Source organism: Lampetra planeri, chromosome 1, assembly GCF_965212315.1.
Source record: "Lampetra planeri chromosome 1, kcLamPlan1.2.h2, whole genome shotgun sequence".
Taxonomy (NCBI): Eukaryota; Metazoa; Chordata; class Hyperoartia; order Petromyzontiformes; family Petromyzontidae; genus Lampetra; species Lampetra planeri.
Window position 1 is genome coordinate 28,157,051 of NC_136107.1, and position 288,358 is coordinate 28,445,408.

The following is a 288,358-nucleotide window of genomic DNA, read 5'->3' on the forward strand; positions in this document are numbered from 1 at the left end:
GACCCAGAGACTCTCACACAGCGACTCTCACACAGAGACCCAGAGACTCTCACACAGATACCCAGAGACTCTCACACAGTGACCCAGAGACTCTCACACAGAGACCCAGAGACACTCACAAAGAGACCCAGAGACTCTCACACAGAGACCCAGAGACTCTCACACAGGGACCCAGAGACTCACACACAGAGACCCAGAGACTCTCACACAGAGACCCAGAGACTCTCACACAGAGACCCAGAGACTCACACAGAGACCCAGAGACTCTCACACAGAGACCCAGAGACTCTCACACAGAGACCCAGAGACTCACACAGAGACCCAGAGACTCTCACACAGAGACCCAGAGTCTCTCACACAGAGACCCAGAGACTCTCACACAGAGACCCAGAGACTCACACACAGAGAACCAGAGACTCTCACACAGAGACCCAGAGACGCTCACACAGAGACCCAGAGACTCTCACACAGAGACCCAGAGACTCTCACACAGAGACCCAGAGACGCTCACACAGAGACCCAGAGACTCAGCGACCCAGAGACTCACACAGAGACCCAGAGACTCTCACACAGAGACCCAGAGACCCTCACACAGAGACCCAGAGACCCTCACACAGAGACTATCACACAGAGACTCTCACACAGAGACCCAGAGACCCTCACAGAGACCCAGAGACCCTCACACAGAGACCCAGAGACCCTCACACAGATACCCAGAGACCCTCACACAGAGACCCAGAGACCCTCACACAGAGACCCAGAGACCCTCACACAGAGACTATCACACAGAGACTCTCACACAGAGACCCAGAGACTCACACAGAGACCCAGAGACGCTCACACAGAGACCCAGAGACTCTCACACAGAGACCCAGAGACTCTCACACAAAGACCCAGACTCACACACAGAGACCCAGAGACTCTCACACAGAGACCCAGAGACGCTCACACAGAGACCCAGAAACTCTCACATAGAGACTCTCACACAGAGACCCAGAGACTCACACAGAGACCCAGAGACTCACACAGAGACCCAGAGACTCACACACAGAGACCCAGAGACTCTCACACAGAGACCCAGATACTCTCACACAGAGACCCAGAGACTCACACAGAGACCCAGAGACTCTCACACAGACACCCAGAAACTCTCACACAGAGACCCAGAGACTCTCACACAGAGACCCAGAGACACTCACGCAGAGACCCAGAGACTCTCACACAGAGACCCAGAGACGCTCACACAGAGACCCAGAAACTCTCACATAGAGACTCTCACACAGAGACCCAGAGACTCTCACACAGAGACCCAGAGACTCTCACACAGAGACCCAGAGACTCACACACAGAGACCCAGAGACTCTCACACAGAGACCCAGAGACGCTCACACAGAGACCCAGAAACTCTCACATAGAGACTCTCACACAGATACCCAGAGACTCTCACACAGAGACCCAGAGACTCTCACACAGAGACCCAGAGACACTCACACAGAGACCCAGAGACTCACACAGAGACCCAGAGAATCACACAGAGACCCAGAGACTCACACACAGAGACCCAGAGACTCTCACACAGAGACCCAGAGACTCTCAAACAGAGACCCAGAGACTCACACAGAGACCCATGGACTCTCACACAGAGACCCAGAAACTCTCACACAGAGACCCAGAGACTCTCACACAGAGACCCAGAGACACTCACACAGAGACCCAGAGACTCTCACACAGAGACCCAGAGACTCTCACACAGAGACCCAGAGACGCTCACACAGAGACCCAGAGACTCTCACACAGCGACTCTCACACAGAGACCCAGAGACTCTCACACAGATACCCAGAGACTCTCACACAGTGACCCAGAGACTCTCACACAGAGACCCAGAGACACTCACACAGAGACCCAGAGACTCTCACACAGAGACCCAGAGACTCTCACACAGGGACCCAGAGACTCACACACAGAGACCCAGAGACTCTCACACAGAGACCCAGAGACTCTCACACAGAGACCCAGAGACTCACACAGAGACCCAGAGACTCTCACACAGAGACCCAGAGTCTCTCACACAGAGACCCAGAGACTCTCACATAGAGACCCAGAGACTCACACAGAGACCCAGAGACTCTCACACAGAGACCCAGAGACTCTCACACAGAGACTCTCACACAGAGACCCAGAGACTCACACAGAGACCCAGAGACTCTCACACAGAGACCCAGAGACACTCACACAGGGACCCAGAGACTCTCACACAGAGACCCAAAGACTCTCACACAGAGACCCAGAGACTCACACACAGAGACCCAGAGACTCTCACACAGAGACCCAGAGACTCTCACACAGAGACCCAAAGACTCTCACACAGAGACCCAGAGACTCTCACACAGAGACCCAGAGACGCTCACACAGAGACCCAGAGACTCTCACACAGCGACTCTCACACAGAGACCCAGAGACTCTCACACAGATACCCAGAGACTCTCACACAGTGACCCAGAGACTCTCACACAGAGACCCAGAGACACTCACACAGAGACCCAGAGACTCTCACACAGAGACCCAGAGACTCTCACACAGGGACCCAGAGACTCACACACAGAGACCCAGAGACTCTCACACAGAGACCCAGAGACTCTCACACAGAGACCCAGAGACTCACACAGAGACCCAGAGACTCTCACACAGAGACCCAGAGTCTCTCACACAGAGACCCAGAGACTCTCACATAGAGACCCAGAGACTCACACAGAGACCCAGAGACTCTCACACAGAGACCCAGAGACTCTCACACAGAGACTCTCACACAGAGACCCAGAGACTCACACAGAGACCCAGAGACTCTCACACAGAGACCCAGAGACACTCACACAGGGACCCAGAGACTCTCACACAGAGACCCAAAGACTCTCACACAGAGACCCAGAAACTCTCACATAGAGACTCTCACACAGAGACCCAGAGAATCTCACACAGAGACCCAGAGACTCTCACACAGAGACCCAGAGACTCACACAGAGACCCAGAGACGCTCACACAGAGACCCAGAGACTCTCACACAGAGACCCAGAGACTCTCACACAAAGACCCAGACTCACACACAGAGACCCAGAGACTCTCACACAGAGACCCAGAGACGCTCACACAGAGACCCAGAAACTCTCACATAGAGACTCTCACACAGAGACCCAGAGACACTCACGCAGAGACCCAGAGACTCTCACACAGAGACCCAGAGACTCTCACACAGAGACCCAGAGACTCACACAGAGACCCAGAGACTCTCACACAGACACCCAGAAACTCTCACACAGAGACCCAGAGACTCTCACACAGAGACCCAGAGACACTCACGCAGAGACCCAGAGACTCTCACACAGAGACCCAGAGACGCTCACACAGAGACCCAGAAACTCTCACATAGAGACTCTCACACAGAGACCCAGAGACTCTCACACAGAGACCCAGAGACTCTCACACAGAGACCCAGAGACTCACACACAGAGACCCAGAGACTCTCACACAGAGACCCAGAGACGCTCACACAGAGACCCAGAAACTCTCACATAGAGACTCTCACACAGATACCCAGAGACTCTCACACAGAGACCCAGAGACTCTCACACAGAGACCCAGAGACACTCACACAGAGACCCAGAGACTCACACAGAGACCCAGAGAATCACACAGAGACCCAGAGACTCACACACAGAGACCCAGAGACTCTCACACAGAGACCCAGAGACTCTCAAACAGAGACCCAGAGACTCACACAGAGACCCATGGACTCTCACACAGAGACCCAGAAACTCTCACACAGAGACCCAGAGACTCTCACACAGAGACCCAGAGACACTCACACAGAGACCCAGAGACTCTCACACAGAGACCCAGAGACTCTCACACAGAGACCCAGAGACGCTCACACAGAGACCCAGAGACTCTCACACAGCGACTCTCACACAGAGACCCAGAGACTCTCACACAGATACCCAGAGACTCTCACACAGTGACCCAGAGACTCTCACACAGAGACCCAGAGACACTCACACAGAGACCCAGAGACTCTCACACAGAGACCCAGAGACTCTCACACAGGGACCCAGAGACTCACACACAGAGACCCAGAGACTCTCACACAGAGACCCAGAGACTCTCACACAGAGACCCAGAGACTCACACAGAGACCCAGAGACTCTCACACAGAGACCCAGAGTCTCTCACACAGAGACCCAGAGACTCTCACATAGAGACCCAGAGACTCACACAGAGACCCAGAGACTCTCACACAGGGACCCAGAGACTCTCACACAGAGACCCAGAGACTCTCACACAGAGACCCAGAGACTCACACACAGAGACCCAGAGACTCTCACACAGAGACCCAGAGACGCTCACACAGAGACCCAGAAACTCTCACATAGAGACTCTCACACAGAGACCCAGAGACTCTCACACAGAGACTCTCACACAGAGACCCAGAGACTCACACATAGACCCAGAGACTCTCACACAGAGACCCAGAGACACTCACACAGGGACCCAGAGACTCTCACACAGAGACCCAGAGATTCTCACACAGAGACCCAGAGACTCACACACAGAGACCCAGAGACTCTCACACAGAGACCCAGAGACGCTCACACAGAGACCCAGAAACTCTCACATAGAGACTCTCACACAGAGACCCAGAGACTCTCACACAGAGACCCAGAGACTCTCACACAGAGACCCAGAGACACTCACACAGAGACCCAGAGACTCACACAGAGACCCAGAGACTCACACAGAGACCCATGGACTCTCACACAGAGACCCAGAAACTCTCACACAGAGACCCAGAGACTCTCACACAGAGACCCAGAGACACTCACACAGAGACCCAGAGACTCTCACACAGAGACCCAGAGACTCTCACACAGAGACCCAGAGACGCTCACACAGAGACCCAGAGACTCTCACACAGCGACTCTCACACAGAGACCCAGAGACTCTCACACAGATACCCAGAGACTCTCACACAGTGACCCAGAGACTCTCACACAGAGACCCAGAGACACTCACACAGAGACCCAGAGACTCTCACACAGAGACCCAGAGACTCTCACACAGGGACCCAGAGACTCACACACAGAGACCCAGAGACTCTCACACAGAGACCCAGAGACTCTCACACAGAGACCCAGAGACTCACACAGAGACCCAGAGACTCTCACACAGAGACCCAGAGTATCTCACACAGAGACCCAGAGACTCTCACACAGAGACCCAGAGACTCACACACAGAGAACCAGAGACTCTCACACAGAGACCCAGAGACGCTCACACAGAGACCCAGAGACTCTCACACAGAGACCCAGAGACTCTCACACAGAGACCCAGAGACGCTCACACAGAGACCCAGAGACTCAGCGACCCAGAGACTCACACAGAGACCCAGAGACTCTCACACAGAGACCCAGAGACCCTCACACAGAGACCCAGAGACCCTCACACAGAGACTATCACACAGAGACTCTCACACAGAGACCCAGAGACTCACACAGAGACCCAGAGACGCTCACACAGAGACCCAGAGACTCTCACACAGAGACCCAAAGACTCACACAGAGACCCAGAGACTCTCACACAGAGACCCAGAGACTCTCACACAGGGACCCAGAGACTCACACACAGAGACCCAGAGACTCTCACACAGAGACCCAGAGACTCTCACACAGAGACCCAGAGACTCACACAGAGACCCAGAGACTCTCACACAGAGACCCAGAGTCTCTCACACAGAGACCCAGAGACTCTCACACAGAGACCCAGAGACTCACACACAGAGAACCAGAGACTCTCACACAGAGACCCAGAGACGCTCACACAGAGACCCAGAGACTCTCACACAGAGACCCAGAGACTCTCACACAGAGACCCAGAGACGCTCACACAGAGACCCAGAGACTCAGCGACCCAGAGACTCACACAGAGACCCAGAGACTCTCACACAGAGACCCAGAGACCCTCACACAGAGACCCAGAGACCCTCACACAGAGACTATCACACAGAGACTCTCACACAGAGACCCAGAGACCCTCACAGAGACCCAGAGACCCTCACACAGAGACCCAGAGACCCTCACACAGAGACCCAGAGACCCTCACACAGAGACCCAGAGACCCTCACACAGAGACTATCACACAGAGACTCTCACACAGAGACCCAGAGACTCACACAGAGACCCAGAGACGCTCACACAGAGACCCAGAGACTCTCACACAGAGACCCAGAGACTCTCACACAAAGACCCAGACTCACACACAGAGACCCAGAGACTCTCACACAGAGACCCAGAGACGCTCACACAGAGACCCAGAAACTCTCACATAGAGACTCTCACACAGAGACCCAGAGACTCACACAGAGACCCAGAGACTCACACAGAGACCCAGAGACTCACACACAGAGACCCAGAGACTCTCACACAGAGACCCAGAGACTCTCACACAGAGACCCAGAGACGCTCACACAGAGACCCAGAAACTCTCACATAGAGACTCTCACACAGAGACCCAGAGACTCACACAGAGACCCAGAGACTCACACAGAGACCCAGAGACTCACACACAGAGACCCAGAGACTCTCACACAGAGACCCAGATACTCTCACACAGAGACCCAGAGACTCACACAGAGACCCAGAGACTCTCACACAGACACCCAGAAACTCTCACACAGAGACCCAGAGACTCTCACACAGAGACCCAGAGACACTCACGCAGAGACCCAGAGACTCTCACACAGAGACCCAGAGACGCTCACACAGAGACCCAGAAACTCTCACATAGAGACTCTCACACAGAGACCCAGAGACTCTCACACAGAGACCCAGAGACTCTCACACAGAGACCCAGAGACTCACACACAGAGACCCAGAGACTCTCACACAGAGACCCAGAGACGCTCACACAGAGACCCAGAAACTCTCACATAGAGACTCTCACACAGATACCCAGAGACTCTCACACAGAGACCCAGAGACTCTCACACAGAGACCCAGAGACACTCACACAGAGACCCAGAGACTCACACAGAGACCCAGAGAATCACACAGAGACCCAGAGACTCACACACAGAGACCCAGAGACTCTCACACAGAGACCCAGAGACTCTCAAACAGAGACCCAGAGACTCACACAGAGACCCATGGACTCTCACACAGAGACCCAGAAACTCTCACACAGAGACCCAGAGACTCTCACACAGAGACCCAGAGACACTCACACAGAGACCCAGAGACTCTCACACAGAGACCCAGAGACTCTCACACAGAGACCCAGAGACGCTCACACAGAGACCCAGAGACTCTCACACAGCGACTCTCACACAGAGACCTAGAGACTCTCACACAGATACCCAGAGACTCTCACACAGTGACCCAGAGACTCTCACACAGAGACCCAGAGACACTCACACAGAGACCCAGAGACTCTCACACAGAGACCCAGAGACTCTCACACAGGGACCCAGAGACTCACACACAGAGACCCAGAGACTCTCACACAGAGACCCAGAGACTCTCACACAGAGACCCAGAGACTCACACAGAGACCCAGAGACTCTCACACAGAGACCCAGAGACTCTCACACAGAGACCCAGAGACTCACACAGAGACCCAGAGACTCTCACACAGAGACCCAGAGTCTCTCACACAGAGACCCAGAGACTCTCACACAGAGACCCAGAGACTCACACACAGAGAACCAGAGACTCTCACACAGAGACCCAGAGACGCTCACACAGAGACCCAGAGACTCTCACACAGAGACCCAGAGACTCTCACACAGAGACCCAGAGACGCTCACACAGAGACCCAGAGACTCAGCGACCCAGAGACTCACACAGAGACCCAGAGACTCTCACACAGAGACCCAGAGACCCTCACACAGAGACCCAGAGACCCTCACACAGAGACTATCACACAGAGACTCTCACACAGAGACCCAGAGACCCTCACAGAGACCCAGAGACCCTCACACAGAGACCCAGAGACCCTCACACAGATACCCAGAGACCCTCACACAGAGACCCAGAGACCCTCACACAGAGACCCAGAGACCCTCACACAGAGACTATCACACAGAGACTCTCACACAGAGACCCAGAGACTCACACAGAGACCCAGAGACGCTCACACAGAGACCCAGAGACTCTCACACAGAGACCCAGAGACTCTCACACAAAGACCCAGACTCACACACAGAGACCCAGAGACTCTCACACAGAGACCCAGAGACGCTCACACAGAGACCCAGAAACTCTCACATAGAGACTCTCACACAGAGACCCAGAGACTCACACAGAGACCCAGAGACTCACACAGAGACCCAGAGACTCACACACAGAGACCCAGAGACTCTCACACAGAGACCCAGATACTCTCACACAGAGACCCAGAGACTCACACAGAGACCCAGAGACTCTCACACAGACACCCAGAAACTCTCACACAGAGACCCAGAGACTCTCACACAGAGACCCAGAGACACTCACGCAGAGACCCAGAGACTCTCACACAGAGACCCAGAGACGCTCACACAGAGACCCAGAAACTCTCACATAGAGACTCTCACACAGAGACCCAGAGACTCTCACACAGAGACCCAGAGACTCTCACACAGAGACCCAGAGACTCACACACAGAGACCCAGAGACTCTCACACAGAGACCCAGAGACGCTCACACAGAGACCCAGAAACTCTCACATAGAGACTCTCACACAGATACCCAGAGACTCTCACACAGAGACCCAGAGTCTCTCACACAGAGACCCAGAGACACTCACACAGAGACCCAGAGACTCACACAGAGACCCAGAGAATCACACAGAGACCCAGAGACTCACACACAGAGACCCAGAGACTCTCACACAGAGACCCAGAGACTCTCAAACAGAGACCCAGAGACTCACACAGAGACCCATGGACTCTCACACAGAGACCCAGAAACTCTCACACAGAGACCCAGAGACTCTCACACAGAGACCCAGAGACACTCACACAGAGACCCAGAGACTCTCACACAGAGACCCAGAGACTCTCACACAGAGACCCAGAGACGCTCACACAGAGACCCAGAGACTCTCACACAGCGACTCTCACACAGAGACCCAGAGACTCTCACACAGATACCCAGAGACTCTCACACAGTGACCCAGAGACTCTCACACAGAGACCCAGAGACACTCACACAGAGACCCAGAGACTCTCACACAGAGACCCAGAGACTCTCACACAGGGACCCAGAGACTCACACACAGAGACCCAGAGACTCTCACACAGAGACCCAGAGACTCTCACACAGAGACCCAGAGACTCACACAGAGACCCAGAGACTCTCACACAGAGACCCAGAGTCTCTCACACAGAGACCCAGAGACTCTCACATAGAGACCCAGAGACTCACACAGAGACCCAGAGACTCTCACACAGAGACCCAGAGACTCTCACACAGAGACTCTCACACAGAGACCCAGAGACTCACACAGAGACCCAGAGACTCTCACACAGAGACCCAGAGACACTCACACAGGGACCCAGAGACTCTCACACAGAGACCCAAAGACTCTCACACAGAGACCCAGAGACTCACACACAGAGACCCAGAGACTCTCACACAGAGACCCAGAGACGCTCACACAGAGACCCAGAAACTCTCACATAGAGACTCTCACACAGAGACCCAGAGACTCTCACACAGAGACCCAGAGACTCTCACACAGAGACCCAGAGACTCACACAGAGACCCAGAGACGCTCACACAGAGACCCAGAGACTCTCACACAGAGACCCAGAGACTCTCACACAAAGACCCAGACTCACACACAGAGACCCAGAGACTCTCACACAGAGACCCAGAGACGCTCACACAGAGACCCAGAAACTCTCACATAGAGACTCTCACACAGAGACCCAGAGACACTCACGCAGAGACCCAGAGACTCTCACACAGAGACCCAGAGACTCTCACACAGAGACCCAGAGACTCACACAGAGACCCAGAGACTCTCACACAGACACCCAGAAACTCTCACACAGAGACCCAGAGACTCTCACACAGAGACCCAGAGACACTCACGCAGAGACCCAGAGACTCTCACACAGAGACCCAGAGACGCTCACACAGAGACCCAGAAACTCTCACATAGAGACTCTCACACAGAGACCCAGAGACTCTCACACAGAGACCCAGAGACTCTCACACAGAGACCCAGAGACTCACACACAGAGACCCAGAGACTCTCACACAGAGACCCAGAGACGCTCACACAGAGACCCAGAAACTCTCACATAGAGACTCTCACACAGATACCCAGAGACTCTCACACAGAGACCCAGAGACTCTCACACAGAGACCCAGAGACACTCACACAGAGACCCAGAGACTCACACAGAGACCCAGAGAATCACACAGAGACCCAGAGACTCACACACAGAGACCCAGAGACTCTCACACAGAGACCCAGAGACTCTCAAACAGAGACCCAGAGACTCACACAGAGACCCATGGACTCTCACACAGAGACCCAGAAACTCTCACACAGAGACCCAGAGACTCTCACACAGAGACCCAGAGACACTCACACAGAGACCCAGAGACTCTCACACAGAGACCCAGAGACTCTCACACAGAGACCCAGAGACGCTCACACAGAGACCCAGAGACTCTCACACAGCGACTCTCACACAGAGACCCAGAGACTCTCACACAGATACCCAGAGACTCTCACACAGTGACCCAGAGACTCTCACACAGAGACCCAGAGACACTCACACAGAGACCCAGAGACTCTCACACAGAGACCCAGAGACTCTCACACAGGGACCCAGAGACTCACACACAGAGACCCAGAGACTCTCACACAGAGACCCAGAGACTCTCACACAGAGACCCAGAGACTCACACAGAGACCCAGAGACTCTCACACAGAGACCCAGAGTCTCTCACACAGAGACCCAGAGACTCTCACATAGAGACCCAGAGACTCACACAGAGACCCAGAGACTCTCACACAGGGACCCAGAGACTCTCACACAGAGACCCAGAGACTCTCACACAGAGACCCAGAGACTCACACACAGAGACCCAGAGACTCTCACACAGAGACCCAGAGACGCTCACACAGAGACCCAGAAACTCTCACATAGAGACTCTCACACAGAGACCCAGAGACTCTCACACAGAGACTCTCACACAGAGACCCAGAGACTCACACATAGACCCAGAGACTCTCACACAGAGACCCAGAGACACTCACACAGGGACCCAGAGACTCTCACACAGAGACCCAGAGACTCTCACACAGAGACCCTGAGACTCACACACAGAGACCCAGAGACTCTCACACAGAGACCCAGAGACGCTCACACAGAGACCCAGAAACTCTCACATAGAGACTCTCACACAGAGACCCAGAGACTCTCACACAGAGACCCAGAGACTCTCACACAGAGACCCAGAGACACTCACACAGAGACCCAGAGACTCACACAGAGACCCAGAGAATCACACAGAGACCCAGAGACTCACACACAGAGACCCAGAGACTCTCACACAGAGACCCAGAGACTCTCAAACAGAGACCCAGAGACTCACACAGAGACCCATGGACTCTCACACAGAGACCCAGAAACTCTCACACAGAGACCCAGAGACTCTCACACAGAGACCCAGAGACACTCACACAGAGACCCAGAGACTCTCACACAGAGACCCAGAGACTCTCACACAGAGACCCAGAGACGCTCACACAGAGACCCAGAGACTCTCACACAGCGACTCTCACACAGAGACCCAGAGACTCTCACACAGATACCCAGAGACTCTCACACAGTGACCCAGAGACTCTCACACAGAGACCCAGAGACACTCACACAGAGACCCAGAGACTCTCACACAGAGACCCAGAGACTCTCACACAGGGACCCAGAGACTCACACACAGAGACCCAGAGACCCTCACACAGAGACCCAGAGACTCTCACACAGAGACCCAGAGACTCACACAGAGACCCAGAGACTCTCACACAGAGACCCAGAGTCTCTCACACAGAGACCCAGAGACTCTCACACAGAGACCCAGAGACTCACACACAGAGAACCAGAGACTCTCACACAGAGACCCAGAGACGCTCACACAGAGACCCAGAGACTCTCACACAGAGACCCAGAGACTCTCACACAGAGACCCAGAGACGCTCACACAGAGACCCAGAGACTCAGCGACCCAGAGACTCACACAGAGACCCAGAGACTCTCACACAGAGACCCAGAGACCCTCACACAGAGACCCAGAGACCCTCACACAGAGACTATCACACAGAGACTCTCACACAGAGACCCAGAGACTCACACAGAGACCCAGAGACGCTCACACAGAGACCCAGAGACTCTCACACAGAGACCCAGAGACTCACACAGAGACCCAGAGACTCTCACACAGAGACCCAGAGACTCTCACACAGGGACCCAGAGACTCACACACAGAGACCCAGAGACTCTCACACAGAGACCCAGAGACTCTCACACAGAGACCCAGAGACTCACACAGAGACCCAGAGACTCTCACACAGAGACCCAGAGTCTCTCACACAGAGACCCAGAGACTCTCACACAGAGACCCAGAGACTCACACACAGAGAACCAGAGACTCTCACACAGAGACCCAGAGACTCTCACACAGAGACCCAGAGACTCTCACACAGGGACCCAGAGACTCACACACAGAGACCCAGAGACTCTCACACAGAGACCCAGAGACTCTCACACAGAGACCCAGAGACTCACACAGAGACCCAGAGACTCTCACACAGAGACCCAGAGTCTCTCACACAGAGACCCAGAGACTCTCACATAGAGACCCAGAGACTCACACAGAGACCCAGAGACTCTCACACAGAGACCCAGAGACTCTCACACAGAGACTCTCACACAGAGACCCAGAGACTCACACAGAGACCCAGAGACTCTCACACAGAGACCCAGAGACACTCACACAGGGACCCAGAGACTCTCACACAGAGACCCAGAGACTCTCACACAGAGACCCAGAGACTCACACACAGAGACCCAGAGACTCTCACACAGAGACCCAGAGACGCTCACACAGAGACTCAGAAACTCTCACATAGAGACTCTCACACAGAGACCCAGAGACTCTCACACAGAGACCCAGAGACTCTCACACAGAGACCCAGAGACACTCACACAGAGACCCAGAGACTCACACAGAGACCCATGGACTCTCACACAGAGACCCAGAAACTCTCACACAGAGACCCAGAGACTCTCACACAGAGACCCAGAGACACTCACACAGAGACCCAGAGACTCTCACACAGAGACCCAGAGACTCTCACACAGAGACCCAGAGACGCTCACACAGAGACCCAGAGACTCTCACACAGCGACTCTCACACAGAGACCCAGAGACTCTCACACAGATACCCAGAGACTCTCACACAGTGACCCAGAGACTCTCACACAGAGACCCAGAGACACTCACACAGAGACCCAGAGACTCTCACACAGAGACCCAGAGACTCTCACACAGGGACCCAGAGACTCACACACAGAGACCCAGAGACCCTCACACAGAGACCCAGAGACTCTCACACAGAGACCCAGAGACTCACACAGAGACCCAGAGACTCTCACACAGAGACCCAGAGTCTCTCACACAGAGACCCAGAGACTCTCACACAGAGACCCAGAGACTCACACACAGAGAACCAGAGACTCTCACACAGAGACCCAGAGACGCTCACACAGAGACCCAGAGACTCTCATACAGAGACCCAGAGACTCTCACACAGAGACCCAGAGACGCTCACACAGAGACCCAGAGACGCTCACACAGAGACCCAGAGACTCAGCGACCCAGAGACTCACACAGAGACCCAGAGACTCTCACACAGAGACCCAAAGACCCTCACACAGAGACCCAGAGACCCTCACACAGAGACTATCACACAGAGACTCTCACACAGAGACCCAGAGACTCACACAGAGACCCAGAGACGCTCACACAGAGACCCAGAGACTCTCACACAGAGACCCAGAGACTCACACAGAGACCCAGAGACTCTCACACAGAGACCCAGAGACTTTCACACAGGGACCCAGAGACTCACACACAGAGACCCAGAGACTCTCACACAGAGACCCAGAGACTCTCACACAGAGACCCAGAGACTCACACAGAGACCCAGAGACTCTCACACAGAGACCCAGAGTCTCTCACACAGAGACCCAGAGACTCTCACACAGAGACCCAGAGACTCACACACAGAGAACCAGAGACTCTCACACAGAGACCCAGAGACGCTCACACAGAGACCCAGAGACTCTCACACAGAGACCCAGAGACTCTCACACAGAGACCCAGAGACGCTCACACAGAGACCCAGAGACTCAGCGACCCAGAGACTCACACAGAGACCCAGAGACTCTCACACAGAGACCCAGAGACCCTCACACAGAGACCCAGAGACCCTCACACAGAGACTATCACACAGAGACTCTCACACAGAGACCCAGAGACCCTCACAGAGACCCAGAGACCCTCACACAGAGACCCAGAGACCCTCACACAGAGACCCAGAGACCCTCACACAGAGACCCAGAGACCCTCACACAGAGACCCAGAGACCCTCACACAGAGACTATCACACAGAGACTCTCACACAGAGACCCAGAGACTCACACAGAGACCCAGAGACGCTCACACAGAGACCCAGAGACTCTCACACAGAGACCCAGAGACTCTCACACAAAGACCCAGACTCACACACAGAGACCCAGAGACTCTCACACAGAGACCCAGAGACGCTCACACAGAGACCCAGAAACTCTCACATAGAGACTCTCACACAGAGACCCAGAGACTCACACAGATACCCAGAGACTCACACAGAGACCCAGAGACTCACACACAGAGACCCAGAGACTCTCACACAGAGACCCAGAGACTCTCACACAGAGACCCAGAGACTCACACAGAGACCCAGAGACTCTCACACAGACACCCAGAAACTCTCACACAGAGACCCAGAGACACTCACGCAGAGACCCAGATACTCTCACACAGAGACCCAGAGACTCTCACACAGAGACCCAGAGACGCTCACACAGAGCCCCAGAGACTCTCACACAGAGACTCTCACACAGAGACCCAGAGACTCTCACACAGAGACCCAGAGACTCTCACACAGAGACCCAGAGACTCAGAGACCCAGAGACTCTCACACAGAGACCCAGAGTCTCTCACACAGAGACCCAGAGACTCTCACACAGAGACCCAGAGACACTCACACAGAGACCCAGAGACTCAGAGACCCAGAGACTCACACTGAGACCCAGATACTCACACACAGAGACCCAGAGACTCTCACACAGAGACCCAGAGACTCTCACACAGAGACCCAGAGACTCACACAGAGACCCAGAGACTCTCACACAGAGACCCAGAGTCTCTCACACAGAGACCCAGAGACTCTCACACAGAGACCCAGAGACTCACACACAGAGACCCAGAGACTCTCATACAGAGACCCAGAGACGCTCACACAGAGACCCAGAGACTCTCACACAGAAACCCAGAGACTCTCTCACAGAGACCCAGAGACGCTCACACAGAGACCCAGAGACTCAGCGACCCAGAGACTCACACAGAGACCCAGAGACTCACACACAGAGACCCTGAGACTCTCACACAGAGACCCAGAGACTCTCACACAGAGACCCAGAGACTCACACAGAGACCCAGAGACTCTCACACAGAGACCCAGAGACTCTCACACAGAGACTCACACATAGACCCTCACACAGAGACCCAGAGACGCTCACACAGAGACCCAGAGACGCTCACACAGAGACCCAGAGACCCTCACACAGAGACCCAGAGACGCTCACCCAGAGACCCAGAGACTCTCACACAGAGACCCAGAGACCCTCATACAGAGACTCTCACACAGAGACCCAGATACTCTCACACAGAGACCCAGAGACCCTCACACAGAGACCCAGAGACACTCAAACAGAGACCCGGAGACTCACACAGAGACCCAGAGACTCTCACACAGAGACCCAGAGACTCACACAGAGACCCAGAGACTCTCACACAGAGACCCAGAGACTCTCACACAGAGATTCACACAGAGACCCAGAGACGCTCACACAGAGACCCAGAGACTCTCACACAGAGACCCAGAGACGCTCACACAGAGACCCAGAGACGCTCACACAGAGACCCAGAGACTCTCACACAAAGACCCAGAGACTCCCACACATAGATCCAGAGACTCTCACACAAAGACCCAGAGACTCTCACACAGAGACCCAGAGACGCTCACACAGAGACCCAGAGACCCTCACACAGAGACCCAGAGACGCTCACACAGAGACCCAGAGACCCTCACACAGAGACTCTCACACAGACACCCAGAGACTTTCACACAGAGACCCAGAGACTCTCACACAGAGACCCAGAGACGCTCACACAGAGACCCAGAGACCCTCACACAGAGACTCTCACACAGAGACCCAGAGAACCTCACACAGAGACCCTCACACAGAGACCCTCACACAGAGACCCAGAGACTCACACAGAGACCCAGAGAACCTCACACAGAGACCCTCACACAGAGACCCTCACACAGAGACCCAGAGACTCACACAGAGACCCAGAGAACCTCACACAGAGACCCTCACACAGAGACCCTCACACAGAGACCCAGAGACTCACACAGAGACCCAGAGACTCTCACACAGAGACCCAGAGACTCTCACACAGAGACCCAGAGACTCTCACACAGAGATCCAGAGACTCTCACACAGAGACCCAGAGACTCACACAGAGACCCAGAGACTCTCACACAGAGACCCAGAGTCTCTCACACAGAGACCCAGAGACTCACACACAGAGACCCAGAGACTCTCACACAGAGACCCAGAGACGCTCACACAGAGACCCAGAGACTCTCACACAGAGACCCAGAGACTCTCACACAGAGACCCAGAGACGCTCACACAGAGACCCAGAGACTCAGCGACCCAGAGACTCACACAGAGACCCAGAGACTCACACACAGAGACCCAGAGACTCTCACACAGAGACCCAGAGACTCTCACACAGAGACCCAGAGACTCTCACACAGAGACCCAGAGACTCACACAGAGACCCAGAGACTCTCACACAGAGACCCAGAGACTCTCACACAGAGACCCAGAGACTCTCACACAGAGACCCAGAGACTCACACAGAGACCCAGAGACTCTCACACAGAGACCCAGAGGCTCTTACACAGAGACCCAGAGACTCTCACACAGAGACCCAGAGACTCACACACAGAGACCCAGAGACTCTCACACAGAGACCCAGAGACGCTCACACAGAGACCCAGAGACTCTCACACAGAGACCCAGAGACTCTCACACAGAGACCCAGAGACGCTCACACAGAGACCCAGAGACTCAGCGACCCAGAGACTCACACAGAAAACCAGAGACTCACACACAGAGACCCAGAGACTCTCACAGAGACCCAGAGACTCTCACACAGAGACCCAGAGACTCTCACACATGTTGTATGTGTCGGGTTATGAATTTTTGATGAAAATAATAAAAATTAATAGTTTTCCGAAAAATGCGCAAATCGCATTAATTATGTTAATGTGTGTATTAACATGCATAAATTATGATAATGTGTGTAATTATATGCATAAATTATGATAATCACTGAGATAATCGTAGTAATTTATGCGGATGCTTGCGTGTATGTTAATGTGTGAAGTTATGATAATTAGGCTCAGCTTCGTTTATCCAGAGTTATCAATCAGGATAACACGATTATCATCGATTAAACGTTTACCAATTATCTTAGTGTGTGTTATGATATTTAAGTCACCAGTTCAGATCTCATCACAGGATACAGTTATCAAAAATAAGATAGTTTTGCATGGACTTGGAAAGAAGCACTCGAACAGTTGGTGTTAAGCAATTTTATTCTAACAAGCATGTGACATTCTATCATGCAGGTCAAACATGCGTCAATAATTCATGAATAACCAAACTCTTATGCATTTGCGATACTATGCATTCGATTAATATGAATAACTAAAATCCTTATGCAATTACGAGACTATGCATTTGACTAAAATGAATGAATAAACACTTATGCATTTGCGAGAACAACTCAAAACTCTTATGCATTTAACGAACTGAATGACTAAAACCCTCCTAACAACCAGGCATCTCATTAGTTCGTTTTTGTATCGATCACAATCGGCGACAGGCCGAGTTTGAAAACAAGCATGACACACTTCATTTTGCGGTAATAAAAGCTTATTGTATCCCAGAGGCGAAAGTATATGTCAATAGATTCATCGGCAAGTATAAATCCTTTAAAACGGAATGTTTGATATAGTGGTGGGTGAGGGCGTGTTCGTGTGGGAGAGCGAATCTGGCTCTGTTTTAATTAATTCTTCGGCGAGACTCTATGACAAAGGAAACTGGTTTGACAAGATTTCCTCTGTGTTTCCTTGAGTCTGTATGTGGGGAGCGATACGACCTCTCTCGGCTGTCGGTGCGAGCTGTAGCCGAGACTTTCTCCGCTGTGAGGTGAGCGGCGGCGCTCGTACGGAAGGCTTTGACTCTCTTTCTCCACGGCGGGATGACGAGTCGGTTTTGGGTTGACGCTGGTCGATCTGGGCGTCGCTCGGTGTCGCTCGTTGTCGCTCGTAGGCGCACGGTGGCGCACGGTGGCGCACGATGGCGCACGGTGGCGCACGGTGGCGCACGGTGGCGCACGGTGGCGCACGGTGGCGCTCGGTGGCGCAGCTCTGCTGGCGCTGGGTGGCGCTCGGTGGCGCTCGCTTGGCGATCTCCGCCTTTCTTGCGGGTTGTTCGCTGGTCGTCACTCTGACGAGGAGCGATGCTTCGTTCGTGGCAGGGTGGACGTTGGCGTCTTTGTTGGCTTCGCTCGCAGCTCGGCGACTCAGGGTAGCGATTCTTCTCAGTTGGTGCAGACCTCGGCTTGTAGCGGCACGTCGCTAACTCGCGAACCTCGTCATTCTGGATGACGAAAACTTCTTGACGATCTGTGGTGGAGTCGAAGCCCTGGCGACGAGATGGGGCTCAGAGCCCTGGCGATCTGTGGTGGGGCCCGTGGCCCGGATGATCTGCTGGGGCCCGTGGCCCGGACGACGTGTGCTCAGAGCCCCTGGCGATATACTTTTTGGATGGATTTTCCTTCGGTTTATATTGAGAAAATCCACTAAGTTTCCCGAGTTGTTCAAAGTCTGTCATAAAACCTTTCCGTGGGTGGGACCATCTGCATCCGTGTGTGTGTGTGTCGTGTGCGTGTCCGTCCGTGTGTTTCGCGTGCGTGTTTGTCCGTGTGTTTATTAGCTTTGAAGACACAGCTGTGTGTCGTTCTGGAAGGGGGGGGGGTGGGGGCCTCGTGACGGCGCCACCGAAGTTATCCATTAGCCAGACCGATGGTTCGCGTCGAGTTATATATATATAAAATAAATATTCGAATCCATGTTTTTGTTACTGAATAATATTTGTCGCGAAAACCTACGCGTTAAGCGAGCTTAATTATTCCCTCCCTTGCTCGGGATCATATCTTTTGTCTCACACAGCTTAAGTTGTTTTGGTTTGGAAGTTGAAATGCGACTTATTTCCATTATGCCCCAGTTATGCCGAAACCGTGTTCCCGATGTTTCATCGTGACCCGATCTCTCATGGAAATGTTATTTCCTTGCGTGTGCAATTTTTGCTGTCCGTGTTGTGGGAAGACAAAGACGGTTGTTTCCACGGTGGAAGCACCCGGCGCATGCGCTTATTTATTTATTTCCGAGAGCGTGTTAATTTCCTTTGTTAAGAATATAATTATATATTCCTCCGTGGTGCCCGGCCCTGCAAGGCTTTTTCCGAGAGGGTGTCATTCCAACCCCCCGCCTGCCATTCCCCCCTCCCTTGTTCCTCCTGTGTGAAATTCGGGGAGTTTTTATGATCTTGATTACCCTTCTTTCATGCCCTCTTTCCTTTGAAATGAGGTGTGCGCACATCTGTGGGAGTGTGGGGGCGTGTCCGTTCTCACGTTGCCCCGTGTCTATTAAAAAAAAAACGATATTTTATATGTTGGCAGAATAATTCAAAAAAAAAAATTAACAAATAATATTTTAAAAAAATAAAAAGGGGGCGTATACACAACAGTCCGCCCGTTTGAAAATTATCAGGGGTCGATTTGGCCACTGGCGAATTTTCAAACAAAGTAATGCCCCCTTTTTATGTCATGCATCCCATCAGCCGCCCTTACTCTCGGCGGTTATTTCTTACGACGCGCGTGCACGTATTACAATCTTAACCTGGTTACATCTGAAATAAGTAAAGAAAATAAACAACACGTTAAACATCGATATTGCGTTACATCAATTCTCATACATCATAACTCCGACGAATTTCCTTTTTTGTTTTTGCTCAACATGGTTACATTTGAATTAAGCAAAGAAAATTACAACACGTTAAACATCGATATTGCGTTACATCGGTTCTCATACATCATAACTCCGACGAATATTCATTTTTGTTTTTGCTCAACATGGTTACATTTGAATTAAGCAAAGAAAATTACAACACGTTAAACATCGATATTGCGTTACATCGGTTCTCATACATCATAACTCCGACGAATATTCATTTTTGTTTTTGTTAAATCCTGGGAAACGCTAGGTAGCGGTTTCGAACGCATTTATGCGTCACCTTCCTCATGTTGCCTGGTTTACCACTTATCACTTTGATAATTCGATTACGGTTTTCGGGTTCGTTTTTGTAGTTTCCTTTCTCACTCTTTCGCGTCGTGGTAGTGTGTGGTGAAAAATTGTGCTGCACATACCCAGAATTCGCGCACACGCCCCACTTTGACACTTGGTTCGTGGCGTTCGCTCTCTCTGCGATTACATGCACATTTGCCGAGTCAGTGTGTCGATTTACTCCTGTGCCTCGTAATGTTGCCCTCTTTGTTTTTACGAGTGTGTTAGATTCCAACACCATTCCCGATATGTCATGAACATTCGTCTCCATTTTAGCACTCCGATCCACTTAAATTTTGGTTTCCCTTGGATATTTTTCATTCAAAGGCTCACGCCTGCGCTCCTCAGGGCGTGTCTCTGTGTGCTCTCTTTGTCTCTGCTGTCCGTTATCTACTGTCCGATCACGCTTCAATGCAACCCCGCCCCCGCACCCGATCCGCGCGCCATTCACAAGAGCACCGCCCGTGCCCCTGCCCGCCCTGTCACCTGCGGCCTGCTTGTATTTCCCATTGAGCTCAGGGTTTAACACCTCGGCGGGTGGGGCGCGTGTTGGCCGCTCGCTCGCACTCACTGTGGGTGGTTCATCATGTATTTGGACCGCATTCTGTGTTATTCCTCTATTCCCTCCTGGTATAGCCGGTGGAGGAATTGGTCGGAATTGGATCGATTGTGTTTGACCTCCCATCCTGCGATTCTCCTGAATGTTCGCATCCATACCTCCGCGGTCTGTGTAACACCTTCCCGCTAGGTGGTTATCTCGCCATCTTAGTGTGCAACTTTGGCCTCGTGTGTGTCGTGGCATGGGGTGTTGGTATGGTTCTGTTTTGAACCTCCCCCTCCTGCGATTCCTCTGAATGTTCGGCTTTGTGCCGCTCTCATTCTCGTGCCAACCTCTCTCTGGGTTATTTTGCCATGTGTGCGTGCGCCCTTGCTCCGTCCTGCATTGTGGGACTGCTCGGTGATTTTTATTCCTCTCTGAGAGGCTGGGTTCCTTATCCCTCTCCCTGTGTTCTGGATCCGAATTACGATTCTTAGCTCTGTATAACCATGCCATGTACGCCTTGCTCTCTATGCGGCGTAAGGATGCGGTTTCTGGATTCAAAACCATCCTCACCCTTTCTGTAATCTCTGGGCTCAAGGATTCAAAAAACATAATTTTGAACATTTTATCTCCTTCGTGGTATTGATTCACATCGCCTGCGTAATACGCTCTTTTAAATTGTACGAGGTAGTCACGTGGATCTTGGTCCATGCCCTGGGTCATCGATTTTACAGCATAAAACCCCTCAGTGAGTGTCGAATATTCTCCAAACTTCCGAATCACTGCCAGGCTCAGTTTTTTAAAATCATTTCTAACCTTGTGTGGTAGTGACTTTACCCATGGAATAGATTCTTTCTGTAAGCTCCGTTTCAACAAACTCGCTTTTTCATCCCGTCTCCTCAGCCCTCTAATCATTGCCTCCTCTTCTACTGTTGCGATATGTGTGTGTATATCCATAGTCTGATTGTGTGGGTCAAAATCGGGAATTCTGACTAGAGCCTTGTCCATCAATTTAAGGGTTTTACTGTTGAATAAGTATTCCGAAAGTTGATCGCCGACAGCGTCATCATCAAACAAGTTATCATCAGGCAATCTGTCACTTTGATCTGTACTGTGTCGGGCGTGATTAAGCGGTGTGCATTTTCTGTGTGCGCACCCAGTGCTGTGTCGCTCGTGTTGCCATTTCCCTTCAGTTTTTGCCTCTGCCCTTAGTGGAGCATGTCCAGTCGACTTTACTTTAACATTTTGCCTCCCTCTATCTGTGAAGTTGTCAGTCTCACATGTTTTTGTTTGCATATGTATCTCTCCCTCCCTTCTCTCGAATTGTGAGGGTTTCCCTTTGTCAAGGATTTTTTGTTCGATATCCATAATTTTTTTGCGATCAGTCCCTGGACTCTGTCCACGTACCCAAGAGTGTGATTTACTGTTACTTCCATATTTATTCTGTGGATCAACGTCTGTGAGTTTCGCTGGTGTCGCGAGCACTGATTTCTCCTCCCTTACGATGGTGTGAGGACATTTTTCCTCGTTTATTAGAGACGATTTCTCTCCTGTTTCCTTTCCGAATTTTTCTTCATTCCACAATCCCTGTCTGTATGCCTGTGTGAAAAGGAATGAGTCCTGTCCTGCCTTCTCTGCAGCCTTTGCATCGTGTTCGCCTTCGTTACATTTTATCCAGTCAATTAGTTTCCCCCGAGGTGTGTTCGTGTTATCGATACAGCTCCCTTCCCATATGTCTCTCTGACTGTACTGCTTTGTAACAGATTGGTCGGTACGTTTTAATACGAGCTCCCCGTATCCCGTAACCCATTCAAAAATTATTCTTAATCCTAGCATCTTAGGTATGGCAAGAGTTACTTTGACAATTCCTTTTAGAGTGCATATAAAACAATTATCTCACAGAGTGTAGTCAGTTTGACTCGAGCTATTGTTATTTTCCGATTCAGAGTGCGTACCTCTAACACCATTTATCACAGGATGCAATCGGTTTGATACGATATTATTTTAATTCCACTGTCTCTGTTTCAACCTGCTATTATGGGTTTTAACCTTAGAGGGCGTTTTTTCTTTGTTTTACGCCCGTTTACAATCACAATGCAATGTTTGGTCACGATATTCTGGTTAACACGAAGTGATTCATTCCATCATCCATGCAAAACACTGTCTGTGAGAGATCCCGGACGACGCCACCCCATTATGTTGTATGTGTCGGGTTATGAATTTTTGATGAAAATAATAAAAATTAATAATTTTCCGAAAAATGCGCAAATCGCATTAATTATGTTAATGTGTGTATTAACATGCATAAATTATGATAATGTGTGTAATTATATGCATAAATTATGATAATCGCTGAGATAATCGTAGTAATTTATGCGGATGCTTGCGTGTATGTTAATGTGTGAAGTTATGATAATTAGGCTCAGCTTCGTTTATCCAGAGTTATCAATCAGGATAACACGATTATCATCGATTAAACGTTTACCGATTATCTTAGTGTGTGTTATGATATTTAAGTCACCAGTTCAGATCTCATCACAGGATACAGTTATCAAAAATAAGATAGTTTTGCATGGACTTGGAAAGAAGCACTCGAACAGTTGGTGTTAAGCAATTTTATTCTAACAAGCATGTGACATTCTATCATGCAGGTCAAACATGCGTCAATAATTCATGAATAACCAAACTCTTATGCATTTGCGATACTATGCATTCGATTAATATGAATAACTAAAATCCTTATGCAATTACGAGACTATGCATTTGACTAAAATGAATGAATAAACACTTATGCATTTGCGAGAACAACTCAAAACTCTTATGCATTTAACGAACTGAATGACTAAAACCCTCCTAACAACCAGGCATCTCATTAGTTCGTTTTTGTATCGATCACAATCGGCGACAGGCCGAGTTTGAAAACAAGCATGACACACTTCATTTTGCGGTAATAAAAACTTATTGTATCCCAGAGGCGAAAGTATATGTCAATAGATTCATCGGCAAGTATAAATCCTTTAAAACGGAATGTTTGATATAGTGGTGGGTGAGGGCGTGTTCGTGTGGGAGAGCGAATCTGGCTCTGTTTTAATTAATTCTTCGGCGAGACTCTATGACAAAGGAAACTGGTTTGACAAGATTTCCTCTGTGTTTCCTTGAGTCTGTATGTGGGGAGCGATACGACCTCTCTCGGCTGTCGGTGCGAGCTGTAGCCGAGACTTTCTCCGCTGTGAGGTGAGCGGCGGCGCTCGTACGGAAGGCTTTGACTCTCTTTCTCCACGGCGGGATGACGAGTCGGTTTTGGGTTGACGCTGGTCGATCTGGGCGTCGCTCGGTGTCGCTCGTTGTCGCTCGTAGGCGCACGGTGGCGCACGGTGGCGCACGATGGCGCACGGTGGCGCACGGTGGCGCACGGTGGCGCACGGTGGCGCACGGTGGCGCTCGGTGGCGCAGCTCTGCTGGCGCTGGGTGGCGCTCGGTGGCGCTCGCTTGGCGATCTCCGCCTTTCTTGCGGGTTGTTCGCTGGTCGTCACTCTGACGAGGAGCGATGCTTCGTTCGTGGCAGGGTGGACGTTGGCGTCTTTGTTGGCTTCGCTCGCAGCTCGGCGACTCAGGGTAGCGATTCTTCTCAGTTGGTGCAGACCTCGGCTTGTAGCGGCACGTCGCTAACTCGCGAACCTCGTCATTCTGGATGACGAAAACTTCTCGACGATCTGTGGTGGAGTCGAAGCCCTGGCGACGAGATGGGGCTCAGAGCCCTGGCGATCTGTGGTGGGGCCCGTGGCCCGGATGATCTGCTGGGGCCCGTGGCCCGGACGACGTGTGCTCAGAGCCCCTGGCGATATACTTTTTGGATGGATTTTCCTTCGGTTTATATTGAGAAAATCCACTAAGTTTCCCGAGTTGTTCAAAGTCTGTCATAAAACCTTTCCGTGGGTGGGACCATCTGCATCCGTGTGTGTGTGTGTCGTGTGCGTGTCCGTCCGTGTGTTTCGCGTGCGTGTTTGTCCGTGTGTTTATTAGCTTTGAAGACACAGCTGTGTGTCGTTCTGGAAGGGGAGGGGTGGGGGCCTCGTGACGGCGCCACCGAAGTTATCCATTAGCCAGACCGATGGTTCGCGTCGAGTTATATATATATATAAAAAATAAATATTCGAATCCATGTTTTTGTTACTGAATAATATTTGTCGCGAAAACCTACGCGTTAAGCGAGCTTAATTATTCCCTCCCTTGCTCGGGATCATATCTTTTGTCTCACACAGCTTAAGTTGTTTTGGTTTGGAAGTTGAAATGCGACTTATTTCCATTATGCCCCAGTTATGCCGAAACCGTGTTCCCGATGTTTCATCGTGACCCGATCTCTCATGGAAATGTTATTTCCTTGCGTGTGCAATTTTTGCTGTCCGTGTTGTGGGAAGACAAAGACGGTTGTTTCCACGGTGGAAGCACCCGGCGCATGCGCTTATTTATTTATTTCCGAGAGCGTGTTAATTTCCTTTGTTAAGAATATAATTATATATTCCTCCGTGGTGCCCGGCCCTGCAAGGCTTTTTCCGAGAGGGTGTCATTCCAACCCCCCGCCTGCCATTCCCCCCTCCCTTGTTCCTCCTGTGTGAAATTCGGGGAGTTTTTATGATCTTGATTACCCTTCTTTCATGCCCTCTTTCCTTTGAAATGAGGTGTGCGCACATCTGTGGGAGTGTGGGGGCGTGTCCGTTCTCACGTTGCCCCGTGTCTATTAAAAAAAAAACGATATTTTATATGTTGGCAGAATAATTCTAAAAAAAAAATTAACAAATAATATTTTAAAAAAATAAAAAGGGGGCGTATACACAACAGTCCGCCCGTTTGAAAATTATCAGGGGTCGATTTGGCCACTGGCGAATTTTCAAACAAAGTAATGCCCCCTTTTTATGTCATGCATCCCATCAGCCGCCCTTACTCTCGGCGGTTATTTCTTACGACGCGCGTGCACGTATTACAATCTTAACCTGGTTACATCTGAAATAAGTAAAGAAAATAAACAACACGTTAAACATCGATATTGCGTTACATCGGTTCTCATACATCATAACTCCGACGAATATTCATTTTTGTTTTTGCTCAACATGGTTACATTTGAATTAAGCAAAGAAAATTACAACACGTTAAACATCGATATTGCGTTACATCGGTTCTCATACATCATAACTCCGACGAATATTCATTTTTGTTTTTGCTCAACATGGTTACATTTGAATTAAGCAAAGACAATTACAACACTTTAAACATCGATATTGCGTTACATCGGTTCTCATACATCATAACTCCGACGAATATTCATTTTTTTTTTGTTAAATCCTGGGAAACGCTAGTTAGCGGTTTCGAACGCATTTATGCGTCACCTTCCTCATGTTGCCTGGTTTACCACTTATCACTTTGATAATTCGATTACGGTTTTCAGGTTCGTTTTTGTAGTTTCCTTTCTCACTCTTTCGCGTCGTGGTAGTGTGTGGTGAAAAATTGTGCTGCACATACCCAGAATTCGCGCACACGCCCCACTTTGACACTTGGTTCGTGGCGTTCGCTCTCTCTGCGATTACATGCACATTTGCCGAGTCAGTGTGTCGATTTACTCCTGTGCCTCGTAATGTTGCCCTCTTTGTTTTTACGAGTGTGTTAGATTCCAACACCATTCCCGATATGTCATGAACATTCGTCTCCATTTTAGCACTCCGATCCACTTAAATTTTGGTTTCCCTTGGATATTTTTCATTCAAAGGCTCACGCCTGCGCTCCTCAGGGCGTGTTTCTGTGTGCTCTCTTTGTCTCTGCTGTCCGTTATCTACTGTCCGATCACGCTTCAATGCAACCCCGCCCCCGCACCCGATCCGCGCGCCATTCACAAGAGCACCGCCCGTGCCCCTGCCCGCCCTGTCACCTGCAGCCTGCTTGTATTTCCCATTGAGCTCAGGGTTTAACACCTCGGCGGGTGGGGCGCGTGTTGGCCGCTCGCTCGCACTCACTGTGGGTGGTTCATCATGTATTTGGACCGCATTCTGTGTTATTCCTCTATTCCCTCCTGGTATAGCCGGTGGAGGAATTGGTCGGAATTGGATCGATTGTGTTTGACCTCCCATCCTGCGATTCTCCTGAATGTTCGCATCCATACCTCCGCGGTCTGTGTAACACCTTCCCGCTAGGTGGTTATCTCGCCATCTTAGTGTGCAACTTTGGCCTCGTGTGTGTCGTGGCATGGAGTGTTGGTATGGTTCTGTTTTGAACCTCCCCCTCCTGCGATTCCTCTGAATGTTCGGCTTTGTGCCGCTCTCATTCTCGTGCCAACCTCTCTCTGGGTTATTTTGCCATGTGTGCGTGCGCCCTTGCTCCGTCCTGCATTGTGGGACTGCTCGGTGATTTTTATTCCTCTCTGAGAGGCTGGGTTCCTTATCCCTCTCCCTGTGTTCTGGATTCGAATTACGATTCTTAGCTCTGTATAACCATGCCATGTACGCCTTGCTCTCTATGCGGCGTAAGGATGCGGTTTCTGGATTCAAAACCATCCTCACCCTTTCTGTAATCTCTGGGCTCAAGGATTCAAAAAACATAATTTTGAACATTTTATCTCCTTCGTGGTATTGATTCACATCGCCTGCGTAATACGCTCTTTTAAATTGTACGAGGTAGTCACGTGGATCTTGGTCCATGCCCTGGGTCATCGATTTTACAGCATAAAACCCCTCAGTGAGTGTCGAATATTCTCCAAACTTCCGAATCACTGCCAGGCTCAGTTTTTTAAAATCATTTCTAACCTTGTGTGGTAGTGACTTTACCATTGGAATAGATTCTTTCTGTAAACTCCGTTTCAACAAACTCGCTTTTTCATCCCGTCTCCTCAGCCCTCTAATCATTGCCTCCTCTTCTACTGTTGCGATATGTGTGTGTATATCCATAGTCTGATTGTGTGGGTCAAAATCGGGAATTCTGACTAGAGCCTTGTCCATCAATTTAAGGGTTTTACTGTTGAATAAGTATTCCGAAAGTTGATCGCCGACAGCGTCATCATCAAACAAGTTATCATCAGGCAATCTGTCACTTTGATCTGTACTGTGTCGGGCGTGATTAAGCGGTGTGCATTTTCTGTGTGCGCGCCCAGTGCTGTGTCGCTCGTGTTGCCATTTCCCTTCAGTTTTTGCCTCTGCCCTTAGTGGAGCATGTCCAGTCGACTTTACTTTAACATTTTGCCTCCCTCTATCTGTGAAGTTGTCAGTCTCACATGTTTTTGTTTGCATATGTATCTCTCCCTCCCTTCTCTCGAATTGTGAGGGTTTCCCTTTGTCAAGGATTTTTTGTTCGATATCCATAATTTTTTTGCGATCAGTCCCTGGACTCTGTCCACGTACCCAAGAGTGTGATTTACTGTTACTTCCATATTTATTCTGTGGATCAACGTCTGTGAGTTTCGCTGGTGTCGCGAGCACTGATTTCTCCTCCCTTACGATGGTGTGAGGACATTTTTCCTCGTTTATTAGAGACGATTTCTCTCCTGTTTCCTTTCCGAATTTTTCTTCATTCCACAATCCCTGTCTGTATGCCTGTGTGAAAAGGAATGAGTCCTGTCCTGCCTTCTCTGCAGCCTTTGCATCGTGTTCGCCTTCGTTACATTTTATCCAGTCAATTAGTTTCCCCCGAGGTGTGTTCGTGTTATCGATACAGCTCCCTTCCCATATGTCTCTCTGACTGTACTGCTTTGTAACAGATTGGTCGGTACGTTTTAATACGAGCTCCCCGTATCCCGTAACCTATTCAAAAATTATTCTTAATCCTAGCATCTTAGGTATGGCAAGAGTTACTTTGACAATTCCTTTTAGAGTGCATATAAAACAATTATCTCACAGAGTGTAGTCAGTTTGACTCGAGCTATTGTTATTTTCCGATTCAGAGTGCGTACCTCTAACACCATTTATCACAGGATGCAATCGGTTTGATACGATATTATCTTAATTCCACTGTCTCTGTTTCAACCTGCTATTCTGGGTTTTAACCTTAGAGGGCGTTTTTTCTTTGTTTTACGCCCGTTTACAATCACAATGCAATGTTTGGTCACGATATTCTGGTTAACACGAAGTGATTCATTCCATCATCCATGCAAAACACTGTCTGTGAGAGATCCCGGACGACGCCACCCCATTATGTTGTATGTGTCGGGTTATGAATTTTTGATGAAAATAATAAAAATTAATAATTTTCCGAAAAATGCGCAAATCGCATTAATTATGTTAATGTGTGTATTAACATGCATAAATTATGATAATGTGTGTAATTATATGCATAAATTATGATAATCGCTGAGATAATCGTAGTAATTTATGCGGATGCTTGCGTGTATGTTAATGTGTGAAGTTATGATAATTAGGCTCAGCTTCGTTTATCCAGAGTTATCAATCAGGATAACACGATTATCATCGATTAAACGTTTACCGATTATCTTAGTGTGTGTTATGATATTTAAGTCACCAGTTCAGATCTCATCACAGGATACAGTTATCAAAAATAAGATAGTTTTGCATGGACTTGGAAAGAAGCACTCGAACAGTTGGTGTTAAGCAATTTTATTCTAACAAGCATGTGACATTCTATCATGCAGGTCAAACATGCGTCAATAATTCATGAATAACCAAACTCTTATGCATTTGCGATACTATGCATTCGATTAATATGAATAACTAAAATCCTTATGCAATTACGAGACTATGCATTTGACTAAAATGAATGAATAAACACTTATGCATTTGCGAGAACAACTCAAAACTCTTATGCATTTAACGAACTGAATGACTAAAACCCTCCTAACAACCAGGCATCTCATTAGTTCGTTTTTGTATCGATCACAATCGGCGACAGGCCGAGTTTGAAAACAAGCATGACACACTTCATTTTGCGGTAATAAAAACTTATTGTATCCCAGAGGCGAAAGTATATGTCAATAGATTCATCGGCAAGTATAAATCCTTTAAAACGGAATGTTTGATATAGTGGTGGGTGAGGGCGTGTTCGTGTGGGAGAGCGAATCTGGCTCTGTTTTAATTAATTCTTCGGCGAGACTCTATGACAAAGGAAACTGGTTTGACAAGATTTCCTCTGTGTTTCCTTGAGTCTGTATGTGGGGAGCGATACGACCTCTCTCGGCTGTCGGTGCGAGCTGTAGCCGAGACTTTCTCCGCTGTGAGGTGAGCGGCGGCGCTCGTACGGAAGGCTTTGACTCTCTTTCTCCACGGCGGGATGACGAGTCGGTTTTGGGTTGACGCTGGTCGATCTGGACGTCGCTCGGTGTCGCTCGTTGTCGCTCGTAGGCGCACGGTGGTGCACGGTGGCGCACGATGGCGCACGGTGGCGCACGGTGGCGCACGGTGGCGCACGGTGGCGCACGGTGGCGCTCGGTGGCGCAGCTCTGCTGGCGCTGGGTGGCGCTCGGTGGCGCTCACTTGGCGATCTCCGCCTTTCTTGCGGGTTGTTCGCTGGTCGTCACTCTGACGAGGAGCGATGCTTCGTTCGTGGCAGGGTGGACGTTGGCGTCTTTGTTGGCTTCGCTCGCAGCTCAGCGACTCAGGGTAGCGATTCTTCTCAGTTGGTGCAGACCTCGGCTTGTAGCGGCACGTCGCTAACTCGCGAACCTCGTCATTCTGGATGACGAAAACTTCTTGACGATCTGTGGTGGAGTCGAAGCCCTGGCGACGAGATGGGGCTCAGAGCCCTGGCGATCTGTGGTGGGGCCCGTGGCCCGGATGATCTGCTGGGGCCCGTGGCCCGGACGACGTGTGCTCAGAGCCCCTGGCGATATACTTTTTGGATGGATTTTCCTTCGGTTTATATTGAGAAAATCCACTAAGTTTCCCGAGTTGTTCAAAGTCTGTCATAAAATCTTTCCGTGGGTGGGACCATCTGCATCCGTGTGTGTGTCGTGTGCGTGTCCGTCCGTGTGTTTCGCGTGCGTGTTTGTCCGTGTGTTTATTAGCTTTGAAGACACAGCTGTGTGTCGTTCTGGAAAGGGGGGAAGGTGGGGGCCTCGTGACGGCGCCACCGAAGTTATCCATTAGCCAGACCGATGGTTCGCGTCGAGTTATATATATATATAAAAGAAATATTCGAATCCATGTTTTTGTTACTGAATAATATTTGTCGCGAAAACCTACGCGTTAAGCGAGCTTAATTATTCCCTCCCTTGCTCGGGATCATATCTTTTGTCTCACACAGCTTAAGTTGTTTTGGTTTGGAAGTTGAAATGCGACTTATTTCCATTATGCCCCAGTTATGCCGAAACCGTGTTCCCGATGTTTCATCGTGACCCGATCTCTCATGGAAATGTTATTTCCTTGCGTGTGCAATTTTTGCTGTCCGTGTTGTGGGAAGACAAAGACGGTTGTTTCCACGGTGGAAGCACCCGGCGCATGCGCTTATTTATTTATTTCCGAGAGCGTGTTAATTTCCTTTGTTAAGAATATAATTATATATTCCTCCGTGGTGCCCGGCCCTGCAAGGCTTTTTCCGAGAGGGTGTCATTCCAACCCCCCGCCTGCCATTCCCCCCTCCCTTGTTCCTCCTGTGTGAAATTCGGGGAGTTTTTATGATCTTGATTACCCTTCTTTCATGCCCTCTTTCCTTTGAAATGAGGTGTGCGCACATCTGTGGGAGTGTGGGGGCGTGTCCGTTCTCACGTTGCCCCGTGTCTATTAAAAAAAAAGCGATATTTTATATGTTGGCAGAATAATTCTAAAAAAAAAAATTAACAAATAATATTTAAAAAAAATAAAAAGGGGGCGTATACACAACACACAGAGACCCAGAGACTCACACAGAGACCCAGAGACTCTCACACAGAGACCCAGAGACTCTCACACAGAGACTCACACAGAGACCCTCACACAGAGACCCAGAGACGCTCACACAGAGACCCAGAGACTCTCACACAGAGACCCAGAGACGCTCACACAGAGACCCAGAGACCCTCACACAGAGACCCAGAGACGCTCACACAGAGACCCAGAGACTCTCACACAGAGACCCAGAGACCCTCATACAGAGACTCTCACACAGAGACCCAGAGACTCTCACACAGAGACCCAGAGACCCTCACACAGAGACCCAGAGACTCTCACACAGAGACCCAGAGACTCACACAGAGACCCAGAGACTCACACAGAGACCCAGAGACTCAGAGACTCTCACACAGAGACCCAGAGACTCACACAGAGACCCAGAGACTCTCACACAGAGACCCAGAGACTCTCACACAGAGACTCACACAGAGACCCAGAGACGCTCACTCAGAGACCCAGAGACGCTCACACAGAGACCCAGAGACTCTCACACAAAGACCCAGAGACTCTCACACAGAGACCCAGAGACGCTCACACAGAGACCCAGAGACGCTCACACAGAGACCCAGAGACTCTCACACAAAGACCCAGAGACTCCCACACAGAGATCCAGAGACTCTCACACAAAGACCCAGAGACTCTCACACAGAGACCCAGAGACGCTCACACAGAGACCCAGAGACCCTCACACAGAGACCCAGAGACGCTCACACAGAGACCCAGAGACCCTCACACAGAGACTCTCACACAGACACCCAGAGACTCTCACACAGAGACCCAGAGACTCTCACACAGAGACCCAGAGACGCTCACACAGAGACCCAGAGACCCTCACACAGAGACTCTCACACAGAGACCCAGAGAACCTCACACAGAGACCCTCACACAGAGACCCTCACACAGAGACCCAGAGACTCACACAGAGACTCAGAGACTCTCACACAGAGACCCTCACACAGAGACCCTCACACAGAGACCCAGAGACTCACACAGAGACCCAGAGACTCTCACACAGAGACCCAGAGACTCTCACACAGAGACCCAGAGACGCTCACACAGAGACCCAGAGACCCTCACACAGAGACCCAGAGACGCTCACACAGAGACCCAGAGACCCTCACACAGAGACTCTCACACAGACACCCAGAGACTCTCACACAGAGACCCAGAGACTCTCACACAGAGACCCAGAGACGCTCACACAGAGACCCAGAGACCCTCACACAGAGACTCTCACACAGAGACCCAGAGAACCTCACACAGAGATCCTCACACAGAGACCCTCACACAGAGACCCAGAGACTCACACAGAGACCCAGAGACTCTCACACAGAGACCCTCACACAGAGACCCTCACACAGAGACCCAGAGACTCACACAGAGACCCAGAGACTCACACAGAGACCCAGAGACTCACACACAGAGACCCAGAGACTCTCACACAGAGACCCAGAGTCTCTCACACAGAGACCCAGAGACTCTCACACAGAGACCCAGAGACGCTCACACAGAGACCCAGAGACTCTCACACAGAGACCCAGAGACTCTCACACACAGACCCAGAGACGCTCACACAGAGACCCAGAGACTCAGCGACCCAGAGACTCACACAGAGACCCAGAGACTCACACACAGAGACCCAGAGACTCTCACACAGAGACCCAGAGACTCTCACACAGAGACCCAGAGACTCACACAGAGACCCAGAGACTCTCACACAGAGACCCAGAGACTCTCACACAGAGACTCACACAGAGACCCTCACACAGAGACCCAGAGACGCTCACACAGAGACCCAGTGACTCTCACACAGAGACCCAGAGACGCTCACACAGAGACCCAGAGACCCTCACACAGAGACCCAGAGACGCTCACACAGAGACCCAGAGACTCTCACACAGAGACCCAGAGACCCTCATACAGAGACTCTCACACAGAGACCCAGAGACTCTCACACAGAGACCCAGAGACCCTCACACAGAGACCCAGAGACTCTCACACAGAGACTCAGAGACTCTCACACAGAGACCCTCACACAGAGACCCTCACACAGAGACCCAGAGACTCACACAGAGACTCAGAGACTCTCACACAGAGACCCTCACACAGAGACCCTCACACAGAGACCCAGAGACTCACACAGAGACCCAGAGACTCTCACACAGAGACCCAGAGACTCTCACACAGAGACCCAGAGACGCTCACACAGAGACCCAGAGACCCTCACACAGAGACCCAGAGACGCTCACACAGAGACCCAGAGACCCTCACACAGAGACTCTCACACAGACACCCAGAGACTCTCACACAGAGACCCAGAGACTCTCACACAGAGACCCAGAGACGCTCACACAGTGACCCAGAGACCCTCACACAGAGACTCTCACACAGAGACCCAGAGAACCTCACACAGAGATCCTCACACAGAGACCCTCACACAGAGACCCAGAGACTCACACAGAGACCCAGAGACTCTCACACAGAGACCCTCACACAGAGACCCTCACACAGAGACCCAGAGACTCACACAGAGACCCAGAGACTCACACAGAGACCCAGAGACTCACACACAGAGACCCAGAGACTCTCACACAGAGACCCAGAGACACTCACACAGAGACCCAGAGACTCACACAGAGACCCAGAGACTCACACAGAGACCCAGAGACTCACACACAGAGACCCAGAGACTCTCACACAGAGACCCAGAGTCTCTCACACAGAGACCCAGAGACTCTCACACAGAGACCCAGAGACGCTCACACAGAGACCCAGAGACTCTCACACAGAGACCCAGAGACTCTCACACACAGACCCAGAGACGCTCACACAGAGACCCAGAGACTCAGCGACCCAGAGACTCACACAGAGACCCAGAGACTCACACACAGAGACCCAGAGACTCTCACACAGAGACCCAGAGACTCTCACACAGAGACCCAGAGACTCACACAGAGACCCAGAGACTCTCACACAGAGACCCAGAGACTCTCACACAGAGACTCACACAGAGACCCTCACACAGAGACCCAGAGACGCTCACACAGAGACCCAGTGACTCTCACACAGAGACCCAGAGACGCTCACACAGAGACCCAGAGACCCTCACACAGAGACCCAGAGACGCTCACACAGAGACCCAGAGACTCTCACACAGAGACCCAGAGACCCTCATACAGAGACTCTCACACAGAGACCCAGAGACTCTCACACAGAGACCCAGAGACCCTCACACAGAGACCCAGAGACTCTCACACAGAGACCCAGAGACTCACACAAAGACCCAGAGACTCACACAGAGACCCAGAGACTCTCACACAGAGACCCAGAGACTCTCACACAGAGACCCAGAGACTCACACAGAGACCCAGAGACTCTCACACAGAGACCCAGAGACTCTCACACAGAGACCCAGAGACGCTCACACAGAGACCCAGAGACCCTCACACAGAGACTCTCACACAGAGACCCAGAGAACCTCACACAGAGATCCTCACACAGAGACCCTCACACAGAGACCCAGAGACTCACACAGAGACCCAGAGACTCTCACACAGAGACCCTCACACAGAGACCCTCACACAGAGACCCAGAGACTCACACAGAGACCCAGAGACTCTCACACAGAGACCCAGAGACTCTCACACACAGACCCAGAGACGCTCACACAGAGACCCAGAGACTCAGCGACCCAGAGACTCACACAGAGACCCAGAGACTCACACACAGAGACCCAGAGACTCTCACACAGAGACCCAGAGACTCTCACACAGAGACCCAGAGACTCACACAGAGACCCATAGACTCTCACACAGAGACCCAGAGACTCTCACACAGAGACTCACACAGAGACCCTCACACAGAGACCCAGAGACGCTCACACAGAGACCCAGAGACTCTCACACAGAGACCCAGAGACGCTCACACAGAGACCCAGAGACCCTCACACAGAGACCCAGAGACGCTCACACAGAGACCCAGAGACTCTCACACAGAGACCCAGAGACCCTCATACAGAGACTCTCACACAGAGACCCAGAGACTCTCACACAGAGACCCAGAGACCCTCACACAGAGACCCAGAGACTCTCACACAGAGACCCAGAGACTCACACAAAGACCCAGAGACTCACACAGAGACCCAGAGACTCTCACACAGAGACCCAGAGACTCTCACACAGAGACCCAGAGACTCACACAGAGACCCAGAGACTCTCACACAGAGACCCAGAGACTCTCACACAGAGACCCAGAGACGCTCACACAGAGACCCAGAGACGCTCACACAGAGACCCAGAGACTCTCACACAAAGACCCAGAGACTCCCACACAGAGATCCAGAGACTATCACACAAAGATCCAGAGACTCTCACACAGAGACCCAGAGACGCTCACACAGAGACCCAGAGACCCTCACACAGAGACCCAGAGACGCTCACACAGAGACTCAGAGACCCTCACACAGAGACTCTCACACAGACACCCAGAGACTCTCACACAGAGACCCAGAGACTCTCACACAGAGACCCAGAGACGCTCACACAGAGACCCAGAGACCCTCACACAGAGACTCTCACACAGAGACCCAGAGAACCTCACACAGAGACCCTCACACAGAGACCCTCACACAGAGACCCAGAGACTCACACAGAGACCCAGAGACTCTCACACAGAGACCCTCACACAGAGACCCTCACACAGAGACCCAGAGACTCACACAGAGACCCAGAGACTCTCACACAGAGACCCAGAGACTCTCACACAGAGACCCAGAGACTCTCACACAGAGACCCAGAGACACTCACACAGAGACCCAGAGACTCAGAGACCCAGAGACTCACACAGAGACCCAGAGACTCACACACAGAGACCCAGAGACTCTCACACAGAGACCCAGAGACTCTCACACAGAGACCCAGAGACTCACACAGAGACCCAGAGACTCTCACACAGAGACCCAGAGTCTCTCACACAGAGACCCAGAGACTCTCACACAGAGACCCAGAGACTCACACACAGAGACCCAGAGACTCTCACACAGAGACCCAGAGACGCTCACACAGAGACCCAGAGACGCTCACACAGAGACCCTGAGACTCTCACACAAAGACCCAGAGACTCCCACACAGAGATCCAGAGACTCTCACACAAAGACCCAGAGACTCTCACACAGAGACCCAGAGACGCTCACACAGAGACCCAGAGACCCTCACACAGAGACCCAGAGACGCTCACACAGAGACCCAGAGACCCTCACACAGAGACTCTCACACAGACACCCAGAGACTCTCACACAGAGACCCAGAGACTCTCACACAGAGACCCAGAGACGCTCACACAGAGACCCAGAGACCCTCACACAGAGACTCTCACACAGAGACCCAGAGAACCTCACACAGAGACGCTCACACAGAGACCCTCACACAGAGACCCAGAGACTCACACAGAGACTCAGAGACTCTCACACAGAGACCCTCACACAGAGACCCTCACACAGAGACCCAGAGACTCACACAGAGACCTAGAGACGCTCACACAGAGACCCTGAGACTCTCACACAAAGACCCAGAGACTCCCACACAGAGACCCAGAGACCCTCACAGAGAGACCCAGAGACGCTCACACAGAGACCCAGAGACCCTCACACAGAGACTCTCACACAGACACCCAGAGACTCTCACACAGAGACCCAGAGACTCTCACACAGAGACCCAGAGACGCTCACACAGAGACCCAGAGACCCTCACACAGAGACTCTCACACAGAGACCCAGAGAACCTCACACAGAGACCCTCACACAGAGACCCAGAGACTCACACAGAGACTCAGAGACTCTCACACAGAGACCCTCACACAGAGACCCTCACACAGAGACCCAGAGACTCACACAGAGACCTAGAGACTCTCACACAGAGACCCAGAGACTCTCACACAGAGACCCAGAGACGCTCACACAGAGACCCAGAGACTCACACACAGAGACCCAGAGACTCTCACACAGAGACCCAGAGACTCTCACACAGAGACCCAGAGACTCACACAGAGACCCAGAGACTCTCACACAGAGACCCAGAGACTCTCACACAGAGACTCACACAGAGACCCTCACACAGAGACCCAGAGACGCTCACACAGAGACCCAGAGACTCTCACACAGAGACCCAGAGACGCTCACACAGAGACCCAGAGACCCTCACACAGAGACCCAGAGACACTCACACAGAGACCCAGAGACTCTCACACAGAGACCCAGAGACCCTCATACAGAGACTCTCACACAGAGACCCAGAGACTCTCACACAGAGACCCAGAGACCCTCACACAGAGACCCAGACACTCTCACACAGAGACCCAGAGACTCACACAAAGACCCAGAGACTCACACAGAGACCCAGAGACTCTCACACAGAGACCAAGAGACTCTCACACAGAGACCCAGAGACTCACACAGAGACCCAGAGACTCTCACACAGAGACCCAGAGACTCTCACACAGAGACTCACACAGAGACCCAGAGACGCTCACACAGAGACCCAGAGACGCTCACACAGAGACCCAGAGACTCTCACACAAAGACCCAGAGACTCTCACACAGAGACCCAGAGACGCTCACACAGAGACCCAGAGACGCTCACACAGAGACCCAGAGACTCTCACACAAAGACCCAGAGACTCCCACACAGAGATCCAGAGACTATCACACAAAGATCCAGAGACTCTCACACAGAGACCCAGAGACGCTCACACAGAGACCCTCACACAGAGACCCAGAGACGCTCACACAGAGACCCAGAGACCCTCACACAGAGACTCTCACACAGACACCCAGAGACTCTCACACAGAGACCCAGAGACTCTCACACAGAGACCCAGAGACGCTCACACAGAGACCCAGAGACCCTCACACAGAGACTCTCACACAGAGACCCAGAGAACCTCACACAGAGACCCTCACACAGAGACCCTCACACAGAGACCCAGAGACTCACACAGAGACCCAGAGACTCTCACACAGAGACCCTCACACAGAGACCCTCACACAGAGACCCAGAGACTCACACAGAGACCCAGAGACTCTCACACAGAGACCCAGAGACTCACACAGAGACCCAGAGACTCTCACACAGAGACCCAGAGTCTCTCACACAGAGACCCAGAGACTCTCACACAGAGACCCAGAGACTCTCACACAGAGACCCAGAGACTCTCACACAGAGACCCAGAGACTCTCACACAGAGACCCAGAGACTCACACAGAGACCCAGAGACTCTCACACAGAGACCCAGAGTCTCTCACACAGAGACCCAGAGACTCTCACACAGAGACCCAGAGACTCACACACAGAGACCCAGAGACTCTCACACAGAGACCCAGAGACGCTCACACAGAGACCCAGAGACGCTCACACAGAGACCCTGAGACTCTCACACAAAGACCCAGAGACTCTCACACAGAGACCCAGAGACGCTCACACAGAGACCCAGAGACCCTCACACAGAGACCCAGAGACGCTCACACAGAGACCCAGAGACCCTCACACAGAGACTCTCACACAGACACCCAGAGACTCTCACACAGAGACCCAGAGACTCTCACACAGAGACCCAGAGACGCTCACACAGAGACCCAGAGACCCTCACACAGAGACTCTCACACAGAGACCCAGAGAACCTCACACAGATACCCTCACACAGAGACCCAGAGACTCACACAGAGACTCAGAGACTCTCACACAGAGACCCTCACACAGAGACCCTCACACAGAGACCCAGAGACTCACACAGAGACCTAGAGACTCTCACACAGAGACCCAGAGACTCTCACACAGAGACCCAGAGACGCTCACACAGAGACCCAGAGACTCACACACAGAGACCCAGAGACTCTCACACAGAGACCCAGAGACTCTCACACAGAGACCCAGAGACTCACACAGAGACCCAGAGACTCTCACACAGAGACCCAGAGACTCTCACACAGAGACTCACATAGAGACCCTCACACAGAGACCCAGAGACGCTCACACAGAGACCCAGAGACTCTCACACAGAGACCCAGAGACGCTCACACAGAGACCCAGAGACCCTCACACAGAGACTCTCACACAGAGACCCAGAGAACCTCACACAGAGACCCTCACACAGAGACCCTCACACAGAGACCCAGAGACTCACACAGAGACCCAGAGACTCTCACACAGAGACCCTCACACAGAGACCCTCACACAGAGACCCAGAGACTCACACAGAGACCCAGAGACTCTCACACAGAGACCCAAAGACTCTCACACAGAGACCCAGAGACTCTCACACAGAGACCCAGAGACACTCACACAGAGACCCAGAGACTCAGAGACCCAGAGACTCACACAGAGACCCAGAGACTCACACACAGAGACCCAGAGACTCTCACACAGAGACCCAGAGACTCTCACACAGAGACCCAGAGACTCACACAGATACCCAGAGACTCTCACACAGAGACCCAGAGTCTCTCACACAGAGACCCAGAGACTCTCACACAGAGACCCAGAGACTCACACACAGAGACCCAGAGACTCTCACACAGAGACCCAGAGACGCTCACACAGAGACCCAGAGACGCTCACACAGAGACCCAGAGACGCTCACACAGAGACCCTGAGACTCTCACACAAAGACCCAGAGACTCCCACACAGAGATCCAGAGACTCTCACACAAAGACCCAGAGACTCTCACACAGAGACCCAGAGACGCTCACACAGAGACCCAGAGACCCTCACACAGAGACCCAGAGACGCTCACACAGAGACTCTCACACAGACACCCAGAGACTCTCACACAGAGACCCAGAGACTCTCACACAGAGACCCAGAGACGCTCACACAGAGACCCAGAGACCCTCACACAGAGACTCTCACACAGAGACCCAGAGAACCTCACACAGAGACCCTCACACAGAGACCCTCACACAGAGACCCAGAGACTCACACAGAGACTCAGAGACTCTCACACAGAGACCCTCACACAGAGACCCTCACACAGAGACCCAGAGACTCACACAGAGACCTAGAGACTCGCACACAGAGACCCAGAGACTCTCACACAGAGACCCAGAGACGCTCACACAGAGACCCAGAGACTCTCACACAGAGACCCAGAGACTCACACAGAGACCCAGAGACTCTCACACAGAGACCCAGAGTCTCTCACACAGAGACCCAGAGACTCTCACACAGAGACCCAGAGACTCTCACACAGAGACCCAGAGACTCTCACACAGAGACCCAGAGACTCTCACACAGAGACCCAGAGACTCTCACACAGAGACCCAGAGACTCTCACACAGAGACCCAGAGACTCACACAGAGACCCAGAGACTCTCACACAGAGACCCAGAGTCTCTCACACAGAGACCCAGAGACTCTCACACAGAGACCCAGAGACTCACACACAGAGACCCAGAGACTCTCACACAGAGACCCAGAGACGCTCACACAGAGACCCAGAGACGCTCACACAGAGACCCTGAGACTCTCACTCAAAGACCCAGAGACTCCCACACAGAGATCCAGAGACTCTCACACAAAGACCCAGAGACTCTCACACAGAGACCCAGAGACGCTCACACAGAGACCCAGAGACCCTCACACAGAGACCCAGAGACGCTCACACAGAGACCCAGAGACCCTCACACAGAGACTCTCACACAGACACCCAGAGACTCTCACACAGAGACCCAGAGACTCTCACACAGAGACCCAGAGACGCTCACACAGAGACCCAGAGACCCTCACACAGAGACTCTCACACAGAGACCCAGAGAACCTCACACAGATACCCTCACACAGAGACCCAGAGACTCACACAGAGACTCAGAGACTCTCACACAGAGACCCTCACACAGAGACCCTCACACAGAGACCCAGAGACTCACACAGAGACCTAGAGACTCTCACACAGAGACCCAGAGACTCTCACACAGAGACCCAGAGACGCTCACACAGAGACCCAGAGACGCTCACACAGAGACCCAGAGACGCTCACACAGAGACCCAGAGACCCTCACACAGAGACTCTCACACAGACACCCAGAGACTCTCACACAGAGACCCAGAGACTCTCACACAGAGACCCAGAGACGCTCACACAGAGACCCAGAGACCCTCACACAGAGACTCTCACACAGAGACCCAGAGAACCTCACACAGAGACCCTCACACAGAGACCCTCACACAGAGACCCAGAGACTCACACAGAGACCCAGAGACTCTCACACAGAGACCCTCACACAGAGACCCTCACACAGAGACCCAGAGACTCACACAGAGACCCAGAGACTCACACAGAGACCCAGAGACTCACACACAGAGACCCAGAGACTCTCACACAGAGACCCAGAGACTCTCACACAGAGACCCAGAGACTCACACAGAGACCCAGAGACTCTCACACAGAGACCCAGAGTCTCTCACACAGAGACCCAGAGACTCTCACACAGAGACCCAGAGACTCACACACAGAGACCCAGAGACTCTCACACAGAGACCCAGAGACGCTCACACAGAGACCCAGAGACTCTCACACAGAGACCCAGAGACTCTCACACAGAGACCCAGAGACGCTCACACAGAGACCCAGAGACTCAGCGACCCAGAGACTCACACAGAGACCCAGAGACTCACACACAGAGACCCAGAGACTCTCACACAGAGACCCAGAGACTCTCACACAGAGACCCAGAGACTCACACAGAGACCCAGAGACGCTCACACAGAGACCCAGAGACTCAGCGACCCAGAGACTCACACAGAGACCCAGAGACTCTCACACAGAGACTCACACAGAGACCCTCACACAGAGACCCAGAGACGCTCACACAGAGACCTAGAGACTCTCACACAGAGACCCAGAGACGCTCACACAGAGACCCAGAGACGCTCACACAGAGACCCAGAGACGCTCACACAGAGACCCTGAGACTCTCACACAAAGACCCAGAGACTCCCACACAGAGATCCAGAGACTCTCACACAAAGACCCAGAGACTCTCACACAGAGACCCAGAGACGCTCACACAGAGACCCAGAGACCCTCACACAGAGACCCAGAGACGCTCACACAGAGACCCAGAGACCCTCACACAGAGACTCTCACACAGACACCCAGAGACTCTCACACAGAGACCCAGAGACTCTCACACAGAGACCCAGAGACGCTCACACAGAGACCCAGAGACCCTCACACAGAGACCCAGAGACGCTCACACAGAGACTCTCACACAGACACCCAGAGACTCTCACACAGAGACCCAGAGACTCTCACACAGAGACCCAGAGACGCTCACACAGAGACCCAGAGACCCTCACACAGAGACTCTCACACAGAGACTCAGAGAACCTCACACAGAGACCCTCACACAGAGACCCTCACACAGAGACCCAGAGACTCACACAGAGACTCAGAGACTCTCACACAGAGACCCTCACACAGAGACCCTCACACAGAGACCCAGAGACTCACACAGAGACCTAGAGACTCGCACACAGAGACCCAGAGACTCTCACACAGAGACCCAGAGACGCTCACACAGAGACCCAGAGACTCTCACACAGAGACCCAGAGACTCACACAGAGACCCAGAGACTCTCACACAGAGACCCAGAGTCTCTCACACAGAGACCCAGAGACTCTCACACAGAGACCCAGAGACTCTCACACAGAGACCCAGAGACTCTCACACAGAGACCCAGAGACTCTCACACAGAGACCCAGAGACTCACACAGAGACCCAGAGACTCTCACACAGAGACCCAGAGTTTCTCACACAGAGACCCAGAGACTCTCACACAGAGACCCAGAGACTCACACACAGAGACCCAGAGACTCTCACACAGAGACCCAGAGACGCTCACACAGAGACCCAGAGACACTCACACAGAGACCCTGAGACTCTCACTCAAAGACCCAGAGACTCCCACACAGAGATCCAGAGACTCTCACACAAAGACCCAGAGACTCTCACACAGAGACCCAGAGACGCTCACACAGAGACCCAGAGACCCTCACACAGAGACCCAGAGACGCTCACACAGAGACCCAGAGACCCTCACACAGAGACTTTCACACAGACACCCAGAGACTCTCACACAGAGACCCAGAGACTCTCACACAGAGACCCAGAGACGCTCACACAGAGACCCAGAGACCCTCACACAGAGACTCTCACACAGAGACCCAGAGAACCTCACACAGATACCCTCACACAGAGACCCAGAGACTCACACAGAGACTCAGAGACTCTCACACAGAGACCCTCACACAGAGACCCTCACACAGAGACCCAGAGACTCACACAGAGACCTAGAGACTCTCACACAGAGACCCAGAGACTCTCACACAGAGACCCAGAGACGCTCACACAGAGACCCAGAGACGCTCACACAGAGACCCAGAGACGCTCACACAGAGACCCAGAGACCCTCACACAGAGACTCTCACACAGACACCCAGAGACTCTCACACAGAGACCCAGAGACTCTCACACAGAGACCCAGAGACGCTCACACAGAGACCCAGAGACCCTCACACAGAGACTCTCACACAGAGACCCAGAGAACCTCACACAGAGACCCTCACACAGAGACCCTCACACAGAGACCCAGAGACTCACACAGAGACCCAGAGACTCTCACACAGAGACCCTCACACAGAGACCCTCACACAGAGACCCAGAGACTCACACAGAGACCCAGAGACTCACACAGAGACCCAGAGACTCACACACAGAGACCCAGAGACTCTCACACAGAGACCCAGAGACTCTCACACAGAGACCCAGAGACTCACACAGAGACCCAGAGACTCTCACACAGAGACCCAGAGTCTCTCACACAGAGACCCAGAGACTCTCACACAGAGACCCAGAGACTCACACACAGAGACCCAGAGACTCTCACACAGAGACCCAGAGACGCTCACACAGAGACCCAGAGACTCTCACACAGAGACCCAGAGACTCTCACACAGAGACCCAGAGACGCTCACACAGAGACCCAGAGACTCAGCGACCCAGAGACTCACACAGAGACCCAGAGACTCACACACAGAGACCCAGAGACTCTCACACAGAGACCCAGAGACTCTCACACAGAGACCCAGAGACTCACACAGAGACCCAGAGACGCTCACACAGAGACCCAGAGACTCAGCGACCCAGAGACTCACACAGAGACCCAGAGACTCTCACACAGAGACTCACACAGAGACCCTCACACAGAGACCCAGAGACGCTCACACAGAGACCTAGAGACTCTCACACAGAGACCCAGAGACGCTCACACAGAGACCCAGAGACGCTCACACAGAGACCCAGAGACGCTCACACAGAGACCCTGAGACTCTCACACAAAGACCCAGAGACTCCCACACAGAGATCCAGAGACTCTCACACAAAGACCCAGAGACTCTCACACAGAGACCCAGAGACGCTCACACAGAGACCCAGAGACCCTCACACAGAGACCCAGAGACGCTCACACAGAGACCCAGAGACCCTCACACAGAGACTCTCACACAGACACCCAGAGACTCTCACACAGAGACCCAGAGACTCTCACACAGAGACCCAGAGACGCTCACACAGAGACCCAGAGACCCTCACACAGAGACTCTCACACAGAGACCCAGAGAACCTCACACAGAGACCCTCACACAGAGACCTTCACACAGAGACCCAGAGACTCACACAGAGACTCAGAGACTCTCACACAGAGACCCTCACACAGAGACCCTCACACAGAGACCCAGAGACTCACACAGAGACCTAGAGACTCTCACACAGAGACCCAGAGACTCTCACACAGAGACCCAGAGACGCTCACACAGAGACCCAGAGACTCTCACACAGAGACCCAGAGACTCACACAGAGACCCAGAGACTCTCACACAGAGACCCAGAGTCTCTCACACAGAGACCCAGAGACTCTCACACAGAGACCCAGAGACTCTCACACAGAGACCCAGAGACTCTCACACAGAGACCCAGAGACTCACACAGAGACCCAGAGACTCTCACACAGAGACCCAGAGTCTCTCACACAGAGACCCAGAGACTCTCACACAGAGACCCAGAGACTCACACACAGAGACCCAGAGACTCTCACACAGAGACCCAGAGACGCTCACACAGAGACCCAGAGACGCTCACACAGAGACCCTGAGACTCTCACACAAAGACCCAGAGACTCCCACACAGAGATCCAGAGACTCTCACACAAAGACCCAGAGACTCTCACACAGAGACCCAGAGACGCTCACACAGAGACCCAGAGACCCTCACACAGAGACCCAGAGACGCTCACACAGAGACCCAGAGACCCTCACACAGAGACTCTCACACAGACACCCAGAGACTCTCACACAGAGACCCAGAGACTCTCACACAGAGACCCAGAGACGCTCACACAGAGACCCAGAGACCCTCACACAGAGACTCTCACACAGAGACCCAGAGAACCTCACACAGAGACCCTCACACAGAGACCCAGAGACTCACACAGAGACTCAGAGACTCTCACACAGAGACCCTCACACAGAGACCCTCACACAGAGACCCAGAGACTCACACAGAGACCTAGAGACTCTCACACAGAGACCCAGAGACTCTCACACAGAGACCCAGAGACGCTCACACAGAGACCCAGAGACCCTCACACAGAGACCCAGAGACGCTCACACAGAGACCCAGAGACCCTCACACAGAGACTCTCACACAGACACCCAGAGACTCTCACACAGAGACCCAGAGACTCTCACACAGAGACCCAGAGACGCTCACACAGAGACCCAGAGACCCTCACACAGAGACTCTCACACAGAGACCCAGAGAACCTCACACAGAGACCCTCACACAGAGACCCTCACACAGAGACCCAGAGACTCACACAGAGACCCAGAGACTCTCACACAGAGACCCTCACACAGAGACCCTCACACAGAGACCCAGAGACTCACACAGAGACCCAGAGACTCACACAGAGACCCAGAGACTCACACACAGAGACCCAGAGACTCTCACACAGAGACCCAGAGACTCTCACACAGAGACCCAGAGACGCTCACACAGAGACCCAGAGACGCTCACACAGAGACCCTCACACAGAGACCCTCACACAGAGACCCAGAGACTCACACAGAGACCCAGAGACTCTCACACAGAGACCCTCACACAGAGACCCTCACACAGAGACCCAGAGACTCACACAGAGACCCAGAGACTCACACAGAGACCCAGAGACTCACACACAGAGACCCAGAGACTCTCACACAGAGACCCAGAGACTCTCACACAGAGACCCAGAGACGCTCACACAGAGACCCAGAGACGCTCACACAGAGACCCTGAGACTCTCACACAAAGACCCAGAGACTCCCACACAGAGATCCAGAGACTCTCACACAAAGACCCAGAGACTCTCACACAGAGACCCAGAGACGCTCACACAGAGACCCAGAGACCCACACACAGAGACCCAGAGACGCTCACACAGAGACCCAGAGACCCTCACACAGAGACTCTCACACAGACACCCAAAGACTCTCACACAGAGACCCAGAGACTCTCACACAGAGACCCAGAGACGCTCACACAGAGACCCAGAGACCCTCACACAGAGACTCTCACACAGAGACCCAGAGAACCTCACACAGAGACCCTCACACAGAGACCCTCACACAGAGACCCAGAGACTCACACAGAGACTCAGAGACTCTCACACAGAGACCCTCACACAGAGACCCTCACACAGAGACCCAGAGACTCACACAGAGACCTAGAGACTCTCACACAGAGACCCAGAGACTCTCACACAGAGACCCAGAGACGCTCACACAGAGACCCAGAGACTCTCACACAGAGACCCAGAGACTCACACAGAGACCCAGAGACTCACACAGAGACCCAGAGTCTCTCACACAGAGACCCAGAGACTCTCACACAGAGACCCAGAGACTCTCACACAGAGACCCAGAGACTCTCACACAGAGACCCAGAGACTCACACAGAGACCCAGAGACTCTCACACAGAGACCCAGAGTCTCTCACACAGAGACCCAGAGACTCTCACACAGAGACCCAGAGACTCACACACAGAGACCCAGAGACTCTCACACAGAGACCCAGAGACGCTCACACAGAGACCCAGAGACGCTCACACAGAGACCCTGAGACTCTCACACAAAGACCCAGAGACTCCCACACAGAGATCCAGAGACTCTCACACAAAGACCCAGAGACTCTCACACAGAGACCCAGAGACGCTCACACAGAGACCCAGAGACCCTCACACAGAGACCCAGAGACGCTCACACAGAGACCCAGAGACCCTCACACAGAGACTCTCACACAGACACCCAGAGACTCTCACACAGAGACCCAGAGACTCTCACACAGAGACCCAGAAATGCTAACACAGAGACCCAGAGACCCTCACACAGAGACTCTCACACAGAGACCCAGAGAACCTCACACAGAGACCCTCACACAGAGACCCAGAGACTCACACAGAGATTCAGAGACTCTCACACAGAGACCCTCACACAGAGACCCTCACACAGAGACCCAGAGACTCACACAGAGACCTAGAGACTCTCACACAGAGACCCAGAGACTCTCACACAGAGACCCAGAGACGCTCACACAGAGACCCAGAGACCCTCACACAGAGACCCAGAGACGCTCACACAGAGACCCAGAGACCCTCACACAGAGACTCTCACACAGACACCCAGAGACTCTCACACAGAGACCCAGAGACTCTCACACAGAGACCCAGAGACGCTCACACAGAGACCCAGAGACCCTCACACAGAGACTCTCACACAGAGACCCAGAGAACCTCACACAGAGACCCTCACACAGAGACCCTCACACAGAGACCCAGAGACTCACACAGAGACCCAGAGACTCTCACACAGAGACCCTCACACAGAGACCCTCACACAGAGACCCAGAGACTCACACAGAGACCCAGAGACTCACACAGAGACCCAGAGACTCACACACAGAGACCCAGAGACTCTCACACAGAGACCCAGAGACTCTCACACAGAGACCCAGAGACTCACACAGAGACCCAGAGACTCTCACACAGAGACCCAGAGTCTCTCACACAGAGACCCAGAGACTCTCACACAGAGACCCAGAGACGCACACACAGAGACCCAGAGACTCTCACACAGAGACCCAGAGACGCTCACACAGAGACCCAGAGACTCTCACACAGAGACCCAGAGACGCTCACACAGAGACCCAGAGACTCAGCGACCCAGAGACTCACACAGAGACCCAGAGACTCACACACAGAGACCCAGAGACTCTCACACAGAGACCCAGAGACTCTCACACAGAGACCCAGAGACTCACACAGAGACACAGAGACGCTCACACAGAGACCCAGAGACTCAGCGACCCAGAGACTCACACAGAGACCCAGAGACCCTCACACAGAGACTCACACAGAGACCCTCACACAGAGACCCAGAGACGCTCACACAGAGACCTAGAGACTCTCACACAGAGACCCAGAGACGCTCACACAGAGACCCAGAGACCCTCACACAGAGACCCAGAGACGCTCACACAGAGACCCAGAGACTCTCACACAGAGACCCAGAGACCCTCATACAGAGACTCTCACACAGAGACCCAGAGACTCTCACACAGAGACCCAGAGACCCTCACACAGAGACCCAGAGACTCTCACACAGAGACCCAGAGACTCTCACACAGAGACCCAGAGACTCACACAGAGACCCAGAGACTCTCACACAGAGACTCACACAGAGACCCAGAGACGCTCACACAGAGACCCAGAGACGCTCACACAGAGACCCAGAGACTCTCACACAAAGACCCAGAGACTCTCACACAGAGACCCAGAGACGCTCGCACAGAGACCCAGAGTCTCTCACACAGAGACCCAGAGACTCTCACACAAAGACCCAGAGACTCCCACACAGAGATCCAGAGACTCTCACACAAAGACCCAGAGACTCTCACACAGAGACCCAGAGACGCTCACATAGAGACCCAGAGACCCTCACACAGAGACCCAGAGACGCTCACACAGAGACCCAGAGACCCTCACACAGAGACTCTCACACAGACACCCAGAGACTCTCACACAGAGACCCAGAGACTCTCACACAGAGACCCAGAGACGCTCACACAGAGACCCAGAGACCCTCACACAGAGACTCTCACACAGAGACCCAGAGAACCTCACACAGAGACCCTCACACAGAGACCCTCACACAGAGACCCAGAGACTCACACAGAGACCCAGAGACTCTCACACAGAGACCCTCACACAGAGACCCTCACACAGAGACCCAGAGACTCACACAGAGACCCAGAGACTCTCACACAGAGACCCAGAGACTCTCACACAGAGACCCAGAGACTCTCACACAGAGACCCAGAGACACTCACACAGAGACCCAGAGACTCAGAGACCCAGAGACTCACACAGAGACCCAGAGACTCACACACAGAGACCCAGAGACTATCACACAGAGACCCAGAGACTCTCACATAGAGACCCAGAGACTCACACAGAGACCCAGAGACTCTCACACAGAGACCCAGAGTCTCTCACACAGAGACCCAGAGACTCTCACACAGAGACCCAGAGACTCACACACAGAGACCCAGAGACTCTCACACAGAGACCCAGAGACGCTCACACAGAGACCCAGAGACTCTCACACAGAGACCCAGAGACTCTCACACAGAGACCCAGAGACGCTCACAGAGACCCAGAGACTCAGCGACCCAGAGACTCACACAGAGACCCAGAGACTCACACACAGAGACCCAGAGACTCTCACACAGAGACCCAGAGACTCTCACACAGAGACCCAGAGACTCACACAGAGACCCAGAGACTCTCACACAGAGACCCAGAGACTCTCACACAGAGACTCACACAGAGACCCTCACACAGAGACCCAGAGACGCTCACACAGAGACCCAGAGACTCTCACACAGAGACCCAGAGACGCTCACACAGAGACCCAGAGACCCTCACACAGAGACCCAGAGACGCTCACACAGAGACCCAGAGACGCTCACACAGAGACCCAGAGACCCTAACACAGAGACCCAGAGACTCTCACACAGAGACCCAGAGACTCACACAGAGACCCAGAGACTCACACAGAGACCCAGAGACTCTCACACAGAGACCCAGAGACTCACACAGAGACCCAGAGACTCTCACACAGAGACCCAGAGACTCTCACACAGAGACTCACACAGAGACCCAGAGACGCTCACACAGAGACCCAGAGACGCTCACACAGAGACCCAGAGACTCTCACACAAAGACCCAGAGACTCTCACACAGAGACCCAGACGCTCACACAGAGACCCAGAGACGCTTACACAGAGACCCAGAGACTCTCACACAAAGACCCAGAGACTCTCACACAGAGACCCAGACGCTCACACAGAGACCCAGAGAGGCTTACACAGAGACCCAGAGACTCTCACACAAAGACCCAGAGACTCCCACACAGAGATCCAGAGACTCTCACACAGAGACCCAGAGACTCTCACACAGAGACCCAGAGACACTCACACAGAGACCCAGAGACTCAGAGACCCAGAGACTCACACAGAGACCCAGAGACTCACACACAGAGACCCAGAGACTATCACACAGAGACCCAGAGACTCTCACATAGAGACCCAGAGACTCACACAGAGACCCAGAGACTCTCACACAGAGACCCAGAGTCTCTCACACAGAGACCCAGAGACTCTCACACAGAGACCCAGAGACTCACACACAGAGACCCAGAGACTCTCACACAGAGACCCAGAGACGCTCACACAGAGACCCAGAGACTCTCACACAGAGACCCAGAGACGCTCACAGAGACCCAGAGACTCAGCGACCCAGAGACTCACACAGAGACCCAGAGACTCACACACAGAGACCCAGAGACTCTCACACAGAGACCCAGAGACTCTCACACAGAGACCCAGAGACTCACACAGAGACCCAGAGACTCTCACACAGAGACCCAGAGACTCTCACACAGAGACTCACACAGAGACCCTCACACAGAGACCCAGAGACGCTCACACAGAGACCCAGAGACTCTCACACAGAGACCCAGAGACGCTCACACAGAGACCCAGAGACCCTCACACAGAGACCCAGAGACGCTCACACAGAGACCCAGAGACGCTCACACAGAGACCCAGAGACCCTAACACAGAGACCCAGAGACTCTCACACAGAGACCCAGAGACTCACACAGAGACCCAGAGACTCACACAGAGACCCAGAGACTCTCACACAGAGACCCAGAGACTCACACAGAGACCCAGAGACTCTCACACAGAGACCCAGAGACTCTCACACAGAGACTCACACAGAGACCCAGAGACGCTCACACAGAGACCCAGAGACGCTCACACAGAGACCCAGAGACTCTCACACAAAGACCCAGAGACTCTCACACAGAGACCCAGACGCTCACACAGAGACCCAGAGACGCTTACACAGAGACCCAGAGACTCTCACACAAAGACCCAGAGACTCCCACACAGAGATCCAGAGACTCTCACACAAAGACCCAGAGACTCTCACACAGAGATCCAGAGACGCTCACACAGAGACCCAGAGACCCTCACACAGAGACCCAGAGACGCTCACACAGAGACCCAGAGACCCTCACACAGAGACTCTCACACAGACACCCAGAGACTCTCACACAGAGACCCAGAGACTCTCACACAGAGACCCAGAGACGCTCACACAGAGACCCAGAGACCCTCACACAGAGACCCTCACACAGAGACCCTCACACAAAGACCCAGAGACTCACACAGAGACCCAGAGACTCTCACACAGAGACCCTCACACAGAGACCCTCACACAGAGACCCAGAGACTCTCACACAGAGACCCAGAGACTCTCACACAGAGACTCAGAGACCGCGCGCTGGGTGACCACGTGGTGCCGACAATCGCGCGCCGAGTCACGTGGGGACTGGCGGCCATCTTACCTGGGGACAGTGCTGCACTGTAACAGCGGGGGAGTGGTGGTGCAGCGGTAAGCGCGGTGCTGTGTAAACATCGTCACTAGGGAGACAAATGCGGCCGGGCGTGGTGCTGGCCACCCACCCCCTCGTGTGCCGTGCCGGCCTGCATAAGTGCTCGCTAACAGCACTTGCCCCAACAGTTTGTTAAGGATATATGGGAGATCTTTGTGTGGGTCTGTGAGTGAATCTATGTTGTCATAGTAGGGGGCTGTGAGGGTCGCTAGCCCCCGAGATCCCTCCCTCGATAATGCTAACGCCGGGCTAGCATCATCAATCGCCCCCCCGCTGCTAGGTTCCTCACCCGTGGCGTGGGAACCATCGCCCGAGGATTCCCCTCCCCCGCGGGTCCGCGTAGCCGGCATGGCTAATTACCGAGTAGTATTCTGCCCCTCCCTACTACGATACCTCCCTGTCCTAATCGCGCGCCTGCAACCCACACGGAGCGAACGTACGCACGCCCACACACACACACGCCGCTCCGCGCACTCCAACTCAACTCGCGTTATGATCGCGCACCTGTATCGCACACGGGGTGGTCGCACGCACACACGCAGCTCCCCACGCGACACACTGCTCAACAAGATCACGCGAGACCACGCTTCGCTATTAATGATTTATTATATGCTACCTGCGAATTGATGTTGAATCAGTGAGTCGACGAGGCTGGCCTATTCCACCCAAACCTGTACCTATTCCCTATTTATCGGCTTACGCTACCCTACTTCACCTCCCCACTCACTGTTTGGTGCCCGCGGTGGTTCGCTGCTCCCGGTGCTAACAGCGCACCTCGACGCGTCGCACGGACGTCCGGGTCGCTGGCTGGAGCTGCTGCGGGTCCGCTGGCCTGGAGAGAACCGTCCGATTTCCCCTTTGCGCTTCCCATTTATCCTGATTCCCGGACCCCTACCCGCTTCCCACGCACTGTGCGCCTTCGCTATGCTAATTAATCCTTTGTCCGCGCGGCGTGAACTCCAAACAATGGCACGCGCCCCCCTCGCCCGGGCCAGGCAGCTCCGCGGTGCCTTTGTTCCGCTAATCAATGAGCGACCTGCACGGCGCAAATTCCAATCAATCCTTTTCTCACGCAGGCCCCCATCATCGAGGTTCATGCGGCGGTGTCCATCACAAAGGCCCGTCGTGGGAAGCTGTGCATGGCTCCTCGCGCGCCTCCCCTCTCCCAATTATTTATACTAATAGCCTTATCCTTTAACTCCCCTAACAATGGTGCCTGCGCGCTCAAGCGTAATTATCCCAACCCTCCATGACTATGCGCAACAGCTCCTGCGGTCCCGCTATTCGTGCTGTCCCGTCCCTCCCCTGCTTGCCCCGTCGACCCGTGGGGGTGTGTGTGGGGGGAAAATGCACCTCAACCGCGGTGGCCGAATGCCCCATGCCGCGACCACACCATATTACGGCTGGTCGCAGCGCCGCGGCGCAACGTAGCACGGGGGAGGTCGTCCAATTCCCTGATCGCCGGAAACCGTGAGAGTTAACCCCGATAAGGGTTTCTCGGATAAAAACCGGTCGGCCAGGTGACCTCCCCTCGGAGCTCTATGGGGGGGGGGGAATGCGTGCGGGTGTGTTCGTGTGAGGTGAGGTGAGGGGGACGCGGGGTTGGCTCCGTTGCTTGGTGGTGGCGAAGTCGGGGGTTTGGGCGCCTGCCGAACGGCTTCGTGGCGGCGGCATCACATAGCCCCCCGAGGTGCCAGTCCCCGTCCCGGGTTGACTGGAGCACCTCGCTTGGGCCGCGCCCACGAGGAAACGTTGCGGGGTCCGGGGGATCCGTCCGGACCTGGTGGCTGGCCTCGGGGCGGGTGGTTCCGTCCTCTGTAGCTCCTGCGGCGGTCTCCTCCTCCACTCCAGCGGCTCTCCCCGTCCTCCGGCACCTGTGGGCTGGGGCACAAACTCAGCAGCGGAAGGGTTTAGTGGCCGTCGTCCGCGTCTTCTCCGGACTGGATCGGGGCGTCTCGGGGGCCCGGCGGGGCCCATGTAGTGTGCGAGGCCCCCCAACACGAGGGGCGCGGGTACTCCGGGATTTCGGGGCCTTCGGGTGACGGGGTCCTCTCTCGCCGGGGCCGCTTTCCACGGTTTTAAGCGGCGGACGTTGACCACCGTCTCTCGATCCCTCTCCCCGCCATAGATTAGTACCGTCCAGGGGGATATCTGCCGCACCACGGTCCAGGGTCCCCGCCAGTAGGTCGTCAGTTTCCCCACCTGCCCGGCCCCGACGCGAGGGGTGTGTAGCCACACCTTAGCACCTGTCAGGAATAAGGGGGGTTCCATGCGGGGTCGGGTGCCCTGTTCCTGCCGCCGATGCGCGGCTTCCCCTTGCGGGTATGCTCGGCCTCGGGCTTCTCGCAGGGTCTCCAACAGGTGTTCCACGGGGCGGCTTCCCTCCTCCGGCTGGGGGGAAGGGACGCCGAATAGCAGATCTGCGGGTAAACGAGACTCACGGCCGAACATCATTAAAAACGGGGTTTGCCCCGTCGACGTGTGTACGGTGGTGGCGTAGGCGAAAAGGGCGTAGGGGAGGTGTTCGTCCCAATCCCGTTGATTTGCAGCCGCCATACGTTTGAGTTTCCCCGCTAGGGTCTGATTCATGCGTTCTACCATACCATTCGCCTGGGGGTGGTACGCTGTGGTTCGGTCCTTCTGGATTCCGAACTCTCGGCACAGTGCCTGGAACAACTCGGCCTCGAACTCGCTACCCTGGTCGGTGAGGACTCGTTCTGGGATCCCGTGCTTAAGCACGTAGTGTTCCACGAATGCCCGGGCCACCACCAAGGCCGTTTTATCAGGGATGGCCACTGCCACGGGGTAGCGGGTGAAATACTCTACTGCGACTAGGATATATCGGTTGCCTCGATGGGATCGCGGGAATGGCCCCTGTAGGTCAATCCCGACCAGCTGATTCGTGCGGCTGACGCGGAACGGCCTTAGGGGTACCTGGTATCGTGCCGGTTTCGGCCCGCACTGCTGACAGGCGCGGCAGCCCTGTACCCAGGCCGCCACGTCTTGTGCCAATTTGGGCCAGAGATACTGGCGACGCAGGGTCTCTCGAGTGCGTCGTTCCCCATCGTGGCCCCCGAGTGGGTGGTCATGCACCAGCCGAAGCAGCTGGGGTCGCACCTGGGCAGGAACACAGATGCACCCCGGCTGGCCGGCCTCGGTTAACTCCCGTACCACTCCGTTCTGCACACACAACCGGGCATACAAACCGCTCCAGGGTCCTGGTAGGGCGCTCTTTTCCTCCCGCAGTGCCGCCTCCACTGCCGCCAGATCGGGATCTCGCTGCTGGGTCTGTCTCAGCTGCTCGTCGTTCAGGCCCGGGAAGGCGCAGCCGACGTCCTCCTGGATCCGTCCGATCGGGTCCCGAGCCGCGGGTCCCGCGCTTGCCGTGCGGTCGACGGGATCCTCGGTGCCACCTGTGAGGGCCTCTGTGGCGCACACTGCACTCTCTCTCGCTGGGGGGGGGTCAGTGGCCGCGGCCGCTCGGGGGTCCGTTGCCTGCCGGCAGCGTCCCCCCGTGAAGCACGGGCAGGCCTCCTCCGCCCTTGTCTCGGCGTCCACCGTGGGTCGCCTCGACAAGGCGTCCGCGTTTGCATGCGTCCGGCCAGCCCGATACTCGATTTGCAGGTTGTACTCCTGCAACTGCGCCAACCACCGGGCCATCTGCCCCCGCGGCTCCTTGAATGTAAGAAGGAACTGCAGAGCATAATGGTCAGTGCGTATGCGACATTTCCTGCCGTACAAATACGGCCGGAACTGCTTACATGCGAAAATCACGGCGTACAACTCTTGGCGGGTCACGCAATAGTTAAGCTCGGCCCCACTCAAGGTCCGGCTGGCGTACGCGATGACTCGTTCCGTCCCATCCTGTACCTGTGACAACACCGCGCCCAGCCCGCTGCTGCAGGCGTCGGTGTCCAAAATAAAATCGGTGGTATAATCGGGGAAAGCGAGGGTGGGGGCGTGGGTGAGGTGGTCTTTGAGAGTGGTGAAGGCCGTCTGGCAGGCCCCCGTCCACTGGTAGGGGTGCTTAGGGGAGGTGAGTTGGGTGAGGGGGCGTGCAATCTCGCTGAATCCCTTTACAAATCGGCGATAATAGGTGGCGAGCCCCAAAAATGATCTGATCTCCGTCAGATTCCTTGGCCGTGGCCACTCCACTACGGCGCGTACCTTCTCCGGATCGGTGTGCACACCTGCCTCGCTGACGCGATGCCCGAGGTACCCCACCTCGCGTTGTGCGATGTAACACTTACGTGGCTTGAGCTTGAGATGAGCCGCTCGCAGTCGCTGGAACACCTCTCGAAGCCTGAACCAATGCTCAGACAAAGATCTACTGAACACTATCACATCGTCCAAGTAAATCAGGCACTGTTCCCATTGCAAGCCCCGCATCACCAACTCCATCAGCCGCTGGAACGTCGCGGGCGCATTGGTGAGTCCGAACGGGAGTACTCGAAACTCGAATAGCCCCATCGGGGTGGTGAATGCGGTTTTCGGCCGATCCTCCTCCGCCATCTCCACCTGCCAGTACCCGGACGCGAGATCGAGGGTGGAAAAATATCGCGCTCCAGCGAGGCTGTCGAAGGTGTCGTCGATGCGGGGTATGGGGAAGGCATCGCCGAGCGTGACTGCATTTAGTTTACGGTAATCGACGCAGAACCGGGTTGACCCATCCTTTTTCGTCACTAGTACCACTGGGGCTGACCAGGGGCTCGCCGAGGGCTGAATTATGTTATCGCGAAGCATGTCCCCAACTGCCTCTTTGATTTGGGCGCGTTCGGGTGCGCCCACTCGGTACGCAGGGAGTTTGATGGGTCGGGCTGCACCGGTGTCAATTTGGTGCTTAACAAGATCGGTCCGACCCACGTCCGAGTCGTGTTCACTGAATACGTCGGCATACTCCCGCAGTAACTCGCGCAGCCGATCGGCCTCTCCCTTAGGTAAATCCGCCCATGGTACATGTAACGCGTCGAGCAGGGGAACGACCTCGGCTCGGGGAGTCGGGCCGACTCGCCAGGCCAGGTCCTGGTCACCCTCAGGACGCCCGGGGTCCTCAGCCCAGAGTGCGAACACCGAGTCGTTAGAGTGGCGTGCGTGCAGGGGGTGTACGGTGGCTATCGGGGTGCGCCGCCGCAGTATCGCTGGGGTACTGTGGGGGTTAAACATCCGCATAAACAATCGGTCCCCATCTGCGTTTACCAACGTGGCGGATCCCACTATCCCATACCGTTTTGCCAACTCCGGGTGAGGAGTTAGCATTACCTCTCCTGATGGTCGGAGCGCGGGGTCGGTGGGGAATGTTGCCACCGGCACCAGCATCTCGGTGAGCGGGCCGATGGTGACTGCCGTCGCCAGGATAGCGGCCACAGGTGCGAAGCGGGGGCGCGTCGGTTCTCGTCCCAAGAACGGTATCCGCTCGCCGTTGCTCTCCATGGTGGCGCATCGCTGGCGGGGTTGCACGTTGAGTCCCAGCCGTTCTAAGAGGTCGGTACCTGCGATACACTCGTGACACAACGCACTCGACACGTAGAACTCCTGGGTGCACACCTGACTGCCTATGCGGACCTCTAGGGTGGCTCTCCCCAGCAGCCCCATTCCGGCTCCGCTCGCCGTGTGCAGCGCGCGGTCCGGTGCCTGCAGGTGACGCACGTCGACCCCGATCGCGCTGCAGTGCGCTGCGCTCACGAGCGAGGCCACCGCCCCCGTGTCTAGCAGGATTCGGGTACGCACTCCGTTAACCTCCCCTTCCACCAGCGACGTGGCCCCCGTGATCCCCGCCACCAGCTCCCGTAGCCAGTCGCCAGGAGTCACCATTTCCGTGGGCGTTGTTGCTGGAACCTGTGTGGAGATCACTCGCTCGCCATTATTCTCATTATCGTCTATTTGTATCGGGACCGCGTCGATTGCACCCCTAGTGGGTCCGCTCACTAGGAGGCGTTGGAGTTTAACCCCCCGCGCCTGCCGAGCTCGGGTGATTTCAGGACAGTCTCTCACTAGATGCCCTCGGCGATCGCACATATAACATGCCCGGGGAGGGGGGCGGTTCCGTAGCGGGTCCCCTGTCCGCTCCCTCTCCCTCCCCCAGTACGCAGTTGCCCCACATCGGACTCTAATTGGGACACCCTCCCGGCTAGTCCCCCTACTGTCGAGCGTAGTTCACCCATCTCAGACTGGAGGGTCTTCACATTTTTATTTGCTTCCTCGCGTACCTGGGTTACCCTCTCACCTACGTGGGTTACCTTACCGTCCATTCGGTCTACCCGGCCAGCAATATCTCCAATGCCGGTCTGTAACCCGGCTACCCACCCCGGGGTAGTCTCGCTGGGTCTCTGGGGCTCCCTTGCCCGTCCCCTTCCTGCGATGGCGAGCTCCTCCTCCTCGTCCGAGAGTAGGCTCGCTACGGCGCACTCTCGTCCCCTCCCTCGAGGCTGCGCGCGCTCACCAGAGAGCTTCTCGCATTTACGCGCGCGCTCGACAAGTGTGTTAAAGGAGAGGCGTGCACCGTCTATATTTGGCTGCCACCACGGGGTGCGTGCCAAATATCGCTGGACCTTCCCGGCGGCGAGGCTCTCAATTACTTTCGCCTCGTGCTCCGGGTACGCGAGCTGGGTCAACATGCGTACGTCCTCGGCGTAATCTCGCAGATCCTCGCCGGGCTGGCGGCGGCGTGCCTCTAAGGCCGCCTGCGCATCCTCCTCGTCATAGGCGCCGAAGCGCCGTTCGAGTTCGCACATTAATTTTTCCCACTGAGTTTGTACGCTTGCGGGCAAAGCTTCCACAAAGTCAGCTGCCCGTCCATCTAAATGTATCTCTAACTGCTGCAACGCCTCCTCATCCGACCACCCATTAACCTTTTTAGCCCCCCTGATGCTGCGGGCAAACGATTTCCATGATGGAATTCCTTTGCCCGTAAATGTGCATTTGATTTTAACCTGGGTTGGGGGGCCTCTTTCCCTTGGGGGTGCGGGGGATCGTCCCGCTTCTGACACCAATATGTGAGGGTCGCTAGCCCCCGAGATCCCTCCCTCGATAATGCTAACGGCCGGGCTAGCATCATCAATCGCCCCCCCGCTGCTAGGTTCCTCACCCGTGGCGTGGGAACCATCGCCCGAGGATTCCCCTCCCCCGCGGGTCCGCGTAGCCGGCATGGCTAATTACCGAGTAGTATTCTGCCCCTCCCTACTACGATACCTCCCTGTCCTAATCGCGCGCCTGCAACCCACACGGAGCGAACGTACGCACGCCCACACACACACACGCCGTTCCGTGCACTCCAACTCAACTCGCGTTATGATCGCGCACCTGTATCGCACACGGGGTGGTCGCACGCACACACACGCAGCTCCCCACGCGACACACTGCTCAACAAGATCACGCGAGACCACGCTTCGCTATTAATGATTTATTATATGCTACCTGCGAATTGATGTTGAATCAGTGAGTCGACGAGGCTGGCCTATTCCACCCAAACCTGTACCTATTCCCTATTTATCGGCTTACGCTACCCTACTTCACCTCCCCACTCACTGTTTGGTGCCCGCGGTGGTTCGCTGCTCCCGGTGCTAACAGCGCACCTCGACGCGTCGCACGGACGTCCGGGTCGCTGGCTGGAGCTGCTGCGGGTCCGCTGGCCTGGAGAGAACCGTCCGATTTCCCCTTTGCGCTTCCCATTTATCCTGATTCCCGGACCCCTACCCCCTTCCCACGCACCGTGCGCCTTCGCTATGCTAATTAATCCTTTGTCCGCGCGGCGTGAACTCCAAACAATGGCACGCGCCCCCCTCGCCCGGGCCAGGCAGCTCCGCGGTGCCTTTGTTCCGCTAATCAATGAGCGACCTGCACGGCGCAAATTCCAATCAATCCTTTTCTCACGCAGGCCCCCATCATCGAGGTTCATGCGGCGGTGTCCATCACAAAGGCCCGTCGTGGGAAGCTGTGCATGGCTCCTCGCGCGCCTCCCCTCTCCCAATTATTTATACTAATAGCCTTATCCTTTAACTCCCCTAACAATGGTGCCTGCGCGCTCAAGCGTAATTATCCCAACCCTCCATGACTATGCGCAACAGCTCCTGCGGTCCCGCTATTCGTGCTGTCCCGTCCCTCCCCTGCTTGCCCCGTCGACCCGTGGGGGTGTGTGTGGGGGGAAAATGCACCTCAACCGCGGTGGCCGAATGCCCCATGCCGCGACCACACCATATTACGGCTGGTCGCAGCGCCGCGGCGCAACGTAGCACGGGGGAGGTCGTCCAATTCCCTGATCGCCGGAAACCGTGAGAGTTAACCCCGATAAGGGTTTCTCGGATAAAAACCGGTCGGCCAGGTGACCTCCCCTCGGAGCTCTATGGGGGGGGGGAATGCGTGCGGGTGTGTTCGTGTGAGGTGAGGTGAGGGGGACGCGGGGTTGGCTCCGTTGCTTGGTGGTGGCGAAGTCGGGGGTTTGGGCACCTGCCGAACGGCTTCGTGGCGGCAGCATCACAGGGCACAGGTGGTGAATCAGCCAGACCCGTGGCACCCGCTGAGTCTGCCCCGTGACCTCCTGCCAGCGGGCGTTCTACACTTCACGTGGCCTCAAGGTGCACATGGCCTGGCACAAGCGTCGTGGTGGCGTCACCGCCACTTAGTGGCGAATGGCGGCTGTTTTGTCCACACAACATCATGGATGCATGCCGGGTCCAAGCAAGAACATCTGCTGTATTACATACTGACGGACCAGCTGATGCACCTGGGTGTGCATAAAACCTTGGACACCATTCGTAGGGATCTTTTTTGGCCAGGCATGGTGGCTGATGTCGCCGATTTGTTAGAAGGGTGCGTGCAATGCGCACGCCGAAATGGCCCCACCGTTACAATCCATACAAGTTTTGCGGGTCAATGAGCTTGTCGCTCTTGACATCCTGGGGCCATTTCCTGCCACACCTCGTGGAAATCGGTTTTTGTTGGTTGGGGCAAAATACTTTACACGTTGGCCCATTGCCTGGCATTCCTCAATGGATACGTGATGGATAAAGAGGCACCTGAAAGGTTACTAACAGATCAAGGGAAGAACTTATCTTCTAGATTGCTCCATGATGTGTGCTTCCTGCTTGGCACTCGAATGGTACGCATGTCTCCATACCATCCGCAAACGGATGGCATGGTGGAGCGGTTGAACCGGACGCTTACGACGATGCTTAGCCACCAAGTGAGCGAGTCCCAGCAGGATTGGGACTTGCGCATTCCTGGCGTGCTAGCCGCTTACCGCATGGCCCCCCACGCTTCGACCAGCTACTCGCCCTTTTATCTCATGTATGGCAGGGAGCACGACCCCCACAGTTGATGTCCAACTCGGCGTGACTCCACCTAAACAGCCTGCTAAATTGACCGACTCGCTTCGCTTTAACATTGAGAGGCTAACCGAAGCACGAGAGGCTGCTAGAATTAATTCAGAGGCGTGGCAACACACTAGTGAATGCCTGCAGGCCTCCCGCGTTTCTGACCACAGGTGGAGGTCGGGCGACAAAGCTTGGCTTCACTGCCCTCAGGTCCCTGTGAGGACGTCCCCCAAGTTGGCTAAACTGTGGCGGGGGCCCGTCGACGTGGTGCGTGTGGTTCGGCCCCAATGCGTGCTGATTCGTTGGGGTCGCCGCTGCTGGCACGTAAATCCGTCGCGTTCTTAAGCCGTACTTTGTTTCACGCGCTCCCGATTCATTCCCACTCAGTCCGGCCCGTTTGTGTGAGGTATACGACGAGCCGGGTTGTGTGCCTACTGATGATGCGGAGCAACAGCGGAGGTTCTTGCCCCCCTCTGCAGGCGCCACAACTGACGCCTGCACCGGCGCCACAACTGACGCCTGCACCGGCGCCGCTGGCATCTGCTCCACCGCGCCCTGCCAAGAGGAGTTCCCCCGCCGCCCCCTCGGACACTCTTCCTGTATGGCCCTCTGACCCGCAACCGTCACCCCTGAGTCCCGCCGGCTTAGGGGAGGACTCGGTCCAGGGCTCGGCGATTTTCTTGACCCACTCCCTCGACTCACATACACGCCCCACACACTCCACAACGAGTACAGCCCGCTGTTCATTCTTGTTGCCTTTTATTGCACTCTTTGGGGTACTTTGTACAGTAAACTCGGGAGGGGAAGGGGTCACTTTTGCACACGCCGTGAACTTACCTTGTTCTTCTATAGGTTGTATATAGTGTACATTTGTACAGGTGGGTTGGAGTATTTATGTCGGGTTACTCACCTTTTTTCGCGGTTATTATAGTTGAGGCTCGCGTATCTTGTACATTGTTGTACCCTTTAGGATTATTGTCAGCCGGGATGGCTGGGTGCTACGGAGGGGGGAGTGATGTTGTGCCATACCAAGGCGCTGTGGGTCTTCTTATGGTCACCACACTCACATACCGATTGGGGGCGGCCGAGGGAGTGTGCGGGAGGTGTGGTGGTTGGCCTGGGGTAAAACCCCCCCTGGGTACCCTGTGACTGGAAGTAGAGACCCCAGACCCCCAAGGGGTGGGGGCTGGGGGCCAACGGTTCATTCCCGACCCAGACCCTTCTGGAAGGTTCGAGGGAAGATGTGGCTAGGGGCGGGGTAAGCCCCAACTTGTGTATAAAGCTGGTCTTCTCAACGGGACCGGCAGTGTTTATCTCCTCAAGACCCGAAGACTAGTCCAGCACCCTGGGACCCTCAACCGAGGCTCTTGTAGGAGCCGGGTTGTAGCGAACCAGCGGTGAGACCCGTACCCTGGCTAGGCCGGGTCAGTCTCGCCTCCCCTAGCTCCCATAGCGGAGGACCCGTGAGAGCGTAGACCGGAGTCTGTAGGGCCCGCTAGAAGGGAGGCTGTACCTCCCTTAGGTTATCGGGTGAAGGGGCCGTACCCCGTAGTGTTACAGGGGCCATAACCCTTAGTGTTACGGCTATTATTGTTTATCTGAAATAAACGCGTTGCCTCCAAGAGAGAAGTCTCCCTCGAAGTTTATACCCACAACACGTACACAAAGGATAACATCTTCTGTCTTGCCTCACGGCAGATGTGGAGCGTACGTTCACAGGAAGTTCCTGTTTTTTTATGCTAATTTTGGTCACGTGACCAGGAAGTCACGATGTTAGATTTTGTGAACCACGCGGGCAACGGCCATCTTACTCATAATTCAAGATGGCGGCACGCATCGCATCTCAGTGAGATCACAGCCGCACTTGTCCATTGTGGGAGCTTAAGAAGCATTGTCTGTAAGTTTGTTTATATTCCTATAATATTGGCAATGCTGTTGTAATGTTGGAATGACCGTTATAGTGATGTAAATGCCTTTATGGTGCTGTTAAGTTGTTGTAGTAAATACGAGGTCTAGTTAGTAACGAAGCCTGCGACTTTCCTTATTGTGGATGTTACTTGTGATTTAGTAGGTCGAGTCAGACTTGTGCCTATGTTGCGATCCTGAGAGTAAAGATGACGAAGTATCTCATCCACAGTTTAGTGTTATGTGTAATGCTGTACATTTGGGGTGCAGTGGGATGAAAACACTGTGTGCCTGTATGCAACGCACCGGCTTGTGCTTTTGTCTAGTTGTTCAGTGGTAATGTGGGGGCCTGGTCCGTCCAGGATCTATTGTTATCTAAGACAATGTTCTGATGCTGTGGTGTTCATTGTGTTGGTGTTTCCGGATTATAACAAATGCTGTATCTGTTTTCTCACCAGTTTTACCTTGTTACAATCAATAAATGACGATTGGAGTTGGACGTTCATCCTGGCTCCGAAGGTTTATTGAACGCAAGGTTATCTACTCGACTAGCGGTGCAACGCAGCGCACAGCGAGGCCGAGATATCTTCTGTGGGAATTTTATTTCTTTTAACGCAAACTCATTGTGAATATAATTTCAACTTTGGATTTTTTTAAAGTGTAGTTTTAAATGTTTTTCACACATTTGATGGAAAATATTCTGTCTCTGAAACAGTGATGTATGGTACAATATTGTGGTGTACAGTATTGTGGTGTACAGTGATGTACATTATTGTGGTTTCCAAATTGCCTATTTTCAGTCAGAAGGTGAACAAGGGTGGTGGTGGTGAGTGCTCTCATTCCACTACATTGTTACACAGTATATACAGTGTCTCATAAAATGACTGCCAATTACAATTGCAACAAAACATCTAATAACTGTGTTTAATGATAAAAAAAAACAATATTTAACATGAAATGCAACAACATGGATTGAATTTGGGTTTATATCATTGGTACTGATTTACTTTTCAAAACAAACTTTGGGATCTAGGAACTCCAAGAGTTTGGAAAAGATATTGGTAAATTGCTATTTTAGAAGCAAAACTTGACTCTTAAAGAATCAAAAGATTTGAAATAATATCTGGACCATCACGTTATATAAGACATTGTATATAAGCGATGGCCCTGAACTAAGGCAGTGGTTCTTAACCTGGGGGGGACGCACCCCCTGGAGGTGCAATATGCCCTTTCTGGGGGTGCGAGACATGGCCCGATTCTTTTAGAAGGTAAATCATCGAAACACATATGAAGCACGGGCACGTAAGTACAACTACTTTGTCTCATCAAACCTATGTATTTATTAACATAATGTTTTTTAACGATTGAGAACCAAAGGGGTGCATGGCTGCAGTAATGGTTAAGAACCACTGAACTAAGGAAATAATCATTTGAACGCAGATGCTGTCGTTCTGAGTGTACACGTTTTTGCTGTCCTCCATTCTGGCGGTGTACTCTTCCTCACCGACGATCTCAACGTCAGCATGGCTGAATGCTCCAGTGAGGCTGCCTTCGTCACAGTGGGGCTGGAACAGAACGGCCCGGAGGCACTGGGAGCTTTCAGGATCCAGGCACTTGCTTATCTGCGCACAAGTAAGAAACAACCTTGATTCCGTCTACGCAGGGTGCGGTTACGAGGTCTAATATTCCAATGCTCAAACAAGTCACTTAGCATAGTGACAATCTAAAACACCTACAAACGTTTACAATTATAAAGTCTAGACCATAAGTTGGTATATTCATTTGGTATTTGTGCCATTTCTTACGAAGGTGCAGTGTTTCACATATGGAATTAGTCTGCCAGTAACGAGCGATGTTACTACGTGTAACATGTAGGCTTTCGCGTTCAATATTATCCAAGATATATTTTTTGGGTCAGATTGCATAAATATAAATATAGTCCGAAACCGGAGGATTTCTCTACAACTCTGGCTGTTGCCCGATGAGGCTGGTTGTTGTAATTACCTGCGAAAACGTCACGGGTACTCTAATTGTAAATGTTGTGGGTTTACTCTCCAACACAGAACCAGTTATTGCTGAACTAGTAATCAGCATGTTTTGTTTACATGACAAACCTTGATAATTGACTGTCAAGTGGTGGGGGGTTCAACGACACATTTATATTTACGCCATCTAACCCAAAAAAAACACTAATGGATGACTGTGTAATCTGAGTATATACAGGAATAGTTTGAAAGACATCACTGTGCATCCAGTAAGCCCTAGGCCAACAGAAAGTACCTTTTCACAAACAATATATTGGCTATTCAATTAGTGCCTGTTTGTATGTCATTTTTTTAATGACTTGAAAAATATATAATCCAACTCAATACAATAGTCACTTTGCTACGTCCAATATTATATCTATAATGTAATAAAAGTAATGTATTGTGACTGAAAATATAACCAACTACAATATCAACAAAGTGCTGCCCCATGCACCAATATCTCAAATCTTCAGGACCCATCTCCACCCTACCCGACATCTCTGCATATGTTATATCCTTAACTCAGCTGCAGCCAAGACCCTCATCAGTGCATTTAGCACATCCGGAACCTGTCTGCTGCAACTCTCTCCTTTACGGATACACCAAATCTCTCATCAATGCACATTGGTATATGGGGTGCATGGCGAGGTCTGGTTCAGATGTTTGCTTGGCACTGACATCATTACTCATCAAATATGTGACTGCTGTAATTAGTGGGCTCAAACGGGCTGCCTCCGAGATTATAACTAAATGGGATCGTATCTTTATCGTAGTTTATAGAGCACCTTGACCAAGGTGAAGATGAAAGTGAATAAAATACGAGGAAGGAATGAATGGGTGAACCCTGCGATGCATGAATTTAGTTATAAATAATACAATAGTGAAGAGCAAATTATGACGAATGGATTGATGGATGGGGAATGAGTGGTAGCCACAAGGAGGTTAAGATGTCGTGAGATGCGCTAGGGGAAAACAAAAGTGAGTTGCGACAGAGAAGTGGAAGCTAATTAGCGAAGTTGACTGCTCAATGTGGCATTGAGCGGAATGACATGACTCAACCCACCCGTGTGTTGGCGGCTGCGCTCCCTCAGCACCCACCTCCCACTGAGCCAGACCCTCCTCTGGGATGTGCTGGTAGACCAGGGGGCCGCCTGGCTCCGCAGCGTGGTACAGCGCCACGCATGGCCCTCGTGCATCTGTCTATTATTGCACACAGACAAAGATCCCCCGTATAGCCTGAAAAGACTGTTGTGGGGCAAGTGCTGTTTGCAAGTATGACCTATAAAGGCCGGCACGGCACACGTAGGGGGTGGGTAGCCAAAAGCAAGCCCTTTGTTTCCCCAGTGGCGATGTTTACACACCACACCAGGTACTCATTTGAGGCCGAGTCGACCTAGGGGAGGCCCACTACCGGTTCAGATAATCGTCACTGCAGGAATCGAATTCGGGTCCACTGCACTAATGCTCCCCACTATTGCACAAGGAAAAGATCCCCCGTATAGCTTGGACAGACTTGGGGCCCTCGTCCATCCATCTATTCTTGGACATACACACAGCAGGTATCCCTCAATTTACAAACAAGGGATGCATACTTCGAAAAGCACACGTTAAATGACGTTTTGTAAAATGGGAATGGCTTTTCCCATGAATTTAATACCAAAAATGAAGGATGTGCTTCAGTCGTTCCAACTCTACTCCTGATCTAAAAATATGCAGCTATATCAGAACATGTTGTGAATAATAAAATATATTAATCTAAACCCTACGACTCAGTCGTGCCACTGTCCACAGACCCGTCAGCCCCGTGACCGACTCGGGGCAAGGACGTCACGGCCGATGTGGAGGCGGGCCCTGGCAAACCCAACGCCACTCTGGCGAGAATAGCGAGGGCGGAGTTACTGCGCAGTCCGAGCGCAAGCCGTGATCGGGGCTGCGAGGTTACACTCAGTACGACGCGCTCACCACTGCATGCTCGCTTTGACCCAGTCGCCACTGCGTGCTCGCTACGACGAGTTCACCACTGCATGCTCGCTTTGACCCAGTCGCCGCTGCGTGCTCACTACGACGCGCTCACCACTGCATGCTCGCTTTGACCCAGTCGCCACTGCGTGCTCGCTACGACGAGTTCACCACTGCATGCTCGCTTTGACCCAGTCGCCGCTGTGTGCTCGCTACGACGAGTTCACCACTGCATGCTCGCTTTGACCCAGTCGCCACTGCGTGCTCACTACGACGAGTTCACCACTGCGCTCTCGCTGCGATGCGCTCTCGCTGTTGTGCACACTCAGCGAGCATGCTTGGAAAACAGGCCGTCAACAATCGCACAGCAAATCGCTTCCGTAATCGGCGAAGGAACGTTGCGAGCTCTGCCTGTGCCAGGGTCCACATGAATGTTATAGCCGCAGCAACTCGCTAACGTGGAGCTAATAAAGCAATCCCCCAAACACCGCTGCATTACCGCACCACGGGGCAAAAGTAGCACCCCCCCCCCATCTCAGCATGCTGGCGACTCCCCCGCCTCTCTGGGCGTCGTCATGTGACGCAGCGGCGAACCTTCCTTATTTTTGCACATTCTTGCATAACATTATGTTTTTAGGTGTTACGTTTCTGTTTTAGCGTCTTAAATTTGTTCGTGAAATTGATATAAACATACAAACACAAAAATAAATATCCTACTGTAAAAAGTTTCTGTATTTACTGTATCGTACATTGCACTCCAATCTCGAAGACTGGGGTGATGTACGTAGTAAGTAGTAGTACTACTACACTCTTGATTCTCAACAACTTGTTTGATGATCGCCGGATTGATGTGAACGCCAAATTACATGCACTTTTTGCCGGATCACACTGTACATTTTATTTTTATTAGTTATGGAGATGTATATACGTGCATTATATTCATTGTTTAAATTGTATGTATGTAGTGTATAATGTAGTGAATATATTTGACACTAAAATCAAGCAAATCTACTTTTCTTTCTCATGCACACGGTGCCAATCGCCGGACTGGTTACAGCCTTCAGAGCGGTTTTGCCAGATCGGTCCGGGACCACCGGATAATGTTGGAAGCCACAGAAAATTGTGCAGCACCGGATAATCGTTTATCAACTTGTAAATATCTAAACGTGTAACTCTTAACTACTAGATAGCTTTAGCCTTGTCGTCTACAACTCGTCCCCCCCAAGTGCAGAAAGAAGCGAGGATTTTGGATAGGGAGGCTGTAAAAGTGCGATGATGAGCGCAGAACGTTCCATGGCCCAAAGGGGAATTGCTGAACGTGAACAAACCATTGGACTGGTGACCGGCAGCATAGGACGAAGAGAAAACACGCAGCACTCCGTTTACCATGAAATGGCAGTATTGTCATTGTTTGTTCTTTTACCATTTAGGCTATTTTACCCACGAAAGCCTCACTCAATCTCAATACTTTTTTTCAGGAGGGCCTTGCTAAGTGTTTTTTTGCTGTTGGAGAGAGTGACGTTGCCGATGCGTAATCCCAACCGAGATTTTTGCAGGTATTTTTTCCCCCCAAATTGGAATGTTTTTTTGCGCAAAGACCAGTTTCAGATAGCAGACTCTGCCAGGTATGTGTAAACCACAGTTTGGCATGCACACACACACGCAGCAGCACACGCAAACCTGGCACTCACCACTGTGCTGGCCACCAGCGGCACGCCATCCACGCAGCTGCGCACCGCTAGCAAGGTGCAGCGGGGCCACTCGCGCCCATAGGGGAGCCTCTCCCCGGCGGCAGCAGCAGCAGCGGAAGCGGGGTCCTCGGAGGGTGGTGGGCTAAGCCCCCAGAGGCGCACCTGTACTGTCTGCACCGGAAACTCTAGCAGCTCCACCGGGATGGCTCGCAATCTGAAAAGCATTTGTAATAAGGCCATCACCGCCATGAGAAACACAACACTAGTTCCTCAGTTAACAGCGATATCAGTTCAACGGTTTTTGCAGTTAACGTTTCGCCTCCCATAGGGCACCCCCCCATGGTTGACTAATGTTAAAATTGTTGACTAATGTATTAACGTTATGCATGCGGTGGCGCCAATTTGTACCTATCCGAGCGCTTGTACGTGGGGCTGAGTTATGCCCTCAGCCAATCAGTGACACCCATTTATGAGCCGTTTAGACCGACTGGCTTTGTTTACATTATACCTTCTGTTTTTGGCAGTGGAAACAGCTCTCTTGGATTCAGTTATTTCAGTTAATAGTAGTTTTGTGGAATGGATTAGAAACGTTAACTGAGGGACTACTGCACTGTGTGTGGTGGGTCCCTAATTGTGGTGCCACGGTACAAAAGTGCACCCTGCCGCCATCTTTGTTTACATTCGCTCAGCCAGTGAGAGACGACAAATGCTCCAAGCCAATCAGCAACCCGCGGGTAATAGGGGCGTGAATAAGAGGGTCAGATGCTCCACTAATTCATAAAGTTGCCACGTGAACAGAAGTGGCAATGCATTACTACAGTGTGTTGGAGAGCAATGTCCTAACATTTAACAATTATGGGTACGACTTATTCCTTTGGTTAATTGAGGAAAAGGTGACAAGCGATTAATTATGGAAACAAAACAAAGTATTGGATGCAAGTCACACCCAACAAATTTTGCGTTTTTACCAAGCAGTGAAAAACAGAGGAGCACTCACTCGCTGGGGCGATGCTCGTAGCAGCAGCCAAAGTCCACGTACTCCACCAGCAGGACACCGTCGCCACTGGCGAGCGTGCGGGGGCCGCACTTCACGCGAGCCCGGCACCAGCGGCCGTCCTTGCTGAACGGCGCCATGCAGAGCGAGCCTGCAGACACGGACACGTGGAAGTTCGGGGGGGGGGGGTCATGGACTCCCACGACAACGTTACAGAAATGTTTTGGGTCCAGGGTAGCTTATATAAATATTTTAACAATTTAGAACATATCCCCATACTGTAAACAATCAACTATTCATCTTACAATAACTAATATGCAACATTCTATGAGGATATATTTCTAAGCTATGGTCATTGGTAAACACCGCGAGGTAAGCTAAAGGCCTACATGAACACTAAATACATGGCAATGGGCCACGTGAACAAGGAGAATCGCTCGTCTTGGCAGTGCCGATAGTCAAACGGCACTCCACCACATTAATAAACGGCCCTCTCCTCCCACAGCTCATACAAAACGCAGCGTGCCCGTGTCCGGAGAACTCCCCGAGACCGCTCTCACCAGTTTCAAAGAATGAGTCGTTGCAAACCTCGCGCCGAGCAGACTACGCGAATGAGGGGTGTGTGCAGGGGAGGGGTGGGGGGTTACGCATTGGGGAGCACAGTTGGTGCATCTTGTCGTTTGGATCTTGCAGTACCCATCACGACATGTGCCAAATAATTTTTTTAATGTTTTTGCCAGATGTCCCACAGAGTAGCGAGTTGCAATAATCGAGCCCCGTTTATACTATGCTACACGCCACCGTGTTGGCTCCGTCACGACTCAATAGTGGTCAAATGTGTAGTAGAGCTTGATATGAAAATTGCTCGACCTATAATTTTGCACGTGATCTTGCCAGTCTGTTCCGTGACCTCCTCCTGCCAGTGGCAGGTCTTCGACCCTTCACGTTGGTCTCAACGTGCACAGAGCATGGCACAAGCATCGTGGTGATCTCACTGCCATTTGGGTGTTGTTTCAACATATAAAGCTGCAGGGGTGGCTGTTACCACACCACTGTTTAGCTTTCTTGGAATAAGTTTGCACGTGACAAACTTATGTACAAGAACCTTATTTGTGTTAACCTATACAGGCATGTTGTATGTATGTATAGGTGCTTGCCAACAGCACTTGCCTCAACAGTCTGTTAAGGTTCTACGGAGGATATTTGTTCGTATGGAACTTCTTTCGAACCATACGTAGTCAATCGGGCTCATCGGAGGTGTGGGGGAAGGACAACAAACTAAACACACACAAAGTGGTTTTAAAGAAAGTTTTCTAATATCAGAAGGAAGAGTGTTCCAGATGGACACAGCAGCGCATCTGAAACCGTACGATGCGGTGACCATCTTTGTTCGATGGCTAGTCAAAAGCCGCTGCGAGGATGACCAGAATTCGCATGATGGTTCACATTCCTTGACGAGATCACCAAGGTATTGTGGTTGATATGTGGCACGCACTTTGCATGTAATGAGCGTGACCTTAGTGGATTTGTTCAGAAACTGGAAGTCAATGCAGCTTGGCGAGCACCGGACGGACATGGTCAGATCTTGCAGTACCCATCACGACACGTGGCAGAGCTTGTACACACTGCAGCTTGGTAAAGTTTTTGCCAGACGTCCCGTAGAGTAGCGAGTTGCAATAATTGGGCCTTGTCGAGATGATGCTACACGCCACCGTGTTGGCTACGTCACGACTAAATAGTGGTCAAATGTGTCGTAGAGCCCTGATATGAAAATTGCTCGACATGACTATATTTTGCACGTGGTGATTAAACGACACATTCTGGTTGAGGATGGTGCTGAGGCTCTATAAAAGTAGAAAACTGTAAATTCTGAAAGCACAAAAGTTTATTGTGAGCACTGCATCGTCTTACTTACCAACATTAAAATCCTTTTTTGGAGAAAGGCGGATCGGTGATGTGTGGATTTTAATTAAAGCGGCGATCAGATTGGGGTTGAGGCCTTGCTCATCCTCTCGGCCCTCCAAGAGAGGCGTGGGCGGGGGGCTGGCAGACAGGCGGATGTACACCTACGTGGTGGGATCATTACCAAGAGACCACGACACCAAGAGATCACGAAATCAACTCACTGGCCCAAGAATAACTGTTTGTACAAAACGAGTATCTTGTCACGCTTGTATCCTTCTTTGTCGCCTTCTCGCCCTCTACGTTCTCAATCTTTGCTGTCTCTCTGTTTCTCCTTTTCCTTGCGCTCAATGCACGCTCTCGCTCTTTTTCTCTTCTTCCTCGTCTTCACTGGAACAAACTTCCCCCTCCACATTAAGCAGTGACCTAGTTTCCACTCCTCACTAAAAACTCACACTTATTGTTCCTTAGTTCAGTTCACCCCACGACCCCCCCTTTAATCTCCCCCTCATAACCGCCACTGTTACTTTTCCCTCTTCATATTCTCATATTGCTTTCACTCATTCTCCATTCATTCAATCCATGCATATCATTGACCGTCATCAATTTTCTTTTCTCCGAATTCCCGCATCACCATTTTTCTCCCATTGCTTCCTCTCCACTATTTTATTCACCTTATCTCCACCATTACATTCATACATTGTTGCATCGTTGTTAATTATTTGTAAAGTGCCTTAGTTAAGGCCTTAGTTAAGGCGCTTCATAAATTCCTTTAAGATAATACACATTTAGGATAGCAATTTATTCAGCTTAATGCAGCTCATTTTTGATGTTAGGTGTGAGGGCTGTTTAATAATCCTGGGCAATGGCAAATACCTTTGTAGTCAAACACAATGACAACACTTCTTCCCTTCTACCAGATCCCAAAGCTTTTACAGGAATCGGCAGCCGACCTTGAAGGTCTCTGCTCTCTCATAGTCACCAACTGGTGGCTTTGGTTCTTTCCCTTCAGTCGCCAGCCTCTGGATGCCACTCCCGTGGCCGTTCTGCGACCTGCACCCTCCTCCATCATGCAAAAGTAACCCCCCCACCCCCATCACAACCTACGCTTGCCTGTTAGATCTTAACGCTGCCTCAATGTGTTCTAAAATACAAATACATTGCTCTTCAGATTATTGCAACTCAGTATGATGCAGCACAACTCAACGTACAGTAGAATCTCAATTATCCACGCTAATGACGGGGATGGCCGCGGATAATTCAAAATCGCAGATTATCCAAAAATATCCTTCGTCTGCAGATATCTATGCCAAAAACCACTAATAATCAGAGGTGGGACAAAGTCATTGTTATGCAAGTCCAAGTCGAGTCGCAAGTCATCAAATTCATGACTCGAGTCTGACTCGAGTCCAAGTCACATGACTCGAGTCCACATCTCATAGGTGGGACAAAGTCATTGTTATGCAAGTCCAAGTCGAGTCGCAAGTCATCAAATTCATGACTCGAGTCTGACTCGAGTCGAAGTCACATGACTCGAGTCCACACCTCTGCTAATAATAATAATAGTTCAATTTGTAACGCGCGCAAATTTGCAGACGTAGTGGCCGCAACTCAGAGGCGCGGAGCCAAGCTCAGAGTCGCTCAAAAGCATGATTGTAGAGGTGAGTTTTTAAGTCTCTCTTGAAGGAGGCGATTGAGGTGATGCTGCGAATGTGCAGAGGGATATCGTTCCAGAATGTTGGGGCTGCCACCGAGAAGCGGCGCATAGACATGACCATCCTGGATCTTGGTATCAAGAGGAGGTCGTGAGTCGCGCTGCGCAGGCATCTGCCGTGTGCTGAGCTTGCAAGTTGTCAATAATGAACATAAATATATATTAAAACTCACAAAATAAATGATCGGATAAATAAATCAAATGAAGCAGAACTGATTTCAATTGTTACTCTTTCGATTTAGAACAAATCCTAACGATCAATTGATCGTTAGGTTTCGATGCCCTTGCTCAGTGATAACACTTTCCAGCTCCCGTGCAGAATACTCGGCCCACTAAGTAGACAGCAGCAGAGCCACGCCAATCAACCTCAATCAAACTCCACCCCGCTGCTGTAAATATTTGCAACTACTGTACTGTAGGGGTGATCACGTGGATGTAGGATCAACCGGAGCAACATATTTGTTCAGTTTAAGCATGTGACTTGTAATAAACATTTCCAAGAATAACAACGTAGAACTATTTTTAGATTAATTTGGGCTTAAAGGAAAATCCATGAGTTATTAATTTGTCAAAATCTCAGGTGCGAGGCTAATGAGAAAATCAGATAAACTGCATGCAGATAATCGAGAGTCTACTGTATTTGGATTCCTGATGATGCCACCGCCACTCTCGACACGGACAGTGTCGACTTGTTAACCATCGCTGTTACCTGATTGGGAAGTTCCAAATGGGTGACCGAGACTGGGTAATAGTCTCCTGGGGGTGGCAGCGTCATAAAACTAAAACTGGATGGCTTTTGCTGCAGCGTGAATACCTGCACCACACCGCACACACCACATCAAGAATACACATGGAGAAAACACCACAATATTTTCTTAGCCCAAAGTAGTAAACACAGGTTGAATTAAAAGTGATTACTCATGTGTCTTCCGGAATAATTTCAGGCTGCAAAATCCTCGCTAATATTGCCTTCAGCCTTCCACTGTACATGTACCAGACGAAAGTTCTTCAACTTCACAGTCAAAACATGTTAAGTGTCGGAGCAAGAGGACATTCCTGTTCCACACAAAGCTACAATTAGTTATAAACACTGTGTGTGATAACACGTAGGCTTTCGCAACCAATATTATTCATAATAAAGGATTTTGGGTTAGATCGCGTTATTTATAAATGTGTCATAACCCTCCACCACCCAACACGGCCAAACAGTAAAAATATGTGTCATGTTTACAAAGGACAAATAGTTCACTACTTTAGCCCACCGGTGTGTTGAGTGAATCAACATCATTTAAAATTTGAGTACGACGTTTCGCTGGTAATTACATCCAGCATCGGGCAATTTTGCCAGAATGGTGAGGCCCTCCCCACTTGCTCCTGGTCTTAAATAGAGCAGCATGGTGATGTCATCTTTCAACCCAACCTGGTGTAGTGATTTGAGGCGGAGGGTATTGGAATTATATAACAGATTGGCAATCATTGGTATGTGTTTCCCCTATAAGGAATTGTAATTGTAATATACAGTGGTACCTCGGTATACGTCGTTAATTCGTTCCAGAAGGTGGGACTTCCGGGACTATCAAAAATGACATATACCAAACAAAATTTTCCCATAAGAAATAAAGGGAAAGGAAATAATCTGTTCCAGAGTATAAGAAATGATATTTTATGTGGCATATTATACATTAATGGGGTTGTATAAAATAATTTAGACACTACTTATTACTAAAATGCATACATAAATTCAAATAAATGCATAAATAAATAAAAATAAATTGAAATAAAAATAAAATTTTACATCACTTCACCTTGCTGAAAATTCACGTTAAAGTTACAAAAAACACGTGAAAATTCACGGTTATAGCAAGGGTTGTGCACTGAACGAGATCTATGGGCAGACTGAGGAGCGGCGCTTTGTTTCAGTCGTGAACGGGGTCTACGCGGGTACGCGGTGACTCATCCCGACCCATATAAGTTCTAGCAAGCGCGTCATATCCCAACACATGTTTTTCTCGTCAAAACACGACGTATACCAAATTCGACGTATTCCAAAGTGGTCGTATACCGAGGTATGACTGTATATTTTATTTAATAATATGCTTCCAGGCCGCACTAAGCCTGTAGCTGTCAGAGCGATTAAAGTTATTTGCATTTCACTCAATTTCAATGGATTCTCTAAATAGTCTTGGCCAGTAATAATTAGTTTTACACAACACTTCAACGTTATCGAAATAAATTGAGTGTCGACAGGCATGCTCTGCCACTGCTGACAGTTGTGTTTGAGTCTCTGCGCGCGCTTGCGGGAGATTTGGCTCTCGGACGGTGGGTTTTAAGACCGAAATAATTTGCCAGCCGGCACACCCTAAGCCCCGTGGTGGGAATAGGCTATTCCGTTTTCACGTCCGTAAATTTTAAAGTCGTTTAATTAACGAATTAGTGGCATTCTTATTTTGATTATTTACTTATTGCTCGACATCGATCGTACCAACTCACGACAATTGCCTGGGGGGTGTGGACCCTGCCAAGTGATGCGCGTTCCCTCCGGCTCACGGGGGACATTTTATTTTACGCGTTTAACATGGAATAAATATACACATCACGCTGCCGATTTCTCTTCACAGTGTGATGTCCTCTTCCCCCCCACCCCAATGCGTGCAGTTACTGCTATAAAGTCCTTAGATATTAATTTAATATTATTAAAGCGCTTACATAGTAGTATTCTGCCTCGGGCGGGGGGATGGTGGGGGGGGGTAGCGGCCTGGCACGCAGCCTGGCAAATTCTCACCTCCTCCTACTTGCCAATCTAGGCGAGGCCACGGGCTCTGCACGGGGCGAGGCGTCACCACGCCAATGTAAAGTACAATTTTATTGCATATTTCGCCAAGAACTGAGGTTTATTCTTTACTATTATTAAACAAATACGTTTACAAATATTACAATGATAATGTTTGTGTGCACATAACAACTCTGCTTCATTGTTTACTATTATGAAACTAATAAGTTGCCTAATATTACAATTATAATGTTCGTGTGCAGAAACTACATGTGTGTCCCTAAAGTCGATGTCTGTGTATGCGAGTCCATATGTGTTTGTGTGCGTGTAAGTCGATGGGTTTCTATGTGTGTGGGTCCATGTCTGTGTGTAAGTCCATGTGTGTGTCTGTCTTTTTCAAACGGACAACGCCCCATGTGTGTGTGTGTACGTACAAGTGTTTGTGTGTGTCAGTCCATTTGTGTGCGTATCAGTCGCTGTGTGTGTTAGTCCATGTGTGTGTTTCACTCGATGTGCGTGTGTCTAAGTGAATGAGTGTGTGTGAGTCGATGTGTGTGCATGGCTCCATTTGAGTGTGTAAGTCAATGTGCATTTGTGTGTCCATGTGTGTCAGTCGCTGTGTGTGTTAATTTATGTGTGTGTATCTAAAGTAGATGTCTGTTTGTCACAGTCCATATGTCTATGTGTGTGTAGGGCAGGGGTGTCCAAACCTTTTGCAAAGAGGGCCACATTTGATAAAGTGAAGATGCCCAGGGGCCAATAGTTCCTTTTGACATTTTTTTTAACCACAAACGTTACGTGAATATACACACCGTTATAAAACAATTTTCATTGTCACAATTAGCTTGATTTTTCAAATGACAATGTAAGCAAATATAAGCCACTCAGGCAGACGTGAACAACTCTAAAAACACAATTCTGCCTTTCATTCAGTCAGATAACATTGAACAAACTGTATAGAATACCTTAAATTTCCATGAGTTAAATATATTTGCCTCATGAACATTTTAAACAGGAGTTATAAGTAATGCAAAGTGGTCTGTTATCATTAAACTTTAAATCAAGTGAATTTTTCCCCTGGCTTTTACAAGATCTTTCAGAAAGCAATAGTTTGTGTCACATCTACAGGTACATAACATCAACAGTTATAACCAAACCTTATTCAAGAGTTTAATTAAACAAGTGCCATAAGTCCAAGTGCATTAGTGTGCTTTAGGCTTTTCACTGTTAATAGTGACAGATGTTACCGTTCAAAACACTCAATTTGAGATTGATCAAGGAACAGATAACTTGCTGACACTAATGAGAAGTGTGATACTGAGATCTAGATTTCAGTAAAGAGACCAGGTCTGGCTTGAGGGCAGTGGTTGAGATGCGTAAAATGCCACGCAAGTGGGAGTCACTCATCCTTGACCTCAATCGGTTCTTGTTTAAGTTCATGACTGAGAATGTTTGCTCACAAATATGTGGAGCCGAATAAGCTCAGCATTTTCTTAGCGAATGACCGCATTTCTTTTTTGCAGTCGCCATGGCAGAAATGACTTGAGAAGGGTTTGCGGCACGGATGCAGAGCCAGATAGAATTAGAATGGTGCTGTCACCCTGTGGTAAAAGGAGGAATTACATCTTTAAAGTTTTATGATTTATAATAAGACCGAAGCTGCGGGCCGTATGGAATCTGACCGCGGGCTGTGATTGGCCCGCGGGCCGGGCTTTGGACATGCCTCGTGTAGGGCAATGTGTGTGTCAGTCTATGTATGTGTGCAAGTCCATGTGTGTGTGTCTTAGTTGATATGTGTGTGTGGAAGTACATGTGTGTTTGCATCAATGTGTGTGTGAGTCCACGTATGACTGTGTGTGAGTCGATGTGTGTGTGCGAGTCGCTGTATGTGTGTACGTCGATATATGTGTGTGTAACTCCATGTTTGTGTATCTAAAGTGCATGTCTATGCGTGTGTGAGTCTGTGTGTGTGTGTGCAAGTCCATGTGTTTGTGTGTGTGAGTCGATATGTCTTTGTGTGTCAGTCCATGGGCGTCTGTGTTAGTCGCTTTGTGTGCATGGCTCCATGTCAGTCAGTGTAAGTCCATTTCTTTGCGTGTCTGTAGGTCCATGTGTGCGTGTCAGTGAATGTATGTGCTTTATTGACTTGATATGCAAATTATTTTGTCAAGGCACTCTTCTTCCACCTCCAACCCAGCTTATATATACGCTCCAAGCTTGGCAGTGTTTCATTCTTCACCTGAAGACGGATGCTTGCGTTGTAGCCGAAACGTCGTGAGAATTATTTTATTATGTTTTATTTTTATTATTTTATTACTTCCCTTCTACGTGACTTTACCGAAAGAACCAAAAAGATGAATCCCTGCAGTCACGAAAGCTTTAAATCGAAAAATGATCAGCTAGTTTCGGGATATCTTTTGGTAAATCTGTATTCTTTACTAGTGTATCAAGTAATGTAAGCGACTCATTCACTGGAACCTTTATGAATAGAGAGATCACATCAAAACTCACAAGCATATCATTAGGGTTACTCAAATTTTAAATGATGTTGATTCACTCTTCAACACACCGGTGGGCTAAATTGAACTATTTGTCCTTTGTAAACGTGACACATTTTTTACAGTTTGGCCATGTCGGGTGGTGGAGGGTTACGACACATTTATAAATAACGCAATCTAACCCAAAAATGTTTATTATGGACTGTGTGATGTCAGATGCATTTTCACTATTATCAGCCCAGCACCTGGCCTGACTTGGTCACGAGCCAGATTCAGATGGCTTAGCATTGTTTGGTTCCGGCTCGGCTCAGTACTTAACCAGTGGATAAACCAAGCATACCGTAATGCCCACGTGCGGACTAGCTTGGATTTTCCAATGAAAAAGGGTAAAAGTGGTGCAAAGCTGCATTCTGACAATCTATCCTCCAGCTTGATCGCATGAAGGTTATCAGACACGTTTCCCCAGCCCCTTGTGTTATAAAGATACACACACTATTTGGCGATACTGCATCTGCATAGCCAGTGATCCATTACCACAAACATAACAATACGCCATGTGCTATGAAGATGAGCTACTGCCTGAAACATCACCAATTAGATATATATATTTTTTTAGTTTAAGGCCACAGTGTTATTGACAAATGTGTTGAGTTTTCTTGCTGTAAATTTGTGCTCAGTTGCCAATGAGCCAGTACATGTACGTGAAGTAAAAACCCACACACAAAAAGTGAGGGTGCATATAGGACAAATAAGTAGTCAAAATTACTGGGCCATACCCTTGAGCGGATGAATAATTGACCCATGAAAAAACAATTTGCATAATGAAGGGAAAATATTTTAACTCCCTTAAAACCAACAACATTTTTTTATGAGAATATATTCTTCAAATAGCATGTGACCTTAACAAAAATAACCAACAGAAGTTGTTTTAATAATTTGTAAGAACATACCAGGGGCTCATCCCACATGACATCTTCCTCCTGCTCATCTTGGTCACCGCTCCCCCCCGTCCTCTCCGTAGCCGCCACATCTTCTTCCTCCTCCTCCTCCCCCCATTCGCCAAGAGCGCCCAGACCTGCACCCTTCTCCTCTCCTGAGTCCTCCACTTGAAGAGCATGAACCGCCACGCTCTCTAAGAAGTGTGGCGGTTCTCTCACTTGGATCCGGCCTTCGGTGCTCGTTGGCTTTCTCTCGCCTTCCATGGGCCCCTGCCCCTGAGAATGTCAAGTGACACGGTGTTTAAGATCTCGTTATTACTTTACGATTTCATACCCCAACTCTTCAAAAGATATTTGATGGACCCTAACCAAAAGCATTAAACAAAGTTCTGGAACGAATATGAAGAAATCAACCCACATGGAGTTGAGTTGCATTTCACATGGTTATAACGCACTTTTTTTTGGCTACGGAGACATTTAAACCACTAAAGTGATGCCACCAAAGGCGGTACCAACAAGTGAAAAATATCCGGTCTGGGCTCACGGACTATGTAAAGCAGTAAACTATTGTGGTCCCAAGCCCTGACAGAGAGTTGTTGTTGTTGTTCGTGCTGCGGTGTAGACCTGTGGGCTGCACTGTTCCCCATCGAGAGGCTCAGCCAACGCCAAAAGAGCCTCCAGGGAGCCCTGCTGCTCTGTGTAGACATCCACTTGGAGGGGCAGTGACGCTTCACTGCAGGGCACCTGCAAGCACACGGCGACCAGAGTTTGATTCCCGCTTACGACCAACACCAGTGATGATTATCTGAACCAGTACTCAAATGAGTACCTGGTATGGTGTGTTAAACATCACCGAGAGGGAGACAAAGGCGGCCGGGTGTGGTGCTGGCCACCCACCCCCTTTTGAGCCGTGCCAGCCTTCATAGATGGTCGTTAACAGTACTTGCCCCAACAGTGTGTTAAGCCTACATGGGGGATCTTTGTCTTGTGCACTTGCGTCCATGTTTACCGGAATCTTTGCCGATTGTAAACAAAGTCAACGCTGCAACCTGGGCAATGCAGTTGGCTGCACAGAGGCCACGTCCATCGTGACGAATGGTGTTGTGGACAATTCTCCCGATCTGTTTGCGTGTACAGGCACGTGGATTCCACCGTGAAGGCCGCTAATTTTCCTTCAAAGTACCTTCAGTGTCATGCGCACAGTTTGTCCACACAGCATTCTGGAGAGGTATTCAACTATCTCGGCCTTCTGTGCGTCACCTTCATCCTGGAAGCATATTGTCAGAACACCAGCCTGCAGTAACCAACATATCTTAGCAGTATCTTCACGAAAAATACGGGGGCTCTGAATGTGGCCGATGTGGGCTTTTAGTTAATATTTTACTTTCATATTGCTGTCCTTAAAAAACATACTATGGTGAAAGTATTAACTTGTTGCTTGTACACATTATAAATACAGCATTCTAAGCTGATACACTGCACTGTAAAGGCTACCAAAATGAAATATATCAAGACAGTACATATCACATGTACCTCATATATACCCAATGGTCACCGGAACATGTGCGATAAGGGAAATGGACATTGTACTCGAATGCAAACGACTTGAGTAGACGGCTAATAATCCATTTTCACTCACAAAGGCTGCATCTGCACAGCTAGAGATAGCTTCCACCTACCGCCACCTTCCGTATATACCAATTGAATATACCAAGTCTAAATTTAAGCGTTGGCAATGGGAACTACTTTTGGGCAGCAGGGTATAAACCAATAGTAACACACTTGTGTGTACTTCACAGCAAGTAGCTGGGTGGGGGGTTCCATTCCCAACGTGGGCACCTCTCCGTGTGTGGAGTTTGTATATTGTCTCTCTCTACCCCCCTCCTGTATGGGTTTCCTTCCGGTTTATCCCCATAAGCCAAAGCGCACAGTGTAACTGGTACAGTAATTCCTCGGTTAATGGTGACATCAGTTAACGTGTTTTGCGGTTAACATTACGCCTCCAATAGGACTCATATGTCCTTTGGGTTTTTCGGTCAAGTCACGGTGATAGGTTGAAAGAAAATAACAAAAAACTACGACGTTTGGATCATTTTTTTTCCATCCTGATGACGATCGCTTGTGTGATCGAAACATCGTAGTTTTTGGTTATTTTTTTCCAACAATCTACATGACTTTAACCGAAAGAACCAAAGAATATGAATTCCTGCAGTCACGAAAGCTCTAAGTCAGGACTCATATGGTTTCAACTAACGTTAACATAGTTGACTAATGGTAACATGTTTATGTTATGTACGCAGGCGCCAATTTCAGCCAATCCGAGTGCTCGTAAGTGGTGCTAAGCCATGCCCTCAGCCAATCAGCGATGGCAATGTGTCCAGATCTTTCAAGGATGTGAGCTCCTCACACAATCCAGTCTAGTTAAGTCTAGGATGGATAGTACGCATGCCAGCCTAAATATTTCTAATCGGTGCAGCGACAGACCAGGGTAGCTTCCACACAGCGTAACGCAGCCGATGAAAAGATAATGGCGCTCGACTGATTTGGAGTGAGACCTCTGCTGTTAAACCGGAGCCGGTCATGAGCACACTGGCAAGGTATGGGAAACTCTCCACTCTCTCCACAACTGCCGCATCACCAATTGTGAGTTGTGGGGGTGGATTGTTCGATGGCATAAAATGCCCAGGCAGGTGCTAAGTTTTGGTGGAGCTGATTGTAAGACCCCACCTCTAAGTGGTACACTCCAGGTTCAGCAGCAGTGCCTCCAACTCCTCCTCTGAGTGAGCAGCAATCACCAGATCATCAGCATATACAACATGGTTGACCAATAGGGAGTCATCCCTCGACCGCACCTGGGTATCGATCAGCCTTCAGTTGTATCTGTACCCGATGGAGATTCCTCCGGTACAGCCAGGGTAAGCTTCTGTAACTACTTGGTCAAAGATTATGTTAAATAATATGGTAGCCACAGAACAGCCCTGTCACACCCCAAGGTGAACAGGGAATGGCTCCGACTCCTGCCCATGTAGCCTTACCCGGGCCTGCCCACCATCATGAAGACCCTTACTCATTGTAAGCAGAGAGTCAGAGACTCTGAAAGCCCTGGCCCATTGATTGTATCATAGGCCTTGACCAGGTCAATAAAGCAGAGATGTAGGTCTTGTTGAAATTCCCTACACCTTTGCTGTAGCAAACAGACAGAAAATATGGCATCCGTGCAGGACCGCCCTGGTCTGAAACCACATTGGGGCTCCGAAAGCCTTTCCTCAACATGTCTGGCAAGGCAATGTTGAATAACCCTTGCCAGGATCGTTCCCGGCACATTAGGAAGTGAGATGCTCCTAAAGTTGTTAGATTCAGCGGCCCTGTATCTGCACCAGATGCCCTGATGATAATCATCACCTGCATCTGTACCACAGCAGCAACAACACCAATCCACCTCATTCAAAAAATTGGCAGGACCCTCCTACAAAAGTCTTGACACTTCTAAGCGAGGCTGTTTATGAATACATGCATTCAATGATAAGCATAATAATAATGTGTAAACAGAATGCATGCGAGCCTTGTGTGTGCTTCTCTGGGCATGTGGGGATTGCGTGCAGCTGCAGGTGAGTGAGAGAGAGTCCCTACCAGATGCGGGAAGCTCAGCTCGCACTCGAGGCAGAGCGGGGGCACGTGCGTGAAACGGTCGGTCACATGCACGGCGCCAGGTTCCACCTCGTCCTCACCCCCGTGATCGACGTAACGCACCTGGCACGCGCACATACCACACGCACACAGACCACACGCGCACGGACCACACGCACAGACCGCACACACACCACACGCACTCGCCTTGACCAGTCGGCGTGAACATCAACAACAAGAACGGATCATCACATCGCAGAGTTCATTCATAAGGAGAGCAACCCAGGCACTTGAGCAGTGTCAACAAATGATAGACACTGCTCAAGTGGCTTATCACGTAGAAATGTAAACGCGTGATGTGGATTCTAAATGTGGAAGGAAAAACAGGAGGACCAGGATAAAAATCCACGCGACCAGAGAGAGAGAGAGACACACAAATATAAAACATAAAACAGCCATTGTCAGAGTCGGGATCAAACCCACAACCTCCTGTATAACAGGCGAGGTAGTTAACATCTTGCCACCTCAACGCCCTCGGTTAACATCTCACCATAATATCGATTGCTTCTTTTGCCCGCTCATTTTCTACATTAAGGTTAATTCAGCTCCAGGCAAGCCACGTGCATCATTACTCAAGTGGCTTTGCCTTGGTGTGGGCAGCGCCCACCTGCACGGTGTCTGTTTGCACATTGAGAATCTGGCCCCGGTACCAGCCTCCCGACAGCTGAACGACGCACGGCTGGCCCAAGGAAAAAGGCACATCCACAAGTCCAGAAAGGCTGCTGTTGTTGTTGCTGTTGCTGCTGCCACACTCCAAATCGATGGATTCCATCAGCTTCTGCAGGACCGCATCTGGCAAAGGGTACAGTAGACTCTCGATTAATCCGTACTAATGACGAGGATGGCCACGGATAATTGAAAAATATCCATTTTCCACGGATCTCTATGCCAACATGTAACCATCAATCGATTGATGATGGCACGTGCTCATTGAAAACAACACTTCATTGCTCCTGCGCAGAAGAATTGGTCCACCAAGTGGACAGCAGCAGAGCCACGCCAATCAACATCCATCCAACTCCACCCACTGTTGTAAATATCTGCAACTACTGTACTGTAGGGGCGATCACATGAATTTCGCATTAACTCAGAGCAACATATATTTCGGTTTAAGCATGTGACTTGTAATAAACATTTCCAAGAATAACAATGTAGAACTGTTTTTAGATTATTAATTTGGGCTCAAGGGAAAATCCATGGCGTAAAACTTTCGTGACTGCAGGAATTCATATTCTATGGTTCTTTCGGTAAAGTCACGTAGATAGAAAAAATAACAACAATAAAATAAGAAAAATATATTTCTTATTTTATTGTTATTCTTTTGTTATTTTTTCGATCTACGTGACTTTACCGAAATAACTATAGAATAAGTAAATTAATGAGCTATTAATTATTGTAAAAATCTCAGATGCGCAGTTAATCCGCAAATTAGATCAACCGCACATAGATAATTGAGCACTGTATAAGCTTCGCCGCATCAGGGAATTCATTTAATTTAAAAGGACAGCCATGCGAGATACGTCATAGTACTTAGGCCCACGCGTTAGACAGGAGAGCCACCAGCACCAATCCAATCCTGCTTTTCAATCTCCACGCTCAAACTCGATACAAAACTGCACTGTTATGTGCGTCAATCTGCAAAAAAGTCTTCTGATCGATCCTTGATTTTCCTTCAAAACGCCACTTCATGTTAATTTAAGGCTTTCGTGACTGCAGGAATTGATGCTCTTTGGGTCTTTCGGTCAAGTCACGTAGATAGAAAATAATAGATCACGACGTTTCGATCGCAACACAAGCAATCGTCCTCAGGTGAGAGAGAGAGAAAACTGCTGAGATGAGGTCTTAAATAGGCCTGAGAAGGGTGCATCAAGGTATGTGGGTGGAGCTAGAGATGGCCCAACCACAGAGGCTGGGGCAGTGGACACCCAGCCTGTCAATACAAAGACATCCAACCTAGTAATGAAACTCAGAGTCCGTTAACATCGGTAGAAAGAATGGAAACATCATAGCAAGTTAAGACTTTACCTGGTTAATCACATCCTTCCAATGATTGCTCAATTTGTACCCATCTTCCCGGTTAAAGTTGTGTCCGTGTTTATATATCTGGATGGCTTCATGAACAAATCTCTGATGATAGCCAGTGGGTTTGCACAGTTCCTTCGTCTTGGAAAAATCAATTTCGTGTGAGCCCACAGCATTAAAACAATAATCAGCCACGGCCGAGGTATTGGTCCTGCCGTGTTTCCGATCTGCCTTGTGTTCACGAACACGGTCCGAGACATGTCGTTTAGTTTCCCTAATGTAACTACTGCTGCAGACACAACTTGGTTTGTAGACACCAGGGTATTGCATGTCAGGGATCACACATCCTTCACTTATGGGATCAGATCATGAATTTTATGTACTGTGTTGAATCGAACCTGGATCTTGTGTTTGTTTATGATTTTGGAAATCTTTTTGGTGACCCCTGCTATGTATGGCAAGGTGATGGTTTTGATTGGATCCTCAGATGGTTTTCACACTCACATCTGCTGCTGTCACTTCTCCTTATGCTAAACGGACCTTGTTCAGAGGCGGCTTAGCCCTGATCTCAGAGAGAATAAGATTGCTGATTTGAACTAGATAGTTTAAACAAGACTCTCTTACAATCACACTTAGCATTGACAGAAAAAATGTCTACATCTGATTGGGACCATGTAGATAACATGACAGCTTCTTCAGCCACCTTAATGTCAGCAAAATATAAAGTTAACCTGATTGCCAAATTCAGCCTCCTGTCTAAGAAGCCTGATCCACACTTTTGTTATCAATCAGAGTAACAGCCCAATTTCTGTCAGCTTAAAATCGGTACTAGCTAAAGGGTTGAATTTCGCAGTCACCCCTAAACACATCCCAGTGGATGATATCATTTTCCAGGTCGACGTAGACCTTAAGAGTTTGGGACACATTCCTGCAGATATGGCAAGATCGGAAATCGCTGCAATCCTCAAAAACGCTAAGAAACCCATTAGCAACATCGGCATGAGCTTGCTCAACTGAAAAAGAGAGATGACAGTCATCCTCTCAGCCGACAAGGGCAATGCCACTGTCATCATGGATAAAACCACATAAAATAACACAATTCAGGACCTACTCAATGATGGCAGCTATACCAAAATCAATAGAGATTCTACCAACCGCCTGGTTACGAAACGATTCGAAATCTTTAATCGAACCAACCAAGCGGCTCTCTATAAAATCCTCTGCTGCTAGACCACCCAGATTTTATGGCTTACCAAAAATCCGTAAAAAGGTACACCGCTCCATTCTATCGTCTCTACCATTGACTCACCCACCTACAAAACTGGGCCGATTTCTGTCTGAGACCTTGCTTCCATTTGTAGTATTCTTGAATGAGACAGAGACTTAGTAGAGGCCACACGCTTTTATTCCAATAACACTAGTCCTCCGGACTCACTGGGGGAACAGCCCAACCACACAACCTAGGGAGGTAGAGCCTCCGGCTCTATTCTCATTACTCTCCTTCCCTAGCCTACAGCTACTCAATTACTCTCCTTCCCTAGCCTACAGCTACTCAGCCCACTCAGTCCCAGCGGGGCGGCATCCTCGAGGCTTGGGGTCCAGGATCCTTGGCCGCATCTCCTTCAGCTTCTGGTGAGATGGACCCCCTCCGCTCTCCGGGAGCCGTCTTATATATCCCCTCTCTCTGAGGGGCGGGGGTGTCTCGGGGCCCTGGCTCTCGCCAGCCCCCTCCCCTCAGAGCGGTTCCAACCACCTCTCGTCCCTGCCGGTCCGGACCGGTCCAGACCGGTACGTACCTCTCCCCTAGCTTGTGTGACCTGTGTGACCTGTGTCAACCTTGACCACCACACATTCACACTGACAAGACCACCTCAGCTGTACTTAATTTAGCTTATTTGGTTTCTCTAATTAAAGACATCTCACTATCTCCAGGTGATTTGCTTGTTAGTTTTGATGTGGTCTCTCTTTTCAAAGTTCCTGTGCCTGACACCATAGTAATCATTGAAGATTTGGTCCAACAAGGACTGAATGCTGATGTACCAACCCTGGAGAGACACTGTCTTACCAACACTTACTTCACCTGGAATGGTACATTCTACAAACAAGATGAAGGTACCGCAATGGGTTCTCCCTTATCGCCAGTGGTAGCCAATGTTTTCATGGAAAAATTTGAGACAGATGCCGTCCAGGCATCCACCCTACGTCCTTCCTTGTGGAAGAGATACATAGATGACACGTTCGTCATCTGGCCACATGGCCTGCTAGCATTGAACCAATGCTTCAACCACAAATTCCATACACCCAGCCACCAAATTCACCATGGAAGTGGAAAAGAATGGCAAGTTACCATTCTTGGTTGTTTTAATCGAAACGAGACCAGAAGGCTCATTGGGACATTCTGTCTAAAGGAAAGTCACCCACACGGATGCCTATCTAAAACCTGACTCCCACCACCATCCAGCCCAGAAGAATTCCCTCATCAAAACCCTACACCATAGGGCCCCTTGCATCTACGACCAGCACCACCTAGCCAGTGAACTGGAGCACATACACCAAACCCTCAAGATGAATGGATATTCGGACCGCACAATCCGCAAAGCTGTCACCCCAACCGTGGGGAAAAATAACATCTGAGGAACCAATCAAAACCATCACCTTGCGCCATACATAGCAGGGGTCACCAAAAATATTTCCAAAATCATGACCAAACACAAGATCCAGGTTCGATTCAACACATTACATAAAATTTGTGATCTGATCCCATCTGTGAAGGATGGGATCCCTGACAACTTAGTTTGTCTACAAACCAAGTTGTGTCTGCGGCAGTAGTTACATTGGGGAAACTAAGCGACATGTCTCGGACCGTGTTCGTGAACACAAGGCGGATCTGAAACACGGCAGGACCAATACCTCGGCCGTGGCTGATCATTGTTTTTACGCTGTGGGCTCACACAATATTGATTTTTCCAAGACGAAGGTACTCTGCAAACTCACTGGCTATCATCAAAGATTTGTTCATGAAGCCATCCAGATATATAAACACACAACTTCAACCGAGAATATGGGTACAAATTAAGCAATCATTGGAAGGATGTGATTAACCAGGTAAAGTCTTAACTTGCTATGATGTTTCCATTATTTCTACCGATGTTAACTGACTCTGAGAGTTTCATTACTAGGTTAGATGTCTTTGTATTGACAGGCTGGGTGTCCACTGCCCCAGCCTCTGTGGTTGGACCATCTCTAGCTCCACCCACATACCTTGATGCACCTTTCTCAGGCCTATATAAGACCTCGTCTCAGCCGCTTTCTCTCTCTCTCACCTGAGGACGATTGCTTGTGTTGCGATCGTAATGTCGTGATCTATTATTTTCTATCTACGCGACTTGACCGAAAGAACCAAGAAGAAGTACGGAGCCCCTTCATGAATCCGTCGTCAACTTGCACACCGCGTGCAAAACCTCCGCGTCCTCACCATTGGAAGCCAGGTGTCCGCAGATGCGACCGCTGGCGCTCACGTGCGACACCACCAGGCTGAACGTGTCGCTGGCCGGGAGGTCGGGCGCTAGGTAGGGGACACCGGCCCACCGCTGGGGTGGAACCACCGTGCGGGACAACTCCCTGACGCACGCTGCGACGAGAACCTCGCCCATCCTGTCGTGCGCCACTCCTGGATACGCGTTGGGCCTGCACAAAAGCGGGAAAACCCACGATGGAAAGGACAACTCGCTATCCTCTTCCTCACCATCACTCAAGGGAGATTACTAAGTGGCAAATAAAGGCGGTAAAAATCCCTGCGAGTTGTACTACCTTTTAGCATGGAAGGCCAGCCCCTGAAGTACCAGCAAGTTGCCGATGTCTCGCAGGTGGTCTTCATCTCCCTCCATTCGGCAGGTGAGCTGCACAGGCAGCGGGTTGTCGTCCTTCTCCAGCTCCCCCTGCACAGCGAGCCACACCGAGCAATGACACCCGCAGTGTCACAACCAGCATGGCCAGCAATGACACCCGCAGTGTCACAACCAGCATGGCCAGCAATGACACCCGCAGTGTCACAACCAGCATGGCCAGCAATGACACCCGCAGTGTCACAACCAGCATGGCCAGCAATGACACCCGCAGTGTCACAACCAGCATGGCCAGCAATGACACCCGCAGTGTCACAACCAGCATGGCCAGCAATGACACCCGCAGTGTCACAACCAGCATGGCCAGCAATGACACCCGCAGTGTCACAACCAGCATGGCCAGCAATGACACCCGCAGTGTCACAACCAGCATGGCCAGCAATGACACCCGCAGTGTCACAACCAGCATGGCCAGCAATGACACTCGCAGTGTCACAACCAGCATGGCCAGCAATGACACCCGCAGTGTCACAACCAGCATGGCCAGCAATGACACCCGCAGTGTCACAACCAGCATGGCCAGCAATGACACCCGCAGTGTCACAACCAGCATGGCCAGCAATGACACCTGCAGTGTCACAACCAGCATGGCCAGCAATGACACCCCCCAGTGTCACAACCAGCATGGCCAGCAATGACACCCGCAGTGTCACAACCAGCATGGTCAGCAATGACACCTGCAGTGTCACAACCAGCATGGCCAGCAATGACACCCGCAGTGTCACAACCAGCATGACCAGCAATGACACCCGCAGTGTCACACTGAGCCACAACCAGCAATGACACCTGCAGTGTCACACTGAGCCACAACCAGCAATGACACCCGCAGTGTCACACTGAGCCACAACCAGCAATGACAACCGCAGTGTCACACTGAGCACAACCAGCAATGACACCCGCAGTGTCACACTAAGCACAACCAGCAATGACACCCGCAGTGTCACACTTGAGCCACAGCCAGCAATGACACCCGCAGTGTCACACTGAGCCACAGCCAGCAATGACACCCGCAGTGTCACACTGAGCACAACCAGCAATGACACCCGCAGTGTCACACTGAGCCACAGCCAGCAATGACACCCGCAGTGTCACACTGAGCCACAGCCAGCAATGACACCCGCAGTGTCACACTGAGCACAACCAGCAATGACACCCGCAGTGTCACACTGAGCATAACCAGCAATAACACCCGCAGTGTCACACTGAGCCACAGCCAGCAATGACACCCGCAGTGTCACACTGAGCCACAACCAGCAATGACACCCGCAGTGTCACACTGAGCACAGCCAGCAATGACACCCGCAGTGTCACACTGAGCCACAGCCAGCAATGACACCCGCAGTGTCACACTGAGCATAACCAGCAATGACACCCGCAGTGTCACACTGAGCCACAGCCAGCAATGACACCCGCAGTGTCACACTGAGCCACAACCAGCAATGACACCCGCAGTGTCACACTGAGCACAGCCAGCAATGACACCCGCAGTGTCACACTGAGCCACAGCCAGCAATGACACCCGCAGTGTCACACTGAGCACAACCAGCAATGACACCCGCAGTGTCACACTGAGCCACAGCCAGCAATGACACCCGCAGTGTCACACTGAGCACAACCAGCAATGACACCCGCAGTGTCACACTGAGCACAACCAGCAATGACACCCGCAGTGTCACACTGAGCACAACCAGCAATGACACCCGCAGTGTCACACTGAGCCACAACCAGCAATGACACCTGCAGTGTCACACTGAGCACAACCAGCAATGACACCCGCAGTGTCACACTGAGCCACAACCAGCAATGACACCCGCAGTGTCACACTGAGCACAACCAGCAATGACACCCGCAGTGTCACACTGAGCACAACCAGCAATGACACCCGCAGTGTCACACTGAGCACAACCAGCAATGACACCCGCAGTGTCACACTGAGCCACAGCCAGCAATGACACCCGCAGTGTCACACTGAGCACAACCAGCAATGACACCCGCAGTGTCACACTGAGCACAACCAGCAATGACACCCGCAGTGTCACACTGAGCACAACCAGCAATGACACCCGCAGTGTCACACTGAGCCACAACCAGCAATGACACCTGCAGTGTCACACTGAGCACAACCAGCAATGACACCCGCAGTGTCACACTGAGCCACAACCAGCAATGACACCCGCAGTGTCACACTGAGCACAACCAGCAATGACACCCGCAGTGTCACACTGAGCACAACCAGCAATGACACCCGCAGTGTCACACTGAGCCACAGCCAGCAATGACACCTGCAGTGTCACACTGAGCCACAGCCAGCAATGACACCTGCAGTGTCACACTGAGCCACAGCCAGCAATGATACCTGCAGTGTCACACTGAGCACAGCCAGCAATGACACCTGCAGTGTCACACTGAGCACAACCAGCAATGACACCTGCAGTGTCACACTGAGCACAACCAGCAATGACACCTGCAGTGTCACACTGAGCACAACCAGCAATGACACCTGCAGTGTCACACTGAGCACAACCAGCAATGACACCTGCAGTGTCACACTGAGCACAACCAGCAATGACACCCGCAGTGTCACACTGAGCACAGCCAGCAATGACACCCGCAGTGTCACACTGAGCACAGCCAGCAATGACACCCGCAGTGTCACACTGAGCCACAACCAGCAATGACACCCGCAGTGTCACACTGAGCCACAACCAGCAATGACACCCGCAGTGTCACACTGAGCACAACCAGCAATGACACCCGCAGTGTCACACTGAGCCACAACCAGCAATGACACCTGCAGTGTCACACTGAGCACAACCAGCAATGACACCCGCAGTGTCACACTGAGCCACAGCCAGCAATGACACCCGCAGTGTCACACTGAGCCACAACCAGCAATGACACCCGCAGTGTCACACTGAGCCACAACCAGCAATGACACCTGCAGTGTCACACTGAGCACAACCAGCAATGACACCCGCAGTGTCACACTGAGCCACAGCCAGCAATGACACCCGCAGTGTCACACTGAGCACAACCAGCAATGACACCTGCAGTGTCACACTGAGCACAACCAGCAATGACACCCGCAGTGTCACACTGAGCACAGCCAGCAATGACACCTGCAGTGTCACACTGAGCCACAACCAGCAATGATACCTGCAGTGTCACACTGAGCCACAGCCAGCAATGACACCCGCAGTGTCACACTTAGCACAACCAGCAATGACACCCGCAGTGTCACACTGAGCACAACCAGCAATGACACCCGCAGTGTCACACTGAGCACAGCCAGCAATGACACCCGCAGTGTCACACTGAGCCACAGCCAGCAATGACACCCGCAGTGTCACACTGAGCACAGCCAGCAATGACACCCGCAGTGTCACACTGAGCCACAGCCAGCAATGACACCCGCAGTGTCACACTGAGCACAGCCAGCAATGACACCTGCAGTGTCACACTGAGCACAGCCAGCAATGACACCCGCAGTGTCACACTGAGCACAGCCAGCAATGACACCTGCAGTGTCACACTGAGCACAGCCAGCAATGACACCCGCAGTGTCACACTGAGCCACAGCCAGCAATGACACCCGCAGTGTCACACTGAGCACAACCAGCAATGACACCTGCAGTGTCACACTGAGCACAGCCAGCAATGACACCTGCAGTGTCACACTGAGCCACAACCAGCAATGACACCTGCAGTGTCACACTGAGCACAGCCAGCAATGACACCCGCAGTGTCACACTGAGCCACAGCCAGCAATGACACCCGCAGTGTCACACTGAGCCACAGCCAGCAATGACACCCGCAGTGTCACACTGAGCCACAACCAGCAATGACACCCACAGTGTCACACTGAGCCACAGCCAGCAATGACACCTGCAGTGTCACACTGAGCCACAGCCAGCAATGACACCTGCAGTGTCACACTGAGCACAGCCAGCAATGACACCCGCAGTGTCACACTGAGCCACAACCAGCAATGACACCCACAGTGTCACACTGAGCCACAGCCAGCAATGACACCTGCAGTGTCACACTGAGCCACAGCCAGCAATGACACCTGCAGTGTCACACTGCGCACAGCCAGCAATGACACCTGCAGTGTCACACTGAGCCACAACCAGCAATGACACCTGCAGTGTCACACTGAGCCACAGCCAGCAATGACACCCGCAGTGTCACACTTAGCACAACCAGCAATGACACCCGCAGTGTCACACTGAGCACAACCAGCAATGACACCTGCAGTGTCACACTGAGCACAGCCAGCAATGACACCCGCAGTGTCACACTGAGCCACAGCCAGCAATGACACCCGCAGTGTCACACTGAGCACAGCCAGCAATGACACCTGCAGTGTCACACTGAGCACAGCCAGCAATGACACCTGCAGTGTCACACTGAGCACAGCCAGCAATGACACCCGCAGTGTCACACTGAGCACAGCCAGCAATGACACCTGCAGTGTCACACTGAGCACAGCCAGCAATGACACCCGCAGTGTCACACTGAGCCACAGCCAGCAATGACACCCGCAGTGTCACACTGCGCACAACCAGCAATGACACCTGCAGTGTCACACTGAGCACAGCCAGCAATGACACCCGCAGTGTCACACTGAGCCACAGCCAGCAATGACACCCGCAGTGTCACACTGAGCACAGCCAGCAATGACACCTGCAGTGTCACACTGAGCACAGCCAGCAATGACACCCGCAGTGTCACACTGAGCACAGCCAGCAATGACACCTGCAGTGTCACACTGAGCACAGCCAGCAATGACACCCGCAGTGTCACACTGAGCCACAGCCAGCAATGACACCCGCAGTGTCACACTGAGCACAACCAGCAATGACACCTGCAGTGTCACACTGAGCACAGCCAGCAATGACACCTGCAGTGTCACACTGAGCCACAACCAGCAATGACACCTGCAGTGTCACACTGAGCACAGCCAGCAATGACACCCGCAGTGTCACACTGAGCCACAGCCAGCAATGACACCCGCAGTGTCACACTGAGCCACAACCAGCAATGACACCCACAGTGTCACACTGAGCCACAGCCAGCAATGACACCTGCAGTGTCACACTGAGCCACAGCCAGCAATGACACCTGCAGTGTCACACTGAGCACAGCCAGCAATGACACCCGCAGTGTCACACTGCGCACAGCCAGCAATGACACCTGCAGTGTCACACTGAGCCACAACCAGCAATGACACCTGCAGTGTCACACTGAGCCACAGCCAGCAATGACACCCGCAGTGTCACACTTAGCACAACCAGCAATGACACCCGCAGTGTCACACTGAGCACAACCAGCAATGACACCTGCAGTGTCACACTGAGCACAGCCAGCAATGACACCCGCAGTGTCACACTGAGCCACAGCCAGCAATGACACCCGCAGTGTCACACTGAGCACAGCCAGCAATGACACCTGCAGTGTCACACTGAGCACAGCCAGCAATGACACCTGCAGTGTCACACTGAGCACAGCCAGCAATGACACCCGCAGTGTCACACTGAGCACAGCCAGCAATGACACCTGCAGTGTCACACTGAGCACAGCCAGCAATGACACCCGCAGTGTCACACTGAGCCACAGCCAGCAATGACACCCGCAGTGTCACACTGCGCACAACCAGCAATGACACCTGCAGTGTCACACTGAGCACAGCCAGCAATGACACCTGCAGTGTCACACTGAGCCACAACCAGCAATGACACCTGCAGTGTCACACTGAGCACAGCCAGCAATGACACCCGCAGTGTCACACTGAGCCACAGCCAGCAATGACACCTGCAGTGTCACACTGAGCCACAACCAGCAATGACACCCGCAGTGTCACACTGAGCCACAGCCAGCAATGACACCTGCAGTGTCACACTGAGCCACAGCCAGCAATGACACCTGCAGTGTCACACTGAGCACAGCCAGCAATGACACCTGCAGTGTCACACTGAGCACAGCCAGCAATGACACCTGCAGTGTCACACTGAGCACAGCCAGCAATGACACCCGCAGTGTCACACTGAGCACAGCCAGCAATGACACCTGCAGTGTCACACTGAGCACAGCCAGCAATAACACCTGCAGTGTCACACTGAGCACAGCCAGCAATGACACCTGCAGTGTCACACTGAGCACAGCCAGCAATGACACCTGCAGTGTCACACTGAGCACAGCCAGCAATGACACCCGCAGTGTCACACTGAGCACAGCCAGCAATGACACCCGCAGTGTCACACTGAGCACAGCCAGCAATGACACCTGCAGTGTCACACTGAGCACAACCAGCAATGACACCCGCAGTGTCACACTGAGCACAACCAGCAATGACACCTGCAGTGTCACACTGAGCACAGCCAGCAATGACACCTGCAGTGTCACACTGAGCACAGCCAGCAATGACACCCGCAGTGTCACACTGAGCACAGCCAGCAATGACACCCGCAGTGTCACACTGAGCACAGCCAGCAATGACACCTGCAGTGTCACACTGAGCACAGCCAGCAATGACACCCGCAGTGTCACACTGAGCACAACCAGCAATAACACCTGCAGTGTCACACTGAGCACAGCCAGCAATGACACCCGCAGTGTCACACTGAGCACAGCCAGCAATGACACCTGCAGTGTCACACTGAGCACAGCCAGCAATGACACCCGCAGTGTCACACTGAGCACAGCCAGCAATGACACCTGCAGTGTCACACTAAGCCAAAGCCAGCAATGACACCTGCAGTGTCACACTGAGCCACAACCAGCAATGACACCCGCAGTGTCACACTGAGCCACAGCCAGCAATGACACCCGCAGTGTCACACTGAGCCACAACCAGCAATGACACCCGCAGTGTCACACTGAGCCACAGCCAGCAATGACACCTGCAGTGTCACACTGAGCCACAACCAGCAATGACACCTGCAGTGTCACACTGAGCCACAACCAGCAATGACACCCGCAGTGTCACACTGAGCCACAGCCAGCAATGACACCCGCAGTGTCACACTGAGCCACAACCAGCAATGACACCCGCAGTGTCACACTGAGCCACAGCCAGTAATGACACCTGCAGTGTCACACTGAGCCACAACCAGCAATGACACCTGCAGTGTCACACTGAGCCACAACCAGCAATGACACCTGCAGTGTCACACTGAGCCACAACCAGCAATGACACCTGCAGTGTCACACTGAGCACAACCAGCAATGACACCTGCAGTGTCACTGAGCACAGCCAGCAATGACACCCGCAGTGTCACACTGAGCACAACCAGCAATGACACCCGCAGTGTCACACTGAGCCACAGCCAGCAATGACACCCGCAGTGTCACACTGAGCACAACCAGCAATGACACCTGCAGTGTCACACTGAGCACAACCAGCAATGACACCCGCAGTGTCACACTGAGCCACAACCAGCAATGACACCTGCAGTGTCACACTGAGCACAACCAGCAATGACACCCGCAGTGTCACACTGAGCACAACCAGCAATGACACCCGCAGTGTCACACTGAGCCACAGCCAGCAATGACACCCGCAGTGTCACACTGAGCACAACCAGCAATGACACCTGCAGTGTCACACTGAGCACAACCAGCAATGACACCCGCAGTGTCACACTGAGCCACAACCAGCAATGACACCTGCAGTGTCACACTGAGCACAACCAGCAATGACACCCGCAGTGTCACACTGAGCACAACCAGCAATGACACCCGCAGTGTCACACTGAGCCACAGCCAGCAATGACACCCGCAGTGTCACACTGAGCACAACCAGCAATGACACCTGCAGTGTCACACTGAGCACAACCAGCAATGACACCCGCAGTGTCACACTGAGCCACAACCAGCAATGACACCCGCAGTGTCACACTGAGCCACAACCAGCAATGACACCCGCAGTGTCACACTGAGCAAAGCCAGCAATGACACCTGCATTGTCACACTGAGCACAGCCAGCAATGACACCCGCAGTGTCACACTGAGCACAACCAGCAATGACACCTGCAGTGTCACACTGAGCACAGCCACCAATGACACCCGCAGTGTCACACTGAGCCACAGCCAGCAATGACACCTGCAGTGTCACACTGAGCCACAACCAGCAATGACACCTGCAGTGTCACACTGAGCACAACCAGCAATGACACCCGCAGTGTCACACTGAGCCACATCCAGCAATGACACCTGCAGTGTCACACTGAGCACAACCAGCAATGACACCCGCAGTGTCACACTGAGCACAGCCAGCAATGACACCCGCAGTGTCACACTGAGCACAACCAGCAATGACACCTGCAGTGTCACACTGAGCCACAACCAGCAATGACACCCGCAGTGTCACACTGAGCACAACCAGCAATGACACCCGCAGTGTCACACTGAGCACAACCAGCAATGACACCTGCAGTGTCACACTGAGCACAGCCAGCAATGACACCCGCAGTGTCACACTGAGCCACAGCCAGCAATGACACCTGCAGTGTCACACTGAGCCACAACCAGCAATGACACCCGCAGTGTCACACTGAACACAACCAGCAATGACACCCGCAGTGTCACACTGAGCCACAACCAGCAATGACACCTGCAGTGTCACACTGAGCACAACCAGCAATGACACCCGCAGTGTCACACTGAGCACAGCCAGCAATGACACCCGCAGTGTCACACTGAGCACAACCAGCAATGACACCTGCAGTGTCACACTGAGCCACAACCAGCAATGACACCCGCAGTGTCACACTGAGCACAACCAGCAATGACACCCGCAGTGTCACACTGAGCACAACCAGCAATGACACCTGCAGTGTCACACTGAGCACAGCCAGCAATGACACCTGCAGTATCACACTGAGCACAACCAGCAATGACACCTGCAGTGTCACACTGAGCACAGCCAGCAATGACACCCGCAGTGTCACACTGAGCACAACCAGCAATGACACCCGCAGTGTCACACTGAGCACAACCAGCAATGACACCCGCAGTGTCACACTGAGCACAACCAGCAATGACACCTGCAGTGTCACACTGAGCACAACCAGCAATGACACCCGCAGTGTCACACTGAGCACAGCCAGCAATTACACCTGCAGTGTCACACTGAGCACAACCAGCAATGACACCTGCAGTGTCACACTGAGCACAACCAACAATGACACCTGCAGTGTCTCACTGAGCCACAGCCAGCAATGACACCCGCAGTGTCACACTGAGCACAGCCAGCAATGACACCTGCAGTGTCACACTGAGCACAACCAGCAATGACACCTGCAGTGTCACACTGAGCACAGCCAGCAATGACACCCGCAGTGTCACACTGAGCACAGCCAGCAATGACACCCGCAGTGTCACACTGAGCACAACCAGCAATGACACCCGCAGTGTCACACTGAGCACAACCAGCAATGACACCCGCAGTGTCACACTGAGCACAGCCAGCAATGACACCCGCAGTGTCACACTGAGCACAACCAGCAATGACACCCGCAGTGTCACACTGAGCACAGCCAGCAATGACACCCGCAGTGTCACACTGAGCACAACCAGCAATAACACCTGCAGTGTCACACTGAGCACAACCAGCAATGACACCCGCAGTGTCACACTGAGCACAACCAGCAATGACACCCGCAGTGTCACACTGAGCACAACCAGCAATGACACCCGCAGTGTCACACTGAGCACAGCCAGCAATGACACCTGCAGTGTCACACTAAGCCACAGCCAGCAATGACACCTGCAGTGTCACACTGAGCCACAACCAGCAATGACACCCGCAGTGTCACACTGAGCCACAGCCAGCAATGACACCCGCAGTGTCACACTGAGCCACAGCCAGCAATGACACCCGCAGTGTCACACTGAGCCACAACCAGCAATGACACCCGCAGTGTCACACTGAGCCACAGCCAGCAATGACACCTGCAGTGTCACACTGAGCCACAGCCAGCAATGACACCTGCAGTGTCACACTGAGCCACAACCAGCAATGACACCTGCAGTGTCACACTGAGCCACAACCAGCAATGACACCTGCAGTGTCACACTGAGCACAACCAGCAATGACACCTGCAGTGTCACACTGAGCACAGCCAGCAATGATACCCGCAGTGTCACACTGAGCACAACCAGCAATGACACCCGCAGTGTCACACTGAGCACAGCCAGCAATGACACCCGCAGTGTCACACTGAGCACAACCAGCAATGACACCCGCAGTGTCACACTGAGCACAACCAGCAATGACACCCGCAGTGTCACACTGAGCACAGCCAGCAATGACACCCGCAGTGTCACACTGAGCACAACCAGCAATGACACCCGCAGTGTCACACTGAGCACAGCCAGCAATGACACCCGCAGTGTCACACTGAGCACAACCAGCAATAACACCTGCAGTGTCACACTGAGCACAACCAGCAATGACACCCGCAGTGTCACACTGAGCACAACCAGCAATGACACCCGCAGTGTCACACTGAGCACAACCAGCAATGACACCCGCAGTGTCACACTGAGCACAGCCAGCAATGACACCTGCAGTGTCACACTAAGCCACAGCCAGCAATGACACCTGCAGTGTCACACTGAGCCACAACCAGCAATGACACCCGCAGTGTCACACTGAGCCACAGCCAGCAATGACACCCGCAGTGTCACACTGAGCCACAGCCAGCAATGACACCCGCAGTGTCACACTGAGCCACAACCAGCAATGACACCCGCAGTGTCACACTGAGCCACAGCCAGCAATGACACCTGCAGTCACACTGAGCCACAGCCAGCAATGACACCTGCAGTGTCACACTGAGCCACAACCAGCAATGACACCTGCAGTGTCACACTGAGCCACAACCAGCAATGACACCTGCAGTGTCACACTGAGCACAACCAGCAATGACACCTGCAGTGTCACACTGAGCACAGCCAGCAATGATACCCGCAGTGTCACACTGAGCACAACCAGCAATGACACCCGCAGTGTCACACTGAGCCACAGCCAGCAATGACACCCGCAGTGTCACACTGAGCACAACCAGCAATGACACCTGCAGTGTCACACTGAGCACAACCAGCAATGACACCCGCAGTGTCACACTGAGCCACAACCAGCAATGACACCTGCAGTGTCACACTGAGCACAACCAGCAATGACACCCGCAGTGTCACACTGAGCACAACCAGCAATGACACCCGCAGTGTCACACTGAGCCACAGCCAGCAATGACACCCGCAGTGTCACACTGAGCACAACCAGCAATGACACCTGCAGTGTCACACTGAGCACAACCAGCAATGACACCCGCAGTGTCACACTGAGCCACAACCAGCAATGACACCTGCAGTGTCACACTGAGCACAACCAGCAATGACACCCCGCAGTGTCACACTGAGCACAACCAGCAATGACACCCGCAGTGTCACACTGAGCCACAGCCAGCAATGACACCCGCAGTGTCACACTGAGCACAACCAGCAATGACACCTGCAGTGTCACACTGAGCACAACCAGCAATGACACCCGCAGTGTCACACTGAGCACAACCAGCAATGACACCCGCAGTGTCACACTGAGCCACAACCAGCAATGACACCCGCAGTGTCACACTGAGCCACAACCAGCAATGACACCCGCAGTGTCACACTGAGCCACAACCAGCAATGACACCCGCAGTGTCACACTGAGCACAGTCAGCAATGACACCTGCAGTGTCACACTGAGCCCAGCCAGCAATGACACCCGCAGTGTCACACTGAGCACAACCAGCAATGACACCTGCAGTGTCACACTGAGCACAGCCAGCAATGACACCCGCAGTGTCACACTGAGCCACAGCCAGCAATGACACCTGCAGTGTCACACTGAGCCACAACCAGCAATGACACCCGCAGTGTCACACTGAGCACAACCAGCAATGACACCCGCAGTGTCACACTGAGCCACAACCAGCAATGACACCTGCAGTGTCACACTGAGCACAACCAGCAATGACACCCGCAGTGTCACACTGAGCACAGCCAGCAATGACACCCGCAGTGTCACACTGAGCACAACCAGCAATGACACCTGCAGTGTCACACTGAGCCACAACCAGCAATGACACCCGCAGTGTCACACTGAGCACAACCAGCAATGACACCCGCAGTGTCACACTGAGCACAACCAGCAATGACACCCGCAGTGTCACACTGAGCACAACCAGCAATGACACCTGCAGTGTCACACTGAGCACAGCAAGCAATGACACCCGCAGTGTCACACTGAGCACAACCAGCAATGACACCCGCAGTGTCACACTGAGCACAACCAGCAATGACACCTGCAGTGTCACACTGAGCACAACCAGCAATGACACCCGCAGTGTCACACTGAGCACAGCCAGCAATGACACCTGCAGTGTCACACTGAGCACAACCAGCAATGACACCTGCAGTGTCACACTGAGCACAACCAGCAATGACACCTGCAGTGTCACACTGAGCACAACCAGCAATGACACCTGCAGTGTCACACTGAGCCACAGCCAGCAATGACACCCGCAGTGTCACACTGAGCACAGCCAGCAATGACACCCGCAGTGTCACACTGAGCACAACCAGCAATGACACCTGCAGTGTCACACTGAGCACAGCCAGCAATGACACCCGCAGTGTCACACTGAGCACAGCCAGCAATGACACCCGCAGTGTCACACTGAGCACAACCAGCAATGACACCCGCAGTGTCACACTGAGCCACAACCAGCAATGACACCCGCAGTGTCACACTGAGCCACAACCAGCAATGACACCCACAGTGTCACACTGAGCCACAGCCAGCAATGACACCTGCAGTGTCACACTGAGCCACAGCCAGCAATGACACCTGCAGTGTCACACTGAGCACAGCCAGCAATGACACCCGCAGTGTCACACTGCGCACAGCCAGCAATGACACCTGCAGTGTCACACTGAGCCACAACCAGCAATGACACCTGCAGTGTCACACTGAGCCACAGCCAGCAATGACACCCGCAGTGTCACACTTAGCACAACCAGCAATGACACCCGCAGTGTCACACTGAGCACAACCAGCAATGACACCTGCAGTGTCACACTGAGCACAGCCAGCAATGACACCCGCAGTGTCACACTGAGCCACAGCCAGCAATGACACCCGCAGTGTCACACTGAGCACAGCCAGCAATGACACCTGCAGTGTCACACTGAGCACAGCCAGCAATGACACCTGCAGTGTCACACTGAGCACAGCCAGCAATGACACCCGCAGTGTCACACTGAGCACAGCCAGCAATGACACCTGCAGTGTCACACTGAGCACAGCCAGCAATGACACCCGCAGTGTCACACTGAGCCACAGCCAGCAATGACACCCGCAGTGTCACACTGCGCACAACCAGCAATGACACCTGCAGTGTCACACTGAGCACAGCCAGCAATGACACCTGCAGTGTCACACTGAGCCACAACCAGCAATGACACCTGCAGTGTCACACTGAGCACAGCCAGCAATGACACCCGCAGTGTCACACTGAGCCACAGCCAGCAATGACACCTGCAGTGTCACACTGAGCCACAACCAGCAATGACACCCGCAGTGTCACACTGAGCCACAGCCAGCAATGACACCTGCAGTGTCACACTGAGCCACAGCCAGCAATGACACCTGCAGTGTCACACTGAGCACAGCCAGCAATGACACCTGCAGTGTCACACTGAGCACAGCCAGCAATGACACCTGCAGTGTCACACTGAGCACAGCCAGCAATGACACCCGCAGTGTCACACTGAGCACAGCCAGCAATGACACCTGCAGTGTCACACTGAGCACAGCCAGCAATAACACCTGCAGTGTCACACTGAGCACAGCCAGCAATGACACCTGCAGTGTCACACTGAGCACAGCCAGCAATGACACCTGCAGTGTCACACTGAGCACAGCCAGCAATGACACCCGCAGTGTCACACTGAGCACAGCCAGCAATGACACCCCGCAGTGTCACACTGAGCACAGCCAGCAATGACACCTGCAGTGTCACACTGAGCACAACCAGCAATGACACCCGCAGTGTCACACTGAGCACAACCAGCAATGACACCTGCAGTGTCACACTGAGCACAGCCAGCAATGACACCTGCAGTGTCACACTGAGCACAGCCAGCAATGACACCCTGCAGTGTCACACTGAGCACAGCCAGCAATGACACCCGCAGTGTCACACTGAGCACAGCCAGCAATGACACCTGCAGTGTCACACTGAGCACAGCCAGCAATGACACCCGCAGTGTCACACTGAGCACAACCAGCAATAACACCTGCAGTGTCACACTGAGCACAGCCAGCAATGACACCCGCAGTGTCCACACTGAGCACAGCCAGCAATGACACCTGCAGTGTCACACTGAGCACAGCCAGCAATGACACCCGCAGTGTCACACTGAGCACAGCCAGCAATGACACCTGCAGTGTCACACTAGCCAACCAGCAATGACACCTGCAGTGTCACACTGAGCCACAACCAGCAATGGACACCCGCAGTGTCACACTGAGCCACAGCCAGCAATGACACCCGCAGTGTCACACTAGAGCCACAACCAGCAATGACACCCAGCAGTGTCACACTGAGCCACAGCCAGCAATGACACCTGCAGTGTCCACACTGAGCCACAACCAGCAATGACACCTGCAGTGGTCACACTGAGGCCACAACCAGCAATGACACCCGCAGTGTCACACTCACAGCCAGCAATGACACCCGCAGTGTCACACTGAGCCACAACCAGCAATGACACCCGCAGTGTCACACTGAGCCACAGCCAGTAATGACACCTGCAGTGTCACACTGAGCCACAACCAGCAATGACACCTGCAGTGTCACACTGAGCCACAACCAGCAATGACACCTGCAGTGTCACACTGAGCCACAACCAGCAATGACACCTGCAGTGTCACACTGAGCACAACCAGCAATGACACCTGCAGTGTCACTGAGCACAGCCAGCAATGACACCCGCAGTGTCACACTGAGCACAACCAGCAATGACACCCGCAGTGTCACACTGAGCCACAGCCAGCAATGACACCCGCAGTGTCACACTGAGCACAACCAGCAATGACACCTGCAGTGTCACACTGAGCACAACCAGCAATGACACCCGCAGTGTCACACTGAGCCACAACCAGCAATGACACCTGCAGTGTCACACTGAGCACAACCAGCAATGACACCCGCAGTGTCACACTGAGCACAACCAGCAATGACACCCGCAGTGTCACACTGAGCCACAGCCAGCAATGACACCCGCAGTGTCACACTGAGCACAACCAGCAATGACACCTGCAGTGTCACACTGAGCACAACCAGCAATGACACCCGCAGTGTCACACTGAGCCACAACCAGCAATGACACCTGCAGTGTCACACTGAGCACAACCAGCAATGACACCCGCAGTGTCACACTGAGCACAACCAGCAATGACACCCGCAGTGTCACACTGAGCCACAGCCAGCAATGACACCCGCAGTGTCACACTGAGCACAACCAGCAATGACACCTGCAGTGTCACACTGAGCACAACCAGCAATGACACCCGCAGTGTCACACTGAGCCACAACCAGCAATGACACCCGCAGTGTCACACTGAGCCACAACCAGCAATGACACCCGCAGTGTCACACTGAGCAAAGCCAGCAATGACACCTGCATTGTCACACTGAGCACAGCCAGCAATGACACCCGCAGTGTCACACTGAGCACAACCAGCAATGACACCTGCAGTGTCACACTGAGCACAGCCACCAATGACACCCGCAGTGTCACACTGAGCCACAGCCAGCAATGACACCTGCAGTGTCACACTGAGCCACAACCAGCAATGACACCTGCAGTGTCACACTGAGCACAACCAGCAATGACACCCGCAGTGTCACACTGAGCCACATCCAGCAATGACACCTGCAGTGTCACACTGAGCACAACCAGCAATGACACCCGCAGTGTCACACTGAGCACAGCCAGCAATGACACCCGCAGTGTCACACTGAGCACAACCAGCAATGACACCTGCAGTGTCACACTGAGCCACAACCAGCAATGACACCCGCAGTGTCACACTGAGCACAACCAGCAATGACACCCGCAGTGTCACACTGAGCACAACCAGCAATGACACCTGCAGTGTCACACTGAGCACAGCCAGCAATGACACCCGCAGTGTCACACTGAGCCACAGCCAGCAATGACACCCGCAGTGTCACACTGAGCCACAACCAGCAATGACACCCGCAGTGTCACACTGAGCACAACCAGCAATGACACCCGCAGTGTCACACTGAGCCACAACCAGCAATGACACCTGCAGTGTCACACTGAGCACAACCAGCAATGACACCCGCAGTGTCACACTGAGCACAGCCAGCAATGACACCCACAGTGTCACACTGAGCACAACCAGCAATGACACCTGCAGTGTCACACTGAGCCACAACCAGCAATGACACCCGCAGTGTCACACTGAGCACAACCAGCAATGACACCCGCAGTGTCACACTGAGCACAGCCAGCAATGACACCTGCAGTGTCACACTGAGCACAGCCAGCAATGACACCCGCAGTGTCACACTGAGCACAACCAGCAATGACACCTGCAGTGTCACACTGAGCACAGCCAGCAATGACACCCGCAGTGTCACACTGAGCCACAGCCAGCAATGACACCTGCAGTGTCACACTGAGCCACAACCAGCAATGACACCCGCAGTGTCACACTGAACACAACCAGCAATGACACCCGCAGTGTCACACTGAGCCACAACCAGCAATGACACCTGCAGTGTCACACTGAGCACAACCAGCAATGACACCCGCAGTGTCACACTGAGCACAGCCAGCAATGACACCCGCAGTGTCACACTGAGCACAACCAGCAATGACACCTGCAGTGTCACACTGAGCCACAACCAGCAATGACACCCGCAGTGTCACACTGAGCACAACCAGCAATGACACCCGCAGTGTCACACTGAGCACAACCAGCAATGACACCTGCAGTGTCACACTGAGCACAGCCAGCAATGACACCTGCAGTATCACACTGAGCACAACCAGCAATGACACCTGCAGTGTCACACTGAGCACAGCCAGCAATGACACCCGCAGTGTCACACTGAGCACAACCAGCAATGACACCCGCAGTGTCACACTGAGCACAACCAGCAATGACACCCGCAGTGTCACACTGAGCACAACCAGCAATGACACCTGCAGTGTCACACTGAGCACAACCAGCAATGACACCCGCAGTGTCACACTGAGCACAGCCAGCAATTACACCTGCAGTGTCACACTGAGCACAACCAGCAATGACACCTGCAGTGTCACACTGAGCACAACCAACAATGACACCTGCAGTGTCTCACTGAGCCACAGCCAGCAATGACACCCGCAGTGTCACACTGAGCACAGCCAGCAATGACACCTGCAGTGTCACACTGAGCACAACCAGCAATGACACCTGCAGTGTCACACTGAGCACAGCCAGCAATGACACCCGCAGTGTCACACTGAGCACAGCCAGCAATGACACCCGCAGTGTCACACTGAGCACAACCAGCAATGACACCCGCAGTGTCACACTGAGCACAACCAGCAATGACACCCGCAGTGTCACACTGAGCACAGCCAGCAATGACACCCGCAGTGTCACACTGAGCACAACCAGCAATGACACCCGCAGTGTCACACTGAGCACAGCCAGCAATGACACCCGCAGTGTCACACTGAGCACAACCAGCAATAACACCTGCAGTGTCACACTGAGCACAACCAGCAATGACACCCGCAGTGTCACACTGAGCACAACCAGCAATGACACCCGCAGTGTCACACTGAGCACAACCAGCAATGACACCCGCAGTGTCACACTGAGCACAGCCAGCAATGACACCTGCAGTGTCACACTAAGCCACAGCCAGCAATGACACCTGCAGTGTCACACTGAGCCACAACCAGCAATGACACCCGCAGTGTCACACTGAGCCACAGCCAGCAATGACACCCGCAGTGTCACACTGAGCCACAGCCAGCAATGACACCCGCAGTGTCACACTGAGCCACAACCAGCAATGACACCCGCAGTGTCACACTGAGCCACAGCCAGCAATGACACCTGCAGTGTCACACTGAGCCACAGCCAGCAATGACACCTGCAGTGTCACACTGAGCCACAACCAGCAATGACACCTGCAGTGTCACACTGAGCCACAACCAGCAATGACACCTGCAGTGTCACACTGAGCACAACCAGCAATGACACCTGCAGTGTCACACTGAGCACAGCCAGCAATGATACCCGCAGTGTCACACTGAGCACAACCAGCAATGACACCCGCAGTGTCACACTGAGCCACAGCCAGCAATGACACCCGCAGTGTCACACTGAGCACAACCAGCAATGACACCTGCAGTGTCACACTGAGCACAACCAGCAATGACACCCGCAGTGTCACACTGAGCCACAACCAGCAATGACACCTGCAGTGTCACACTGAGCACAACCAGCAATGACACCCGCAGTGTCACACTGAGCACAACCAGCAATGACACCCGCAGTGTCACACTGAGCCACAGCCAGCAATGACACCCGCAGTGTCACACTGAGCACAACCAGCAATGACACCTGCAGTGTCACACTGAGCACAACCAGCAATGACACCCGCAGTGTCACACTGAGCCACAACCAGCAATGACACCTGCAGTGTCACACTGAGCACAACCAGCAATGACACCCGCAGTGTCACACTGAGCACAACCAGCAATGACACCCGCAGTGTCACACTGAGCCACAGCCAGCAATGACACCCGCAGTGTCACACTGAGCACAACCAGCAATGACACCTGCAGTGTCACACTGAGCACAACCAGCAATGACACCCGCAGTGTCACACTGAGCACAACCAGCAATGACACCCGCAGTGTCACACTGAGCCACAACCAGCAATGACACCCGCAGTGTCACACTGAGCCACAACCAGCAATGACACCCGCAGTGTCACACTGAGCCACAACCAGCAATGACACCCGCAGTGTCACACTGAGCACAGTCAGCAATGACACCTGCAGTGTCACACTGAGCCCAGCCAGCAATGACACCCGCAGTGTCACACTGAGCACAACCAGCAATGACACCTGCAGTGTCACACTGAGCACAGCCAGCAATGACACCCGCAGTGTCACACTGAGCCACAGCCAGCAATGACACCTGCAGTGTCACACTGAGCCACAACCAGCAATGACACCCGCAGTGTCACACTGAGCACAACCAGCAATGACACCCGCAGTGTCACACTGAGCCACAACCAGCAATGACACCTGCAGTGTCACACTGAGCACAACCAGCAATGACACCCGCAGTGTCACACTGAGCACAGCCAGCAATGACACCCGCAGTGTCACACTGAGCACAACCAGCAATGACACCTGCAGTGTCACACTGAGCCACAACCAGCAATGACACCCGCAGTGTCACACTGAGCACAACCAGCAATGACACCCGCAGTGTCACACTGAGCACAACCAGCAATGACACCCGCAGTGTCACACTGAGCACAACCAGCAATGACACCTGCAGTGTCACACTGAGCACAGCAAGCAATGACACCCGCAGTGTCACACTGAGCACAACCAGCAATGACACCCGCAGTGTCACACTGAGCACAACCAGCAATGACACCTGCAGTGTCACACTGAGCACAACCAGCAATGACACCCGCAGTGTCACACTGAGCACAGCCAGCAATGACACCTGCAGTGTCACACTGAGCACAACCAGCAATGACACCTGCAGTGTCACACTGAGCACAACCAGCAATGACACCTGCAGTGTCACACTGAGCACAACCAGCAATGACACCTGCAGTGTCACACTGAGCCACAGCCAGCAATGACACCCGCAGTGTCACACTGAGCACAGCCAGCAATGACACCCGCAGTGTCACACTGAGCACAACCAGCAATGACACCTGCAGTGTCACACTGAGCACAGCCAGCAATGACACCCGCAGTGTCACACTGAGCACAGCCAGCAATGACACCCGCAGTGTCACACTGAGCACAACCAGCAATGACACCCGCAGTGTCACACTGAGCACAACCAGCAATGACACCCGCAGTGTCACACTGAGCACAGCCAGCAATGACACCCGCAGTGTCACACTGAGCACAACCAGCAATGACACCCGCAGTGTCACACTGAGCACAACCAGCAATGACACCCGCAGTGTCACACTGAGCACAACCAGCAATGACACCCGCAGTGTCACACTGAGCACAACCAGCAATGACACCCGCAGTGTCACACTGAGCACAACCAGCAATGACACCCGCAGTGTCACACTGAGCACAACCAGCAATGACACCTGCAGTGTCACACTGAGCACAACCAGCAATGACACCCGCAGTGTCACACTGAGCCACAGCCAGCAATGACACCTGCAGTGTCACACTGAGCACAACCAGCAATGACACCCGCAGTGTCACACTGAGCACAACCAGCAATGACACCTGCAGTGTCACACTGAGCACAACCAGCAATGACACCCGCAGTGTCACACTGAGCCACAACCCGCAATGACACCTGCAGTGTCACACTGAGCACAACCAGCAATGACACCCGCAGTGTCACACTGAGCCACAACCAGCAATGACACCTGCAGTGTCACACTGAGCACAACCAGCAATGACACCTGCAGTGTCAAACTGAGCACAGCCAGCAATGACACCCGCAGTGTCACCAACTGAAACCATCAAAAGCAAATATTTTCTAATGAAAATGATTCGTGACGTAATATAATTTTTTTAGTAATCTATGCAAAGTAATTTGGTCATACTTGTTGCTTTTGATAAACTAAACGTCCAGCACTCTGAAAACCCGCCTCTGACCACAACTCCGTTGCTGGGGCTCTCTCGAGACAAAGCTCCTTAACTTTTGCATTTTCTTCGTGGAGGCAAAACCCAGTCCATCCCAGGTAATCCCAATATTCCTGGCGACCGGCTGAAAAACCTTTGGGAGCAGTTACCGCTCGCCCAGATCCAGGCTTTCTCAGCTTAACCAAACCGGCTGTCTGAATTGTCGGTCCCAGCAAGCTGGCAAGCACAGCAAGGGCACACCCTGGCTCTCTCTGCCCAGGATAAATAGGCAAGCAAACTCGTGTGTCATTTTTTGTAATCGTGGAGGGCCATGCCATCAGGTTGTCGCAGCACTTCAACAAGACAATCCTTTGTCCATTGCCACTGCTCCTAGAGGCTACATAGATATCCGTACAGCCCTGAATTTGAATACAGTAAAACCTTGGATTGCGAGCATAATTCGTTCCGGAAACGTGCTTGTAATCCAAAGCACTCGTATATCAAAGCGAATATCCCCATAAGAAATAATGGAAACTCAGATGATTCGTTCCACATCCCAAAAATATTCATGTAAAAATGATTAATACAAAATACCTTTTTATATTTGTATTATTTAAATTTAATATAAAGTAATCAAATTTATTAATCAAATTTAATCGAGGCTGGTGTGAGGGAGACTAAAGAGAGGAGAGGAGGGTTATTGTGTAGGACAACTTTCACTGTCACTAACGGAATCACTGCCATCTGTTGGCTCACTGGAATCTTTTTCTTTTTGTGCGACTTTAAGAAGGAACCTATCCAATGACACTTGCTTTTGCCTCCTTTTGAGGATTTCGCGGAAATGTGACATTGCATTGTCGTTAAACAGATTCATCGCTCGCACTGCTACAGCCTTATTCGGGTGGTGCTTTTCTACTAAATTTTGCACTGGTTCCCACATTTTACACATCTCCCTAATCTCATTTGAAGTGAGGGATTCCTCCGTCTTTTTCTCCTCCTCCTCAGATGAGATCTCCTCCATAACCTCTTGCTGTTGCTCGCAATGCAGATCCATCAGTTCGTCGGTGGTCAGCTCCTGGCCATGTTCCTCCACCAGCTCTTGAATGTCGTCCTCATTCACCTCCAGTCGCACGGTCTTTCCCCAAGGACACAATTTCATCGACAACTGGCGGCTCCTGTTCGTGAGCAAACCCCTCAACGCAATCAGATCACAGTTTTCTCCAAGCAGAATTGAGGGTTCTCTTGGTGACCCCACCCCAGGCTTTATCGATGATCGAGGCAATTTACGATGTGGAAATGATTTTTCCAAAACTCTCGGAGGGTAAGGTTTGTTCCTTCGGTCACCTCGAAGCATCGCTGAAATAGTGCTTTGGTGTAAAGCTTTTTAAAGTTTGAAATGACCAGCTGATCCATGGGCTGGAGTAATGGAGTGGTGTTGGGAGGAAGGAACTTGACCTTAATGAACTCGAATTCCTCCAGTAAGTTGTCCTCAAGGCCTGGAGGACGAGCAAGAGCATTATCCATAACCAGCAAGACTTTTGAGTGGCAAATTATTTTCTAAAAGGTATTTCTTCACTGCAGGACCGAAGACCTCATTGATCCACTCAACAAACAAGATACGAGTGACCCAAGTCTTGCTGTTGGACCTCCACAACGTTTAACTGGCTCTTCTGCACCTTGCATTTCTTGAAGGCTTGTGGATTCTCGAAATGATACACGAGCAGGGGCTTGACTTTGAAATCACCGCTTGCATTAGCACACAACAAGAGGGTGAGACGGTCTTTCATGGGCTTGTGACCGGGCATTGCATTCTCTTCTGCTGTAATGTAGGTCCTCTTTGGCATCTTTTTCCAAAAAAGTCCCGTCTCATCGCAGTTAAAAACTTGCTGCGGCAGGTAACACTCGGAAACCATGAGCTTCTGGAGCTCGGCAGCGAACGCCTCAGCTGCCTTAGCGTCCGAACACGCAGCCTCTCCGTGCCTCACAACACTATGGATGCACTTCTCCTCTTAAAGTTATCAAACCATCGCCTGCTCGCCTCGATGCCTTCTTCGTTTTCTGTCGACGTACCTGGCAGTTTACTTACGAGGTCGGCGTACAAGTCCTTTGCCTTCTCGCAGATAAAGTTCTCGGTCTCAGTATCACCTGCTAGTTGATTCCGTTTATCCACACGAGAAGCAACTTTTCTACATCTTCCAGAACACGTGGCCGTTGCTTTGATACTCTCGTGACTCATTTTGCTGCATCTAGCCCCCTTATTTCTTCTTTAATACCGTGCAAATCGTCCACGTAGACTTGTTATAAAATCTTGCGATGTCGGTCACTCGCATACCTTATTCGTGCTTCGATGATTTCCTTCTTAACTTCCACAATAATCATCTCCTTCTTCTTACCGCCTTCCTTTTCAACCTTTTTCTTCATGGGTGCCATTATTGCAGTACAGTTACTAAAGAACAGTCACTACACTTGGACACTAAATAAAAAAATGCTTCACGCACACACGTGGTCACAACACTATAGTAAACAGTATACTGTATGCTCGCACGGATATTGACTATACGAGTGAGGCACGCCGACTGAGACCGAGCATTGGAGACGATTACCCACAATCCCGCAGTGAGAGAGAGAAGAACCATTGGCTCAGTTGTGATCACGTATTCTGTATGTATTACAGTACTCGTATTGCAAGACCTCGCTCGTTTATCAATTATTATTAATAAAAAAAATTTGCACGTCTTGCAAAACACTCGCAGACCAAGTTACTCGCATTCCAAGGTTTTACTGTATATTGATACTGCTCCTTCTGTTCTTCTGGCGACCATCTGCCCTGTGAAAGCTCTGTGCTTTGGTAGCACGCTCTCCATTCTGAACGTGCTCGCCTGTCTCCACCACTGCCTGTTGCTCCTTCAAGAAGCCGCGGGGGAATGCCCTCCCTCCTGCAAGAGAGGGACGACTCAAGCCACCGTAAGAGGTTCTGGTCTCACCGGCTGGGAGAGCTTCACAAAGTGCCTCAAGGTCACCCCTGCAAGGGGTCTCTACCCATGCGGTCAGGAAGCACCACTGCGTGGCCCCTCATAGGTAGCCTGGCCCAAGGGGACCACATCTACCATCGCCGTCACATAGTCCAGGGGGTTACCAGGGTGTGCCTTGCACTTTGGCTGTCTCCGCTCGGAGGCATCTGACCTTTTCGCACTGTCGGCGAGTGGTCACTGCAGTGCCGATCGTGTCCTCCAGGAGGCCTGGACTTGGGTACACGTCGATGCCGTCCTTTCACAGATGAGCGATGAACACGACCAACACCTTCGTGGTGGATAGATGTTAACTCCATGGCCTGGTATTCAGGAGGTCGTGGGTTCAATCCCGATCCTGACGCCTGCTGTATATTTGGAGTTGGCATGTCTCTCTTCCGTGATCGCGCTGATTTTTCTCTGGGTCCTCCAGTTTTTCCCTCCACATTTAGAAAAATGCGTTTAAAGTATTTGGCTGCTATAAATTTCCACGTGATAGGCTACTTTGTTGATCTATCATTTGTGGTCAGGTCGCTTCTGAAAAAGAGCTACAGTAACTCAGTGGGCCTTACCTGGTAAAGTAAAAAATGGTTTAGTTTTAAATACCCTCGAGGAGAATGTGTCCGAGTGGAAGGACCAGGAAGTCCCAGCTCATCCTGCGATTCTGTAGCGCAAAAATTGTGGTTGCTTTTGAAAATCGACACATACAGGCTCGTGCCTTTCTAACGATGTCAATAAATGGGGTTTGCAACGGCAATATCTGCCGAATCTGCTGAGCCTCATTTGATCCAGGATGGCTCTGTAACCCCCCAGATGCTTTGGATCCAAATGAATCACGAGCAGGAACCCAACTTGCGCTGCACTCTCGAGACCTCTCGTACAGCCGCCATCTCCGAGAGTCCGGATGTTTCATGTCCATAAGTCTCCCTTGCCATGGGTATATGAAGGGAATTGCTTTCATAGACAGAGACGCCCCAGAGCAGACCCAGTGATATGCAGCTCGTACCCAGGCCTGATTAATATAGTAATACCTCAATATGCGAATACTGGATATAGGAAGTTTCAACATACAGAGACTCCGACTAACAAACGTTTGACTTACGAAATATGAACACACCTTTCCGTATGTCCAGTTGCCTGTTTGGACCGAGTCGTAAGTTCACCGCTGCGCAATAGATGGCAGTGGGTGGCATCTATATCTGCAGAACGTGAAGAACCTGTGGCATCTACAGCTACAGGAGATTATACAACTCTTAAAGCCATTCCCCATGTTTAGTGGACATGCCATACAACATGTTTGAAATCGACAGGAGTAAAGTTGGACTCACAAACAAATCGAATTACTAAAACCTCTGGAACCTAACTCGTTCGTAAGTAGAGGAGTCCCTGCAATGAGCTTTGGATTTATTCTCATTATATTAAGGGATTTAAAAAAGGTAAAATAATAAAGAAATATACTGAAATAAATAAAAACAATTGTAATTATGTTTCCTGAACGTTGCGCATCGCGATGAGTCACAGAACGTTTGTTAACATTCGTCTCGGCCAATCAGCACGCAACGCACTACGTAATGGAGCTGTGGTATTTGGTGGGCAATGCAACCTTACGACTGCACCCAAGACTACACTGGTGAGTGTGAATATATTTTACAGTGCACAGTTTCTTATATTTATGTTAGTTTTACATTTTAATACTGTACAGCATAACATATATATTTCTTCAATATGATTGGTAAGTTATTAAGTGTTTATCATATGAAATGGTTTGTTACAAAGGCTGAGAGAACGCATCCGCGGTCTCAGACGAAAAAAGAATGGGCGGACCAGGTGTGATGGTTGCAGACTCCAGGATACAGTTTTCTACTCCTCTAAAGAACTTTGCCACCCATAATCGACCACAATATCTCATTTGACCACCAATTTTCATATCAGGGCTCTACAACACATTCGGCCACTTTTGAGCCAACACCGTGGCGTGTAGCATAGTATTGACGAGGCTCGATTATTGTAGTGCGCAACTCGACGAGACGTCTGGTAACAACATGACTACGCTGCAGTGCGTACACAAATTTTTGGCAAATGTGACGGGTACTGCAATGTCTGACCATGTCCGTCCGGTGCTCGCTGAGCTGCATTGGGCTTCTGGTTGCTGAACTAATACATTATAAGGTCGCGCTCCTTACAAAGTAGTCACCACAAATGAACCACGACACCTAGCTAATCTCATTAAATAACATAAACCATCACACGAACTCAGATAATCCTCACAGCGGCTTTTGGCTGGCCATGAAACAAAGACGGTCACCACATCGTGCGCTCAGATGCGCTTCTGCAAGCCATCTGGAACACTCGTCCTTCCGTTATTAGGAAGCCGCTGGAGCTGTGCACTTTTAAATCATCTCGATTGACAAACTAATTACTTTAGAACTAAATTTTGCGTTTACTTTGTTGTCCTTCCTCCACACCTCTGATTAGCAGTGGGCTACGTACAGTACAAAAGAAGTTCAACATACAAACATCCCAATAGTACTGTTATATGTTATTCAATATACAGTAAAACCTTGGATTGCGAGCATAATTCGTTCCCGGAAACGTGTTTGTAATCCAAAGCACTCGTATATCAGTTGTGATCACATGACACTCGACAAACAAAGCGTATACACGTACTACTCGTATTGCAAGACCTTGCTCGTTTATTAAATAAATATTTATTTTAAAAAATTTGCTCGTCTTGCAAAACACTCGCAGACCAAGTTACTTTCAATCCAAGGTTTTACTGTACGAAGTTTTTATACATACAAACGAAGCTCAAGGAAGGCATCTGCTTCGTACATCGAGATATTACTGACCTCTGGACTCACTCCCACAGAGTGATCCTCTCCCTATCTGCCAGGTTCGGAGCGTAGCACGCTAACTGCTATACTACCCGCTCCCCGTTATAAGGAATGTATACACCATGTATAACACATGCAAGCCAAGACACACGTAGGTATGTAAACAGTACAGATACAAAAAACAAATTCACAGTTTACAACAAAGAAATGTCTAATAAACGCGCAACAATACCATTTCCTTGACGTAGCAGTATTTCTCAGAAATGGCATCCGACAAGAAGTCGCACGCTCCGGCCGACCATTCCGCGCTGCCGCCTGTTGGCCTGGAAAAGGAGACGGTCAGAGGTATGCACACACACGCACTCAACTACAGTGGCCTCTCGATTGTCCGCGTGTGATTTCTCCAATTTGCGGATTAACTGCGCGCACCGGAGATTGACAAATTAATAACTCGTGGATTTTCCCCTGAAGCCCAAATTAATCATGTTAAAACAGTTATATATTATTTAGTTTTTTTCGGTAAAATCACGTAGGTAAAAAATTTAATGAATGAAAACAACTAAATTAAATCACGACGTTTCGGAGGCAACACAAGCTTCCGTCTTCAGGTGGAACCGTAACAGCCAAAATCACTTACAGAGTATGAATCCTTGCCGTCACGGAAGCTTCAAATCTAGTTATATATTGTTATTCTTGGAAATGTTTATTAACAGTAACGTGTTTAAACCGAACAAATACAGGTAGTCCCCGACTTACGATGGCGATGCGTTACGACGACCCAATCGTAAGTCGAAAATACCGTAAGTCGAAAATGGCCCAGCCTACCCAGGAGTCTTAAAGAATGGTGATAATTTAGCAAAACAGAGCAATTTACAGTACCGTACTGCATAAACGATATACTGTATGTATTTATTAATTACAATACTGTAATGTAAAGTAAAAAAAACAAGGTAAATTCTTAGCCTACCTATTATGAACTGCAATTTCATGGAAAGTTTTTTCAGGAAACAATCCTATCTGCTATAAAAACTTTTAACATGCATTGAACACCGAGAGAACTTAACGCCGTCGACCGCTGGTGAGAGTGAGAGGCATCACCACACAAGGCGGGAGATGCCTACAGTACATCCCGGCAGCGTCCCAACGTACAGTGTCGTACCTCATACGCTGCTGCGTTTGCCTGCCGCACGAAATGTAAAATATTTTACAATTTTGTCATATCGCTATCGCCATCGTAAGATCAAAATATCGTAAGTCGGGGACCATCGTAAGTCGGGGACTACCTGCATATGCTCTGGTTCATCCGAAATCCACGCGTATCGCTCTGCAATAGTACCGTATTTTCCCGCAGACGCATACACCCCGCAAAAATAGCGTTTTGTGTCCAAAAAAATTCAGATAACCCGCACCTCCATATACCCCGCATGCATTCATATATTTAATGTCGTTACCGCAGCTTAATTCCATCATATTAATACGAAGTTTACTTTCGTAATACATTCCACTATTAATTGTTAACATTAAAATCATAACGTGCACAAAGAAAACAAACTAACCGGAAACAAGTGAACCTAAAACAGTAAATAAGTAACAAAAGTAAATATCCAATAAATAAGAAACATAACTGGTAGATAAGTTTTAGCACTGCTAGATTGCGCACAGCGCAGACAATAGCGGCACTACGGTAACTCCGTTGCCTCGCCCCCAACTCCCCCCACCTCTCTCTCCCCCAGCTGCCCCACCCCCCACCTCTCTCTCCCCCCAGCTGCCCCACCCCCCACCTCTCTCCCCCCAGCTGCCCCACCCCCCACCTCTCTCCCCCCCAGCTGCCCCACCCCCCACCTCTCTCTCCCCCAGCTGCCCCACCCCCCACCTCTCTCTCCCCCAGCTGCCCCACCCTCCACCTCTCTCCCCCCAGCTGCCCCACCCCCCACCTCTCTCCCCCCCAGCTGCCCCACCCCCCACCTCTCTCCCCCCAGCTGCCCCACCCCCACCTCTCTCTCTCCCCCGGCTGCCCCACCCCCCACCTCTCTCCCCCCAGCTGCCCCACCCCCCACCTCTCTCTCCCCCAGCTGCCCCACCCCCCACCTCTCTCCCCCCAGCTGCCCCACCCCCCACCTCTCTCCCCCCAGCTGCCCCACCCCCCACCTCTCTCTCTCCCCCGGCTGCCCCACCCCCCACCTCTCTCCCCCAGCTGCCCCACCCCCCACCTCTCTCTCCCCCAGCTGCCCCACCCCCCACCTCTCTCTCCCCCAGCTGCCCCACCCCCCACCTCTCTCTCCCCCAGCTGCCCCACCCCCCACCTCTCTCTCTCCCCCGGCTGCCCCACCCCCCACCTCTCTCTCCACCAGCTGCCCCACCCCCCACCTCTCTCTCCCCCCAGCTGCCCCACCCCCCACCTCTCTCTCTCCCCCGGCTGCCCCACCCCCCACCTCTCTCCCCCCAGCTGCCCCACCCCCCACCTCTCTCCCCCCACCTCTCTCCCCCCAGCTGCCCCACCCCCCACCTCTCTCTCCCCCAGCTGCCCCACCCCCCACCTCTCTCTCTCCCCCGGCTGCCCCACCCCCCACCTCTCTCTCCCCCAGCTGCCCCACCCCCCACCTCTCTCCCCCCAGCTGCCCCACCCCCCACCTCTCTCCCCCCAGCTGCCCCACCCCCCACCTCTCTCTCCCCCAGCTGCCCCACCCCCCACCTCTCTCCCCCCAGCTGCCCCACCCCCCACCTCTCTCCCCCCAGCTGCCCCCACCCCCCACCTCTCTCTCCCCCAGCTGCCCCACCCCCCACCTCTCTCTCTTCCCCAGCTGCCCCACCCCCCACCTCTCTCTCCCCCAGCTGCCCCACCCTCCACCTCTCTCTCTTCCCCAGCTGCCCCACCCCCCACCTCTCTCCCCCCAGCTGCCCCACCCCCTACCTCTCTCTCTCCCCCGGCTGCCCCACCCCCCACCTCTCTCCCCCCAGCTGCCCCACCCCCCACCTCTCTCCCCCCAGCTGCCCCACCCCCCACCTCTCTCCCCCCAGCTGCCCCACCCCCCACCTCTCTCTCCCCCAGCTGCCCCACCCCCCACCTCTCTCTCCCCCAGCTGCCCCACCCCCCACCTCTCTCTCCCCCAGCTGCCCCACCCCCCACCTCTCTCTCCCCCAGCTGCCCCACCCCCCACCTCTCTCCCCCCAGCTGCCCCACCCCCCACCCCTCTCTCTCCCCCGGCTGCCCCACCCCCCACCTCTCTCTTCCCCAGCTGCCCCACCCCCCACCTCTGTCTCCCCCCAGCTGCCCCACCCCCCACCTCTGTCTCCCCCCAGCTGCCCCACCCCCCACCTCTGTCTCCCCCCAGCTGCCCCACCCCCCACCTCTCTCCCCCCAGCTGCCCCACCCCCCACCTCTCTCTCTCCCCCGGCTGCCCCACCCCCCACCTCTCTCTCTCCCCCGGCTGCCCCACCCCCCACCTCTCTCTCCCCCAGCTGCCCCACCCCCCACCTCCCTCTCCCCCCAGCTGCCCCACCCCCCACCTCCCTCTCCCCCCAGCTGCCCCACCCCCCACCTATCTCTCTCCCCCGGCTGCCCCACCCCCACCTCTCTCCCCCCAGCTGCCCCACCCCCCACCTCTCTCTCCCCCAGCTGCCCCACCCCCCACCTCTCTCTCTCCCCCGGCTGCCCCACCCCCCACCTCTCTCTCCCCCAGCTGCCCCACCCCCCACCTCTCTCCCCCCAGCTGCCCCACCCCCCACCTCTCTCCCCCCAGCTGCCCCACCCCCCACCTCTCTCTCTCCCCCGGCTGCCCCACCCCCACCTCTCTCCCCCCAGCTCTGCCGTCGCCGGTAAACAGTGCGCGCACCTTCAAACATTGTCGTTTAATTGTACAGTACAAACAATTAATTTAAAACGTGATCACGTGTGCAATTTTAGTGCGAGTGGTTTATTCAGCAGTGCTTTAGTCAAAGGTAAGTGTTGCATAGTGGATAGTCCTATCATAATTTTTTTAAACGAGTTATGACATGTCACACGTGTAAAATATTTTTTGGGATAGCCCGCACCTCCATATACCCTGCAGGGTCTTGTGGTATACCCCGCGGGTTACATGCGGGAAAATACGGTAGTTGCAGATCTTTACAACAGTGGGTGGGAGTTTAATTGATGTTGATTGGCGTGGCTCTGCAGCTGTCCACTTCATGGGCTGAGTCTTCTGTGTGGGAGCAGCAAAGTGTTATCACTGAGCATGGCCATCGAATACTAATGATCGATCATTAGTATTCGTTCTAAATCGAAAGAATAATAATCGAAATCGTAAGTTGTGCTTCATTTTGAGTGATTTATCTGATAATTTAGTTTGTGGCACAGATGCACTGAAAATTTCTATTTTGGATTCATCTGCAATTTTTAATTGTCCGCGGCCGTTCTCCTCATCAATATCGAGGATAATGGAGAGTCGACTGTACTTGACACTCACATTGCCACTGCTTTGTGGCACTGAGAAACGAGCGAAAGCCCACGAGCACAAGGGGACGACATTCACCGGGCCGCAGACAAGTGATGTACACCAACTTGCCATATACTGCCACCTCTCAGCCCCGTGAGTTTACAGGCACGCGCTACCACCACGGTGGTCAACTTCGTAAACGCAATCACCTAAAACTACCACTCATTGATTACAAGACACACTTGCAGGTATGTAAACAGTACATAAATTAAATCTTGACTTAAAGCTTTTGTGACTGCAATAATTCATACTTAAATTCACAGTTTACAAAAAAACACTACAGAAAGGAGACTTTTTTTACCGTGGCATATACTATGTATAACAAAAAACGCAACGTTAAATACTTTATATTCTATGGTTCTTTCGGTAAAGTCACAGATAGAAAAAATAACAATAAAATAAAAAATATTTTCTTATTTGATTGTTATTCTTTTGTTATTTTTTCTATCTACATGACTTTACCGAAAGAACCATAGAATAAGAAAATCCATGAGTTATTAATTAATGTAACAATCTCAGATGCGCAGTTAATCCGCAAAACAGATGATCAACAAAGATGCGTTCACGAAGCCATCCATATATACAGACACAGACACAATTTCAACCGAGATGACGGTTTTAAACTCAGCAATCATTGGAATGATGTCATCAACCACTTTGGGTCATGACTTGATTTGTGTTTTCTTGTCCACCTCCACCGTCAGCAGTGTGGGTGTGTGGAGCGAGGTGCAATGCTTTGTTGGGGTAGACCTACTGCCCGTGTCGGAGACCTCTCCTATATTAACATTAGCTGCCCCTCCCATCTCTAAACCTTTATAAACAGCCTGCATCAGCAGCTTTCCCCCTCTTTTTCTCCTGATGAGGATTTGCTTTGTATTATTTTTAATTCACTTTATTTTCATTTTTATTATTTTATTGTTATTATTTTTTCAATCTACGTGACTTAACCGAAAGAACCATAGAATATGAATTCCTTGCAGTCACGAAAGTTTTAAGTCAAAATTTAAATACTTTCTTTTTTTAAAGGCTGAGTTTAAAAAGTCAATAAAAATAGACTGCTTCTGATTTGTTCAGCACTCTGGATGAAATAATTAAGTGCAGCACTCCCAGGGAGGATAGAGACTGAGACTGCATGCCACCCCCATGCTACATTCTCGTAACGAGCCGACGACTGGCACTCGAGGGAGAAGGACCAACGTGAAGCGTTTAAAGACGACATCCATGAATCAAGAAAATCCATGCGGGGAGATGATTGGATGGAGATGGGATTCATGAAACCTTCAGGAAAATCACAAGACCATGTTTCTGGCCATGTGGACAGGCCGGCTTCAGGCAAATTGCAAACGTGTGAAAGGAAAGGGTTATAACATGTTACATCGTTCACACACGCGCGCACTTCTGCCGCGGCAGTGTGAACGCGGGTTGTGAGGGAGCGCTTACGTCAAGCGAGCGAGGCAGCAGTGCACTGCCATGGCGGGGTAGCGGCTGCACGCCGCGTCTATGGGGCGCAGCTCGCTCGGCGCCACCACCGCCGCATCTCCGTAGTCGAGCAGCAGCACCTGCACTCGGAGACCAGGCGGTGTGACAAACCGCACGCAGGCGTGTCAAGTTAGCCAGTCAAGTTAGTTAATTAGTCAGTCGTTTGAGCGAGGAGCCCAGGTGGAGTGTCGGCAAGAAGCGTGGCGATTCACAATTCGCAACGGGCGCCTCCCTCCATCCACCCCACCCTCCCCGATTTTAGGAATGATCACAACTCGTGGGTCATGCGTCGATGGAAAATAATGCAGTCTCTCATCTCGCTTTTACCGTCTTGTTTCCAGTCTCTTTCGGTTTCTGCTCCCAAACGTAATGTTATCATGAAATAAAGTTTTGAAACTTGGTAAAGTTGTTTCTCTCGTCCATGCCCACCCCCCACTGCTCCGACATTAAGTTCAACATGTAGCAATTCCCTCTCTACCCATAAGCCTCACTACTCAATAGTAAAGCCACACTTACTGTAGAGAGACACAAACAACGAAAAACACCCTCTCTGTATTTGCCCAAGAGCCACAAGTGGTAATTTTAGGTTTTGGCCGAGTGTCAGGAGGCCCCGCCTAGTCCAGAGCGAAGACAAAGGGGTGTGAGGCAACCCCGATAAAAAGGCAGCTCAGATGAGGAGCGAGCAGGAGCAGAAACAGCAGCAGTGAGTGAAGGAGGATCTCTAAGATGCCAGCACAGAATTGATTTACTTCACTAAATATTCTCTTCAGAGTTGAGTGAATACCCTGCACATCAGAGACTGGGGTGTGGCCCCGTGCCTGCCTCACGTTGTGTGCCGCTGCGATCCCGGGTCAGAACAGCAGCACGCAGACCAAGCTTCCCTGAGACCGAGCAGCAGACACGGGCACTGGTGAGGAAGCTGGGGACTCGGAGAAAGCCAGCCCAGACTCTCACCTCCTGTGACTCAGCGTCACTCTCGAGCTGCGACCCTGGGTAATGCATTGTAAACGGCGTCACAGCTGCTGAGACTGTGTCGTACGGTAGTGGCCTAGCGCCTTTTAACACGTAGTAGTAGTTTCATGACGCAATACCATCCAAAAGAGGTTTTTGTTGGGTTGGATCGCGTGAAAATTAATGTGTCGTCAAACCCGCCACCACCCGACACAGCCAATTAGTAAGGTTTGTTACGTAAACAACTTGATGAAGATTGATGTGTAATTACTGTCGATACGTCACGGTACTTGATTTGTAAATGTTGTGGGTTTTCTCTCCAATACACACCGTGTGTACTGAATTTAGCACATTTTGTTTACGTAACAAACCTGACTAATTGGCAGTGTTGTGTGGGATGGCCGGTTTAACGACACATTTAGATCTACGCGATCCAACCCAAAATAATATATCAACTTCTTTTATGGACAACATTGGAGCGAAAGCCTCCTACGTTATAAACCCTGCACCATACCTCACCCAGGCAGACTATGCACTGTGATGTGTACCCACTGTCGCAATGACACATGGAAATCAGAAACGTGGACAACAAATGAAAACGGAGAGTGCAAAAAAAGAGACAGCTGTTCACAGTGGCGTGGAGAGATGGGATGCTGGAAATTTCACTGAGACACAGACAAAGGTACAGAGTAGATTAGACAACACGGGCAAATTAGAGACACAAATTTGAGCTTTACGCAGCAGTGATGATAATCATGATGATAAAAACAGAGATGCACACTCGGAACAAGGATAAGACAGAGAGAGAGAGGAAGAGGTGTGGATTGGAGGGGGGAACGCAAGTTGGGCAAATCGCATTGAGCTCTAATGCAGCTGGGGATAGAGCAGAGCGCAGATTGTGAAAGCGCAGAGAGAAATGCCTGCTGGGAAAGATGCAGAAGAGGAAAGTGTGGATTAGATGACAAACCCACATTAGAGAAGTGTCGTTTTTTGGTTATTATCCATCAGCGGATAGATCATGGCTGATGAAGATGATGGATGAGTGACTTGGGTCCTGCCCTGATGTCGCCCGATTTCTCCACGCAACGTCATCGGCCAAGTACGTTAAGTCACACAATGGCTAAAAGGAGGCTAATATACAGTTCTGTCGATTATCCGATTTATGGATTAACCACACACCTGAGATTTTGATTTTCCCTGAAACCCAAATTAATAATCTAAAAACATTTCTACATTGTTATTCTTGGAAATGTTTATTATAAGTCACGTGCTTAAACCGTACAAATATGTTGCTCCGGTTAATCCAAAATCCACGTGATCGCCTCTACAGTACAGTAGTTGCAGATCTTTACAACAGTGGGTGGAGTGTGATTGATGGTGATTGGCATGGCTCTGCTGCTGTCCACTTAGTAGGCCGAGTCTTCTGCGCAGAAGCAGGAAAGTTGTCACTGAGCATGCAGCATCATCGGTCAGTTGATCGTTAGTATTCATTTTAAATCGAAAGAGTAGCAATTGAAATTGTCAATTGTGCTTTGATTGAGTGATTTACCCGATAATTTATTTTGTGGCATAGAGATCCACAGAAAATGGAGATTTTTGGATATCCGCGATTTTGAATTATCCGCAGCAGTCCTCCTTCTACAAACAGAATGAGGGTACCCCTATGGGCTCCTCCTTGTCACCAGTGATAGCCAACATGTTCATGGAAAAGTTTGAATCAGACGCCATCCAGACATCCACCCTGCGTCCTTCCCTGTGGAAGAGGTATGTGGATGACACTTTCGTCATTTGGCCACATGGCCTCCCAGCATTGAACCACTTCCTGGACCACATCAATTCCAGACACCCATCCATCAGATTCACCATGGAAGTGGAGAAAGATGGTAAACTACCATTCTGAGATATTCTGTTTGAGAGGAGACCTGACGGATCCTTGGGACATTCTGTCTACAGGGAAGCCAACCACACAGATTCCTACTTGAAACCGGATTCCCACCACCACCCATCTCAAAAGAATTCTCTCATCAAAACGCTATACCACAGAGCTCATGGCATTTCTGACCAACACCACCTGGCCGGTGAATTAAGACATGTACATCGGGCCCTCAGGATGAACGGATACTCTGACCGCACCATCCGCCAAGCTGTTTCTCCCACCATACAGAAACAGCCACATGAAACTCCGACCAAAACTATCACGTTACCATACATAGCAGGCGTGACCAAAAAGATCTCCAAAATTGTAAACAAACATAAGATCCAAGTACGATTCAGTACAGTGCATCAAATCCGTGATCTGATTCCATCTGTGAAGGATGTCGTTCCTGACTTACAGTATCCTGCAGTCTACAAACTGAGTTGCAGTTGTGGTGATTGCTACATTGGAGAAACGAAACGTCATGTCTCTGATCGTGTCCGCGAGCACAAGTCAGATCTGAAACACGGCAGAACTGATTATTCGGCCGTTGCCGATCATTGCTACAACTCTGTGGGCTCTCGTGAAATTGTCTTTTCCGAGACCAAGGTGCTCTGCAAACCTCCTGGCTACCATCAAAGGTTTGTACACGAAGCCATACAAATATACAAACAGACACAATTTCAACCGTGATGATGGTTACAAACTGAGTAATCATTGGAAAGATGTGATTAACCATGCAAAAAAGATTTAACTACACTTTTTTGGAACATCTTATTTGACAGACAACTATTCTTGAGTTACTGTACAGGTTACTGATAGACAGCCAGTTTTGTTTTACCAGGTTTAGCTTTTATTTTCACACACTGGTTTCCTGCTATAAGTTTTACCCACCAAACAACATAGCAGGAGGCTGTTTCTTCCTGACCTGCTTTTGTGCTTTTACCATCTACATGGCAGAGGCTCGGTCTCATTTGCAGCATTTTGTTATGTAGGCTAGCCGTAGTCTCAAGCCGCACCTCACCATAATAAAGGCTCAGTCATTTGTTATGTAGTCTAGCCGTAGTCTCAAGCCGCACCTTACCATAATAATAAAAAGTGAGCCGTTCCTGGCCCATCCCCCCCCCCTCAACCATTATATATACGGAGTGGTATCTCTTGTAATCTCTCATTTACTTGATACAGCTATCGTGCTATGACGGTTCCACCTGAAGATGGAAGCTTGTGTTGCCTCCGAAACGTCGTGATTTTTATTTTTATTTTTATTTTACTTTTATTAATTTTATTTTTTTACCTACGTGACTTTACCAAAAAAACCTAAGAATATGATCCCCACCATAGCGAGAAGGGCAGACGGACAGTTGGTCGCACAGAGGTGATGCGTGAATGCTTCAGCCTACAACACGCCATGGCAACGTAACTGGTACTGGCCAACTATCTGAACGCTGGAATCATAAAAAAAACGTATTTCTTGCACCCAAAAACGGCAGGATGGACATGCAAGGTGTGCATGCATAATGTGAACATATACGTTGATTATCCTATGAATAACCCAACCGGTATTGGATATCCATTGTAATTTATATTAACCCCCCCCCCCCCTCTGGCCTTCGCGCCTGATTGCCTCACAAGTGACGACATCACATTTATCTAAGAGCGAAGCAGGTAGATTTCTCAACAACCCCAGCTATCGCCTGTTGCTGTGAGTTGAAATAACTGACAAAACGTCGTACTCGAATTGTAAATGTTGGGGGTTTACTCTTAAACACACCAATGTGCTGAACTAGTAACGAATTAGCACGTTTTGATTACGTGACAAACCTTACTGATTGGCTATGTCGCGTGGTGGCAGATTTAACACATTTTTATTTACGTGATCTAACTCAAAAACCTCTAATATGGATAATGGTTGTGAAAGCCTATGTGTTATACTGAGTCTTGACTCAACTCAGGCCTTCCTGGGGTAAACAAGCTTACGAATATATATGTTGAACTTCTTTCGCAACGTACGTAGCCAACTGTGCTAATTGGAGGTGCGGGAACAGAAAAAACCTTGATTTGAAGCTTTCATGACTGCAGGAATCCATACTCTTTGGTTCTTTCGGTAAAGTCACGTAGGTATAAAATAAAATAAATCACGACGTTTCGATTGCAATACCTACGTGACTTTACCGAAAGAACCAAAGAGTATGGATTCCTGCAGTCACGAAAGCTTCAAATCTATATTGAACCGCCTCTACGGGGAGGGTTTTCACACATCTGTTAGAGCTGTTAACAGACTACGAGACAAGAAGGCTCACCTGATCGAGTCGCTAACCTTTCTCAAGAGATGCCGCAACACCAAGGTAATACCGATCGCATTTACACTCGCATCTGCTGCTGTCACTTCTCCCAACGCTAAACGGATCTTGTTTAAAGCCAGCCTATCGCTAATCTCAGAGAGAATAAGATTGCTCCGATTTGAACTTGATCATTTAGACAAGACTCTCTTACAATCACACTTAAAATTAACAGATAAAATGTCCACTTCTGATTAGGACCATATAGATAACATGATAGTCTCCTCTGCTAATTCAATGTCAACCAAATGTAAAGTTAATTTGATAGCTAAATTCAACCTCCTGTCAAAAAAGAATCCAGAGCCACACGTTAAAAAGTTAGATGTTCCCAATTTCCGACAGCCTAAAATCGGTACTAGCTAAATGGTTGAATTTCGCAGTCACCCCTAAATATATCCCAGTGGATGATATAATCGCCCAGGTCGACGTCGCCCTCATAAGGCTTGGGGACACATCGTGACAGACGTTGCTAGATCTGAAATTGCCATCATCCTTAAAAATGCTAAGAAACCAATTAGTAACATCAGCAAAGACGAGCGCTCTGAATTCGCAAAATTTAAAAAGAAAGATGACAGTCATCCTCTCGGCCGACAAGGACAATGCTACTGTCATCATGGATAAAAGCAAATACAACAACAAAATACAGGACCTCTTAATGATGGCAGTTACACCAAAATCAACAAAGATCCTATTAACCGCCTGGCTACAAAAACCAACAAGATCATTACCAGTTCGACTTCTCTAATCGAACCATTCAAACGGCTCTCCCTAAAACCTTCTGCTACTAGACCACCCAGATTCCATGGTCTTCCTAAACTCCATAAAGAAGGTACTCCACTTCAGCCCATCGTTTCCACTATCCACTCACCTACCTACAAACTGGCCTGGTTTCTGTCTGACACCTTGCTTCCATTCACGGGCAAGACTACCTCAGCAGTACGTAACTCAGCTCACTTCATCTTTCTAATCAAGGGCATTTCACTGTCACCAGATGATTTGTTCGTCAGCTTTGATGTAGTTTCTCTGTTCACCAAGGTTCCTGTACCTGACACCTTAGCAATAATTTAAAACTTAGTCCAACATGGACTGAATCCTGATTGACCTACTCTGGTTAGGCACTGCCTTACCAACACTTACTTCACCTGGAATGGTACTTTCTACAAACAAAATGAAGGTACCCCCATGGGTTCCCCCTTATCACCGGAGATAGAAAATGTTTACATGGAGAAATTTAAAACAGATGCCATCCAGACATCCACCCTACGTCCTTCCTTGTGGAAGAGATATGTAGATTACACTTTTGTGGATGGTAAGCTACCTTTCCTGGAAGTTTTGTTTAAGAGACCTGACGGCTCGTTGGGACACTGTCTACAGGATATCCACCCACAAGATTCCTATCTGAAACCTGATTCCCACCACCATCCGGCACAGAAGAATTCCCTCATCAAAGCACTACACCATAGGGCCCACTGCATTTCTGACCAACACCACCTAGCCAGTGAACTGGAACACGTACACCAAGCCCTCAAGATGAATTGGTACTCGGACCGCATGATTCGCAAAGCTGTTTCTCCAACCATAGAGAAACAAGCCCCTAAGAAGCCAATCAAAACCATCATGTTACCATACATAGCAGGTGTTACCAATTTTTTATCCAAAATCTTAAACAAACACAAGATCCAGGTCCGATTCAATATAGTACACAAAATCTGTGATCTAATCCCATCTGTGAAGGATGTCATTTCTGACATGCAATATCCTGGAGTTTACAAACTGAGTTGTACCTGCGCAGCAGTTACATCGGGGAAACAAAACATGTCTCGGACCGTGTCTGCGAACACAAGGCAGATCTGAAACACGGCAGAACCAATACCTCTGCCATAGCTGACCATTGTTATAACGCTGTGGGCTCGCATGATATTGTTTTTTTCCGAGACCAAGGTACTCTGCAAACCTTCGGGCTACTATCAAAGGTTTGTTCATGAAGCCATCCAGATATATAAACGGACATAACTTCAACCAAGAAGATGGCTACAAATTGAGCAATCATTGGAAGGGTGTTATTAACCAGGTAAAACCCTAACTGCTTTATGGTTGTTGTCTTTATTATATCTGCCGGGTACTAGTCTATTTTTCCGAGTTAACCACCCCCCCGCGCATCCCCAGCTCTCTCGGCCTCCCACTTCCAACCCTGCCCAATTTCCCCCGTCCAGCTTCACGTCCCTCTCCTAGCATCCACGCAGCGCTCCCCTCCCCCTACCCCAAACCCCCCCTCTCTTCCCCGTTGCCCCTCCCCCCTTTCTTACCTATATAACACCTCTTACCACGGCATCTCTCTCCCAATTCAACAAAAAAATTCTTGCTGTGGTTTTCCCACCTGATGATGATTGCTTGTGTTGCAATCGAAACGTCGCGATTTATTTTTTCCTACATGACTTTACCGGAAGGACCAAAGATTATAGAAAAAACCTTGGTTGGAACGCAGCTAAAAGGCCTGGTGACAGAAGTGGCCTGTCTGCTACTTTACATCTCTAGGTTGCAATCAACTCATTGCTCAGCGTGAATTTAAACATCAACTCGACCATGGGAACAGACCTGAATCTGACCATCAGGACGGAGGCTTTGGATCCGGGCCCTGGCCCAGGTGCGGTGGTTTGTGCTGTACAGAGCGCACAGCGAGCCCTCGGCAAGATCGGTGCCAGACGCCGGCGCAGCGGCCGCTCTGCCCTGAGCGAGCGGCCGCGGCTTCCCACCAAATCGCTCCTCCAGCATTTCCTTCAGCCTGCGCGCCTCGCACACACACAGGGCGCAACGCGATGTCCACACACAATTAAAAAAACGCCACAGTCCAAGTGCTACGAGGCTCCATCCGCACGGTGGCGCTGCTACACAAAGCAATGAAGCACGGCTATTACGAAGACTTCGGGAAGAGTTTGGTCATTTGTGGAAACAAAAATAAAAAATGATCATGGGACCTATTTTCCAGCATCGAAGTATAATAAGTAATATTTTTTTTAAACTTTTTTTTAAACACGCTTTTATGAAATGTACGAGTAATGGCAGAACTCCACGACTCCAAGAAGTGGCCCCGAAGCTTGCCGTAACGTAAGGGACCGTGGTCAATTACAGCCAACGTCAGTTGACCGTGGACAATTAGACCCAAGCCGAAACATAATGTATAAAAAATAATGTTTATTTTTTTATGGTAGAATATAGTATTGTCATCAGTATGACATAAGTATACCAAGTTTGCAGTTGATACCACATTGGGAAGTGGGTTAAAATTGAGTTAAAAGATTTGAGGATACAACAACAAAAACAATAGAGTGAGTTAATAAAAAGCGTGTAAAAAATAAGAATAGGTTTAACCCTTTCTGGCAATAAAACAGGTGTTAAGATGTTCAAACACCCAATAGATACCATTAATTTTTTTATGAATAGAAAATGTGTTTCTCTAGTCCATTCCGCAGGCCACCAGTCTAACGTTACTCGTAACATTCAGCAATTCCCTTGCGGCCACGCAACGTGCTGCAGGTCAACGTTTTGGAGGGCGTTGGCTCTGCGTGGCAGATCGAGGCCCAGAGTCCTGGGCTGGGCAACAGTCGAGACCGCCGCGGATCATTGACACGGAGCGGCCCCAACGAGTCCCAACGCCGATGAAGTAAAATCTCGCGACTGCAAGTCGTCGCGTTATCCAAACGAGCCACGTCTCCCGTGGTCAGGGCTGTCAACGTTTTCGCCCAACTCAAGGCGGCTCGCTTTGACGCTGCTCGTCACGCTTCCACACGTGTTCGGAATGGCGGCAGGCCATTAACGCTCCATGTAGAGCAAACGTTCAACTCGGCTGTCTGCGCCTCGATCTACAATGTTAGCCGTAGCGCAGACTTACTGAGGATCTGATAAAGCAATCCTGAGTACTGCAGCTATGTATTTGGCCTGCCTGCATGGCATCCGTGCACGTGGCGCCTGCGCGAGTGGCACCTGTATGCTTGTGGGTAGGGGATGAGTGAGGCTGTGGTTAGGGGATAGGGAAGGGTGAGGCTTGTGGGTAGGGGGTGGTGAGGCGTGAGGCTTGTGGATAGGAAGTAGGGAAGGCTGAGGCTTGTGGGTAGGGGGTGGACACTGTGGGAACTGTGGGTACTGTGTGCACGCCCTCTAAAACATTATCTGCAGCAGTGTGTTCCGCGCGGCCACGAAGGAAATTGCTGAACCTTGTGAATGTTGGACGGTGGTCGGCAGTATAGTTCCACGGTTGCGAGATGTTAACTAGCTCGCTTGGTATACAGGTCGTGGGTTCCATCCCGATACTGATGCCTGCTGTATATTTGGAGTTTGCATGTTCCCTCCGTGGTCATGTTGATTTTTCTCTGGGTCCTCTGGTTTTTCCATCCACATTTAGATTCAAGATGCCTTAAGAATATTTGGCTGCTATAAATTTCCACATGATAAGCCCCTTTGTTGAGCTATTATTTGTAGCAAGTATACTTCTGAAAAAGAGCTATATATATATATATAGCTCATTGGGTACTTACCTGTAAAAGAAAAGTTTAGTTTATAGACGTTAGTTTCGGAAAAAGAAACGCAATAAACACGTGACCACGCGACATCGCGCACACGGAGACGAGCTGAGCGACCGCAGAGGCGAGGGGGAGAGCGGTGATGCTCACGTGGGTAGGACATTTCCGAGCGCTTCGTCGGGCTGCAGGTAGAAGGAGGCGGGGGACCTGACGAAGGAGACGAAGGCGCGAGTCGGCATCGTCGTCGTGCCGCGGCGAGCTCGGCCCGACCACCACACAGCCGCAGCCTCTACGCCACATGGCCCCTCCGGCACGTCCGCCTGCACCGCCGCTCTTTCTTTCGCCAACTTCAACTCCTCCATGGACAACGAGCTGCGGTAACACCAAAGGGATAAACGCCCCATGCTCTACAAGTGGCTACTAAAATATGCCGGTAACGGTCCGCGTTCTCTTCATAACGTATATTGGATACAACGCGATGAATGTATGAGAGGACGCATTTTTTATAACGCAGATGCGAATTGGATATAACGCAATCAGAGTGAACTACGTCGCCCGAGTAGGAATACGCAATTGTGCAGCTGCCTCTGTGTAGCATCATCGAACAAGGCATCGGGATGCTGCTGGATGCTTCCAGATGCTACCCACGCGCCTCAGTCTTTGTTCAGCTTGCGTACGCCTCTCACGTGTGATCGCAGACTGTTGCTTAACCAAATATAATTAGTCTCGCTTTGCACACAACTTTGTTGATTACACTACGTAACAAAATTTTGTTCCTGGGTAATAAGTGTTATTTCATAATTGCTTATACCTAATAAGTAAAGAAAATGGCTATTATTCCCCACAAACGTTGCTTTTGTGATCAGGACAGTGATATTTAGAAATGTACCCATTTTCATGAGAAAACGGGCGAATTTGTCTTTTCGTTCACAAAGTCAGAAAAAAACAACATATGAATCAAAATTAACATGTATTTATACTAAAGTAATACAAAAATTACTACAAAACATTTAGAAGCAAGCAGTTTTTCGAGATTCCTGATTATACTGTAAATCACTTTCACAAATCAGCCCCCAAATATAGTCTCCCATCATGTTCTTGTTATACTGTCCTTGGTAGCGGCGTTCAAAGTCCAGTATATCCTGGTGGAAGCTCTTGCCTTGCTCCTCCGAGTACGCTCCCATGTTCTCCTTGAATTTATCAAGATGAGCATCAAGGATATGGACTTTGGGGGACATCCTACAGCCCATTGTGCCGTAGTTCTTCACCAGAATCTCAACCAGCTCCATGTAGTATCTGACCTTGTGATTGCCCAGGAAGCCACGAACCACTCCGACAAAGCTGTTCCAAGCCGCTTTCTCCTTACTAGTGAGCTTCTTGGGGAATTCATTGCATTCCAGGATCTTCTTTATCTTCTGGTCCGATGAAGACACTGGCCTCAGACAGCTTAGGGAAGAAGTCTTGAAGGTGCTTGAAGGCTGCAGACTCCTTATCTACTACTCTGAAAAATGTTTGATAAGGTCCAATTTGATGTGCAGTGGTGGCATCAGCGTCTTCCGGGAGTCCACCAGTGGCTCCCACTTGACGTTGTTCCTCCCCACAGATAACTCTGTCCGCTGTGGCCAGTCCCGCCTGTGGTAGTGCGCCTTGGTGTCCCTCCTGTCCCAAAGGCAAAGATAGCAGGGAAACTTGGTAAAACCGCATTGGAGACCCATAAGGAATGACACCATTTTGAAGTCTCCGATGACCTCCCAGCCGTACACATCATACTTCAAGGCGTCCAAGCAAGGTCATGATGCTGTTGTAATCCTCTTTGAGGTGCACCGAGTGAGCCAGGGGAAGAGACGGGTACTTGTTACCATTATGGAGCAGCACGGCTTTGAGGCTCCTGGATGAGCTGTCAATGAAGAGGCACCACTCATTCTGGTAACAGGCGATTCCGATTGCCTCCAACAGACTGGTCACATTGTGGCAGAAGCAGAGCCCATCTTGATGGGTGAAGAAGCTGCAAAAAGGTTGGTGACGCTTCTTCTGATCTGGGACTTGCACACTTTCATCCAACAAGTTCCACTGCTTGAGCCTAGACGTCAAAAGCTCGGCATTGGACTTGGTGAGACCAAGATCTCTGATCAATCTTAATTTTAGAACTTTCGTGACTGCAGGAATTATTATTTGTTTCTTTCGGTTAAGTCACGTCTAAAGATAAAATAATAAATTAAATTAAATAATAGAATACGACGTTTCGATTGCAACACAAGCAATCATCATCAGGTATAATGAAATAGCGACATAAAATCTAACCAGAAAACTATAGACAGACATATTAGCAGACAGATATCACCAAGATACATAGCGAGAGCAACACAGGTAACAGAGAGGGGTGATCGTCTCTCTGTTACCTGTGTTGCTCTCGCTATGTATCTTGGTGATATCTGTCTGCTAATATGTCTGTCTATAGTTTTCTGGTTAGATTTTATGTCGCTATTTCATTATACCTGATGATGATTGCTTGTGTTGCAATCGAAACGTCGTATTCTATTATTTAATTTAATTTATTATTTTATCTTTAGACGTGACTTAACCGAAAGAAACAAATAATAATCTCTGATCAAGTCGTTTAGGTCTTTTTGGTTGGGGTAATATGCGTTTATCACCTCAGCTCCACCTCTGAAATTGTCATCTGGATCTATGTCTTCCTCGCTCTCTGACTTGCTGCTCTCTTCTAAAGACGGCTGCTCTCTCTCCGGAGGAGTGGGTACGGGGAGCTCATGGCAGTGTGGCACCGGGGCGATGAATGAAGGAAGGTCCGGATACGTGATAGCAGGTGCATTCTTGCCAGTCCGACATTTGGAAGGGTCCGCCATGCAGAAGTATATCAGTTGCTTGAGTGGTCAGTGGGTTTCCACCAAATTCTTCGGATAGCAAACTTCATGGCTCTCTTTTCCCCTCTGTAACCATCCTACAAGAATACATTTATTTCACCCATGTGTGGCACATTAGGAATGGATCACTCTTAATTATGTCCTTGTGCAGCAAGGGAGTAAAGTGTGGTTCTGTGAAAGTCCTGATGTCTGTGCAGTGCATCAATGCATGTGTGTACAGCAGCATGTGATGACTGAGTTGGGCCTGTAGGTGGCTGGTAGGGTTAATGAATAACCGCACATGTAAACCTGCCACATGGTTAATGGCGACTCGGAAGAATTGCTGCGTGTAACACGTGCTGTTGCATTTTACAGGTAAAGGACCCAAAGGTTGCTTTTGGTCGTTATATAAATGTTATAGACTTGTTCTAAACTTGTTCTAGACTTTAAGCTTGGCTTTGAATTGTTCGTTTGTGATATATGCAATTAGAGGCGTTTTAGCACTGTGCATTGTAAAGGGATGACGCACTAATTAGTTACTGTCATTTATATTCTCTAACTCTAATACTGTTTAGTCTATAACCATGCCCATGTACCCAGAGTATGACTACTTGCAATGCTATTGAGAATAGAACACATGTAAAGTAGTAAGCTGTACAATGGTGATATACAGTACGTATACTGTACACATACAGTACATATAATGGGTGTAAGATACCGATATAAGTGGATGGTATAGACATACAGCTTAGGATTAAAGTAATATTCGAATAGTGATGTGCAAATGTGATTGTCAAAGACAAAGATGGTTTATCAGTAGTAGAATTGGGTTTAAGAGAAAGGGTTAATGAATAACCGCACGTGTAAACCAGCCACATGGTTAATGGCGACTCGGAAGAATTGCTGCGTGTAACAGGTGCTGTTGCATTTTACAGAGTGACGGTGCTGTTCTTCACAAGATTAATATTAACCACAATAAATAAATGTGCTTGCCCTCGATTTGGAGCACCTGCCCACGTCCTTCATTTCGAGTGTGCAACACATGTAATGTGTAAGAGATTCTCGCAAAATTTTCATATATGATATATATTTTTTCAATAATATTGATATTGTAATAAAAAACTTACATTTTTTTACATTTTATTACGTAAAATTCCAAGCAACAATTGTCCATCTTACCTTCTAGACGTTTTTTTTTGCATTGCTCACAGGCGAAATGAGGTGCCCAGGCTGTCTTGATCCCCGACAGGCATGCCGAAAGTATGTCTTGTAGGCCTCACACATCTTAGCAGATGCTTCTACCGAGTACTTTTTCGCTCGTCTTGATAAATTGGCCGCAGACAAAGCAAAATGCATTTGCCGGATGCTTGCAGCCTCTTGATGTCATCTCAGAAAAATGCAGATATGTAGCCACTTAGGCAGCTGGAACTAAACTTTACTGGTGGGCTTAAAGTATTTATACAATTTATATTATTGGAAAGTTCTAGAATGTTCGAGAAGTTTACTCAGCACTGAATCTATCTGGAATGTTCTGGAAAATAGGTAAATTTCTCAATATCACTGTTCTGGTCACAAAAGCAAAGTTTGTGGGGAATAATAACCATTTTCTGTAATTTTGAGGCATAAGCAATTAGGAAATAATACTTACTACCCAGGAACAAAATAAAATTGTTACACTGTTAGAAATACAACCCCTAATTCCCATTGAATCAACGGTTGTTATTATAACACGATTTTTCCATAACACGATGTTCTTCAGGAACGCAACTACCACAGCTTTATAGGAGAATACGACTGTATGAATTTGTTTCCTCGAGATTTCCAACGTCTTGAGTCTCGGTGGATCGCTGTTTGTTGCCGTTGTTGGTGTTGTTGGTGTTGCTTGAGGCACACAAACAGACACTCTTGAGTACAAGAGAGCTTCCTGAGGAACTCAAAGCTCAAATTAAAATCTTGATTTGAATTTTAAAAAATGATGTAAGCTATTAATGAACAAAGGTGCAAGACAGGCAAAGTCCTAATCGTGCATTTATGACCTCAGATGTCGCCTATAACACACTTTGAATGGACTGCGCTTTACAAAGCATTGAAATTGTTAATAACTCCGCAGGCCTTGGGAATTGGATTAACCGATAAGTGGATATGGTTATTTCCTCTATACAAGGCCATGGCTTCCTTCATGCTACCAGACCCTAACAACCACGACATACCTGGCACTCCCACCTTTAAGGATTTCCCCTCACACTATCACCACGATCATTTGGTTCTTGGGCTTTCCCTCGGTCTGTGACCTCTGACAGCCACCCAACATGACAATGCAAGTCCCAGAAGCCTGCCACCGTCTCCACGCTGCACGTGCATCTCCTCCTCTCCCGTTGTCAACCTCCTCTCAACTCCCCCGCAAAATATTCCACCATGTCTTCTAATCTCAACTATTTGGTGCTCATTTAGCATTGCCATGAATGGGGATTGTGTCCAGACAATCCAGGTATTCAAATGAATGGAATTCTGCCGGAACAGTAAAATGTGAAAAATGAGAAGCGCCTTAGCAGAAGACGTGGCATCCAAGAAAACAGGTTCACAGAATTCCACCCAACGGGTAAGTAAAGTAAAAAAATTGCCATTGCATACTCTCCTCTGCTCCACACTCAAAACTCACATTAAATCGTTCCCTAACTTACCCCACGGCCCCTTAATATCCCCCTCATAACTGCCAACATTAGTTTTCCTCTTCATATTCTCATGATATGGCTTTCACCCATTCCTCATTCATTCAATCCATGCTTCATCATTGTCTGTCATCACAAGATGGCGGCGTGTGAGTGAGCTTGTGAGTGTGAGCTGTGCGAGTGTGAGCTGTGCGTGAAAATGTGTGAGAATGAGCTGCGTGTGTGTGTGAGTGAGCTGTGTGATTGAGCTGTGTGTGTGAGTGAGCTGTGTGTGTGTTTAAATTGAGATTGGCGGGTGCAGGGGGTTACAGAGCGGGCGCTGTGTGGCTGGCGAGAGTAGAGAAGAGTGCTGCTTGTTAGTGTGGTAGTTAGTGTAGTAGTTAGTGTATTCGTTGGTGTGGTAGTTGGTGTTGTGGTTGGTGTGGTAGTTAGTGTGGAAGTTAGTGTAGTAGTGTGGTGGTTGGTGTGGTAGTGCGGTGATTGCCAGTGTGGTTGTTGTGGTTAGTGTGGTAGTTAGTGTTGTGGTTATTGTTGTAGTTAATGTGGTAGTTAGTTAGTGTGGTAGCCAGCCTGGCTACCCCCCCCCCCAGCCCAGGCCTACGTCGAGGCTTATGTCGACGTAGGCCTGGGGTAGTACATTTGTTTACGTCGTTTATTGTGAAAATTCGGTCACAGTTCCTATGACCACTATTTCATTTCTTTTATGGCTTTATTTTGGTGATTTTCGAAAAGTTTTTGGTTTGGCCATGTTTGTTTGTTGTAGTACAGAGTTAGACTGATGGCCTAAATCTAAGTTGTCTTGTGGTTGTTGTTGTTTGACTTGCATCCCACTGGGATTTTTGCACAGTGTTGGTGTACGGTGCTTTTTCTGCCATATTTTGCTGTCTTTTCTTGGATTTTCTGTTTGCACATAGTCACTTTAAGATGTTTTCTTGTTCATGTTTTTGTTTTTTGTTTGTTGCGGTTGCACCCGATTCAAGAGCCGAATGGCTCACAGGGCTATACCTAATAAATGAACTTGAACTTTCATCAATTTTGCTTTTACCAAATTCCCGCATCATCACAGATTAGCTCGCCATTGCTTCCTCTCATCAATTTAATTAACTTCATCTCCACAATTACATTCATATGTTGTTGTACCGTTATTTCTTTGTAAAGTGCCTTGGTTAAGGCACTATATAGATTCCTTTAAGATAAGATTAGTGTGCAAAAAATGTTCTTGTCCGAGATTTGTGCTCGAGATACGTATTTGTTAATACATTTAGAGCAACCTCCCAGCTTACCCAAAGTTTCAGCTCACTCGAGTGCGGCTTAGGAGGTTTCCCCAAATGTGATGTTTCTACCATTTTCATCAGAACCATCATTTGATGATAGATCGTGTAACACTAATCTTGCCAAGAGGCGATGAACAGAAAAGCCAGCACTGTCGGCTGGTGGGGGCTGAGGTGCTGCTGCGAGGCTTCGCGTCCGCGTTGGGTGATTGCACTTGCACCCCAAGTCCATACCGGAGTCCAAAACGTTGCGCGAAGCCCTCATCCACCAGCATCTTGCTCAACAACTGGGCCGGTTCCACAAAGAGGTGCACAGACACGTGATTGCCACTTTTGTTATCTGGACGACAAAACCACACACACATCACACAATGGGGAAGAAGACAGGAGTTTAAAAACATCTGGTCACACCGCAGGACTGCAACCGCGTAGCAAAGACGGAACAGGGGTAAACAAGAGAAGTATCCTGGATCCAACTAAGGAATGTAATGAATATTCCAAGGTCAAGGATGTAACAGAGATTTAATATTTACTGGGGTTGAGATGACAGCTACAGTTTCTCGGTCTGACAGGTAAGCTAGAAAAACTCAATGATTCGGATGTATAACAAGGAAAAGCAGGAGACGATGCAGTCTAAATTGACAGGAATGAGGAAAGACATTAGATTGGTTTAAGAAGTCAGTTATTGGCAAAAAGCAGGCAGGAGAAAAACTTCAGGACAGGGAAAGTCTTAAGATAACTCTACATGATCATTATACATATAGTTCTGGTTATAAGTGCCTAACGCCTGGCACTGTACACTTTACGTAACGCTGGGTAGGATATGTGGATCCAAGTGACGTCACAAATTATCCATTAGAATTTCTGCACACGTCGCTAACACCATCTGGAATGCAGCCTCATTAATTGGTTTTGAAAAAAGTAACCATTGTAATGTCAATTCGAAATCTCAACCCCCAAAAAAGGATTATGCAATGGCACACTGTCTGGTGATTCGTGAAATGCACCGTCATTTTGTTATGGATGACATAATTTCAGAATCCAATCGTGGAGATAGTCTTCATTCCCAGAATTGATCTGGCACCGTCAGATTATAAATGTACCAGTTACAGTGGAACCTCGGTATACGTCGTTAATTTGTTCCAGAAGGTAGGACTTAAACTGAAAGTGACGCATACCAAACGAATTTTCCCATAAGAAATAAAGGGAAAGGAAAGAATCCGTTCCAGAGGAAAATAAATAATATTTTATATGGCATATTATACATTAATGGGGTTGTATAAAATAATTTAGACACTAATGACTAAAATGCATACAGAAGCCACGTGACCGCGCGCTGCTGCCAGCTGCGCTGGTCACGTGGCGTGCCTCAACCCCGCACGTCGCGCACGCTTGACCCGGGGCTCCACCCTCCATAGGGGCAGCCCCCCACGCCCCCCGCCCCTCTCCCCCCCGCGCCCCCCCACCCCTCTCCCCCACGCCCCCCGCCCCTCTCCCCCCGCCCCTCTCCCCCCCACGCCCCCCACCCCTCTCCCCCACGCCCCCCGCCCCTCTCACGTTCAAGTGGCGAGTTCAGTGCATGTCACATTCAAGTGATGAGTTCACTGCATGTCACATTCAAGTGGTGAGTTCACTGTATGTCACATTCAAGTGGTGAGGTCACTGCATGTCACATTCAAGTGATGAGTTAACTGCATGTCAAATTCAAGTGGTGAGCGCACTGCATGTCGTGTTCAAGTGGTGAGCGCAGTGCATGTCAGGTTCATGTGGCGAGCCAAGCAATACATTGCCATGCATTACAGACCGGTAACAAAGGACCACAGGTGCTTGTTGTCCACTATCTGGTGGAAGCGTTCCATGGCCGCCACCGTCCAGCACTCTCCGTCTGCGCGGATGTCTGCCAGCGTGCACGGCACCGCCTGGATAGCGCAGCGGCCGCGTGGGGCATCGCCACACATTCACACACGCAGGCGGTTGTCACAACGGACACCGCATCAACAACGGGGGGGGGGGGGGGGGGAGCTGGCAGAGGCAATGCAGGAATAGTTGGGTATTGGCAAAATGCCCTCTGCAAGTATTTAAAACTCCTCTGATAAAAAAATTTGAAAGATTTATAATTTTACCAGTTAAGGCCCACTGTGCTATATAACTCTTATTCAGAAGGGACCTGGCTATCACAAATTATAGCTCAACAAAGTGGCTGACTTATCACATGGAAATGTATAGCAGCCCAATGATTTAAAAATATTTTTTTAAAAACACGCTTTAATTAAATGTACCGTACTCATAATGGCACAACTCCACGACTCCAGAAAGTGGCCGCAAAGCTTGCCATAACGCAAGGGGCCGTGGTGATTTACAGCCAACGTCAGTTGAGCATGGACAATTAAACCCAAGCCGAAACATCTATATATAAAAGGAAAATTTGTGAATGTGTGTCTATTCAAAATATTTAGCGTACTTCCCGACATGCAACAAACTTGAAATTTGCCGTGTGGGTACTTTCCAGACTGCACACCATGCAAAAACTATAAAAAGAGACTTTTGTATTTTTTTTTTTGGGGGGGGGGGGGGGGGGCGCAATAATGGATATATTTTGAACGGCAAGTGAGCTGTGATGTCACATCTGTCATGTCACCCGCATGCGGCAGCGTTACGCAGTGTGCCTGCTGACGTCTCGCACCCCCCCCCCCCAAACCCTCCACGTAGGCCCTGTATCCCGCACAAATGCGCGGCTGGGGGGGGGGAAATAATGGATATAATATACTAGGCTACAAAGTTTAATTTGCCATGTGGCTAGCTCTCATACTGTACACAAAGTAAAACGTTTAAAAATAGACTTTTGTATTTGGGGGGGGGAGGGGGGGAATCACCATGAAGTGTGTGGCGTCAACCCGCATACAGGACTGGCGAGAATCGATATCTGGTGAGCGTTTGTGGTATCGATTAAACGGGAATAGGCCGATTCTAAAGAAATCTACAACCTTCGATTCCTTTGCTCGATTTAAAGAATCGAATCTTGGCGCGCGAGCGTAAGTTTTTATTTCCACCGCGTGTTGGGTTTTATTTTAATTCATCTTCTTGGTTCTTTCGGTAAAGTCACGTAGAAGGGAAGTAATAAAATAATACAAATAAAACATAATAAAATAATTCTCACGACGTTTCGGCCACAACGCAAGCAGCCGTCCTCAGGTGAAGAAACAGGTCGGTCGAGAAGACCGACCTTGCGTTGCGGCCGAAACGTCGTGAGAGTTATTTTATTATGTTTTATTTTTATTATTTTATTACTTCCCTTCTACGTGACTTTACCGAAAGAACCAAGAAGATGAATCCCTGCAGTCACGAAAGCTTTAAATCGAAATTTATTTTAATTATTGAGGTAATGATCTAAGTTTTCTTTACATTTGTATATGTTATGTTTTTAAGGCTTAAACATTTATTTTTCCCCCGGGGCAACGCCGGGTACTTCCCGCTAGCAACATATAAAAAATAATGTTTAAAAATATATTTATTTTTTATTTTTTAATGATAGAATATAATATTGTCATCAGTATGACATAATTATACCAAGTTTGCAGTCGATACCACATTGAGAAGTGGGTTAAAATTTAGTTACAAGATTTGAGGATACGATAACAACACTGAGTTAATATAAAGCGTGTAATAATGTTTAAAATTATATATATTAAAAATTTTAATGATAGAATATAGTATTGTCATCAGTATGACATAAGTATACCAAGTTTGCAGTCGATACCACATTGGGAAGTGGGTTAAAATTGAGTTACAAGATTTGAGGATACGACAACAACAGAGTGGGTAAATAGAAAGCGTGTAAAAATGGAGGGACCCGGAGAAAATTCCACACGACGATGAAGAGAGAGAAACACGCAAACTCCAAATATACAACAGGCATTGTCAGGGTCGAGATCGAACCCACAACCTCCTGTATTCCAGGTGAGGCAGTTAACATATCCTAACCACTGTGGCACCCTTGACCTTTAGGATCACAGTCTTAAAAGAGCCGTGTACTACTGGGGCCCTCATTTCCTTAGCCACGTGGTCATCCTCGACGATGTGCGGTGTGTTTGAGGGAAGTTACGCAATGCAAGGGTGAGCACATTCCTCAACGCTGCTCTAGACACTGATGGAGAGCCAAGTAGAGATCTTGACCCTGTAAATGTTCATTCTTTACTCACGAGCGTCTAATGCTGAAAACCTAATCACACTCTTGGAATACCACCGTGTGTGATATAGATTTGAAGCTTTCGTGACTGCAAGGATTCATACTCTTAGGTTTTTTCGGTAAAGTCACGTAGGTAAAAATAAAATAATAATAAATGAAAATAACCAAATTAAATCACGACGTTTCGGAGGCAATACAAGTCTCCGTCTTCAGGTGGGACAGTCACAGCCAAATTTACTGCATAAAGTGAAGGGAAATCCAAGAGACAAGATCTTATATACTGGTTAAGGGGAGGCGGGAGGAGCTTATCTAAATGTGGCAGTCAGGGACTGAGACGGTGGGGGAGAGGGGGGAGGGTCTAGAAGGGGAAAGTACCTGTTACGCACCTCCGCAAGAATTACGGCTGGTGTTGACTTCCAAAACCAAAAAATAGCAGCACTGTTAAACACTGGGGATGTCAACAACTCGGTAAAATAGACTAGTGCCAGTCAAATAAGATGGTATAATATGCGTAGTTAAATCTTGTTTACATGGTTAATAACATCTTTCCAATGATTGCTCAATTTGTACCCATCATCACAGTTGAAGTTATGTCTATGTTTGTATATCTGAATGGCTTCATGCACAAACCTTTGATGGTAGCCAGAAGGTTTGCAGAGCACATTGATCTCGGAAAAGACAATATCATGAGAGCCCACAGCGTTGTAACAATGATTAGCAACAGTGGAAGATTCAGTTTTGCCGTGTTTCAGATCTGACTTGTGCTCGCGGACTCGATCAGAGACATGACGTTTTGTTTCCCCAATGTAACAATCACCACAGATGCAACTCAGTTTATAGACTCCAGGGTATTGCAAGTCAGGAATTACATCTTTCACAGATGGGATTAGATCACAGATTTTTTGTACTGTACTGAATTGGACCTGGATCTTATGTTTGTTTAGAATTTTGGAGATCATTTTGGTCACACCTGCTATGTATGGCAACGTGATGGTTTTGATCGGAGTTTCAGGTGGTTGTTTCTGTATGGTGGGAGAAACAGCTTGGCGGATAGTACGGTCAGAGTATCCGTTCATCTTGAGGGCCAGATGTACATGTTTCAATTCACTGGTCAGGTGGTGTTGGTCAGAGATGCAATGAGCTCTGTGGTAGTGTTTTGATGAGAGAATTCTTGAGCCGGGTGGTGGTGGGAATCAGGTTTCAAGTAGGAATCTGTGTGGGTGGCCTTTCTGTAAACAATGTCCCAAGGAGCCATCAGGTCTCATCTCAAACAGAACATCCAAGAATGGTAGTTTGCCATCTTTCTCCACTTCCATGGTGAATCTGATGGATGTGTGTCTGGAATTGATGTGGTCCAGAAAATGGTTCAATGCTGGGAGGCCATGTGGCCAAATAACGAAAGTGTCATCCACATATCTCTTCCATAGGAAAGGACGCAGGGTAGACGTCTGGATGGCGTCTGATTCAAACTTCTCCATAAAAACATTAGCTAGCACTGGTGACAAGGGGGAGCCCATAGGGGTACCCTCATTCTGTTTGTAGAAGGTGCCATTCCAGGTAAAGTAAGTGTTGGTGAGGCAATGCCTAACCAACGCAGGTACATCCGAATTCAGTCCATGTTGGACCAAGTCTTCAATTATTGTTAAGGTGTCAGGCACTGGGACTTTGGTAAACAGAGAGACCACATCAAAACTGACGAGGATATAGTCAGGAAACAGTACCATGTCCTTGATCATAGAAACCAATTGGGTTGAGTTAAGTACTACTGAAGTGGTCTTGCCAGTGAAGGGAAGCAGAGTATCTGATAGAAAACGGGCTAGTTTGTAGGTAGGAGAGTTGATCGTGGACAAGATTGGCCGTAGTGGGGTGCCTTCTTTATGGATCTTGGGAAGACCATAGAATCTGGGAGGTCTTGCAGCCGAGGGTTTTAGGGAGGGAAGTTTGGTTGGTTCGATTAGGGAAGTTGAACTGGTGATGATCTCGTTGGTTTTTGTCGTTAGGCTGTTAGTGGGATCACTTTTAATTTTGGAGTAACTACCATCATTGAGTAGGTTCTGGATTTTGTTGTTGTACGAGTCTTTATCCATGATAACCGTAGCATTGCCCTTGTCGGCCAAGAGGATGACTATATCATCTCTCTTTTTTAAATGTGCAAGTTCAGAGCGTTCGCTTTTGCTAATGTTGCTAGTGGGTTTCTTAGCATTCTTGAGAATGGTGGCTATTTCAGCTCTTGCTACGTCCGCTTGGATGTGTCCTATGCCTCTGAGGAATACATCGACCTGAGAAATCACATCCTAGACTGGTATATGTTTAGGGGTGACAGCGAAATTTAGTCCTTTAGCCAGTACCGTTTTCAGATTGTCCGAAATCGGGATGTTACTCTGATTAATAACGGTCTTGTTAACATCCAGCTTTGTGATGTGTGGTTCTGGCTTCTTCTTTGATAGGAGGTTGAATTTAGAGATCAGGTTAGCTTTGCATTTGGCTGACAGTGAATCAGCAGAGGCAGCAGTCATGCTATCAACGTGGTTCCAATCAGAAGGGGACATTTTTTGTGTTAGCATTAAATGTGTTGGTAAGAGTCATCTAAACTATCGAGTTCAAATCGGAGTAACCTTATTCTCTCTGAGATTAGTGATAGGCTAGCTTTAAATAAAATCTGTTTTGAGTTCAGTGAAGATACAGCAACAGATGTGAGTGTGAAAGTGATGGGTATTATCTTGTTATCGCGGCATCTCTTGAGGAAGGCTAGCGTCTTGAGAAGCTGTGACTTCCTGTCTCGTCTGTTAACAACTCTAACAGATAGGTAAAATTCCTCCCCGTAGAGGTACTAGTCGAGGTACTAGTCTATTTTACCGAGTTGTTGACATCCCCAGCGTTTAACAGTGCTGCTATTTTTTGGTTTTGGAAGCCAACACCGGTCGTAATTCTTGCGGAGGTGCTTACATTTAGATTATCTCCTCCCCCCCTCCCCTTAACCAGTATATAAGATCTTGCCTCTTGGATTTCCCTTCACTTGATACAGTAAATCTGGCTGTGACGGTCCCACCTGAAGACGGAGACTTGTGTTGCCTCCGAAACGTCGTGATTTAATTTAGTTATTTTCATTTATTATTATTTTATTTTATTATTATTTTTTACCTACGTGACTTGACCGAAAAAAACTAAGAGTGTGTGTGATATATATCCAAATAAACAGGGAGGTCAGTTTAATACGTAGGAGGCATCGCGACCAATATCATTCATAAGAGGATTTTTGGGGTTAGGTCACATAAATATAAATGTGTGATTAACCTGTCACCACCTGACACATCCAATTGGTAATGTTTGTCACGTAAATAAAATGTGCCAATTCGTTACTAGTACAGCACACCGTGTGTGGAGAGTAAATCCACAACATTTAAAATTTGAGTACTGTGATGTTTTGCCGGTAGTTAAATTCAGCCATCATCATCATCATCGGATTTTAGGTACAGTCCTCTTGTACCATGGGGCCATGTGTGGTGGGTCATAACTTGGGTCAATGCAAGCTATTTTCATTACCAGCTCTGGCAGTTGTAGAAACGAGTTGCCCAGTTTGCGTATGCAGGACACCGAGGTGCGCTCTGTGTTCCCGTAGTCAACGTATCTCACCTCCACATCTCCCTTTCCTGGTAAACCTACGGGGGGAGGAGTTATGCACAGCAGCACCACAAAGACGATCGCCAACAATTTTGCAGTCACGAGCCTAGAGGCCGACCGAAACTGAATTTCTGGTTTCGGCTGAAAACAAAACCAGACCGTAAGTTAAAAATTTAGTTTTGGCCGAAACCGAAAGTTAACTTTTTGGCTTCGGCCGAAACAGAAAATATGGCGAAAGAGGCCATTTGCCAACTTTCAGCGCCGAAATCTGAAACCGAATTTCGGTCGGCCTCTAATTAGCAAACCATGGTTGCGGCTGTAACCTCGCTCCCAAGCTGCTGCTGCTGACGTGTGTGTGTGTGTGTGTTTGCAGCCTATCGCATCGGATTGCCTACCGCCGTCCGATAGGCAGAGTGAGACGTAGCACTCGCATTATATTCTAAAAATAGATCTTCGGTTGACGAATGACGACCGAAAGTCAATATCAGTATCGGCCGAAACCTAAAGTAAACTGAAAGTTAACTTTTTGGCTTCGGCCGAAACAGAAATTATGCCGAAAGAGGCCATTTGCCAACTTTCGGCGCCGAAACCGAAACCAAATTTCGGTCGGCCTCTATACGAGCCAGCTATGTCTATCTGCATCAGTGGTTCTTAGCATGGGGGTGCGAGATGCCCTTTCTGGATCTGCGAGATATGGCAGATCATTTTAGAAGGTAAATAATCGAAAACAAATTAAGCACGGGTACGTAAGTACAACTACTGTTTAATCAAACCCTATGTGTTTATTAACATATATTTTTTTAACGATTGAGAACCAAAGGGGTGCAGGTTGCAGTAAAGGTTAAGAACCACTGCTCTGGCTGTAACGATGCACAATTTAACACGTAGGCTTTCGCGACCAATATTATTCATAATCAACGTTTTTGGGTTTAGATCGCGCTATTTATAAATGTGTCGTAACCCTCCACCACCCGACACGGCCAATCAGTAAAAAAGTGTCACGTTGACAAAAGACAAATAGTTCACTGCTTTAGCCCACCGGTGTGTTGAAGCGTGAAACCACCAGCGAAACGTCGTACTCAAATTGTAAATGTTGTGGTTTCACGCTTCAACACACCGGTGGGCTAAAGCAGTGAACTATTTGTCTTTGGTCAACGTGACACTTTTTTTACTGATTGGCCGTGTCGGGTGGTGGAGGGTTACGACACATTTATAAATAACGCGATCTAAACCCAAAAACGTTGATTACGATGCACAATGTGAGATCTCATCAAGTAAAGAAAAAAAATACTCTTTGGTTCTTTCGGTAAAGTCACGTAGTTAGAAATAAAATAAAATAAATCACGACGTTTCGATCACAACACAAGCAATCGTCATCACGTGGGAGAGAGCTGCCGTGGCACGAGGTCATAGAGGCCCCTGCAGCCGATCTCTCCAGTGCTGCCGCGGTGGTCCACTTTACTCCAGTGACCCGGGGGCTGCTGCGGGGTCCACTTTCTGCCCCGCTTCCTTCCCCCCCCCCTACTGCCGAGGCCTATATAACCTCGTGCCACAGCAGATCTCTCGCCTACTTGAGCAGTTTTCTCTTGCTGTGGTTGTCGCACCTGATGACGATTGCTTGTGTTGCGATCGAAACGTCGTGATCTATTATTTTTGTACCTACGTGACTTTACCGAAAGACCCAAATATTATAGTTAATGTACAGCCCCCTTTTATATTTACACTGCTGGATGAAAGCTTCCCCAACTCTTTGTCAATCACTGGGGTTGTTTGACCAATAGCCTACCACGCTGGTCAGGGTTCGCTGTTGAAGGGTGAGTTTGGGACCAGTTCAGGCCCTGGTGTTAAACCCATCTCCAGAAAATGTACTTAGATCATTAAGTTCATAGAAAAGCATTACGCACGTTCTAAATTACCGTACTCTCTCAAATGTAATTTTAAAGCAACAGTTGAGGGCGTGTCCTGTAATCTGCTACGAAAACTGAACTCGGCAAACCCCGACGTGCCGAGTTCAAAAACTGTGCTCAGCCCAAGTCTCTGTCACCAAATGGATTTTCACAAAAATAACACATCCATTATAACATATGGATTACTACTACAGCTTGTTTAACAGGAACACCTCGGCAAGTCAAGATAATTTTCCAGGTCGGTACTGGCCAACATCTTGCAGTAGTAATAATCCCAACTGACCAATGTTTGCAGGTATTTTTGTGAGCGTGAAATGTTTGGCCAATACTATTCACCGTGCATGTTTTATTTCGGCTACTGAAGAAACAAGAAAACCTGAGGAAAGCCCCGTCCATAACAAGGGGGAAAACATACAAACTTCACATCGAAAGGCACCCTAGTCGGTAACGGAGGCCAGGTGCCTCTTTGCTGCAAAGGCACGAGTGAGTGATAGCGCTGCGCCACCCTGCCACCCAACATCCATCAGTGTCTCTGAGACGGTGGCGACATTTTAATTCTCAAAGTGGAGAGAGGAAGAACCGCTGTTGAGTTTCCACGAACACATGGAACCCATTTGTTTATCAACCCCAGAGCACCGATGGGCCAAACAGCCGCAAAAGCCTTGTCCAGACAGCACCGCCAAGCCAGTTTTTTTTACAGGAATTTAAGAGAATCAATTTATTTTGCAGTTGAGTTGTCTTCAAAATATTCTTTAAAACACAAAATTATATCGAATTATCACGCTTGTCAGCATATTTGCACGTGAAGCATCTAGGGGAGGAACGGTTAATGCACGGAGCTATGGGTAGTAAACCCAGCGGACCTGCGTCTCGAGCCATGGCCATGTCTGTCAGTGGCGAGTAATGTATCCGGTCCGGTCCCACTGCACCAACCTCCATTCCCCAAAGTGGTAAAGTATGGACGAACAAACCCCTTGGCCTAAAATGGCGCGACAAGGCTGATACGCTAACAGATTAACAAAAGCATGTAAAATATTATATGGTTGCTTACAGAATACAGCAAAATGTAAATGAAAGATACAGTAAAACCTTGGATTGCGAGTAACTTGGTCTGCGAGTGTTTTACAAGTCGAGCAAAATTTTAAAATAAATATTAATTTGATAAATGAGCGAGGTCTTGCAATACGAGTACTGTAGTACGTACAGTATACGCTTTGTCTGCCGAGCGTCACATGATCACAACTGAGCCGATGGTTCTTCTCTCTCTCACTGCGGGATTGTGGGTAATCGTCTCCAATGCTCGGTCTCAGTCGGCGTGCCTCACTCGTATAGTCAATATCCGTGCGAGCATACAGTATACTGTTTACTATAGTGTTGTGACCACGTGTGTGCGTGAAGCATTTTTTTATTTAGTGTCCAAGTGTAGTCACTGTTCTTTAGTAACTGTACTGCAACAATGGCACCCATGAAGAAAAAGGTTGAAAAGGTGGTAAGAAGAAGGAGATGATTACTGTGGAAGTTAAGAAGGAAATCATCGAAGCACGAATAAGGTATGCGAGTGACCGACATCGCAAGATTTTATAACAAGTCTACGTGGACGATTTGCACAGTATTAAAGAAGAACCCAATGCATCTCCGACCAGGAACACATTGCCAGTGAACTCAAACACGTACGCCAAGCTCTTAAGGCTAATGGTTACTCCGACTACACAATCCGCAAAGCCATCACTCCAACCATCAAGAAGGATCCTGTTGAGGAGCCTTTCAAGACCATCACCTTACCCTACATTGCTGGGGTCACAAAAAAGATCTCCAAAATCCTGATTAAACACAAGATCCAGGTCCGATTCAACACAGTACATAAAATCCGTGATCTGGTCCCATCTGTAAAAGATGTGGTTCCAGACATACAGTACCCTGGCGTCTACAAACTAAGTTGCCTCTGTGGTAGCAGTTACATTGGAGAAACCAAACGACATGTCTCGGACCGCATCCGTGAACATAAAGCAGACCTGAAACACGGTAGGACAAACAACTCAGTGGGCTCACATGACATTGACTTCTCCAAGACAGGTTCTCTGCAAGCCATCTGGCTATCATGAGAGATTCGTTCATGAGGCGATCCACATATACAAACACAGAGACAATTTCAACCGAGAAGATGGATTCTGGCTTAGCAATCATTGGAAGGACGTAATAAACCATTTCGGATCTTAACTGATTGTGTTCACGTTTACGGTGACTTTCAGACCGCGTTCCACTCACTGGCATTGTATTCTCCGCAGGGAATGGATTCTTTGCTCCGCTGCAAGTTTCCCCCCCCACGACTCACCCATTGACACGACAGTCAATGGTACAGTGTATAATAACAAATAGTATAACATTTATATGCTTAATAGAATGTACAAAGTAATATATAGTATCGTAATTGTATAGTAAACATATAGCAGTGTGATACACATTAGGGTGGGTAGAATAATACATAGTGTTATATTAAAATGTGGTTTATAGCAATACAGTATATAATTTAATGTTGGGTTTATCTATGGCAGTATATAGTACGGTGTATGCTCGTGTGATGTAAGAGAATACAGTTTAGATGGAAGCATATTATATAATTTTTACGACGTAGAATTGTAATGTATTACTTGCTGTTAGTAACTCAGCTTATTGTAGAGTATAGTAAGTATACTGATGATGCTATGCAGTTTATACTTTAGTTTTTTATGTAGTTTATACTTTAGTTTTCTACGTGGTTGTTTAGTAACTCCAGCTACATACTATTAACATTCCTTTCCTTTGTTAATGCTACTCCCTGCACCCTCCCTTGGTGCTGCTGATCCTGCATAATGCATGGGCATAATATGACTTTGAAACCCCCCCCGCCCACCTCCTACGCATTTCCTATGAATATGCTAAATTCCTACTGATATGCACATTCTTTTTGTTAAGGCGCTCTTCTTCCACCTCCAACCCAGCTTATATATAAGCTCCTAGCTTGGCAGTGTCTCATTCTTCACCTGAAGACGGCTGCTTGCGTTGTAGCCGAAACGTCGTGAGAATTATTTTATTATGTTTTATTTTTATTATTTTATTACTTCCCTTCTACGTGACTTTACCGAAAGAACCAAGAAGGTTTAATGAATAAATTTGATTACTTCATATAAAATTTTAATAATAAAAATATAAAAAGGTAGTTTGTATTAATAATTTTTATATTAATCTTTTTGGGTTATGGAACAAATCATCTGAATTTCCCTTATTTCTTCTGGGGAAATTCGCTTTGATATACGAGTGCTTTGGATTAAGAACACGTTTCCGGAACGAATTATGCTCACAATCAAAGGTTTTACTGTATTAGGATACAAGGTGGCGAGATCTTAACTACCTCACCTTGTATACAGGAAGTCGTGGGTTCGATCCTGACCCTGACACCTGCTGTATATTTGGAGTTTGTATGTTCTCCCCGTGGTTGCATGGATTTTTCTCCAGGTCCTCCGGATTTTCCTCTCCACATTTACAATCAACATCACGGATTTAAGAGTGTTTGGCTGATATACATTTAGACATGATGAGCTATAATTTATGATAGCCAGGTTGCTATTGAAAAAGAGCTATATAGCTCAGTGTGGGGGCTTATAAGTTGTATAGCTTACATGCTAACATGCTTAATATTAACCCCATAAACCAAGCCAATCCGTGGCATTAGCGACTACCGGTTCCGCACATACCGATGACCTGGGCACGGTACCACTGCTGGTCTGCGCTGAACTGGGCAACACAAAGCTGCCCCACAATGGGATGCACGACCGTCCAATCATTGCGGTAGTCCCGGTAGAAGCGCTGCAGAGCGCCCTTCAGCTCCAGCAAGCACTTCGTCGTGCTCACCTGGAAACCACAAAAGGCAAAGTATTGTTTTACGATGCAAAGCGAGTTAAAGCTAGAGCACAGGGCTCTAGTGAAAAACCCACTCCTTATACTAACTACAGCTGATCATCGATTATCCCCAGCATGATTATCCAGCTTCCAACATCATCCTGCAGTCCCAAGCCGATCAGGCGAGACCGGCAAAACCACTCCAATGGTTGTAACCAGTCCGGCAATCAGCACCGTGTGCGTGACAAAAAAGTAGCTATGTTTGATTTCAGTGTCAAATATTTATACAGTACATTATACACTGCATACAACTTAAATAATGAATATACTGGACGTATATACATTTTTCATGACTAATAACTACAGCAATAAAAACAAAAAATATACACAATGCGATCTGGCAAAAAGTGTGTTGTGTAATTCGGCATTCGCCAGAGCACCGGTCTAAAGCATAGGTCGCAAACGAGTTTTGATTCCTTACCCGTACCCGGCCGCACCAGGGTCGCAAATGGGTTCCCGTACCCGTACCCGGCTCATTATAAGAGTGCATGAACCATTAGCAGATCGTGAAGACATTGGTTCTCATCGAGTGATATGAATACGGTCGTTTATAAGTACTTCAGTCGTTATTCTTCTTTTTAATCGTATCAAAATTACCAATAGACTCATCGATGTAAACTAAACGTTTGAAACCTTCGTTACGAATCTACACGCTCACCGGGAGAATATGGTGTTAAACCTTTCTTTTGATCTCAGAATCTTGCCCACGAATTAATTGAAGCCTTAGCGCAAGATAAGCATCTCGCATAAGCAGGCGTACATGGCCGCACACATTGTCCCAAGACATTTAGTTAATTATATAATCGTGCCGATGAATCTGTTGACGTATACTTTTGCCTTCGGGATATACTGATAATCTTTTTATTGCCTTTCGTATGAATATCGTCGCATGCATGTTAAGGACTTTTCCCTATCGCTGTATATGCTCGTGTTACTCGGTGGAATTAATCAATTGTTCGGTTGCCCAGTTCAACAACGTATTGATGGTTAAATGTACGGATCAATCAGGGGAATTTCCCCAGTGATACTGTGGATAATTCCAAGCATGAGAGTTCACGAATTAGAGTGTTATGTTTTTGCTTAGAATTAAAATTGCTTAAAGAGTCTGAGTGGTTTCTGCCTGAGTTCATGCGTAATAATCTTATTTATAAGAACTGTATCCTGCGTTGAGATTTGAATTTGGAGACCTGACATACACACCAAGACATAATCAGTAAATGTTAAAGCGAAAATAATTGTATTATCCCGATTGATAATACAACCCTAGACAACGAAGCCGGGCTTAATTTAGCATAATTACATCACACTTGGATAACTTCATACTAGTTGTATTTTTCCGATTGATAATACGACCCTAGATAACGAAGCTAAGCCTAATTATAATAACCAAATATATTTGTATAATCACATATATTTGCATAACCGAACACGATTATATCCCTAATTAGCATAATTACATAAATTAGCATAACTTTCGATAATTATGCGTTTTTTTATCTTCATTTAATTGTTATTGTTTTTATAAATTTTTAAAGATCCGACATATACAACAGCTCCTGAAGCAGGATGTTATATAGGTTTGAGATGGGTGTAGCCCAAGGGTAAGTGGGCGGGGCTAGAGATGGAATCTGCGTGTAAATGTGTAATAAAGGTCGTTGAAGCGACTTCTGGAATCCGGTCTTTATTCGTCTTTCATTATACACACTCCTTCACGCTGCTGACAGACAGCGTGAGAGGGATAGGAAGAGAGAGACGCGCGCAGCCACGTGGCAGCCTGGACCCCCCGCTCTCGCGTGGCCTCTTCCCTTCGTTCGTTCCAGTTCTGACCACGTGTTTTTCGTCTCCACCCCTATTTAATACCCGGGTCACGTGGTACGTTTCCACCAATCCTGGTTAGCCTCTATGGAATCTTCCAGACTCCACCGTAGGCTCCCGGGACCACGCCCCTGACTCGTCTCCCCATTGGCTGTGGCTAAAGCCAGCAAAACCAATCCTCTACATACAGCTGTCACCTTTCCATTACGTCAGGGCCACGTCCCTAGGCTTCCCCTCATTGGCTATGGACCAGGACCGGCAGAGCAAATCATCGTGACGAGTTGTAATCCATCAATGACCCGGATATATCCTCACATTACAAATGTAAGATCGGAGAGCTGATATACCTCCACGAGTACGAAGCTGTGGAGGTGGCCATTGTATTGTGAGAGATTAGCATGTCAATCTGTTAATGTAAGATTAGCATGTCAATCAGCAGCTCGTCCGCTGTTTTTTTTTATTCCTGCAGTCACGAACTCTTTAAGTCAAGATTTAACTGCCTCTACGGGGAGGGTTTCCACACAACTATTAGATCTTTTAACAAACTTCGAGACAAGAAGACTCATCTGATCAAGTCGCTCACTTTTCTGAAGAGATGCCGCGACACTATGGTAATACCGATCGCCTTTACAAACACCTACTGCTGTTACTTCTCCTAATGCTAAACGGATCTTGTTCAGGGCCGGCCTAGCCCTGATCTCAGAGAGAATAAGATTGCTCCGATTTGAACGATACAATTTAGACAAGACTCTCTTGCAATCCCACTTAACATTGACGGAAAAAATGTCGACATCTGATTGATAACATGACAGCCTCTTCAGCTGCCTCAATGTCAGCTAAATGCAAAGATTTCCAAGTTCAACCTCCTGTCCAAGAAGAAGCCAGATCCACACATTAAAAAGTTAGACGGTGACAAGATTGTTATCAATCAGAGTAACAGCCCAATTTCCGACAGCCTAAAATCGGTTCTAGCTAAAGCGTTGAATTTCGCAGACACCCCTAAACACATCCCAGTTGATGATATCATTGCCCAGGTCGACGTAGCCCTTAAGGGTTTGGGACACATTCCTGCAGACGTGGCAAGATCGGAAATCGCTGCAATCCTCAAAAATACTAAGACACCTATTAGCAACATCAGCAAGGATGAGCGCTTTGAGCTTTCTCAACTCAAAAATAGAGATGAGATTCATCCTCTCAGCCGACAAGGGCAATGTCACTGTCATCATAGACAAAACTACATACAAAAATACAATTCAGGACCTACTTAATGATGGCAGCTATACCAAAATCAATAGAGATCCTACCAACCGCCTGGTTACGAACACCAACAATATCATCACTGATTCGACATCTTTAATGGAACCAAACAAGCGGCTCTCTCTAAAATCCTCTGCTGCTAAGACCACCCAGATTTTATGGCTTACCAAAAATCCGTAAAAAGGTACACCGCTCCGTCCTATCGTTTCTACCATTGACTCACCTTACCTACAAAACTGGCGCGATTTCTGTCTGAGACCTTGCTTCCATTCACTGGCAAGACCACATCAGCTGTACTTAACTCAGCTCACTTGGTATCTATAATTAAGGACATCTCACTATCTCCAGGTAATTTGCTTGTCAGTTTCGATGTAGTATCTTTGTTAACCTGACACCATTGCAATCATTGAAGATTTGGTCCAACAAGGACTGAATACTGATGTACCGGCCTTGGTTAGACTGCCTCACCAACACTTACTTCACCTGGAATGGAATATTCTACAAACAAGTTGAAGGTACCCCCCAATGGGTTCTCCCTTATCTCCAGTTGTAGCCAATGTTTTCATGGAATTTTTTAAGACAGATGCCATCCAGGCATCAACCCTACGTTCTTCCTTGTGGACCGCACTGCCAGGACAAGCACGATGAGACCGCACTGCCAGGACAAGCACGGTGATACAGCACTGCCAGGACAAGCACGGTGAGACTGCACTGCCAGGACAAGCACGGTGAGACTGCACTGCCAGGACAAGCACGGTGATACAGCACTGCCAGGACAAGCATGGTGAGACTGCACTGCCAGGACAAGCACGGTGAGACTCCACCGCCAGGGCAAGCACGGTGAGACTGCACTGCCAGGACAAGCACGGTGAGACTGCACTGCCAGGACAAGCACGGTGAGACTGCACTGCCAGGACAAGCACGGTGAGACTGCACTGCCAGGACAAGCACGGTGATACAGCACTGCCAGGACAAGCATGGTGAGACTGCACTGCCAGGACAAGCACGATGAGACTGCACTGCCAGGACAAGCACGATGAGACCGCACTGCCAGGACAAGCACGATGAGACCGCACTGCCAGGACAAGCACGGTGAGACTGCACTGCCAGGACAAGCACGGTGAGACTGCACTGCCAGGACAAGCACGATGAGACTGCACTGCCAGGACAAGCACGGTGAGACTGCACTGCCAGGACAAGCACGGTGAGACTGCACTGCCAGGACAAGCACGATGAGACCGCACTGCCAGGACAAGCACGGTGAGACCGCTCTGCCAGGACAAGCACGGTGAGACTGCATTGCCAGGACAACTGTGGGCCCCGCTCGCGGACAAACTGAAGAATAAAGACCTGGCCCGCGTGTCCTCTCACCTGTAACCATGGGACATGCTCAATAGGTCGATATAACAATAAACATATCGCGTTCAAACAGCCGGACTACATTTTTATTTTACCAGGTAAAGCCCACTGAGCACACCACGATCGCCGATTTATTTTTAAATATGTACACTAACAGAAGAGTTACCCACATAGCTTTAAACCTTCATCCTCCTGGCAACTCAAAAGCAGCTTAAAACCTTTAGTCAAATTCCATGTTTATTTTCATTAGAAAATTTACATCAGCGTCGAGCTACACATCGATGCAGTCTCCGTGACGGCGGTGAGTGGCAACACAGTTGGGTGACTGGGACTGCTCCTCGAGTCACTAGTTTAAACTATTCACTATTTTGGATTTTACCACGTAAGGCCCAATGAGCGATTTAGCTCTTTTTTATAAGTGACCAGGCTATCACAAATGATAACGAAGTATCTTAGCACGTGGAAATGTATAGCACCCCAAATAATTTAAATGCATGATTTTTATTCTAAATGAAGAAAAAAACCTGAAGTGCCCGGAGAAAAATCGACACGACTGAGACAGAGACATACAAACTACATATCTACAGGCGTCAGGGTCAGGATTGAACCCACAACTTCCTGTATACGAGGCGAGGTAGTTAACATCTCGCCACAGAGGCGCCCACTTCAGGCATTACCTGAAAACAAAATCCATGTCCGCAGCGACGACGAGAAAGGCACTGCCCATTGAAAGATACGCTTCTAGCATTATTTTGCATTTGTTGCAAAAAGCTATTTTTGTTGTTACACGCATCGCCACACACCGTACAACAATCATGCACGGAGCACGGTCCGACCCCAGGGCCAAAACATGTGCAAGAGACGCAAATCGCTTGCTGGGGCCCGGCGAGCGCTTTACCTGCTGCACGTAGAAGTCGCTGGGACTGTTGATGTGGCTCAGCATGAGACAGAGCCACCTGAGGGGCTGGAGATTGCTGGGTGGAATGAAGGCTGGGTTACGACCGGGCCTGTGGTCTGGCACGCAGAGTGGCGCGGATTTACACTGGAACCTGCGCACAACAATAATAAATAATTAATAAATAAAATGGTAAATAAATGAAATCGCAAATTAAATAAACAAATGAGAACAACTCAATTAAATCACGACGTTTCGGAAGCAACACAAGCCTCTTGTCTTCAAGGTGGAACCGCCACAGCGAAATTACTGTAGTGAATAAAGAGAGCTATTTAGAGAACCGTGATTATATAGGATAAGGGGGGGGGGGGGAGCCAAGGAGTGGGGGGAGGGATTAGCCGATTAATAGTTCAGATAAGGGTAAGTGTAAGAGAAGTGAAGTAGCCAGGGCATGGGGGGGGGAGATTAGCTGATTAATAGGTCAGATAAGGGTAAGTGTAAGAGAAGTGAAGTAGCCAGGGCATAATACTGTAATAAAAGACTTTGTCACACACTGCTGGTCTCCGTTGCTCTTTTATTTAGCTTCTTGCTCGCACTCCGCTGGTCCTGACAGCGGACCAGCGTCTCCTCACGCGCGCCCCACACGCGCTTCCTCGTCAGTCCTTCCGCTCCTCCACTCCGCACACCGCTGGCCGACGGTGTGCCGAAGCTCCTCCAGCCACGTGGCTGATGGCGCGGATCCCCTCCGGCCACCCAACGTGGTTCAGCTTCTTCACTTCAACAACTGACCCGGAGCCCTTCCGGGCTCCCACCTATATCCCCTTAACCACGTGATCCTGTCTCCTCCCCTTCCGGACCGTCAGATCCGGCCTTCCCATAGCGCCCTGCTGGCTCCACCCCCATTCACCTCGCTTCCGATTGGACCCGAGGTGAACGGCGGGACCTCCCATATGCCCCCATACTGGGCTCCGCCCCCCAATACCCCGGGCCGTATGATTAGGCCAGAGCCCAGCAGCGAACCCCGTTTACGCTCGCATTACATGACCCCCCCCCCCCCCCCCCCCGATGTAAAAGACCAGCCATCCCGGCTGAAACAGAATCAAATAATGCGAGCGACGGCAACACATTCACGAATCACAACAAACACAACGGAGAGCACAATAACGACGAACACAATCAACGAAAGGGAAGGGATCTGGAACGAGTGCGGGTTGCCGGCCCGTCCTTCACGAGAAGCGGCGCCCTCGGAGATCGCAGTCCCGACAGGGTTTGAGGAGCGGCGGAAATGGAATTATCCGCCGCTGGTAGAGGCCTGTCCTTCCCAGCACCCCGCTCACCAGAGGCCCGTAATCGGGGCCCCTTGCAGCTGCAACCTCGGCGGGGTTGGAGGGGCAGCGGGAGCAGGTGCCCCCGTCGCCGTGGTAGGCCCACCCGGTGCAGAAATCCCTTTGTCCGGTAGGATCACCGTCGGCCCGTCTACAGGAGGCACGACAGGCGCGCTTGCAGGTTGAACAGGCAAGGGCAGTGGCGCGTCGGACGCGACAGACCCCGGCAAGGCAACGTTAGGAGATGACGCATCGACACGCGGGGCAAAGTAGGGTTTCAATTGGGACGTGTGAGCGTACCAACGTCACGACCCGACCCGAACGCGTGCGGACTGTGGACTAGGGACCTCAATCAGCACCACCGGCCCTTGCCAGGGTTTGTGCAACTTAGGGGAGGTCCCCACCGGCACCTGTGGGCAGTGGAGCCAGGCCATGTCCCCCACTCGCCAAGGGGACCCACGATGAGAGCGCCGGGTGCACCGTTCGTTCCGGGCCTGGGTCTTGGCCGTAGCGAATAGGGCCGCGTTCCGCGCCTCCGACACGCGCCGAACGTATTCGCGAATATACTCGGGGAGGGGTATAACAGGACCCTTCGCCCGCGTGTCAAGTTGCACCTCCACAGGCGGCACATTCTCGCGACCGTACATCAAAAAGAAAGGTGAATACCCCGTCGACGCATGTGGTGCCATCCGGTATGTGGAGAGCACTCCCGGGATATGCAAATCCCAATCGGCCTGCTTCTCGCTAACCGTATGGCAGAGCATGGCCGACAGGGTCCGACCATCCCATCAGTTTGTGGATGGTAGGGAGAGGTCCGAACTTTCTTAGTTCCCAGTGCGTCGCACACATCCCGCAATAGGTTTGAAGAAAATTTTTGCCCTTGGTCCGTAAGCAGCCATTCCGGCGCCCCCTTGTCCATGACGTACCCGAACAGGAATGCCTCCATGATAGACGACGCCGACTGGTCGGGCAAAGGCCAAGCCATTGGCCATCGCGAAAGATATTCGACCCCGACCAACAAAAATGTGTTCCCCCGAGCGAACGGTGGAAAGGGCCCCACAATGTCCAACGTCACCAATTCGTTAACCCACGTCACTTTAATCGACTGCACCGAGGGAACATACGGTTGTTTGGGCGGCTTCCGCCGGGCACAGTCGGAGCACGCCCGAATGTGCCCGACGACGTCAGTAGTCATGCCGTGCCAAAAATAATCATGTTGCAACGTCAACAAGGTTTTCTGCACCCCGAGATGTAACAACTTCTCAGCGTGCAGAATCCGAATCAACTCGTATCGCAACGACGACGGCACAACAAGGTGCCAGCGACCCTGCAAGTCCTCTCTCCACATCAACAACCCGTCACGGAGAGCTGCTCCCGGCTTCCCATCAGATGACGGATACCCCTTCGACTTTGCAGCCTGACTCCGCAAGGCCCCAAGCAAGTCATCGAGCAATTGTTCACGAACTCACACGGAACGCGGCAAATTCAAAACCCCGTCAGACGGTTCCGGACACGTGGAAGCCGCGGGCATCTCCACAGCGGACATGACAGGCCACGGGGGCTGTGGAACCCGCGTGCACCTATTCGTGCCAGAGGCACACGCGCAGGTGGACCCCTGCGGCAGTCGGGAGAGCGCGTCCGCATTAGCGTGACGCGAGCCCTTACGGTATTGAACATCAAACGAGAACTCCTGCAAAGTTTCCAGCCATCGTGCCAGCTGGCCAGATGGCTGGTCAACTTTCAGGGAGTATTGCAAGGCCGCATGGTCCGTGCGCACAATGAATTTCCGGCCATACAAACACGGGCGGTATTGTCGGACAAAATGCACAATAGCTAACAATTCCCGCCGGGTGACGCAATAGCGGGTCTCCGCCAGAGAGAGAACGCGGCTCCCGTAAGGCACAACGCGCTCGACGCCACCTTTACACTGCGATAGGACGGCGCCAATACCCGTGTCACTAGCGTCGGTATCCAAAATAAAAGGCAAAGCGAAATCAGGGTAATCCAGCGTCGGCGCTGATGCCAAGCGATCGCGTAGGCTGTGAAACGCCGCTCCTCCGCCGGCCCCCATCTGAACCTCTGGTTCTTTGCCGTAAGGAGGTGCAGCGGCCTAGCGATCGTAGCAAAATTTGGAACGAATCTGCGGTAATAGGAAGCGAACCCGACAAATCGACGTACGTCTCCCACCGTGGCCGGAGTCGGCCAGTCCCGAACACACGCCGTTTTGTCCGGGTCCGTGGCTACACCATCAGGGCTAACAATGTGACCCAAATAACGCACGGAGTGTTACAAAAGGTGACACTTCTTGGGCTTAAATTTCAAATTGGCGGAACGCACCCTAGCAAAAACAGCATCCAATCTCTGAAGATGCTCCTCAAACGTGCGGCTGAAAACAATGACGTCGTCCAAATATATCAGGCACGTGTCCCCACTACAGACCGGTCAACACGAGTTCCATCAACCTCTGGAACTTAGCAGGGGTGGCGTTCAAACCCATGGGGAGACAATTAAACTGAAACAGGCCCTGCGGCGTACGGAAAGCCGTCATTTTCCCTTGAAGATTCGTCCAGGGGGAGCTGCCAGAACCCCGAAGAGAGGTCAAGAGTCGAAAAAAATGTCGCCCCAGACAAGGCATCGAGGTAATCATCCATACGCGGCAGGGGGTAAGCGTCTGCAACCGACACTTTGTTTAACCTCCGAAAATCAACACAAAATCGCAGTCTACCATCCTTCTTCTTTACCAGGACCACCGGAGCGCCCCATGGGCTGTTGGACGGAGAGATGTCGGCGGCCAGCATATCATCTACTGCGCCGCGGACATGATCCCTCTCCGCTGGGCTCAACTGATGCGGATTCATCCGAATGGGACTAGCATCCCCGGTATCAATGTGATGGGAGAGCAGCGAGGTACGTCCCAGATCGAAATCAATCTTTGCTAAAGAAGTCGGAATATTTGGACAGCAGCGCACAAAGCGCGGACCGCTGGTACGTAGTCAGGGACGCGTTTTCCTGACACAACCCGGTGATCCATCGATCGTCCTGCGACGTAGAGGCCGAAACCCCCTTCCACGACACCCTGGCGATCCGGATCATCATGGGCCGTGAAAGCGGTCATGGCATGGCCCAAGATCATACCTGTCGGCACCACAACATTGTCCGCGCCTCCGTTTAACACTTGCAAAAACGGAGGCTGACCCGGCCGAACAATCGTCCGGGCTGCGACCAGCGCCAGGCCACCCGTAACAGCGTTGGACGGCGACAACAACACACCCGCCCGCCCCCTCAACCCCAGGCACGGGTTTCCGATAGCACAGCGGAATGAGCATCTGCGAGCCCGGCGGAATGTTGACCGAAACGTCGGACAGCGCCTGCACCGGGAGGTCCGGCGATGGCAAAAATAAAATCTTACGGCCCGCCGGTAACTCAATGCAACCCTTATCTGAATCTGCATCTTCGCCAGGAAATCGGTCCCCAATAAGCAAGGCACAGCGAGGGACCTGGAGATCAACACCGTCCCCGAAGCCGATACATCCCCAACGGAAATTGCGTGCTTCGACCTGACCCATGATGCCCATACTCCCCCCGTTAGCGGCAACACACGCATCGAAAACCAGACGTACCCCTGTATAGAGCCCGGCACGGTCGAAGACCCAGTGGCAGCTGCAACGACTCTGCGAGCCAGTTTCCGCCACTGTATCATCGTCTGACGCGGATCACTTAGAGTTCCCCCGTTAGAACAGGCCCCCGGAACGCACTCCGAAAACGATGAATGAGATGACAGGCCTTGCCGGGTGTCTGATGCGTACCGACTTGCCTGACACGGGTCACCGTCCGACGTCGATGGCGCGTCCTTGGTCGGGGACTCCGGGCAAAGAGGTGGATGAGGGCGACTCCGGCAGTCACGCGCGAAATGTCTGAGACATCCGCAGCGGTAACACGCCATGTCAGCCCGTCGCCCGTCGCCCGGCTCCCCGGCGATCCACCGACGAGGGCCCCGAGCGCGATACCGCTCCCCCCAGTGGAACCCACTGAGCCGCCGCCGCAGTGAGATCGCCAGGCCCCGCCTCGTCCGGGACGAATACGGCCTTCGACGGTGTCCAACCAACGGCCTTCCCCTCCATGGTCGGACCGCCCGTCCAGGCGGCCATCAGCGCCCAACGGCGCAAGTTAAACTGCGCGTCGAGGCACTTGGCAGCCAACCGGGAGGTCAGCTGCTCGTGGCCGCACACGGGCAGTGGAATGCCCAGGTCCTTGGACAGTTCCAACATCTTCCCCAGTATCAAGGGCTCCAACAAGTCGGGCTTGGTCTCGGGATACGCGGCCATGGTCAGCGCAACCACAGTGCCACGGAAGGCCACAGGCGATTCCTCTGGTGCCCGTTGTCTTTGGACAAATCTACGGTGTGCGTCGTCCGGAGGCTCGAATGCTTCCACCATCTCGTCGAAAGCCCCTTTCAGCGTCGCCATCTTCGCGGCCGTGATGGAGCGGAACAATTTCAAGGACTTGTCATCGAGGAGCATTGGCAGAACCTCCAAGGCCCTCTGCATCCGTCCACTTGGCGGAGCGGACAGCCGATTCCAAGCGCCAAGCGAATGCGCTCCAATCCCCTCCGATGGTAAATTCTTTAATAGTCGTCAGGCGGTGGCTGCGTGTCCCCCCGCTGCTGTCACCCGAAGCGGGCGCCCAACGTGGCGGTGACAAGATGGCGGCTTCCCGCCAGTCAGTCGTGGCCACGCCCAAAATGGCGGCATCCTGCCGCGTGTCGGGGAAGGCGGGAAGCCTCGCAGAGGCCGCAATGGCGGATGTCTCGGCCCCACCCGAAGTTTCCCCCGGAGAGGCCCAACGCGTGGCTGTCCCGGCATCGTCGCTGGCGCGACCAGGGTAACCAAATCCAGCAAAACGGCCCGTAGCGAATCAATTTGCTCCGCTACGAGCCGCCAGCCGTCCTCGCAGACGGCCCGGCTCCCTCGACGACATCTTGTACACCTGTCATGTCGCTCGCCGCAGTCCCGCCCGCGTCCTCCGTGTTCGGGACCGCCACCGCTGGAGGAAGGTCCTCGTCGTCCTCTGAAGAAGGCGTAGGTTGATTTTTCTTCTTGAGATATTTTGACATCTCTAAGCACTTCTGACCCCAATGTAATAAAAGACTTCGTCACACACTGCTGGTCTCCGTTGCTCTTTTATTTAGCTTCTTGCTCGCACCCCGCTGGTCCTGACAGCGGACCAGTGTCTCCTCACGCGTTTCCTCGTCAGTCCTTCCGCTCCCCCACTGCGCACACCGCTGGCCGACGGTGTGCCGAAGCTCCTCCAGCCACGTGGCTGATGGCGCGGATCCCCTCCGGCCACCCAACGTGGTTCAGCTTCTTCACTCCAAGAACTGACCCGGAGCCCTTCCGGGCTCCCACCTATATCCCCTTTACCACGTGATCCTGTCACCTCCCCTTCCGGACCGTCAGATCCGCCTTCCCATAGCGCCCTGCTGGCTCCACCCCCATTCACCTCGCTTCCGATTGGACCCAAGGTGAACGGCGGGCCCTCCCATATGCCCCCATACTGGGCTCCGCCCCCTAATACCCCGGGCCGTATGATTGGGCCAGAGCCCAGCAGCGAACCCCGTTTACGTTCGCATTACAATACTATGGGAGGGAGGGGGGGAATATTGGGGCACTATTGAAACACTGTACGTAATTGTTTTTAAGTGATGGTAGTGTATAAAGCTGGGAGTAAAAGACTGTAAATATGGATAATACATGTAAACTATAAAGCAGCTAAAGTTTAACTTGGTTAATGACATCCTTCCAATGATTGCTCAATTTGAAACCATGCTCTCGGTTGAAGTTATGTCTATGTTTGTATATCTGGATGGCTTCATGGACAAATCTTTGGTAGTATCCAGAAGGCTTGCAGAGTACTTTGGTATCGGAGAAGACAATATCATGAGAACCCGCCGTGTTGTAACAATGATCAGCTACGGCAGAAGAATTCGTCCTACCGTGTTTCAAATCTGACTTGTGTTCGCGAATGCGGTCAGATACATGTTGTTTTGTTTCCCCGATATAACAGTCACCACAAATGCTTGTTTGTAGACACCAGGGTGCTGTAAGTCAGGAATGACATCCTTTACAGATGGGATCAAATCACGGATATTGTGTACTGTAGTGAATCGGACCTGGATCTTGTGTCTGTTTAGAATTTAGAAAATATTTTTGGTAACGCCTGTTATGTATGGCAACATGATGATTTTGATCGGAGTCTCAGGTTGTTTCTCTACGGTAGGAGAAACAGCTTTGCGGATAGTGCTGTCCGAATATCCATTCATCTTAAGGGCTAGGTGTACATGTGTAATAATGTTCCAGGAGACTTGGACGCCGGGATTGGAGGCACACGTATTTATTCCGTGTCGGGTACAGCACAACACTGGACATACAACACTGGAGGGGGTATCGGCCCCCTCACCCGTCTAACTGGGAATACACCCTCTAGCTACGCCTAGCCTACCTCTTGGTCCTCCACTAACGGCTAGGGGAGGCTAGCTAGCCGACACTGGTAAGTCGGGCTCACGGTACCCGGAGTCCCAGACCAGCTCTTACAAGAGCACCGGCTCTGGCTCTCGGAACCACGCCGCTGGCTCGATCCTGTTCGGCCCTGATAAGGGCGGCGATCCAGGGGATGCCAGGGCTCTATCTAGACGACCTTCTGTCTTCACTGGTTAGCTTCAACATCTCTCCCCGAGCCCTCCGGCTCATCCCCTTTTATACCAAAACCCCCGCTGAGGGGTGGGGCCCCGGGGGATCCCAGCTCCGAGTCAGCCCCCCAGGCTGCCCGATGCGGACGTCGCTGGGAGCACCTTCCCGTGCACCGACATAGCCACGCCCACTGTGTTTCTTTCCCGTGTGATCCCATTCTATAACAGCCCCTCCGTAACACCCCTACACATGTTCCAATTCACTGGCCAGGTAGTGTTGGTCAGAGATGCAGTGGGCCCTTATGGTGCAGTGTTTTGATGAGGGAATTATTTTGTGCCACCATCCGGCACAACGTGACTTTACCGAAAAAACCAAAGAGAATGGATCCTTGCAGTCACGAAAACTTGAAATCCAGAAATAACAAAACCCATCACATTCAATCTTCTTTAACACGTAGTAGGCATTCGCGACAAATATTATGGATGAGGTTGTTTGGTTTTGGATGAGATGGCATAAATTTGAATATGTCGTTAAACCCGCCACCACGACACGACACTCAGCCAATTAGTAAGGTTTGTCACGCAAATAAAACGCACCAATTAGTTACTAGTTCAGCACTAACCGGTTGTGTGTTGGAGAGTAAACCCACAACATTTCCAATTCGGGTACCGTGATGTTTCGCCGGTAATTACAACAACCAGCCTCATCAGGCAACAGCCAAAGTTGTGGAGAAATCTTCCTCCTGCTGATCAGGTGCGAAGACCGGGGGGGGGGGGGGGGGGGTGTCCGTTCAAAATGTTTAGCGTACTTCCCGACAATGCAACAAACTTGAAATTTGCCATGTGGGTACTTTCCAGACTGTACACCCTGCAAAAATTATAAAAATACACTTTTGTGTGTTTTTTTTTGGGGGGGGGGGGGGGGAGCTCAAAAATGTATATATTTTTTGCACGGCAAGTGAGCTGTGACGTCATATCTGTCATGTGACCCGCGCATGTGGAAGCGTAACGCATTGTAGTGTAGTGGTTAGCGCGCCAAACTACGAACCCGGCGACCCGAGTTCGATTCCCGCTCACGGACACCACCGGTGATGACTATTTTAACCGCTCCTGGGCCTCCCCTAGGTTGACTCAGCCTCAAAACGAGTAACTGCAGTGGTGTGTGAACATCGCCACTGGGGAGACAAAGACGGCCGGGCGTGGTGCTGTCACCCACCCCCTCGTGTGCCGTGCCGGCCTTCATAGGTGCTCGCTAACAGCACTTGCCCCTCAGTCTGTTAAGGCTATATGGGGGATCTTTATCTTCGTGTGAATTAGTCGATATGTGTCTTTGTAAGTTCATGTGTGTTTGTGTAGGTCAATGTGTGTGTGAGTGTATGTACCATCGGACACTCCACGCGACGCTCACAACAACAGCCGGGTGGCTAAAGCACAGCAAGTTGGCACATTAGGGGGCACAGGTGCTGCATCAGCCAGTCGTCTCAGTCAATCACCTGTGGCATCTGGCTCTGCCCCGTGACCTCCTGCCAGCTGGCGTTCGACACTTCACGTGGCCTCAAGGTGGACATAGCCTGCCGCAAGCGTTGTGGTTACGTCACCGCCACTTAGTGGCGAATGGCGGTTGTTGTTGAGTCTATGTATGTATGTGCGAGTCGATATGTGTGTGTAAGTCTGTGTGTGTCCATTTGTGTGTACCTACTTATGTGTGTGTCTAAAGTCGATGTCTGTGTGAGTCCATATGTGTGTGTGTGCGTGTGTGCGTGTGTCCAGCAAAACAACCCCCTACCTCCTCACGGTGCCGGACGGACAACGCTGTAATGGGCAGTGCCGTGGGGGGAGGGCCAATTCCAATTGGCCTCTCCCCTCATGGCGTCTCTGACCACCACAGTGGCTAAATGGGGGCTCTGGACTGGTGCGAGGGGCTGGTAACCCCTCTACCTTCAATAAATTACCACTAAACCACGAATGAAATATGTAACTAATAAGCTTGTGCCGGAGGCCCTGGGGGGACAAGTGTCTATGACGTCTCCTGGCCAAAACCCATTTGGCGGAGCCAGGAGATTTAATCTTTAGCCTCGGGGCTCCTCCGGAAACAACGAAAAGCCATTTCGGATGGCCACGTGGAATGTTCGAACGCTCTATCGGTACCGCCTGGATCTCTGTGGCATTCAGGAGGTCCGGTGGACCGGCTCTGGCTCTTGCCAGCATGAGGGATGGACAGTCCTCTACTCGGGGCAGGAGACTGCCAAACAGAGCGTGGCTCTTCTTCTGAACAAAATAATGAAGGGGGCGTGGGAGTGTGGTGGTGAGGTGTGGGAAGCTGTAAGCCCCAGGCTACTTTGGTCTCGCCTTCCCATCAACCGGAGGTGAGGAGTGGTGGTCGTGGTTACTTATGCCCCCACCGAAGATGAACATCCGTGGAGGGATGCAGGCAAGGCCGATGAGTCAGATGCCTACTATGACCTCCTGTCACAGGTGCTGGCTAAAGTGGCCCCTCAGGATAGAGTCATCCTGTTGGGTGATTTCAATGCCCTAGTTGGTCATGATGCTGGCACCTGGTCTGGGGTGATTGGAAGGCATGGGCCAGATCAGCTCAATAACAACGGTAGGAGGCTGCTAGATTTTTGTGCAGCCCATGGGCTTGTAATTACCAACATCATGAATACATGCCGGGTCCAAGCAAGAACATCTGAAGGACTCCGTAGTGACGGACCAACAGATGCGAGTCCATGTCCTTGACACCAGGACCTACCGTGGAGCTGATCTGCCCTCTGACCATCGACTTGTCATCTGTAAGATGTGCCTGCCATTCTTCCACTCCGGTGGTGGGTGTACACCAGACATGGGCAAAGTACGGCCCGCGGGCCGTATATGGCCCGTTGGGCTTTTTAATCCGGCCCGCCGAACTTGTCCAAATATTATTATTAAATTAAATGTTACTTTCCTCCTGTAATGCCCCCATTTCCCCATTAGATGGCGCACTTTGTGTAATTCAACAAAACAAACAAAACTTAACTCTGAGTTCTCTCTGAATTTCACGAGTCCGTTCTAGACCCCACAGTTTTTTAAAGAGTTTTAAGCACAGAATACATAATTAAAGTTTGAAAAATCATTAATTATACAAACTTTTCAATAATTTCCTCCTTCACTTCGATTAAAATTTTCTTTAAAACCTTCTTTTCACCAACATTACCACTCATTACCACTTTCTCCGAAGGCATGTTTGTAAAATAATGCATGGTACAGACAGCAGACATCTTGTGTCCGGAGATCAAAAGCAAATTTGAAAAAGTCAGTTTATCACGCAGGACTGTGACTCGCCGTGTGGAACTGATTGATGAAAATATAGCCAGTCAATTACACAAAAAGTCTGATTCCTTTTAATTATATTCACTAGCACTGGATGAAAGTACGGACGTAAAAGACACTGCTCAGCTCCTCATTTTTATCTGAGGCACTGACGACAGTTTTGCGATAACAGAGGAAGTCCCTGAAACGAACAACGCGGGGAGAGGACTTGTATAACCAGGTATCTGCTGTCATCGAATGAATGACGCTACCTTGGAGTAAACGTGTCAATGTCACAACGGATGGATCGCCAACTTTAACTGGAAAAAATGTTGGGCTGCTGAAAAGAATCCAGGATAAAGTGAAAGAGGAAAACCCTGTCCAGGATCTTATTTTCCTTCACTGCATCATCCATCAGGAATCACTGTGTAAGTCTGTATTGCAGCTTAATCATGTCGTGAATCCAGTCATAAAACGTGTGAACTTTATACGAGCAAGGGGACTTCAGCACCGTCAGTTTATTACATTCCTGGAGGAAACTGATGCGGATCATCAGGACTTGCTGTACCACTCTCGTGTCCGCTGGTTAAGTTTGGGGAAAGTGTTACAAAGAGTGTGGGAGCTGAAAGAGGACATCATCGCATTTTTGGAGTGGATGGGGAAATCTGACGAATTCCCTGAGCTAAGCGACAAGAACTGGCTTAGTGACTTTGTGTTTGCTGTGGACATTTTCACACATGAATGAGCTGAATGTGAAACTGCAGGGGAAAGATCAGTTTGTTCACGACATGTACAAACATGTGAAAGCCTTAAAATCCAAGCTCAGTTTGTTCTCCGGACAAATTGCGAACAAATCTTTCACTCATTTCCCCACATTTGCCATGCAGGAAGAGGCACCGCGAAACGCAAAAAAATACAGCAAATCACTTGAGGACCTGCATGGAGAATTCTGCCGTAGGTTCTGATTTCGAAAACATTGAACAGTCACTTCAGCTGGTGTCCTGTCCCCTGTCACAAGACCCTGAAACAGCACCACAGGAGCTGCAGTTGGAACTGATAGATTTTCAGTCTGACTCCATCCTAAAGGAGAAGTTAAACTGAATGACTTTTATGCTTCACTTAACAGAGCCACGTTTCCAAACCTCCGGAGGACTGCACAGAAGATACTGACTTTGTTTGGCTCGACTTATGTGTGTGAGCAGACATTGAGCGTCATGAACGCCAACAAAGCCCGTCACAGATCAAAGTTAACGGATCAGCACCTCAGATCTATGCTGAGAATTGCCACAACCAAAATAACTCCAGACTTGGATGCACTGGCAAAAATGGGAGATCAACAACACTGTTCCCACTGAAACTGAAAGTGATGTGTTGCTGCAGCGAGGTTGGAGCCAAATCTCCGACACACAACCTGCGTGGCTGCTCTAACCTGTTAATGTAGATAATAAAGAAGTTCAAGTGAGGTAATTGGTTTGGGCGCAGGCCTCAGATGTTTTCATGAAATTTGATCAGTCACGTTACGACATGTTTTTGTATGTTCATGTTCGTGCAATTTGTTAAATTGCCTTGCAAATAAATGCTTTGCTACCTGTTAAAGGCCAAATCCTTTCATGTAATGATTTTTACATGTCATTTATATTAGTTCACACAAACACTCCATCCACCTAGTAGTAGGTTTTTACCCTTTCAACTGGTACAAAAACTGCCACCTTTATACAAGGCATCATGTTTGCAATAACCACAACACAAGCAGTCAAAATACAAACAAAAAGAAACAACTCTGATGATGATAATGATATGCACTGTGCTTGAAATTGATTGGTCCACACCCGAGACAGCTTTTCTTAGAGCCTAGTCTCCATTGGTGTTGGACCAGATGACTCCAAAAGCCGTACAACTCAAAGACAGTGCACTATCAGAGTATTGAGAGTTGTACGGCTTTTGCCGTCATCTGGTCCAACACCAATGGAGACTAGGCTCTAAGAAAAGCTGTCTCGGGTGTGGACCAATCAACTTCAAGGACAGTGCATATCATTATCATCATCAGAGTTGTTTCTTTTTGTTTGCATTTTGACTGCTTGTGTTGTGGTTATTGCAAACATGATGCCTTGTATAAAGGTGTCAGTTTTTGTACCAGTTGAAAGGGTAAAAACCTACTACTGTACTATATTTTGCCACTGGTAAAGGAGATGTCTCATAGTGTAAACTCCATCCACCTGTTCCTGGCCCGGTCCCTCTGTCAAGTTTTAGAACCCATTGTGGCCCGCGAGTCAAAAAGTTTGCCCACCCCTGGTGTACACCCAGGACTCCATTCCAACCTAAGGTGGCCTGGTCTCAGCTAGCTGATGGAAGTTGCAAGCGAGAATGTCTTCATCGTTTGCAGCTGGGGTTGGGTAAATGGGCAAGGTTTAGCACTGTGACTCATGCAGCTGCAATGGATGCTTTGGGTACGCGGTCCAGACTTCCCCAGAGACCCTGGCTGACAGAGGTGGTGTTCAGGCTGGTTGAGAAAAAGCGACAGGCCCACTCTCATCGACTACAGCATCCCACGTCAGAGAATGAGGAGGCTTACCGCAGCCTTCGCGCGGAGGTTCGGAGAGCCGTGAGGCGCTGCAAGGATGGGTGGTGGTCGCGGGTTGCTGAGGAGATGGAGACTGCCTCAGTGGCCCGCGATCACAAATCCCTATTTAACTCCATCAAAAAAGTAACCTGCAGCGCCACACCTATAACCACCGTTTGCAGATTTGCTGAGCATTTCTGTGAGGTCCTGGGGGAGGGGAAATCCCTCAGCCAGAAAAACATCATGGCACAAAGTGGGGATGACCCTGCTGAGGTTGCAGTGCCTCAAATATTGGAGGAAGAAGTCACCCCCTGTGAGTGAAGAGGCTGAGGTGCCATCTGTTGAGGAAGTACTGAAGGCGATCCAGAGTCCGAGACCAGGAAAGGCACCGGGCAGAGATGATCTCCCAAGCGAAATGCTGAGGGTGGCGTTTGTGCACAGACTGCCCTACATAACATCATAACAACAGTCTGGACCACTGGACGGGTTCCACAGGACTGGAAGGATGCCCTGGTGGTCCCCCGCTTTAAGAAGGGGGACCGCACAAACTGTAACAACTACAGGGGTATCTCACTCCTCAGTGTGCCGGGAAAGGTCCTGGCAAGGATTATTCAACATCGCCTTGCTAGGCACGCTGAGGAGAGGCTTGCGGAGCCCCAATGCGGTTATAGGAAAGGGCGGTCCTGCACGGATGCCATATTTTCTGTCTGTCTGCTACAGCAGAGGTGTAGGGAATTCCAACAAGACCTACATTTCTGCTTTATTGACCTGGTGAAGGCCTATGATACCATCAGTAGGCCTTGGCTCTGGGTTGTTCTTCGTGCTTTCGGAGTCCCTGACCGTCTGCTCACGATCATTAAGGGCCTTCAGGATGGTGAGCGGGCCCGGGAAAAACTACGTGGCCGGGAGTCAGAGCCATTCCCTGTACACCTTGGGGTGCGACAGGGATGTCCTCTGGCTCCCACATTATTTAACATCTATTTTTACCACGTAGTTCGTGAAGCCTTCAATAGCTGTACCGGGGGAATTTCCAATTGGTACAGATATAATGGGAGGCTGATCGATGCCCGGGTGAGGTCAAGGGATGGCTCCCTATTGGTCAACCATGTTATGTATGCCGATGATTTGGTAATTTCTGCTCATTCAGAGGAGGAGTTGGAGATGCTGGTGCTACTGCTGAAACTGGAGCGTGCCACTAAGAGGTGGGGCCTTACCATCAGCCCCACCAAAACTAAGCACTTGCCTGGGTATTTTGTACCATCGGACACTCCACCCCCACAACTCCCAATTGGTGATGGGGCAGTTGTGAAGAGAGTGGAGAGTTTCCCATACCTAGGCAGTGTGCTCATGACCGGCTCCGGTTTAAAAGCAGAGGTCTCGCTCCGAATCAGTCGAGCGGCAATATCTTTTCATCGGTTGCGTAACGCTGTGTGGAAGCTACCTGGTCTGTCGCTCCGCACGAAGCTTCAGGTCTTTTCGGCCACGGTCATTCCCTCCCTTCTCTACGTTTGCGAAACGTGAACCCCCTAATGGAGCATCTTTGCCGGTTGTAAACATTTAGGTTGGCCTGCCTACGATCCATCCTGGGTTTAACCAGGCGGGATTGTGAGGAGCTCACAAATCCTTGAAAGATCTGGGCAAAGTCCCATCGGTGAGCTCCTCCGGCAGGCAAGGCTGCGTTGGCTTGGTCATGTCGCCTGCGTGCTCAGCCACCGTATGCCTAAACAGCTTTTGTTCGATTTCGATTTAAAGCTTTCGTGACTGCAGGGATTCATCTTCTTGGTTCTTTCAGTAAAGTCACGTAGAAGGGAAATAATAAAATAACAAAATTTAAACATAATAAAATACAATTCTCACGACGTTTCGGCCACAACGCAAGCAGCTGTCCTCAGGTGAAGAACAGGTTTGTCGGAAAGACAGCGTCTGAATGAGCACCGCCATTCTTGGCAGCATATATTGAAGCTGGGTTGGAGGCGGACGGGCGCCTTGACAAAGGAATTTGCATATCAACAGGAATTTAGCATATTTATGGAAAATGCAGATATGGGATTAGTCACGACTTGTGGAATGCGTAGGAGGTGGGGTCTCAAAGTCATATTATGCCCATGCATTATGTAGGATTAGCAGCAACAAAGGGAGGAGGTAGGGTTGGAAGTAATAAAGGGAAGGAATTTTAATAGTAAGGAGCAGCAGCAGCCAAACCACCACGTAAAAAACTAAAATATAAACTACATCAATATCATCAATATACTAAATATACTCTCCAATAAGCTGAGCTACTAACAGTAAGTCATACATTACAATTCTATGTCGCAAAAAATATAATATGCCTCCAGCTAAACTTTTTCCTTACATCACATGGATCTACCCCGTACTATATACTGCCATAGACAAACCCAACTTTAAATTATATACTGCATTACTATATACCACCCTATACCCTAGACTATACATTGTAATATTACACTGTATTATTCTACCCACCATACTGTATACCACACTGCTGTATATTCACTATACAATTACGATACTATATATTACCTTATACATTATATTAAAATTACACTTGTATACTATTTATTATTATACAATCTGCTAAACACTATACCATTGACCGTCGCGTGAAAGGTACTAAGAGGATGCAACGAAATATGTCAATGGGAGAGTGGTGGCAGGGGACTTGCAGCAGACTCCACTCACTGGCATTGACTATATATCTTTTGTATTCTCCGCAGGGAATGGAGTCTTTGGTCCGCTGCAAGTCCCCTTCCACCACTCTCCCATTGACATATTCCGTTGCTTCTTCTTAGTACCTTTCACGCGACGGTCAATGGTATGGTGTTTAGCAGATTGTATAATAATAAATAGTATAAAAGTGTAATTTTTAATATAATGTATAAGGTAATATATAGTATCGTAATTGTATAGTGAATATACAGCAGTGTGGTATACAGTAGGGTGGGTAGAATAATACATAGTGTAACATTGCAATGTATAGTAATGCAGTATATAATTTAATGTTGGGTTTGTCTATGGCAGTATATAGTACGGGGTAGACCCGTGTGATGTAAGAGAGAAAAGTTTATCTGGAGGCATATTATATTTTTTGCGACATAGAATTGTAATGTATGACTTACTGTTAGTAGCTCAGCTTATTGGAGAGTATATTTAGTATATTGATATTGATGTAGTTTATATTTTAGTTTTTTACGTGGTGGTTTGGCTGCTGCTGCTCCTTACTATTAAATTTCCTTCCCTTTATTACTTCTAACCCTACCTCCTCCCTTTGTTGCTGCTAATCCTACATAATGCACGGGCATAATATGACTTTGAGACCCCCCCCACCTCCTACGCATTCCACAAGTCGTGACTAATCCCATATCTGCATTTTCCATAAATATGCTAAATTCCTGTTGATATGCAAATTCCTTTGTCAAGGCGCCCGTCCGCCTCCAACCCAGCTTCAATATATGCTGCCAAGAATGGTGGTGCTCATTCAGACGCTGTCTTTCCGACAAACCTGTTCTTCACCTGAGGACAGCTGCTTGCGTTGTGGCCGAAACGTCGTGAGTATTGTATTTTATTATGTTGAAATTTTTTTATTTTATTATTTCCCTTCTACGTGACTTTACCGAAAGAACCAAGAAGAAGCTTTTGTTCGGCCGGATAGAGGGGGCTTAACGGGTGCGGCACGGGCTAGAGAAGAGATGGAGTGATGTAGTACAGGAGAACGTGGAGCTGAGTGGACTTGCCGATGACTGGTACCAGCGGTGTCAAGATCGGTCTCAGTGGAGGAGGCTCACGAAGGACGCTACTGGGCAGTTGGAGGCAGTCGCCCTCCAACAACAACAGAGGGCGGAGGAGCGACGCTCACAACAACGAGCGGAGCGCCAGGTGGCTAAAGCACAGCCAGTTGGCACAGTAGGGAGCACAGGTGGTGCATCAACCAGTCATCTCAGTCAGTCGACCTGTGGCACCTGGGTCTGCCCCGTGACCTCCTGCCAGCGGGCGTTCGACACTTCACGTGGCCTCAAGCTGCACATGGCCTGGCACAAGCGTCGTGGTGACGTCACCGCCACTTAGTGGCGAATGGCGGTTGTTGTTGTGTGCGTGTAAGTCGATGTGTTTCTATGTGTGTGGGTCGATGTCTGTATGTAAGTCCATGTGTGTGTCTGCCTTTTTCGCCCGGGCAACGCCAGGTACTTACCGCTAGTTTATATATAAATTACAATTGTATATTAAAAAACCTCTCTTATGGATTCAATCTCCTGTCTTTCAAGAACTGCTTTAAAATTGCAAACATTTTCCTGGTGATGGTGTTTTCAATAAATTAATAATAGCAGCTTGGTTGGGCACTGGAGCAGTGTCCCCGATAGTACAAGGACCCATTGATGAGAATTTTTTTTATTTTAATGTTGTCTCTTCACTGTGATACTTAAATATGTTATGATTATTAGTTTTAATGATAGCTAACATTTATAGTGTGTGCTCTCCAGTTGTCAAGGTAAAAAGTGGGCAAAGTTTTACTCAATCATGGATAGCTAGCTCTACAAAGTTAATGAACATGGTCGTCTTGTGGCGTGGTTCTCTGATCTAACACCGGTGGTAAGACAAGGCCATAAAAAAGGTTGTCTCTGGTGTAGGCCAATTAGTTTCACAGACAATGCGTAGATTATCAAGACCATGTTTGTTTGCATGTTCACCGCAAGTACGTGTAGTTAATGCAGAATTTATGTATTGTAAAAATAATCTATTTGGTGTTTAAACATCTTAACACCTCCTGTTTTATTGTCAGAAAGGGTAAAACCTCTTATTTTATTCATCATTTATAAACATCTTAACCGTGTTTGTTAGTGAGAAAAAAAGGAGCTGCCATGTTAAAGCCACTCTCTGTCTATAGGGGATGTAAGCATACAAAGGGAGCTGCCATGTTAAAACTACTTTATGTGTGCTTACATCCCCTATAGACAAAGGGATCTGCCATATTAAAGCCAGTAAGTGCTTACATCTATATATATATAAAAAAGGGAAAAATGTGTGTCTGTTCTAAATGTTTAGCATCCTTCCCGACATGCAACAAACTTGAAATTTGGCATGTGGGTAGTTTCCAGACTGTACACAATGCAGAAAGTATAAAAATAGACCTTTGTATTTTGGGGGGGGGGGCACATTAATGGATATCTTTTGCACGGAAAGTCCCGGGCGAAGCCGGGCAGTAAAGCTAGTACCCTATAAACAAAGAGAGCTGCCATATTAAAAAGTCACTGTCTGTGTGTGCTTACATCCCCTATAGACAAAGGGAGCTGCAATATTAAAGTCACTGTCTGCATGTGCTTACATCCCCTATCAACTGTAACATGGGACAGAATTCCTCTGCAATAATGACCGATTGCCATCTAACCCATCTGCAAAACTTCCCTCTCTAGGCACGCAACAATTTGTAATCCTCCAGACCTCGTGAATCTACGGTCACAATCCACGCTATGTTTGAGGAATGAGCCCTTGCCTTGTTTGTAATGTTGATTTATACCATCAACCGTAACGTGTCCCGTGTCGTATCACATTTGTATCGTCTCATTTTGATCTGTGCCATCTCATCCAACAGCGACTCATCGGTACTACATCTTGCACGTTCTGACAATGAGCAGAATCGGCACAGAATTGAAATCTTAAGATTACTATTAGACAGCTATCTCTTGTTTTACGTGGGGGTTGTGTCCTTGAAAAACGGCAGAAAAACTCAAAATCACCTAAATTAAAAATTTTCCCCACTAGAAATAAAGGAAATGGTTGGTGTTAGGGAGAGCACGCTATCAAGCCTCACTCTTACATCTACATATTTCACTGGTTACAGTAGGTACATATTATATTTACAAAACCTACAGACATCAATTAAATAAAGACAATATAAACATATTAAAGTAAAAAAAACTTTTAACACAGTGAGATGCTTACCGGACATATTGAAAGGCAAATGCGTGTACAAGACAAAGTTCACGCGGGACAAAGATCTTTAAAACGTCACGTGAGGAGCAGATGCTGACTGATGCTGATGTTCCGCACTTCTGGCTGTTATCGTAATGCTGCTGCACCTCAGGCAGCATCGCTACCTAAACTTTCCGCCCTGACTAACCATCAGCTCACAGCGCATTCCGAACATCGTGGCCAAAGGCACTGAAGCACGTGATTTCAACAGTTGCGCGCGTAACAAAAATAAGTGTAAATTAATCTGACGCGCCAATTCCAAAATCGCGTACGTAAACGCGCGTAAAACGAGAGGCGACCGTACTAACCACAATGCACGCATCATGAGCGTAACGCACATTAATTACACCATGACGACACGCGAACATTTATCACCACGCGTGCGCACACTACCTGGCAAGCTCCAAGAAGATGAGGGCATCTCTGAGCGACACCGGGACGTCGTTCTCCACCTGGTTGTTCGGGGACTTCACGAGGTCCACAATGAACGCATCGCCGGCTCTGGCGGCCACGACCATGTGGACAATCTGTCCCTGGAGCATCTCGGCAAACGCTTTGCTCGACTCAGCACTCCAATCCTGACCCTGGCAACGACAAATCCCCGTGCACAGAAAATGAATAAGTGGACAGAGCCAGACATAAAAAAACACGACGGGGAAAAAAAACTGATGACACGCAACACGGCAAACATGACTTCGTTCTCCCCCCAATGTGCACATTATTACACAAAGTGTACATGTGTAGTGAGTCCAACTGAGTCGCAGACGTTCCTTTTAGAGGCAACACCTTTAATTGAAACACCGTAACACAAAGGGGTAACTGCCCCTTTACCAGATACAACCTCGGGTGTTGAAAACCCAGCTAACTACACTATACAGGAAAGTTACTGCTACGAATGGTCGGACCCTCGCTCGGGTCTCCGACAACGTGGTCCCCCATAGGACGAGGCGCTTCCAGCTTGTAGAACGAAGAGATCCCGGTCCCTCCCAGGGACCCGCCTTATATCCCTCTCCGGTCGGGGCCGCTCCGCCCTCGGCCCCACCCGCCTTCCCGAACATTCTCATTCCCTCTCCATCCTTCTCAAGAGCTCTCTCCGGACACGTCATCACCCCCTAGTCTCCCCACCTGGAGCCCCCTGTATGGACATTCCTGATCACGTGTCTACGGGGTCAACCAGAGTGCCATGGCCCGGGGCAACCCTGCCCCTGGGCTGACACTCACCCCCTCCACCTCGGGGGAGCCCCCACCACACACTATGTGTGGTGCCCGCACTATCCCAGTGCTCGCCAACCCCCGCTAGGGCTGGTATTGCACACAGCCACCCACACAGTGCTGTCCATGATGTAGGAACATCGAACGGCACGACCCTTCCGGGCCGGCACCATACAGTGACAACCCCGATGTCACTACACATGCAATAATATGCCGATTGTGCTCGGCAGTACGCACTGTTACATGCACATTTCACCCTTTGCGATGTAGAGTATATACTAAATAAAAAACTTCACAATTCAATATTTTTGATACAATTTAAACAAAAATCTCATTAAATTTTCTACTTTAGCCAAGTGGTTCCCCTCACCTCATTAATGTTTAACATCGTTCGAGAGAGCAATGCAGCTGGGCAATACCCCCTTGGGCCCAGCTTCAACTCACAGCAGCCTAATAAGTTACAGAGCGACCTTGCCTCTAAACAATGAGTTGTCATGACAAAGGGAAATGTATTGCAGCCAAATACTCTAAAATGCATGATGTCGATTCTCAACGTGGAGGGGAAACACCTGTGGACCTCGAGAAACATCCACGCAATCCACGGGTTGCGCAAACAAACTCCAAATATACAGCAGGTGTCAGGGTCGGGATAGAACCCACGACCTCCTGTATACCAGGCAAGGTATATAACATCTCGATGGTCTCAGCCAGGTCAATGACTGCACACACATCAGATTAAATCTTGTTTCACACTTAAACATTTGTCCAAATTCCAGCTCTTGAGATGTAAACATTTTGGTTTGATTGAAACGTGAGAAATACCGTTTGCAAGACATTAAAAGATGTGCCTTAAATGTGGGTGAAGGTCCAGAAACACTTCTCTGATGTATCCCCTCTGGGGCCATTCACTGACACAAAGTGATGCACTGCTAGCAACAGAACTGTGGAGAGGGCAGCTCACTGCTCGGTCAAAACAGCGCAATTGGAACTGGGGAAAAACAAAAAAATAACGAAGCCATAAAAAACACGCAGTTGATTTCCTGCAGTCGACTCCCCCGAGTTAACCTGCAGGATGACATGCGGCTGTCTAGGCCCACGTGAGGATTGTGGCGTCCGACTCACCGTGACTACGATCGTGGCGTGAGTCACCGTGACGACAATTGTGGAGTGTTTCACCGTGAAGACGGTGGTGGCGTGTGACTCACCACGACGAAGGGCACCACATCCTTGAGAGCACAGCGCACGGCGGCCGCTGGGACTTTCTCAAACAGACTCATGAGCTCATGGTCTGGACGACGAAGATGTGGCTGCAAATCCGAAACCACGCACACGGCATTCCTTCTGCTCTGCTTGAGCGCACGTTTACTGGAATACACGCGTACTTATTTTAACTGTTGAGCATCACACAGATTCACGTACGTGTACAGGTGCGACGAGTACTATGTCCATGGCATATAAACAATACAGGGTATCCATCCATTTACGAACGTTTGGTTTACAGAATTTTGCGTGAACGCCAATTTACAAATAATGGACGCTTTTTCGATGAATGAAATCAAATTTCGGCGTTAACAAAATGTCACTACGGCCACGCACGCCGTGAGATCGGCAAACAATAATCCACCACCGTGTCCCTGCAACAGCAATGCATCCACATTACCTGCCGGGCATTCCAACACGCAGCAGATCTTTTGCAGAGAACCATCTGGCTACCATGAGAGATTCATTCATGAGGCTATCCACATATACAAACACAGAGACAATTTCAACAGAGAAGATGGATTCTGGCTTAGCAATCATTGGAATGATTTGATAAACCATTCCGGGTCTTAATTGATTGTGTTCACGCTTAAGGTGACTTTCAGAACGCATTCCATTATCTTATTCTACCCCCTCCTCTTTTCCGAACATAGATAGACTCGTCCATCTGACCAACTGCCAAATTGCTGTCCGTGGTGCTGACGTTAAGAAAACAAGTATAACCCGTAAAAACAAAGTTTTTCACTATAAACCCTTTATATGCGTGGCGGCTAGAGTCCTCTCGTCCTCTGGCTTGAGATGGCTGCCACCTATGGGTAAGATGATTGCATGGCAGCATTAAGCAATTGGTAATTAAATATATTTTTGTCCTAAAAAGTAAAATTTTGGAAAAAAAATTTCACGAACATTAATTGTCACGCACAACGAGTCTGTGTGGAAAATGTCAGCTCGATTGGATCACGGGAAGTGGGTTAAAAAACGACCGAAAGATTTGCACGGTCCTAAGCAAGCAAGTGAACTTAATATAAAGGATTTAAAAACGCCACTTTTTTCAAATTTTCTTGCTGTGGATTTCACACCTGATGATTGATTGTGTTGCAGTCGAAACGTCGTGATAATTTAATTGGTTATTATTTTTATTATTTTATTATTTCCCTTCTACGTGACTATACCGAAATAACCACGAATATGAATCCCTGCAGTCACAAAAGCTTTAAATCAAAATGATATTTATTAATTTTGTATATTGAAATGCAATATCGGTGTGTTTTTAGGCTATAAGTAGAGTTGGAATGACTACATCCATAATTGTTAGTATTAAACTAAAGAGAAAAGAAGTTCCCGATTTACGAAATTTATTTTTATGCCATGTGTGTGCGTTTGAAAAACACAACCCTTCTGTAAATCGAGGGATACCTGTACAAGGCTGAGAGTGCATTTCAGATTACTGTTGGAACAACGCTAGATCTCGGGTGGGTTTTTATATTTTGCTGCATCCATAAACTTGACGAAATTCCACCTGCCCCACAAATATGTAAAAAAACAAACACCACATTTTATTTGAAATAGAGTGCAATGAGATTTTTTTAAATTGCTTTAAAAATGGCTCTTACCAGTGTTATACCAGAGAACGCCAAGAGGCGAACAGTACAAAGTCTTTGAACTGTTCGCTAACAAGACCCACAAAAAGAAGTCTATGTATTTTGGTGTTTGAACTTCTTAACAAGTAAAAAGGTAAAATCTATTCTCATTTTTCATAATTTTGATCCTGGCTAAAAGGTGCCAAAGAGAAAATAAGCATCGAATAAAATACCAGAGCAGAGAACTTAACAAGACGGTCGGTAAAAAAGGAATGAATCCCAAAAACAATTGAGGTTTTGGAGCTCATTAGGGCTGCGGTCGGTTTAGGTATCACACCACCGTTGGCCATGGCTGGAGATCAAACTCGAGATCTCACAGTGATCATCACAAGACAAGTCTACCCCCCGAAACATGGCTTACACCCCAGCAACATGGATTACCCAACAGAGAAATTGTGAAATAAAAAAAACCCTTAAGTGGAGAAATGCGGGAAATATCGGAGATGGAAAAAAGTAGCATGTGGATTATACAGTGGTACCTCGGTATACGTCATTAATTCGTTCCAGAAGGTAGGACTTATAACGAAAATAACGTATACCAAACGAATTTTTCCCATAAGAAATAAAAGGAAAGGAAATAATCTGTTCCAGAGTATAAGAAATTATATTTTAGATGGCATATTATACATTAATGGGGTTTAGATTTGAAGCTTTCGTGACTGCAGGGATTCATCTTCTTGGTTCTTTCGGTAAAGTCACGTAGAAGGGAAATTATAAAAAATAAAACATAATAAAATACAATTCTCACGACGTTTCGGCCACAACGCAAGCAGCCGTCCTCAGGTGAAGAACAGGTCTGTCGGAAAGACAGCGTCTGAATGAGCACCACCAGGCTTGGCAGCGTATATTTAAGCTGGGTTGGAGGGGGAAGGGCGCCTTGACAAAGGAATTTGCATATCAAGAGGAATTTAGCATATTTATGGGAAATGCGGATATGGGATTAGTCACTACTTGTGGAATGCGTAGGAGGTGGGGGTTTCAAAGTCATATTATGCCCGTGCATTATGTAGGATTAGCAGCATCAAAGGGAGGGAGTAGGGTTAGCAGTAATAAAGGGAAGGAATTTTAATAGTAAGGAGCAGCAGCAGCTAAACTACCACGTAAAAAACTAAAATATGAACTACATCAGTATCATCAATATACTAAATATACTCTCCAATAAGCTGAGCTACTGACAGTAAGTCATACATTACAATTCTATGTCGCAAAAAATATCATATGCCTCCAGCTAAACTTTTTTCTCTTACATCACATGGGTATACCCCGTACTATATACTGCCATAGACAAACCCAACATTAAATTATATACTGCATTACTATACACCACCTTAGACTATACATTGTAATATTACACTATGTATTATTCTACCCACCTTACTGTATACCACACTGCTGTATATTCACTATACAATTACGATACTATATATTACCTTATACATTATATTAAACATTAGACTTTTATACTATTTATTATTATACAATCTGCTATACACTATACCATTGACCGTCGCGTGAAAGGTAATAAGAGGAAGCAACGAAATATGTCAATGGGAGAGTGGTGGTAGGAGACTTGCAGCGGAGCAAAGACTCCATTCCCTGCGGAGAATAAAATATATATAGTCAATGCCAGTGAGTGGACTGCGATCTGAAAGTCACCGTAAACGTGAACACAATCAGTTAAGATCCGAAATGGTTTATTAGGTCCTTCCAATGATTGCTGAGCCAGAATCCATCTTCTCGGTTGAAATTGTCTCTGTGTTTGTACATGTGGAACTTTCTACAAACAAACTGAGGGCAGCCCAATGGGCTCCCCCCTATCTCCGGTTGTAGCCAACGTTTTCATGTAGAAATTTGAGACTGACACCATCCAGACTGCCACTCTACACCCGACCTTATGGAAGAGGTACATAGATGACACTTTTGTCATCTGGCCACATGGCCAGCCTGCTCTAGACCAATTCCTCGACCACATCAATTCTATACACCCAGCCATCAGATTCACCATGGAAGTCGAAAAAGATGACAAGCCACCCTTTTTGGATGTCCTAATTAAAAGGAGACCTGATGGTTCAATGAGCCACTCTGTCTACAGGAAAGCCACCCATACGGATGCTTACCTAAAACCGGATTCCCACCACCATCCATCCCAGAAGAATTCCCTCATCAAGACTCTACACCATAGAGCCCAATGCATCTCCGACCAGGAACACATTGCCAGTGAATTCAAGCGCGTACGCCAAGCTCTTCAGGCTAATGGTTACTCCGACTACACAATCCGCAAAGCCATCACTCCAACCATCAAGAAGGATCCTGTTGAGGAGTCATTCAAAACCATCACCTTACCCTACATTGCTGGGGTCACAAAAAAGATCTCCAAAATCCTGATTAAACACAAGATCCAGGTCCGATTCAACACAGTACATAAAATCCGTGATCTGGTCCCGTCTGTAAAAGATGTGGTTCCAGACATACAGTACCCTGGCGTCTACAAACTAAGTTGCCTCTGTGGTAGCAGTTACACATTGGAAAAAAAAAACGACATGTCTCGGACCGCATCCGTGAACATAAAGCAGACCTGAAACACGGTAGGACAAACACCTCAGCCGTGGCAGATCACTGTTACAATTCAGTGGGCTCACATGACATTGACTTCTCCAAGACAGAGGTTCTCTGCAAGCCATCTGGCTTACCATGAGAGATTCATTCATGAGGCGATCCACATATACAAACACAGAGACAATTTCAACCGAGAAGATGGATTCTGGCTCAGCAATCATTGGAAGGACGTAATAAACCATTTCGGATCTTAACTGATTGTGTTCATGTTTACGGTGACTTTCAGACCGCAGTCCACTCACTGACATTGACTATATATCTTTTATTCTCCGCAGGGAATGGAGTCTTTGCTCCGCTGCAAGTCTCCGATCGCAACTCTCCCATTGACATATTTCATTGCTTCCTCTTAGTACCTTTCACGCGACGGTCAATGGTATAGTGTATAGCAGATTGTATAATAATAAATAGTTTAAAAGTGTAATGTTTAATATAATGTATAAGGTAATATATAGTATCGTAATTGTATAGTGAATATACAACAGTGTGGAATACAGTAAGGTGGGCCGAATAATACATAGTGTAATATTACAATGTATAGTCTAAGGTATAGGGTGGTGTATAGTAATGCAGTATATAATTTAATGTTGGGTTTGTCTATGGCAGTATATAGTACAGGGTAGACCCGTGTGATGTAAGAGAACAAAGTTTAGCTGGAGGCATATGATATTTTTTGCGACGTAGAATTGTAATGTATGACTTACTGTTAGTAGCTCAGCTTATTGGAGAGTATATTTAGTATATTGATGATACTGATGTAGTTTATATTTTAGTTTTTTACGTGGTGGTTTAGCTACTGCAGCTCCTTACTATTAAAATTCCTTCCCTTTATTACTGCTAACCCTACTCCCTCCCTTTGATGCTGCTAATCCTACATAATGCACGGGCATAATGACTTTGAAACCCCCCCCACCTCCTACGCATTCCACAAGTAGTGACTAATCCCATATCTGCATTTCCCATAAATATGCTAAATTCCTCTTGATATGCAAATTCCTTCATCAAGGCACCCTTCCCCCTCCAACCCAGCTTCAATATATGCTGCCAAGCATGGTGGTGCTCATTCAGATGCTGTCTTTCCGACAGACCTGTTCTTCACCTGAGGACGGCTGCTTGCGTTGTGGCCGAAACGTCGTGAGAATTGTATTTTATTATGTTTTATTATTATGATTTTATTATTTCCCTTCTACGTGACTTTACCGAAAGAACCAAGAAGATTAATGGGGTTGTATACAATTTAGACACTACTTATTACTAATATGCATACATAAATTAAAATAAATGCATAAATAAATTAAAATAAATTGAAATAAAAATAAAATTTAACAACACTTTACCTTGCTGAGAGGAGTTGATAGCAAGAGTTGTGCACTGAACGAGATCGACTGTATCGGCAAACTGAGGAGCGGCGCTTTCTTTCAGTCGTGAACAGGGTATACGCGGGTACGCGGTGAGACTCATCCCGACCCATACAAGTTCTAGCAAATGCGTCGTATCCCAAGCAAGACGTCGTATCCCAAGACATTTTTTCTCTGGTCAAAACACGACGTATACCAAATTCGACGTATTCCAAAGCGGTCATATACCGAGGTATTTCGATTGAAAGCTTTCGTGACTGCAGGGATTCATATTCTTGGTTCTTTCGGTAAAGTTACGTAGAAGGGAAATAATTGTTTTATTTTTATTATGTAATTATGTAAATTTATTATTATTTTATTATTTCCCTTCTACGTGACTTTACCTAAAGAACCAAGAACATGCATAAATAAATGTGGATTGTCACCAAATTCGGCCACCAACTCCCCAAAAGAAAGGTTACAGAGCATCGCTTGCCACAGGGCAGTTAAAAAAATCATAAACTAATGCATGCACACACGCACATCTTAAAGACGTTCTTATTTAGAATGACAATACCTTTTCACGTAAAACACTTCCGTTCTTCCTTCATCCACCAGAAAAACGTTCAGCCTGGTTACTTTGTCAATGGGGAATGACGACGCTCCCTGTGAAACAAAGGCCGGTTTGGGCGACTGAGTGTCAGCGCTTGCTTCCACTCCTGGGTGCCTGTCAGGTGCAGCAGCAGAACAGTTGTTCTCGTGTTCCCAGCCGCATTCCAAGACACCATCGATCATTTCCATTTCCTCCGAGCAGGTGAGCAGATCCGACACCACTCCAATTTTTTCCCTCGTTTCGCCGATTTCACGGGCACGTTCGGCGCTCTTCTCGGTGGGCAAGTTCCATTTGGCAACGTCGCCCTCTCCACACGCGTCCGCGCGTTTGCCATCCGCGTCCTCTCGCTTTTGCGAGCTCGTGATCGAGCTACAAACACCGGGGGGTTTTGGATGCGTGCATTCAAGCAGAGAGAGGTAATCTGCCTCGACAAAACCGCAGCCGCTTCTGTCGGCCGCATGCAGCGTCTGCCCAGCAGCGCCGCCTCTCGCCTTCACAATGCCCTCATCGGCCACGTGGCCAGCTTCCACAGACGTCATTTCGGCTGCTGTCGCCACTCCGAGAGCTACATCGTTTTCCGACTCCCGCTCGTCAAACACCCTTCTGACCCTTTTGTACACGAATTCAGGGGTGCCTTCCGATTCAAGTGGAACTTCTTCACGGTGGGAAACTGGCGTCGTGCTTTTCAATGCGATGCTTCGTAAAGGCCCGAGGCTGGCCGTGCCCTCTCCCCCCTCCGCTTGCACAGAACCGCACAACTCCTCGCCAGCCCGGATGGAAATTATTTTGACGCGGTGCCACTTATTGCTCACGCAGCTCCGCATGCACAGAACCTCGCCTGCGAGAACAAAACGCCAATAAGTTTGTTGGTGGCTTACTCGGCGCAGTAGTTACACGTCACAAGTTTACTTTTCAGAATTCAAATTTTGTTACGGATTTCTTTTTAAAAATGTACTCCAACAGAAGAAATACAAAGTGCTTTAAAAACTAATTCCTCCTGGCAAATCAAAAGCAGCAACAATTTAAACTTTGTGCCACATTTCATGATTTTTCTTATAACAAAATGTACATGACCGTCAAGCTATACAGTAGTCCCTCGGTCAACGTTTTTAATCTGTTCCATGAAAACTGTTAACCTAAATAACTGTTAATGGAATATAGCAATTACATGTTAAAAGTGTAGTGAGTCCAACTGAGTCATAGACGTTGTCTTGGGAGCAACACTATTTCTTTCAGTAACTCAACATAACATAACACAACCTACACTTGGGTGTTGAATGCCCATCTAGCCACGCTACGGCAGAACTAGACATGGTTCGCTATCCCGGCCCGGACCACAAGCTGGGTCCCGGACCGCGTGGCTAGAGGCTTCTTTTACCCGAAGTGGATCTTCATCACCAGCAACACGAAGAACCCCGAGCCCCTCACGGGGCCCCCGTTATATCGACCTGGGCTGGGGCTGGATCCGCCCCTTGCCCCACTCACCTTCTAGATCTCTCGAGCTTTTTCCCGAAGGCTCCCGAGAGCTCATTTATACCACGTGACCGCCCAGCGGCCCCCGTCCACCGGTGGCCCCCCTCCAGTATCATCGGGTCACGTGTCGGCAGGTCAACCAGCGTATCATGCCCCAACGTAACCCTGGCTGGCTGACGCTCCCTCTCGCTCCCTCACCGGGAGCCCGCATCGCACACTGTACGTGGTGCCTCCGCGCTAACCAGCGCTCACCAAAGCCTCGCTAGGGCTGGTACTACGCCCAGTAAGCGGGCTCCACATAATGCCAAAACATTATCCGCCGTGGCTTCGTAAGCTCGGCACCACAGTGACAATCACAGTCACTACAAAAGCATGAATCCGTTCCACTGCAAAAACAGAAGTAATGTAAACAAAGCCAGTCGAGGTCTAAACGCTCATACGTGGTGTCGCTGACTGGCTGAGGACATGGCTCAGTCCCTCTTACGAGCACTCTGATTGGCCTAAATTGGCGGCCGCGTACATAACGTACCTTTAGTCACACTGTTAACGTTAGTCAAAATGTTAACGTTAATCAAAACAATGGGGTCCCTATGGGAGGCAAAACGTTAAGCGAAAAAACGTTAACCGATGTCACTGTTGACCAAGGGAATACCACACATCAATGTACAGTCTCTATTATGGCGGTGAGTGGCAACGCAGCGGTTTGTCTCGGTATTCTAGGGACCTATACGCATGCTGGGATGACTCGGACCGCTCCAAGAGCCAGCGCTAGGGTCAGATGTTTTTTAAGGTTTCTTGGACACAAAATGATGGCGGGAAGGCTGTTGGATCCAAGGAAAGCAATGGGTCGCACCGCAGTGGAGTAGGCGCGGGTGTCCCGTTCACTCGTTCACCTTCGCAGCGTTCGAGTTGAAATTCGATAATGGTTTGGGACATGCGGTGAGAACGCGTTTTGCCGCGTTCGCTCTATGGATGTCAGATCTCGGGCAACGTGATAAATCGGACACCACGGTAAATCGCACCACTGCACGCACATTCATGTCCTATCCACTCATTCGACAGCTGGGGCATTGTATTCCTGAGGGTTACTCCAACGGCATCTTGTTTGCACCACGGATTCAGAAATTATCCGGCTGCACAACATTCTCGTTCACTGTGACCCTCGGGTGTCAAAGTCCTCACCATGCCTAAGAGTATCGCCTGGATTGTTTTGACGTTCACAAATTCAGTGTAATATCTTAATTTTAGAACTTTCGTGACTGCAGGAATTATTATTTGTTTCTTTCGGTTAAGTCACGTCTAAAGATAAAATAATAAATTAAATTAAATAATAGAATACGACGTTTCGATTGCAACACAAGCAATCATCATCAGGTATAATGAAATAGTGACATAAAATCTAACCAGAAAACTATACACAGACATATTAGCAGACAGATATCACCAAGATACATAGAGAGAGCAACACAGGTAACAGAGAGAGGTGGTCGTCTCTGTGGGGTGGCCTTAAATAGACAGAGGAGGGCGGACGCAGAGAGAGGGAGGGGGGTTAGAGAAAAAATTAGCATATCAATGAGTGGACAACAAAACGTGGTGCTGCAAGTGCGATGACACGGCAAGCAAGCCTGCTTGCTTTAGCATATCAATGAGTGGACAACAAAACGTGGTGCTGCAAGTGCGATGACACGGCAAGCAAGCAAGTGCGATGACACGGCAAGCAAGCAGGCTTGCTTGCCGTGTCATCGCACTTGCAGCACCACGTTTTGTTGTCCACTCATTGATATGCTAATTTTTTCTCTAACCCCCCTCCCTCTCTCTGCGTCCGCCCTCCTCTGTCTATTTAAGGCCACCCCACAGAGACGACCACCTCTCTCTGTTACCTGTGTTGCTCTCTCTATGTATCTTGGTGATATCTGTCTGCTAATATGTCTGTCTATAGTTTTCTGGTTAGATTTTATGTCGCTATTTCATTATACCTGATGATGATTGCTTGTGTTGCAATCGAAACGTCGTATTCTATTATTTAATTTAATTAATTATTTTATCTTTAGACGTGACTTAACCGAAAGAAACAAATAATAATTCAGTGTAATACTTAATTACTGCAACGCCGCTATAATAATGCTGCGCTATTTGTGAGTGGATTCAATGCAGTTTTACGACGCTTAAAAATATTGTGACTCCGCACTTTTCGGTTTCAAAATTCGCGGCTTTGGGGTGAAGAACGTGGAGGTTCGTGTTATTAAAACTACAGTAGACTCTCGATTATCCACACTAATGACGGGGAAGACGGCCACGGATAATTCAAACATCACGGATAATACAAAAATATCCATTGTCTGCGGATCTCTATGCCAAAAAACACTCATTTAGGTGTAAATTATGTTTACGTTTCTCTGCCATCGCACAGTTTCGTCAATTAAAACAAAAAAAGATTAATGATGAATTTTGATTGATACTCTTACAATTTAGAACTAATAGTAACGATCGACCGTTCGATGCGTGTGCTCAGCGATAACACTTTCCTGTTCCCGCGCAGAAGACTTTGCCCACCAAGTTAGACAGCAGCAGAGCCACGCCAATAACCATCAATCCAACTCCACCCACTGTTGTAAATATTTGCAACTACTCTACTGTAGCGGCGATCATGTGGATTTCGAATCAACCTGGATCAACATATTTGCTCGGTAAAAGCACATGACTTGTAATAAACATTTACAAGAATAACAATGTATAACTGTTTTTAGATGATTAATGTGGGCTTAAGGTAAAATCCATGAGTTATTAATTTGTCAAAATCCGCAAATCGGATAAACCGCACGCGGATAATCATTTCTACTATTTATGGCCCACGAAAAAAAAGAATCCTCAACACGATCAACACAAATTCTTGAGGCGTTATAGGAAGTCGTCCCACTGCAAGTTATTCCAGTTGGAGAAAGATGCACGGAGATCAGGGGAGTCACCCTCTCATGCCACGCAGCCCAGGGAGATTGATTAACTACCACCACCTCTAAGGTCAAGCCTGGACGTCACACACATTCTATAATTCTGAAACCTGTATTTAAACTTGATCTGCGTCTCCTGCAATGGTTCTAAATAAATAATAACGAAAACCGCATTGGGCCACAACTGTCTTGCGTGTGCGAGCGTGCGTGTGCATGCCTGTGTGTGTTACCGATGCTGAGGGTTTGTATGGCTGAAGAGTTTTTAGTCTGAGCCATGCAGTACTTGGAAAGCGCCAACTTGAGCTTCTCCTTGCGGTAGCGAGCAGCGTAGTACCGCACGTAGAAGTGTCTGGGATTCACCACGTGGGTCAGCATCACCTGCTCCGAATGCAACGCGTCTGCGCACATGAGCCCATGGCACAACACAACATAAACGATGAACACCACGAATGCGATTCAACACAGAAATACACTTTACGTCGTGCACCAGGTGCGCGCGTTATGCTGCCAAGTTTGACGCATTTTCACTTACACACCGCATATTCTTATATACAGGCATACATTTGATGGGAATATATGGCAATTGCAAAACGCATTATAGTTCACATGGTACGCTTGGGGGCTGCTGTTTACAGCTATATTTACTACCTCAGACACCGTCATACAAATCTGCTATCCCATTCCTGCAGTCAATAAGAGCCAAGTGATTAGACGATACAAAGGCTTTAGGAAGCTCATCGAGCACCGGTACAGAGGGAGAGAGGCAGACGCAGGGTCAGATAACCTCGTCACCTACCTCCCCCCCCCACCTTGAGTAGTCATGGATACCTCATTCATCCAGGCATTGGCAGTGAAATGCTCTTAGGCAACGTTGAGGACTGGACACTCGCTTTATTCTGTCGGGTGTCGTGTCGGGAGTGCCTGCCACTTTTTCTGAAGTTTTTCTGATCGTCCACTGGGGCCATTGCTTTGGTGGACAGATTTGTCCTTGTGGCATTTGCAGCATTTAGTAACGTACGTTTAATGAAGGCCAAAAAACTGGATATGAATTAGGCCCATAACTTATACTGAAGTCGTAACTTATACCAAAGTCAAGAGGATTCAAATTTAGTATTGACACAATAGCATTATAATGTATTCATGACGTTAAAATAATAAGCACAATGCAGAAAGTGACTTGAGAGCGACACATCTCTTTATTTTATTTTATTATTTATAAAACAAATTACGCCCGAGAATGTTTTCACAAATGTGCTGTAATCTGTCACACGAGTGCGTGGTTCCTAACCCTGTGAAATCCAGGAGGGCCGATTACGGGACGATTTTGCGTTCCCTATCTTGCACCTTTGGACGGAGCTCATCTCCCCACCAGCTGGCATCATTCCTACCCAAGCGGAGGGAAAAGAAAAAAAACAGCCAAGCGCCAACATCTGGAGAAATGCTCAAGGGGTTACAGATAAATACATTGACAGAATTTCACTTGACTGTGTGTGACACTATCACTCACCACGCTCAAGTAGGGGGTCGGCTCTCGAGAACAATCGCGTTGCCACTGCTGGCTCTAAACACAAACCGAACAACTCTCCCTGCCCCTACTTGTTCCGTGATAATTCACAGACGAGGTGCTGAAGCATAGTACCGAACCATTCGTGGTTGGAGCTTATTGCAGCGGGATAAGGTTATGGACTATGATGTTGCTGAAAAACAGCCACCGCTCGCTCACATTTACTAAATAATAATACAGGGACTGCTCTTACGAATATTCGACTTAGAAACTTTTAGAGATACAAACAAACATGCCCCGCATGTCCAGTTGCCTGTTCGGACCGAGAGTCGTAATTTCAACCGCGGCGCAAAAGATGGCGGTGGTAGCATCTTAATCTGCAGAACATGAAGAACCAGTGGCATCTACATCTACAGGAGATAATACAACGTTTCAAGCCATTCCCCGTATTTAGTGTACATGCAGTACAACATGTTTGGAATTGATAGGAGTAAAGTTGGACTTGCAAACAAATAGACTTACGAACAGACCTCTGGAACCGAACTCGTTAGTAAGTAGAGGAATGTGTGTTTATATTTAACTTATCTATGGAATCTATTTGCCAGTATTTAAAATGATACAAATTATAGGTTTTGTACCCTTTCTGGCAATAAAACAGGTGTTAAGATGTTCAAAGAGATACCTTTATTGCCAAAGGGTATAAAACCTATTGTTTTATTTTCCACATTTTTTATACTGATTCTAGATTTGAAGCTTTCGTGACTGCAAGGATTCATACTCTTTGGTTCTTTATGGTAAAGTCACGTAGGTAAAAAATAAAATAAATGAAAACTAAATTAAATCACGACGTTTCGGGCACAACACAAGCATCCTTCTTCAGGTGGGGACAACGTAGCGAAAGCGCAACCGCTTAAGTGTGCCTCAGAGATGGCTGTGACAAGGAGTTATATAGTTGCGGGGGATGTAGGGAGGGGGAGGAGCCATGGTGAGTGTGGGGGTAAGGTGTAGGCTGGGAGGTAACGTTTTGAACACCGGGGGTGCGCTGGGAGGCAACAACTGGAGCTGAAACTGGAGCTTTGTGATGTAGATGGCGGAAGTAGATAAGCAAGCTAGGATTAAGCCGCCTTTTGTTATTCCCTCATCAAAACACTATACCATAGGGCCCACTGCATCTCTGACCAACACCACCTGGCCAGTGAATTGGAACATGTACATCGGGCCTCAAGATGAACGGATAATCGGACCGTGCTATCCGCCGAGCTGTTTCTCCCAACGTGGAGAAACAACCCCTTGAGACTTCGATAAAAATCATTACGTTGCCATACATAGCAGCATCAAAAATATTTCCAAAATTCTGAACAAACACAAGATCCAGGTCCGATTCAGTAGAGTACACAAGATCAGTGATCTGATCCCATCCGTAAAGGATGTCATTCCTGACTTGTGTCTACAAACTGAGTTGCACCTGTGGGGATTGTTATATCGGAGAAACGAAACGACATTTCTGATCGCATTCGCGAGCACAAGTCGGATTTTAAACATGGCAGGACGAATTATTCGGCCGTAGCTGACCACTATTATAATACTGCTGGTTCTCATGACAATGTGTTCTCCGATACCAAGGTACTCTGCAAGCCTCCTGGATACTTCTAGATTTGAAGCTTTCGTGACTGCAAGGATTCAAACTCTTAGGTTTTTCGGTAAAGTCACATAGGTAAAAAAATTAAATAAAAATTTACTAAAAGTAATAATAGAAATAAAATAAAATAATAAATCACGACGTTTCGGAGGCAACACAAGTCTCCGTCATCAGGTGAGACAGTCACAGGTAAATTTGCTGTATCAAGTGAGGCAAAGATTCCAAGATACAAGTTCTTAAATACAAGTTAAGGGGGGAGGAGGGAGGGAGGGGCTTATCTGAATGTGGTAGCCAATGAATGGAACGTATTGGGAGGGGGGGGGCGGGGCTAAAAAAGAGTGAATGTGGAACTGTTGGACCTGTTGGTGCACATGCTAGAAGAGAACGAAAATGCCCATGTTGTTTTACCCAGTGTTGGTTGACAATCAAATACAAAAAGGAGAGTACTGTTAAACGCTGGGGACATTAACACTCGGTAAAGTAAAATAGTGCCTGTCAAATAAGATGGTCCAAAAATGTGTAGTTGAATCTTTTTTGCATGGTTAATAACATCTTTCTAATGATTACTCAGTTTGTACCCATCATCACGGTTGAAATTATGTCTGTGTTTGTAAATCTGGATGGCTTCATGTACAGACCTTTGATGGTAGCCAGAGGGTTTGCAGAGCACCTTGGTCTCGGAAAAAACAATATCACGAGAGCCCACAGCATTGTAGCAATGATCGGCAACGGCGGAAGACTCAATTTTGCCGTGTTTCAGATCTGACTTGTGCTCGCGGACACGATCAGAGACATGATGTTTTGTTTCCCCAATGTAACAATCACCACAGCTGCAACTCAGTTTTATAGACTCCAGGGTATTGCAAGTCAGGGATGACATCCTTCACAGATGGAATTAGATCACGGATTTTATGTACTGTACTGAATTGGACTTGGATCTTATGTTTGTTTAGAATTTTGGAGATCTTTTTGGTCACGCCTGCTTTGTATGGCAACGTGATAGTTTTGATCGGAGTTTCAAGATACTACCAAAGATTTGTCCATGAAGCCATCCAGATATACAAACATAGACATAACTTCAACCGAGAGGATTGATTCAAATTGAGCAATCATTGGAAAGATGTAATTAACCAAGTTAAACTTTAGCTACCGTGCAGTTTACTGCTAGATAGCCAGTTTAGATTTATTTTCATAAACATAGCCATATTCCCAGTCTGTTACCCCCAGCTTCACACACTACCATCACCATACGTTGTTTATTAGCTTTTAACATTTCAGTTTGAACTCCATATGTTGTTAGCCTGCGCATTTCTAATTTACCTCCCCCCCCAGCATAACAAAAGGGGGCTTAATCCTATCTTGCTTATCTACCTCCGCCATCTACATCACAAAGCTCCAGTTTCAGCTCCAGTTGTTGCCTCCCAGCGCACCCCAGGTGTTAAAAACGTTACCCTCCCAGCCCACACCCCACCCCCACACTCACCATGGCCCCTCCCCCTCCCTAGATCCCCCGCAACTATATAACTCCTCGTCACAGCCATCTGAGACACACTTAAGTGGTTGCGCTTTCGCTATGTTGTCCCCACCTGAAGGAGGATGCTTGTGTTGCGCCCGAAATGTCGTGATTTAATTTAGCGGTTTTATTCTTTTATTTTATACCTATGTGACTTTACCGAAAAAACCAAAGAGTATTTTTTATACTGGCAAAAAGGTATCCCATAGAAATAACTGCTCGACCCGAGCTATAAGTGCTCCGAAACTTGCATTGTCTTTGTAGTGTTTGCCTTTTGGCGCTTTCTGGTCTAACACTGGTGGTGAGACAAGGCCATAAAAAGGGTGTCTCTGGTGCAGTCCAATCAGTTTCAAAGACAATGCGTATATTATTCTCAGAGCATGTTTGTTTGCATTTTTGCCACAAGAACGTTTGGTTAATACAGACTTGATGCCTTACAAAATGTAGGCACATTTGATGTTTCAACATCTGACTACCTCCTGTTTTATTGCCATTATTTATGTTGAACTTTTGGAACCGTACGTAGCGAACTGTGATAATTGGAGGTACAGGAGAAGGACAACAAACTAAACACAAAAGCAGTTCTAAAGAAATTAGTTTTCAATTTAGAATGAAAAGTGCATAGTTCCACTGGCTTCATAATATCGGAACTAAGAGCGTTCAAGATGGCCACAGTAACGCATTTGAAGTAACATTATTATTAATTACCAGTGAGGGGCTGCTTCCCCTCCTAAACAAAAAAAAATAAAAAAAATTACTTTACCAGGTAAAGCCCACCGAGCAATATAGCTCTTTTTCAGAAGCGACCTGGCCACAAATGATAGTTCAACGAAGTGGCTGATCTCATGGAAATGTATAGCAGCAGCCAAATACTCTAAATAATTGATGTTGATACGAAATGTGGAGGGAAAAACTGGAAGACCCGGAGAAAAAATCCACGCAGCCACAGGGAGAGAGACACGCAAACGCCAATTACACAACAGGCATCGTCAGGGTCACGACCAAACCCACGACGACCTCCTGCACACCAGGCTAGGGAGATAACATCTCGCCACCGTGGTACCCTGATGCGTGAGGGGGAGTTCACCTGCCAGACTGACAGACTCACCTCCAGATATGCCTGGGGACAGGCAACGGTCGAGCGATGCAGACGATGGTGCTGCAGCAGCGCACACTGCTCCTCCCTTCTTGGACCACGTCACTGTGGGGGGGTCCGCGTGCTTCAAACCCTGCACAACAAAACAGGCAGGAACTCGTTCATCGGAACATCGACAAGGCCGAGACAAACCCCAAAGCTACAGACCACATCGTAAAAACCGCTATCGACTGCGCTCTTTCAACGGGGAGGGGGAAGGAATAGCAGAGCCGCACCAACTCTCTTCTGGAGCCCTCTCGTGGTCAGCAAACGGTGTTGGCATTTAGGTCTTAAACACATTGCCATGCACAAGAACATAAGCGACCTAGTACTCTCAATAACAGAATCAAAATATTTATTTCTACTGTAGGAGGAATCCAATGAGCTATAAAGCTGTTTGTCACAGATGTCCAGTAGGAGCACAGGGTAAGAATGTTACAACAAAACAGATGATAGTAGTGCAAAGTACAAGCTAAACAAATCACCCAAATACATAGAAATTAAACCACCTACATCCTACCAAGAAAATCCCAGAGGTATTAACTTATTTTTCAGAAGTGACCTGGACACAACTGATAGCTCAACAAAGTGGCCCGTCATTTGGACATTTATAGCACCAAAATAATCTAAATTATCTCAATGCATGTGTTGACAATTCAACCGTGCTGGATTTCACAATTCCACGATGACCATGTAACCCCCATGGAACCAATAACAGGTATAGTTGCACGTTCAAAACAACTTGTCGTTTGGATTTCTTGTTGTTATCTTTTCTTGATGCTTGCTTTGCGAAATTGGCATGTGCAGATCTTTTGTAAATCATAAAAAGATGCATTATTTTACATCTCATTCAGATGATCTCATTTGTATTGTATGCCCCAACTGTTCCATCTCGCTTCTTCCGATGTTTACTTCAAAAGCCAAATGGTGACAATTGCATTCTTCATGTATAAGGGAACACATAACCTCCATACATGACGCACTAACAAGACTACACAGATGCATGAGTGCAGGAATTGGTTTTAAACCGAACTGTTCACCGCCCAGTGTCAAAGAGCATCACTACCCCTCCATAGTGTTTGCTAATTTACCTGCAGGTTCAGGGTGAGCTTTAGGCCAGGCCTGATTAGCCCCTTTTCTGCGTGGCCTCTGGCTGTGGCACAGCTGCCGTGAGCCTGCTGCTGCTGCAGCAGATGCTGCTGCAGCAGATGCTGCTGCATCGACGAAAGAGGCACGGCGCCTACTGGAGACCGGTCTGACCCAGCAGCTGCACTCATGCTTTTGCCATACTCCAGGAGCCTGGCAACAGAGGGGGAAGAGAAGTTACCCACCGCATTAGCGTACGTTTAGGTAAAGTGAGGCGGAAATGGTGAATTTGACGGGTATCCGGAAAATTCCTCCATGGCAGGGAATAAGAGGGGCAGCAGCACCACATAGTGTGGGACCCATGGTACATGATGGAATATAACAGAAAGTGTTCAGACATCTTTCAAGAGGGGCTGTTCTCTCCAACACGGGTTTAAAGCGCTGCTGCTTTCCGCGCAAGTTCTCAGACGCAAGTCAACGTCGCGTGACGTCAACGCCTGCAGCATTAGGGATGGTGAAAAAAAGAGAAAAAAATAACAATGACTGATGGAACAAGAGTTTGAAAAACCGTGTTCGAAGAAGCAGGCTTACCTTGTGGGGAACAAAATCGTGCCGAGTTCCTTAATGTGGCCCATCAGCTGTGTCGGGTCCAGGTCACACCTGCACATGAGCACACGGCTTTAACTCCCCATTCCACATCTGCACACTGCTCATAAACACCACCGTTGGACACTTGGATCATAAAATGTTTTTTTTATCCATGCCATCAGGTATTATTAAACGGTATTACTTAAAGTATTATTAAATTCTTTGTTTAAATAATCAGGACAAGGATGCATTTCAACACGTGATGGTTACCATTTGGTCCATCAGCCGATGACGCCTACTGGACCCACCGCTTTCCAGAGGCGTTTGTGTAATCAGGTCGAGCTCTGGACGGGTTTAGACCGAGCCTCATCGGCACAAAGTAGTCCTCATAAAGGCCGTGTGGTGACAGTGGAGAGCCAGCCGTTAAAAATCGGGGGACCCATTCAACGCAGCACGGCAATAAAACCCAGGTTTGGAATACACCTGCGTGATGGACTGCGGGTAAATAAATAACAAGACGTTCATACGAGTGCTTTTTTCACCATAAAAAAAAAATCTTTAAAAATAATTTTGGCCCATCAGCCATGTCCGTAGCATCGCAGACTCAGGCACTGAGAGTCCGGGGTAAACAAGTGTCTGGAAGAAGAGCAAAGTGTGTAGACCGGTAATGGGCAACTTAGTGGGGCTATGTGAGCGGTCCTCCTGCACCAGCGTTGATATACGGTGCTTTTTTCTGGAAGATTTTACTGATTTTTCCTGGATGTTTCTGTTGTGCGTCGTCGCTTTAAGATGTTCTTTGTTCATGTTTTTGTTTGTTGCGGTTGTACCCGAGTCAAGAGCATCATGGCTCACAGGGCTATACCTAATAAATGAAACTGAAACCTTAGTGGGCCGCAGGCTTGACATGGTACTTTGTGCACTCCTCACGACCCTATGAATCGCCCGAGAGACACTTAGAGCAAGGCGACCTTCGAGGGGGCTCAACGGGCTGCAGGTTGCCCACTGCCGATACGGACGCAGCGTGGAGTGGGAAGCAGTTGCCACGGGGCTGGACACAACACCAATATCCCCCTTGATATGGGGCTGGGCATCACGCCAAAATCCCCCCTTGCCGCGGGGCTGGGCACAACACCAATATCCCCCCTGATAGGGGGCTGGGCAGAACACCAATATCCCCCCTGATAGGGGGCTGGGCAGAACACCAATATCCCCCTTGATACGGGGCTCGACACAACACCAATATCCCCCCTTGCCACGGGGATGGGCACAACGCCGATATCTCCCCTCACTACGAGCAGGAGAGAGGCAGGCAGGCAGAAGCGTGGCGACTGGAGAAATGCTTTGAGTGAGAAATCAAGGGGTAAATGTTCACCGTAGCTTTGAATCATGCGTGAGGTAACACAACCAAATAGTTGCCTCATCAAAGCAATTGTAATGAGTGGTCTCCAACACGGTAAGTAACTTTGTATGTTCATTTCAAATGAAGCTTGGTACAGCCAGTCTTCGTCTCCTTATTACGGACTCCATCTTCGGGTGGCTACGCTGCCCCACGCCACGTGGCGCTCACCGCTCTCTGACACCGCTGGCTGACGGTGCGCCAGGGAGCGATTGGAGGACGAGCCTCCACGTGGTCGATGGAGATGGCGGGGCAGCAGCGACAGGGCTCCTCTTCAGACTTCGGACACCGACCCCTCGCGTTGCTCGGGGTCCCCGCTGAAATCCCCCTCCCCGGGGCTCAGCCCCACCTCTCACCACGCCCCTCCTGGAACCTTCCCAAATGTCCCAGAGGCTTCCCTGGTGGACCCACCTCTTACCTTTCACCTAGGTAGAAACCCCACTATCGATAAGCCTGGGCTGTAAGGTAATTGTATGCCCCCCTGATGATCCAGGCAATGGTGCTCTCATTCCACAATTATAGAAGAAAAAAAATTCTGATACTGGCATGAAGGTGTATGAAGAGAATTATAGAAATGTGATGACAGACTTAAAAAAACTTGAAAATTGGGAATATTATTAATCGGAGAAGCATCTGAGGCTATAGAGAGAGGTTGCAATAGGCACAGCAAAACGTATGCTGGATAGGGGTGGGGGGGCAAGCAGTGGACCTAGACAGGGCATGGAGCAACACCCAGAGGTGTTGGTGATCAGACTAGAAACGCAGCAAGGTGAGGTGTTGACACTGGAACAAAATACACAGGAGCCAGCAAAAGGAAACACAGGTGAGGTTACTGTGGTGTAACATTGACTATGACCTTTTGACCTCGGAAGCGTGTGTGAAGGTAAGTCCCCGCACACTCAATGGTCACATTTCGAGCAGCCGCATCATAAAAGCTGTACTCACTGCAGCTCCAGCGAGTCCTCCAGCAATATGGAGCACAGCTCCGGGACGTCCATCGTCAGGAGCTGGTCTACCACCTGCACGGAACACGTTGACACGATACCAATCACAGTGAAGACGCAAACTACCGGTTATTCACCATCGTAGCGGCCGGCACAGACATGTTTATTTCAACCGAATGCGCGCAGAAAATTAATACGTCCGTGCCTTTTGCACGTCCCGCATACAGAACTGCTGGCCCCGAGCCATTCTGCAGGCAGTGTCGAGGGTGACACAGTTCGACAAGAGTGACTCGTGAAGAACGCTCGTTCCTCTCGTCAGTATGGGGTGGAGCAGAACCTCCATGTCCTTCAGTTTAAAAACCAGCTCTGCACCCCTGCACAAGACAAAGAAAAGCAATTGGTAAGTCATGGTTTTGGCCAGCGCTGCAGCAAAGAACACCGCCTCCGCATAATTGCGTTCGGGTGAACACGCGGCTAAAACGTGCGATGACACGAGGTGGTGCACACACTCGCGCAGCACAGAAAGAAAACAAATTTATTCCAATATTCTTTGGGTCTGAAAAAATATAACTCTCCCTCTATATTTTTTCACCCGATGATGATTGCTTGTGTTGCAATCGAAACGTCGTGATTTATTTTTTCTATGTGGCTTTACCGCAAGACCCAAAGAATATGAATTCCTGCAGTCATGAAAGTTTTAAGTCAAAATTTATTCCAGGCACCCTTATTGGTAGCAGCAGACTTGGCACGCATGCCAGCTGGTAAGCGGAACGCTTCAACTCAGGAACATGTGTGCGCAGTGCAACTTTGCATTCCCAGTCTCGAGCAATGCGTGAACGCGATTGTGGAGTGGATCTCATTGCCGCCATCTCCCGACGCCCGTTCTACTCCAGCGAGAAATGCTTTAGTGGAAGCACAACCCCTGATGTGCCACCTTATCGTTGTCGCTCCTTGTGCGCGCATCACATTCACTCGGCGAGACCGTCAGTGTGCGTCTCCCGGGATCAGGGCCCAGTGGCATGGGGCCCCCTCAGCCTGGAATCACAGCATCGCTACTGGCGGGGAACCGTCGCTGGCATCATCCGTGCTGTTGACCGTTCTTACTAGCGTAGTGATTCAGCCACAACCGAAATAACTCACCCCGACGTTATAGACACAGCGTGCATGACACGAATAATCAGGAAGTAAAACAAGCCCCTACGATTGGTGCTTAAAGAGCCTGAAAGCGGAGTGATTAGAGGCAGGGAATTAAAGGTTTGGAGGTGAAATATAACATGGAATAGAGCAGGAAACGGAGGATGATCGACAGTCAGAATCCGTGAGGAAAAGTGGAAGATAATTGGCTGGAGGGAAAGCGGAAGATCAAGGAACCTTCGGGAAAGGGGCTTGAGAGATATATAAAGAGGAAGCGAGAGTTGGCGACGTTGGGAGTGAAGGGAATCCTTAAAGACCCACGTGTCTCCTGCTGGAAGAAATCAAGACTCCTATTATACAATACTGCTATCGGGTGTCACTACACAAGTCTAGCGGCTCTATAAATGCCTCTTCCACTCTGCCTACAGATAACTACTTTTTTTCACTCCACAAAATAAACACGCCCCGCCAGTTTGTGAGCAGCCTCTCCGAGGTGCGGTAGAATATCGATGCAACGTTGTATGAATCCAGACAGTTATTTGTTATTGTATTATAAATCAACCACCTACAAACCAAGTCTGGGGATCCAACAGTGGCTCAGGAACCATTATTGGCCAAGGCTAGTGTGTATGTGTGTTAAGACAAACATGGGCAGAAATAGAGTACATTTTTTTTTTATCTGGTGCAAAATACAATGTGAAACTCGAAGTCAGTGAGGTCAACTTTATTGTCTCTGCTCTGAAGGCCACCGCCAAAAAGTACTATCAATATATTTTGCTGCTTGTAAGGCTGAGCTATCAACCAACGCTGCAAAAATGCATTTTGATGTACAAATAAACCAAAAACTAATAAAGAAGCATTAAAACAATTCCCACAACCAATTTTAATTTTTAAAAAAGTTGCATCGGTAACAACAAGAAACATCGAGAGGATAAAATCCAGGTAGAAGTACAATTCAAGATTGTTGCGAGGATTTATCTTCCACTTACTGCTGAGGTGGAGCAATAAGTATGGGCGGTCAACCACTCGTACGTGTTGACGAGTTCATTTATTTGGCAGTACTGGGGGCAGTAGAGGATTTCAATGTCACTGATTTGGTCAGATGCTTGGTAACGTGGCACAAACCAAAAAAATATTCTGAATTTAAATATTGGGTTTGAAAACGTACGTCTTACATAATAAGTAAATAGTAAAATGCAATTGATCTGCATCACATAACAATAGGTAGCATACGTTTGTTTTATTCTCATTACTCTTTGGTTATTTCGGTAAAGTCACGGCGTTTCGATCGCAACACAAGCAATCGTCATCAGGTGGGACAACCACAGCAAGAAAAAACAGCTGAAATAGGCAAGAGATCTGCCGTGGCACGAGGTTATATAGACCTCGGTAGTAGGGGGGGAGAGAGAAGGGGGGGGGGAGGAGGCGGGGTAGAAAGTGGACCCCGCAGCAGCACCCGGGTCACTGGAGTAACGTGGGCCACCACAGCAGCACTGGAGAGGTCGGCTGCAGGGGGGGGAGAGAGAAGGGGGAGGGAGGAAGCAGGGCAGAAAGTGGACCCCGCAGCAGCCCCGGGTCACTGGAGTAAAGTTTAGAATGTTTTATTCTTATGTTTGTGCATTAATGCGATGGCACGGAGTGTACAAGTGTGCACGTGGAATGTGGAACTCACCGGGCCTGCACCATGGAGCACAGCGAGTGGATGCTCCCATGGATGCTGCACACCACTGTGTGAAGCTGCAGCTGCAGCTCAGACTGCAGCTTCTCAAACTCCTGTCAAGGAAGCCACAATTACACCAGCCATTTTTATAGCCAGACACCTTCAGCTCGGGTGATACACCAGGACGATCAACGTTTGGATAAAAGCCATGATAGCAGTGCCTGACAATGCACCACACTTAAAGGCGTACAATTCAGCCTTTTCACACACATCAATTAAAACCCATTTCCGCACTTTAATCATCTACACCATTAAATCCGCACAAAATAATGAGATCGTTGCTGCATCAAATTTTTAAAATGCTCTGTTACTTTACAATGGGTTCGTGCAAACGTTTAGATATAGATCTCGAGTGTTCTGATTAGTCGTGGCCAGCCAAAGGTAATTTGTCACTTTAAAAAACACAAGCAGAGTATTCCATCTCAAAAACGACTGCTGGGCAGTAAACCAGCTGTGGATAGATCATGGTTGTTGAGAACGATGACGACAATGACAATGAGGACGATGACTTTGATGACGGCGACAACGACGATGATGACAACGATGAGGACGATGACAACAAAGAGGACAATAACGACGATGACGAGGATAACGAGGACAACAACGGTGACAACGATGAGGACAATTCCGAGGATGACAACAATGAGGACGATGATAACGACAATGATGACCATAATACAGCATCGCTGCAGCCAGCGACCACTCACTCGCAGCGCCTCCTTCAGTTTTAAGACCCTCGCCTGGCCCGCCATGATGACCTTGGGAAGCTGCATGCTCAGCTCTTCCTTCTGCAATTGGCAGCAATGACACGGTCGTCTTTGGAAACGTGGCTCAAGGTGTGAGAAACGCGTTTTCAGGAATATGTTGCGATCAAAGATTGCACTCAGGTTAATCCGTGTACTTTATTACATGAGGGTTTTTTGGGTTAGATCACGCAAATAAAAAGACGTCGCGTTTAACCCGTCACCACCCGACACAGCCAATTAGTTATTATGGATAATATTGGTGGCGAAAGCCTACGTGTTATACTTTAATACAATTTAGATTATGATAATGCGGGCTTTTTCTTTCTATTTTAATGTTTTGCCCACATTCGTACATTTTTGTCTTCATATTTTAATGTCAATATTGCTAAAATTAACAAAAGCACCAGATGAGCGACATTACATGCACGTGATGCACTTAAATTGACCTCGCGATCGACGTCTCACACGCAGGCGAACGTCGGTGGTGGTTCACCTTGGCATCGAGCAGAGTATGGTCGTGGTCGCTGTGCTTAGAGTCCGCGATGCAATCGGCACACGCGACGCCGCTGCCACCGCCACCACAGTCACCAAGCTCGCAGCAGTATGCGTACAGCTTACCGTGCACTTCACAATTCTCACTGTGGAAATAGCCACGTCAAAAATCGATCAACACTGTCAACCTTAAAATGCTGCAACTAAAACACTCTTTATTGCGAATAAATAATCCGTCATTGTTTTTAGTTTTTTTTGGCTGCCAGAAATATAAACAGCCATAGATAACAAGCATTTGCATCGACGCACAGATCACGAACAGGTCACGTTCCCACCGGCACGTGGCCAATAAGTGGAGACGAAGGGACAAGCCGGAGCAATGAGCCGGCAATCACAAGATCTTCCGTTCCAAGTTTTCTTTATCCAGCTTTTAAAAACTATAATTGGTAAAAATGTCACATTGTACACGAAAAACACGGCCGTGCCTCTTTTGAAGGGGGCAGCTAAAAGTGTCGAGCACGTCGCGACCACGACTGAGGTGCTCCAAGAAGTACAGTGGATTCTTGATTACCGCGTGCAGTTTATCCAATTTGTGGATTAAACGCGCACACTTGAAATTTTGACATAAATTAATAACTTGCACATTTTCCCTTACGCCCGAATTAATAATGTAAAAACGCTTCTGAAAAATAACGTATAGCTCAGAGGGGTCTTAAATAAAAAAGTTTCAATCATTAGTTTCAAATGCTTCATGGGTGCGACCGCTGCAATCGGATAACACCCAGGGCCCTGGTGGAGTCAATAGCAACCATAACCCAAGAGCGGACCTCAAAGCCCTTTCTAGGAGCCGTCCATTTAGTATGGATGCTTGGATGGACCCATATGAAACACTGAAAAAGTGTCCAACGTGCCACTGCCCAACCCCTACATTACATGACGATAGTAGGCTCTCGATTATCCGCGATAATGGCGGGGAAGACGGCTGCAGATAATTAAATAAATCGCGCATAATAAAAATAAAAAAAATCTATTTTCCACGGATCTCTATGCCAAAAAACACTGATTTGGGTATTAACTAAATTAAAACTCATGAAATAAATGATGGGATAAATCACTCAAAAGAACCACAACTGATGATTTTGATTGTTACCGTTTATATTTAGAATGAATACTAACAATCAACTGATCAATGATGCGCGTGCTCAATGATAACACTTTCCTGCTCCCGCACAGAAGACTCGGCCCACTAAGTGGACAGCAGCAGCACCTCGCCAATCAACATCAATCAAACTCCACCCAATGTTGTAAAAATCTCCAACTACTGTACTGTAGAGGCGATCACGTAGATTTCGGATTAACCAGAGCACATATTTGTTCGGTTAAGCACATGCCTTGTATTAAACATTTACAAGAATAACAAGGTACAACAGTTTTTTGGTTAAAATTTGTGCTAAAGGAAAAAATCCATGCATTATTATTTTATATCAAAATCTCAGGTGCACGGTTAATCTTCAAATCAGATACACCGCTTGTGAATAATCGAGGGTCTACTGTGTTTAGGTATGCAAGTTTTTAAGTTTTGGTGTGAGATTTAAGGGGTTAAGGTTATAGCGTTCAAGGCAAGGGGTAGGGAACGCTACAGCCCGCAACTTCACTTTCTATGGGAATGTGGCCACATGAGGACTGCTGTGAAGTATCAGGGTGTCAATCACTGCAAAACATTTTAGCTGCAGCAATTTAAAATGTGTTTTATTTTATTTAACCAGGTAAGGCCCACTGGGCTATGCAGCTCTTTTAGACTTTAGATGTGTGACGTTGATTCTAAATGTGGAAGGAAAAACCGGAAGACCCGGAGAAAAATCCACGTGACCACGGGGAGAACATGCCAACTCCAAATATGAAGGCGTCAGGATCGAACCCACAACCTCCTGTATATCAGGCGAGGTAGTTAACATCTCCTAGCCACCACTTACCAGTCACTGGGATCAATTTTGTTCGCTTTGTGGTTTTTCAGCACTTTCGCATTTCCGTGAACCTGAAACGGATCACACGCGCGTGCACAAACCCAATACTATAATATCAGACCAGCCTTCACATCGTCACTCTCTATGCAGGTACACAAGTGTCACACACAGGCTACACGGGTAAACAAAAGTAGCCACCCAATCTGAAGGACTTGGCTTCCCAACAAAATCAGTTCCTAATACAGATACACAGTAACGAAGGCAAAATTCCCCCGTGTAGCCTCAACAGACTGTTGGGGCAAGTGCTATTGTAGTAAGCGCCTATTAAGGCCAGCACAGCACACGAAGGGGGTGGGTGGCCAGCACCATGCCCGACCACCTTTGTCTCCCGAGTGGTGATGTTTACACACCGCACTGGGTACTCATTTGAGGCTGAATAGACCTAGGGGAGGCCCAGGACCGGTTCAGATAATCGTCACTGGTGGTGACCGTGAGTAGAAATCCCACTCAAGTTGCCGGGTACGTAGCGCAGCGCGCCAACCGCCTATATGGATGCTCCGCACAACACAGGTACACAGTAACACAAATACCACATACATGCAGGTACACACCGTGACTGTCAATTCCTACAAAACATTCACCGCCAATTAAACCTTACTGTTTCATTTTCATTCCCAGTTTTATTAAATTGTTATCAAATAATTTAACTTCATGAAATCTCAGGCTTATGCATGAGCTTGGCAGTCTCGCGCAGTTTCTATGTGAAGTGAGCCTCCTGCGGCTAAAGCAGAGCCCACGGTGACAAGAGTCCAGAGAGTCTGGCGTCTTGCGACAATGTGGTCTTGTTCACGAAAACGGTGAGAGCTGCAGTTATCAAGTTGAGAAGTGACAAAAGCAAGGATGATGAGGGCTACACGTATGTCTTTTTCAGAAGCGACCTGGCTATCACAAATAATAGAGGAACGAAACGGCTTATCACGTGAAAATGCATAGCAGCAGCCAAATACTGTAGACGTGTGAGGTTGATGGAGGGAAAAACCGGAGAAAAATCCATGCGACCACGGGGAGAACATGCAAACGAACCAACAACCTTCTGTATATCAGGAGAGGTAGTTTACATTTCCTCCTAACCCTGGTGAGAGCAACTTGGGAAGCGAATGGAAATCGGTCAGAATTAGCGAGCAGAGACATTCTGGTTGACAACGTAGACTTCGGAAATTTACCAAGCGGGAGCAGATCACTTTAAGAACGAACGGCTTAGGACAGACACCTACATACACAACACAATTTTAACTTGTACAGCATCTAAATATGCTGCCACAAGTTTAACACATCCTAGGAGGCTTTTACAACCAATATTATCCCTGAGGATTTTTCTAGGCTTAGATTGCATGAATATAAACGTTTCGTTAAACCCGCCACCACTCGCTGATGAGGCTGGTTGTTGTAATTACCGGTGAAACGTCACAGTACTCGACTCGTAAATGTTGTGGGTTTACTCTCCAACACACCGGTGTGCTGAACTAGTAACTAATTGGCACGTTTTGTTTACGTGACAAACCTTACTAATTGGCTGTCGCGTGGTGGTGGCGGGTTTAACGACATTTACAATTCGAGTAACCATAACGTTTTCGCCAGTAATTACAACAACCAGCCTCATCAGGCGACAGACAACTTTGGCTGTTTCTCGTCTGTGAAGGTGGTCCGATTTTCAACAAGCCTTGTGCAATGTTTGCCACAATTGAATAAAATACAAAAACAGTGGATGGCGCCTTGTACTGTATTCCATCGAGATGTCACGTGTGCCCTCACACATTTTGATTGTTGTACAAGTAGTGGCCAGTGTTTGTTTTAAGTTTGTATGATGCTCTTTAGAAGTGAGAGAAAATATCAGGTTTTTGGATTTGACATGACAAAACATGCGTATGAGGAGGATTTATAGTGCAAATGAGGTGTTAGGCACACTCACTCTGGAGCGTTTATACCCAAGTAGATTGCTCCGAGAGGCAATAAGTGTACCCAGTACATTTGATCCATTAGAGGTTTTTTGTTTTTTCCAGATAATATTGGAAGCAAAAGCCTACGCGAATAAAGCACATTTCATAATTACACAGCGATTACCTTCTTAAAGCAAGAGTCGCAAAAGTCCTCTTGGCAGTGCTTGCAGGACAGGATGGCTTTCTGCCGATCGCATTCGGCACAGCGCCTCTCCTTTCCAGCTGAAACGCAGCCAACAAGAACAGCAGCGGCGACAATACAACAGTGGAACATCGATTATCGATTATAATCAATGTTCTACTGTATTGTCAGAGCCTCTTATGAAATTTAGGTTTTGAGAATTATGAGTGAAGCAGCTATGCATGATTTGGTGGGGTTACAATGGTAACCGTACTAGCCATAACAAAATCAATTAGAGATTGAATTGTTTTGCAAGACAAAATCATAATAAAACACGTAAAAAAGCTTCCCATGTATTTTTCATTCGACCACATCTATATAGACGTGCATTGACAACTCTGGACGTCAAACGTGGTGACGTGTCACTTCCCTTCCCCCACTACGCGTACTGGTCAGATTCAAGTGGACATCGTCCGGAATCCCGCGGGTCTCCATGAGAGCTCCTCCATCCGTGAGCAAGGGCTGGCGCAACTTCCCTTGGCTCCCACCAAGGTTTTGTTTAGACCTGAGAGGCATGGAGGTGGGGGCAGGAAACGGCGAGTGGCACAAAGGGAGGAGACGTGGTGGGCGCAACAACTCCAGAGGGTCACGAGCGCGCGTGCGCACAGTACGCCTCTGTATTTTATATATGAGCACATTTATAATAAAAACATCACCCTGTGCCAGCCACTGCACAGAAACGTTAACATGTACACTGCCACACACTCCGAGATATTCAATTCTCCTTTCACTCATGATTAATCTCCTCTTGTTGTAGACTTACTTGATATTAACTCGGTTGAAAGTAACAGAAAATATACGAAAACAGAGTAACTGGGTCACTCCCGTCTGCTCAATGACGGTTCTACGCACAAAACAATGGCAGCATTCCCATCCTGATGATTAATTCCCATCCTTTCATATTCCCATCCTGATGATTCCGTGTGATCCAAAACTTCCCAGGCAAATGATAAGGGTTTAGTGACTGCAGGAATTCTTATTCTTTGTGTCTTTCGTTAAAGTCACGTAGATAGATTTTCTTTGAACCTATCTACGTGACTTTACCGAAAGACCAAAAGAATATGAAAATGTTAAGGGCTTAGAAGGATCAGATCACACTAGAACCTGAAATTACCACCACTTAGCAAGTGTAAACCACTTTTATTTTTTTTATTAATCTGTAGCGTCGGTACACAAAAATCACCGAGTTTTTAGTGGTTGAATTGTTAAAAGGTTAAATGGCTCAGAAAAAGTGGCATGGCTCTTTCAGAAATCAAAAGAGTCAGGGAGAAAGTGAGGTGTTTTGGGAATACGATAGGTTCTGCAGGATGGGAATGTGGCCCTATTTCTTATGCCATTTGCCACAACATCAAAACATCGACCAGCGACAGCATCTGAAGATGCTGTGCAAGTGAGGAACTATCCTCTTCCTTTAGCTCGCAAATCCTCAAGACTTGTTTTTCAGGTGGGTGCTGCTACATCGGGGACGTTTGGCCAGTTGAACCAGTTTTTGTAATTATTTTTTACCGTGGGACACCACCGCACAAGTAGTTGTATGCGGCCACAACTCCAAGTGAATAGTAATCCAGGGGCAGCTGAGACAAGCCACCGGCTCCAGGAATCCTGGTCACCATCTGCACCACATGGGGTGGGGGGGGGGGCAATCAGCAGTGCAATACCAGACCAACACCATTATGAAAACAACTTGTGAGCGTTCTTTTCTCAACCAATCCGAGATGTGCACAGCTCTCCCGGCTCTCTCAACTTCTTTTTAAAAAATGTAAACCTCTGACTTGTTTTCAAGCGATTGCGGTATCTGAGTACGGGATAATGCTCACCCCACCCTCCTCTACTGCCAGTTCTTAGCCAATGGTGGAGAAACTCCACATTCATCCAAAATGGGCCCACATTTAAAGTTAGTGGTTTAATCGGCAGTGGTGTAGTTGACGCAGCTGTCTACAGGAAAATATCAGTATCCGGAATCCATGATATCTGGTTATACTTATGGTTCACAACATTTTACAAGTGCATACAACTTTTCAAGAAAGAAACTAAGCCTACATTTTAACTATGATGTAAGAAATAATATCTGCTTTTTACAGAGGTACTCACCAGTCAGTTGTAGAGCATTCTCTAAGTTTATTGTAGAGAAGCACAGTGTACAGTAGTACAGTACAGTGAGACAACATTGGGTTAAGGCAGCACATGACGCACACCCACTTCACTCAAGAGTCACACCTATAACTACACACTTATAACACCAAAACAAACTTATAACACCACTATACACATATAACGGAATGTAAAACTACACTGTAAATAGTATACAGTGCATTAATGTTTGCATATTGAATTTTGTTACATGATTTATTGAAGCATTTCCATAAGGTCGGATTTTCATAAGTCGGGTCTTCCGCAACCCGGGGACTGTCTGTACGTGAAGGAAGATTCGCATTGCCGTCTACGACAGATGCTGGCTAGTTAAGAGCATTCCAGATGGTAGTGTGCCAGATAACAACAGATTTTCCTGTATTTTAATACACCTTTACTCTCCAACACACTGGTGTGCTGTACTAGTCCCTAATTGGCATGTTTTGTTTACGTGACACATTTCTATTTACGCCATCTAACCCAAAAACCTCTATTATGGATATTTGTCGCGATAGCCTGCTACGTTTTAAACTGATAGCTTGGTAGTTTAACCTTACAATGTCAAGCAGTAGACCCTTCTAAAAGTGAGAGCGTACAAAGAGATGGTGTCACCGTTTCTCCCTCTCTGATTGCTTGCCAAATACAAGGAAACTATTGCAAGCATGGTATCGAGTGAGTAAAAATCGTCGCTGCGAATCAGACAGACAGACGCAAACGCCATCTTATCTAGTTGACTCGCATCCATCCATTCTAGTCACTTGCCAAAGCTATTTGTCCATTCCCGCAAAACTTAGTTTTAATCGTAAACAAATTACTCTGGATGTATGTAATTGGAGACACACAGAGTTAGTCAGTCTCTTTGGCTCATATTTGCAGGTTGTTTTTTCCACTGCAGAAGTGCCCAGTGATGCCACTGGGGGCTTCACACGAAACTAGCAGAGGCGTTTTGATGACACGTTCACGTACAAAAGACAAAGATCCCCCATTGAGCCTTAAGAGACTGTTTGGGGCAAGTGCTTTTAACAAATAGCATCTATGAATGCCGGTACAGCATATGAGGGGGTGGGTGGCTAACATCACGCTCGGCCGCCTTTGTCTCCCTAGTGGGGTGTTTACACACTGCACCAGGTACTCATTTGAGGCTGAGTCAACCTAGGGGAGACCCAAGACCAGTTCAGATAATCGTCACTGGTGTTGGCGTCCGTGAGCGGAAATCGAACTCGGCTCGCCGGGTTCGTAGCGCAGCACACTAACCGCTACACTACATTGGTCAACACTTTTTCTGACATAAGGTATTCCAACGGTTGTAATGCAATTTTGGGGTGCTGATTCCAAATCTGGCATCAGTTTTTGTCTATCACATCAGGTTTTTGAGATATCAAATATTGCATTTTCAATAAAAACTGCAGAATAAAAATATTAAATAAATGTGGATATCTACATAAAATGATATTATAAACACACTATCCTAAAAATACAGCACCATATTTTAACACTAAAGCAGTCACTGACTCGCAACAACTTGCAATCATAAGTGACAGAGTTAATTTCGGGTAAAATCAATGAAAATGGGGTATGCCGATAGCATAAAAAATTAACCCGTAAAAACTAAGTTTTTCACTATAAATCCTTTATATGCGTGGCATCGGTTTCATTTTATTATTCATTTCTGTTTTTCTTGAGTAAGCAAGCAAGCAAGTGAAGTTAATATAAAGGATTTAAAAATGAAAGATCACCTCTTGACATGCCCCGTATATTCCCGAGGGCACTAGCGTTGACCCGTTTTACCACTTTCAAGAACCTGGCGGCTTCAATTTAACTGCTCTATAAATAGTCTCCACTGTACAACGTGGGGGCAGGGATTTCATGCCATGTGGTTAGTCAACATTTGCGTCATCATGAAATGGGCGGCTAGAGTCCTCTCGTCCTCTGGCTTGAAATGGCTGCCACCTATGGGTCAGATGATTGCATTGCACCATTAAGCAATTGGTAATTAAATATATTTTCGTCCTAAAAAGTGTAAAATTTTGGAAAACATTTTTCACGAACATTAATTGTCACGCACAACGAGTCTGTGTAGAAAATCTCAGCTCGATTGGATCACGGGAAGTGGGTTAAAAAACGACCGAAAGATTTGCACGGTCGTAAGCAAGCAAGCGAACTTAATATAAAGGATTTAAAAATGAGATGTGATAGAGTAAATCTGAGATCAGATTTGGAATCAGCACCCTGAAATTAGTCTAAAACAGCTGCAAAAGTCCAGGCGAGAATTTTTTTTTTTGTTGACCAGTGCTATCATATACATGCAGGCAGATGTACACGGACACACCAGTACATACACTCGAACACACGCGTGCACACAACCATACATACGTGGCCGTACAATTGTAATAGCGGTACCTTGCAGGTGGGGCATGCAAACTCGCAGCCTGCGTGTGTGCCTTTGTCCTGCAAGCATGCTCCACAGAAGACGTGTCCGCACACCAGCAGGTAGGGGCGGCTGTTTGGTGCCCCAGGCTCCACTGGGAAACGGATAACTTTAAAATCTCAACGAAGGCATGGACGAAGTGCTACGACAGCACCTGACGTGCAAAGACAGTGTCGGCATTTTCCCATTTTAAAGTGGCGATGCCTCGTCATCATTGCAGATTAAGGGGGTGAAAATCGAGTCTGGAATTACTGTCCTTGCAGGTTTTTAGTTTCAATCAAAGACCTGATTGTTATTCATTCAGGATTTTGTTTGGAATTCAGCTAATAAAGTACAGTAGACTATCTATTATCCGTGCTAATGACGGGGAGGATGGCCGCGGATAATTCAAAATCGCGGGCAATATAAAAAATATAAAATTTCCGCGCATCTCCATGCCAAAAAGCACGAATATAGATATAACTTATGTTTAAGTTAAGAAAGATGAGTTTGTTTACGAAATAACAATTTGTAGTAAAGAATCAACCGATCGATGATGCGCGTGCGCAGTGATAACACTTCATTGCTTCCGCGCAGATTACTCCGCCCACTAAGTGGACAGCAGCAGAGCCACGCCAATCAACATCAATCAAACTCCACCCACTGTTGTAAAGATATGCAACTACTGTACTTTAGAGACGATCACGTGGATTTCGGATCAACCTGGAGCAACATATTTGTTCGGTTTAAGCACGTGACTTGTAATAAATATATCCAACAATATCAATAGATAACTGTTTTTAAATCATTAATTTGGGCTAAAGGCAAAATCCATGAGTTATTAATTTATGCCAAAATCTCAAGTGCGCAGTTAATCCGCAAATCAAGAAAAACCGCACGTGGATAATCGAGGATTAAGGTATGCAAACGTTTTTCAGTTTTCCTGTGAGGATTCGGGGTTAAGGCTATAGGGTTTAAGGCAAGGAGTGGGAATGCAACGTCACTTCCTATGGCATGTGGCCACATGAGGACTGCTGTAAAGAAAAGGACACACAAATTACGTGTCAACCACTGTAAAACATTATTGGCTGCACCAATTGAACCTTATGGCGGGGACCCCGGGGTCCCATAAACCCCCGGCTCTCGCATAAACTGCGTTGCGAAGTCATTTTAAGTCTGTTGAAGGCGAACGATGCGGCACTATTCCTCTCGACGAGCTCGACACGATGCGCTAATCAAAGTTTAAAAGTTTTGTTTCTTCTGCGCATTCGTCCTCGCTGCGCTTGGACGACATGACAACAGAATGATCCATGCCAGGTGGGTTGCAGCATGTATGTGCGCGGTCGGACGGTGGGACGAAGTCGCCAAAAATAAATTAATTACGATTTTGATTTCCGTTTATTCAGGTCCTGCCATAAGGTTCAATTGGAAACGAAAAAAATGAACCCGTAAAAACAAAGTTTTTCACTATAAATCCTTTATATGCGTGGCATCGGTTTTATTTTATTATTCATTTCTGTTTTTCTTGAGTAAGAGTTTCATTTTTATCACATTGGTATTTTACATTAAATATAAGGAAAGTCGATTCACATTTGATCCACAATTCACATATTGGCCAAAAATACGACGACGAAAGTGAAAATTGAAGTTTGTTTACACTATGAATACGCAAGAGAAACTAAAACTCACTAAAACTCTTCAAGAATGTCCTCTTGACATGCCCCGTATATTCCCGAGGGCACTAGCGTTGACCCGTTTTACCACTTTCAAGAACCTGGCGGCTTCAATTTAACTGCTCTATAAATAGTCTCTATTGTACAGCGTGGGGGCAGGGATTTCATGCCATGTGGTTAGTCAACATTTGCGTATACCATGAAACGGGCGGCTAGAGTCCTCTCGTCCTCTGGCTTGAGATGGCTGCCACCTATGGGTCAGATGATTGTCTGCCACCATTAAGCTATTGGTAATTAAATATTTAAAATTTTTCCCCTAAACAGTGTAAAATTTTGGAAAAACATTTTCACGAAAATTAATTGTCACGCACAACGAGTCTGTGTGCAAAATGTCAGCTCGATTGGATCACGGGAAGTGGGTTAAAAGACGACCGAAAGATTTGCACGGTCGTAAGCAAGCAAGCATGCAAGCACGCGAACTTAATATAAAGGATTTAAAAACTAACGATTTTCATTTTACCAGGTAAGGTCCACTGAGCTATGTGGCTCTTTTTCAGAAGCGACCTGGCTATCACAAATGATTGCTCAACAAAGTGGCTTATGTGGAAATGTATAACAGCCCAAATACTATTCATATTCTTTGGGTCTTCGGTATATCCACGTAATTAGTAAAAATAATAAAAATAAAATAACAATACCACGACGTTTCGATCGCAACACAAGCAATCGTAATCAGATCGAAACGTCGTGTTATTGTTATTATTTGTATTATTTTTTCTATCTACGTGGCTTTACCAAAAGACCCAAAGAATATGAATTCCTGCAGTCACGAAAGCTTTAAGTCAAGCCCAAATACTATAAACGCATATTAATAAATGTGGAGGGAAAAAATGGAGGACCCGAAGAAAATTCCATGCGACCATGGGAGAGAGACATGCAAACTACAAATATACCGGCGTCAGAGTCGGGATCGAACCCACAACCTTCTGTATATCAGGCGAGGTAGTTAACATCTCGAAACCATTGCACCCCTATTGGGTAACTCGAGGCCAATGTTTTTCATTTGCCAAAGTGTTACCAATTTTAGCAGCCACTTGTCACTGTTGGCTGCTGCTTTTTTCAATCACTGGAAGTAGCACCCCAGGGTTGACACAAAGGAAAATGACTAACAGATAGCAGGCATAGACATTGAGGGTTCTGGCAAATGGAAGGAAGCAATGGCGCGGTGTGTGCAACCAACAGCACAGGCTTTGATGACTTATTTACCTTTGCAGAAACATTCAAAGTCAACGCTTGCAAGCTGCAGGTGTCTTATATTACATTCACACGCCAGGGTGTAGTTTGAACTCACGCCAGGGTGTAGTTTGAACCCACATGCCAGGGTGTAGTTGGAACCCACATGCCAGGGTGTAGTTGGAACTCACATGCCAGGGTGTAGTTTCGGAAGCAGCATCTGCAGGAGCGCGAGTGCATCCCCGCGGTGCCGGTGTTCAGCAACGACCACGACATCCTCACCACGTGCTCGACACGTGCTCTGCTCCAGGCGCGGGCTGGTTTAGGCCAGCAGTGAGTGGTGATGCAACTCTGGGCTGAGGGGGAAGGGCAGGATTAAGCTTCGACAATAGTAATTACAGTACTTATATTATTAATTAATCCATTAGATTAATACATTTAACCGATTAACTTAATACATTTACAGTACATCTAGCAACTCATTTACCTGGTGGAATTGAAACAATTCTTACCTGCTTGTGTTAAACAATGCTGCTTGAAATTACACAATGGTGCGTGTTGACGACGGGAAGTGTAAAAAAAATATTCGGAGTTTGTTTTTCTTCTTGGTTCTTTCGGTAAAGTCACGTAGAAGGGAGATAATAAAATTTAAACATAATAAAATACAATTCTCACGACGTTTCGGCCACAACGCAAGCAGCCGTCCTCAGGTGAAGAACAGGTCTGTCCGCTTATTTTATGGCCAGCTCAGATATTCTTTCGGGGACTCAATTCGCTACTTTAAGCTCTGAACATCAAGGGAAGCGAGATAGCTTATATGAAGGTCAACAGCGTGCTGTGTTAGTGGTCGTGTAAGCAGCATCACAGCCGTCTTTGCCTCCCGAGTCCACAGCGAACTGGGTACTCATTTAAGGCCGAGCTGACCTATGGGAGGCCCCCAGAAATGGTTCAGATTCGAGTTTCCGCCGATTCTCCCCGTCAGAAATTTAATTCCCTTCAGGCATCTTCACGTTGCGTCTCAACGAGACGCAACGTGAAGATGCCTGAACTCAAGGCGTGTCTGTTAGTAAGCGCCACTGCCTTACACGAGACTTTAGTTGTTAATTTTGCCGTCATCTGCTTCTTTTACGGATGTAGCAAGTAAAACAACCTTTACTGTGTTGAACTTCTTTCGACGTGGCCAACGGTGCTAATCGGAGTGTACGGAGCAAGACGCACGCGCATGCAGACTGCTTATAAACAGTTCAACGCGTAGGCTTTCGCGACCAATATCAGCCATAATACAGGTTTTGTGGGTTATATCGCGTACATTTTTACCCCCAAAAAACTGTATTACACGCGATCTAAACAAAACTGTATTGTGCTATAACCCTGTAATGTGCTATAAACAATTACCTTTATTTTCCTGTTCGGGAAATGACAATACAGTACAGAAAACGACGAGCACGCGGTACACCGGACACCACCAGTGGCCGCGTCTACTACCGCGTGTGCAGGCGGTGCAACTGCACGGGCCCACACGAGCGGGGAGCGGCTGCAGTGCCACGCCACGTGGTGGAGATATTGGCAGGCTCCATTTTTTTGTTTATTGCACCAGGCCCAGAGACTCACGGGCCCAGAGACCCTTACAGATAGCAAGTGACTCGCACAAAGAGCCACAAGAGACCCTTGCAGATAGCCAGCGACTCGCACACAGAGACCCAAGACACCGACAGACGCTGGACTCGAGAGTCCCAGAGACTCACGCGGCAGCGACTCCGTGAGCAGGGGCGGCGGCGCGAGACCGCGTGCCCTGGGTGACACCACGTGCTGAGTGCGCGCGCCGAGTCACGTGAGGCGGGCGGCCATCTTGCCTGGGGATAGTGCTGCACTGTAATAGCGGGGGAGCGGTGGTGCACCGGTTAGCGCGGTGCTGTGCGACGAAGCCGGCGACCGATTTTCCGAGTGACGATTATTGTAAACGGTCCTGGGCCCCCCTAGGTCGACTCAGCCTCAAATGAGTGCCCAGTGCTGTATAAACATCGCCACTAGGGAGACAAAGGTGGCCGGGCGTGGTGTTGGTCACCCGCTTCCTCGTGTGCCGTGCCGGCCTGCATAGGCGCTCGCTAACACCACTTGCCCCAACAGTCTGTTTGAAGCCTATACGGGGGACCTTTGTCTTTGTTGTCTGGTGGCGAGTGCGCGCGTGCTCGACACGGACGCCGAGGTCGCGCGCGTGTACCGCGCCTGCACGTGACATCAATAACAACTATACGCCTCAAAATAGACTGAGTATCGACACAGTGGTGCGATGTTAGATGGTGGTGTGTTTATGATGGCATGATGGTGGTGTATACTCTTATTGGTTCTTTCGGTAAAGTCACGTAGAAGGGAAATAATAAAATAATAAACATACAACAATAAAATACAATTCTCACGACGTTTCGGCCAAAACACAAGCAGCCGTCCTCAGGTGAAGAAACAGCTGTCGGAAAGACAGCGCTCCAATGAACTCTGCTAAGCTTGGCAGCGTATTTAAGCTGGGTGGGAGGAGCAGAGCGCCTTGACAAAGGAGTTTACATATCAACAGGGGAATTTAGCATAGAAGTAGCTATGATAATGTGAGATATTAGCATGATGGAAAGTGAGAAATTAGCATGTAACTGGGAGATTCGCATGATGTTAATGTGAGTAATTAGCATGTAACTGGCCACGGAAGTCAGAGTTTACATATCAACAGAGGAATTTAGTATATTGACGTTAAAGAACTGCAACTACCCAACTATCATACAATAAACCGATGTGAAGGAACTAAATATAAACTACATCAATATAATCAATGTACTCAATATACTCTCCAATAAGCTGAGCTATTGACATTAAGTAACTGGGTATACACTACACTATATGACTACCATATAGCAGGCCTCCTAAAACTGTAGATTCGCTATAAATAGCGCCACATATCTACAAACTAAGCCTGGCTGCGTCTACAAACTAGTGAGTGCGCGGAGTGCGCAGTTGCGTAATCCGCGGCAAGACGTACCGCATCGTTATACCGAGCATTGCAGCTGCAGCAACATGGGAGGGAAGAAAGTGGCGACGCCGTTCCAATCCTCACACACCCTTCAGTATGGGATGGAGCTCATCACGACGGAGGCCAATGGCGTGCAGTCCTGTCGTTGCTTGTTCTGTGTTCACCAAGGCCGTGATGTGGTCGAGGTGACGGGCGACTCGGGCCGCAAGCGCAAGAACCGCACCGACATCAAGTACTTCACGAAGCCGTTCCTGCCGCATCAGTACCGCCACCATCTTGAAGGGCAGCACAAGGAATCGTGGATGCTCTACCAGACGCTGTCGCCCGATGAGAAGAAGAGCTACTTCAACGGCATGGCCAAGCGCACCAACACGCTCCACAACTACATGGACCTGTCGACCGCGTCGATCGACTACGTGATGCAGAACAGCATCATTGAGACAATTATCGGGGACTTGTTCTTTCGCGATGACGACGAGGACAGCGGCGACGACAACGACGACGAGGACGCGGCCGCAGCCATCGCCAAGAAGGCCACCAAGAAGGCCAAGGAGAAGGTCAACGCGATGAAGCTGTTCGTCAAGAAAGTGAACATCGAGACGGGGACGTATACGTACACGGCAACAATCAAGAACGAGATGCGCTTCGAGCTCGCCATGGACAACGTCGGTGTCGGCATGTCGTTCCATCAAACGGCTGCTGCCATCGATCATGCCGGGATCCGCACCAACAAGCTGAAGCTGCAGGGCATGAACGACCTCATCGTCGCACAGTCAGTCCGTGTTCTGGTGGCCGTCGGGCTGCAGATGATCGCCAGGATAATCGACGATCCATCGGTGTGGGCCTTCTCTCTGGCTGGCGACGGCAGTACTCACCGCGGCCAGTCGTTCTTCGACCTGCGCACCCGCGTTTGTTACCGCGGCTTCCTCGTCAATCTGCACCTGGTCGCGATCCCTATGTTCGAGCGTCACACTGCTCAGAACATCTTCCGCATGCTCGTCAAGTTCCTCGACGCGCTGTACCCCAACTGGCGCGCCAAGCTGATCGGCTTTTCATCGGATGGCGAGAATACGATGACTGGGCGTCACGGGGGGCTGGTGACGCTCATTGTGAAGGAGGCCGAGAACGACGTCATTCGAATCTGGTGTCCGCCTCATCAGATCGATATTGTGGTCAAGAAATTCGCCGAGTGCGTCTTCGATGGCAGCTGGGTGAAGATCGCGTACGACTTTTCGGTGTACCTCCGCGCCCAAAACAACCTGATCATCAAGATGAAGGTCAAGTGCCCCAGGAAGGCTAACCGATGGGCCAATCTCGGGAACGTGCTCAAGTTCTACAAGCAGTACCGCCAAGCATTGATCGAGTACACTACTGAGAACAACCCCGCGAAGCTGCCCACCGCCGATTGGTGGGTTCTTACCTACGCGCTCGCGCCCGCCATTGACGCCATCAACGTCACTATCGTCCAGCTCCAGAGCCAGTCGCTGCTCATCGAGCAGCAGGAGGAGCATATTCAGTCGCTTATCGGGTCGCTCACCGTTTTGTTCAGTGTTGAGATTGTTGATGGCGTCAACAATCATGATGAGGCGTACGTGTCGTATCATGATCAGTCGATGCGCATCGCGTCTGCCGCGATCATTGCCCACATTGAGGACCAGGGATCGTTTGCGCAGGAGAGCTACGAGGGTCTCAATGAGGTCGACAAGACAAGGATCGTCAAGGAGATCTCGATATATGCGATGACGCTGATCGCGGGTCTCAACGACGTCAAAGCAGAGCGTAACGACGCCAATCGAGCTCTCGACCAGGATGCGGCGCCCGTGATGCACGCTCAGCTCGTGAAGATGCGTCCTGGTGTGTTCGTGAAGGACGTGCTGGCAGTGCGTCGCGTGCATGTTACAAAATTCTGGTCAGCTGTGAAGGTCGACATGGTCGAGGAGGAGCATCGCCAACTGGTCAAGCTCTACAAGGAGGACACGATCATTCACGACGCCATCAACAAGCACACCAACACGACGACATTCAACGACGCGTGGGATGTGCTGCCGAGTGGTTTTGACAACCTCCGCGCTTTCAGCGGCGGGTTGGCATCGGTGCTCGCCAACACGACGGCGGTCGAGTCGGACTTCTCGATACTCAAGTGGGAACTCGACGAGTTCCGCAGTTCTATGATGCATCTGTCCCTTGAGGGCATCTTCCAGACAAAGCAGCGTCACCTCCTGGTGTCGTTGCTTCGTTAGCGAGCGTAAATCAATGAAACAATGGGGCTCTATAGATGATTTACATTTATTCTACAAACTAATCCTGGCGGTGTCTACAAACTAAGCTAGTCTGTATAGTTTGTAGATATGCACAGTTTTAGGAGGCCTGCCATATAGTGAACCGATAAAAATGGCAGTCATAATGTGCATACATTATGATAATTAGGAAGGTGTGTTATGCAAATCTACGCAATTATGCTAAGACGTGCCGTTATGATAATTAGGCTCTGCCTCGTTGTCTAGGGTCGTATTATCTATCGGGATAATACAATGAATTGTATGAAGTTATACAAGTGTGATGTAATTGTGCGACATAAAGCTCGGCTTTGTTGTCTAGGCCTGTATTATCAAGCAGGATAATACAATTATTTTCCCTTTAACGTTTACTGATTACATCTTAGTATTTTTATGTCAGGTCTCCAAATTCAAATCTCACCGCAGGATACAGTTCTCAATTAATATTAGTATACATGAACTTAGGAAGGCACCACTCAGACACTTCTGTGTTAAGCAACTTTAATCTCTAATATAAAAAAACCCATAGCATTCTAATATGCGAACTCTTATTCTTGGAATTGTCAACACAGTACTCCTGGAGATGTTCTCCTCATTGATCCGTACATTTAACCCTCAATGATTACGTTTGTTAAACTGGGTAACAGAACAATCGGTTAATTCCTCAGCGTAAAGGCGAGCATATACGGCGATAGGAAAAAGTCCTTAAAAATGAATGTGACGATATTCATACGAACGGCAATAAAGAAACATGTCCCGAAGGCAAAAGAAGACCTGAATGAATTAATTGGTAAGATTACGCAATTAACGAAATATCTTGGAACAATGGTGTGTGGCAGTGTGCCTGCTTCAGCAAATGCTTATCAATTGACTAAAAGGCTTCAACAAATTCACGGGCAAGATTCTGTGATCAAAAGAAAGATTTTAACACGATAAGTCTCCCTGTGAGTGTAGATTCGTAACGTAGGTTTCTAAACGTTTAGTTTCATCAATTAATTAATTGGTAATAGGCAATTAACAAAACGAACGACTAAAATACTTCTAAACGACCGTATCCATGTAAATCAATGGGCAACAATTTCTTCATCATCAGCTAATAGTTGACGCACTCTTATCATTAGTCTTCTTATTATTCCCGATATGTGCGTTATGTGCGTTATGTGCATGTTGGTGGTTTGTCTTGTTCAACTCTGTTGTGTTAAGCAGACGTCGGTCGATGCGTTGAGTGTGTGAGTATGGGGGAGGGTCATACACACAGCTTCCTCGCTCTCTCTCGCTCGGCGGCAGCTGTAGCTTCTTGTCCACTGCTGGATGAAGAGAGAGTTGGCACGACGCTCGCCGTCGGCGGTGCGCGATGATTCCGTCGTCAGATAGCGCCCGCAGCTCGTCCGCTGGTCGCCGTTCCTCACTCTTGTCTTGGTTCCCAGCTGGTGCTGGTCGGTGTGTGTGGGTCGAACCCACAGCGCTCTCGCTGGCGCTTTCCTCTTCCTCACGGGCGGCTGGTCAGGCTCTTTCCCCTGCTGGATGAGCTGAGACGGCACGACGCTTGTCTTTGAAGGTGCTCGACAGCGCTCGCAGCTTGTGCGCTGGCAGCTGACATCCTTGCTCGGTGGCGCTGGTGGCGCTACTGCGCTCTCTCTCCGGCTCCGTGCTGTCTGGCGATGCCCGGTTGCGCGTGCAGCTGGTTATCTGCGATACTGGCTTGGCCGATGCTTGGCGCTTTCCGCCCTTTCTCCCGGTTGATTGCTTGTCGTTGCTCGTCACTCTTTCTCTCGGGCTACAGCTGCTCGTGGGAGCTGGCACTCACTCTCAAAATGTGTAAATTGTATTCGCACACCTCTTAAACAACTGTGAAAGCTTAGTACAATACAACTTATCGCAATCCTTGACTTTGCAAGCGACTCAAAACGTCAGGATAAATGTAGAATAAAATTTTCAGCGATACTCTGTCGGTCCATGCCAAACTCAGCACCGAGCATCACCTCGCCCCTCTTCTCTGCGAGACACAACAGCCATTGTTGATCTCGAGGCCATGCCCCGGAGTCTGCCCGTCGCAGTACTCCTCTGTCGCTTGCAGCTCTTCTGTCACTTGCAATAGTAGCAATGTATGGGTCATGTCTCTGTTTTTAAGTGAAATTCTCTCCCCTCGGCTCGCCTTCTCACAAAGGACTGGAATCCCTTTGATTTTGCTCTTTGCTGTGGGGGCAGTTGTTCAACCGGGGTACGTGTGTGTGTGTTTGTGTATGTCCTGATTTATTAGGCAATCTGTTAAGTCTCACCCTCGCCTGGTTCCTGCCCATCTCCTCAAGCCACATTTTCATCTGTGGAAAACGGATGCTCCAAATTGCCCTTGTGTTTTTCTAGTTTTTCAACTTTGTAATAATTTCTCTGGAGGGAGGGATTCCCCCTGTCTGGTGGCATCCCCACCCTCACCTATTCTCTCGCGGTGGGGTGTTACATTTTCTTCTCTCTCACAGAGAGGGGCACTGGCCTTTAAAGTCGTTTCTCTTGTACCGTTAGGAAAAAATATTATTTTACCTCTTATAGCTTGATACCGTACCACTTTTGTAGTTCTGATTCTGTGACTCAAGGTATGTTTGTAGCAGTGTTTACAGTACTTCCTTCGTGGTTTAGAGTTCCTTCATGGTGTTTGATACTGGTAGGAACGAAGTGGACCAGCCTACAATAGATTATATCATCCGTCCGTCCGTCCGATGTCCGATTACGTGTAGCAACATCGCCCCCTACTGAAAACACTTGGCATGACCCTACAAAAACCTTTAGACTCTGTGAGGCTTTCCTGGCTAAACAAGTGTAACATTCCCTTATAATTCCCTTAGATAGCTTTTAATTAAAACATTTAAATTAATGAGGCTTTCCTGGCTAAACACGTGTAACCTTCCCTTATAATTCCCTGAGATAGCTTTTAATTAAAACTTTGAAATTAAATAAAAAAAACTCACAGCGCCCTAAAGCCTACAGCTAGGCCTAAAGCCTAGAACTAGGCCTCAAAGTCTCCCTTCGTATCGTACCCCCGCGTGTGTGAAAGGGAGTTAATGTTTAACAATGTTACATTCCCTCATGTTTTAAAATAGAAACATTTACATTTAAAGCTTTTACATTAATAATTATAACATTTAAATTATACATTAATAAATAAAACATTTAAATTAAAAATTAACTCACAGCGCCCTAAAGCCTACAGCTAGGCCTAAAGCCTACAACTAGGCCTCAAAATCTCCCTTCGGATCGTCTGATTAGGTGTAGCAACATCGCCCCCTACTGGCAGGACCCTACAAAAACCTTTAGACTCAGTGGGGCTTTCCTGGCTAAACAAGTGTAATAATACATTATGTTTATATTCTTTGGTTATTGGTTCCTACCAGCTCACCCCGCAGGGTCCTGTTTTTAATTTTTAAGGGGAGATGCCCTCTGCATGCGTATGCAAATGTTTTCTATCCCGTGCTGCTGGGAGACAAAGGCGGTTGGGAGGCTCTCTCTCTATGGGATACATTTTATCTTGGTTATGTGTGATTGACTGTTTCGCCTTTTTTTATTCTTCTGGATGACCCTCGGTCTAATACTTCATAATTATTATTTGGTTTATGTTTATCCAGATTTAATTATTTGGTTCTTTCGGTAAAGTCACGTAGATAGCAAGATACAATAAGAAACAATATGTGAGGTGAATGAGAATAAAATGAGGTAAGTGATAATTCAAGGCCACCAATGTGACTGCAGTCTGGTTTTTAATTTGGGTGTGTTGGCAGACTATGATGTCGACTTATTCATGTCGCGAAGTTCTGAACTTTAACCGTTGTATTAAGAGAAACGAAAAATCTATTTTTTTAAATCGTGGCGCCTACTGTCTGTACTCTTTTGAGGGGGCTTTTTGAAGTCATGTTGAGATTCCCCAGAATCTCATTAGCAAACCCCCCCCCCCCTTATCTTTTGTTTTTGGTTTTTTAAAATTACCTTTATGGCTTATCTCCGGCTGCCTGGTCCCGAATGTGAAAGGTAGCTGCTGTGTGAGGGGAGGGGGGTTAGCATCACCCCCTTTTGCCCCAAGCGACACCGCGATTGATAAAAAAAAATTGGCAGAATTATTCTTAATATAAATTTTGGAAAAAGGTCTATATATACAACACCACCAGCTCAACTGGGATTATACGCAACAATCAGCACCCCCTACTGGCAGACAAATGCTCGATTGCAGGCCAGGTGCTGAGTCACCTTGTACCCACAGGGACATCTGTCACTGGGGGTGACCTTTCAAACGTGTTGAGATGAGATGCCCCGCTGTACAGGAGGGCACTAAATCATTCTCATCGTCATCACTGTCTAAAGCAATAATGTAGTGGGTTAAATTACGGCGCACACTGGGCTTTGGAGGCAACACTATTTATTAGCTAAACACAATGGGTAACTCTTAACATTAACAGGATAACGACATAGGGTGGTAACCACCATTCCTAACTTAGCTAACACACAGGGATACTACATATATGGACCGGAGACCGAGGATCGCAGATGGTGGCTTCATCCCAGAGTTGACCCAGCAGAACAGCACAGAACAGCCTAGATCTCCGTTGACACCTCGCTTATAACCACTCCGGCGTGGCCGGCTCTACCCCAGGCCACGCCCCCTTCCTGATCCTTCGGGAAGGCCCGAGCCCTCAACCACGTGACCCCCCTGGGGCCCCTGCCCCCCCTTTATCCAGTCACGTGTCCAGTTGGGTTCACACAGAGTGTCACGGCCTGACACGACCTCCGTGACACCCGCCTACAGCCCCCATACCGAGCCAACACAGTAGTGTCGTTCTACTACACTACATACAGTGAGGGAAAAAAGTATTTGATCCCCTGCTGATTGTGTACGTTTGCCCACTGACAAAGAAATGATCAGTCTATAATTTTGGTAGGTTTATTTGAACAGTGAGAGACAGAATAACAACAAAATCAAGAAAAACGCATGTCAAAAATGTTATAAATTGATTTGCATTTTAATGAGGGAAATAAGTATTTGACCCCCTCTCAATCAGAAAGATTTCTGGCTCCCAGGTGTCTTTTATACAGGTAACGAGCTGAGATTAGGAGCACACTCTTAAAGGGAGTGCTCCTAATCTCAGCTTGTTACCTATATAAAAGACACCTGTTCACAGAAGCAATCAATCAATAAGATTCCAAACTCTCCACCATGGCCAAGACCAAAGAGCTCTTCAAGGATGTCAGGGACAAGATTGTCGACCTACACAAGGCTGGAATGGGCTACAAGACCATCGCCAAGCAGTTTGGTGAGAAGGTGACAACAGTTGGTGCGATTATTCGCAAATGGAAGAAACACAAAAGAACTGTCAATCTCCCTCGGCCTGGGGCTCCATGCAAGATCTCACCTCGTGGAGTTGTAATGATCATGAGAACGGTGAGGAATCAGCCCAGAACTACACGGGAGGATCTTGTCAATGATCTCAAGGCAGCTGGGACCATAGTCACCAAGAAAACAGTTGGTAACACACTACGCCGTGAAGGACTGCAATCCTGCAGCGCCCGCAAGGTCCCCCTGCTCAAGAAAGCACATATACATGCCCGTCTGAAGTTTGTCAATGAACATCTGATTGATTCAGAGGACAACTGGGTGAAGTGTTGTGGTCAGATGAGACCAAAATGGAGCTCTTTGGCATCAACTCAACTCGCCGTGTTTGGAGGAGGAGGAATGCTGCCTATGACGCCAAGAACACCATCCCCACCGTCAAACATGGAGGTGGAAACATTATGCTTTGGGGGGTGTTTTTCTGCTAAGGGGACAGGACAACTTCACCGCATTAAAGGGGCGATGGACGGGGCCATGTACCGTCAAATCTTGGGTGAGAACCTCCTTCCCTCAGCCAGGGCATTGAAAATGGGTCGTGGATGGGTATTCCAGCATGAGAATGACCCAAAACACATGGCCAAGGCAACAAAGTAGTGGCTCAAGAAGAAGCACATTAAGGTCCTGGAGTGGCCTAGCCAGTCTCCAGACCTTAATCCCATAAAAAATCTGTGGAGGGAGCTGAAGGTTCGAGTTGCCAAACGTCAGCCTCGAAACCTTAATGACTTGGAGAAGATCTGCAAAGAAGAGTGGGACAAAATCCCTCCTCAGATGTGTGAAAACCTGGTGGCCAACTACAAGAAACGTCTGACCTCTGTGATTGCCAACAAGGGTTTTGCCACCAAGTACTAAGTCATGTTTTGCAGAGGGGTCAAATACTTATTTTCCTCATTAAAATGCAAATCAATTTATAACATTTTTGACATGCGTTTTTCTGGATTTTGTTGTTATTCTGTCTCTCACTGTTCAAATAAACCTACCATTAAAATTATAGACTGATCATTTCTTTGTCAGTGGGCAAACGTACAAAATCAGCAGGGGATCAAATACTTTTTCCCCTCACTGTATGGATAGACAATGCATTTGTAAACAGGGCCCATGATGGCTCAAGGAGATGGTTAGACCATTCACCATCAGCAGCATTAGCCATGTGTGTGTGTGTGTGACACGCGCGAGTGCTGTGCGCTCACCTCCGCCTCGCTCTGCAGATGCTGCTGCTGTGAGTGTGCATTCTGCACGTTGTCACGGCAGGGCTCCAGCTCGGCGTGCAGCTCCGCCACCACACATTGGTACCACTGAATCTCTGTCTGCAGAGATTCTAGCTGCCAATTCCTATCAATGAGCTGCATGGGCCACAGTCAAACGGCGGCAGAGCAATATGGAAAAGCATTTTAACAACTGCATGCGGTCATTTTAGAACATACGGATATAACAACACACACAGGACCGGAATCTTCAATTATAATTGAGGAATGTAATGAGCTATAAAGCTCTTTTTCACAGATGTCCATACACCACCTATGACCAAATGACCCGGAATACACCTATTCGTCTCAGATCTGGGAAGGAAAGCATGGTTGAACTTGGACAGTGCTTGGATGGGCGGCCACCATGCATAGAAGCCAATATAACACCAATATAATCTTACATATATGGATTAAATAACCCAAAAAGCTGCATTAAAGATCAAATTAAGATCACTTCCCATGCCAGGACAGGGAGGGGATCAGATGGTCAGACGCTACACAGCCTCACCACTCAAGTCACGTGGTGACAACAGCCAAGCCCCTAGTGCTGTGTCATGGTCAGACCTGGGCCCCTACGGGGACAGTAGAGCCCGAGCTCCCAGCGGCCGTGGAAACCGGCTGGGAGTGTTACCTCACGCAGGGTGTCATTGTTAGTTGTTTTGGATGCGGTCAGCTCGCTCTGCAGCTCGGACAGTCCCTGATGTAAAACGCTCTGAGATGCCCCGGTGTACAAGAAGGGCGCTAAATCATTCCCATCATTATCACTGCCTGCTTAAATAATGGAATACATTCTATGGATATATAACACTGGTCAACAACAACAAAAAATTCTGGCCTGGACTTTTGCAGCTGTTTTAGACTAATTTCAGGGTGCTAATTCCAAATCTGATCTCAGATTTGCTCTATCACATTTCATTTTTATGCTATCGGCATACCCCATTTTCATTGATTTTACCCGAAATTAACTCTGTCACTTATGATTGCAAGTTGTTGCGAGTCAGTGACTGCTTTAGTGTTAAAATATGGTGCTGTATTTTTAGTATAGTGTGTTTATAATATCATTTTATGTAGATATCCACATTTATTTAATATTTTTCTTCTGCAGTTTTTATTGAAAATGCAATATTTGATATCTCAAAAACCTGATGTGATAGACAAAAACTGATGCCAGATTTAGAATCAGCACCCCAAAATTTCATTAAAACCGTTGGAATACCTTATGCCAGAAAAAGTGTGTTTACCAGTGTAATCTGTGTTTGTTAACATACTCCACGATGGTTAATGGAGAAATCATCACCATCAGGTATGCTCAATTCAGAGCTGGATAAAGGCCTCCATAAGCCATTGCCATCTCTCGAAATTGGTTGTACTTATCGGTGACGATTGAAGAGGTGAGCACGTGTTGGGGTTTCCGCATCCAGGGGACGTGGTGATAATTTTGTAGCTCATGCTACACGAACATTCATAGAGCGATTCCAAGAGCCCCACACTGATGTTTACTCAGCGTGTAGCTCCGCATTGACGTGTCCATCAAAATCGATATTTATTCTCAGCGAACTTACACTGAATCATGTGTGTATGAATCAATTATTTTTTAATATTTCACTTAAATTACAGGAATACCCCGGTTTATGCCCAGGATGTGTTCCTGAAACCCAGAACGTAAATCGAAAGTTCTTAAATCGAAGCAAATAGATGTGATGGTGGTTCATAACATGGCACATAACTTACTAATAGTAGCTGCATTAAAATGTCAAATTAAGATAAATTCCCAACCCAGGACAGGAATGAGATGGAGATGTATGTAGGAGGGGAGCAGATATTCTATTAGTAGTTGTAACTTCTACTACAAGTGGGATAGTGGATAGTAACGTAGTACAGTCCTGAAAGAGAGGATGCTCGGTAACCCAGTGCGCATCTATACTATACAATCACCAGTGTGAAAAATACAGTGGTACCTCGGAGATCGAACTTAATTCGTTCCAAAACCGTGTTCGAACACCGATTTGTTCGAACACCGAATCAATTTTCCCCATAAGAATGAATGGAAATAGCATTAATTGGTTCCCCACCCAAGGATGCTCCTATTATGGGCTATTTTTACAAAGTTTACAATATTAAAATACAGTACAGTACATAAAAGCATACAAAAAATAAGAAACACAGTTATAATTAATAGAATGAATGAACATTGAACTTCACTTTACCTGTAGTAAGGAGAGTGGATGGCTTGAGTGGAAGGTGGTGAGGAGGGGAGGAGGTGTCAGTGTTGCTTGGAAGGGGAGTCCCCCTCCATAAAAACGTTGGGTAACTGCCCTTCTGGGGTTCTTTCTTTTCTTTGCCTTTTTTCTAGCACTAACTGTGATTCACTTGAGGGCCTTTTTACAAAAAATTGATCAAGAGAGGATTGTTTCTGCCTCCGTTTTAAGATGTTTCTGAAATGACTCAATGCATTATCATAAAAATTGCCTGCTCTGCTGGCTACAAAATTGTGTAACTCAGCCCATTTTGCCATCATTTCCTTCGTCAATGAACTAGGGCAGGATCCCTTCCCTCCTCCTCCTCTGAAGACGTCCTCTTTTGCTATCTGTTGCTGCTCATCGTGAAGGTGTTGGAGTTCCTCTGTCGTCAGTGCTGTGTCATGGTCCTCCACCAACTCTTCAACATCTTCATCATCAACTTCCAAGCCCATGGACTTGCCTAAAGAAACAATATTCTCGACCACAGGCGCAGTCTCAGGCTCAATTTCAAAGCCTTCAAAGTCCCTCTCTGCTACACAGTCTGGCCACAACTTCCTCCAGGCAGAGTTAATTGTCCTGGAAGACACTTCCACCCTGGCTTTGTCAATGAGATTTAGAGCGTGGAAAATGTTAAAGTGGTTCTTCCAAAACTCTCTAAGTGTTAACTGTGTATAAGAGGTGACCTCAAAACACCTTTGAAAAAGGGCTTTCGTGTAGAGTTTTTTAAAGTTGGAAATTACCTGTTGGTCCATGGGCTGGATGAGAGGAGTCGTATTGGGGGGCAGGAACTTTAAAGTGATAAAGAAAAACGCCCCTGACAACTCGTCCTCCAAGCCGGGAGGGTGAGCAGGTGCATTGTCCATGACACCAGAAAATTTGACAAAATCAGCGACTATAAAAACACCATCAGCGACGAAAACAGCACGTGCTTGTAGCGCATGCAAATGAAACCACGTGATTCGAAATGGCATTGTAATTGGGTAATAATGACAGCTCTGACCGGAGTGCATTAGAAGGTTCAAAAAGTAAATTAGTGTAGTGTTGTATATATTGACGAATAAACTTCTTATGAGGCAACACGATATTTATTGTCTTTTCGACACGGTCCTTAACACAAAGGGTATATCGGTCCTTTAACCGATACCTGGGGAGGTATGGCCTCTGGACTATACGGGACCTATCACTGGGTAACCCGTACCCTATCGTCCTCCGGCTGGGACCTAGGGGAGGCTATCTGACCCGACCCTCCTCGTTCGTGGGTCCTGATCACTGGCCTCACTGGGCTCCGGCCCTGAGAAGGACAGCGGAACTTGGGGTCCAGGGTCCTATCTTCCAGGGACCTATTCTCCCCTGACCACTGGCCTCACTGAGCTCCTGCCCTTAGAAGGACATCAGAGCTTGGGGTCCAGGGTCCTATTCTCCAGCCCATGTTTTTTCAGTCTTCAGCTTGTAGATAACTGAGCCAGAGCTCTGAGAGCTCTGGCTTATATACTCGTTCGTGGCTTGCTTCGCCGTAGCCACGCCTTCCTTCTGGAACATTCTGGAAGGTAACATAATTCCCCCAGTTCCCCGCAACAGGGTCCAGGAGGGTTCAGGGTCTAGCAGAGTCCAGGAGGGCCCAGAGTCCAGGAGGGTCCAGGAGGTGTATCAAATATGATCTTGATCATTGGAGCGATTGTTGATTGTAATAGCCATTGATTCAAGCGGTTGCTAATGTCAGTGATTTTAGGTGCATATCCATTGATTTTAAAAAGATTCAGAAAAAATAATGAAATTAGACACGTGACGTTTTAATAACTTACATTTTTAAAGAATTGTCATTGCAGGGGGAGGGTTGGCAGGGGATGCCACCCCTGCACCCGCTGCTGCTGCTGTTGATGAAGACACTCGGAGTCGCTTGACACGTGGTCCGCAGCCATGGGTGGAGGGAGGGACGAACGCCCAGGTCAGGTCCAAAGGATGTGCGGGCTGCTAGTTTAATGTAACAAAAAAATACCCGAAGCTTTTTAAAATTGGTATTTGAATAGTTACCTATTAGTAGGCGTTGAGCAACACACAACCCCTTAACTAATACACAACAAGCATATAGTAGCAAATGGAGAGGTCTGCATCAGTTCTGTATTTGGTGTAGATAGCAGAGTCCAGCATCGGTTCTGGATTGTGTATCCAGCAGAGTTCAGCACCGGTTATGGCAGATTCATACGTGATTATTCACCAATGACTCTCATGGATATTTCACAAGTTTATAAATTACCTCACATACCCCATGGGACATTGCCATGTAACCCCCAGGGGTCCGCGTACCCTCCGTTGTGAGCCACTGTTTAGTCGAGAGCTCGCTCTAACGGAAACCCTTCCATCAGGAGTAGGAAATTCGCATGAAAAGTGAGACATTTTATTGGTGCACCTTTATATTTCTGTTATAGACTTACCCTACACACCGATGGCATTGTACAGTGTAATAATTGGGACTTATACGGGATCCACATATAATAGGGTGTAGCAGTGGAACATGCGGTTTGCGTACTGCACCGTGGACTTCAGTTGAATACCTGGCCACAATCAACATGAGTAGCGTAGTGGTGTCTGAACCAGTTCTGGCCTCTACCCCTTCTACAACACGCACCAACCTGCATGGTAAGTGCACGTTAGTGATTTTGTTGTACTCTACAATAAAATGCAAACTGCTTGTGACCAAATAACATCGGATGGTCTTCATTATTGCGGTGGACTTCCACAAAGTTGTAAGTAATTTATGAATCGGCCACAAAGTGTTCATGTAATGCTCGTCATGATCCAAAGAATATTTTTGGAAACACCTCCAAACAAAAACATTGTACGTACACAAAGGATAACATCTTCTGTGGGAATTTTATTTATTTAAACGCAAACTCATTGTGAATATACTTTTAACTTTAGATTTTTTTTAAAGTGTAGTTTTAAACATTTTTCACACATATATTTGATGGAAAATATCCTGTCTTTGAAACAGTGATGTACAGTACAATATGGTGATGTACAGTATTGTGGTGTACAGTGATGTACATTATTGTGGTTTCCAAATTGCCTATTTTCAGTCAGAAGGTGAACTCAAGGATGGTGGTTAGTGCTCTCATTCCACTACATTGTTACACTGTATATATACAGTTTCTCATAAAATTACTTTGAATTACAATCACAACAAAACATCTAATAACTGTGTGTAATGATAAAAACTAATTATTTAACATTAAATGCAACAAAATGGATTGAATTTCGCTTTATATCATTGGTACTGATTTACTTTTCATGACAAACTTTGGGATCTAGAAACTCCAAAGGTTTTGGAAAGATGTCGGTAAATTGCTCTTTCAAAAGCATAACTGAACTCTTTACGAATCAGAAGATTTGAAATATCTGGACCATCACGTTTTATAAGACATTGTATATAAGCGATGGCCCTGAACTAAGGCAGTGGTTCTTAACCTGGGGGGGACGCACCCCCTGGAGGTGCAATATTTCCCTTTCTGGGGGTGCGAGACATGGCCCGATTATTTTAGAAGGTAAATCATCGAAACACATATGAAGCACGGGCACGTAAGTACAACTACTTTGTCTCATCAAACCTATGTATTTATTAACATAATGTTTTTTAACGATTGAGAACCAAAGGGGTGCATGGCTGCAGTAATGGTTAAGAACTTCTAGATTTGAAGCTTTCGTGACTGCAAGAATTCATATTCTTGGGTTTTTTCAGTAAAGTCACGTAGGTAAAAAATAAAAATTTAAATGAATAAAAGTAAAATAAAATTAAAATCACGACGTTTCGGAGGCAACACAAGCTTCCGTCTTCAGGTGGAACCGTCACAGCACGATTGCTGTATCAATAAGAGAAATTCCAAGAAAACCGTCCATGTATATATACTGGTTGAGGGTGGGAGGAGCCAAGGCAGGCCCCTGGATATTAATATTATTGTGAAGTTGGTGCGGCTAGGAATGAGCCTTTGTTGTGTAGACTGGTTGAACTGGGAGGTTCCAAGAGTTGTTAAGGTGCGGCTGATGTAAAGGTGCGGCTGCTGTGAATGGGACTGAGCCTTTGTTATGTTAGATGAAACAGCACTTTACTACGTTGCTGGGATTAATTCTAGATTTAGTTAAATATTTTTTGATTTAAAAAGATTTAACTACACACAAAAGATTTAACTACACATATTTGGACCATCTTATTTGACAGGCACTATTCTTCAGTTACCATATAGTTTCTTCTTCTTTTTTCACACACTGGTTTTCTTACTTTAAGTTTTACCACACATATTTGGCAAATTTATAATTAATCCCAGCAACGTAGCAAAGTGCTGTTTCATCTACATAACAAAGGCTCAGTCCCATTTACATCAGCCGCACCTTAACAACTCTTGGAACCTCCCAGTTCAACCAGTCTACACAACAAAGGCTCATTCCTAGCAGCGGCTTTAGCCGCACCAACTTCACAATAATAATAATAATATCCAGGGGCTTGCCTTGGCTCCTCCCACCCTCAACCAGTATATATACATGGACGGTTTTCTTGGAATTTCTCTTATTGATACAGCAATCGTGCTGTGACGGTTCCACCTGGAGACGAAAGCTTGTGTTGCCTCCGAAACGTCGTGATTTTTATTTATTTTTATTTTACTTTTATGAATTTAAATTTTTTACCTACGTGACTTTACTGAAAAAACCTAATAATATGGTTAAGAACCACTGAACTGAGGAAATAATCATTTGAACACAGATGCTTTGTTGACCTGAGTGAACACGTTTTTTCTGTCCTCCATTCTGGCGGTGAACTCCTCGCCGATGATCTCAACGTCAGGTGAGTGCACGGCTGAATGCTCCATAGTGAGGCTGTCTTCGTCGAAGTGGCGCTGGAACTGGACGGCGTGGAGGCATCGTCTTCGGCACAGCACCAGTGTGAGCACCAGCAGGAAGAACAGCAGTAAGCCCAGAAGTGCAGCCGCAGCGTTGGGGAAATGCGAGTATTCCCTGTCCGTGAAAACTGTCCGGCACTGGGAGCTTGCAGGATCCAGGCACTTCCTTATCTGCGCACAAGTAAAAAAACAAACATGATTCCTTCTATGCAGGCTGCGGTTACAAGGTCTAATATTCCAATGCTCAAACAAATAACTTAGCATTGTGAAAATCTAAAACACCTACAAACGTTTACAATTATAAATTGTAGACCATAAGTTTGTACATTAATTTGATATTTGTTCCATTTCTTATGAATGTGCTATGTTTTGCAGATGGAAATAGTCTGCCAGTAACGAGTGATGTTACTATGTGTAACACATAGGCTTTTGCTACTAATATTATCCATAATAGAGGTTTGTTTGGGTTAGATCGTGTTAATATAAATATAGACCGAAACAGGAGGAGAATTTCTCTACAATTCTGGCTGTTGCCTGATGAAGCTGGTTGTTGTAATTACCGGTGAAATATCATGGTACTCAAATTGTAATTGTTATGGGTTCACTCTCCAAAACACAAACGGTGTGTGCTGAACTATTAACTAATCAGCACGTTTTGTTTACGTGACAAACCTTACTAATTGGCTGTGTCGGATGGGAGCAGATTTAACGACAAATTTATATTTACGCGATTTAACCTAAAAAAACCCCTCTAAAGGATTACTTTGGGTAATATGAGTATAAACATCACTGTTCATACATTAAGCCCCAGACCAACAGAAGGTACCTTTGCACGAACAATCAATTAGCTTTTCAATGAGTGTCGGTTTGCATGTCATTTAAAAAATGACTTGAAAAATATATAATCCAACCAAATACAAGAAGCACTCTGCCACTTCCAATATTATATCTATTATGTAATAAAAGTAAGCCACACTTTATGTACATTTATAATCAATTATAATGTATTGTGACTGAAAATATAACCAACTACAATATCTATAAAGTGCTGCCATATGCACCAATATCTCAATTCTTCAGGACCTATCTCCATCCTACCCAACATCTCCTACATATGCTATATCCTTATCCCAGCTGCAGCCAAGACCCTCATCAATGCATTTATTACATCCCGAACCTGTCTACTGCAACTTTCTCCTCTAGGGCCTCACCATATCTCTCGTCTACAAACTCCAGATGATACAAAATTCCATCTGCATAAAATAATCTCCAATCCCTCCACTGCTTCCAAATCCATACTCAGGTCAATTTTAGTGTCACATTCACCATCTTCTAGATTCACCATGGGCTCACCCCTGCCTACTTCTCCCGTCTCATCTATATTTTCCTCCACACTGCGCTCCAGAAACCAAGACTCTCTGAAGCCCCCCAATCAACATTCGCTCCGTCGGAAGGTTACAGTTGAGCACATAAATTAAAATATAATTCCGTGTATTAACACTGCCTTTTAACAGATAAATATATCATCGGATGTTTTGAGATATATTTTACACTGACTGAAATATAAACCTATGATGTAAAAAAAGACAGCGATATTTCCTGCTCAAATGACCCAATCTTTACAGCCCTAAGCCAGTTTTAGAAATTCCACATTCCTATGAAGGGGGCGAGTCTATGCATGGGAAAGACACTGTTGGCTTGCCACAACGTGGTAATCGACTCCAGAGGGATGATGGGGTGCGTCAACTGCCAACCAGGAATTACTCTTTGGTTCTTTCGGTAAAGTCACGTATAAAGATAAAATAATAAATTAAATACTAGCATACGACGTTTCGATTGCAACACAAGCAATCATCATCAGGTATAAATGAAATAGAAACACAAATCTAGTATACTTAGAAATGTAATGTAATACAACAGAGAGTGGGATAACATAACAGCCAACACCCTACCTGGTTGATTACGTTCTTCCTGAGAATGCTAAATTTGAGAGATAAAACACAGAACCAGAGACATATAGACAGACATATAAGTGGAGACAGATATCACAGAGATACATAGGCACACAGAGAAACCACGCCTCTGTGTCGAGGCCTTAAATAGAGAGAGGGGGCGGGGGCGGAGAGAGAGGGAGGGGTTAGAGAAATTAGCATGTCAATGAGTGGCACGCTGAAAAGGTAAAAATGAGGAGACTGGGAGAGAGGCACACTGAGTTAAATAACCTAGCAAAATTTCGAAATGTAATGTAATGCAACACAGAAAGTCGGTCAACACACAATTAACGCATAGACTGGTTGATTACGTTTTTCAAAGATTGCTAAGTTAGAAGTTGCGTGAAATTTTTTAAGAGAGACAAGACGCAAACAAGAAGAACAGACAAGCAGAGAGGGAGAGGGACAACAGCCGAGACAACAGAGAGAGCAGAACATAAGAACGACAAAACGAGTGGAGACAGAGAAAGTACACTAAATCAAATAAACCTAGCAAAATTTCGAAATGTAATGCAACACACAGAGGGTCGGTCAACACACAATTAACGCATAGCCTGGTTGATTACGTTCTTCCAAAGATTGCTAAATTAGAAGTTAAGTGTGAAATTTGAAAGACAAAGTCACGTGTTTGCGTCTTGTCTCTCTTTAAAAATTTCACACTTAACATCTAAAAGAACCAAAGAGTAATTCCTGCAGTCACGAAAGCTCCAAATTAAGTATGAACCACTTCTACGGGGAAGTTTTAAGTTTTTTTCTCTCTCTCTGGATTTTTGTTGTCTCTCTCTGCTTGTGTATTGGTCTTCGTGTCTGTGTCTTTCAAATTTCACACTTAACTTCTAATTTAGCAATCTTTGGAAGAACGTAATCAACCAGACTATGCGTTAATTGTGTGTTGACCGACCCTCTGTGTTGCATTGCATTATATTTCGAAATTTTGCTAGGTTTATTTGATTTAGTGTACTTTCTCTGTCTCCACTCGTTTTGTCGTTCTTATGTTCTGCTCTCTCTGTTGTCTCAGCTGTTGTCCCTCTCCCGCTCTGCTTGTCTGTTCTTCTTGTTTGCGTCTTGTCTCTCTTTAAAAATGTCACACTTAACTTCTAACTTAGCAATCTTTGAAAAACGTAATCAACCAGTCTATGCGTTGTGTGTTGACCGACTTTCTGTGTTGCATTACATTTCGAAATTTTGCTAGGTTATTTAATTCAGAGTGCCTCTTTCCCTGTCTCCTCATTTTTACAACCTTTTCAGCGTGCCACTCATTGACATGCTAATTTCTCTAACCCCTCCCTCTCTCTCCGCCCCCGCCCCCTCTCTCTATTTAAGGCCTCGACACAGAGGCGTGGTTTCTCTGTGTGCCTATGTATATCTGTGATATCTGTCTCCACTTATATGTCTGTCTATATGTCTCTGGTTCTGTGTTTTATCTCTCAAATTTAGCATTCTCAGGAGGAACGTAATCAACCAGGTAGGGTGTTGGCTGTTCTGTTATCTGACTCTCTGTTGTATCACATTACATTTCTAAGTATACTAGATTTGTGTTTCTATTTCATTTATACCTGATGATGATTGCTTGTGTTGCAATCGAAACGTCGTATGGTAGTATTTAATTTATTATTTTCTCTTTATACGTGACTTTACCGAAAGAACCAAAGAGTAATTCCTGCAGTCACGAAAGCTCCAAATTAAGTATGCCAACCAGGAGTTTAACTAGCTTGTTTCCAATTGCAAGCTGATCTTAACACTGCTCACATCTGTTACACTGTACGATACAAACTGTTCACAATACTCAAAACAGGTACCTGATCACTGAATGGGATGATGCATAAGGTGTACATTGTCGCTGGGATTAGATTGGAGACTTCAAGGTGGGTGAGCCCTCCTTGCACCTCCATATTGGTGTGTTTTTCTCCCTCGGTAACGTAAACCTAGACATAAATAATTCACAAAAATCACTCGTTGCATGAGACAGAATGATTTGCAGTAGGTACAGTGAGATTGTGCAATTCATTGAATTAAATACATCAGATTCATGACAGAGGAATATAAATGAAGCAAATTCAAAACATTGAAAAGTCCATACAGAAATATCGACATATAAAATTAATAGTTTTACTTTGTCAGGTTTGGCTACGTCTGACTTCATTACCAATTGTTGCTCAAAGCCACCATCCTTCTATCCCGACTCCGTAGACCAGAAAAGGTAAACAGCCAATGAGGAGTTGGAATAAATCAAGACCAGCACTCCCCACGCATTTGCATTGGATATAACTTAATTGGTGTCACCCTCTCACTTGTAATGCATCTCAGGCAACATTAAAACTAACATTCTGGATGAGAAAGCATTGTACATTTGATGATACTGAGAATGAGGAAGAGATGCGGTTATGATTGAACTCCAGCAAACTTCTGTTAAAATGGACCTATATATGTAGGCAGCAAATGATGTTTGTGGCAGGATCCGAATGGGGAAATAGTATGAAAAAAATTCATACTTTTGGCACATTCTCCATTACTGCAACCAAATGCATTGCACGTCATATGAAATCTAACAAAATGCCGAAATCTGTAAGAAAAGATGCTGCACGTTTCCTAATGATACTCGCCATCATACTTGCAAGCACCCTTTTTTTTAAGCATTGCATCTGGTTTGAGAATGCACATTCCAATGACGTCATCACGTGATAGTAGCAGACTTGCACTTTTTGGAAAGTGCAGATGTCAAAAATGTTTGAAATTACGAAACCAATAATTGTCTGGTTATGTCCTCAGTAAGATACATATTTTTGTTACGATTCATTTTTTTCCTCTGACGTACCGTTTGGGAGATACAGACACTATTGAAATGTCGAGATAAATGTTTCCAGTGAGTAGAAATGTAATAGTGAAAATATTGTGACTCAGCTGTATAATACAAAGTGCTTGAGATTAGATGCAGCAGAAGCACACATGCAACAGCAGCAGTGGGCATGCACAGCAACGTTTGTACCGGTACAACACGCAGCAGCAGCTGCACCACATTTCTGTCATCAATATATAACAACAAGACACAAAGGTGTAATGGCACACAAGATTTCAACGCAAGGTTGAACAAAAAATCGTCCACTGTCCATGCCTGGAATTCTGCCCAAGGATCTGGTGACAGTGACTCCCACTCCAGTTTCACCGATCTTGGATACACCTCCACCCTAACGTGCTGGATCTCAGAGGATCTGCACGGCTCCAGAGTCTCCACAGCTTCTGTCCTGAATAATGCAAATATATATATAAATCACGCGATAATGCAAGCTTGCGAGTTATCAGTTTCCAATGTCTCATTAATTTTGTCGTGATACAAAAATAGACAATCACCAGATGTTTCCCTAATAATGGATATAAAGGATGCTCGTGATATAGAATGTGGGTGGTTAATCGTCGCAGTCGACAATGACCATCCCTTCATGCGCTCTCTCACACTCAGGGGTGTAGAAGTCAAGATGTCGTTATTTGGGGTTTGTTTTTGGTTCTATTGCGAATTCTCATGAGAACATTCTGGGCATTTCAGACGAGCAGGTGCACAGGTGCTGAGATTAGCGTTTTTTGCGATAGAATATGATATACTATACATGTGGTGAGATTAAACTGTATATAACACAATTACCACCGTGGCATATTTTTAAACTAATTTTAGGTGTTCTCTGTAGCACAACAAAACATTCACCAAGTTTAATAAGTATATTCGCGGTTTTTAACAGTTTGAGCAGCTGGTCAATGTAACACGTTGTTGAGAGTTGTTGGCCACAAACCTGTGCCTCTTGTAAATGTTCATCGGTGTGTGTTCAGATATCTACTGGAAATCTGTGAAACTACTAGACATCTGTAAAAAAGATCGGATTCCTCACCATAAATAAATATTATTCTGTGTCGTGTATTACTTTGTGGGATTACATCTTTGAGTGTGTAAAATACACGTATAAACATATCGGGGGTTGTTTCACCATTGAAGATTTTTTTGTTTAAAGTTTGTATTTAAAGGGGTGAGAACTCACGAAATCAGGTTTGAGCCTCATCTTCAAGAATTACCCAGGTCGACCAAAAATGCACTAACATAAAAACAATGCAATGGTGCAGGCCAAGGGGCTTATGGGTCAAAATGGTATTTTCACGTGGATAAACACTCTTCTTGCCTGTTGATTTTATACTGCACAGTTCACCACGACAACAGAGTAAAAGGTGTACAATGCATGCAGCGTGCAATTTTAAAATAACGCAAGAGTGCTTCCAACAACAACTCTTTCAGCCGTTTAACGATACAAACCGCAAACATTTGTTTTGTGATGATGGAGGGAAATCGCATACACCGTGGAAGCGTGCACATCGGTCGGATGGGCAGGAAGGGTAGGAAGGGTAGGTCTCCGAAGTCTCTGGGAGGTGGTGTGGTTGATCGATTTCCAGCCTTGAGTTCGTGATGTCACTGTAGCGCGTGGGCCTCCTGTAGTTTGGTAGAGTGTTGAGGCTTCATTGAAATGGGATATTTCTGTAGCTGCAGTTTCGTTCTCAAATGCAGGGCAGGTGAGAATCTGCAGCTGCAAATATCACAAAAACAAATATGTCAACTGATAGCTTACTAAATAGGATATGCAAATTCGTTATTTAGCGTCTTATTTTAATTCTCCATAGATAAAGTATTGCGGAGCAGTGATGCTTGCACTTGACACACTTAGACGAGGAAAAACGGCTCATATCACTGGCACTTGGTGTCACTGACCAGCATGGTCAAGCATGGTCAAATAACTCCCATAACCCACTTCGTGTGGGGAGGCGCTCAATGAACAGTGAGCTGACAATGAGGGGTGCATTTATTCTTACATTGGTCACAGACACGCTCCGACTTCGAACATTAGAACACCACCCAGTGCCCAGCACTCGGGGAACTTAGCGAATGCATTACATTGTGCATTTATTATAAATGTAATCAACTAGGTATTTGAAGTTTGTAAATGAAACACATGCGAATACAAAGAAAACTAGTGCAAATGTAGTAAAACAGCAAGAGGCGCCAGAAAAGTTAGGTACTAATGTAGCCAACCATGCTAATCGCACCTCAGATTAGCACGGTTGACTAGGCATGGTGCGAAAGAAGCTCAACATACATACACACTTATGTACAGGTGTAAGTAAGCTCTAGACTTTAGTCTAACAGTGACATGAACGCACTCAAATCGAAAAAAAAACTCCAGTGCAAACACGTGGAACCAAGAGGCGAAAGAGTAACGTTAGGTACAAGTGCAAGTATGCTCTGTGTTTTCACCTCCTCGGACAGTCGGGTAGTGAGGGGTAAGGAACCAAGATGTAGATGAGTGTGGCAAGGATATTCCAAAAACGTGGAGCAGAAAATACGGAAAAACTTTTTACCAAACAATGTTTTATCAAAGTCACGTAGATAGAAAAAATTATAAAAGAACACGACGTTTCAGTCGCAACACAAGCATCCGTCATCAGATGAGAAATAATTATCTGCTGTTGTGGCTTTATATAGGCACGGGAGGGGGGGTGGGTGTAGAGTCGTGGCTGCAGGAGTTCACGGGGAGAGGGGGTAGGGTTTGTGGCGTGCAGGGACGGGTGGGGGCTGGAGACATTAGCATGTCAATGAACTTGAATTAGTAAACGAAAACAGTACAGGTGGGTGAGTGAAAATCACAGCAGTTAAACTTGACGTGGTTTATCACGTCCTTCCAATGATTGAGCTGTCGTGGCGGCAGGAGTTCACGGGGGAGAGGGGGGAGGGTTTGTGGTGTGCAGGGACGGGTGGGGGCAAAGTCATGTGACTTTACCGAAAGAACCAAAGAGCAATTCCTGCAGTCACGAAAGCTTCAAATCAAGTTTAATTTTGAATTAGTAAACTCGTATTTTTTTTTTAAACAGCACGGGTGGGTGAGTGAAAATCACAGCAGTTCAAACATGACGTGGTTTAATTGTCGATTTAAAGCTTTGGTGACTGCAGGGATTCATCTTCTTGGTTCTTTCGGTAAAGTCACGTAGAAGGGAAGTAATGAAATAATAAAAATAAAACATAATAAAATAATTCTCACGACGTTTCGGCTACAACGCAAGTAGCCATCTTCAGGTGAAGAATGAGACACTGCCAAGCTTGGAGCTTATATATAAGCTGGGTTGGAGGTGGAAGAAGAGCGCCTTGACAAAAGAATGTGCATATCAAGAGAAATTTAGCATATTCATGGGAAATGCGTAGGAGGTGGGCGGGGGGGTTTCAAAGTCATATTATGCCCATGCATTATGCAGGATTAGCAGCATCAAAGGGAGGGGGTAGGGGGTAGCATTAACAAAGGGAGGGAATGTTAATAGTATGTAGAAGCAATGAAACATGTCAATGAGAGAGCGTAGGAAGGAGACCCGCAGCGGACCAATAATGCATTCCCTGTGGAGAACACAAGATACACAGTCAATGCCAGTGAGTGGACTGCGGTCTGAAAGTCACCGTAAACGTGAACAACAATCAGTTAAGATCCGAAATGGTTTATTACGTCCTTCCAATGATTGCTGAGCCAGAATCCATCTTCTCGGTTGAAATTGCCTCTGTGTTTGTATATGTGGATCGCCTCATGAACGAATCTCTCATGGTAGCCAGATGGCTTGCAGAGAACCTCTGTCTTGGAGAAGTCAATGTCATGTGAGCCCACTGAATTGTAACAGTGATCTGCCACGGCTGAGGTGTTTGTCCTACCGTGTTTCAGGTCTGCTTTATGTTCACGGATGCGGTCCGAGACATGTCGTTTGGTTTCTCCAATGTAACTGCTACCACAGAGGCAACTTAGTTTGTAGACGCCAGGGTACTGTATGTCTGGAACCACGTCTTTTACAGACGGGACCAGATCACGGATTTTATGTACTGTGTTGAATCGGATCTGGATCTTGTGTTTAATCAGGATTTTGGAGATCTTTTTTGTGACCCCAGCAATGTAGGGTAAGGTGATGGTTTTGAAAGGCTCCTCAACAGGATCCTTCTTGATGGTTGGAGTGATGGCTTTGCGGATTGAGTTGGAGTAACCATTAGCCTTAAGAGCTTGGCGTACGTGTTTGAGTTCACTGGCAATGTGTTCCTGGTCGGAGATGCATTGGGCTCTATGGTATAGTCTTGATGAGGGAGTTCTTCTGGGATGGATGGATGGTGGTGGGAATCCGGTTTTAGGTAAGCATCCGTATGGGTGGCTTTCCTGTAGACAGAATGGCTCATTGAACCATCAGGTCTCCTTTTCATTAGGACATCCAAAAAGGGTAGCTTGCCATCTTTTTCGACTTCCATGGTGAATCTGATGGCTGGGTGTATGGAATTGATGTGGTCGAGGAATTGGTCTAGAGTAGGCCGGCCATGTGGCCAGATGACAAAAGTGTCATCTACGTACCTCTTCCATAAGGTCGGGCGTAGAGTGGCAGTCTGGATGGCGTCAGTCTCCAAGCTTGGCAGTGTTTCATTCTTCACCTGAAGACGGCTGCTTGCGTTGTAGCCGATACGTCGTAGAAATTATTTTATTCTGTTTTATTTTTATTATTTTATTACTTCCCATCTACGTGACTTTACCGAAAGAACCAAGAAGATGAATCCCTGCAGTCACGAAAGCTTTACATTGAGTTGGAGTTATCGTTATTTTCCCGCCTCCGACTAGGTTCTGGTATGGGATCTAATGTCAGTGACCACTCTGTGAATAAACTAGATTTTAGCTTCAAATCTAGATTAGATTTTAGGACTTACATTAAATCTGTTTTCTAAATGTATATAAATGGTCACCGACACACTTCATTTCCTGCCCCTCAAATTTGTATCTTCTCCAACTAAAGGCAGGAGTCGGAGATAGCTCGCATACGATGGTACACACGGGCTGTCCAGTTATGTGGTGCTTGCCTGCGTTGTTGTACGCTCTTAAATGAACAAACGTGGGCTAATCTCATGACCCTTTTGTAACTCACTGGCGTTTGCTATTTCGTGACCCCCCCTCCACCTAGAAGTACTAATTACATTTAATTACATTAATATAAAAACAAAATGCTATTTTTATGCATTAGCCAAGCTCCTGAGTGCTCGGCACTGAAATGGTGATTTTATGTTCATAGTTGGAGCGTGTTAGTGAGCACTTATGAAATACATATTTAACATACGTGTAGTGGTTTAACCCGCACCAAGAGGGGTAATTGTAAACACGTGCGGGTTGGGAACAGTGGGGTCGTATCGGGACATTCTGGTGTTGCTGGGGGACAACGGGTGAGACGGAGACGGCCCGTTAGGCAATTATAGATGTAGGGCAGTGATTGGCCGGTTGTTGTTGTCAGGGACAAGGTGGCGCCTTTAAGTCTGGGAATGGGGACAGGTGGCGGCGGGGGCCGGGGGCGCGGGGCGTTGGGGGGGCGCCAGTTAATTAATTGGAAATGAATAGGGACGGGGATAAATACGGGAGCGTCAGAGCGAGACGGGGAGTTGTGCTGGGAGGTGGACGGAGACGGTCGGAGCAGAAGAAGATCTGAGAAGAAGTATAGAGTAGCAGTGGAGTAGAAGAAGTAGAGGGTAGCAGTGGAGTAGAAGAATAAGTATAGGGTAGCAGCGGAGTAGAAGTATAGGGTACCACAACGCGAGTATGTGTCAGCGCAGGTGACGAGACTCGGGGTGCTGAGGTGGAGGAGAGGGGTGGTGACGTCACACGACACGAGGGAGGAGGGAGAGGTGTGATAACGATTGGAGTGAGTCGGTGAGAAGGGGGGACGGTGATGACGTCACGCAACACAGACATTTTATATTAAAATGAAAAAAGCATTAAGATACTAAAATATTAAAATATCTAAAACATAAATTCCAAATGATAAAACATATTCGCCATCCTTGTACCTCGGTAGTACCCCGGGTTCCTGCTAGTTACATATATTATTATCTCAACATAACAATGTCGTTTAATGCGTGCTATCCCTCTCATAGAGTTCACATACTCCATAATCCTTTACGTAAGGAGTCATTTGGTATATTAGCCACGTGAAATATTATTAAAAAACAACGTTTCTTTGCTCCAATTTATATCTTGGTGAAAGTTCCTTATAGAATGTATGATGAAATTGTGCCAATATCTCTGCTTCCAACAATGCCAACAAATCGATAACTTGTTGAACTTAAGACATTTCGTAAAACTGTGCCTCTGGTTCAAGAGTTACCTTGTAGATACATATTTAATTACTTTATATTAACACATTACACATTCTCAAAAGTTAGCGAATTCTGTTCCAACACAACCCAGGGAAAACACATTCTAATGCTCTGACCCGGAGCTAAATACTGCTAACAGCCAGAACGAAATTAAACTAAATTTCGATTTAAAGCTTTCGTGACTGCAGGGATTCATCTTCTTGGTTCTTTCGGTAAAGTCACGTAGAAGGGAAGTAATAAAATAATAAAAATAAAACATAATAAAACAATTCTCACGACGTTTCGGCCACAACGCAAGCAGCCATCCTCAGGCGAAGAATGAAACACCCCAAGCTTGGAGCGTATATTTAAGCTGGGTTAGAGGGGGGGGAGGTGGGAAGAAGAGCGCCTAAACAAAATAATTTGCATATCAAGAGGAATTCAGCATATGGAAAATGCGTAGGAGGTGGGCGGGGGGGGGTTCCAAATCAATACTATGCCCGTGCATTATGCAGGATTAGCAGCATCAAAGGGGGGGGGGGGGGAAGGGGGGGAGCATTAACAAAGGAAAGGAATGTTAATAGTATGTAGCTGTAGTTACTAAACAACCACGTAAAAAACTACAGTATAAACTGCATGACAAACTAAAGTATAAACTACATAGCATCATCAGTAAACTTACTATACTCTACAATAAGCTGAGTTACTAACAGTAAGTAATACATGAAATATTCTACGTTGTAAAAAATTATATAATATGCTTCCATCTAAACTTTATTCTCTTACATCACACGCGTCTATACCGTACTATATACTTCCATAGGCAAAACCAACATTAAATTACATACTGTATTGCTATAAACCACCCTATACCTTATACATTTTTAATATAACACTATGTATTATTCTACCCACCCTAATGTGTATCAAAATGGTTTATTACGTCCTTCCAGTGATTGCTAAGCCAGAATCCATCTTCTCGGTTAAAATTGTCTCTGTGTTTGTAAATGTGGATCGCCTCATGTACGAATCTCTCATGATAGCCAGATGGCTTGCAGAGAACCTCTGTCTTGGAGAAGTCAATGTCATGTGAGCCCACTGAGTTGTAACAGTGATCTGCCACGGCTGAGGTGTTTGTCCTACAGTGTTTCAGGTCAGCTTTATGTTCACGGATGCGGTCCGAGACATGTCGTTTGGTTTCCCCAATGTAACTGCTACCACAGAGGCAACTTAGTTTGTAGACACCAGGGTACTGTATGTCTGGAACCACATCTTTTACAGACGGTACCAGATCACGGATTTTATGTACTGTGTTGAATCGGACCTGGATCTTGTGTTTAATCAGGATTTTGGAGATCTTTTTTGTGACCCCAGCAATGTAGGGTAAGGTGATGGTCTTGAAAGGCTCCTCAACAGGATCTTTCTTGGTGGTTGGAGTGATGGCTTTGCGGATTGTGTAGTCGGAGTAACCATTAGCCTTAAGAGCTTGGCGTACGTGTTTGAGTTCACTGGAAATGTGTTCATGGTCGGAGATGCATTGGGCTCTATGATATAGAGTCTTGATGAGAGAATTCTTCTGGGATGGATGGTGGTGGGAATCCGGTTTTAGATAAGCATCCGTGTGGGTGGCTTTCCTGTAGACAGAGTGGCTCATTGAACCATCAGGTCTCCTTTTGATTAGGACATCCAAAAAGGGTAGCTTGCCATCATTTTCGACTTCCATGGTGAATCTGATGGCTGGGTGTATGGAATTGATATGGTCGAGAAATTGGTCTAGAGCAGGCCGGCCATGTGGCCAGATGACAAAAGTGTCGTCTACGTACCTCTTCCATAAGGTCGGGCGTAGAGTCGCAGTCTGGATGGCGTCCGTCTCAAATTTCTCCATGAAGATGTTGGCTACAACCGGAGATAAGGGGGAGCCCATTGGGGTGCCCTCAATTTGCTTGTAGAAGGTTCCATTCCAGGTGAAGTATGTATTGGTTAAGCAGTGTCTCACCAGGGGGGGTACCCCAGCATTCAGTCCTTGATGAACCAAGTCTTCAATGATTGCGATGGTGTCAGGCACAGGCACCTTGGTGAACAAGGAAACCACATCAAAACTGACAAGCAGGTCGTCTGGGGACAGGGCAATCCCCTTGATTGTTGATACCAGGTCAGTAGAGTTTAGTACTGCAGAGGTGGTTTTTCCAGTGAAAGGCCGTAGGATTTCGGACAAAAAACGAGCCAGTTTGTAAGTCGGGGAGTTGATAGTAGAGACAATGGGACGAAGAGGTGTATCTTCTTTATGTATCTTTGGCAAGCCGTACAATCTTGGTGGCCTGGCTGCAGAAGGTTTCAACGAGAACTGTTTGGTCTGATCAATTAATGCGGTTGAAGCAGAAATGATGTTGTTGGTTTTGGAGACGAGGCTGTTGGTGGGGTCTCTTTTTATTTTTGTATAGCTGCCATCGGTGAGTAGTTCTTGAATTTTGTTGTTGTATTCTATTTTGTCCATGATGACAGTGGCATTGCCTTTGTCGGCTGAGAGGATGACAATGTCATCCCTCTTTTTTAATTGAGCTAATTCAAAACGCTCATCTTTGCTGATGTTGCTAGCTGGCATCTTAGCGTTTTTGAGGGTTACAGAGATTTCCGATCTTGCTACGTCTGCAGCGATGTGACTCAAGCCCTTGAGAGCTACATCTACTCGAGCAATTATATCATTAACTGGTATGTGTCTAGGTGTGACTGCAAAGTTTAGTCCTTTAGCTAAAACGGATTTCAAACCTTCAGAAATAGGACTGTTACTGCGATTAATTACGACTTTGTTAACATCTAGCTTTTCAATGTGTGGGTCCGGTTTCTTGTTTGAGAGGCGGTTGAATTTGGAAATCAAGTTGTCCTTACATTTAGTCGACATAGCGGCAGCTGAAGAGGCAGTCATTTTTTCCACATGTTCCCAATCCGATGTGGACATTGTTGCACTCAAGGATAAGTGTGATTTGTAGAGTGTCTTGTCTAACTGATCTAGTTCGGTGCGCGTAAGTCTGATTTTCTCTGAGATAAGAGCTAAGCTAGTTCTAGACAGAATTCGTTTCGCATTAGAAGAAGTTACAGCAGCAGATGTTAGTGTAAATGCGTTCGGTATTACCTTAGAGTCGCGGCATCTCTTCAGAAAGGTGAGAGACTCGATTAGCTGAGCCTTCTTGTCCCGGAGCTTGTTGAAGGATCTCAAAGTTATGTGGAAACCCTCCCCGTAGAGGCGGTTAAATTTCGATTTAAAGCTTTCGTGACTGCAGGGATTCATCTTCTTGGTTCTTTCGGTAAAGTCACGTAGAAGGGAAGTAATAAAATAATAAAAATAAAACATAATAAAACAATTCTCACGACGTTTCGGCCACAACGCAAGCAGCCATCCTCAGGCGAAGAATGAAACACCCCAAGCTTGGAGCGTATATTTAAGCTGGGTTAGAGGGGGGGGAGGTGGGAAGAAGAGCGCCTAAACAAAATAATTTGCATATCAAGAGGAATTCAGCATATGGAAAATGCGTAGGAGGTGGGCGGGGGGGGGTTCCAAATCAATACTATGCCCGTGCATTATGCAGGATTAGCAGCATCAAAGGGGGGGGGGGGGGGAAGGGGGGGAGCATTAACAAAGGAAAGGAATGTTAATAGTATGTAGCTGTAGTTACTAAACAACCACGTAAAAAACTACAGTATAAACTGCATGACAAACTAAAGTATAAACTACATAGCATCATCAGTAAACTTACTATACTCTACAATAAGCTGAGTTACTAACAGTAAGTAATACATGAAATATTCTACGTTGTAAAAAATTATATAATATGCTTCCATCTAAACTTTATTCTCTTACATCACACGCGTCTATACCGTACTATATACTTCCATAGGCAAAACCAACATTAAATTACATACTGTATTGCTATAAACCACCCTATACCTTATACATTTTTAATATAACACTATGTATTATTCTACCCACCCTAATGTGTATCAAAATGGTTTATTACGTCCTTCCAGTGATTGCTAAGCCAGAATCCATCTTCTCGGTTAAAATTGTCTCTGTGTTTGTAAATGTGGATCGCCTCATGTACGAATCTCTCATGATAGCCAGATGGCTTGCAGAGAACCTCTGTCTTGGAGAAGTCAATGTCATGTGAGCCCACTGAGTTGTAACAGTGATCTGCCACGGCTGAGGTGTTTGTCCTACAGTGTTTCAGGTCAGCTTTATGTTCACGGATGCGGTCCGAGACATGTCGTTTGGTTTCCCCAATGTAACTGCTACCACAGAGGCAACTTAGTTTGTAGACACCAGGGTACTGTATGTCTGGAACCACATCTTTTACAGACGGTACCAGATCACGGATTTTATGTACTGTGTTGAATCGGACCTGGATCTTGTGTTTAATCAGGATTTTGGAGATCTTTTTTGTGACCCCAGCAATGTAGGGTAAGGTGATGGTCTTGAAAGGCTCCTCAACAGGATCTTTCTTGGTGGTTGGAGTGATGGCTTTGCGGATTGTGTAGTCGGAGTAACCATTAGCCTTAAGAGCTTGGCGTACGTGTTTGAGTTCACTGGAAATGTGTTCATGGTCGGAGATGCATTGGGCTCTATGATATAGAGTCTTGATGAGAGAATTCTTCTGGGATGGATGGTGGTGGGAATCCGGTTTTAGATAAGCATCCGTGTGGGTGGCTTTCCTGTAGACAGAGTGGCTCATTGAACCATCAGGTCTCCTTTTGATTAGGACATCCAAAAAGGGTAGCTTGCCATCATTTTCGACTTCCATGGTGAATCTGATGGCTGGGTGTATGGAATTGATATGGTCGAGAAATTGGTCTAGAGCAGGCCGGCCATGTGGCCAGATGACAAAAGTGTCGTCTACGTACCTCTTCCATAAGGTCGGGCGTAGAGTCGCAGTCTGGATGGCGTCCGTCTCAAATTTCTCCATGAAGATGTTGGCTACAACCGGAGATAAGGGGGAGCCCATTGGGGTGCCCTCAATTTGCTTGTAGAAGGTTCCATTCCAGGTGAAGTATGTATTGGTTAAGCAGTGTCTCACCAGGGGGGGTACCCCAGCATTCAGTCCTTGATGAACCAAGTCTTCAATGATTGCGATGGTGTCAGGCACAGGCACCTTGGTGAACAAGGAAACCACATCAAAACTGACAAGCAGGTCGTCTGGGGACAGGGCAATCCCCTTGATTGTTGATACCAGGTCAGTAGAGTTTAGTACTGCAGAGGTGGTTTTTCCAGTGAAAGGCCGTAGGATTTCGGACAAAAAACGAGCCAGTTTGTAAGTCGGGGAGTTGATAGTAGAGACAATGGGACGAAGAGGTGTATCTTCTTTATGTATCTTTGGCAAGCCGTACAATCTTGGTGGCCTGGCTGCAGAAGGTTTCAACGAGAACTGTTTGGTCTGATCAATTAATGCGGTTGAAGCAGAAATGATGTTGTTGGTTTTGGAGACGAGGCTGTTGGTGGGGTCTCTTTTTATTTTTGTATAGCTGCCATCGGTGAGTAGTTCTTGAATTTTGTTGTTGTATTCTATTTTGTCCATGATGACAGTGGCATTGCCTTTGTCGGCTGAGAGGATGACAATGTCATCCCTCTTTTTTAATTGAGCTAATTCAAAACGCTCATCTTTGCTGATGTTGCTAGCTGGCATCTTAGCGTTTTTGAGGGTTACAGAGATTTCCGATCTTGCTACGTCTGCAGCGATGTGACTCAAGCCCTTGAGAGCTACATCTACTCGAGCAATTATATCATTAACTGGTATGTGTCTAGGTGTGACTGCAAAGTTTAGTCCTTTAGCTAAAACGGATTTCAAACCTTCAGAAATAGGACTGTTACTGCGATTAATTACGACTTTGTTAACATCTAGCTTTTCAATGTGTGGGTCCGGTTTCTTGTTTGAGAGGCGGTTGAATTTGGAAATCAAGTTGTCCTTACATTTAGTCGACATAGCGGCAGCTGAAGAGGCAGTCATTTTTTCCACATGTTCCCAATCCGATGTGGACATTGTTGCACTCAAGGATAAGTGTGATTTGTAGAGTGTCTTGTCTAACTGATCTAGTTCGGTGCGCGTAAGTCTGATTTTCTCTGAGATAAGAGCTAAGCTAGTTCTAGACAGAATTCGTTTCGCATTAGAAGAAGTTACAGCAGCAGATGTTAGTGTAAATGCGTTCGGTATTACCTTAGAGTCGCGGCATCTCTTCAGAAAGGTGAGAGACTCGATTAGCTGAGCCTTCTTGTCCCGGAGCTTGTTGAAGGATCTCAAAGTTATGTGGAAACCCTCCCCGTAGAGGCGGTTAAATTTCGATTTAAAGCTTTCGTGACTGCAGGGATTCATCTTCTTGGTTCTTTCGGTAAAGTCACGTAGAAGGGAAGTAATAAAATAATAAAAATAAAACATAATAAAACAATTCTCACGACGTTTCGGCCACAACGCAAGCAGCCATCCTCAGGCGAAGAATGAAACACCCCAAGCTTGGAGCGTATATTTAAGCTGGGTTAGAGGGGGGGGAGGTGGGAAGAAGAGCGCCTAAACAAAATAATTTGCATATCAAGAGGAATTCAGCATATGGAAAATGCGTAGGAGGTGGGCGGGGGGGGGTTCCAAATCAATACTATGCCCGTGCATTATGCAGGATTAGCAGCATCAAAGGGGGGGGGGGGGGGAAGGGGGGGAGCATTAACAAAGGAAAGGAATGTTAATAGTATGTAGCTGTAGTTACTAAACAACCACGTAAAAAACTACAGTATAAACTGCATGACAAACTAAAGTATAAACTACATAGCATCATCAGTAAACTTACTATACTCTACAATAAGCTGAGTTACTAACAGTAAGTAATACATGAAATATTCTACGTTGTAAAAAATTATATAATATGCTTCCATCTAAACTTTATTCTCTTACATCACACGCGTCTATACCGTACTATATACTTCCATAGGCAAAACCAACATTAAATTACATACTGTATTGCTATAAACCACCCTATACCTTATACATTTTTAATATAACACTATGTATTATTCTACCCACCCTAATGTGTATCAAAATGGTTTATTACGTCCTTCCAGTGATTGCTAAGCCAGAATCCATCTTCTCGGTTAAAATTGTCTCTGTGTTTGTAAATGTGGATCGCCTCATGTACGAATCTCTCATGATAGCCAGATGGCTTGCAGAGAACCTCTGTCTTGGAGAAGTCAATGTCATGTGAGCCCACTGAGTTGTAACAGTGATCTGCCACGGCTGAGGTGTTTGTCCTACAGTGTTTCAGGTCAGCTTTATGTTCACGGATGCGGTCCGAGACATGTCGTTTGGTTTCCCCAATGTAACTGCTACCACAGAGGCAACTTAGTTTGTAGACACCAGGGTACTGTATGTCTGGAACCACATCTTTTACAGACGGTACCAGATCACGGATTTTATGTACTGTGTTGAATCGTTTTTTACGTGGTTGTTTAGTAACTACAGCTACATACTATTAACATTCCTTTCCTTTGTTAATGCTCCCCCCCTTCCCCCCCCCCCCCCCCTTTGATGCTGCTAATCCTGCATAATGCACGGGCATAGTATTGATTTGGAACCCCCCCCCGCCCACCTCCTACGCATTTTCCATATGCTGAATTCCTCTTGATATGCAAATTATTTTGTTTAGGCGCTCTTCTTCCCACCTCCCCCCCCTCTAACCCAGCTTAAATATACGCTCCAAGCTTGGGGTGTTTCATTCTTCGCCTGAGGATGGCTGCTTGCGTTGTGGCCGAAACGTCGTGAGAATTGTTTTATTATGTTTTATTTTTATTATTTTATTACTTCCCTTCTACGTGACTTTACCGAAAGAACCAAGAAGATGAATCCCTGCAGTCACGAAAGCTTTAAATCGAAATTTAACCGCCTCTACGGGGAGGGTTTCCACATAACTTTGAGATCCTTCAACAAGCTCCGGGACAAGAAGGCTCAGCTAATCGAGTCTCTCACCTTTCTGAAGAGATGCCGCGACTCTAAGGTAATACCGAACGCATTTACACTAACATCTGCTGCTGTAACTTCTTCTAATGCGAAACGAATTCTGTCTAGAACTAGCTTAGCTCTTATCTCAGAGAAAATCAGACTTACGCGCACCGAACTAGATCAGTTAGACAAGACACTCTACAAATCACACTTATCCTTGAGTGCAACAATGTCCACATCGGATTGGGAACATGTGGAAAAAATGACTGCCTCTTCAGCTGCCGCTATGTCGACTAAATGTAAGGACAACTTGATTTCCAAATTCAACCGCCTCTCAAACAAGAAACCGGACCCACACATTGAAAAGCTAGATGTTAACAAAGTCGTAATTAATCGCAGTAACAGTCCTATTTCTGAAGGTTTGAAATCCGTTTTAGCTAAAGGACTAAACTTTGCAGTCACACCTAGACACATACCAGTTAATGATATAATTGCTCGAGTAGATGTAGCTCTCAAGGGCTTGAGTCACATCGCTGCAGACGTAGCAAGATCGGAAATCTCTGTAACCCTCAAAAACGCTAAGATGCCAGCTAGCAACATCAGCAAAGATGAGCGTTTTGAATTAGCTCAATTAAAAAAGAGGGATGAGATTGTCATCCTCTCAGCCGACAAAGGCAATGCCACTGTCATCATGGACAAAATAGAATACAACAACAAAATTCAAGAACTACTCACCGATGGCAGCTATACAAAAATAAAAAGAGACCCCACCAACAGCCTCGTCTCCAAAACCAACAACATCATTTCTGCTTCAACCGCATTAATTGATCAGACCAAACAGTTCTCGTTGAAACCTTCTGCAGCCAGGCCACCAAGATTGTACGGCTTGCCAAAGATACATAAAGAAGATACACCTCTTCGTCCCATTGTCTCTACTATCAACTCCCCGACTTACAAACTGGCTCGTTTTTTGTCCGAAATCCTACGGCCTTTCACTGGAAAAACCACCTCTGCAGTACTAAACTCTACTGACCTGGTATCAACAATCAAGGGGATTGCCCTGTCCCCAGACGACCTGCTTGTCAGTTTTGATGTGGTTTCCTTGTTCACCAAGGTGCCTGTGCCTGACACCATCGCAATCATTGAAGACTTGGTTCATCAAGGACTGAATGCTGGGGTACCCCCCCTGGTGAGACACTGCTTAACCAATACATACTTCACCTGGAATGGAACCTTCTACAAGCAAATTGAGGGCACCCCAATGGGCTCCCCCTTATCTCCGGTTGTAGCCAACATCTTCATGGAGAAATTTGAGACGGACGCCATCCAGACTGCGACTCTACGCCCGACCTTATGGAAGAGGTACGTAGACGACACTTTTGTCATCTGGCCACATGGCCGGCCTGCTCTAGACCAATTTCTCGACCATATCAATTCCATACACCCAGCCATCAGATTCACCATGGAAGTCGAAAATGATGGCAAGCTACCCTTTTTGGATGTCCTAATCAAAAGGAGACCTGATGGTTCAATGAGCCACTCTGTCTACAGGAAAGCCACCCACACGGATGCTTATCTAAAACCGGATTCCCACCACCATCCATCCCAGAAGAATTCTCTCATCAAGACTCTATATCATAGAGCCCAATGCATCTCCGACCATGAACACATTTCCAGTGAACTCAAACACGTACGCCAAGCTCTTAAGGCTAATGGTTACTCCGACTACACAATCCGCAAAGCCATCACTCCAACCACCAAGAAAGATCCTGTTGAGGAGCCTTTCAAGACCATCACCTTACCCTACATTGCTGGGGTCACAAAAAAGATCTCCAAAATCCTGATTAAACACAAGATCCAGGTCCGATTCAACACAGTACATAAAATCCGTGATCTGGTACCGTCTGTAAAAGATGTGGTTCCAGACATACAGTACCCTGGTGTCTACAAACTAAGTTGCCTCTGTGGTAGCAGTTACATTGGGGAAACCAAACGACATGTCTCGGACCGCATCCGTGAACATAAAGCTGACCTGAAACACTGTAGGACAAACACCTCAGCCGTGGCAGATCACTGTTACAACTCAGTGGGCTCACATGACATTGACTTCTCCAAGACAGAGGTTCTCTGCAAGCCATCTGGCTATCATGAGAGATTCGTACATGAGGCGATCCACATTTACAAACACAGAGACAATTTTAACCGAGAAGATGGATTCTGGCTTAGCAATCACTGGAAGGACGTAATAAACCATTTTGATACACATTAGGGTGGGTAGAATAATACATAGTGTTATATTAAAAATGTATAAGGTATAGGGTGGTTTATAGCAATACAGTATGTAATTTAATGTTGGTTTTGCCTATGGAAGTATATAGTACGGTATAGACGCGTGTGATGTAAGAGAATAAAGTTTAGATGGAAGCATATTATATAATTTTTTACAACGTAGAATATTTCATGTATTACTTACTGTTAGTAACTCAGCTTATTGTAGAGTATAGTAAGTTTACTGATGATGCTATGTAGTTTATACTTTAGTTTGTCATGCAGTTTATACTGTAGTTTTTTACGTGGTTGTTTAGTAACTACAGCTACATACTATTAACATTCCTTTCCTTTGTTAATGCTCCCCCCCTTCCCCCCCCCCCCCCCTTTGATGCTGCTAATCCTGCATAATGCACGGGCATAGTATTGATTTGGAACCCCCCCCCCGCCCACCTCCTACGCATTTTCCATATGCTGAATTCCTCTTGATATGCAAATTATTTTGTTTAGGCGCTCTTCTTCCCACCTCCCCCCCCTCTAACCCAGCTTAAATATACGCTCCAAGCTTGGGGTGTTTCATTCTTCGCCTGAGGATGGCTGCTTGCGTTGTGGCCGAAACGTCGTGAGAATTGTTTTATTATGTTTTATTTTTATTATTTTATTACTTCCCTTCTACGTGACTTTACCGAAAGAACCAAGAAGATGAATCCCTGCAGTCACGAAAGCTTTAAATCGAAATTTAACCGCCTCTACGGGGAGGGTTTCCACATAACTTTGAGATCCTTCAACAAGCTCCGGGACAAGAAGGCTCAGCTAATCGAGTCTCTCACCTTTCTGAAGAGATGCCGCGACTCTAAGGTAATACCGAACGCATTTACACTAACATCTGCTGCTGTAACTTCTTCTAATGCGAAACGAATTCTGTCTAGAACTAGCTTAGCTCTTATCTCAGAGAAAATCAGACTTACGCGCACCGAACTAGATCAGTTAGACAAGACACTCTACAAATCACACTTATCCTTGAGTGCAACAATGTCCACATCGGATTGGGAACATGTGGAAAAAATGACTGCCTCTTCAGCTGCCGCTATGTCGACTAAATGTAAGGACAACTTGATTTCCAAATTCAACCGCCTCTCAAACAAGAAACCGGACCCACACATTGAAAAGCTAGATGTTAACAAAGTCGTAATTAATCGCAGTAACAGTCCTATTTCTGAAGGTTTGAAATCCGTTTTAGCTAAAGGACTAAACTTTGCAGTCACACCTAGACACATACCAGTTAATGATATAATTGCTCGAGTAGATGTAGCTCTCAAGGGCTTGAGTCACATCGCTGCAGACGTAGCAAGATCGGAAATCTCTGTAACCCTCAAAAACGCTAAGATGCCAGCTAGCAACATCAGCAAAGATGAGCGTTTTGAATTAGCTCAATTAAAAAAGAGGGATGACATTGTCATCCTCTCAGCCGACAAAGGCAATGCCACTGTCATCATGGACAAAATAGAATACAACAACAAAATTCAAGAACTACTCACCGATGGCAGCTATACAAAAATAAAAAGAGACCCCACCAACAGCCTCGTCTCCAAAACCAACAACATCATTTCTGCTTCAACCGCATTAATTGATCAGACCAAACAGTTCTCGTTGAAACCTTCTGCAGCCAGGCCACCAAGATTGTACGGCTTGCCAAAGATACATAAAGAAGATACACCTCTTCGTCCCATTGTCTCTACTATCAACTCCCCGACTTACAAACTGGCTCGTTTTTTGTCCGAAATCCTACGGCCTTTCACTGGAAAAACCACCTCTGCAGTACTAAACTCTACTGACCTGGTATCAACAATCAAGGGGATTGCCCTGTCCCCAGACGACCTGCTTGTCAGTTTTGATGTGGTTTCCTTGTTCACCAAGGTGCCTGTGCCTGACACCATCGCAATCATTGAAGACTTGGTTCATCAAGGACTGAATGCTGGGGTACCCCCCCTGGTGAGACACTGCTTAACCAATACATACTTCACCTGGAATGGAACCTTCTACAAGCAAATTGAGGGCACCCCAATGGGCTCCCCCTTATCTCCGGTTGTAGCCAACATCTTCATGGAGAAATTTGAGACGGACGCCATCCAGACTGCGACTCTACGCCCGACCTTATGGAAGAGGTACGTAGACGACACTTTTGTCATCTGGCCACATGGCCGGCCTGCTCTAGACCAATTTCTCGACCATATCAATTCCATACACCCAGCCATCAGATTCACCATGGAAGTCGAAAATGATGGCAAGCTACCCTTTTTGGATGTCCTAATCAAAAGGAGACCTGATGGTTCAATGAGCCACTCTGTCTACAGGAAAGCCACCCACACGGATGCTTATCTAAAACCGGATTCCCACCACCATCCATCCCAGAAGAATTCTCTCATCAAGACTCTATATCATAGAGCCCAATGCATCTCCGACCATGAACACATTTCCAGTGAACTCAAACACGTACGCCAAGCTCTTAAGGCTAATGGTTACTCCGACTACACAATCCGCAAAGCCATCACTCCAACCACCAAGAAAGATCCTGTTGAGGAGCCTTTCAAGACCATCACCTTACCCTACATTGCTGGGGTCACAAAAAAGATCTCCAAAATCCTGATTAAACACAAGATCCAGGTCCGATTCAACACAGTACATAAAATCCGTGATCTGGTACCGTCTGTAAAAGATGTGGTTCCAGACATACAGTACCCTGGTGTCTACAAACTAAGTTGCCTCTGTGGTAGCAGTTACATTGGGGAAACCAAACGACATGTCTCGGACCGCATCCGTGAACATAAAGCTGACCTGAAACACTGTAGGACAAACACCTCAGCCGTGGCAGATCACTGTTACAACTCAGTGGGCTCACATGACATTGACTTCTCCAAGACAGAGGTTCTCTGCAAGCCATCTGGCTATCATGAGAGATTCGTACATGAGGCGATCCACATTTACAAACACAGAGACAATTTTAACCGAGAAGATGGATTCTGGCTTAGCAATCACTGGAAGGACGTAATAAACCATTTTGATACACATTAGGGTGGGTAGAATAATACATAGTGTTATATTAAAAATGTATAAGGTATAGGGTGGTTTATAGCAATACAGTATGTAATTTAATGTTGGTTTTGCCTATGGAAGTATATAGTACGGTATAGACGCGTGTGATGTAAGAGAATAAAGTTTAGATGGAAGCATATTATATAATTTTTTACAACGTAGAATATTTCATGTATTACTTACTGTTAGTAACTCAGCTTATTGTAGAGTATAGTAAGTTTACTGATGATGCTATGTAGTTTATACTTTAGTTTGTCATGCAGTTTATACTGTAGTTTTTTACGTGGTTGTTTAGTAACTACAGCTACATACTATTAACATTCCTTTCCTTTGTTAATGCTCCCCCCCTTCCCCCCCCCCCCCTTTGATGCTGCTAATCCTGCATAATGCACGGGCATAGTATTGATTTGGAACCCCCCCCCGCCCACCTCCTACGCATTTTCCATATGCTGAATTCCTCTTGATATGCAAATTATTTTGTTTAGGCGCTCTTCTTCCCACCTCCCCCCCCTCTAACCCAGCTTAAATATACGCTCCAAGCTTGGGGTGTTTCATTCTTCGCCTGAGGATGGCTGCTTGCGTTGTGGCCGAAACGTCGTGAGAATTGTTTTATTATGTTTTATTTTTATTATTTTATTACTTCCCTTCTACGTGACTTTACCGAAAGAACCAAGAAGATGAATCCCTGCAGTCACGAAAGCTTTAAATCGAAATTTAACCGCCTCTACGGGGAGGGTTTCCACATAACTTTGAGATCCTTCAACAAGCTCCGGGACAAGAAGGCTCAGCTAATCGAGTCTCTCACCTTTCTGAAGAGATGCCGCGACTCTAAGGTAATACCGAACGCATTTACACTAACATCTGCTGCTGTAACTTCTTCTAATGCGAAACGAATTCTGTCTAGAACTAGCTTAGCTCTTATCTCAGAGAAAATCAGACTTACGCGCACCGAACTAGATCAGTTAGACAAGACACTCTACAAATCACACTTATCCTTGAGTGCAACAATGTCCACATCGGATTGGGAACATGTGGAAAAAATGACTGCCTCTTCAGCTGCCGCTATGTCGACTAAATGTAAGGACAACTTGATTTCCAAATTCAACCGCCTCTCAAACAAGAAACCGGACCCACACATTGAAAAGCTAGATGTTAACAAAGTCGTAATTAATCGCAGTAACAGTCCTATTTCTGAAGGTTTGAAATCCGTTTTAGCTAAAGGACTAAACTTTGCAGTCACACCTAGACACATACCAGTTAATGATATAATTGCTCGAGTAGATGTAGCTCTCAAGGGCTTGAGTCACATCGCTGCAGACGTAGCAAGATCGGAAATCTCTGTAACCCTCAAAAACGCTAAGATGCCAGCTAGCAACATCAGCAAAGATGAGCGTTTTGAATTAGCTCAATTAAAAAAGAGGGATGACATTGTCATCCTCTCAGCCGACAAAGGCAATGCCACTGTCATCATGGACAAAATAGAATACAACAACAAAATTCAAGAACTACTCACCGATGGCAGCTATACAAAAATAAAAAGAGACCCCACCAACAGCCTCGTCTCCAAAACCAACAACATCATTTCTGCTTCAACCGCATTAATTGATCAGACCAAACAGTTCTCGTTGAAACCTTCTGCAGCCAGGCCACCAAGATTGTACGGCTTGCCAAAGATACATAAAGAAGATACACCTCTTCGTCCCATTGTCTCTACTATCAACTCCCCGACTTACAAACTGGCTCGTTTTTTGTCCGAAATCCTACGGCCTTTCACTGGAAAAACCACCTCTGCAGTACTAAACTCTACTGACCTGGTATCAACAATCAAGGGGATTGCCCTGTCCCCAGACGACCTGCTTGTCAGTTTTGATGTGGTTTCCTTGTTCACCAAGGTGCCTGTGCCTGACACCATCGCAATCATTGAAGACTTGGTTCATCAAGGACTGAATGCTGGGGTACCCCCCCTGGTGAGACACTGCTTAACCAATACATACTTCACCTGGAATGGAACCTTCTACAAGCAAATTGAGGGCACCCCAATGGGCTCCCCCTTATCTCCGGTTGTAGCCAACATCTTCATGGAGAAATTTGAGACGGACGCCATCCAGACTGCGACTCTACGCCCGACCTTATGGAAGAGGTACGTAGACGACACTTTTGTCATCTGGCCACATGGCCGGCCTGCTCTAGACCAATTTCTCGACCATATCAATTCCATACACCCAGCCATCAGATTCACCATGGAAGTCGAAAATGATGGCAAGCTACCCTTTTTGGATGTCCTAATCAAAAGGAGACCTGATGGTTCAATGAGCCACTCTGTCTACAGGAAAGCCACCCACACGGATGCTTATCTAAAACCGGATTCCCACCACCATCCATCCCAGAAGAATTCTCTCATCAAGACTCTATATCATAGAGCCCAATGCATCTCCGACCATGAACACATTTCCAGTGAACTCAAACACGTACGCCAAGCTCTTAAGGCTAATGGTTACTCCGACTACACAATCCGCAAAGCCATCACTCCAACCACCAAGAAAGATCCTGTTGAGGAGCCTTTCAAGACCATCACCTTACCCTACATTGCTGGGGTCACAAAAAAGATCTCCAAAATCCTGATTAAACACAAGATCCAGGTCCGATTCAACACAGTACATAAAATCCGTGATCTGGTACCGTCTGTAAAAGATGTGGTTCCAGACATACAGTACCCTGGTGTCTACAAACTAAGTTGCCTCTGTGGTAGCAGTTACATTGGGGAAACCAAACGACATGTCTCGGACCGCATCCGTGAACATAAAGCTGACCTGAAACACTGTAGGACAAACACCTCAGCCGTGGCAGATCACTGTTACAACTCAGTGGGCTCACATGACATTGACTTCTCCAAGACAGAGGTTCTCTGCAAGCCATCTGGCTATCATGAGAGATTCGTACATGAGGCGATCCACATTTACAAACACAGAGACAATTTTAACCGAGAAGATGGATTCTGGCTTAGCAATCACTGGAAGGACGTAATAAACCATTTTGATACACATTAGGGTGGGTAGAATAATACATAGTGTTATATTAAAAATGTATAAGGTATAGGGTGGTTTATAGCAATACAGTATGTAATTTAATGTTGGTTTTGCCTATGGAAGTATATAGTACGGTATAGACGCGTGTGATGTAAGAGAATAAAGTTTAGATGGAAGCATATTATATAATTTTTTACAACGTAGAATATTTCATGTATTACTTACTGTTAGTAACTCAGCTTATTGTAGAGTATAGTAAGTTTACTGATGATGCTATGTAGTTTATACTTTAGTTTGTCATGCAGTTTATACTGTAGTTTTTTACGTGGTTGTTTAGTAACTACAGCTACATACTATTAACATTCCTTTCCTTTGTTAATGCTCCCCCCCTTCCCCCCCCCCCCCCCCTTTGATGCTGCTAATCCTGCATAATGCACGGGCATAGTATTGATTTGGAACCCCCCCCCGCCCACCTCCTACGCATTTTCCATATGCTGAATTCCTCTTGATATGCAAATTATTTTGTTTAGGCGCTCTTCTTCCCACCTCCCCCCCCTCTAACCCAGCTTAAATATACGCTCCAAGCTTGGGGTGTTTCATTCTTCGCCTGAGGATGGCTGCTTGCGTTGTGGCCGAAACGTCGTGAGAATTGTTTTATTATGTTTTATTTTTATTATTTTATTACTTCCCTTCTACGTGACTTTACCGAAAGAACCAAGAAGATGAAATTAAACTAATTATTAGAAGTCTTATTTAGCTTTTTGGCTGTTCCCAGTCTTGTAATAAATTCAATTGTCATACCGATCAACCCCTTATCAGTGCCGACTTTATTACAAATTCAGACCTTATTCGTCACCCGTGCCCCTTATAAATCTCAACTTCATCCTACAAAGTCCCCAGACAAGGGAGAGACACAAATAGACAAAAAAAAAGTGCCGTATTGAAACGGCTGGACGCCGTATGAACCTTAAAACTCAATTTCCCTGTACGGGAATAGGGGTAAACCGTATGGGTTGACAGCTATGTAATGTTCGTGAGTCTCATTCAGCTCTTTGGCTGTCCCCAGTTCCGTAATAAATCGCGTTTGGTGTGCGGCGGGGGAGGTTAGGTAGTGAGAGTGCTGAAGTTACCTTGGTGAGGGCAAGATACGTCCCTTGGAGTGCTGGAGGGTTGCGACAAATCACCTCCCCAGGAGTTCCGTATGCCCGACTCACGAGCCACGTCCACAGCTCAATGAGGCGGCAGTCGCACAGCCACGGGTTGCCACTGAGACCCACGGTCGCGAGCGACTTGAGCGACAGTATCGAGCGCAGCGAGGTCAGTCGGTTGTTGCGCAACGTGAGCACCCGCAGGCGGCGCAGGCGAGCAAAAGCTCGGACGCCCAAGCTGGTCAAGCCCATCTCGTCCAGATGGAGGTGGGTGAGGCCGCGAATGCCGCGGGCCAGCCAGTTGTTTTTCAGCGATGGCACGGGGTTCCTGCTGAGTCGAAGCAAGTTCAGGTTGTCCAAAACACGAATCGCGTCCGACGGAGGGGTCGTCAGGTTGTTCCCATCGAGGGTGAGACGACGCAGACCTTGTAGGCCATGAAAGGCATATTTCGATATATTTGAGATGGAGTTGTCGTTCAGGTAGAGCCACTGCAGAGAAGTAAGACCCTGGAAAGTGTGGTCTGCGAGCCAAGTCAGGTGGTTGTAGCGAATGTAGAGGCCAGTTAACTTCTTCATTGGGGAGAAAATACCTGTGAAGCATGTGTCATAAAAAGTAGATTCATTAACTAAATAACAGTACAATTCAAACAAGCAACGACTTTATGCAAATGTAGTGGTGATACGCGCTGGCAGTAGGGATCGTGTGGCAGCGCGTGGTGATTGGCTGTGTATTGGTGACGCACGCTGACAGTGAGGGATCGTGTGGCAGCGCGGGGTGATTGGTTATGTGGTGGTGACACGCGCTGGGAAAAAGGGATCGTGTGGCAGCGCGTGGTGATTGGTCAACTAGAGTGGGTGCTCACATCGCGGTCCGCATAGGCTCCGTCCCCTCGGGAGCGGAGGACTATAAAAGGCGATGCGCGCGGGCGCTCGGGGAGTTGGTAACCAGTGAAGACGGAAGACGGAGGAGGAAGAGATAGGGCCCTGAGACCCCTAGTCCCGCTGTCCTTGTAAGGGCCGGGACCCTGTGTGGCTCAGAGGCGGGACCTTGGGACCCGCGGCCGGACGTCCGTGTGAGGGCCGGGTTGCGGGACCCAGTGGTCGTGATCCATACCCAAGCTGGGGTGGGTCTGTAAGTTCCCCTGGAAGCTACGGGGCTGGAGAGCCCGTGTGTGTGTAGCCGGATGGAACGTGTAGCGTGAGCTGTAGTGACCACACGTGTTATTGTGGCAAGGAAAAGTGTTAATAAAGTGTGCTACCCGTCAAGTGGTCTCCCGCCATAATTTACAATATTACACAAACACCAGATGACTTGTATTCATAATGAAACTATGAGACAGCTTACTTGCGTGACAACTTAACAGAAGGGGTCCAAGCACACACGGGTGAAGTATTCCGACAGTTGTTTATTCAACACATACCACACACATATAGAGATCACCGAAGACCTTGATTCATGGCCACCTCTTCCCTTATATCCACCAAGGCCCCCATTCTCAGCTTTTTTCCACGACCTGTTTACACTTCAAAAACCCTGTGGGTGTTGTGTTCTTATTCACACCCGCGGCCCATCAGGTGGCTGTTCACCGATTAGCCCTTCAATTCCATTGACTGGTACAGTATTAGGTATTATGCTGAGCCATTTAAATGGCAGAACAGGTGAGCAATGCTGCGAGTACAAGGTGTTAATTTATTACATTAATAACAGGCTCGCTCTCAGTATCCGTTTCATCCGTGGCTAGGGGTCAATTTAACGTGACAATGCAAAGAACAAAAATAAAACTTTCTAGTAAAAGATTATAGGCACAAAGAGCATGAACAACAAGAAGGATGATATTTTCCCAGTTAGAGAAAGAAATAAGGTGCAACACCACCAGCAAATCCAATACCACAACGTCCAGGCATGGGAAAACGCCTCTCATTGGCAACACCAGTGGCGACTTGGTGACCTTGAAGTGCTGGATCACTCCCAACGAGGGGTTATTAACCACTGCCATTTCATGGTATGTTTCCTACCCGAAGACCTGGTTCCCCGTGGGGATAGTGGAGGTGGCCTGAACAGACTGTTAGGGCAAGTGCTGTTAGTGAGCACCTATGAACGCTGGCACTGTGTTACATGAGTGGGTGGGTGGCCAGCACAATTTATCATAACCACGTCTGTGACAAAAGCAAATCATTATTAAATGTAACCCTAACTTTTGCAAAGTGGAACTTGATAATTAAAAGTGATATAGCAGTGTACCTAAAGAAGAACATATTTAATCGGTGCATACACGCGATATGACATTATTCATTATTATGGCATTAAAAATATAGAACAGAAGCTGATAAGTGTGCAAAGAAGCATGGAGAGTTGCACTCTTAGAATGACATTTGAGAGAAAAAGATCAGCACATAGATGAGAGAAGATACGAAGGTTAATAACATTATCAAACCTGTTCATAAAAAGTCATCAGGCTTGGGCAGGACATGTCGCATGAAAGTAAAATGGACAATGGACAATGGTCAATAATATTTTTTTTTATTTTACCTATTTTTATTTTACCAGGTAAGGCCCACTGAGCTATGTAGCTCTTTTTCAAAAGCGACCTGGCCACAAATGATAGCTCAACGAAGTGGCTTATCGTGTGGAAATGTATAGCAGCCAAATACTCTAAACGCATACTGATTCTAAATGTGGAGGGAAAAACCGGAGGACCCGGAGAAAAATCCACGCGACCATGGGTAAAGAGACATGCAAACTCCAAATATACAGCAGGCGTCAGGGTCGGGATCGGGATCGAACCTACGGCCTCCTGTATACCAGGCGAGGCAGTTAACATCTCGCCACCGCTACACCCACTCCAATAACAATGGAGTGTCAGTGAAGGTATCTGGTGCGTCCGGGAGTATGTCAATGAGGACCTGGAGTGATTATATCAATTCATTTACAGGTGCTGGGTGGAGTGTTGCATTGCAATATGTGAGGTAGCGGAGGGCTTGGGTTAGGCCTTCATCCAGCAGTGGATTGATAATGGCATACGATGATGTAATAAATGAAAAATATGAGGTAGTACCTGAACAGATGCTATCCAGTTGGTTATAGTCGAGGTAGAGGTACGTAACGCTGACAAGTCCATCAAATAATCCTACCTGGAGGCTCTTCAAACTGTTGTTTTGCAGGTAGAGATACGTCAGCTCGGAGAGGCCATTGAAGGCACCAGGTTTCACAATCGATAACTCGCAGTCGATGAGGTGCAACGACTTGAGCACGGACAAATTTCGGAAAGCGTTGGTTGGCAAAGTGCGGAGCTGGTTTCCCTGCAGGTCGAATTGGGAGGTGTTCGAGGGCACATTTTGTGGAACTTCACTGAGTCTGGCATCGAGGCAGCTCGTGTGCCTCTGAGGAAGTAGGCACCTGCAGTGTGCCGGACAGGCAACGTCCGATTGGGCTATCGCAGTTGTCGGCGTCATTTCTAAACTCGTGCTTGTGCTCTGAAATAGCAGCACGATAGAGAACACGAGGTCAGTGAAGCAACGTCTTGAAGTCTCAGGCCACCGCGAGGGCTTGCTGCAACACACAGGTACGTGCACACATACACACACGGGTACTAAATATGGTAATAAAAATAATATGGAAACTCTTACAACTGAATCTCAATTTACATATACCTTGAGAACATTTAAAGTATACGTTTTCTGTCAATAACATTAAAGCATGCAACTGATATGTTAAGATATTGTATTGTGACAAAACGTATCGAATATATTTATGCCCGATTCTGAATGCAGATGAAAATGATATTTAAATAAATCGGCAATGTTTTTTTTGTTGCTTAGGCATGATATGAGATGCAAGCTCAAACATTGTTTACTCTCCAACAATATAAACCAATACTCACTGTAGCCCGCGTCCTGGCATGGCGTCTCGGGAGGGTCACCGGTGCTGGTGTCGTGTTGTGGTTTGTGCCTCAGTGAGCCCGTGAGAGACAGCGACGAGGCGGCAGGACGAGTGGGGGAGGTGATGGGGGAAGATGGGGGAGGGATGGAGGGGATTGGGGGGAGGTGATGGGGGGGAAGTGATGGAGGGGGGATGAAGGGGATGGGGGGGGAGGTGATGTGAGAGGGGGAGGAGGTGATGTGAGAGGGGGGGATGGAGGTGATGGCGGAGGGATGGAGCGGGTGGGGGGAGAGGGAAGGAGGTGATGGGGGGGGGGAACCCCGGTGCCAGGCTTCACCGTCAGCAAGGGGTCTACACCACGTGGCCCTTCCGACCATTGTCTCAATCCCCGCTGGTAAAGGCACGAGGTGGTGCGATTCAGGCTTTCTTGAAAATCCACTCAACTGGTACTGTAGCCAATTATACCAGGTTAATATTAAAGCACAATGATGCTGATCTTTAACTCTAACGAAATACATTGTTTTGCAATTGTAAACAAACTCTTACTTTTCTTGTTTGAGTCACGTGAAAACAACTTGATTTGTATTGGGAATAATTATGCCTCATGGTTCTGTCGAGCATGATTCACAGCATGTTGTTGCACTACTCAGATTTGTTTTTACTGACAGCAACTTAACTTAGTCGCACTGCATTTCCATTCACAAAATCCAGCCCTTTCATTTCAAATTGGGGTTCATAAATAAAAAAATTTACCCGGTACTTAATTACATACCCAGTGACTGGGCTATTTTTCAGGGCTGCATGCGCAGGACCAGCATGCACTCTGTGGCATTTAAATAAGCCGTGTCCCTACGTGGCCTCGTGAAACATCGGCCAGAGGAGGAGCTGAACCAACACGACTGAGACCCTGGGTTAGAATCCAGGCAGCCGCTTCCAATTTAACTGGGTTCTTAGGCCAATCACCAATGCCTACAACGATCCTGTTGCGTTAAATTAGTTTTTTTTACTTAACTTGGCTACGTTTTGTGTCTGGGAATTAAAACATACATTTTAACTGTAAAGTGACAATGTCATTACAGAACATGTGGAAACATAATGGTAAAACGTGAATTAATTGTAGGACAAAAATATTAAAATTAGAAATTTAGTTTTGCACCTTTGTGAAAAAAAATGTTTTGGGTCAATACCACAATGCACAGGATTCCTCTTTATTCCGTACATTTTGCATATGGCCTCACGAAATTACGAACTGAGCAATATTTAAAGGAAGAGGAAATATTCACTCAAGAATAATACCTCTAAAAACGTAGTGCAAACATATTAAGGAGAGGGAGGTGAGGGAAAGGTCGACACCCAGAACAACACAGTGCAACATTTCCCAAGTGTAAGAAAGTAAAAACTTTTAATTTTACCAGCTAAGGCCAAGTGAGATAAAAAAAAACCTTTTTTTTAGAATCGAGCTAGCCACAAATGATGGCCCAACGAAGTGGCATATCACGTTGAAATTTACACCAGCACCAAATACTTTAAACGCATGTCGTTGATTATAATTGTGGAGGGGAAAAACCGGTGGACCTGGAGAAAAAAACACGCGACCACGGTGAGGGAGACACGAAAACTCCAAATAATACATCAGGCATTATCAGGGTCAGGATCGAACCCACGACCTCTTGCATACCAGGCCTAAAGATTAGCAGCCTGTCGTAGGAAATGGATGGGTGGATATCCTGTGGATGGTTGGCATCGACTTGAAAATACGTTTCTACCAAGGCACAAAGCGAAATTTGTTTACGTAAATGTCGCCACCCACTGGGGTCTCCTTTTTTCCTTACATTTAGCAAACTGTGCAAAATCTGGAATGCTGGAGGCGGGACAGGCCTTTCCTGCTATGCTGCCAAGCCAACTGCCCTTATGGAGGCATCCTACAAAGCTTAGGGTTTTTGGACAATAACGCATCACAAGTCACGCCTTGCTAATGACCTCCACTAAAACTTTAAATGTAATCGGCCCTCAACCCATCGAGTGCCTCCTAAGACCTCAAGAAGAGTGTCTGCTCATGTTCAGAGAACTCCTGATGCAAGTCTCACTCCTGTCAACATCCGTGCAGTCAGCTGCAAAAGCTCGGCATCAGGATATGAGGGCTCTGCTGCTGCAAAAGGTTCTCCCACGCTGACAACAGTAATGCCTACTGCCATAGTAGGTCTTGCATGTCGGAGATTTTAAAAAACACAGTTTCTGCTACTAGTGAGTGGCAATCAGCGACACGAATGCTCTGTCCGTCCTGATCTTGGCTATGACCTTGAGGATAAGAGGCTCTGGCAGGACGGCATACCGTTTGCCTCTGGTCCACTGCATCACGGGAAACATTTACCGCTAGTGCCTATGGTGCTGCAGAAAGCGCGAGCAGAACTTCACGAGCCGATGGTTGTCCCTTGTTGGTGAAGAAATCGACGTCAAATGGACCAAAGCAAAGTTGCAGGGCAGTGAAACACCCTGGGATAATGCCTCTCTACAGGCTTGAGCAGTCAACAGCTGAACACATCAGCTGTCATGGTATCAATTCCAGCTTGGTGAGAGGCTTGTTCAGGTTTCGTTTTTAATTTATATTACTATTTTATTCATATGTTATCGGGTAAGGCCCTCTAAGCTATGCAGCTTTTTTTCAGAAGCTACCTGTGCACAAATGATAGCTCAACAAAATGGCTTATCATGTGGAAAATTACAACAGCTAAATACTATAAATGCTTGATTTTGATTCTAAATGCAGAGCAAAAAACCGAACGACCCGGAGAAAAATCCACGCAACCACGGGGAGAACATGCAAACTCCAACTATACAGGTGTCAGTCGGGATCCAACCCACGACCTCTTGTATACCAGGCGAGGTAGTTAACATCTCGACTTGCTATTTGGCTATTTTCAGGAAATAAAACAAATATATAAAGAACTTACGTCTTTAAAACCACTAGGGTACTTCCCGACAAGGTAGAAACCTGAGATTTGGTACATAGCTTTTAGGACAAAAACAACAGGAAAACATCTGAAAATCCGAGATTTATCATTTTAAGGCCTCCAAACCTAGATTTTAAGTGCCCCATAAACATGTTTCTGAGTGTCATTCAGAAACCGTTCAAAATATAAGATTGTGGTTTTTTTTCGTTTTATAGAGCACTAAACAGCAAATAAAATCAAAGCGAGAACTATTGGGTTTTATCTTTTATTGATTGAGATATTTCCGATTCAAGTGGTTTTGAACGAAAAAAAATAAGCATTTTATGATCTTCAAATCTGAATAATTTGAATACGGTAAAAGATAGGAGAGCTTCCCCTCGAAGAGTATTAATTTCATAATATTTTGTTATTTCTAATAAAAAAGAACAATCTTTAAATTGAGTGGTTTTCCGATGGGTACGTCTTTAAATATAAGAAGTCGAATCAAGTCAAAAATTTTTTTTGAAAAATTAAAACTAATTTGGACTAGTTGTTAGTGGTCTGATCATAGATACAAATTGTAAAAAATCACATCAGGCTAATTATTATATTCTATTAAAAGCTTGCCTGGCAAAGACAGATTTTATGAACGAGTGTTAAAATAAGTCTCCTTATTTGTGTAAATGTGCCTTGTCTACAGATATGCACATTCCATTAGCTTTTTTCTCTGTCAGGGTGCACGTGCGGAGTCATCATTTTATCGGTAGTGGGCTGAGAATTTGACCTGTTATCAGTTACACTTTAGCAATGAAAGAGAAATGCTGGCCGCATCAGTGTGCCAAGTCACACACACGAGGGAAATCGGGACAGACACCGCAGGCCCCATAATAATGGCGACACCGCCAATAATAATTAATTGAGGAAGTTCTCGAACTGCTGCAAATGGTTGAGATTAGTAATGTAAAACAAATACATATATAAATCAGTGACTGCACTCGCTTTCACACAAAACTGCGCTGTCAGCATTTAAAAAAAAAAATAGCATTTTAAGTAATGCAAAGTACAATTGTACAGGGAGGGCTAAACATCGTTATTGTGCTCGGTTACATAGGCTGGAAAGTGGGGGGGCAGGGTGGCGAGCGGGTCTTGTGATCAAGAACGCTATTGACGACAGGAAGCGCCGCCATGGTAACAGCCAGCCAATGCAAAAATACTGGAAAGGCTTTCAACAACACGAACAATGCCTCGCTGACTAAGTACAACTGTGGTGCCACAACCGCGGAGCAACTCCGCAAGCGCCGCGATTCCCTCCCGGCCCCCACACTAAACATACACCTGCACGCAGCGCACCCACGTAGTGTCCTGGCGGGGGATTGCCTGGCACATCGGGTTTTAATCCGAAGGGCCCCTAGACCGAGAGTTCCACGGTTTCCCGGTGCCAGGAGATTGTCTGACCCTCACAGGACAGGTTACATTGCGGTGCCCTTAAATTGGCTTAAAATTGTATGGGCACAGAAAGAAAAGGTTCCCTGGGCCAACCGCAATGAGGTACAACTCGGAGGGGAGAACGAAGGACGGAACATTTAGCAAGGACACAAGAGACAAAAGGACAATGGGTGGCCGCCGCCTGCCGGTCACAGGGAAAGGGACGGCGGCGCGGGTAAGCGCATGATTGGCTGCGCGGTACAATGGCACCCCGGGCCTTTGAAGTTAAGGATATAAAAAGAGTAGCCCGGGACGATTTGGGGCAGTTGGCTTCAACCTCCGGGCCGTCAAGACCCACTCCCTGCCGTCCTGCCTCCTCGAGCCGCTCGCAGCATCCGTGTGATGCCAGCGAGTGCTGCTACGAGGCAGTGATAGGTGAGGTTTTCGCTCGTCCTTCTCCTTCCGACTCTCACAGCATCCATGCGATGCCGTGAATCCAGCTTCGATGTACGTGGTAGAACGCTTGAGTGACTGGATTCGTAGGCAGAGTCAGGCTAAGCCCTTCTTGCGAAATATTCCCCCTCCAGGTAGGGTGTATTTGCGCCGTTAATGAACTTTAGTTCAGAGGATCGGTGCAGTGTGATTTCTGTGTGTGTGGGTAGAACCTCGGCATGGTGTCTGTGATTTGCGTGTGGTGTGACTGCACGGGGAGACGGTGTGCGCGAGAGAGTGAGTGTGGAGCTGCAGCATGTGCGTGCGTGCTGAGAGGAGATCGCTGCAGGCATGGGTGCGGTCGTGCTGCGGTACGCCGCATTAGGGTGCGGGAACACACGCAACAATAGCACTGATGGCGAGGCGTGCGCGCAAATTCATGCAGCCCTTTAGCACTAGCCTTGGTGTGCAGCGGATTAGGGCTTAACCACCTGGAGGCACGCGCGAATATTAATTCAGCCGCTTTAACGCTAGCCTTTGTGTAAAATGAGCGCCTGCAGGGGCACGCGCGTGCACGCAGAGGAGGGGTAAAATTAAAACCGCTCGTCGACGCTCGCGTGTTTATGCGCGCGTGTGCGAAATAAGCGCCTGTAGGGGCACGCGTGGTTCCGCGCGTGTGTGGGAAATACGCGTCTGCAGGGGCGCGTGCGTGCACGCCACCGCGTTCGCTTTTGTGATGTACGTGGGCGTGTATGAGATAACCCCGGGAGGTGGTGAGCCAGCTAATTAGCTATGTCCCTCAGAGAGGGCGCTGGCGCGAGGGGGCCAATCACCCGATCGGTGGGGGCCCGGTGAGAGGCGCTCGCTCACAGGGAGCGAGGAGGCGGGCGTCGGCCCCCACACAACACAACTCGAGCACGCACAACATTTAGAATTGCCAACTTGGGTCAAATTGCGATTTGTAACCACAGTAAGAATTGTTCAGTTAAAAATTAAAGGCGTTTGGGTACAGAAAAGCAAGCCACAGGGGTACTCGAATGGTAAATGTTGTTGTGGGTTTACTCTCCAACACACAACCTGTGTGCTGAACTAGTAACTAACTGGCACGTTTTGCCAGTTAGATACTAGTTGTGTCGGGTGGTGGCGGGTTTAACGACACATTTATATTTAAACGATCTAACCCCCAAAAAAACCTCTTATGGAAAGCCAAGTTTCTTAGATTCCTCCTTAGCCAGATTAGTGATACTGTAATTCGCCATTTGTCATTTCTGATGATGTTGTGTCAAGCAGGTTACTTACTGCTTTTTACTAGTTAAGAACATCAGTTAAACATGATCGGAGGAACTGTGGCGTTGCCAATCTTGTGACATTATCGGAATGGGTTTGTGTTGTTGAACATGACTGGGTTGCCACCCAATCAAGAACCGTTTTAGAGTGGTGATCGAAAGTGAGATATATGGATGTTTCGATGGATAAATGTCCATTTCCATTTGTGATGTAAAAGGAGTGATGCATTAAGTTTACTACTTTCTGAAACGAGGTTATCCGAAATAAGTCGAAACTGAGAATGATAAACCTGCGATATTCAAGGGTCTCCCGGACTGAAAAAGTGTATCTCAAATATTCGCATGTCGAGGTAGACAGTCATCGACTTACGGACACGTTTAGTTACTGGGACCTATTCGGAAGTCAAACGATTCACAAGTCGGAATGCTATACAGTAATGTAATGTCTTTAAATGTCCATAGATCAGTCTTTTGAAAATGTAAGCTTTGCTAAACTCATAAGGAATATTGTACATTTGCATGTAAAATTGTAAAAAAAATTATATACTGAATAGTAAATAAAAGTCACAAATATAGATTTTTTTTTTTACTTATCTTGAGTCCTGATGCTGGCTTGCGTGTCGGAAGGGGCTCAACGAGTAACCACAATTGCACACACGCACACACACAGGGGGCACGCATGCACAAGACAAAGATCCCCTGTATAGCCTCAAGATACTTTTGGGGAAAATGCTGTTAGCGAGCAACGCCTATGAAGGCTGGCACGGCACACGAAGGAGGGGGCGAGTGGCCAGCACCATGCCCGGCTGCCTTTATCTCCCCATTCAGATAATCGTCGCTGGTGTTGATCGGGCGCGGGAGTGGAACTCTGGTCGCCGGGTTGGTAGCACGGCGAGCTAACCATTGCACTACCACTCCCCACAAAGACAAAGATAAAGACAAAGACCCCCCGTTTCGCCTTAACAGACTGTAGGGGCAAGTGGTGTTAGCAAGCACCTATGAAGGCCGTCACGATATACGAGGGGGTGGATCGCCAGCACCACGCCCGACCGCCTTTGTGTCCTCAGTGGCGATGTTTTTACAGACCGCACCAGGTACTCATTTTAGGCTGAGTCGACCTAGGGGAGGCCCAGAACCGGTTCAGATAATCGTTGCTGGTGTTGACCATGAGCAGGAATCGAACCGGGTCGCCAGGTTCATAGCGCGGCGCGCTAACCGCTACACCACCACTCACCATACGGCACGGGGACCACACACAATTACACACCCACACAAACTCACATGAAGGGAGATATGCTTACACACACAGTGCATACATAGTACACACTCACACACAACAGTCGCCATTTGCTACCAAGTGCCGATGAAATCACCACAGTGCTTGCGCCAAGCAAGATGCACTTTTAGGCCAAGTCAAGAGTGAAAGGATCACCGGCAGAAAGGAAGTCATGGGAAAGACCCAGGTGTTGTTATGGGTTGACTTAGATGACTGGCAGATGCACCGTCTGTTCCCCACTTTGCCAATTTTCGACGTTTTAATCGCTCCACTCATTGTCAGCGTCGCTCCTCTGCCCTCCACTGTTGTTGGACGGCGACTGCCTCCAATTGCCCAGCAGCGTCTTTCACGAGCCTCCCCCACAGAGGCCGATTTTGACACCGCTAGTACCAGTCTTCAGCAGGTACACTCAGCTCTACATACTCCTGTCCCAACATCAGTCCATCTCTTATCTAGCCCATGTCGCACCTGTTTAGCCCCCTCTATCCGTCCAAAGAGGGCATGTGAGTGACATGACCCAGCCAACGTAGCTTTGCCTGCCAGAGCTCACCGGTGATGGGACTGTGTCCAAATCTTTCAAGAATCTGTGATCTCCGCGCACAATCCGGTCTGGTTAATCTCAAGATGCATCGTAGGGAGATCAACCTGAATGTCCACGTTTTGCAAGCGTAGAGAAGGGAGGGCGCATAGCTGTGGCAGAGAAGACCCAGAGCTTCTCATGCAGCAGTAAGTCAGATAACTTCCACACAGCATTACGCAGTTGTTGAAAAGATGCCGCTCGATTGATTCAGAGTGGTACTGCTACCAAACTGGAGCTGGTCATAAGCAGACACTGTCCAGGTATGGAAACTCTCCATTCTTTCCCCAATTAACCCATGCTCAAGTTGGAGATATGAGGGTGTAGAGTATTTGATGGACATAAAATACCAAGGCAGGTGCTTTGTTTTGGTGGGACAGATGGAAAGGCTTCATCTTTTAGTGGCATGCTCCAGGTTCAGCAGCAGTCGCCAACTCCTTTTCAGAGTGAGCAGCAATTACAAGATCATCAACTAACATGGCTGACCAGTAAGGAGCCTTCCCTTGACCGCACCCGGTCATCAATCAATCAGCCTTCCACTGTGTATGTACCAGATGAAAGTTCCACTGGTATAGTTTCGGCAAACTTCTCGAATTTCACAGTCAAAAAATGTTAAGTGTCGGAGCAAGAGGACATCCATGTGACACAAAAAGCTATACGCATTCATAAACACTCTAGGTGTGATATCAGACGCATTAACACAATTATTAGCCAATCACCTGGCCTGGCTTGGTATTGAGCTAGATTCAGATGGCTTAGCATTGTTTGGTCCTGGCTAGGCTCGTTAAATAACCTGTGGAAAAACCAAGCATACCGTAATGGCCCCATGCTGATGAGCTTGGATTGTCTAGTGAAAAAGGGTAAAAGTGGTGCAAAGCTGCATTCTGACAATCTATCCTCCAGCATAATCACATGAAGGTTATCAGACACATGTTTATCCAACCCCCTGTGTTATAAAGATACACAAATTATTTGGCGATACTGCATTGCCAGAGATACATAAGCAAAATTAACATAACAACACGTCATGTGCTATGAAGATGAGCTTCTTCCTGAAACGTCACCAATTAGTTTATTTTTATTTTAAGGTCACAGTCTTATTGACAAATTGCTATAAATTTGCACTCGGTTGCCAATGAGCCAGTACAAATATGTAAAGTTAAAAACCCATGCACGAAAAGTGAGAGTGCATATCGGACAAATAAGTAATCAAAATTACTGGGCATTATCTTTCAGCGTATGAAAAACGGACCTATGAAAAAATTACTTGCCGAATGAAATTGAAATATTTTGACTCTCTTAAAAACCCCTACAAATGTAATGAGAATATATTCTTTTTTTTAAATAACGTGTCACCTTAACAAAATTAACCAACAGAAGCTGTTTTAGTTAGGTGTAGTGGGTTCCACGGAGACTGGAGACGTTGTCTTAGAGGCAACACGGTTTATTTATAAACTTTAACAAGACTCCCCTTAACTCCCACTATCTAGGGAGGTACGGCCTCCGGGCTAGTGTGCCCTGACACTGGGTTAACCTGGCTCTCAGCCCTCTGGCTATCTGTGCCCTAGGGGAGGCAAACTGACCCGACCCAGCCAAGGTACGGGTCCTGACCACTGGTCTGAGCTCGGCCCGGCCCTTACAAGGACGTCGGATCCTGGGGTCCCAGGGTCCGGGGACTCCCCGCCCCTGGTACCGCCCCCTCTCTGGAACCTTCCAGGGGACTCTGGAAGAACCCTCCCAGCCCCTCACTTGGGGTCTGGGGGGGGAGAACCCGGCCCCTCAACGGTCTGGCTCTCTCCGACCTTCCCCAGCTCAGGGTGGCACCCCCTATGGGCCTGTGCCTGCAACTGCAGGTAAGTGTATATACGGACGGTATACGGTGCATTTCCGACGCTTCATCTGTGTAAAAAACATACCAGGGGCTCATCTTGGTCACCGCTCCCCCCAGGCCCCTCTGGACCCACCACATCATCGCCGTCATCATCTTCTTCCTCCTCCCATCCCCCAAGGGCGCCCAGAGCTGCGCCCTTCCCCTCTCCAAAGTCCTCCGCTTGAGGAGCGTGAACCGCCATGCTCTCGAAGGAGCTCACCTCTTCTCTCACTTGGATCCGGCCTTTGGTGCTCGTTGGCTTTCTCTCGCCTTCCACGGGCCCCTGCCCCTGGGAATGTCAGGTGACACGGCGTTTAAGGTCTCGTTATTACTTTACCATTTCATATCTCAACTCTTCAAAACATTTTTGATGGACCCTAACCCAAAGCAATAACAAATTACAGTTGATCATCCATTATCCGGTGTGATTATCCTGCTTCCAACATTATCTGGCAGTCTCGGGCCGATCCGGCAAAACCGGCAAAACCGCTTCAAAGGCTGTAACCAGTCCGGCAATCAGCACCGTGTGCATGACAAAAAAAAATTACCTATGCTTGTCTTCTTGGTTCTTTCGGTAAAGTCACGTAGAAGGGAAGTAATACAATAATAAAAATAAAACATAATAAAACAATTCTCACGACGTTTCGGCCACAACGCAAGCAGCCATCCTCAGGCGAAGAATGAAACACCCCAAGCTTGGAGCGTATATTTAAGCTGGGTTAGAGGGGGGGGAGGTGGGAAGAAGAGCGCCTAAACAAAATAATTTGCATATCAAGAGGAATTCAGCATATGGAAAATGCGTAGGAGGTGGGCGGGGGGGGTTCCAAATCAATACTATGCCCGTGCATTATGCAGGATTAGCAGCATCAAAGGGGGGGGGGGGAAGGGGGGGAGCATTAACAAAGGAAAGGAATGTTAATAGTATGTAGCTGTAGTTACTAAACAACCACGTAAAAAACTACAGTATAAACTGCATGACAAACTAAAGTATAAACTACATAGCATCATCAGTAAACTTACTATACTCTACAATAAGCTGAGTTACTAACAGTAAGTAATACATGAAAAATTCTACGTTGTAAAAAATTATATAATATGCTTCCATCTAAACTTTATTCTCTTACATCACACGCGTCTATACCGTACTATATACTTCCATAGGCAAAACCAACATTAAATTACATACTGTATTGCTATAAACCACCCTATACCTTATACATTTTTAATATAACACTATGTATTATTCTACCCACCCTAATGTGTATCAAAATGGTTTATTACGTCCTTCCAGTGATTGCTAAGCCAGAATCCATCTTCTCGGTTAAAATTGTCTCTGTGTTTGTAAATGTGGATCGCCTCATGTACGAATCTCTCATGATAGCCAGATGGCTTGCAGAGAACCTCTGTCTTGGAGAAGTCAATGTCATGTGAGCCCACTGAGTTGTAACAGTGATCTGCCACGGCTGAGGTGTTTGTCCTACAGTGTTTCAGGTCAGCTTTATGTTCACGGATGCGGTCCGAGACATGTCGTTTGGTTTCCCCAATGTAACTGCTACCACAGAGGCAACTTAGTTTGTAGACACCAGGGTACTGTATGTCTGGAACCACATCTTTTACAGACGGTACCAGATCACGGATTTTATGTACTGTGTTGAATCGGACCTGGATCTTGTGTTTAATCAGGATTTTGGAGATCTTTTTTGTGACCCCAGCAATGTAGGGTAAGGTGATGGTCTTGAAAGGCTCCTCAACAGGATCTTTCTTGGTGGTTGGAGTGATGGCTTTGCGGATTGTGTAGTCGGAGTAACCATTAGCCTTAAGAGCTTGGCGTACGTGTTTGAGTTCACTGGAAATGTGTTCATGGTCGGAGATGCATTGGGATCTATGATATAGAGTCTTGATGAGAGAATTCTTCTGGGATGGATGGTGGTGGGAATCCGGTTTTAGATAAGCATCCGTGTGGGTGGCTTTCCTGTAGACAGAGTGGCTCATTGAACCATCAGGTCTCCTTTTGATTAGGACATCCAAAAAGGGTAGCTTGCCATCATTTTCTTACTGTTAGTAACTCAGCTTATTGTAGAGTATAGTAAGTTTACTGATGATGCTATGTAGTTTATACTTTAGTTTGTCATGCAGTTTATACTGTAGTTTTTTACGTGGTTGTTTAGTAACTACAGCTACATACTATTAACATTCCTTTCCTTTGTTAATGCTCCCCCCCTTCCCCCCCCCCCCTTTGATGCTGCTAATCCTGCATAATGCACGGGCATAGTATTGATTTGGAACCCCCCCCGCCCACCTCCTACGCATTTTCCATATGCTGAATTCCTCTTGATATGCAAATTATTTTGTTTAGGCGCTCTTCTTCCCACCTCCCCCCCCTCTAACCCAGCTTAAATATACGCTCCAAGCTTGGGGTGTTTCATTCTTCGCCTGAGGATGGCTGCTTGCGTTGTGGCCGAAACGTCGTGAGAATTGTTTTATTATGTTTTATTTTTATTATTTTATTACTTCCCTTCTACGTGACTTTACCGAAAGAACCAAGAAGATGAATCCCTGCAGTCACGAAAGCTTTAAATCGAAATTTAACCGCCTCTACGGGGAGGGTTTCCACATAACTTTGAGATCCTTCAACAAGCTCCGGGACAAGAAGGCTCAGCTAATCGAGTCTCTCACCTTTCTGAAGAGATGCCGCGACTCTAAGGTAATACCGAACGCATTTACACTAACATCTGCTGCTGTAACTTCTTCTAATGCGAAACGAATTCTGTCTAGAACTAGCTTAGCTCTTATCTCAGAGAAAATCAGACTTACGCGCACCGAACTAGATCAGTTAGACAAGACACTCTACAAATCACACTTATCCTTGAGTGCAACAATGTCCACATCGGATTGGGAACATGTGGAAAAAATGACTGCCTCTTCAGCTGCCGCTATGTCGACTAAATGTAAGGACAACTTGATTTCCAAATTCAACCGCCTCTCAAACAAGAAACCGGACCCACACATTGAAAAGCTAGATGTTAACAAAGTCGTAATTAATCGCAGTAACAGTCCTATTTCTGAAGGTTTGAAATCCGTTTTAGCTAAAGGACTAAACTTTGCAGTCACACCTAGACACATACCAGTTAATGATATAATTGCTCGAGTAGATGTAGCTCTCAAGGGCTTGAGTCACATCGCTGCAGACGTAGCAAGATCGGAAATCTCTGTAACCCTCAAAAACGCTAAGATGCCAGCTAGCAACATCAGCAAAGATGAGCGTTTTGAATTAGCTCAATTAAAAAAGAGGGATGACATTGTCATCCTCTCAGCCGACAAAGGCAATGCCACTGTCATCATGGACAAAATAGAATACAACAACAAAATTCAAGAACTACTCACCGATGGCAGCTATACAAAAATAAAAAGAGACCCCACCAACAGCCTCGTCTCCAAAACCAACAACATCATTTCTGCTTCAACCGCATTAATTGATCAGACCAAACAGTTCTCGTTGAAACCTTCTGCAGCCAGGCCACCAAGATTGTACGGCTTGCCAAAGATACATAAAGAAGATACACCTCTTCGTCCCATTGTCTCTACTATCAACTCCCCGACTTACAAACTGGCTCGTTTTTTGTCCGAAATCCTACGGCCTTTCACTGGAAAAACCACCTCTGCAGTACTAAACTCTACTGACCTGGTATCAACAATCAAGGGGATTGCCCTGTCCCCAGACGACCTGCTTGTCAGTTTTGATGTGGTTTCCTTGTTCACCAAGGTGCCTGTGCCTGACACCATCGCAATCATTGAAGACTTGGTTCATCAAGGACTGAATGCTGGGGTACCCCCCCTGGTGAGACACTGCTTAACCAATACATACTTCACCTGGAATGGAACCTTCTACAAGCAAATTGAGGGCACCCCAATGGGCTCCCCCTTATCTCCGGTTGTAGCCAACATCTTCATGGAGAAATTTGAGACGGACGCCATCCAGACTGCGACTCTACGCCCGACCTTATGGAAGAGGTACGTAGACGACACTTTTGTCATCTGGCCACATGGCCGGCCTGCTCTAGACCAATTTCTCGACCATATCAATTCCATACACCCAGCCATCAGATTCACCATGGAAGTCGAAAATGATGGCAAGCTACCCTTTTTGGATGTCCTAATCAAAAGGAGACCTGATGGTTCAATGAGCCACTCTGTCTACAGGAAAGCCACCCACACGGATGCTTATCTAAAACCGGATTCCCACCACCATCCATCCCAGAAGAATTCTCTCATCAAGACTCTATATCATAGATCCCAATGCATCTCCGACCATGAACACATTTCCAGTGAACTCAAACACGTACGCCAAGCTCTTAAGGCTAATGGTTACTCCGACTACACAATCCGCAAAGCCATCACTCCAACCACCAAGAAAGATCCTGTTGAGGAGCCTTTCAAGACCATCACCTTACCCTACATTGCTGGGGTCACAAAAAAGATCTCCAAAATCCTGATTAAACACAAGATCCAGGTCCGATTCAACACAGTACATAAAATCCGTGATCTGGTACCGTCTGTAAAAGATTTGGTTCCAGACATACAGTACCCTGGTGTCTACAAACTAAGTTGCCTCTGTGGTAGCAGTTACATTGGGGAAACCAAACGACATGTCTCGGACCGCATCCGTGAACATAAAGCTGACCTGAAACACTGTAGGACAAACACCTCAGCCGTGGCAGATCACTGTTACAACTCAGTGGGCTCACATGACATTGACTTCTCCAAGACAGAGGTTCTCTGCAAGCCATCTGGCTATCATGAGAGATTCGTACATGAGGCGATCCACATTTACAAACACAGAGACAATTTTAACCGAGAAGATGGATTCTGGCTTAGCAATCACTGGAAGGACGTAATAAACCATTTTGATACACATTAGGGTGGGTAGAATAATACATAGTGTTATATTAAAAATGTATAAGGTATAGGGTGGTTTATAGCAATACAGTATGTAATTTAATGTTGGTTTTGCCTATGGAAGTATATAGTACGGTATAGACGCGTGTGATGTAAGAGAATAAAGTTTAGATGGAAGCATATTATATAATTTTTTACAACGTAGAATTTTTCATGTATTACTTACTGTTAGTAACTCAGCTTATTGTAGAGTATAGTAAGTTTACTGATGATGCTATGTAGTTTATACTTTAGTTTGTCATGCAGTTTATACTGTAGTTTTTTACGTGGTTGTTTAGTAACTACAGCTACATACTATTAACATTCCTTTCCTTTGTTAATGCTCCCCCCCTTCCCCCCCCCCCTTTGATGCTGCTAATCCTGCATAATGCACGGGCATAGTATTGATTTGGAACCCCCCCCGCCCACCTCCTACGCATTTTCCATATGCTGAATTCCTCTTGATATGCAAATTATTTTGTTTAGGCGCTCTTCTTCCCACCTCCCCCCCCTCTAACCCAGCTTAAATATACGCTCCAAGCTTGGGGTGTTTCATTCTTCGCCTGAGGATGGCTGCTTGCGTTGTGGCCGAAACGTCGTGAGAATTGTTTTATTATGTTTTATTTTTATTATTTTATTACTTCCCTTCTACGTGACTTTACCGAAAGAACCAAGAAGATGAATCCCTGCAGTCACGAAAGCTTTAAATCGAAATTTACCTATGCTTGATTTCAGTGTTAAATATTATATACAGTACATTATACACCAGATACAACTTAAACAATGAAAATACTGCACATATATACATCTTTCATGACTAATAACGATAGTAATAACAACAGACTATACTATACACGGTGCGAACTGGCGAAAAGTTGCGTTGTGTAATTCGGCGTTCTCATCAGTCTGGCGATCGTCAAACACGATTGGTTGAAACAAGAGCATAGTGGTAGTACTACTGTACTGCGTACATCACCCCATGCAGAGTCTTTCAGATTGGAGTGTAGTATGGTACAGTAAATACGGTCATGTATTACAGTAGAATATTTATTTTTGTCTAATTGTGTTTATTTATGCCAATTTCATATCGCAAACAAATTTAAAACACTAAAAACATATCCACCACATAGCATGCAAGAATGCAAAAAAATTATCTATTTTAAATAATAATGATTAGTGATCATCCGACGATTTTGAAAATCCTGCGCCCCCTTTCCTCCGAAGCCGCCAAATAATTATCAATGATCTACTGCATGGAACGAATATGAAGCCATCTACCCACATGGAGTTGAGTTGCATTTCACATAGTTATAACTCGTTCTTTTTTGGCCAGGAATAAATTGAAACCACAAAAGTGATGCCACCACAGGCGGTACCAACAAGTAAAATATCTGGTCTGGGCTCACGGACTATTTAAAGCAGTAAATTAATGTGGTTGAGAGCCCTGACTGAGAGTGTTGTTGTTGGTGCTGCTGTGTAGACCTGTGAACTGCACTGCTCCCCGCCGAGAGGCTCAGCCAACGCCAAAAGAGCCTCCAGGGAGCCCTGCTGCTCTGTGTAGATGTCCATTTGGAGGGGCAGTAATACTTCACTGCAGGGCACCTGCAAACCCACGACACAAACGCGCGCACACACGGCACAAACGCCTGTACACGGCATGTACACACGGCACAAACGTAAGCACACATGGCACAAACGCATGCACACACGGCACAAACGAGCGCACATAAGGCACAAACGTGTGCACACACGGCATACGTGCGCGTGTGCACACGGCACAAATGCACGCACACACGAGCGCGCACACACGCTTGACATTTGTCAAATCTGTCAGAAGATTTAGAAACATATACTAAATTATGTTATCTTAAATTGATTAGATTAGAATCGTCGCCAAAACATAATGGATCACTTAAAAACAATGTCATAAAAAACGTGGTAGCCCACTGTGTATTTAAAGGTGAACGAAGCTACGATGTAAATGTATAAAAAATGGGTGTGTATCTCTTTAGCAATGGTTTCGCATTCGCGTAACAACACTGGCAAAAACTCTTCAAACATTTTGTTGCTCTTCATCAAAATAGGTTGCACCGTGCACAACGTTTTTTCCCCACCGATCTGATTTTAATCCCAGCCGGTGGTTTGCGGCAAACAGGCGTGGAACTAGGGCAGGGCCAGGCTGAGACTAGGAGATTATGCCTCGCTTTCCATGCAGTTCATGAAATGTGGATGCTAAGCAGTGGAACCCCAGTTGAGGTTTTACAGGAGTAGTGACTGTACTTGTCACTGTATGGTGCCGGGGCTTGCGAAACCACGGACGGTAATGTGTTGCCATTATGGGCAGCCCGGGTTACGAGATGCAGTACTAACACTAGCGGTGGTTGGGTGAGCGCTGGTTAGTGCGGAGGCACCGCGAGCAGCGTGCTGTGCCGGCTCCCGGGGAGGTGTGTCAGCCAGCAAGGGTTACTTTGGGGCATAATATTCTGGCTGACCTGCCGTCACGTGACCGGACGATACTGGAGTTGGGGCACCGGTGGACGGGGGCCGTGGGGCGGTCACGTGGTCCAAAGGAGCTCTCGGGAACCTTCGAGAAGGAGCTCGAGAGGCCTGGAAGGTGGGCGGAGCTAAGGGCGGAGCCAGCCCCAGCCCGGGAGCATATAAGGAGAGCTCCGTGAGGAGCTCGAGGTTCTTGAAGTGTTGGTGTTGTGAAGATCCACGTCGGGGAGAAGAAGCCTCTAGCCACGCGGTCCGGGACCCAGCATGTGGTCTGGACCGGGATAGCGAACCGTGTCTAGTTCTGCCATAGCGTGGTTAGATGGGCATTCGAGACCCGAGTGTAGATTGTGTTGTGTTGTGTGTTAATTCGGAATGAATGGTGTTGATCCCAAGATAACGTCTGCGACTCAGTTGGACTCACTACACAGGTGTTGCCTTCAGCACCTGAACACACTGCTTCACTGGTGGGAAACTTTTGATTATTAGCAAAGATCGGCCATCACAGGCACATCAATGGCATTGAATGTTTTTTTTCCCTCTTCATTGTAATAAGAGTCCATGTACTTCCTGTGTGTGTGCATTTGTGTGGTAGTGTAGTGGTTAGCGCACTGCACTACGAACCCAGTGACCCGAGTTCCATTCCCACTTACGACCAATACCAGTGACCATTATCTGAACTGGTGCTCAAATAAGTACCTGGTGCGGTATGTAAAACATCGCCACTACGGTGACAAAGGCAGCCGGGCATGGTGCTGGCCACCCACCTCTTGTGTGCCGTGTCGGCCTTCATTACAGTGAGGGAAAAAAGTATTTGATCCCCTGCTGATTTTGTACGTTTGCCCACTGACAAAGACATGATCAGTCTATAATTTTAATGGTAGGTTTATTTGAACAGTGAGAGACAGAATAACAACAAAAAAAATCCAGAAAAACGCATGTCAAAAATTTTATAAATTGATTTGCATTTTAATGAAGGAAATAAGTATTTGATCCCTCTGCAAAACATGACTTAGTACTTGGTGGCAAAACCCTTGTTGGCAATCACAGATGTCAGACGTTTCTTGTAGTTGGCCACCAGGTTTGCACACATCTCAGGAGGGATTTTGTCCCACTCCTCTTTGCAGATCTTCTCCAAGTCATTAAGGTTTCGAGACTGACGTTTGGCAACTCGAACCTTCAGCTCCCTCCACAAATTTTCTATGGGATTAAGATCTGGAGACTGGCTAGGCCACTCCAGGATCTTAATGTGCTTCTTCTTGAGCCACTCCTTTGTTGCCTTGGCCGTGTGTTTTGCGTCATTGTAATGCTGGAATACCCATCCACGACCCATTTTCAATGCCCTGGCTGAGGGAAGGAGGTTCTCACCCAAGATTTGACGGTACATGGCCCCGTCCATCGTCCCTTTGATGCGGTGAAGTTGTCAGGTCCCCTTAGCAGAAAAACACCCCCAAAGCATAATGTTTCCACCTCCATGTTTTACGGTGGGGATGGTGTTCTTGGGGTCATAGGCAGCATTCCTCCTCCTCCAAACACGGCGAGTTGAGTTGATGCCAAAGAGCTCCATTTTGGTCTCATCTGACCACAACACTTTCACCCAGTTGTCCTCTGAATCATTCAGATGTTCATTGGCAAACTTCAGACAGGCATGTATATGTGCTTTCTTGAGCAGGGGGACCTTGCGGGCACTGCAGGATGTCAGTCCTTCACGGCGTAGTGTGTTACCAACTGTTTTCTTGGTGACTATGGTCCCAGCTGCCTTGAGATCATTGACAAGATCCTCCCGTGTAGTTCTGGGCTGATTCCTCACCGTTCTCATGATCATGCAGAGCCAGAAAAAGACACACGCACAGAGCAGAGACAAACAACATTACAACTCGCATCTTCTTTAACAATAAAAATTTGAAACTCAGCAAAAAGAACAAATCAACGTTATAGGCTGGCAGTCTATATCAGTGGTTTTATCATTGTTACTCATTTTATTTCACCCTTATTAAACTCATATATTATTTTTGTACGGTATCTTTCTATCTATGTAACTTCACCAAATGAACCAAAGTACACGAACCCCTGCCATCACGGAAACTTAAGTCCAAACTAAAGCCATTCCTCCAGTATCAAATTATAACTCAAAATAAAACACCAATCCCTGGAGACAGACTTATAACAAAGCTTGGCAAAACCCTCAAAATAATGACGTAACGAGGAGCATTATGAATA

The 288,358-nt window shown here is 48.0% G+C and overlaps 2 protein-coding genes across 4 annotated transcripts; both read right to left on the minus strand.

Annotated features, from left to right (window-relative positions):
- Positions 1-65,492: 65,492 nt before the first annotated feature.
- LOC144720930 (RING finger protein 17-like) lies at positions 65,493-219,409 on the minus strand. 3 transcript variants are annotated; one of them, XM_078598110.1, is made up of 42 exons: positions 219,091-219,409; positions 217,537-217,701; positions 214,433-214,554; positions 211,409-211,515; positions 210,292-210,407; positions 209,846-209,943; positions 207,734-207,795; positions 205,762-205,906; positions 205,230-205,310; positions 204,475-204,575; positions 201,874-202,042; positions 201,670-201,743; positions 199,332-199,400; positions 198,746-198,953; positions 197,628-197,748; positions 193,152-193,247; positions 192,094-192,261; positions 187,407-188,280; positions 181,185-181,344; positions 179,161-179,351; positions 158,928-159,078; positions 153,394-153,550; positions 147,678-147,793; positions 141,753-141,867; positions 140,183-140,288; positions 133,298-133,519; positions 131,226-131,412; positions 123,387-123,505; positions 117,704-117,794; positions 90,595-90,722; positions 90,260-90,471; positions 85,370-85,554; positions 84,706-84,825; positions 82,259-82,342; positions 81,700-81,819; positions 81,088-81,351; positions 75,579-75,683; positions 73,169-73,319; positions 71,257-71,404; positions 70,260-70,473; positions 67,708-67,809; positions 65,493-66,204 (listed from the first exon to the last, which is right to left on the minus strand). In XM_078598110.1, exons 2-42 carry the CDS (start codon positions 217,619-217,621, stop codon positions 65,914-65,916), a joined length of 6,435 nt encoding a protein of 2,144 aa, XP_078454236.1. In that variant the 5' UTR covers positions 217,622-217,701; positions 219,091-219,409; the 3' UTR covers positions 65,493-65,913. The 3 variants fall into 3 exon arrangements, with proteins under 3 accessions (XP_078454236.1, XP_078454243.1, XP_078454253.1); XM_078598117.1 differs by lacking the exon at positions 219,091-219,409 and adding an exon at positions 218,741-219,012; XM_078598127.1 differs by having other exon boundaries at positions 66,070-66,204; positions 67,673-67,809.
- Positions 219,410-241,000: 21,591 nt separating this feature from the next.
- Positions 241,001-269,052, minus strand: LOC144720945 (uncharacterized). The gene is made up of 5 exons (XM_078598139.1): positions 268,916-269,052; positions 268,091-268,584; positions 265,017-265,624; positions 242,708-242,934; positions 241,001-241,614 (listed from the first exon to the last, which is right to left on the minus strand). Exons 1-5 carry the CDS (start codon positions 268,933-268,935, stop codon positions 241,107-241,109), a joined length of 1,857 nt encoding a protein of 618 aa, XP_078454265.1. The 5' UTR covers positions 268,936-269,052; the 3' UTR covers positions 241,001-241,106.
- Between the last annotated feature and the right edge of the window lie 19,306 nt (positions 269,053-288,358).

What these genes read in the sequence shown, in the direction of transcription:
- LOC144720930 (XM_078598110.1), bottom strand. Translation starts at nt 217,621, where the DNA reads ATGTCGTGGTCGTTGCTGAACACCGGCACCGCGGGGATGCACTCGCGC. An exon ending in ACGATTTTGTTCCCCACAAG is followed by an intron (nt 198,954 to 199,331) that starts GTAAGCCTGCTT and finishes CTCTGTTGCCAG; the next exon opens with GCTCCTGGAGTATGGCAAAA. An exon ending in AGGGTCTGGCTCAGTGGGAG is followed by an intron (nt 66,205 to 67,707) that starts GTGGGTGCTGAG and finishes ACTTGTGCGCAG; the next exon opens with ATAAGCAAGTGCCTGGATCC.
- LOC144720945 (XM_078598139.1), bottom strand. Translation starts at nt 268,935, where the DNA reads ATGCCAGGACGCGGGCTACA. An exon ending in ACTGGATAGCATCTGTTCAG is followed by an intron (nt 265,625 to 268,090) that starts GTACTACCTCAT and finishes CATGCTTCACAG; the next exon opens with GTATTTTCTCCCCAATGAAG. An exon ending in GATGTGCACGCTTCCACGGT is followed by an intron (nt 241,615 to 242,707) that starts GTATGCGATTTC and finishes TGCATTATTCAG; the next exon opens with GACAGAAGCTGTGGAGACTC.